This window comes from Rhipicephalus microplus, chromosome X (genome assembly GCF_043290135.1).
Source record: "Rhipicephalus microplus isolate Deutch F79 chromosome X, USDA_Rmic, whole genome shotgun sequence".
Taxonomy (NCBI): Eukaryota; Metazoa; Arthropoda; class Arachnida; order Ixodida; family Ixodidae; genus Rhipicephalus; species Rhipicephalus microplus.
The window spans coordinates 272,270,221-272,558,578 of NC_134710.1; the positions used below are offsets into that span (position 1 = coordinate 272,270,221).

A 288,358-nucleotide genomic window follows, 5' to 3' on the forward strand; every position below is an offset into this window, starting at 1 on the left:
ACATTTCTAAAGCTATTAACAATATTTGACCATGCAAAATATTTATGTTTGTACTTCAGTGCAAGAAGCCAGCCATGCCAAATTATGGCAACATATTGGTAGCTTCACCACTTAAAAGGCTGGTGCTGCAGTTGGTGTGATGTTTCATGCACTGTAACAACCAAGGTGCGCATGTGCAAAGATGAGATTTGCATGTGTAATATGACGAGTTTCGAACTAGTCTAACCACAAGTTTTAATAATAATAACGAGCATGAAAAAAAATAGACAAAAAGGGGGGAAGAGCTACACAGGAGAAGTGCTGTCCTGTGTAGCTCTTCAGTGCAAGAAGCCAGCCATGCCAAATTATGGCAGCATATTGGTAGCTTCACCACTTAAAAGGCTGGTGCTGCAGTTGGTGTGATGTATAGTTCTGGGTACTGCATGGCTGCATTATCTGTTCAGTGTTAAGGGGGAACGGGTCTTTAGGCATGTATTATTTAAGCTGAGATGATAAAAACTTCAGTGATTATGGATTTTCATGTACTGATATCAAAATGAACATGGTTATATATAATTAATTTTAAATTGAATTATTATTGAACACATTGTTCAATCACATATTTATTAATGTGGCTGGACAGGTCTTGCCAAATTAAATTATTAATATATTTTAGTCATGCAACAGAGCGCAAGAAAATGTAATATACGATTCTAGCTTGCCTTAAACATAAGTTATGAAGCTTTTGAATTCTCATTTGAATGAGTCAGAAAAACACTTCTTATTTCACCTTTTCGATAGATTTTTAGCTTCCTAAACTAAAATTTAGCACCCTATTGTACTAACTAAACACAGGTTTTCAGTGAGATAAAAATTATCAAAATTGAAGAGATTATAAGTTTGCACGTACAAAAAGGTAAAATAACAAAGAAAAAACCACCATTGGTTGCTGATTTATTAGAAACAGTTATGACAAAAAAAATAATAATCTAGGATTTGGGTCCGAAAAGCAGGCTTCCTTTCAAGGGCTATTCATACCGACAACTAGCTCCACTCTCGTGACCATTTGTGACTAGCGACTAAGGAATGACCCAAGGTGACCGATGTCAACACCGGTTAGTGTGATGCACCCATCTCCACATTAACTTCACTTCTGCTCACAACGCCATTGCATCGTAAACTAACCTGATGTCCTTTACTTGTGCATCTGAAAGATTTAGAGCATTGCTACTCAAAAAGCAGAGCAGTGATCAGCTAAGCTAAAGTGTCCGAGCTTGTGTAACCACTGCTTGTCCCCATTGTGAATTAATCTTTAGGAGGGTGGAATAAGAGCGTAAGTTTTAGCAACTCCAGGGTAGGCTAAGCAATGCTAAATTAGAAGCTAACCTATGTTATATAACAGTACATAAAAAAGAATTGATTGAAAAAGAAATCCTGAATCATTGTCATCATTTATCACAAGAACTATGGGGAAAGTTTCTATGACAGCTCCAAAAGTTTGAGCATATGATCATTGGCTTTTGTCTTGTTGATTGCTCATATGCTGCAGCCTAAAACCCATGGCACAGTACCATTATGTGCATTTCGTACAGGTATACCACGTTTGTAGTGAAAAAAACAAGACAAATATACTGTTAATCGAAAACTACACAAGGGAACACATCTCAGTTGGCATACCCTATATGTCAATCGCTTAAAAACTTGTAAATACCTTGTATTTTTCCTGTGTCGAGCATTCACTGACAAAATATCTGTGGTACATTTAGTATAACGTCAATACATAGAATCTTATGCACACAGGCGGTTCAAATGTAGCTTCCTATTGAAGGCTGTTGCTGTGATATACGCCTCCAGGTTTACCGTGAAGGCCCTGAAATAATAAGCAGCAATCCAATCCATCACATAGTTCCAGGTAAATAATTAAAAGTAAAGAATTCAATGCTGCAATGGCATTTACATTATGAGGAGTATTGCTGGCCAACTTGTTCCCAATTGAGAGAGCAGAAGTATATAATAATAATATTATTGGAAGGGATTTAACTCAACGCGACAAATGCTCGAAACACTCTCACAATCACATACGCTTCCCACTCGAGAAACACACACCACACACAGTGCCTCCTACCTGCTGTCTGTTGTGGGTGACTGACCATCTTGTACACGTACAGGATGTACCACTGTAACAACCAAGGTGCGCATGTGCAAAGATGAGATTTGCATGTGTAATATGATGAGTTTCCAACTAGCCTAACCACAAGTTTTAATAATAATAACGAGCATGCAAAAAAATAGACAAAAAGGGGGAAGAGCTACACAGGAGAAGTGCTGTCCTGTGTAGCTCTCTCCCGTGTAGCTCCCCCCCCTTTTTTTTTTGTTCTGTCCCTTTTCGCACTGTTTTTTATTATTATGCATCCCTAACAGTTAGCCCAGCAAGCTTACCACCCTATTGAAGTATATTACTTTGCAGTGCTATTACCACTAATGCCATAGCTGCACTGCTAGGAATAAGAGAACCCAGATTACACCTTTGTAACCTGCTTTGAAGAGAGTTCAAAATATTTTTAGTGTAGTGTGCCAAAAGCTATGATTTCATTAATAAAGGCATAGTTATTGAAGTGAAAGCCTCCTATGACTCAAAAGGTACCAAGTGTCAAGTAGTGCATCAGTGCATGAGGGGCAGAAAGCTTTGTGCAACAGTGGGACATATATGTCCCACTTTTCCATTTCCTGGAAAAATTTTCCCCTACATTACCCATTGTAATTAGCGCAAAACTTAGTCACTCACATCTTACTTAAGTCTTTGTAATTTCAAGGAGAATTCTTTTACTATGCTTTCAAAGGGTTGTTGTAGTGTTATAATGGCATTGAATTTCGGTCAATTTTTTTTATGATAGCTTCTGAATTTTTCACTTCTTCAGGTTGATAGAACTTACCAATAAAAATGCCAGAGAAGTTTCTTTTTTTCTGGTTTTTCAGAGAGGTGACTAGCTTCCAGTCAGCACATGTTTTTACAAATTCGCACACTAATTTGACCAATAAATGCATGGGACAATACCCTGCCAAATTGCCCTGCTCATCCCTCAGCACAATTGTAGATGTTGGTGCATGGAAATATTTTTCTTGATAACGTATACCTCTAAAAAAGTTTGCACATATTCAGGAACAACAGCTGTACTCAGTTATATTGGCAGCAAAAGCAAGGACAAAAAAATTGGCAAAAAAATGGTTGGTGCATGCAGTGAAGGCAAAAGCTTTACAAGAACGAACCAAAGCACTATAAAGGCTCACAAGAGGCACAACTGCGTGTGGTGTTGTTCTGCTGAAATGAGGTCCTCAGATTTTTCCCCTTCACAACTTGAGAAGTGACAGTCAGTAATGCCACTCGCTGCAGCCGTTTCATCTCATGTACCTGTTGATGCTAAAATGTGAGGTGGTGCCTTCGAAAGGCAGTGGGACAGTGTTTTCCCACTTTTTGAAAACACTCACATGATTATTTTTCAGCGAACTGCTGGCTTTGTTCTGATTAAATTTGATACCACAGCCACTTTTTATACCATTGGTTCAATTGATTAGAAAATAAAGGGTTAATTAGGGCAAGGGAGTGGGGTATTTAATGTAATTAGGGTGTGCCAAATTGCTATAAATAATAATTAGTGCACTTTTTTTTTGTCCCTTTGAGCTTTGACTAAGTGGCGTATGGTACCGTATATAAGGGCTCCAAGGGCGGGCATGTAGGTACATGCTTCTTTCACATGATTACACCAGCAGAATACTAGTCAGTGGTTGTGTTAACTAGTATAAATAAGACTATCCACCAATTTGTTAGAGCTTGCATTGCCTGTTCTAACACTATGTCATGCTGATGTATTCTTCTAAAGTTTTAAGTTTTACGTATGTCGGATGTATTGAAATTCTGGTACAATATTTTGTGAACTATTCTGAGAAACTCAGACATTGCCTATGAGTCTTCCAACCATATTAGCCGTTTTCTCAAGACTTCTTTGATGGCACATAGGTCATTTTACATAGTATATGTAAGAAAATCTTGCGGGTGCTTTGCTGATTCTTTGTATGTAGGAGATAGCCTCAAGCTTTTGCTTCCATTTTATGAGATTTTGTTTAATAGGACTCTCAGAATCGAACCTCAGATATTCACTCTTCGTGAATCAGTTTCTTATACTCTCTGTTCCGAATTCCCCTGGATGAACATCTAGTGAGGATGTTGAGGAAAAATCAACCTGTCCATTTATTTCCTCTTCCTTGGGTATACTCGGGACGACAAAGTTTAGATGTTCAAAAAAAGGCTGTACTTCGTCTTGGTGACGGATGATGCTAAAGAAATTGCCTGTGTAACAGACGAAACTTTTAGAGCTGACTTGTACGATGCTGTTGCAGAACTTTCAAACATAATTGAAAAGGGAAACTGAATGAAAATTAAAAAAAAACTGATAAAAGCATTGAGATTCTTTTCAGATGCCACTGTTCCGAAAAACATAGCTTATTTCACATATTTTGAAATAGTTTTGAAAATATGAAATAGTTTTGAAATTTTGAAATTATTGGGTAAATGTCAGCGCACAGCGCCTGCACGTGAGTGCAAGCCATAACATCACATTCTACCAAGTGCACGCGGGGTGCAGGTGCTCGTGTCCTCCTCTTCCTTTTTTTACCTTTCATTTCATCTCACTCTCCCCCTTCCAGAAAAGCGCTAGCACTTTACCCCAGCAGAGACTATTGTATGCTGCCCCGCAGGGGCGCCTGCGCAAGTAGGCGTTTGGTGTGTAGCGACACCACGGACCCGAGCTAACGGGGGAGTTTCGGCTCCCTCCCACGCCTAGCCGTGCGTGGCTTTGCCGCGCCCGGGGAAAAGGGGATCCTGGGGGTTGAGCTGACGCTGGGTGATTGGACCTTTAAGGCCCCCCAGCAGAGGCAACACGCCTCTTTGGCCCCGGCTTCACGTAGACGGCACCCCTGGGCTGACCCACCCAGGGGAAATCGGCAGTCGCCTTTTCCTATCTCTCTCTCCCTACATCTTCGTCTTTCTTACTTTTTTAGCTTTCCTGTCTACTTCTCTCTTCTGTTTACTTCCAATTTTCCTGGCGGCAAGGGTTAACCCTGTGCAAATAGCCTACCTTGGTCTAGGCGCATTGGGTTATGGCAGTGTTGTACGGCTGACGTCTGCAAGCTTTCAGCACCTGCAAACTTGCAGCGTCCCCTTGTTGGGCTCCGTGGTGGGTGGCCGCCAACGCTGCTGAACAACATACAATTAGCATGCAGAAAGCATTTCCTTCACTTAGTGATCGTGCCTCCTCAAAGCGGGTACGCACCGAAGACATCAATTTTTTCAACCGGCCAAGACAATTGTTTCCTCGTTTCCACGTTATACACTGTGAAAAAACTAACAAGCAAGCCAGAACTGTATCCCCCTTCATAGTGGCTAGATGCTTAACCGAAACTCTCGGTGCTGGGTACAAGGTTACCAAAATGGCCAGCGGAGATCTACTTCTTGAGATACGTGACAAAGACCAATTTGATAAACTGAACACCCTCACAACGTTTGGAGACACACCCATCAGTATTACGCCACACAGGTCCATGAACTCATCTCGCGGGGTCGTATCGGACGCAGATTTGCTTGACCTGACCGAAGCTGAACTTCTGGAAGGATGGAAGAGCCAGAACGTGACAAACGTACAGCGGATTAAGATAAGAAGAGATCAAAAAGAAATACCAACCAAACACTTAGTACTGACCTTTGCTTCGAGCGATTTGCCGGAAACCATTCAGACTGGGTATACAAAGACATCCGTGAGGCCATATATTCCCAACCCCCGCCGTTGCTTCCAATGTCAGAGATATGGCCACGGCTCGCAAAGCTGTCGTGGCCGGAAAACTTGTGCTCTATGTGGAGTCGTGGGCCATGCCTCCGACAACTGCGAAGCACCTGCACACTGCGTGAACTATGGTGGTAATCATGCCGCGTACTCGCGTTCCTGTTCTTTTTGGAAAAAAGAAAAAGAGATCATCACTCTAAAGATAAAAGAAAACATTACATTTAAAGAAGCAAGAAAAAGAGTCTCGCCATTTTATGGCCCCACATATGCTGATGCGGCGCGCCAGGGGGCAGTGTCGCACCAGCCCTCGCCACTCCTTCGGCCCGCGCATACCGAGCCGGAGGTTGTGGCACCTGCCCCCAAGGCGGTTGTAGCCCAGGCTACACCGCCTACTCCCAAACAGAGACCGGAGACTCCAGAGTCCTCGGGTCTCAAGGCCTCACCTCACCAGGCGAGGCCCGAAATTCGAACTAGCAGCCCGCACGTGCGGGCATCCAGTGCCTCCGAGGAGGCAATGGATACGTCGATACCCTTGGTGCCGAAAGAGCGGCGTGGCTCCTTGGAGCGCGCCAAGAAAACAAAAAAGCCGATAACAGGGCCTGGTGACGGCCCTGTTAAGTGAACTCAAACTCCCTGTCTAAACAGCCACTCGCTTTTCGTACACACAGCACTATTTTACATTCACCATGAACACTCAAATTATACAATGGAACGTCAGGGGCCTTCTCAGAAACCTTGACGACATCCAAGAGCTCTTACACGAACACTCACCAAAAGTGCTGTGTGTACAAGAAACACACCTTAATTCAAAATACACAAACTTTCTTCGTAAATACGTTATTTTCCGAAAGGACCGTGTTGATGCTATGACATCATCCGGAGGTGTTGCCATCATAGTGAATCAAGGAATTGCATGCACACACTTACAACTCCAAACATCCCTTGAGGCAGTGGCTGTTCGAGCGGTTCTTTTTGATAAACTAATCACAATCTGCACTATTTACATCCCTCCTAGCTATCAGCTGCAAAAACGTGATTTACACTCTTTAATTGATGAACTTCCAGAGCCTTATGTTCTCCTTGGAGACTTCAATGCGCATAGCAGGCTATGGGGAGACTCTCGTTGCGACGCGCGAGGTCGACTGATTGAACAATTCCTTCTCTCGTCGAACGCATGTCTCCTAAATAGAAAAGAACCAACCTATTATAATCTCGCACATAACACCTACTCCTCCATAGACCTAAGCATAGTGTCTCCATCTCTTGTGCCTCTACTCCAGTGGAAAGTCGTCAGTAATCTGTACGGAAGTGACCACTTTCCCGTAGTTTTGAGCACAACTACAGCAACTGAGTGCACACCCCGTGTTCCCAAATGGCTCATAAACAGAGCCGACTGGGAACGGTTCCATACCATCGCTCGTATAGATTGGAGTGACATATGTACTTTAAGCATTGATGTTGCTGTCGACTACTTCACAGCATTTTTGATTGATGCTGCAACAAAATGCATCCCACAAACAAATGGACACCCTGGAAAACGGCGTGTGCCATGGTGGAACTCTGAATGCCGAAACGCGCGCAAACAGCAAAACAGAGCTTGGAGGCTGCTTCGGAACTCACCGACAGCCGAAAACCTTGACACCTTCAAGAAAATAAAGTCTCAAGGCAGGAGAACGCGTCGGCAGGCCAGAAGAGAAAGCTGGCAGAAGTTTTTGTCAGGGATCAATTCATACACACAGGAAGCTAAAGTCTGGAACATGGTCGGTAGGATAGCAGGAAAACAAGTACACACACTTCCACTCGTAAACACTCAGGGTGACACCTTGGAAGATCAGGCAAACTTCCTCGGTGCACACTTCGAACAGGTGTCCAGCTCATCCCACTATACTGACACTTTCCAAAAATACAGAACAAGAATAGAAAAGCAGAAACTCGAACACAAATGCACTAGATACGAGGCATATAATCAAGCGTTCAGTCTAGCTGAGCTGCGAATGTCTCTAAACTCCTGCAGTACTTCTGCCCCAGGTTCTGACCGTGTCGTTTATGAAATGTTAAAAAACCTACCGATCGAAACACGAAAAACCTTACTTTGTTTGTACAATGCTATCTGGTTTTCTGGCACTATCCCTAACTCCTGGAAAGAGGCTATTATAATTCCCATTTTGAAAGAGGGCAAGGACCCTTCTTTACCTTCGAGTTATAGGCCTATTGCACTCACAAGCTGCTTGTGCAAAATCTTCGAAAAAATGATAAACTGCAGACTTGTACATTTCCTTGAAACAAACAATTTGCTCGACCCATTTCAGTGCGGGTTTCGAGAAAGTAGATCCACCACAGACCACCTTGTTCGTATCGAGGCACAGATCAGGGACGCCTTCGTCCATAAACAATATTTTCTCTCTGTATTCCTCGATATCGAAAAGGCTTATGATACTACATGGCGTTTCAGAATTCTGAGAGACCTGTCCCACCTTGGCGTGCGCGGAAGAATGTTCCACATAATCGAAAGTTACCTGTCAAACCGGACATTCCGTGTCCGAGTGGGCACGGCTCTTTCCCAAACATTCGTCCAGGAAACAGGCGTGCCACAAGGTGGTGTACTTAGCTGCACACTTTTTCTCATCAAGATGAATTCCTTGCACTTGTCCATCCCCTGCAATATGTTTTATTGTACATATGTCGACGACGTCCAGCTTGGCTTTAGATCTTGCAACCTGGTAATGTGTGAGCGACAGGTTCAGTTAGGTTTAAACAAGGTCTCCAAATGGGCAGAGGAAAACGGATTCCGACTGAACCCACTAAAGAGCACGTGTGTCTTGTTCTCCCGAATAAGAGGCATGCACTCAGAAGCTGACATTGCATTGAACGGTCAACGTCTGTCTGTCAATGTGGAGCATAAATTCTTAGGATTAATCTTGGACAACAAGTTGACCTTCGTACCGCACATCAAGTATCTAAAAACAAAATGTTTAAAAGCTATGAATGTTTTAAAAGTGTTGTCACGTACTACGTGGGGTAGTGACAGGCAATGTCTCATGAATCTGTATCGAAGCCTCATTCGCACCCGCTTAGATTATGGGGCCATTGTTTATCAGTCTGCAACACAAAGTGCTTTGAAGATGCTGGACCCCGTGCACCATTTGGGCATCCGCCTTTCTACGGGTGCTTTTCGCACCAGCCCCGTAGAAAGCCTTTATGTTGAGTCGAATGAGTGGTCGCTTCATCTGCAGAGAACTTACATGTCCTTTGTTTATTTCCTTAAGGTGAAAGCAGATAAGAAGCACCCCTCATACTCCACTATTATTGATTTGTCGAGCTCCATTCTGTTTCAAAACAGGCCTTCGATGAGGCAGCCCTTCTCACTTCGCCTGAAAAGTCTAGCTGAGGAAACTGGAGTCTCACTTGAACATAGTTTAATGGCTCCTGTAGCATATCTGCCACCGTGGCAGTGGCAGACTATAGACTGTGATGTGTCCTTTCTTGAAGTTACAAAACATGCGCCTATTGCCCATATCCGAACATACTTCCTGGAACTTCAACACAAATACACACGTCCTGAGTTCTTTACAGATGCCTCCAAGTCTAACTCCTCTGTGTCCTACGCTGCTGTCGGCCCATCCTTTTCGGATGCTGGCCCTCTACATCCAGGCACAAGTATCTTCACAGCGGAAGCCTACGCGATACTTGTGGCGGCTAAACACATCAAGCAATTACAAATACAAAAAGCAGTAATTTATACAGACTCCCTCAGTGTAGTAACGGCTCTGCACACTCTTAAAAAACACAAAAACCCAGTCCTTGTCTCACTTTACTCCATTTTATGCACACTATACACACTCAAACAACATGTTGTAGTGTGCTGGGTGCCAGGGCACCGTGAGATTCAAGGCAACGTGAGGGCGGATCAGCTCGCTGCATCCGTCCACAAAAGCACTGCCCCTACACCCATATCAATCCCGGCCATTGATCTTAAGCCGTCTCTCAAACGAAACCTCAGAGTATACTGGCAGAGCAAGTGGGATACACACACACAAAACAAACTACACGTTATTAAGCCACACCTTGGTCATTGGCTGCCTGTATCGAAATCGCGTCATACAGAGGTAATACTAACGAGACTCAGGATAGGACACACATACACGACACACACACACCTTTTGTCCGGTGGCGATCCACCATTGTGTGACAGATGTGGTGAAGTATTGACAGTCCTTCACATTTTAATTGAGTGCAAACAATTGGACACTGTAAGAAAACAACACTTTCCATTACCCTACCGACAACATATACCTTTGCACCCTGCAATGTTCGTCGGTAGGGAACCGCTTTTTAGTCACAAATCATTGTTAGCGTTTTTTAAAGAAATTCATAGTTTTCACATCATATACCCGGGCATCCCGTAGCATGACCTCTCCAGAGAGGTTTTTGCTGCGGTGGTTACACAAGAAAGCACTTGCCTCACGGCCCTTGGACGCAAAGGTATGAACGAGTGAGGCACTTGTGCTAATGCCATACATATCCACCATCGTCTTTTATTATCACCAACTTTTGTCATCTATTGACACCGCACACACCTTTCACGACATGGTCATGATTTTATTACTTGTATGTTTTTACCCGCCTTACCGCGAGGAATTTTATGGCCCTTATACAGCCGCTTATCACAATCATTGTCCATGTTTTTAGTAAGATGAACTGGCGCTCTTTGGCCGTGAAATGGCCCTTGCGCCATAAAACATCAAACATCATCAATATTGTATGCTGCCTATTGGTTTTGTGAACTGTACTGAAAGCTGAGCGGGTTGAAAGATGCGTGCGACTGCTGGCATTATTGGGATGCCTGTTTCCAGCGAGTGTAACATCAGCTCATCAGCTCTCTAGTTTATGGTGTGGCTGCTAGAGGTGACAGTTTGTGAAAAACTCATTAAATTTATTATTTTCCTCTAGTTTCTGCATGAAATGTAGGTTGTGTCTATCGATTTCAACACCCATGCATTCTTTCAACTTAGCTGAAAATTTTTACAACAAAAGTTTTGCTCGGTATGCCTTTAACAGCGAAGCTGTATTTAATCGAGGCTTCCCCATCCCAAGGCATAGTGCTGATGATGCGGCATCGCAGTGTGGCAAGAATGAGGTTTGAGAAATGGAAGGGCTATTCTGTGCTGAGAGTGAAGCTTGATGGATGAACCAATAAGTGGCACATCAGGAGGGGGAAAGAGTTGATAACCTAGAAGCACAAACACTTTATACTATTCGACACCTTCAACATACACATTGTGAATTTTAAGACCTAGCTTTGTCGTCAACTGTCACTCTCCGCTGTCATGGTTTATCGAAAATCGTTGCTATAGTGAAAACATATGTATGTGAATAAAAAAGAAGGTTTACAATAGACAAACAATAATCATAATTGTGATAGAACAATATAAAACACCTATGAGCATAAACCCATTATACTATTTGGTGAATTCAATGTAGATATTATGGCACTTTATGTTAGTTTATGTCACTCAATTTAAATTATATGGGGCAACATATGGTTACTCACCCATACCATACCCAGAGCTTTGCCCACTCATCATGATTCACTTCGTGAAGTTGCATGAATTTTTTCTTTCACACAAGCAGGTGGTAAGGCCACATAATCTCGAATGCACCCAGGTCTTTGTAAGCACAAGCTTGACTAGGCCAACACCGCTTTAGTAAATGGCCACGTCAAAGATGGACATGTATCATAAACTTAAATTGACTCCTATTCTCAGAAATGAAGGAAACTGGATTCTTGACATATGCAAACAAGTTTACCACAGTGAAAGAGCAAAAGAACCACACTCTGTAATCAATTAGGGCAAGTTCTTTTCATTCAAGGAATAGACATCTGTCAAAGACAAAAGTGCTTCAGTTGCCCACTTGCTTTTGATATATCTCAAGGTAACCTTGAACATTTAAAGATTACCTTAAATTATGAGTCAACTCGCCCAGCTGTAATTTTTACTGCTATTGATACACCTTGACCAATATGAGACAAAAAGCCTCGGGTATTTTAAGATACCACGCACTTCACAAACTTTTTTCTCTGCTATCATGTACCTCTCTCTTCTAGTGCATTTATGCAGCACCTCTTAACGGTGGAAGGCTAGTTTTCTAGAAAAATGAATACAGGTGCTTTGATGAGCACTTGCATCCTGTGCCTTCAAAAATATGCTGGTACGTTGCATTCACAAGTGCACTGTTTCTGGCTTCACTAAACACTTTCATTGACTCGTGCAATTCAAGAATCATTTAAAAATGCACACAAAATTAAGCTCACAGGACAGTGAAGGCTTGAAGTGAATATCGATAAATTACTGGGCAATGTTGCAGGAGTGAAAACGTTATCATGGGCAACTTGTTTTTGTCAGGAATAAGGCTGCTTCCCTTAGCAACTTTTATCACTGAGAGAGGAAAAGAGTAGGTCAGCTCGTAGAACAGGGTGGAGGAAGTTGAAGTGTTAAAAAGGTTGGAAGGTAGGGGAGAAAAAACAAAGATAGTGATTGTGCTGAGTTACAGAGAGGAGGCAGTTCATAGTAATAGTGATGTTGGTTCTTTCAAGAAGGATTGATGGCAAAAATTACAAAGAATCCACTTCTGTAACATGTAAATAGAGTCAGCCTAGTTTTTGCTCAAGATCGAAACTAATAAATAAGATTGTAGCATTACAAAAATGAGGAAAATATAAGATTACAAGTAAGGATAAAAGAAACTACTGACTTGCTCAATTAAAAGTGCAAGCTGTAAACAAAAGTGAAGAGTGTGGATACACATATAGAAAGGCGAGGGGAGCATAACAGTATGACGATTTATCTGAATGTACTATAATAAGACCTTATAACATATGATGATAAATAATTATAGACCATGCTTCATTAGAAAAATAGCATAATGACAAAATGATGTGGAACAGAAAATAATTGACCACATAAGTTCTGAGATAATGGGAGTTTAGCACTTTGTTTATCTTACCAGGTGTTTGACAAAAAAAAATCGAATCAAATGGAAAACCAAGCAAAGAACCCCAAAATAATACTAAGCTTAGCATACAATTAACAGTAACAGAATTCATGTTTTGTTATCTTATAGGGTGTTTCACCAGTTCAATTTCATCTTCATAACACTGTACTGCAGCTCACCTCTACCCTTGCTTTTCCGATGATTGATTGATATGTGGGGTTTAACGTCCCAAAACCACCATATGATTATGAGAGACGCCGTAGTGGAGGGCTCCGGAAATTTCGACCACCTGGGGTTCTTTTACGTGCACCCAAATCTGAGCACACGGGCCTACAACATTTCCGCCTCCATCAGAAATGCAGCCGCCGCAGCCGGGATTTGATCCCGCGGCCTGCGGGTCAGCAGCCAGGTACCTTAGCCACTAGACCACCGCGGCGGGGTACCCTTGCTTTTCCACACGCATGAACATTTCTATACGCGGTTGCTCAAGTTAGCTCTTTCACCCAAAACTGCACTTTAACTTGTTAGTCTTTTAAGTCATTTCTTTGTCTCTTATATCTTCTTCACTTTCTTAACCAGTAATTTATTCTTGTTCATCTATTTTTGTAGTTCTTTTCAAGGCCTCTACACTGGTCACTTTTCATTGGAATAAAAAATACAACATGATTAATGATAGAACAGAAGCAATGCATTGAGGAACTTTTTGAGCAATACCTAGAGTCTTGCCTTTGGGCAACACTGGGAAGAACTCAGAATGAAGCAAGCACTCCAAGTGACCAATGGCACAACGATAGCACAGACAGTCAAACCTGCATATAACGAAATTGATAAATTCCCGGAAAAATTCGTTATGAAGAGGATTTCGTTATATGCAGGTTCAGTACGAAAATTCAGAAAATAAACGCACAGAGTATACAAAAGGAGGCCTGAAGGCAGAGCTAACCCAAAACACTTATTTTACAGTAAAAACTGCGTTGTTTTTGCGATAGCAATTATACGGGCACACTCGACGGGTTTTTGATGTCGCCGCCATGTTCCGTAACAAGTCCAAATTGATAACACGCTCCCGCGCATCGTAATTTTCACGAGCGGGTAAAAGCGCGCGAGCGCTGCTGAAGCAGAGATCAAACGTGTCAGTCCATCCCTATCGACTGGAAAGTGCACAACATTTCCCGCATATTAGAACTGCCGTCGAATGCTCAAACAGAAAGTAAACCACCTGGTTTAAACGAGCACGAAACAACGCGGGGGGGGAGGGGGGGAGCGCTCGAGTAGCAATAATGAAGTTGAACTTTAAGGGCGGTTGCGATCGCTGGCGCGCTTGCTATCTCGGCGAGTATCAGTGCGGTTTCAACGCGAAGAGCTGTGTGAAAAGAGCGAAGTGATCTTTGGGCTCCCGGCAAACGCACTGATCGCTCCGGTCAAAGTCCAAAGCACGCGGTTCTCCCCACCGAAGGATAAGCGCGCGCGCACAGGCATCTAACCCCTTCCCCCTCCCATTCGCGAGACAAAGAACGCGTGGAAGATAAGCGCGCGTCGGCGCATCTTGACGAGCTGGGCGCCGAGCGCGGGCGGCTTTTTTTTCTTTCTTTCTTGAGTTTTCATATATGTTGGTACCTATACATATAAGGTGAATGAAGGCGAAAAAAAAAAAAAAACAGCCGAGTCTGTCCATATACATAATTGCTATCGCATTAAAAAAAAAGCAAAGCTGAACGTTGTCGGGGGACACACCATGCGCGCGCAGTGAAACTGTGCACGCGCGCACGGCGTCGGAAACGAAATGCGAAGGACACAGAGACAGACACGGACATCGTGTAAAACTATTACGTAAAGCGCCCTTCATATGCAGCACGGCCCCTCATACACTAATTAAAAGCGTGGTACTGCCAACGCGCAAAGGTAAGTTTTTTTTTTTTTGGGGGGGGGGGGGGGGGACACCAGCGCATGCGACCGCGGCGGTGAGAACGAGGGGCAACTGCTCGTGGAAAGCAGGCCCGCCTGACGCGGACACGGGCCACTACCCACCGCCGCCGAAGCGGTTTCATCCTCTCTACCCACCGCTTCGGCCGCGGTGGGTAGTGGCCCGTGTCCGCTGCACCGCCGCCTAAGCGGCGGTGCAGCCGCGGAAGATACATGCTCGTAGCAAAATGCAGAGCATAATTTCTACATCGTCCGTGGGGAAAATTCGTTATATCAAGGTTGTCTTTCGCAGTTACTTTGTTACATAGAGGTCGCAAATACATGTGCTTCTATGGAGCGACGGCGGGGAATAAAAAAACTTCGTTATATCGAGGAATTCGTTGTATGGAGGTTCGTTATAAGCAGGTTTAACGATAGTTCTTATCACATATCAAGCAGAGGTGGACATACAGTTCCTCTAGATTACTTGTGACATCACTGCAGCCAAACATCTTAAATTTATCTTTTTACCCTGACCACACTTTCAAATAAAGCATGCCACACACCAGTTTTTATGTTTCATCCTCTGTACCCATTCTAAACTAACAATCGACATTTGCTGCCCGTCATTCAGTGTTGTCAAAAGACATTTGGCCGGAAAATTCGTCACCAAATTTTGAAGTCACAAAAAAAATTGTTTTTTTTTACTTGTCTGTAAGGCCACCTTTCTCCACAAAAAGTTAAAAATGCAGTGATTACATACTCTACTTGTAGATTATAATATTTAAACTATTTGTTTACTTCAGGCATAAGTTATAATAAGTTATATTATATATAATAAGTTATATATATAAATGTGTCACTTTTACACAATAGTTGATTTCAGAGCGCCCAATGTTAAGGCTAAAGAGCATTATCCCCATCAAACATGAAAAGCTACCAACAAGCTCGGCTGCATTTGTGCCCCGCCGCGGTGGTCTAGTGGCTAAGGTACTCGGCTGCTGACCCGCAGGGCGCGGGTTCGAATCCCGGCTGCGGCGGCTGCATTTCCGATGGAGGCGGAAATGTTGTAGGCCCGTGTACTCAGATTTGGGTGCACGTTAAAGAACCCCAGGTGGTCGAAATTTCCGGAGCCTTCCACTACGGCGTCTCTCATAATCATCAGTGGTTTTGGGACGTTAAACCCCACATATCAATCAATCGGCTGCATTTGTGGCAACAACAAGAGTGATGCGAAAAATCATCACCACATGATAGCGCCACTGTGGCGTTGCACCACGTACTATTAACATACCGTCACCTCAGGTCTAAGGTGGGCTGATCACTGGAGCTGTATAAAACCTCGTTAGGTGCAGAAGGATTTTGCGGGGGGGGGGGGGGGGGAGGGGGGAGAAGATCACTACACTTCATTGCCTGCAGACAAAAAAAAAACTTTGGCCTTTGAGATGTAATTTTTCTATTACAAGAAAGACAATTGGCAAGCAATGTGTTGACCTGCACATTTTTAGCGATTCATAATCAGTGTGACATCTAATATAAACATGCAATTATTTAAAAGTCTGTAATGTATTATTACGTGAAAAGTATTTAATCTAAGAATCAAAGTACACGAAAAATTTATTATCGGTTGTATTTATTTCTAGTAAATAAAAATTACACTTTTGATGGAGCTGTTGAGACAAAGCATGTCAAAGGACTCCCCAAATATGGTAGTGCCTTTAGCAAAAGGATCGTTGGCAGCACTGTGAAGTTAAATAAAGACACACTGACCATGCGGGAGGTTCAACTTGACCAAAACTCAATCTCTTTTGTTTTCTTTTGGGCTGCAGTCAAGAAAATTGCCCAAAACAATTTGCATTCGCAAATTCTGGCATCACGCCTGAATGAGTTATTTCTTAAAAACCTGGATTTGTAGAATTCCCATCTTTCATTTTGGTGGAAACAAGTCGCCCTATGACATTATACTTCTTGGGGTGATGTAAAATTATATTTGGGGCATGTGTTCAGCCTCAACTTGGACTTTATCAGTGAATATTCCTGAGTTGACAATGACATGGGGCACATGTAATTTGTGCCTAAGTTTTTAATAATAATATCAATACTATACTTGTAAAGTAATATTTTTCTTCATTGAGTTCTAGAAACAGAGAGATCAAGTGGAGCTTGCATTACACTAAGCAACTGGTATACACTATTTCTGTAACTGCCAGAGGAGTTTAATGCATGCAATGTAGTATACAAGCTAGGCCATAAAAGATGTCACAGTGGAAAGTTCTATATCAATTTCAGTCACGTGGATTTTATTTCACACTGAAATATGAGTATGTGATTTACCTTGCTAACATAGCTTCATACTCGTAAAATCCGAGAGCAAGACAAGCACAGCGGGAGCAGGCCTATGAAAGAATGACAGCACTGTCATCGGACACTCACACCCATGCATAACCATTCCAGATGTTAGAATAAAAACTCATTTATTTGTCTCGTGAACTTCAGCACGTTTATTTTACAGATTGTCAAGAATTTCCTTCAGTTGTTGTTGAATGTGATGCAGCCGTGGCTGCATAGGACCCAAGTTGTCCATCTGCATTAACTTCGCGATTGCATCTTCCACATTTCCAACAAGCTTTTCTGTTTCATCCTACAAACAGAAAAAGGCATCCTGTACTGTATGGATGTATTGTATGCACATGTGAGGATTATTAAAAGGGCCCTGCAACATTTTTCCCGGTAATTAAGAATTGGTTTCATTAAAGTTTCTTGCTTTATTAATTGATTGCCAAAAAAATTTTAAGAATCCCTTAAGTATGAGTGGAGTTGCATTAATTTGTTCCACATTTCAAGTGCTTTCTCTCTCCTTTCCTACCAGCGACCATGCTGAAAGCTATGCAGGGGGGCAATAACAAGGACTCAAGAAGATGCATCTATTTGTCAGAATGCGTCATCATTACTTGAAGCACTCTCTCTCTTTTGTTTTGTTATCCCAATCGATCAAGTGGGCACTTCTCGTGGTTGATTGACCGATTGATGTGTGGGGTTTAACATCCCAAAACCACCATATTATTATGAGAGACGCTGTAGCAGAGGGCTCTGAAAATTTCGACCATCTGGTGTTCTTTAACGTGCATCCAAATCTGAGCACACGGGCCTACAACATTTCCGCCTCTATCGGAATGCAGACGCCGCAGCCAAGATTCGATCCTGCGATCTGCGGGTCAGCAGCCAAGTACCTTAGCCACTAGACCACCGTGGCGGGGCCACTTCTCGTGGTGGCCATAGTAAATATGCAGTCCACAATGCTTACAATCAGCCAATAGCTGTAGAATTTGGGTATATGGTGCGGTTATTTAGGCTTACAGAATCACTTGTAAAGAGAAGAGGGAGCGGTTTCTAGCTGACTTTTAAAAAATCTATTGTAATGTCCAGGCATCATGGTGCGCTGCAATGTTTTGTCACTTGTTCTCAGGAGCCTCGACAACTGATCGGCAGGATTTTCTGACCATGCTGAAAAAATGTTGCAGGGTTCCTTTAATCTACACTGGCACAGAAATGCCAGCAAGATAGTTTGGCCCACTGCTGAAACAGAGCAAAAATACAATGACAAAGAATACAATGACACCCTATTTTAAGAAGCATATCTGATCCAAATACCATCCTGGGTTTATGTCAGTTATTGACGAATAGCAGCAATCTGCTGTGTGACATGTGACGAAAAATGTTCTGTATGACAGCCCTCTAAATAGAGTGTATGAGCCTTGGTACGATGAAGGGGCACTTGAAAAAGTGGTAACCTTATATTCTGCTTGTGAACTCTCTTTGCCACGCACAACTACCAGATGTGGCACCTGCTTTCTGCTGTATATGTGCTCTTGACTCAGCATAATGATTGGCTTAGGATCCACTTCAGCTGGAAATCGCACTTTAAGGGCTCACATACTCCTAGCACAATTCAAACCACCCACCCTCAAATGGAAAGTTGGCTCCTCATATGCCACTACCATTCTCTGCTGACCAACAGCCGGTCCTATGGTTTCCACCAACAGCCGGTACTATGGAGTAACTCTGTTGCCTAAATGTGCCTAAAACCCAAAAGCATGTCCAGAAAGCAATACAATGACAACAGATGGGCACAGGATTTTCTCATCATCATCATCAGCCTGACTACGTCCACTGCAGGACAAAAGCCTCTCCCATGTTCCGCCAGTCAACTCGGTCCTCTGCTTGCTGCTGCCAATTTATACATGCAAACTTCTTAATCTCATCTGCCCACCTAACCTTCTGTCTCCCCTTAACCCGCTTGCCTTTTCTAGGAATCCAGTTAGTTACCCTTAATGACCAGCGGTTATCCTGTCTACGTGCTACATGCCTGGCCCGTGTCCATTTCCTCTTCTTGATTTCAACTATGATATCCTTGACCCCGGTTTGTTCCCTAATCCACTCTGCTCTCTTTTTGTCTCTTAAGGTTACACCTACCATTTTCCTTTCCATTTCTCACTGCGTCGTTTTCAATTTAAGCTGAACTCTCTTTGTAAGTCTCCAGGTTTCTGCTCCGTAGCTAAGTACCGGCAAGATTCAGCTGTTATATACCTTCCTCTTGAGGGATAGCAGCAATCTACCTGTCATGATTTGAGAGTGCTTGCCAAATGTGCTCCACCCCATTCTTATTCTTCTAGTTACTTCAATCTCGTGGTTCGGCTCTGCGGTTATTACCTGCCCTAAGTAGACATAGTCTTTTACAACTTGAAGTGCACTATTACCTATATCGAAGCGCTGCTCTTTTCCGAGGTTGTTGTACATTACTTTCGTTTTCTGCAGATTAATTTTAAGACCCATATTTCTGCTCTCCTTGTCTAACTCCGTAACCATGAGTTGCAATTCGTCCCCTGAGTTACTCAGCACTGCAATGTCATCGGCGAAGCGCAGGTTATATATACTAAGGTACTCTCCATTAACTCTTATCCCGAACTGTTCCCATTCTAGGCTACTGAAAACCTCCTGTAAGCACGCGGTAAATAGCATTGGGGAGATTGTGTCCCCCTGCCTTACACCCTTCTTGATTGGTATTCTGTTGCTTTCTTTATGAAGCACTATGGTAGCAGTTGATCCCCTGTAGATTTCTTCCAGAATGTTTATATACACTTCATCTACGCCCTGATTCCGCAGTGTCTGCATGACGGCTGATATTTCTACTGAATCAAATGCCTTCTCGTAATCTATGAAAGCTATGTATAGTGGTTGGTTATACTCTGAGCATTTTTCTATTACCTGATTGATAGTATGTGGTCAATTGTTGAGTAGCCTGTTCGAAATCCTGCTTGTTCCTTCGGTTGATTGAATTCTAATGTTGTCCTAATTCTGTTAGCAATTACCTTTGTAAATAGCTTGTATACCACGGAGAGCAAGCTGATCGGCCTGTAATTCTTCAAGTCATTGTCATCTCCTTTCTTGAGTATTAGGATGATGATGGAAACCAGGCAGTAGGAGATTATAGCATCAGCACTAGAAATGCCAGAGGGAAGCTACTAGTAGAATTCGCAGAATGCAATAATTTACGGATTTTGAATACCTTCTGTCGAAAGTGAGGGAACGGTAAGTGGACATGGAGGAACCTTAATGGCGAAAATAAGAACGAAATAGACTATATTGAGTGCACACCCAGGCATGGTGCAGGATGTGGAAGTGCTTGGCAAGGTACGATACAGTGACCATAGAATGGTACGGTCCAAAATTCGCCTAGACTTGAATAAGGAACGACAGAAACTGATACACAAGAAGCCAATAGTAAATGAGCTAGCAGTGAGAGGGAAAGTACAGGAATTCAGAGTCTCGCTTCAGAACAGGTACTCGGCTCTTATCGATGAAAACAGCCTTAGCATTGACGCAATGAATGATAATCTGACGAGTATCATTACAAAGTGTGCAGTGGAAGTTTGAGGTACTGTAGTTAGACAGGACACTGGAAAGCTGTCCCAGGAAACGAAGAATCTCATCAAGAAGCGTCAAAGCATGAAAGCCTCAAATACAACAGACAAAATAGAGTTGGTAGAGCTTCGAAGTTGATTAATAAGCGTAAGGTATTCAATATAAGAAGGTATAACATGGAGAGACTTGAACACGCTCTGAAGAACGGAGAAAGCATCAAAGCAGTGAAGAGAAAACTTGGGAGAGGCAAAAAACCAGATGTATGCACTAAGGGACAAGGAAGGCAAAGTAAATACCAATATAGATAGGATACTAAAATTAGCGGAGGAGTTTTACAGAGATCTGTACAGTAGCCAACAGAATCACGACCTTAATATAAGAACTAGCAGTAACCCAGATGACACCCCACCAGTACTGATAGAAGAAGGCAGAAAAGCCTTGGAGAGCATGCAAAGAGGCAAAGCTGCTGGTGAGGATCAGGTAACATCAGATCTGCTGAAAGATGGAGGACAGATTGTGTTAGAAAAACTAGTGACCCTGTTTACGAGGTGTCTCCTGACAGGAAAAGTACCAGAATCTTAGAAGAATTCTAACAGCGCATTTTCTCATACTTGTAGTTAAATTGAGTTTTGTGATTGAGCAAAATCAGTTAAGCCCTACACATTAATGCAACTAGTGAAACATGAGATGATGATGATGTGTGGTGCTTTATGGCACAAGGGCCAATTGATGGCCAAAGAGTGCCATTTCAGTAGACTAGAGATGTGAACAATGATATGGTGTGTGGTCGTAGAGGGGCCTTAAGATTTCTCGTGCTAACGCAGGTAAAAACATAGACGTATCCAAATCATGACAGTGGCTTGAAATATGTGCAGTGAAAGTGGATGGCGAAAGGTCATTATTATAAAACCATGACGGGATGTAGTCCCCGCAGCCGTGACTTCAGTACAGAGGTCGTGCTATGAATCACCTCGAAATAAAGAGTGAAAACTATATACATCATTCAAAAACGTAAACAGCAATTGAAGTTTAAAAAGCGGATCCCTACCGATGAGCATCCAGGGTGTAGTCGGAGCTGTTGTCGGAGGGGTAATAAGAAGTGCTTTTTTTCTTAATAAGGCATCTAACTCGTTGCATTGAACAAGGATGTGGAGAACTGTAAGTGGTTCTCCACATCTCTCACACATTGGTTGATTGCCGGCAGACAGAAGATATGAATGTGTAGAGTATGTACGTCCTGTTCTTAGCCTTGTAAGTATTAGTTCTGTGTGTTGCGATTTTGATAGAGGTGGCCAATGATCGAGTTGCAGCATAATAACATGTAGTTTATTATCTGTGTGTCTATTCTACGTGTTCTGCCAATAGCCCCTGAGCTTTTGTTTTAGAAGAGGTTTCATGTCAAGCGCAGGGATTAGCAGCATCGTCGGTGGCGGATGCAGCCATCTGGTCTGCCAAAACGTTTCCCTGCATCTCACGGTGTCTCGGCACCCAGCAGACTACAACATGCTGTTTATATGAAGATTGTGCATAACAGTGCATAAAGAGACAAAAAAACTGGGTTTTGGTGTTTGTCAAGAGTTTTCAGGGCTTTCGCCATACTTAGAGTATCCGTGTAAATTACTGCTTTTTGTAGTTTTATATGTGCAATGTGTTTAACAGCCGCAAGTATTGCATATGCTTCTGTGAAAATGCTTGCATCAGGATGCAGGATGCCAGTATCTGAGAAAGATGGGCCGATCTCTACATACAAAACAAAAGTGTTGGACTTCGAGGCATCTGTAAAGAACTCAGCACATGTGTACTTTTGTCGTAGTTCTAGGAAGTATGTGCGGACATGTACATTGGGCGTGCCCTTTGTAATCTCTCAACAAGAAACATCACAATGTATTGTTTGCCACTGCTATGGTGGCAGACATGATGCGGGAGCCGCCAGTTTCCCCAGAAAGGCCTCTCACACGAAGTGAATAGGGTTGTCTCAAAGATAGCCCGTTTTCAAACAGAACAAAAGTAAACATGTCGTCAATTGTGGAATGCGAAGGTGGTCCTTGTCTGCCTTCACTTTGAGAGAATATAGAAAAGACATGTAGCATCTCTGTAGGTGGAGTGGCCATTCGTTCGATTCCAGGTACAGGCTTTCAATAGGGCTGGTGCGAAAGGCACCCGTAGAGAGGCAAATGTTCAGGTGGTGAATAGGGTCAAGCATCTTTAGGGTGTTAAGTTTCCTAGAGTGATAGGTTATTGCTCCATATTCCAGGCAAGTGTGTATGAAGCTCCTATAAAAGTTCATGAGACACTTTTTGTCACTCCCCCACGTAGTGCGTGACAACACTTTTATAACATTCATGGCTCTTATGCACATGTTCTTTAAATACTTTATGTGTGGTACAAAGGTTAGCTTGGTGTCCAGAATCAGGCCTAAGAATTTGTATTTAGCATTACCAGAGAGACTTTGACCATGTTATTGAATGTCAGGGTCAGAATGAGGCTGAAGAACAAGACACACTTTTTTAGGGATTCAATCGGAATTTGTTTCCCTCTGCCCATTTGGAGACTCAAGCCAAGCTGAACCTGCCACTCACAAATTGCCAGGTTACAAGACTTAAATCCAAGCTGGACGTCATCGACATATGTATAGTAAAACATATTTTGTGGGATGGAAAGACGCAAAGAATTCATTTTGGCAATAGAAAGAGTAGAACTAAGTACGCCGCCTTGCGGTACTCCTGTTTTTTGGACAAATGTTTGGGAAAGAACACTGCCCACTCTGACACGGAATGTTCGATTGGACAAGTAGCTTCCGATAATAGTAAACATGCTGCCATGCACACCAAGATGGAACAGGTCTCTTAATATTCTGAATCGCCATGTCATATTGTAGGCTTTTTCGATATCGAGGAATGCAGAAAGAAAGTATTGTTTGTGGACGAAGACGTCTCGGATTCGTGCCTCGATACGTACTAGGTGGTCGGTGGTGGATCTACCCTCTCGAAACCCGCACTGGAATGGGTCGAGCAGATTGTTTGTTTCAAGGTAATGTACAAGTCGGCAATTTATCATTTTTTCAAAAAGTTTACAAAGGCAACTTGTAAGTGTGATGGGCCTGTAACTACTAACAGAAGATGGATCCTTGCTTTGCTTTAAAATCGGAATAATAATGGCTTCTTTCTAAACATAGGGGATTTCACTGGAAAACCAGATAGCATTGTACAGGAAAAGCAGGATTTTTTGCAGTTCAAAAAGCAGTTGTTTTAATATTTTGTATACTATACGATCTGAACCTAGGGCAGATTTATTGCAGCCATATAGCGATGCTTGTAACTCTGCCAAATAGAAAGATTTATTGTATGACTCGTCTTTAGAGGATTCTCGCTGTAGTTACTATTTATCGATTTTTCGTTTGGTGTCGTTGAAAAGCTGCAGTATAATGCGATGAGCTGGACACCTTTTAGAAGTAAGCACTGAGGATGTTCGCCTGGTGTTCAAGGTGTCTCCTTGTGTGTCTATGAGAGGTAGTGAAGATGCGTGTCGCCCTGCTACCTTGCTAACCATGTTCCATACTTTAGTTTCTTGTGTATATGAAGTGATGCCTGATAAAACCTTCTGCCAACTTTTTCTCCTAGCCTGCCGGGGCATTCTGCTGCCTTGGGACTTAATTTTCTTAAAGCTTTCAAGATTCTCTGCTGTCGGCGAGTTCCAAAGCCACCTCCATGCTTTGTTTTGTTGTTGGCGTGCACTGCGACACTGAGTGTTCCACAATGGGACACGTCACTTGCCAGGCAGTCCAGATGTTTGCAGGATGCATCTCATCACAGCGGCTACCAGAAAAGCCAAAAAGTATTGTACAGCTGCATCTATGCTTAAACCAGATAAATCAGTCCAACTTAAACGAGTAATCTTCGAGAACTGTTCCCAATCGGCTTTGTCAGTGATCCATTTGTGGACTTGCGGGCAATATTCATTTGATATGGGTGCGCTTTGCGTTACTTGAAAGTGGTCACTTCCCTAAGGATTATTGATGACATTTAATGTCAGTAAAAGAAGGAGGGATGGAGACAGTACTGAGGGCTATTGACGAGTAAGTATTGTTGGCGAGGCAGTAGTATGTGGGCTCTTTCCGATTTAAAAGACACGCACCAGAAGAAAAAAGGAACCGTTCAATCAGGTGACCTCGAGCATCGCAGCAAGAGTCACCTTATAGATTGCTATGAGCATAGAAACCTCCAAGGAGAATATAGGGTTCTGGAAGTTTATCTTTTAGGGTCTGGAATTCACGTTTTTCAAGATGATGGTGTGGAGCTATGTAGATAGAGCAGATGGTGACGAGTTTGTTCAGAAGAACTACTCGAATAGCCACTGCTTCAAGAGAACTTTCGAGGGGTAGATGAGTACATGCAATCCCTTGATAGACTATAATGGCAACACCACCAGATGACGCGACGGCTTCATCCCTGTCCTTTCGAAAAACAATATGCCGGCATAGAAAATTAGTGTTCTTGGGTTTTAGGTCTGTTTCTTGTACACAGAGCATTTTCAGTGAATGTTTATGTAAAAGTTCTTGAATATTGTCAAAGTTTTTCAAAAGTCCTCTGACGTTCCACTGTAAAATTTGTGTCTCCATTTTTAATGTAGTTAAGTGTTGTGTGTACAAAAATGTTGCCTTAGCTTACACGGCTTTTCGGGGGCATTGTAATGCGGGGTTTCTTTTTCCTATTCCGCTCCAAAGAGCTGCGCTTTTCCTTCGGCACTGAAACGCCGAAGGAGTATGGCTTGTATCCATCAGATGGTGCCTGCTTGGCAGGCACATTCATGGCGATTTCGAACCTGACTGCACTTGCAGTGGCCAGGGGTTCGGCAGACTCTGCAGTCTGCTGGCCCTTCCGAGCAGTAGGCAGAGTAGTACAGGCTGCTCCAGCCCGAGGCGCTTATGGCACAACCGCGGTCACACTGGGTGTGAGTCTCGCGGGTGCGGAAAAATGAGGCACGGTGACTCAGTGCACCACGTCAGTGAAGAAAGGATCAGAATGGTTTTGTGCAAAAAACCATTGAGATGCCTCTTGGAATGACAGATTGAACTTGACCTTAAGTTCTAATAATTGTTTCTTTTTTTTCTATGAAGGGCACGATCGGGAGCAGGCGGCAAGATCTCCTTCACAGTTAGCGCAACAGGCTTCTGAAGTGCAGGCGTCAGATGCATGCTCACAAGATGCGCACTTCGCACACCTAGTGCGCCCTCTGCACATTTGGGATCCATGTCCAAAGTGCTGAGACTTGAAACACTGGCGAGGATTCGGTACACAAGGTCTGACACGAAGCTTACACTAACCGGTTTGAATGGAGTCAGGGAGGTCGCTTGTACCAAAGGTAATTATGATGTGTTTTTTTGGGGTCTGTTTATTATCTCACCTGATTGTTATTCTTTGTACTTTCACTACATTTTGTTCCGGCCAGCCTTCAAGCAATTCACTTTCAGATAGCTCGAGAAAGTCATCATCAGATAAGGCACTGTGTTCATCGACCCATGTGGGCCCACTGATACTGGGATGTTACCAAATTACAAGTTTTGAGAACTTGTCGTACTGAGTCTTGTTGTGAACTTCTAGAAGGAGATCGCCATTCCCCATCTTTGTTACTTTATAGCCAGCGCCAATTTCAATCTGTGAGGGTTTTGGAGACAATGAATGGTGAAATAGATCGAACTGTTTTCTTTTCATTCTGGCTGTGAATTATGTGGTACTTGGGGAAGCTCTGTTTTGGCTGTGCAAAAAAGAAGTTGTCATCGGTGCGCCACCTTTTCAGGCGGCGATCAGGGAGTGCGGAAAAAGGGTTTTCCATAAGAAGCATTTTAAATTTGGTGGCAATAACCCACCACCGAGCCCAACAAGGGGACGCTGCAAGAAAGAACACTTGAAGTCGTTAATTACTAAAGTACTAGTATTCAAATGCTCTGCAACCTACCTATCTGGACATTTTCCAGGAAAAAAGAAATTAATGTCATATGCACAGCATCGGAGAGCTAGTTCATTCGTGTTTTAGCTAAGCTAAAATAGCAACAGCACTATATAAGTATATCTTTGAAAGTATGAAAGATACCTCGCACTTCCTGCGTTTTACAGGAATTTTTTCCAGCATTATGTCACATAGAGGCCCATCCTGCTTGATTTGCGACTTTTCAGCAATGTCAGCCCAAAGAGAAAGTGCTCTTTCATTTTTTCTCACAAAATCAGCCCAGCAAAATGGTTTCCTCAGGTCTTCCTGCAATAAAAAGGCAGATGTGCCAATACCCTTAAGGTATGCACCAGCATAACTGGCACTGGAAAGATGCTGACTCTCTAGACAAGAATGAAGTATTTATCATGTATCTACATGTCTCATCATGCAAACATAAAACTAATCCAGGGATAGTGTTGGCAGTAAGTTCATAAAAACAAAATATTTTTTTATGGTGTTGTAGTACGAAACTTTAATTATGTAGAACAAATGAGTGACCAGTCGTACAGAAGTGTGATTATATTTAATTAGGGCAAACTACATTTACAGAAACAGAATCATCAAGTGTTAATTTGATGCCCTGCCTAGCAATTTAACATTGACTCCTGCTGAAATTAAGTACACAAAGTTGACTATTAAATATAGCCAACCTTAGTTATGCAAAATCATATCTACAAGAAAATGCTCAGCTATATATCATATATTCAATGCAACCTTATACATATTGATAAAACAAAGCACATTATGATAAACATTAGTCACATTACTAATAATTATAAGCAGAAGGTTTTTGTTTACCAGGAGGGAGTGATTGCCAGGTGTGCTTTTAAAAGTATTTCCTACTCCCTCCCCTCTTTTTTTACATGTGTACACACACAAACACACACATGAAAATACCTATTTTACTACATTTGAGCTTTAGATCAAATGAAATTGCATCAAGTATTTATATTCTGGTGTTTTATGTGCCAAAATCACTGTGAGGCCTGCCATAGTGTGGGAATCGGGAATTTTGACACCCCCGCCTTCAAGCCATTATGCCACAGCTTCGAAGCCACTTCTCCCAATGCGGCATCACTGAACTGCACTTGCTGTGACCAAGCAACTCGAAAGCAGCCAGCAGCAGCATGCTCACACACTCTGAGACTGACTGACACCCTTTCCTATTATTTCTTTTAGTAATCACAAACAGTGGCAACAACTATTCCTAGACATATGCGAGCTGACAGAGCAGCTGTTTGCTGATACTGGTATGGATGTAGGTCTTTCCCCGCATAGCAAAACCTTGCTTTTGAAAGAGAAATGGGGTTCTGAAAGGCATGTGATCACATATAGAATTTTTAGGGTGTTGCATTTATGGGTACGCGGGAAGGACATTTCAAGATAAATTATCTCAGGGTTTTGTGCTGCTGCATAGTATTCACAAATATTGCCTAGCTGTTACACAGAATTCTACAATAGAGTACAAAAGCAAGAAACAAAATTTCCCATAAAATATAGCCGAGAATACTTTGTGGGAACTTCCTAGTTTAATATGCAACGGGAAAGCTGCGCTGTATCTGGGAAGCAATCGTATGTATTGATGTTTGACCAAATGTGAATGGTGTTTGTAACATGGAAGTTATCTTATGTTAAGGGCAAATCGCATACAAAGACTCAATAGAAATTCAGCATCCTGTGACTTACTGCGATATGCTCAGAGGGCTCTCACCACTCTAGGTTGATGATGCGCTAGCAAGAATAATGTCAACAATCGAATGCTTTTATCATGGCACTGAATGGTGGCAACACTCTCACTTTAAATATCTGGCTTGGTTCGCCTCATGCCTGATCCGTTGGCATGCCCCTTTGAATGATTTGCCATGTGCTTGTCTGCACAAGTGTGATCGTTCAGAGCAGTGATCTTACCTGCATTCTGTGCCAGCATATTGTGAAACCACTGTGTGAAATTTATGCCTGTGATGTTTTTAGTGCCTTAGTAAGTTTCACATGTTTGCAGACAGCTATAAAGGGAGTTATAAAAACTTTCAGGACAGCTTGCCTATGCAATTTGTGACTCCTGTCTAGACGTCTTCATGACATATTCAATATTTGTGTTGCACAGTTCGAGACTACTTCTCCATAGAGTTGTATCGTTTCGTGGGCGAGACACGCCAGCATGGATGATTGGCTGGGGATGAGCGGTATAGAGTCCCAACAGATTTTGTGTGCTGAAAGAAGGCGAACCCAGTGGAATGCAAGAATAGGTGGACATGAATGAAAATCTGTGCAATGCGAATGCATTTCACATTGTAGACAGCCATTTACATTGAAATCATTTATTGCAATTAGACACCAGACTGTGCTTTCCTTATTTTTTCCAACTGGCTTCACATCAGACTTCTTAAACCGCATCAGTATTTTTTTTGTGAGGGGGGAAGACTTTTGACAACACAATTGGTGCTTGGCAGGTGGATTTATCACAAAAATTTTGGCAGAAGAACGTGCGTGGTGCATTACACCCTAATTGATATTACAGCACCTATATCATTTCATTATTTCCCACACACAGGGCCCCAAATCAAAAGGCACACTTTTAATGTCGCCAAAGCTTGAGCACACACGCTCTTATGGTGCTCCAGTATAATGGAGTCCTGGCTTCATTCTAGGCAGGTGTTTAGAAACATGCCAAAATTGGTCCAAATTCATCATTCCAGAATAAATTACATGATATAGCAGAGAGCTTACAATTTAATAATGGGATTATAACACACAAAGCTACTAATTAAAGCATAAAAGTCACAAGCAGCAATTTTTCTGTTGGTCATCGTTTAAGATATTGAATCTATGCTCTATGACCTACTCCTTGCTTTGTTCTCATGGTTCCTGAATACATTTAGAGAAGTCTCAATCTATACATATTGCAAATGTGTTTTTTCACTGCTTTGTAGCTCTCGTAGCAAGTAGCTTCAATCTCCATTGAAGCTATGTCAACAATATAGATGCACTAGGACTGGCTTTAAGTATGCCACAATTACTACACTGCAGTTTAAAACAACAAATAATTTCACCTATTCCTTCCTTGGCTTCATTAGGTCGTGTCTAACAAAGCAAACGAGTCCCTCAGATCACTCCCCTTCTTTCCTTATTTCCTAGTGAGGGAGGTCTCGTCCTAGAAGACTTGATGCCTCCACATTGCATGCCGGGGTGTATTGATCAGTTTCGTTACCGTGCAATGTAACACCTTCTGGTAAAAAATAGCACTTCACACTCACTGCCTTGGCTATGTGCAGTACTAACTCTCCCAGGATTGCATGCACAGCAGTATCCAGCAAAGTGGACCCCCGTCGACTTTGTAGCCCGCCGACATACCTCACTTGGTAGAGTAAGTAATTCAAGGGTTGTGGGCTCACGCCCCTCACCGATGGTAAAGATGAAAGGTGTTACTGCACTATATTTAAAAGCTACAAAGAATGTCTCATATCCTTTCTTTAGTTTGACTGTCAGTTTCATTAGACTGCATATGCTAGTCGTTCATTCAGACTTTCTTTACGTTACTTCTACATCTTGTTAGTACAGCCGAACCCCGCTACAACGAAACTGACGGGGCGTGAAAAAAGTTTCATTGAAGCGAAAATTTCGTTGTAGTGAAATCTAAAAAATATAGCTGATCTCAAAATTCAAAAAGTGTCCACTGCTTCCTATTCTTTTCCAGCAGCGTCACGACGCGATTCTCACCCATGCATAGTGAGGCCATGGTGAAAGGCACACTGAAACAATGCCTATACCCGCTTTCGTGAAGGAACCAAACAGTTGCATTAACACATTAACATTAGCAGCTGTTTGCCGTCAAAGTGCATCCGACAACGTCGAGAGGCGGGCATGGTATCGTCGAGTGGCGAATTTTGCTTTATTCTATGCCATTCTTATCATACACCACTCGCGGGTAGCCGATTTTGTTAATAATGCGGATGAACAGCCGCTCTGATTAGTTACCACTATGACCAAGCACGAACAAAATGATAAGCATTGGCATAGGAAAAGGCATCGTTCTGAGGTCGCACCCACCAGCTGCGTGAAGGAAATCATAAACAGAGCGACTGAGCTTCAGGTTCGGATTGTATGCAGCTCAAAAGCAAGCCAGTGGCAAAAACAGGACAGTCTCATTGCTATCATTATCGAGCAACGGTGGGGCCCATGCTTGTTGAGCAACCGTGGTTTCTTGTGGTGCCAACACGTGTTTTAGACTTCGTCGATGTATTTTCAGGTTCTGAAAATGCATCAAAATGTTAAAGATTGTGTTTACTGTATAGTAAAAAATATCCGAGCCTGGAATCGCATTATGAAATTTCATTGAAGAGGGATGGCAGAGGAAAAAGTGTTCGTTGTGGCCACAATATTTATGCAATGACACTTATAGTCTGCCGACGTGGAACCGTGAATTTTTTGTTGTAGCGGAACTTTTCTTAAAGCGGTGTTCGTTGTAGCGGGGTTCGCCTATATACATTTAGCTTCCCCTAAGCTCTTTTTTTTTTCCTCGGTGTCTGTTTATTCCTGTAATAGAGAAAAATATATTGAAAAAAAGAATCAAGCCCTCCAAATCCCCTTATTCTCTTTTGCTAACCAAGACAGCTTGGGATGCATAACCTCATCAATTACATGAGTGTATACATGTTTGTTTACTTATCACTGTTCTTGAACACACTATTGCTATTAACATGGCTTTTCGTGTACATAATAGCGCAGAAATATCGATGCTACCATGATGAAAAAGTCTGTCACACTTTAAATCTAAGGCACTTGAAGAAAAAGTAGAACGATTTTAACATACCTTCATCAGAAATGACGTCACTGCTTCCTTCAGAGATGGCCACTCAATTGCTTTGGCAATTACAATGTCATACTGAGTAACTTGTGCAAACTGAGCAAATGAAAGCATTGCCATGTACCTGATAACATAATTTTTGGATGATAAAACAAAGCTGAACAATCTTGACAGTTTTTCACACACCTCTGTTTTCTGAAAAAATGAGTGCAACCCATTAATCAGATCTGCACCATAATTCTCACAAAGTAAGGCAATGAGTACTGGAGGCATAAACTTTTCTGTAGTAAAAGTTTTTTGGTTACTGTAAACCTGCAGTAAACACATTCTTATTGTTTGGTTATGCTAATACTGACTTGCTGGAGATCAAAATTAAGTGCTTTTTTTACATTTGAAAAGAGCACAGTGAATATAGGCATGGCAAGAATGTGTTAGAAAAATAAAACACACACCTGTGGACTAGAAATATTGGGCATTGCTCCAAAGGATGGCAAATGCAAGACAGTCGATGTTTGTAGAAAGTCAACTTCACTTTCATACAGAGATTCAAGAGCACTCAGCACCTGCACCATGCCAACATGACATTTTGTTTTCACCACTTCCTTCCAAAGTCATGTAATTAGAACTACTCTGTGGGTTTGCATTAAGCACTCAAATTATGTGTCAACATACTCTGAATTAAAAGTGCAACCCGACTAGTGACAATCTTCAGAATTTATGCCATGAAATTGTAACCTAATTGATTGTAAATTGTGACAGCACTATGACGACAAGTAGTGTTCCATGGTACAAGTGCCAATGAAGGAATTTTCAGTGAGGTGATGATAACCACAATTTATATGTACAAATATACTAAAATTATGGCAAGTAAATTATGACACCAACAACATAAACGAAACGCTATGAAGGGGGTACTAATATGCGTTAAGCCAGTCGCACTATTACCTTAAATGCAAGGGCCCAGAAACATGTATCGTACGACTAACTACAATCACATTATTCACCTTTAGAGGCAGATTGTCGTACGGATCTTATCCTTAAAAAATTGGCCCCGTATCTGCATGCTTCACTGAAAATATCGTCGAAAAACGATAGCCCTGCGTATGGAGAGAGTGAACAAAGCGTTGTTGCCCGAGAGAATCGGTGAATTCTATACTGGAAGCACTGCATTAGGGAGTCGCGATCCATGCAGCGAAGGCAAACGAGCGCATCGAGCCACGTTAGACACGAGCACCATCTGGCAGTTATCTTCGAAAATGAAGGAAGGCATGCGCGCTCGCGGAGAAAGATGCGTGCCTGTCTCGGAGGCGATAAGGAGGCCTTCTCCAGTATAAAGGCACACATACAAAACATCGACGTGTTGTTATGGTGCCTCATATATGCGCAATAATTGCTTTTTAATTGACAATCGCACAAGTATGAATGCTGAAAGTTAAGCAATATTGGTGGGTGCTGCGGATGGGGTTGGCCATTTGAAGTATCATTTGGTCACTTAGGTGCCATAACAGGGATCGTTACCGCAAACAAACAGAGAAATGAACAGACAGACAGACCGAAACTTTGGCATCGAAGATCCCCAAGAAAGACTATTGTCTTTAAAGAACTTCTAACCCATTGCATAACAAAAAGTGATTACGGAAATAAAAACACTGCTGGGTGAAGGGCAGTGTGTTAAGTGTGAAATATGGAGAAATAAGTTTTTCTTCCTGCTTATGCTTGTTCACATTCAAGCAAGACAGGGATGACAGTAAACCATCCATTACATTACAACAGTTAGGAACGTTCACCACCAGTGAACAAGAAATTGTGTGCTGTACATGTGTCCTAAGTGAAGTCTACAGTTCAGGACATCAATTTGTCAGAATTTGATAGTTACTGATAACTACTTTTCTATTTGTGTCCTAAATAGTACACCAAGATTGTTGCAAGCTTCAATTCATCACAAATGATATCAGTAGACTCGGAGTTTGCTGTGCAGCTAAGGTTTCATTTTAGAACATCGACAGCAATGGAAGAATTACTTGCTTTTGCTTCAATAAATGTAATAAGCTAGTCTGCCAGCACAATGCCTACAATGCAATGTGCTGTGCCTTGACATCCAGTTTACTATGACATGCTGATTAAGTGCACAAAGAGTACACAGAAATGAATAGAAGACAATTACAGGATTTATGCACTCTTTGAGAGACTTTAGAGCTGTTACAACACTTAAGAAGTCAGTGCAGTACAGCCCTTTGTATATTTAATTATTCATTGTGTTCAAAAGCTGAAAATATTCCACAGGTCTCAGCAGTAAACAGACTTGCTTGTGAGTGCAGAGTGCCTACAACTAAAAAGGATGGGCCAACTTTTGCATAAGAAATGCGAGCATGGATACTCAATGTATGTTGAATAGTACTTTAAATGAGGCTCTAGAAATTGGATTTGGATGTGTATATCTATAGCTGTGCTTGTTTACTTCTATGAATGATGTGTCAAAGTCAACAATCTCCTACAACCATAGCATTAATTCCATCACCAGGGCAACGAGAGTGTTTGAAAAATAGGACACCCATTTCTTCCCTGTCATTCCTGAATAATTTTGGCAGAATATAGCTCATGTAATACCACTTACAATCCTGTTACAAGTATGTTGACAGTTCAAGTGTGCTTTGAAGAAGTGCACAAAAGTGGAGTATGATAATGTCAAACAAGCTGACCACTGATTTGATTCGACATTAAGCATTTCTAAAGGACTTGCTCTTGAGACACCTATGACCATGTGAATGTCTAAATGGTGAACAGGGTTCAGCACTTTTTACACATTCAATGTAGAAAACTGACAGCTCACAGCCCCATGGTCTATAAGTTCAATCGTACGAGACTTTGTAAGAAATTATTAGGCACCCCCTATCACTACCCTATGTTGAGCATAACAAAGTTTTTTAAAATGTTCATTGTGTTTGGGTACTCAACTATTATATGTTTAATATCTATGTAATGACTTAAACTTGAGTTTAGTAAGATGTCTAGAAATTTTTATTCTTCAATTACTGACACATCCTGTCCACGTGATCTACCTTTTGGATCAGCAACCAGTTCTCATTACATGTTAAAAAAAGACACGGGTGTTTAATAGGAACTCTTCACAATAATTTTCGTTAACCGCGATACACATTTTGTCAGTCTCCTTGAAACTGTCCCTCGCACATGGTAAAACTAAACAATTCATAGCCCTCTGGACACTATCCATATACTTAGAGTATAGCATGGTTGACAGTATTGACTTTTGGAGTTAATTAAGCTTCACAATAAAGAGTAAAACTTAGCATGCTTCCCCAAATCACACCAGTCTACTATGTGAATGAACCTGACAATGCATATTGCCTATTTCGACTCAAAAAGTACAGTTGTACCAGTAGCCCTCTATAACACTGGGAATGCTTCCCCGAATACTTATTCTGAACAAGTCTCTTAGTTTCCATAACACAGTGTGGTGTCATATGCCTTTTCCTCGTAAAAAAATACTGAGAGGAAGAACTGCTTACGAGTGATGCACAAGAGATGATCGGATATTCACCAATCTTCTCTGAAGCCACACTGTAATGGGTCAAACAGTTTAACAAATTGCAGAAAATGAAGAAGACAGCAGTCAATCTTTTTTTTTTTTCCAAACTGCGTAAAAACATGCAGATACAAACCACTGAGTGTGTTACCTTTGACCCTGTACAGTTGCACTGCACGGTGTCATAATGAATTCAAACCAACTAGCCCACCAACGTGCTTTGGCAGTAAAACTATGAGTGATTTTGGCATTCATCCCAGTCAATCACCCACCGAATCCAACAGGGCAACAGTGCGACATGTAAAGAAATTGTAGATGCCACCTGTATGTGGCTACCAATAACACAATCATGAATACAAAGGTTAGTCATCTCACCAACCTGAAAGATTAGAAGTAAAATAAAGTAAAGGGAAGATGGGAAAGGTGGAAAATGAGAAAAAAGGAAGGCTAAAGGGAGGAATGGATAGAAAAGGCAACTACAGATTTTGTATGGGCGGATCTATCTGGGGGTACCATCTACATGAACTTGCAGTCAGTAATATTCTGCCCCTGCCAAGGACCTTCAGTGGAGATGCGAGACAAAAAAATGCGAGCTTTTTCCAATTTTAATTTTTATTTGCCTTCACAAGTTTAGTTCCTCTATGTTCATGAAAAAAAACCGAAGATAGTAATTAAACTCAAAGTACATCAAAATCGCTTTCAAAGAACAAAGGTGTCTACTGAAAACTAAAGAGAGCTCATTGTCCAGAGTCCTCTGGAAAATGTCACCTGGCTGCTTGCCCTTGTATTTCGCATGAGGATTTCAGTAAAGCCGCATACTCAAAGTAACCATGTGTTAGAAATGCACGTGCCCAACTTTCGCGGACACTGTGGACGTGATATGCTTCTTGAGAAAAAATTAGACATCACAGTGATTGTTAACGACCCTGAGCAACTTGGTTGGAATGTCAAATTGAAAGCAGATAAGCGTAACAAGAACAACGCCCCAAGCAAGCGTACCAGCAAGATTTCATTAAAGATGCTTCAAGGCTACAAGTCAAATTTTTGTGGATCGCAACTTTAGTAGCGTAGTGATACGGAAATTCCTTCGCAACCAACTCCTGAATTAAGACCACATGTGCGTCACCATTTATTAGAGGATCCCAAGTGCTCAAAAGATGCCCATAATCACCAGCGCTACCCTATAAAGCCCTGCGAAGTTGGCAAAATGGTATTTCTAAGCAAGGGCCCTGTAAACGCCAGTTATACGACTACAACTGAGCCGAAACCTGATGAACCTCTCGTCGACACACACGCTTTGCCTGCAGACACTTGCCGTGTCACTGACTTGGGTCCTGAAGGAAAAGGCCGATATTCAGGAGCTGCCTACGCCTCACTACTAAAGAAGTGTTGTCCTTCGTATAATGCATCACATCATGTCAATGACGCATCCAGAGAATCACAAGAAGACCAAGATTGTCCAAAACGACAACATTTTCTGCGCCAACGCGTAGAACCAGCCAGGCTTTGAGACTGCGTGTCATGATATCATTTTTTTTTCTGCCCGTGTGTTTAAAGAACTCCACTGTGCTAAGTTCTTATGACGACCGAAGTTTTTGTGTTTTTATTTCATTACTATGTGGCTTTTGCATCTTCAAGCCAGTCAAGATGGCTGGGAGATATGACTTTTATTCAATGGTTGAAGTTACAAACTGGTCACTTTATCATTGTTGTGATAAATTTAGAACATCTGTGCTGGATATTTTTTGTATTTTCTTGTTCATCTTGTTCCTATCGACTCAGTAAGCAAGCAGTTAAAGGAAGATGGCCGAACAATTGCAAGCACAAATTATCTAATTAACTTCACTGGAAGCAACTTAACAAGGACGTTAGGCGTTGCAGGATGGCCAAATGTTAGAAATGCACGTGCCCCTTTTCATAGTTAGTGATAGAAGACGTCGACGTGACTGAGTGATGCTCGTGCCGTTTCGCCTGTGTGGTGTTTGTAGCCTCCGTGGCTTGTGTTTTCATGATAGTTAAGTAAATCTTTCCCTTTTTTCAATGTCTCAGGTGCTTCAAAGACGCCGCAAGCTAACACATGATTGCCCAGCTTTTATGATGAAAGAAATCATCTTAAAAAACACATTTTTTTTAATGCACGGATGAGCTTTCACATATACCTTAAAAATTCATTTTTCTCAAAACCCATTTCTGGGCAACTGCTTCAGTTTGCACATCATTTCGGTAGTTCTGATAGCTCAACTGGCGTGAAATTTTGCCCACATATTCCTAAGCATGTGAAGGGTGCAAGTATCTCCGTTAAAACTTGATATCGCGTGTATACTTACAAATCTAAAGTAAGCAGTCATTATGAGCTGAGGGTTCTAAAAATACTCATATTACAATTTTTCCTGTTCTTTACATTGTCTTATAAGCACCTTCTTGGTACTTATTTGCACACTACAGTTAATGTAGAGCAATATGAGCGATTATTGGCTCAGAACAATAAAAGTTTAGTGGCACAGAAAGTTTGTCCAAAAAGAACTATACCTTACACAATGTCATGACAGCAAACAAAAACTGTGCAACTTACTGTAAAATTAATGCCATAGTTGAAATCAGCCTATAACATACAGCAAAAATTTAATTCTCCTAGGCTACATATTGTCTTGAAGAGTGAGGGTAGCCCGAAGACAGAAGACCGGGAGGCTCGTAGAAATAGAAGGGAATCCGTTTATTTGGCGAACTTGCGCCCACTAAAGGAAAGTATACACATCGGCTTAGCGGGTGGCGAACAGCGTGTTCGACAGCCATCGGGGAACAGAATGCCCCACTGGATAGCAAGGCGCATTCACCATCTGAGATACAGCCGTCGCAGAATCTGGGGCTATCTCGTAATCAACGAATGGTCGACGTGCGGGCCACGATCTTCACAGATGAATCGAGGTGCATCCTGGACCACGATAAGGCCGCATGCCAGCGGTATTGGCATGCGTAACACTATCCGCAATACGCTTCGCGGCATCGCTCCACTCCTCAACGTAAGCATCGACCCGATGCTTTGTTTAAAATAAAACAAAAACAAAATGACAGCCTGTGCGAAGGTAAATGGCAAATAAGCGCGAATCATGCGCACATAAACAAAACAAGAGATGCAAACAGGGAGAGTCCTTTAGCGCGCATGATAGGGATTTAAACGGGCGACGTGTACCACTTCTTGTCGTGCGCGGCGTCATTGGGATGAGCTAGCCCCATCAGGGACCACTTCATAGTCCACTTCACCCACTTGACGGATGACTTTGTATGGGCCGAAACAACGGCGCATGAGTTTTTCGCTTAATCCGCGGCAGCGAATGGCCGTCCAAACCCAGACTCTGTCACCTGGCCTGTATGTTAAATCGCGTCTCCGCAGGTTGTAGCGTCTTGCGTCGTTTCGCTGTTGGTCATTTATGCGCAGACGCGCAAGCTGCTGGGCTTATTCTGCGTGCTGAAGGTAGGCGGCCACGTCTAGGTTGTTTTCATCGGTGACATTAGGCAGCATTGCATCCAGGATAGTAACGGCATCCCTCCCGTGGGCGAGATTAAATGGTGTCATTTTAGTGGTCTCCTGCACTGCGGTGTTGTAGGCGAAAACCATGTAAGACAGAATTAAGTCCAACGTCTTGTGTTCTGTGTCCACGTACATAGCGAGCATATCGGCAATGGTCTTGTTCAAGTGTTTCGTGACACCGTTTGTCTGCGGATGGTATGCAGTTGTTCTTCGGTGATCTGTATGACTGTAATGTAAGATTGCCTGAGTAAGATCAGCCGTAAATGCTGTTCCCCTGTCTGTTACTAGTATCTCAGGTGCGCCATGCCGGAGGAGAATGGATTCGATAAAAAATTTGGCAACTTCTACGGCTGTGCCGTTCGGAAGGGCCTTAGCTTCAGCGTATCAAGTGATGTAATCAGTGGCCACTATGATCCACTTATTACCGGATGCTGACGTGGGGAAAGGTCCAAGCAGGTCCATACCAATCTGTTGGAATGGTCTTGATGGGGGTTCAATTGGCTTGAGCGATCCAGCTAGTTTTGTTGGACGTCTCTTCCGGCACTGACATTCACGGCAACTCTTGACGTACAGCGCAACATCTGAGGAGAGGTGGGACCAGTAGTATCGCTCTTGAATTCTGTGGAGTGTGCGTGTAAAGCCGAGGTGGTCGGCAGTGGGTTCGTCATGTAACGCTTGTAAAATTTCTTCTCTGAGGCTGCTTGGGACAACAAGAAGGTAAGCTGCCTTATTCGGTGCGAAGTTCTTTTTAATGACCACCCCGTTTTGCACACAGAAGGAGGATAACCCACGCTTGAACAGTGCAGGCGGTATGGAGGCCTTTCCTTCGATGTAGTTGATCAACTGTTGTAGGATCGGGTCTGAGCGCTGCTGTAATGCAAAGGTGCTGCTGCTGATAGGCCCAAGAAAGGCATCGTCGTCTTCATGGCTTGGTGGTAAGCCGACAGGTGCTCTTGAGAGGCAGTCTGCGTCGGAGTGCTTACGACCAGACGTGTAGACCACCTTCACGTCAAACTCCTGAAGCCAAAGGCTCCATCTAGCGAGGCGGCCAGAAGGGTCTTTCAAACTGGCCAACCAGCACAACGCATGATGGTCCGTTACAACCTTGAAGGGCCTGCCATACAAGTATGGGCAGAATTTTGAGGTGGCCCATACTATCGCAAGACACTCCTTCTCAGACGTGGAATAGTTCACTTCCGCTTTCGACAGTGAGCGGCTTGCATACGCGATGACACGCTCGCAGCCCTTGTGCTTCTGAACGAGAATGGCACCTAAGCCGATGCTGCTGGCATCTGTATGTATCTCAGTTTCGGCATTTTCATCAAAGTGACCCAGCACCGGCGGCAACTGTAAATGTTGTTGAAGTTCTTTGAATGCCTCACGTTACGCAGCTTTCCATTTGAAAGGGGCGTCCGACTTGGTGAGCTGTGTCAAAGGGTCAGCAATGTGTGAGTTCTTGATGAGCCGCCGGTAATAGGCGCACAGTCCTAAGAATCGGCCCACTGCTCTCTTATCTTGCGGCTGAGGAAACTGTGCGATAGCGGCTGTCTTCTCGGGATCTGGTCTTACGCCATCTTTGCTTATAATATGGCCAAGGAACTGTAGTTCTTCATAGGCAAAATGGCATTTTTCTTGCTTCAGTGTCAGCCCTGATGACTTAATTGCGTCCAGTACCGTCCGGAGCCTTTTCAGGTGGTCGCTAAAGTTGGAGGCGAAGACGACCACATCGTCCAGGTATACGAGACATATTTGCCACTTGAGGCCTGCCAGTACAGTGTCCATTAGACGCTGGAAGGTTGCTGGGGCGGAACAAAGTCAAAATGGCATCACTTTGAACTCATACAATCCATCCGGCGTGATGAAGGCGGTCTTTTCTCGGTCTCTTTCATCAAGCTGAATTTGCCAATACCCTGTCTTCAGATCAATGGACGAGAAGTACCTTGCATCACTAAGACGATCTAGGGTATCGTCGATCCTTGGTAAAGGGTACATGTCCTTTTTGGTTACACAATTCAATCGTCGGTAATCGACGCGAAACCGAAGACTTACGTTTTTCTTTTTGACAAGGACGACCGGTGCTGCCCATGGGCTTTTCGATGGCTGAATTACATCGTCGGGTAACATTTCCTCAACTTGCTCTCGGATGGCCTGGCGTTCACGTGCCGACACACGATAAGGGCTTTGATGGAGAGGACGGATGTCTTCTTGTGTTATGATTCGATGCTTTGCGAGAGAAGTTGGTCGGGCCTGTGAAGAAGTGGCGAAACAGTCGTCATAACGTTGAAGAAGGTTCTGGAGCAGTTGCTGCTTGCAGTGAGGCAAGGAAGGGTTAATGTCGAATGACAGCTGCGAGTTGTGCGTCTGTGGGGTGATGGTCGCTGGATTCGAAAGGGCGAGGGTGTCGCTGACTTCCGCAACTTCATCGAAAAAGGCAATGGTCTTGTCTTTGGCTAGGTGACGGTGTTCTTGGCTGAAATTTGTTAGCAGCACTGGGCCCTGTCTATTCCGGAAGTCCGCAATGCCTCTTGCGATTGCGATCACGGCCAAGCAAAAGCTGTATGTTACCTTCGACGACGCCATGGGCATTTTCGGCAGTACCAGTGGTTACGGTGATTAGGGTGGTTGATCAGGATGGGACGCTCACGTCATTCTCGAGCACACGGAGGGCTGCGCGATTATGTGGTGCCGAGTATGAATTTATGGCTTCATCCGAGGAAAGTTTGATGGATCTGGACGCCAGGTCGATAACCGCGTGATGTTGAGTCAAGAAGTCCATGCCGAGAATGATGTCATGGGAGCACTGTGGGAGCACCAAGAAAGTCGCAAGGTATGTGTGACCATGGAATGTCACCCTTGCAGTACATCGCCCCGATGGGGTGAGGAGGTGGCCTCCCGCTGTGCGGATCTGCGGGCCGTCCCAAGCCGTCTTAACCTTCTTCAGTTGTGCTGTCAATGGCCCGCTGATGACCGAGTAGTCAGCCCCTGTGTTAATCAAGGCAGTTATCGGGTGGCCGTCGATAGATACTTCAAAATTGGTGACACGTGGGCTGGAGTTGCGCGTTAGTTTTGGGTTCGGGTCACGGCTTTGTCTTGTTGCTTCGTTTTGCTTCGTCTCGCGGCTTGGGTTGTTGTGCGTTGTCGTCGTCGTAGATGATATGCTGTCGTCATATATGGTCGTCGGTGGAGGGTTTTCAGCTTTTCCTCTTGAAGCAACCTCACCTCCAAAGGTTGCTGGTTTTAGTTTCCCCTACCGGGGCTTGGGGACCTTCTTCGTTCGTTGTTGCTGCCGTTCGGTGACGCGAAGCGTGGGGATGGCGGTGATGGAAAACGGCTGGACAAGTACTCTGTATGGCGCAAGTAGTCTTCGATTGCCGGAGGTCGTTGTCCAGGTCGTGGCCGTGGTGCCCGAGATGAGAAGCCATGCAGTCCCATCCACCTGTAGGGGCAGTGTCGAAGAATGTGGCCGGCCTCACCGCAGTGAAAGCATAGGGAACGGTCGTCGGGAGTTCTCCAGGTGTCGCATTTTCTTGGGCTCGGGCGTCTCTCGTATGTAGGTTGGGCGGGGAAGGACGGATGGCTACTTGGGGCTGCAGCGTACCGTCGCGGACTGGGCTCGTTTCGTCGGGGTGGCCTAGTGTTCACTGCAGCGGCGTAAGTCATTGCTTCGGCCTCTGTTCCAGTCGTCCCTGATGAAGACTGGACTTCATCACGCACTATGTCAAAGAGAGATGCTGCTTGGGGGAGCTGGGGGGTAGAAGGTAGCAATCAACGTAGTTCTTCTTTAACCACTTCTCGAATAGCTTCCCGCAGATCATTGGTGGTTAGCCCACCTCGGATCGGTTCCGAGTAGAGCGAGCTGAGCTGAAACGGGCGGTTGTATTGCCGAGTCCGGGGATCCAGGGTCATTTCTATGGTGTGCGCTTCTTCAGTAAATTCGGCGACTGTTTTAGGAGGGTTTCTTATGAGGCCGGCGAAAAGCGACTCCTTCACCCCTCGCAATAGGTATCCGACCTTTTTGTCTTCGGTAATGTCTTGGTCCGCTCGCGGAAAAAGACGTTTTATTTCTTCAATGTACACGTTTAGGGTCTCATTGGAATGTTGGGTCCTCGATTCTAGCAGCAGCTGGGCCCTTTCTTTTCGCATGATGCTGGTGAAGGTCCTGAGCACCTCATTCTTCAGAAATTCCCAGGTGGTCAGTGTGGTCACATGGTTTTCATACCACGTTTTGGCGGGGCCATCCAGGGAAAAATAAACGTATTGCAGCATCATTTCTTCATCCCACCTGCTTATGGTAGCCACGCGCTCGAATTGGTCGAGCCATTCTTCTGGGTCTTAAGCGACATAACCATGGAAAGTTGGAGGCACCCGCGGCTGCTGCAGAATGACAGGAGTGGGTGATTGCGGGGTGCTCATGGTGGCTGTGGAAGCGTCCTTTCGTGGTCGCGTGGGGTCCGCTAGCAGTCCCAGCTCAGGTAGCAGGTTTCGGAGGCGGCGGCTGCTTCGAGTATCCATGTCTTCAGCGTCCTCGTTCTCTCCAGTGGCTGTTTTAAGGTCGTTCACGTCTTGTGGATACCTAGCACCTCCACCAGATGTCACGTAAGAGAGAGGGTAGCCCGAAGACAGGAGACTGTGAGGCTCGTAGAAATAGAAGGGAATCCATTTATTTGGCGAACTTGCGCCCACTAAAGGAAAGTATACACATCGGCTTAGCTGGTGGCGAACAGCGTGTTCAACGGCCGTCGGGAAACAGAATGCCCCACTGGATTGCAAGGCGCGTTCACCACCGGATATACAGTCGTCGTAGAATCTGGGGCTATCTCGTAATCAACGAATAGTCGACGTGCGGGCCACGATCTTCGCAGATGAATCGCCGTGTATCCTGGACCACGATAAGGCCGCGTGCTGGCGGTATCGGCATGCTTAACACTATCCGCATTACGCTTCGCGGCAATATTATTGCAACGTTTTTTTTTTAATCGCATCTCCCCTTGATAATCCACACACTAGGCATAAGATCAATCCCCAGGATTTCATATTTCTTAGATTTGGCTGAGCTGCGTACAAATAAACACAGGGGAAACCGCCCGTGTACTTGGGTGTCACAACACTCAAGCCATTCAAGATGCCATTCAAGATGCAACTGGAAATCTCAAAAATTGACTGTATAAGTTGGCAGCAGCAAGCACAGGACCGGGTTAACTGGCGGAACATGGGAAAGGCCTTTGTCCTGCAGTGGACGTGGTTAGGCTGATGATGATGATGATGAATTTTCTGCTACTGTGCAACTATTCAGCTGATAACATAAGACCAAGTTGAACTTTTGTTCTACAAGAGTCCACGTTTTCAGGCGTGTCATTGGCTGCAACACTTGAAAATAGGGAGGCACAACCTAATTCATACATAGAGCTGCACGGTGCATCTCTTGAACATATTTTTAAGTAGCCAAGCAACAGATATAATCATTATTTTGGTATTTCTAATCTTACAAAGCTCTTGTGAGAATGTTAGAATAGAGGAAATAAAATCCTTACATCACAAAGTGTGCTGGCACTCAGAAGAGCCACTCGCGACATGACCATTGAGATAATCTGTTCACTCAGCCTGCTGCAAACCAATGACCTGTGAACTGGAATAGCCCTCAGAGCCTGTGAAAGAATAGCAACAGGCGTGTGGAGATCCTTTGCTTTGTTGCTACTTCTCATATGACAAAGAAGGCGCTCCTGAAAAGCAGTTACAGAGAAAGAGAGCAAACAATGTGGTCAAGCGTGTTTGTTCTGCTGTAATAGAGCAGCAATGTGACCACTGGTCAGCCACAGTATAGTACCGAGTATACAAGTGCATGTCATACCAGTGTTCTTAATTCCACCGATGTTATATTTTTGCAGGCAAGCTTGTTCAAGAGCTGACGCACATTTGCACTAAGTGTTGGCATAACTTCTGGTGATGGTAGAGCACTCAAGATAAGCAAATCATCAGAGTGTAATCGTACGAGTTGTTGCTGAAAACAAGCAAAAAATAAAAATAAAATGAGATGGGCATACTTTTCTTAGAACAAGCTCATATGTACAGTACTATTCAAATATTATTGGAAGCAAATAAACACAGTTGTGCACGCCTACGAAGTATCGGTTCTTGAATATTGACTTTCCTTATCGAATTCGACACAAAACAATCTAAAAAACAATGTAAATAATAAAACAAATATATAAATATTTTTCTTTTTATTAAGCAATGTACAAAAAATGTGTGCATCCATTTTGGAAAAAAGGTTTATTTATATTACTTGAACTACATGCATACTGAACAGGCCCAGTGCAACCAAATTTTACGTCGGTTGAATTAATTATAAATAAGTAATACACGTCAGTGCTACAATGTTGCCAAAGCTACAGGTTTTGAAATTGGTATTCTTCTTACGAGCAAGTTTCACATAGCCCAGAAGCAGACAATGTGTGCCCCCTAAAGGGGCCCTGCAACACTTTTTGAGCATGATAAGAAAATGTTAGCTACGAGTAGCCTAGGCTTTCTAGAGCATGCAGGCCAAACAATATATAGTTCCTACATGTGGCCTCAAATTTACACAATTCACAAAATCAGCAAAAAATCCCTCCCTCTTCTCTCTACAAATGATACCATACACCCAAAATTACTGCACCATATACCCAATTTCACTGCTGTTGGCTGATTTGCCCATTGTAAGCTGCATGGTTACAGTGACCGCCACATAATGGCACCATGTGCCCGAGCACGCACTTACAATCACACTGCAAAAACTACACACTCTCTACTTAAAAAAGAAAGAGAGGGAAAAGAATAGCCCAAGGCCATGATGCGCGCTGACAAAGGGATGCATTTTCTTGCCCCCTTGTCATCCCCCTCCCTGCATAGCTTTCTGCACGCTACCTGGTACAAGAGGAGAGAGAAAGCACTTGAAGCATGTGACAATACCTGTAACTCTGCTCGTGCTTGAACAAATATAAAAATTTTGCGGCATGTGGTTTGTCATGTGCCTTGTGCTAACAGTGAAACCATTTCATTATAATTAAAAAAGGTGTTGCAAGGTCTCTTTAAGTGTGGCAGCTTGGGCTAGTTGGTATGGAATGACGATAGTTATAGCGCGAGAACAAAACGACGACACAGAGGCAAGAAGAACACAAAACAACGACACAGAGACAAGAAGGACACGTGTCTTTCATGTCCTTCTAGTCTCTGTGTCGTCGTTTTGTTCTCGCACTATAACTATCGTCGTCCCTTTAAGATACAGCATACAATATCACTACCAATAGATCGCACAAGAAAATTTTCAGTGTCGCGGACAGCCATAACCACTGCCTCACCTCAAGGGCAATACCCAGCAGCCACTAAATTCTGTGTTGCACACCCACTCCAATGACCAATAACGCTGGCATTTTTGTGATTTTTCTTTTTTTAGTTTCAGTATTAGAAGTGTATATTTTTAATATCTTTTTCTGAACGAAAAATTTTGCATGCAAGCTGCTCTGTCTGTGCTATCTGAACGAAAGCTCTACATAGTCCTAGACTTCACTGCACTTAGTCTTCGATTCCACCAAATGTGGATATTATCATGAAAAAGCAACTCGAAGAGTATTGCAACTGTCACACCACAACGATGACAGTAATGAAATGTAGGAATCATATGTCGATAGAACAATGGAGAATACTAAATAACTGAACACCGTTTGAAATGGATGCACACTATCAGTGACTCTATAAATGCTTGATAAAGTGCTTCACCTGACTTGAGGAAGTAAGTTTAGAAGCTGCCTTTAGATTCGGCATTCTTATTGAATAATTAGCAGTTCTTAGGCACAGGTCAGCTACTTTATGGATGCACTCAGCAAGTGGAGCCTGTCCGCAGTAGCCTTAGCGCTCCTTCAATAAAATCACCGAAAACAGTCACCCCTAGCAACAGGCTTTCATTCTGTGACTTCTATTGTAATGTTATCCCTTATATCCAAGCTGAAAATAATATCTTAAAATTGCGAATAGTGAATTTCGTAATCAAATATAAATTGAAAACTAGGCAAAACTTGCATGCAAAATTTCTAACATTTGCACAACTACACTAATAAAGAAACTCTAAATTAAGTTGATAAGAATGCTGAACTAAGCAAGTTGGTATCACTTCAAATGGACATATCTGCTGTAAATAACGAGACAAAGATAAACAAAGAGAACACAAAGCGTTCGTGTTATGTTCTCTCAGTGTTTTTCTCTGTTCTTATGGTTATATTCTTTATATGAAGGGAACACTTCTTGACAGGCATCAGAATGCCACACTTTATTATTCTTACATCGTAAATGTGCAGCAGCTGTAGGCTTTCACAATACTTGTTTGATTTAACAACTTGTTGTGTGCCTAAGAGTGTGGTGCTTTGCTTATGGATTGTGTTGCAGTGGGTGTACTCAGCCCTCTGGAAACAAGTATAATTTGATGGTGATTGCTATGTTTTTCTTACATTTCGTGTATACCAGTATCAATTTTGTTGTAACTTTGTTGTACCTTTATTTTACCTTTGAACTTGCTGTACCTTTCCTGCTTGGACCTTAAATGGTTCGCAGTATATGATAAATAAATAAATAAATAAATAAATAGAAGAAGTTATGCTTCAGGCACACAACAGAACTCAATAATATAACAAAGAATAAATTATTTGTCATAAAAATGGCATAAACATTCCTAAGATTGGTGAATAAATCTTTAAAAATGTCAAAAGATAAACCCTAGCAGTATTTCTCCTAAAAACTGCCCTTCTTAAATTTGTAAGAGTTGTGGAGTCTAGCTGCATGTCTCCTAACCAATTGGTATGTTTTTCCAGTCTTCCTCAAATAACGTATGTCTAGGATTGACAAAGGTATTTATTCCCTGTGAAATATTGCATTGTTGTGCATCAATTCATCTTGGTATAGTTTAGAATTATTTTTAACAGTCTTCAACAATTACCTTGTGTTCATCAGCCAAGAAGGAAAAGAGACGAGTCAGAAGCTGTTTTACACGAGCATGGCCTTTCGAGTGCACATTGTTGGTAAGCTTGAAAAGTCTGACAAGGAGCTGGACATGTTCGTAACATAGCTGTGGAGAGCCATACCTGAAAAGTTTCAACAAGAGCAAACAGAAAATGTCATCAGATAGATGCAATCTTTTGGACAAAAAGAATTAAAGTACATTTTAAGGAAGAGATTTACTTTACCTAGCAACAAAACACCACACGTCCGATGCCAGAAAAGCTCTCCAGTGGCTTTCACAAAGCACATTTTTCAAGAGTGCATGTTCCTGGAAAGAACCACAAAAACAGGTTCTTCAAACATTTAGCAATGACTTAGTTTTGCTTGCATGTTGCCGCTGGCGCTTTGACCGTAATGAATACCATGGAAAATATTATTATAAAAAGATTTAGCATTTTTTGTACAACAGAATATAGCAGACTAATATGAGAAAAACAAATGCAGAGGGAGTGAACAAGAGACAATGAGACAATCACTGCATACCAGAACTGGAAAGAGGCTTTCAGGAAGTGTCGCAACAAACCGGCACGCATGGATGCAAATAGTTTCGTAGAGCCCCACCTTTCTGAAAGGCAAAAATGGCTACAAGTTGCACAAGGTTGCCATCATATGGTTAACATAAATTAAGTGATCATTATACGTATTGCTTTCGCTGCCCAATGTCCGTACCTCGGCGCTTTGCCATCGCCAGTTGAGTAATCCAGTGACAGGGGGCATTGAAGCTCCAAAACGCCTGAATAAAGCATACAATGAATGATATTACGTAGAGGTAAACAGAAGTTAGCGGTACTTGTACAAGCTCTTAATATCCCGGAGCATGGTAGCAGCAAGAGCTTATATTCAGAAATGGTTTTATTTTGTCATCCAATCAATTACAAAAATTGTTTCTATGACAAAATAAAACCTATAAAACCGATGACAAAATAAATAGACTGGTGCAGAATACTATAAACGGACAAATATGATTGTTAAAAAATATGCCAGGATATTTATTTGCATTGCTTTTAGCAGTCACAGACAACACAAAATGAACAGTTCTTAGTTGTATAACAGGCTCCAATAATGCCAAATTTTGTTATCATGATGAAGCGTTTCAGGCCAACAACATGAAAACCCTGGACTGTACTACTGAGGAGCAGTTGCAAGTGAAGTTCCTCTCTCCCATGCTCCATTTTACCACTGTGAACACACTGCACTTTCTTTTCTTCAGTTCTAGAGCCCTTTTGGAGGTGTAAACCTGTCACATGCATTAAGTGTCATCCAATTTGTTCTGTTAGATCTAGCACCTGTACCAGTGGTGTGATAGTTGTTTGGATCTTATTCGCATATAAGTCAGCCTCATCATGCAAAGTCAAAGTTACACGTACGAGATCCTTCAAATTGCTGGTTTTTGAAAGCTACCATAGGCAAAACATCCCCATTCTTGCGTGCTTTATAACAAAGAACATTCTTCATAACAAATAATCTTCAAGAAAACATTTGTTAATGGCACTATAGCAGCATCTGGAGTTGCGTGAAAGACGCCGCACACATCGGTGAACGCAGCACTAAACAGCGGCCCTGAGCTGGCACCAACACAACTAAAGACAAAAAAAAAAGAATAAGGGCGATTGTGCACAGATTCCGCATTTGTTCTTGCCAAGACAGTGCAAGCCCCACTATGTGACTCTACTCCGCCAACAGGAACGCGCAGACATTATTGCTTGCTCTTGCTCGTGGAGGCCTCTCGTGGAAAGATAAAAGAATGTAGCTGCCTTTAATTTTGTTCAGGTAGCTTAATGGCAGCAGTATGAGCTTAAGAAGCAGAGTTCAGCACATATTCATTCTTTGACAGACTGATGTTGCAAAAGAAGTATAATGTGTCTTAATACACAGGATACATTGCTTCATCTGTCAGGAATACAGATAATGATACAAGTTTTTTGAGACGTGTCACAATACAGATATCAGGTAACCAAAGAATGTCTAAGATAGTTGTGGTGTGTTTCGGTTTCTGTTCATGGTTGCCAGTTTTGGTTTCATGTAAAGTATTTTCGCCCTCAGGGGGCGCTACTCCGTGTATATATGCGCAGCATTGTACATAATAAAGAAGTTTCTGCTTGGCTACCGGCTGCTGTGTACTTCGTGTCGGCCGGAGCTTCAGCGCTGCGCTCTGTGTTCTCCGTGTGGCGCTAGCACCGCACGATACAGCATTTTTGGCGATGAGGTTGAGAACGTTGTCTGTTACTAAGTGTGCTGGAAACCTTCACGGCAGAAGACTGAAGTCAAGAAGGTGATGACTGCATCGTACCTAATGTCTCGAACGAAAGAAACCTCAGGCCATTGGTAGTAATAGTCAAACAAAGTGACTGCAAAGCGACAATCTGAGGGAACATTTGAAAGAGGACCAATAATGTCCATGCCTAACTTCTCCCACGGTTTCTCAGGAAAAAAACTGGTTGTAGGGGTGCAAAGACAGGTTTCACCTACCAATTCGCTTGAGGATAGTAGTTGGAAGAACAGAAGTGTTGAATACTTCGTTCGGAACAGAAGTTTCAAACTGATGAGACTTAAACTGGGGGATGCTTAAGCGAGTCGTCGGACTCCTCAACGCTCTCAGCTATGCCTGAGCAGCACGTAAGCAAGCCAGTAGGCTCATCCTCACATACCGAACTTGCTGCTCCCCAAGAAGCACTTCAGAGCGAAATGGGCTTCGGCATTTTAAGCGTTCGCGTAAGAAACCGTTCAGGTTTAAGGGCTTCGTGTCCCAAAGTCTTTCTTACTCGTATGTTGGAATCTGTACCAAACGTGTGCATTGTTGTGTGTATGCTGTACTTTTATTTATTGTATAAGGGCATAAGGGATACACTGGCATGCTGTGATCTTGCGTTGTATGTTGTTTGTATAAGTGCTTTCAGCCATGGTGCCCTGTGTACATAGCTACGTTATTTTCTCCTTCTCATGCCACTTCTCTTTTCTTCACTTGGTTACTTTATGACAAAAGGGGGGGGATGTTAGGTTGTAAATACAGAAGTTCTATGTGTCATAACATTATTTTAAAACTGTATAAAGTTATAAATGTTACTCATGTTCCGTTAATAACTGTATAAGAATCTTAGAGCCACATGTTCTTTTATTTCTATGAGGGGATTATGCGGTGTTTCGGTTTTGTCTTCATGGTTGCCAGATTCGGTTTCATGTAAAGTATTTTTGCCCTCAGGGGGCGCTACCCTGTGTATATATGCGCGGCATTGTATATAATAAAGGAGTTCCTGCTTGTCTACCACCTGCTGCGTACCTGGTGTTGACTGGCGCTTCAGGGCCATGCCCTGTGTTTTTTGTGCGGCGCGTCCGCCGCACGATACTACAATAGTATCTAACATGCTTGTATCTTCGATACTGCCAAGCACTGCTTCCCTCAAGTTATATATAAGAGGTTATGTCTTTTCATCCTCTGCAGTACTTCACACAGTTTGCACTCATTAACAGCTGTTCTTCAAGATTTCCTTTGGCCATTATCCCTAGTTTCTTTCTATAATACAAGTGGTAACACTGAAACTCCCTTGGTCCACACACAAGAGGAAAGAGTGGTGTTGTAACCTCTACGAACAGTCATTATTTTATTAAAACAGCACGCATAAAACGAACACAAAAAGGTGAGGAAGGATTCAAAGTGCTGTATGTCTTTCATCTCTTTTTTTATTCTTAGACTTATGTGCACTGTTTTCTTCAAGACATGAACATACACAAACACACCCAGCTTGCCATTTTCATACACTTGACACCATGCATGCAGGATTGTGGTTCCAGTATTGCAATAGCCCGTATGCAAGTCTTCTATGGCTTAAAGAAGGCTCTCTTAGTTGGGCCAATGAAAACGTGTAATCCCTATCATCATCAAGTTACAGCAGTGCTGGTTCAATAAGTTTTCCAACCCGCCCCCCATCTCATGGAGTTATAAGGTTATGAAACAAACGCTGTGTGCCCCGGTTTGCCTGTAGAATGGGAAAAGTATTTGTGAGCTGTCGTACAACCGTGGGTGATCTTTTGTAGTTCCCACCACCAGATTCAAGTGCTCAGACTTGTGTCATATATTCTCGCAAGTAAATCAACTGAGTTACAGAGAGAACTAACAGACAATGATGCCAAGGAAAGTATAGGGATATTACTAAAAGCAATTGTAACATTGATGTAAAAAAAAAGAAAAGTGGACAAAAAGATAACTAGATAAAAAATACACTAAGTGAAACTTTGGGACCAATCTTGCACACTAAATGTGAATAGATTAGTGTCCTTGGGAAAGAAATAACTCACATTTATCCATGCTGTCAAAAACAAGGTCAATAATATTTCTTCGACCTGGTGGCTGCAACCATAAGTCTTGAACATTAAAAGAGAAAAGGAAAAGCCTCAATCAGTATAGCAAGACATCATTAAATTGTCCAGCACATGAGAAACAAAAACTGAAAAAGATGGATATTGGAAACATACCACTAATATTTGCAGTGTGGTCTAGGATTGTCAGAAGCATAAGTAGATAGCCACAGTAGTAGTTTTCACAGACATCTGTGAAAGAGGATTAAATTGCACTGAAATAAATGAAAGACGGTAGCCAAAAGTTTTGAGGAAGAAGTGCAAGTTCGGAACTGCTATTAGATAGCTGAACTTTTCTTTCACAATATGGACCTTTAGTCTTATATTTTTAAGTAAGAAAACAAGCTTTGGCATTTTAGAAGATGCTTTAGATTGGGCCCAACTCCCTTATTAAAATAATTCTATTATCCAAAGATACCTTAATGAACAAAACTGCAGGACAGGTTCACATGATATTTGTTCCATCTGTGAGAGTAAATTTATGTGATTGAAGCAAGAAGAAATTTGATTTAGGGCATGAAATGTTGTGGGAAAATTTCAGAAGATAGCAAGTTAGTAAAATATAGAAGCAAAACTTTAGCAACTCAAGAACTCTGCCCTGAAATGTAGATGTGGCAGCACATAAAGTACTTATAAGAAATTTTCAAAATATATGTAAAAGATTTTTACCATAGTCCTACTCACAAATAAGATGACTCCTACAGAACATATCTCATAATGTTATACAATACAGCAATCTCAACTGCTTTAGGCACCCTATTAGTTGCAGTTTATAGAACTGTGATGTGATTGATATTGTCTATTAGTGTTGAGTTTCAGTGTTGTATACTAGTAGAGAAGTTTTTGTTGTAATTTTCAATAACTTGTAACAAAAGTTAAAATCAAATAATACCTTCTTTCTAAAGCCACAAGATTTTAACTGTTCCTTTCAGACATATAGAAATGAATTGGTTGCAGCGGATGTCAAGACAAGCAATTTCTCCATTCCCATGTATCTATTTAGACACTATTCGTCTAGCTGAAAGTTCCTCTCAATAGGTCAGTGCAGCAGCCAAATGCTGGTAACAGCCATCATGGTGCAGTAATGCTGGCACATTAGACTACTTTGTCGTTCTGCACTGCCACACTAACAGCAAGTTTTATGTCAGTGATCCCTCAAACCTCTTCCTACTTGTGCAATGCTCTCTTCCTTTTTATAAGTTCTGTATGGGTTTGAAAATAATATCTCTGTGAAGGTGAATGGCCCCTCTATTTCCACAAAAAGACGAGTTTACATATTGAAGGTATAAACAAGGGGGAAAAAAAAGGAGGGGAAATGGGGGATGTGCTTTGAGCTCAGCGAGACACAATATTATTCTGCTTTCTGGAGTAGTACAAGCCGACCTTACCGAAGTCATGGACTATGGCACAGAAGTCACTGTTGCCTGCAAGTTGTGCCACAAGATGTTCTGCAGCTATCCAGACATGCAGCATCAAGTTGCTCCTTTGGACTTCTGTCAGTGCACAGGCATAGACCTCAAGAGCAGGCATCCTACACACAAGGCAGGAAGTGTGCAACTCACTATCACAATAGGCATGCATCAATAGCACGTCCACAAATGATCATTAATTGCAGAACTTTACATCTGCCTCATTATGACCAAACATGCATTTTATCACTTATTCTATGAGTTTCTGCATAATTTTATTCAAATATTGGGATATTCCTAGGAAATAATTTGCTGGGGATAATTCTTTAGAGTTGGGGGCCTTCATACGTCAAAAGGCTGTGAAATGTTGTATAGTCTGCCTATCAAGATGGATCATTAGCTGCCAATAAACAACATACAATCATTACCATGGATAGCCCACAAAACAACTTTTGAGGCAAGACATGAATGTAAAGATTATTATATTAAGGGTCTAAATATAACAGGCAAGAGTAGAATCCAAAATGATTGAGGCAATCCATATGGTGACGGAGGTTACCTTGAGAGGACAACAATCATCTTCACTATGTCTTTCAAGCTGCTGTTGTAAAAGCCTTCATACTTGGAAAGGAGGGAATCCAACAAACGCAAATGAAAGGCAACTGCTTTCATTTCAACCAGGAAAGTACTCTCCTGAAAGTAAATTTGATGCACGCATATGATGCACTAACATTGCAAAAGAAATAGAATACTGAAATTCAACAAAATGAACGAGGAGTTCAAGTAGTATATAAAAATAGCCTTTATAAAATTAAAATAAAGTTTTCATGCAGTCACAGCATCAGCGGTAACAAGTGCCTGGGGATAGGTGAGTTGTGGTAATTGGTACAACAATTCAACAAAAACTGTTCAGCCCTTTCAGTGCCAAATCTAGAGATAACTCGGACGATGAGAGATGCACAAGCCCTGCTTATCCCGAGTACACTCATAGCGCCTTTTAAAATCACTCCCTGCCAGTCACGAGACTTCTTGAAAATCAAAATAATGCAGGCAAGTCTATGGACAGAACACATAAACAAATCAAACTTGTGAAATTTTTGAACACAAATGGAGCCCATGCTTCCACATAAGTGTCAGGTCGCATCTATGCCAGCATCCCAGCAGCGCAGCCATGGCGAGTCAGTGTGCAACATGCACGTTCTATTTGAAAGACAAAAAAATGAGCATCTCTTGACGAATTATCGCTGCAAATAAAATGAATATTTAGTGGCTCAGCTACTCTGAATGAATAGTTAATTATATTATTTCTTTAATTAGTTTATTGGTTGTGATTTTCTTGTCACTAAATTTGCTTGTAGTGAGTCCTACTTCTATTGCAATAGCAATTATATGGAGTGTAGTATCGTGAGGCGGACGCGCTGCACGAAGAACACAAAGCACGGCACCGAGACGCCGGCCCACAAGAAGTATGCAGCAGCTGGCAGCCAAGCAGAAACTCTTTTTATATGCACAAGCATCACTATATATAGACATGTCCAACGCCTCCTAGGGGCCAGCCAACCGGTTCCAAAACCGGAACCGAAACCACGACCCCACATCATCCCTTTCATGGAATGAAGATGACGTGGGGTCCTCCACGCAACCAATGCACAATAATACAATGCACAAAATACACAGAAGAGTAAGAAAACTTACAATACAACAGCATGAAGAATTACACAGCAAACACACGAAAACACAAAAGTAATGCCTACTCGAGAAGAAACAACACCATTACATCTTCTGCCCACCCCCCTTCAAAAAAAAAAAAAAAGCATGTGGGTAACTGTAACAAAAGCTCACACTGCACGTAGCACAACGAAGGATACGTATGTACGGCACACTATAAAACCAAGCAAGCCACACGAAAACAAGGCACAGTGCGAAACATACCGCCCATCATCCCCTCCCCCGAGAAAGAATGTCCGCATAGTCGCTGTCCTGTTGTATCTACGGCGCCGACGCCTGTACCGGTGCCATTTCCACAGGAGGTGGCTGGACTGTCGCCGCCCACAGCAGACCGATGGAGCGAGACAATAGGCCCATGAACTCTGCGTCCAGGGTACCTTCGGCATAGACAGGGCCGGAACAGGCAGGTAACAACGCTCCGATAGGGGATGGCTCGGCGCCACCTATGTAGAACCCGCGCCGAGAGCAGGAACGGGCACGGTAAGTGTAGACAAGACCAGCGCAGGAACCTCGACAGCACGTAGAAAAGGATCTGACTCTGGAATCATGGCGGGAACGCTTGGTGAATGTACCTACAGTAGACGTCAAACAGAAACATTATCCTAAAGATTATCCCCAGTCTGAAGAAGTACAGCCGGATCAGGAGCAGCAGTATGCAGAACGGGAGCAGGCACAAGCGAAGGATAGACAACTGATGCAGGAATAGTATGGTCAGCAACGGCAGACCCGACTGGAACAGCCATCCTCACAACAGCACCGCCAGTCGAAGCGTGTGCAGTCAGGGTATGTCCAACTGCAGGACACAAAGCCGGAGCAGGTGCCTCAGGAGCACGGCCAGCTTGGACGCTAACTTGCAGGACAGTAACTGTTTTGGTCACTGTCGATGTGCCTTGACGACCGGTCAACTCCGTAGTAGTGCGGCAGACCCGCACACTGTGTCCACGACGTACGCACCGCGAACATGTTCGGCTCCTGGCAGGGCAAGCGGCGGAGTCAGCCCAATGCCCTATCGAGCCGTAGCAATAACAGGCACCCGTGCGAGCCGGCAGCGAAGCTGGAGAGGATGTGTCCGCAGCAGCAGAAGGCAAGGCGGTGCACGCAGGAGAAGTCCCGCCGGCGCCATCTTGCGGTGAAGCTTGGGGAGGACGGCCACCATTTGGCCTGGCAACTTGAATAATTCGGAGAGCTGAGCCGCCATCTTGAATTGGAAGCGACAACACGGCGCTGGCTTGCACTTCTCCTCTCTCGCTACGTCGAGCGCCATCTGTAGGGAGAAGTCCTTTCCCATCTTGAAAAAAATTCTTTGGAGGTACGGCGACGCGATGCCAGAGACGAGCTGGTCGAAAGCGAGGATATCGCCCACCGTGCCGAATTCACAAAGCTTTTGTACTCGGCGTACTTCCTGAATAAATTTGACCACCGACTGGTTGGGTCCCTGATGCAGGGCTTTGAAGTGGGTGCGCAGACACGCCGCGTCTGGTTGCGGGTCAAATAGTTCATTAAGCAGTGCAAGAGCTGCGTCATACACACTCAGCACCGTCTCCTTAGTTGGCCGGTCGGATCCCGGCTGCTGCTCATCTTCGGCGGCACGCAGGTAGGTATTATCTCCCTCGCTGCCCAAGGCGTTCAGGAGCAGCGCCTTTTGTGCTCCGGCATGGCTTTCCTGGCAGCGGCGTCGATGTAGACCTGTAACACAGGACGCCACTGCCTCCATGGAATAGGCGGTACACCGGGTGTCACGGACGGCCATCTTTGGCGATACCGCGTCACGGCAATTAACGGGCGCCGTACTCCCCGACTGACCGTGAGAAACGGCGGCGCATGAAAGGCAGCCGAGAAGTGCAGAATGGGGTGCTCTTCTTAGAACGTCGCCGCCGACAGTTAATCCTTTTGTAACTGTAGCAACGTCTGCAAGGTCGTAGAAGGCCGCGGTATACCCCGAACGAGGATTAGACTACGAGACGCCCGGCTGAGAGGCAAACGTTTGACCGTTCCCACGGGGAAAAGCGTGGGAAACGCTCTAGTGGCCAAGCCGTATGACAACAACCCGACAGGTTGTCACTCTCGCCAGTTGACGGCCCTCTCCCAATTAAAAAGGGGGTGGGGTCCAAAATATTTTTGGGGTGGAGTTTCCCATCAATTAAACGCGCATGATTGGACCCAGGTAGAGGTCTCTTGTCCCCAAAGAAGAGAGCGAGGAGACACGAGGGGGATTTAAGCGCAGGATTTTGCCCTGCTAGGCAGACTAGTCGCTGACCAAGATGGTGTAGAAACAGATCAACAAGCATCTCTTCTAGAAGTTTTTAGTGTGGCTCTGTATCGGCTGGCCACCTAAACTTAGCCGTTCGTCTAGTTGTGACGCGATATTAACGTCTGCAACGTAGACATCGGGACTTCGCCTCGAGTTAGCTCAACCTGCTCGAAGTCACCTGCAAGCACTAGCCTCCCGGAGCCACCAGCGTTGCAACACCGCCGACATCGCAGTCGTGCCAGAATTTTCTTCAACTTCTCGCATCCGATCGTCGGGGACACAACGCTGCCGGTCATCACACGTAGGCCTTCACCTGTTTATATCTTCGAACTTTCTCCTCCATCGTTCTATTCTTGTTAGTTTGTGTAGTTTGTAATAGTTCTCTCTCGTAAGCTGATTTCTTGTTTCTGTTATATACTTCTTTAGTTGTATCAAGTGTCGATGTATTTTGTTAGTTGTATTGAACTGTTGTATTAGATCCCGTGTGCTGCGATATCACCAGAGTAAAGTTTGTTTTGTTTTCTCACGTCTCTGATCTCTTCACTGTCTCTGCTTGCGTACGGAACGAACCAACCTGCTGTAATTCCCGTCGCCGACTTCGCGCTGGCGACGCTAGAGTGGCAGCTTGTAACAAAACTGGCGTCCGCGAGACAGGACGTTCCGTACAAGAGTAAGACAGTGAGGGGTGAACGAGAACCGTGCGAATAGCGTGCTATAGAGCCGCACAGTTGAAGCGGTTGCATCCTGCATATGATGGCGCTATTTTTATAGTGGCATTATAGTGACAGCTGCAGCATGGAGTGTATGGATTTTGATAAGTGGATCGCGCACGGTAAACAGTTAGGCCTCGAGGGCGCCGAACTGAGACAATGTGTTAAGGAGCAGCAGGAACAGGCGCAGGCGTTAGGCAGAGAAGAGCGGGCACGGGCCCGGGAGAAAAGGGAAAAAGAAAGGGAGAGAGAACGCGAAGAAAGGGCGAAAGAACGAGAAGCGGCAAGGAAAGAAAGGGAGAGAGAGCGCCAAGAAAGGGCGAAAGAACGAGAAGCGGCAAGGGAAGAAAGGGAGAGAGAGCGCCAAGAAAGGGCGAAAGAATGAGAAGCGGCAAGGGAAGCCGGAGAACGGGAAGTGCAGTTACTGCAATTAAAGATTCGCCTCAATGAGAGTAGCAGTGTGAGCCGATCCAGCAGTGAGCACGGCGATGCCGGCGAAAAACTGTCATTTGAGCGAGACACATGGTGTCAAGGGCTATTCACGGTTCTGCCTTGCGAGGCAAATGAAGCTGTTGCGCGACTCAGTCAGCAGAACGCGAACAACGAGGTAGTTAAGGGAGAGATGTTCCGGACATTCGGAACTTCTGTCTGGACAAAAGAAGAGCAGCTCAGACAATCTGAAGGAAAGCGCGAAACAGAAAGACAACAGTCTGAAAGGGATGGGCGTCGGAAAGTGCTGGACGTTAAAGTGTGGCAGGAAGCGCTAGAACCAGAGATCGCGCCAGAAAAGGGCCCGCGTAGTCTAGAAGGCATCAAGGTAGAGTATGTTGAGAACGAGGCCTTGGCCGGTCTGGAGGTAGAGACGATGTCGAAAGACGCTCCTTGCGTGGATAAGGAGAGTGCCAGCAGCCCTAATGGGCTCAGTAAGATGCTAGAAACCTCCTTCGTGCCTCTAGAGGACGTCTCGAGATCGTCACATGCAGATAGGGTTAGCACAGTGGCTAAACACAGCGAGAACGCGACCCTTCAGGAGTGCAGCGATGCCATCGGAGAGGGCCCAGTTAATGGTTTCATCAGCATTAACAAAGATAATTTGGCCCGGCAGTCCGTCGTGACACCGAGTTCAAAATGTTTGAGCGTGGGGCAAAATGTAGCACAAGCTCCAACGAGCTTCCCAACTTTTGAGGTCCCGAAGCGACATGAAGATGACATCGAGGGAAAGGAGGTACGCAAACATCACCGAAAACGAAAGAAGCGAAAGCGTACCACACTGTGTAAGCCTAGGGCCGATCCCACTCCATCTCGAGAAAGACGAAAGGCTAGGCCATTCATCCGTTTCAAGAAACGTCAATGGTGGCGTTCATGGAGGCACAAGCGGCGAGCCAGGTGTAGAGGGGGAAAAGGAGGTGCGTCACTCGAACGAAAGGCACGGTTCATTTCGACGACTTCGGGAAAGCGGCCTTGCCCGAAGGTTCAAAGTCGAAAAGGCACAACGGCTAAGTACTGCGTGGGGGCGACCACAAAGACACAATTATCCAGGCTTCCCCCCTGTTTCTGGCGTCCCTTGCACATTCCTGAGGGGAGCCGGCCGAAATGCAGAATGAGGCGTGACAGCAGGACACAGCCTGGCGTTCGTGCTTTTTGTAACCTCTGGCGTGCTCGAAAGCCGCCGGGAACGCGACCCCATCGTGTGCGATTCAAGCGAATCTAATTGAGAAAAGGGGGGCGGTCAGTTTGAAGAATTGTTGCACGTGCGTGCTAAGCATGGTTACATAGTGTTGCTTTGCAGATGCAGACTTCAGTCATAATTTTTGCAAGTTACGTGATGCGGTGTAAATTATTCAGAAGGAAAACCGCCGAGCCAAAGGCTGAAAGTTAGCATCGAATTAGTTTAATCATGAGTGCGAAAATTTGCATAAGGTAAAAACCGAGAAAATGTGTCATTTTTTTCTAGTTTTTTCAAATGTTTAGTGTGCATCGTATGCCTCCACTGCCATGGGGATGTGGCATGAATGAGCATTTGAGGAAGATGTTAGCATAAACCGAATGATTTCGTAAATTGATTAAGATTGGCGGGACCCGGTACAGTTGTCGTTGCGCGCATTGAGAATTGAGGTCTATGAGCATGTTATTTTTTTTTTCCTTCCGTCGGTTGTTTTCTGTTTATATGTGCGTATTTCATTGTATAAGAAGTGTGTTTTGAGTTATTTTCTTTTTGCTTGGTGCATTGGTTGTTTTTACTTGTTGTAATGCACATTGAAGGATTGCACTACAGTAGAGGAGCACAACGGTTCCGTTTTGTTTCGTAGTGTACATTCGTGCAGTGTATGCTGTATTGACGGCTGCCGTACACGGCTATTTCCTCTTCTTGTTTGTATGGCGCATTGATATTGTTGCGTGTAACTGAAGCTGGTACTTTAACAATTTGTTTGTTTGTTTCTTTTGTTGTTACTTTGATGCACTCTGCCTAGTTATGTTGTGTATGAGAGGGACAGCCCTCATGTCTCCCTTGTTGGTGGTGTTTTGTTCCTTGTTGTCGAAAAATTCCCCTCCGTGTGAACAAATGTTATGAATAACATTCTGAAAATGGGGGGCAATGTCACGGACGGCCATCTTTGGCGACACCGCGTCACGGCAATTAACGGGCGCCGTACTCCCCGACTGGCCGTGAGAAACGGCGGCGCATGAAAGGCAGCCGAGAAGTGCAGAATGGGGTGCTCTTCTTAGAACGTCGCCGCCGACGGTTAATCCTTTTGTAACTGCAGCGGCGTCTGCAAGGTCGTAGAAGGCCGCGGTATACCCCGAACGAGGATTAGACTACGAGACGCCCGGCTGAGAGGCAAACGTTTGACCGTTCCCATGGGGAAAAGCGTGAGAAACGCTCTAGTGGCCAAGCCGTATGACAACAACCCGACAGGTTGTCACTCTCGCTAGTTGACAGCCCTCTCCCAATTAAAAAGGGGGTGGGGTCCAAAATATTTTTGGGGCGGAGTTTCCCATCAATTAAACGCGCATGATTGGACCCAGGTAGAGGTCTCTTGTCCCCAAAGAAGAGAGCGAGGAGACACGAGGGGGATTTAAGCGCAGGATTTTGCCCTGCTAGGCAGACTAGTCGCTGACCAAGATGGTGTAGAAACAGATCAACAAGCATCTCTTCTAGAAGTTTTTAGTGTGGCTCTGTATCGGCTGGCCACCTAAACTTAGCCGTTCGTCTAGTTGTGACGCGATATTAACGTCTGCAACGTAGACATCGGGACTTCGCCTCGAGTTAGCTCAACCTGCTCGAAGTCACCTGCAAGCACTAGCCTCCCGGAGCCACCAGCGTTGCAACACCGCCGACATCGCAGTCGTGCCAGAATTCTCTTCAACTTCTCGCATCTGATCGTCGGGGACACAACGCTGCCGGTCATCACACGTAGGCCTTCACCTGTTTATATCTTCGAACCTTCTCCTCCATCGTTCTATTCTTGTTAGTTTGTGTAGTTTGTAATAGTTCTCTCTCGTAAGCTGATTTCTTGTTTCTGTTATATACTTCTTTAGTTGTATCAAGTGTCGATGTATTTTGTTAGTTGTATTGAAGTGTTGTATTAGATCCCGTGTGCTGCGATATCACCAGAGTAAAGTTTGTTTTGTTTTCTCACGTCTCTGATCTCTTCACTGTCTCTGCTTGCGTACGGAACGAACCAACCTGCTGTCATTCCCGTCGCCGACTTCACGCTGGCGACGCTAGAGTGGCAGCTTGTAACACCGGGACACTGAAAAAACGGAGGCGAAGGGATAGTCGCATTCATGATCGCGGAAGAGAGCGTTGAGAAGGCAATTCAAAAGAGACATGCACGTCGTTAGGCCTCGTGACCGGACTTGCACGGAAAGTGTAGAAAAGTAGAAATGGATGCAGGAAATACAGTACCGGTGGGACAGCTTGCATGGGTGCTGAGTCGACAGCACGAGGAAGAAGGCTGAATCCTCATCTTATCGCCTGATGCTCATGGATTGCAGATCCTCATCGCCAAAATGTAGTATCGTGCGGCATGTACGCCGCACGGAGAACACAGGGCACCACACTGAGACGCCAGCCAACAAGAAGTATGCAGCAGCTAGTAGCCAAGCAGGAACTCTTTTTATATACATAAACATCACTATATATACACATGTACAACGCCCCCGAGAGGTCAGCCGACCGGTTCCAAAACCGGAACCGAAACCACGACATCGCATGGACACTCTCGACTGTATTTTGCCGCCGGTGTCGGCATCTCCGTCAGTCACTGTATATGTATACGTTATATATGAAAATGCAAGAAAAGAAAAACAAAACAAGAAAAAAAGTCCAGCGCTTGGAACAGAACTTGAGTTCTCTGAAACCTGAGTGCAAGGCGTTAAACACTGAGCCACCGAGGAGCACATCCTCCACTGTTCAAATATGGCAAGCTACTTATATCTACCACTTCCTGCTGCTGACGGGCATTTCGGAGGGGGGGAATTATCGTGTTTGCAGCATTACCAAAAACGGTGCAATGAGCGCGCGTCACCACATCGCGCGGCAATGCGCGCTGTGATCTCCCATGCGTACATTGCCCCGCTTAGAGGAGAGGAGTGATGCTCCCTCGCGCGCCCTTTTGTGACTTTTGTATCTCGCGATGGGGGGGAAGGGAGGATCGTGCATTTTGGCTGGCCTCGGACTTTACCTAGAACAATTCTGTTGTAGTTACCAGGCACACAAAGGTCACTGCAATCATTGAAGTCTCCGTTTGCAAAAGTGCGTGCTTTTCAGACACAGCTAAGTAACAACTGAGATTCTTATTTGCGTGCATCTGTACTTGTGAGTACGTTTCGTGCGTTATTTGTGCGTGAGAAACACGGGGCACGTTTTGATCTGCTTCCCATTCTGCTTGCGACCTTCCCATTTGTTGCTATCGCGTTCATCGCTTCGCCCTTGCGGCAAAGCTGTGACTTCTGTATTTGATGAGATAATCCCCATTAAAATGTTTACACTTGCTGAAGAACAACCTACTGCATTGCTCCCACATGCTTACTGCCTAACATGCAAAAGATGAAAAAAAAAAAAAACTGGCAGTGATCGTGGTGCAGTGGAAAGGTTAATTAACTGTTACTACATATACTTATGAACTTCTTTGTAGTTTAGAAATGGGAGCAAGCTGTTCCCACATGCCCTTTCAAGCAATCTCGGATGCTGAATAGGCATGCAGTCGAAAGTATACCAAGCAATGTTGTTGGGCTAGTTGGTCCATGGTATCGTAAAGGTTTAAACTGCGTGACGAAGACAAGACGAAAGCAGAAACATACACATTTGTGTGTGCGCATGGATTCTTTTTTTTTTGTAACGTCTTCGTCGTGCCGTTTAAACCTTTACAAACTATATCAGTAGGCTGCAGGCAGATAGCATGTACGACACTCACGGACTCAAACACGAGACAAAATTTTTTGGTACAACTGTTATCCGCAATTACTCAGGATAACTACGTCACATTGGGATAAATATGGTCTCTAAAGATAACATTGGCTTTCATCTACATGTTCAAGTGAAAGTTATGCAAATATGACCCAAACTCAGGACGGTGGGAATTAAAGTATGTGCGTTACTTAGCCCTAAATTGTCTTGCTTCAGTTCTGATACTGCTGTACTACAGTTGCAAGGGCAGTTATATTTTTTATAGATCCAGAAGTTGGTAAGGCCATGTGGATAAAGCTAGCTTCAATTTCTCAATTATAGTGAGGCCTAGAGATTGAATGTGTATTTTAACATAAAGAAATTACATTACTTACTGAGAAGTAACCATGTCTAACTGATCCTTCATCACCCACCCTCTGTAACTATGACATTAAAAAAAACATTAATTATTTTAAAGAGAGATTTCGTAAATATTGCTTCAAACCTTTGTTAAAGCCTGATATAACAGTGATGTTTCTTTCTGAGCTAAAGAACATAGGCAGTGCAAAGTTCGGCACTTTAGGAAGCTTCATTCTACACAAGAGTGTATTTGATTGTTACTATGACATCCATCTTTGAATGATTTAGTGCAATTTTTTTGTAAGTTGAAAGTAAAAAGAACTTTTACTGTAAAGTGAAAACGTAAAAAAATGTTGGATGCACTCTGGATTGGTGTCTCTGGCAGGCTGATGGTGAATAATTTCCAACATATAGCACACTCATAGTCGAAGGCACAGATGTAGCCAGAAGAAGGAGATACAACCCTCCAAAGTATGAAAGTTTGAGTGTATACGTGGCGTTTCAAGAAAACGTGTCTGAAAATCCACGAAATTGAGGAAAATGAGATACTTCCACACTGCCTTATGAGGTGGCAGGCATCCCAAGACGAGTAGAGGTATCAATAACAGCAGTAATTAAAAAAATAAGTTAAATAATTTTTCAATTAGCGGAGACAGGCTGTCAGGTCAAATGTGAAAATTGCAGCCCTTCTTGTGATTGCTGCTTTCAGATTGTGCAAAAGCAGCCACTGGCTATTATTAACAAATAATGAAATCTGACCAATATCGCTAGTGAAACTGAAACAAACTTTGAAGAGTGCAACTGCCACACTCTTTCGAAATGTACAGAATGACTGAGCGTCATTCTACCAACCATTGATTGACTTTTCTTCATGGTCATATGGGTTTCGTTTGTGATTAGAGCATTTATGGCAGAAGTACGTTAACAAATGCAGAAGTAATACCACTGCAAACAGTCTTGAACAGTGAGGTCATTCTGGTCGTCTGCTAGTTGCACATATTAAAGCTACAGTTTCAATTTTGCTAATGAATTTGCTTCAAGTTCCTTTCTAATAAGTAGCAGAAACAAAATTTTGAAAACATAAAGTTGACAAGGCCTCTTTGCATAAAAGACAGCAATTCTCCCATTTTCCCTGACCGCCTGTCTCTGCTAAGAAAAACTTTAATTCATTTACTTAAGTAAGTAACTTCAGAAGATGTCTCCCACCACATGAAAAGCTATTATAAAGGCCACAATCAAATATTCCAATTTGCTTATTTTTATTATTTTCAGACACATTATTTGAAACACACTGTCTATACGAATATGTGCACATACAGACACTTGCACCACAACACCCGCCTGAAATAATATCCTGAAAACACCACTGACAAAATCAGTGCATTAGTTCTTGTTGTATCTTGTCCTTGTGTGCACTATATGTGTATAACACATCACGCATCATTTGTAGGTTACATGAATAAAAGACACATTGAAGACAAAGAAGAGGGTTTTAAAATACCTTTGCAGGTTCCATTTTCTCCAGCTTTAGCAACCAGTTAGTCACATATGAGCAGAGATCTGTCACAGCAGCATCAATTTTAAATCTGCGTTTCAAACAATCCCTGTACTGAAGGAGGTTCCTAGGATAGAATAAAAGTGATAACGTATTATGAAACAATCTTTAAAACAATGTGCTAAGTTCACTCACCATATGCCTTTTTATGTTCAAGGGATAAATTTATCGTCTGTCTGAAGCACTTTTGAAAGAAGTATTCAACAAAATACAATTCAGGAAAGAAACAAGCAAGTGAAATAAAACCAACGATAGACTCCAGTTTAGAAGGCATGATGAGGCTACATGTACACAAGTGGTCTTATTACAAACATGTGTACTGGCGAGTTAGGACAAAGGAGGAGAGGAGGTTTGAGCTCGACACTGGTCACACGATAGCCCTTGCTCCGTTTCTGAAGAAAAAAGGTCGTGGGAAGTCATGCCAGCCTTTGAGTTTCTTATTTTTCGTTACCTCAGTGGCATAACAGATCCTCCAAGCCTCCGTACTGTACCATGTGCATTCAGGAATGAATGTAGGCACATTCAGTCACGAATAATCACCTTTCAAACATTGAATTCTTTATGAAGGACCAAGAAAGTGCACAGTGTTCAAGGGCCACGTATGAAAGCTTGGATGTGTCACTACTGACATTTATCCTTGCCGGTCATTTTTTTCGTCTATATGTTATCACTTCGAAATACACAATTTTCATTGTGCAATGCAGTATGTATAGTATGCTCTTAATCCAGTGAACTTTGAGTGACCTATAAATATGCAGAATAAAAATGGGCACTTGTTTATGTGCAGTGGTGTAACTTTGATTTGCACTTTTTTTATTCCATTTGGGCCGCTTAATATACCAAGTTTAATAATGCCCTCTAACTACTATAAATGTCTGTTTGTTTTAGTTGTATGTCATTTGCTTGGTATGTTGCATAAAGAATGCCAAAAGCACATATTTATTTGAATCTAAGAAGCAGTACTGAAATGAATACCTGAAGCTGGACGTTTATTACAGCACCAGTGCCTATACTGCACAGCTAGATTCCTGCAACAGGATGGAATGCTGTCTTGGTGAAACAAGAAGCAGGACATAGCTAAGTTGCTACAAATCCCACCACATGAAACTGGTCTGTAGTATTCATGACTGCGGCTTGATTCAGTGACATTGAGGCATGTTGATTCAATCAGCTGTCCATCTGATCCTGAGAAAACAGCATTACACAAATCGAAGGCATGCACAAATGGCCTACGTCATGATCATTGTTACTGATCAAGATATTTGCGTCTGACCATTTCTTAAAATATATGCTAACAAGCTTACTATGGTAACCTACATACTTGAGTCTCAACATTCATGCAATGTATATTTATTTTTTATTTTGTGCCAAGCAAAATGAACTTGAAGGTGCCCTGAACTACCTTTTTTAAAACCACTCTGAATCGGCCACAAGAATGCTTTAAAATGTGTCAAGTACCACCCAGACATATAGTATTTCCAAGATAACTTTTTAAAAATAGGAGACCGACTAAAAGCAGAGATACTATAAGCATAACGTTCTCTTTTTCCATAACCCATGAATGCCTTCCATTCTAAAGAAAAGTGTGGTGCCACAAACCTTTCATACCTAGTGGGTGGTACACCAAAGGGAGAGTAGAAAACGGTCAGTTTTTTGTAAAGTGGCAATCCTAATCAAAATTCAGAATGTAAACTTTATACTACCACATTCTTTTCAGTTAATTGCTTTAATATTAAGGCGTTTGACTCAGTTGAGACATCAGCAGTAATGCAGGCACTACAGAATTAGGGCATTGACGAACCCTACATAAACATATTGAAACAAAGCTTTAGTGGATCCACAGCCACCATAGTTCTACATAAAGAAAGCGACAGAATCCCAATAAAGAAGGGTGTAAGGTAGGGAGACACGATCTCTCCAATGTTATTCACCCCATGTTTACATGGGGTGAATAACCATGAGAGTGAAAAAACTAGAAAAATAAGGGAAGGGTGGATCACATTTGGCAAGTATTCTCAGATCATAAATTTAATAGTAATCTGCCCCTAACCTTCAAAAGGAAGGTATATAAGAGCTGCATCTGGCCAGTACTTGCCTACGGAGCAGAAACCTGGAGGCTTACAAAGAGGGTTTAGCTCAAATTGAGGATGAAGCAGCTAGCGATGGAAAAGAAAATGATTGGTGTAACCTTAACAGACAAGAAGAGAGCAGAGTGAGTCAGGGAACAAACCGGGCTTAAGGATATCATAGTTGAAATTAAGAAGAAGAAATGGACATGGGGCGGGCGCGTAGCACATAAGCAGGATGAGCGCTGGTCATTAAGGGTAACTGACTGGATTAGACAGAAAGTTAGGTGGGCCGATGAGATTAAAAACCTCGCAGGTATAACGTGGCAGCAGAAAGCACAAGACCAAGTTGAATGGTGGATGACGAGAGAGGCCTTTGCTCTGCAGTGAGCGTAGTCAGGCTGAAGATGATTAACTACAGATAGCAGCACACTCATCGAAACATCCCTCCATGCCTAATGTCAACTATCAGCCAATGGCAGCTTTCTGTGGGAACCTGCTTGACTTTATCAGTGAACAGCTGTTGACACCAACTCACAAATGGGAGTAAACCTGTTTGAAATGCAGGTGTTTACTAAGAGGCAAACTTTATAATGTGCTTGAGAACTCCACGCATCATGGAAAACTCCAAAATTTGGCTGCAATGTTCATATTTCCATCTTATACCCATGAAATATCTTTTCTCAACAAGAAAGGTGGCAAGCTAACACAATAGTACATCTTCCTATCAAGCCCTTTGTATCGTACTTAGCAGGAAACAAAAATATTTTGTTGAGATCAGCGATTTTGCCCTTTTACAAATAGTCGACTGCCCTCGTCTTGCATACAATGGCCTAAAAATTTTAAAAAGAATAATGCAAATTCGCATACTTTCGCATTAAGCTTCATCTCAAATACGGTAGTGAGTAAAACAACGCAATCATGATAATAAACTAGCACGAGGAAATCATTTTCACAAGAAACAAGCAGTTCAAATAACGAAACACATGGCACTACTACCTACTTCACTAAGATTTTCCGAGCTGAGATAAGCATCTTGAGATCCAAGTCTTGCAGGAGTATGGCAAGTGTTCTCAACTTCTCACAAACATTTGCAAGGCCAACAAGCTGCTTCTCATGTGATGCTACAACATCAACTTTATCCAGGAACTGAAGCAAAATCTGTAGGAAGAGCACACATAAAGTACAATAAAGCAACAATTACATTGTGCATGGCAAACATAGAAAGCCAGGCCTCCTTTTTCATACTACTCCTAACTCCATTATCTTCCAACTTATAATAACTCATTTGTTCTCAGAGTTTTGCTCAGAAACACCACCACACGAAATGCAACAAAAATAACAATAGCACTAATGGCGAGGATCAAATATCTCATTCATGTATGAAGGACATGCCTGCCAGTTAGAAAGAATGCATGACTATTTAAAAAATTTATTCAACCATGCAAGCAGGACAATGGCAGCCATAATACTGGAATGTTTAAAACTAATATGCACGCATCTCATAGATCATTACTAAGAAACTAGTACTGACACAAGAAAGTGAGAAGTCAAGAGTGCAAACATAAAAAGTGAATTGATTCTTTAAATCTATGACCTGCGGGCTTCTATATTAATAAAAAATATCCCATAAACTTCACTGCCCACCATGAACAAGAATAGCATGCATTATGCATTTAAAAAATCTGTAAACAGGAGTTGTGTTGAGCCAACCTTTCAACAAGTGGACTTGTCTTACTCAATGCTAGAACAGAACTGATTTCTTTAGCGCTAGCCTGTCTAAGCTTCATGGTGTGCTGTGAAAAATTGTGTGAGTGAGAAGGGAACAGGTGTTCCGCAAATAAAAAAGCGAAAAAAAAAAGGAAGTGGTGGAGACATGAGGATGTAGACATTTCCCTGACATGATGAGCTGGCAGACGACTGGCAGTTGAATGTAAAATTAAGATCTCAGATAACATTTCATACGAAGTTAAGCACACATGAATGAGACAAGTTAAATTATTTAGACTGGTGAAGTATTGAAAAATATTACTTCTCTCATCTTGGAGAAAATTGTTATAAGCACTGCAGTATAATATAAAAAGAAAACTGCCTTTTCTTAAATTTTCCCACCAAATCTTGGTGCTGGTGCATGGGCGTCTCAAATTTCAGGGTACCTTCTTGTGGTCGGGCCTTTCAGGATGGGAAATATTCTCAAAACTTGCTAGGTTGTTTTTAATTCTTTCAGAGTGTAATGCAATCCTGCACGTGCAGATAGTCTTCTCTGTCTTACAATCCTTTCTGACATGCTCAATAATGGTCCGCTATGATACTGCAAAAGTGCAATTGAAGTAATGCAGCTTGTTATTTTTTCAATGTCCCTCTAAATCTTGTACACCAGTTGGGATCTCCACACAAATATATTACAACACATGCTGATGATCAGAATGCAGTTCATTGTACTGTCTGTACTGTCTCTTAATTTGGACGATACATAATATATGATACTTAAGCACACAGCATTGTAAAATAGCACAAGAAAACACGTGGACATGACAATAAGACAATAGGGACAATATTTTCAAATGTTAATTTTTTCAAAGTGAACACATATACATAGAAATAACTGGTCAGTGACTCGTCAAGCACAACAAAAAAATATGTAAGCATAATCAGCAATTTCACTGCCTCATTTCACAGCCATGATGCCAGCAAACCTAGTTCTCTGTCCGACAGGGATAAAGAAGCATGGCTTATGCATTTATCACCTAAACTTGCAATGAAAAAACCTTCAGCTAGCTCTCTAGCTGTTTGATCACCGTTTTGAAATAGTATGGTGGCTTCAAAGAATGGAGTACATTCACATTCTGTGCAGTGGAGGGGCAGGTGGCTACAAGGCTTGCCTTTTAGGGAAGAATGGTGTTCACAGGGTCGAACATTTACACTTCGTCCCGGCTGTCCGACATGTGTGCGACCACATGAAATCTTGCTGTGTCCACGGGTTTTTTTTTGTGCTATTTTACAATGCATTATGAACTAGCTTGGCTTTTTGTACTACTGCAGCAAATAGGTCTTAATCGACTGCATATTACTGGATGCCGATCTCCACAGGTATCTATCATGTACAGTGATGTCCCATGATTAATATAGTTACCATTTTTAATTTCCATATTATTACAGGCATATGGGGGAGGTAAACAAAGAACCAAATTATCTGAAGCTCTCATACTACAAATATGTTGTGTTGAGCATTTCTCCATCAAGAAAGCGCATGCTAACTTTATTTTTTAGAGCTTACCATCTGCAGCTGCACAGTTTGGTTAGAAAGATTTCCAAGAGTATCTTGCACTTTACTGGGAAGTTCTCCATACAGAGTTTTGTGCTGCAAACATTTCATAAAAGACATGTTTTGAAACATATTTACTCGGTTGCACAAGGAAACACAAAGAATCACTGCTTTGAAATTTTCAATTATACACTTCTAAGCAACATCATTATCACGTAATTAACATACCTAATACGTAGACGAATCTTGTAAGTGAAATGAAATATAAACAGAAATATATTATTTTTCATAGGCCAACCCCAGATGCTTTCTAGAAATGCAGATAAAAAGCTGAAATTTCCTAATTAAAACAAATACTTATTTGGTGTTAATACACTGCATAAAAATAAAATAATATTACAATCAGAAGTACGATGACTATGAAGCAATGCCAAAGCAAGGAATTGCATTCAAAGGAGGCGCCTTACGGAATGCCCTGGATGAATATTCAGCTATAATTTATCCGAAGTGCACTCATTACCATATATTTACTTGACTAATGTGCCTAATTTTAATGCTATTGTACCATTTTCATTGCGTCCAGGAAAAAAATTTGCTTTTCTTGTACTCAATTGTAAAACAAGGGTCAACTTTAGGTAGCAAAAAACCTCGAAAAAAAAAAACTCGGGTTAAATCTGAGTAAATATGGTAGGCAAAAATAAATACAAGATTCGTATGCAAGCACGTTCATGTTAGCCCAAATGCAACGCTATGATTTAGTTTAATGCTGGGCGATTTCACGTGAGATCAAACAAAGCATGGCAGGCCGACCTCTAATTTATTTCAAAATTTTATATGTTGTTGCCTGATGAGTGGAAAGAATAAATCCGCAATCGGTTCTACCGAAAAAAAAAATTTTCGAAGCACAGTAAATAAACAATGACAAAGACGTGGAGTGCCATGCTTACCTGCTGTGCTGTATATTTTTCGATTTTGGTGTTGATTTATACAAAATATATTGAAGCCACAGATCCTAAACTTGTTTAGCTAAATATATGCATCTTTCAGCTTGCGTTGTTATATTTTACTTGTCTGGGTAATGTACATACTTTTATGAATGTTCTCAACAATCACCCAAATATAGTTTTTTTTTTGCCTAGTTTGCAGGTCATTATTTAAAAAAGCGCATATAACAGAGCAGCAAAATTTCGCATTACATTCTCAGTATGCCTATTTATGAAACTGCCAAAGCTTATACTACTAGCTTTTTAATAAAGAGATACAATCACGCTAACTTCAAGAAAACAGCATACAGTAAATAGTTCTGACGACGATTGAAAAAAAAAAACATTTTTGATAATTGTTAAACTTTCCCCACTTACTCTTTTGCACATCAGCTTTCACAATCAATAAAAACATGTTGCATCATTTGGCTTCACTTGCAGCTACAGCCCGTCAAAAAAATTCCCTTGCGCGCAAGGATAGGCAGTTGTAAATCGGACTTCATGCCCACTAAGTGTATGAAATGCATGCCCGTACTTGAGTTTCCTAAAAGGCAAACAGCACTGAAATATCTGTCAGTGGCCCTGAGGATGCCAATTTCGAAATGATTTGAGTCACCGAAGCAGCAATAAGTGAATAATGTTGTACCTGATGCCATGACATATATATCATTTATTTATATATATGTCTGCACCTAAGTTTAGTTTCACTATCCTGAGTGTGCGTGTACATTCAGCTGCTCAGGCACGAAATTATATGCATATAAAAATAAATGTCATGGTACTCTTAACAATACTTGTGAAATCACCCTTAATTTATAACTATCATTTAAAATCATGTTCTGTTCATGATATAAGCAGCTATCTGTCAGACTTATAACACTTTATTCTTAAAAGGCTCATACATAATTTGGTCATCAGCTTTATAGGAATTAATGTTATATGAAGACATGTGTCACGCAAAATTACCCAGTAATGGAAAGATATTTAGTTACTTTCAACCGGTTATACCAAAACTGCAATACACAAGCGTAGTTTGGGGCCTTCGCACTATTACTAACATCAACAGTTTTTAAGAAAAAATGCTGTTACATTTTTATCAAAGAAGTGACCAAAATCCTATTTCTCGAACAAATTAAGAGAAATTAATGACATTTCACTGCTTCAGCTTAGAAAAAAATAAACAAATTTTTTATGCTACTTTACACTAACCACTTATTCCTCAACACATCTTCATTTTTCGCCCTTTCGTTGATTTGACCCACTCGTCATTGTAGGTAACTTGCCTTTAACACCACATTTAACGTAAACAAACACGTCCAAGAGTAATCTTTTTTTTCCTGTACTTTTCTTTTATACTGTAACATAATTGAATTTTCCAAACTGAATCCAGGATACCAAAATTCATAATAATCTTCTACTCTTCAGTAGTCTATTATATTATTCGTCACTGTTGCACTAGTTGCTATGACAACTTGCGGTCCCCTTTGTTTTAATCCTGTGTTCACAATGATAAATTTAAATGTAAATAAATATAAATAAACATGATCAAGAGAGCAACCTATAACAAACTTTCCTTAGAATAAACTTTGTTGCAAAATACACTCACTGTTTTCCAGTGAGCATAGGAAGAATGAATCAAATCAAGCCCCAATGAAAGAAGTACAAGGTTTCCATCATTTTTTGCACCATCTCCAAAAGAAATGCGCTCAAATAGAGCTTTTGTTGACTCCACCAAAGTAACTGCCACCTAGAAATGTAAAAAAAAAGGAATAACAGGCTAGAGGCATCCTGAGTTTTTCACAGCACAAACATTCGGAACATATGTTCAGAATGCAGTAACACACAAATAGATCTACAATAAGCACTTACAACTAGTCACAAAATTAAATTTATATGATCACTGTCAACATATTGATACATGCTGGCGGATGATGAGGACGAGAACGATGCGGCACTGGCTTGCGAGGTACCTGCTTCATTAAAATGAAAATTGGACAAATGACAATGATAATTAATGTCTCACATTGTGTCTCTTTGGAGAACTGCTTCATTCAAATGGAAATTGAACAGCTGAAAATGATAATTATTGTCTCAATTTGTGTCTTCTTGGTTATATAAGTTATCTACAAAAGGTGATTTTCATCATCTTGCCAGCGCTGAATTTTATAAAAACCATAAAGCTTAACTTTGGACACCCGGTATAATTTGCATATAAAAAACGGTCCAAATTTCAGCAAGCTGGTAGCAGGGTTGGTACAACTCAGTAGTGCAAATTGAAACATAATAGAAATGTCGTGTAACAATGCCACTACTTCGTGCAGATGTAATACTGGTGCCTCAAAATCAATTTGCATCAAGTACTTGCACTCACTCACATAGCGTGTGAATCGCCACATCTCACGAAGCAAGCAAACAAGCATAAAATCAAGCTGTGCTTTCAAAACAGTGCATCATAGCAATCATATTCGAAAGATTCTTGATTATATAAACAATTTATGAAAAATGGAGCACACACTTGAAAGGGTCAACGATGTGCCGTAATAGGCTTGAAACCTGATCATCATAATGGCACAACTTTCTCCTTTCTCTTAGTAAAAGCTATAACACACCGCAATTGCTATGTGTAAATATAAGAGCTCATTTTCTTTGTAAGACACAATATTGTGATGCCAACTAACAAACAGTGATGCCAAGAGAAGTATATGACATGCTATTAGAAGTAACTGTAATGTAAATATGAAGAAAGAAAAGTGAACTAAAAGATAACTTACCACCAGCAGGAAACAAACTGCAACCTTTTAATAACGTGTCAGATGCTCTACCACAAGGCTACGGTGGTGGTCTCAGTTTTCATTATATTGTAATTGTCCCGTGGAAGTCAACTTAGTTTACTGTGCAGACTATGCATGTAAGTACATTACTGCCAAATCGTACTTCAGCTCCATACACGTCTAACAGCTTTTGGCACAAGAGATACATTTTTGGCAACTTTTTATCGTGAACAATGAACTATTTAACTTCCTAATTGTTTATTATCAGTGAAATATCTTTAAAGTTACAATATAGAAGATACACATGAATAAATAATATCAGGGAATGAGATCACAAAACAACTTCGATATGTTTAAAGCATGGATGCATACCTCTATCAAATCAAGATGCTCTTTGTCATCGCAAGTGTTGGACGACTGGCATCTTTCAACAAGTCCTTTGCACGTGGAATCAAACTTCCTAAGAACCTAAAAATAATAAAGTATCAGGACAGCACAACTCTTTCCACATTTACAGTTCCAAAACTGAGATAAAAACAGAATATGTGATCTTACAGTCAACAAAACCTCATTTGCAATTTTGCAGTCTATAACAAGCTCCGTTGGCTCCACGAAGCATATGTCTTTCAGGAGGCCTGTTAAATTGAAAACACCACTAGTGTCACCTGAATATCAGCCGACTCCACATAAAACCATGTAGCATATCCGTAATAAAAATGCACTTTACAAAATACAGTTGCACACGATTGCATGGTTTCTCACCTATGTATGAATGCTTCAAGGATTCGTTTTGCACACTTTCCTGAAAACAGCTAAGGATGCAAGAATTTTTATCAGTCTTTCAGTGCAAGAAACAACACAAGAAAACATGGAATACAACGAAGAAGGATGCTAATTTCCGGCTGTTTCCTAAGTTGAATGTACAAATACACACTTTATGTTTTGATATGTCAAAAAACTGACATGGAATAACAACATGCCCAAAGTTACATCATATGAAAAAAAATCTTGCCCTGACATAATGCATATAGGCGCCAGCGCTGGCATACCCAAAGAGGAGAGTGGTTCAACACTCCCCCTCAAAATTTTTGAATTTTGCGCAAGTTATACACACGAACATACATTAAGTATGATTGAACCCCCTCCCTCCTGCTTCCCTCTTTCCTTCACCCGAAAAATACTTTTGACTAGCTACTTGGCTTCAGGTAAAAAAGGCCTGTTCTGAATGTTTGCGGGTAAGTCAAATTAAATTGCTGCGTTACACGGCGTATTGTGAGGGAAGCCGCATTAGAGGGCAGCGGATCGCGTTTCACTATTACGCTTATTTTGTTGTCTTCTTACATAAGTCTTTAATTGTGCAGGAAAAGGAGGTCACACGAGTTGTTCAGCTCTCCGCTTCAGTGAGTATGTACCTGCCAAGACTTCGTTCATGAAAAGCAGCGGAATGCCATAGTCACCGAGTCTTGTGGAGAGCCGGATTCGTGAAAACAAATAAAAACAAACACACATTACAGCACCTGATGTTCGCGCTCGATACTATCAGTATGTGCGATTACAAAGCAGAAGAAAATTGAGCACAGGAAGGATACGATCAATGCCGACACAGTTTGCGCCAACCAAATATGGTTTCTTTCGGACATTTTCCACCTCTTCGGAACGTCACAATCAAAAGTAAAGAAACTCTTCCAGTTGGTCAAGGCACCATTACTGCCTTTTCAGGCGTAAATTTCAGTCTCAGTAGCAAATTTTAGCACTCTGTTCCAAAACAGTGAAGCTCTAACGCTCAAAACAAGAATCCCGCCACAACGTTGGACATGGTTGCCGAATGCAATGGCTAAAGCCACTAAACCTGACAAAACAATTTCGTGGTTTTTGATATTTGCTGCCTTGTATTGATACCATAGGTACGATAATTATGCTGATTGTTCTGGAAACATTTTACAGTCAATTTCAACTATTATGGCTTTTTTGAGGTCTAGAGCCTGGAAGGCCATGCATGTCTTGAAGTTAAGCAGCCCTTTGGAAAAAGCACGTCAAAAAAATTAATTTATTCGTGTCTTTTTACGACAAATTTATTCACGAGCAAATCCCTACACATTGTCTAAATCTTTAAACCTCCTCAGTATTTATTTTTTTATTTTGATGTTGGTAGGAAGTTGTTTCAGTTTCGATTCCATGAACGGGAACTGTGGGGAATGTCGGTAGCTCATTTCTTGGTTGATCTGGTTAGCTCAACAGTGGACTTCATGTTGCTTTCTAACTTTCATCTATAAAAAGTAAATAAAGTCGCTTTTGTGGTGCTGAAAAAACATGTTGGGCAGATTAGTGAGGGCTTGATTACGAGTTGTTTCGTTACCATGGAAACAAAACCACAACAACACATACGAACTGGACCGGTGAATTCCTCCCGCAGCCGACCACGCGCAGGCTCTTTGAGACCACGCAGTTTTCGACATGCAGATAAAGTACTTGAAGACGCTTATGCCTCCTCAGGTAACGTACAAGTTTATATCAAAATGTACCTATTGAAATAATTGCGCAACTCGTCAGTAAACTAATTCATGCAAAAATTCTCGCATCTCGCCTTTTCAGCACAATTGCAGCAATGATGCAGCTGAATACGAAATAATATGTTCTCGCTATATCTATTTGAAAAGTGACACTCTATACGCCTACTTATGTGGAAAAAAAAAAATGCTCCGGGCAGATTAGTTCCACGCCTAAGTGAAACTTGAACGTATGTACAATTTTCAGGAGAACAAAAAAAAAAAGACTTTTAAAATCGAGTTTATGTGTTCCTGCCCACATGCCTAAAACGCCTATCGCAGAGAAAATAATATTAAGCGAGACAAAAACCAATAACACCAAAATATCTTACTACAGCAAGCCCAGTTTAAAAATAAAATTAAGGGTGAGTGAATAGTGAACTTAAAAAACTGAACATAGTGATGATGAAAACGATTGATTTGATTGATTGATTTGTGGGGTTTAACGTCCCAAAACCACCATATGATTATGAGAGACGCCGTAGTGGAGGGCTCCGGAAATTTCGACCACCTGGGGTTCTTTAACGTGCGCCCAAATCTGAGCACACGGGCCTACAACATTTCCGCCTCCATCGGAAATGCAGCCGCCGCAGCCGGGAATCGAACCCGCGACCTGCGGGTCAGCAGCCGAGTACCTTAGCCACTAGACCACCATGGCGGGGTGATGATGAAAATGAATCAAATAGGAATACAAATTGAATAGTATTCGATAAGTTTTTGAAGAGTCAGGAAATCACTTTGAAAACATTGGTACAATGCAATATTTAGTTTGAATCAAAGATAGTAACAATTAAACATTAACAAAGGAACATTACGGTTGGCTTGAACTGACAAAAATGCCACAGCTATTTAAACTGATTGAAGCTCGTATAAGCAGTGACAGTTTACGAACGAAATACTTTGCGACTGTAGGTTGACGGTTACTTCAGAACTCAAGGCTGTAAAATTCGTCACCGACTTCAAAATGAAGCTGTGTTATAGAAAATGAACTATAGTTGGTGAATCGACATAGCGAATATCACAGACTCAGAAATCTTTTGCTTCGGAGACACTAGGGTTTAAACAGTAGCGCCTTCGTCTGTGATTCAGCATCGACAGTACCATTAGAGCTTGGGCTGCGTGTATGTATATTTTATTCCCGTAGGGTTCTTCCGTCAATGCTGATTATTCAAAAAGTATTTATAACATTCAGTATTTCGAATATCTGCTATTCGATTCGAGAACAGAATCGAATAAAATACTATTCAATTGGTTATTCAAGAATTTCGAATATTCGCCCCCCTCCCCAAGAACAAAAAAACATTAATCCCACATATACCTAAATAAACGTGAATTCCTCTCCAGCTCTTTGTTTGACGTATTTGCTGTTGCACGATTGCACAAATCTGACCAGTGTAAGCATACATGAATATAAGAATTGACTCTCTTAGTATATACAGTTAATTGTATACATAGAACTACAGTGCACCATATGCATTTGGGCCAACTGAGGTATGCTGCATGCTAAATCTGCCTAGCACTGGTCCAACGATATTGTTATAATGTGTGTTCTAGGGTGAAAAATTTCTGCTGGTTTCCTGCTAAGAGCTGCTGGTTTGTACAGGTTTTAGATGGAACCAGCAGGTAACCGGCCGATTTTGCTGGTTGTACAGCTGGTTCTAGTATATAGGCCACCTCCTGGTTTTTTGTTGGTTCCAGCAGGGTATAGTTATGGTTTTCTGTCTGATCTCAGATTGCATCTTGTTGAATGCACTGTTTCCAGCAGGATGCATCTCCTTAGTAGCTGCTGCAACCACCTTGTATTCTGCTGGTTTACAGTTTACTTGAATTGGTATCAGGAGTGCATATGAAAACTGAATGCGCGTTTCCAGCTGAAAATCGGCTTTCAAGCTCAGTTTTTAGCTGGAAATGGTTCTCCAGATTCGGAATTTTTCCCTTGCAGCGGGGGTAAGAACCATTCCGCTCCGGAAACAGCTGGCATTTTCCTGCTGGGTTCGCGTACGCGTGTGCGTGAACATGTCTCGTCTACGTGCAGGACGGGGCAGCCAAGGTGGTGGCCATGGCGTGGTCGCCCAACAACATCAAATTGGCCGTCTGCACGGCGGACAGGGTCGTGCTGCTTTTCGACGAGATGGGGGAGCGCCGCGACAAGTTCTCCACCAAGCCCATCGACTCCAAGGTACACGCCAAAGTTATACACACTCACATAATGCGGTACATGTTCTCAATGTATGGTGAGAGCCGATATTGCCACAGGCGATAAGGGTTAGTCAACTGACCTCTCCGCTGCGGGACAAGACAGTTGCAAGCGGATGTTATGCTTGAAGCTAGGCGGCATATAAATCTGCAGGGAACGACGCTCGCCTCATGGTGGTGGGAATATCAGTCTTCTTTTTTTCTCTGCCTTATGCAGGGATGAATTTTAATCACAAATAACATGAATACATATCGACATACGCGGCTCTCTCGACAGTACCTTAAAATATCCACATATGCCGTAACCAAAATTTTTGTAATGGAGCCTTATCGGGACCCCTTTAATATTCTCATGATACGCGTCTTCAATACAGGCATAATAATAATAATAATAATAATAATAATAATAATAATAATAATAATAATAATAATAATAATAATAATAATAATAATAATAGACATATATAAAAGAGGAAATTGGCCTGCCTTGCTTGGAGCCCCGCCATGGTGGTCTAGGGGCTAAGGTACTCGGCTGCTGACCCACAGGTCGCGGGATCGAATCCCGGCGGCGGCGGCAGCTGCGTTTTAGATGAAGGCGAAAATTCTGAGAGCTGTGTGCTCAGATTTCGGTGCACGTTAAAGAACCCCAAGTGGTCAAAATTTTCGGAGCCCTCCACTACGGCGTCTCTCATAAACATATGGTAGTTTTGGTACGTTAAAGACCACATATCAGTCGTTGCTTGTAGCGCAAAGCTACGATGAATACTTCTTTTAACGACACAGTAACAATATTCAAAAGTATTTTTCTATTCATTTCTATGTCATGTTCTTCTGTTTCTAAAATGTTTTTCTTTTTAAGATCCACTCTAACTTTGTCAGTTTTCTATATTTTCAATTTTCCAACGTTCCATGTCATAACATTTCATTTATCAAACATTTTTTGCAAGGCTTCACTGCACAGATAAAGTTTTCTTGGGTAGTCGCCGAACGATACTCAGTCTTCATATTGAAATCTCAGCTCCCGATTATAATTCGTTTACACTCGCGACTGCTATGCAGTTTACATGAATATCCGAATTTACCGGTTGTTTAATTCTCTAAATTGGTGGTGTTTCCCAGCTTTGCTCACTGCCGTCATCGCTTATTATTGTGCTCTGCCCGCAGTACGGGAAGAAAAGCTACGTGGTCAAGGCCATTTGCTTCTCTCCAGATTCAGCCAAGTTGGCTGTTGCGCAAACTGACAACATCATCTACGTCTACAAAATAGGAGAAGAGTGGTGAGGAGCATATTTCAAATACTTTTGAGGCGTCCTATTTTTCTCTCTTTTTTTTCGCCGCTTTTTAAAATTACCTTGGATGTCCAGTCCTAGGCGAGGTACATGGCCCGGATTCTTATTCAACGTGCTTGAGCAGCTTTTAAATAGCGCTCACGTTTGATGAAAATGAGAGTCACGGCACATATGCTACCTAAAGGAACTTTCAAGGTTGTGTGAGGTGAAAAAAATATTACACAAGACTAGTAAACTGCACGAGCGCACGAGCTGCGCGTCTATTGCGTTCCCGTCGTCTTTATGCTCTTCGCGCGCGCAGCAGCGCAGAAGGGTGAGACGCGCTGCTCCACGCCAGTCCTGGGGCAACGCGAGTCGCGTATACGGTTTTAGCCAAGGGCGGGCCCAATATGGCTGTTTCCGCTCGATGGGCTGTGGGTTCTCGCAATGATACTACACTTCGAAAACTCCAATGCAGGGTCCCTAACTACGTCGCCACAAGAGCTCACAGCTTTATTGCGCGTCAGTATCGGTTCAACGCTACGCTTTCTCCTTCACATTCTTATAGAATGTTCTGAATATCCCCCATAATTTTTCAACATCGCGTTGCCGTATATTTTTACTGACTAAACTTAGTTATGACAGACGGTTTAGTCTTGGAGTTGTCTAGGTGATACGTAAGCGTATAGTTTTATTGTGAGTTGCCTCTTTACTCTGTATAACCTTGGAATAAGTTAACACTGGTGCCTCACCTGGAACGAAGAAATCTGCTTGGCCGTTCGTTTTTTTCTCCACGGGCACATGTTTTCGGGTGGTATCGGCATGGCGTTCCTCAAATTGCGAGGGGTTCCAGCTATGTACTTGTACGAGGACATATGGAGAGATGAGACACCGCTGGACTTGCATGTGCCGTCTCCCCTTCTGTACTCGTCCAAGTAGTTGCTGGAACCGCTCGCTATGTGCCACCAACGAGCTCAGGCAAGTGCAATGCCAATTCTTTCAAGCGCTTTTCAGCGTCTCGGACGGCTCTGTGGCACGCGCATCCCGCGGCCACCGAATTTGAATTATTTTTATGAGTACATCTCCTGGGAAATAGTACAGTCGGCAGGACAAACAACCAGCAACGAAAATATTACCAATTTCACTCTGCTTCAAAATCGGTTCGTATAGCATGGATAGTGTCATACCTTTTTCACACCATTGATCCTTTTATAAAACCCAGAATTACTGAAGTGAGCGCCATGAATGCTTGTAGCATGTTCCGGCAATACAAACTTGGACAGGAATATAATATTACTTAATAGCTAGAAACACTATAGTCGCCATCAAAGCTAAGAAGACAAATTATATTACGAGCAAACCTGAAGGCTGCCCCGTAGAAACTGTCATAATATTTTCGATGCTAAATGCAACTTTTGCAGCCGCCATTCGTAAGCACCATTACAGGCAGTTTATTTTTTTGACCAAAGAAATTCATGCAGAGATTTAAGAAATGCACTACTGGAAAGACGACTCGAGTGCCATGGGCTCGTAGTTTGCACTTCACAAAGCTGTTCTTCTTCGTTAGCCTTATTCTCCCCCACCACTATCAAAACTTAATATTAGCGGGCTACTTGCATCATAATTAACAAAATGAAATAGGGTAATTAGTACAATACAGGAAATGAGGCCACAGGAGACGCGCTTGTCCCGTAGTGTGCTTTCTCTTGTTGTCCTGGTTTTAATCACGCTGTTATGTCGTTTATTTCAATGGCAGGTAATAATTTTGTTTGCCTCTGTTACCTTTATTCAGATTTCTTTAGAGATTGTGAATCTTTCATTGAGTCGAGCCATTATTATGTTCTTCGTGGGCTCACTTACGCAAGGCCGGACGCTAGCTTTTTATGATGTGCCCTTTGCGAAAGTGCTTGCGTAGATCCCGTCGAACGTCATCTATTTCAGGGGCGAGAAAAAGGTGATTTGCAACAAGTTCATCCAGCAGAGTGCCGTCACGTGCATGACTTGGCCCCACCACGGCCCCATCGTATTCGGACTCGCCGAGGGAAAGGTGAGCACAAGAGGCTTGTCACTGTTGAGCCCGCACAGCGTAATTAACGTAATCTCGAGCGATAAGAAACAGGTGGAAATCGTGTCCGTTTCGATAACTCCGTGCTTAGCACCAACGTGAGCTTACAGAACATAAAGCTTACACGCCAACAGCCTTGACCTCTTGAAGTGCCGCAATATTCAAACGCTTGGTGTGATCAGACATGCCAATTACGTCAACTGGATTTTAAAAAGGAGAGAGAGAGAGAGAGAGAGAAAGGTGAAAGAAATGTGAATTTACAGTGCTCATGGATTCAAACGCGACAACACATTTTTAGTATTACGACTGGTATGTGCCATTTTTCTGTATAACTACGTCAGGTCGCGACGAATCTGGTCTCTAAAAAATAATGTTGGCTCTGATCTGCGCATTCGAGTCGAAATGACGCCGAAATGAGCTGAAGACAGTGAAAACGAAAGTATCTGCCTTACTCAACCCTAAATTGTCCTGCTTTAATACGTGAGTATATACTGCACACCGGAGATGGGAAACAAAAAATAATCACCTCATGATATATATTCAAAGCTATGCATTTATTCCCATTATTCTGTAACTTTTTTGAGTAGCGTTTTGAATAGCTGTAACATTTTTTAAAAACTGAATAGCCGCGCAATCAGCACTTTTTGGCGTCTCGAGTACTATTTTGTGTTGTTGGTTTTTTTTTACACGAAAGAACAAATTTATGGTAACGTAGCACCGGCCCCGCATCTGTCATTTGCGCTACGCACCTAAAAGGCTGCTGTGGCATTTAAGTTTCAAGCTTCAGGCATGCATTTAATGTTTACTCATACAGGTCCTATAACAGATTGACAAGACCTGACCGCAATTCAACGTGGTAAAAAAACTTCCATTTGAACGATGCCGTGGTTTTACGTACAAAAACCCGAGAAATGCAGAATCGGCAGTCTACAGAAAAATATTGGCCACATTGGGTTATTTACCTTGCATCTAAGTCTTGGCGTGTTGATCGCATTTCGCCGCAATCAGAATGCGGTCAACGTGGCTACAAATCAAACCCGCGCCCTACAGGTTAGCAGCGCAACGCCTTAGCCACTAATCTACAGTGATATCTATAACTTCATAATTTAATTGTTATTGTGGCATTTAAAACGCAAACTAGTGCGGCCATTTAGAATGGGGACTTAATGAACTAGCACCTTCGAAAACTACTCACTCTTTCAGTAAGAAACGCCGATGTCGAATGCCATGCTTCGTACGTCATTTTAAACCAGATGACACAAAAGCGGCTTCCTCATTTTATGACGTCACAGAGAGCGGGCGAAAGTGGCTGCCGCTGTCGGTAGAAGTTTAAAAACTATTTTGTGTTCATTTTGTGTCCATGTGTTATTAACCACATTGGGTCCTCTACTCTCAATTGCTATGATAAAGTTAGCCGGATGACCGTGTCACATCCCTGTAAGCTTCATGCATCCTTAGTCAAGCGCGCATTCGTAACAAGCAGGCGTTCAAGGGAACATTAAGGAATATATATATATATATATATATATATATATATATATATATATATATATATATATATATATATATATATATATATATATATATATATATATATATATATATATATATATATATATATATATATATATATATATATATATATTGCCACTAGTACAAGTTCTGAAAGTATTATTTCCACAGATGCTGGCAGGCTTGTATGTGCCACTGTTCAGAAGAGGACGAAGATGCGCGTGCAGAGAAAAACGATAAAGTCGTATTGTCGTTGTTCGAATCAGTTTGACGTACTTGTGTGCCATTATCTACAGGTTACAGTTACGGTGTAACGTGACACTGGTGGAGGTGCTGGGTAATAGTCTATGCACTGTTACCACGAGGAAGATCTCGGCCCCAACATCGACGCCTTGGTAGAAACAGCCAACCTTCGACACAGTCGGCGGCAACTAGGCCTACCACCCCAATTCGGCCCTTTTCCGGAACGCTCCAGAACCATGGCAAGTGCGACAACTGCAAGCCAGACTGAACAGACCGCGACTTCGCCAGCTCCATGGCCATCAGCCCCTCGAACCACAAAGCCCTTCCATGGGGAGCCCTACGAAGACGTTGAAGACTGGCTGGACCAATACGATCGAGTCGCCGTCGCCAACGAGTGGGACGAGCACTGGAAACTGCGGTATGTCTATTTCTACCTGGAGGATTCAGCGCGTATTTGGTTCGAGAACCACGAGGCCGCCCTGACAACCTGGTCGGTGTTTTGCACTGAGCTGCGGAACACGTATGGTAGCGCCGACCGGAAAGAACAAGCCGAACGTCTCCTCAATTCTCGCAATCAAAGACCAAACGAAAGCGTCGCCATGTTCGTTGATGAGATGTCTCGTCTGTTCCGTCGAGCGGGTTCTGCAATGACGGAAGACAAAAAGGTATGCATTATGATGCGGGGTGTCAACGAGCAGCTGTTTGCAGGACTTGTACGAAACCCACCAGCTACCGTGGCGGAATTCCTCCGTGAAGCGACGACAATAGAGTGAATGCTAAGACAGCGGTCTTCGCAGTATGAGCGGTCCGACAACCTTGCATGTCTGTCAGCACCCTTGGTAACACCCGATGTCACGAGCGTGAGAGACCTTGCTGAGCTAGTCCGTAGCATTGTACGCGACGAGCTGCAAAAGCTTCACGTAGTGCATTCACAGCCTCAAGTGGCTGCTCTGACAGACGTCGTCCGTGATGAGGTGCGGCAGCTGGTACGACCATTAACGCCACCTCCAACCGAAGCTCCTTTGCTAACGTACGCGGAAGCTATACGCACTCCTGCACCGGCAGCCAGCTATTTCCCCCGACTGATTAGCCTGCAGACGCCACAGCACTTCTCGGGACTGCCACGCTATGAAAACCAACGACCGATCAGCCTGCCGACGCCGCAGCACTTATCGGGCCTGCCGCACTACGAAAACCAACGGCCGACTTGCATGCAGATCGCAGTACTTCTCGGGCCTGCCACACTATGTGAGAATCCGTGACCTAATTTGCGGAAATCTAGCGTGTGGCGCGCTTCCGACAATCAGCCACTATGCTACCACTGTGGTGAGCCAGGTCACTTGTACCGGAAGCGCTTGCACAGACAGATGGGCCTACCTGGATTTCGGCCAGACGCTCGTCGGCCCAGGGACGGCGAACGACCCCGCACCATCGCAGAATACTTGGCAAGTCTACCGTCTCCGAATCTTCAGCGACACCAATCACGCTCTCCGTCTCCTCGACGCTCTACGTCCGCGAATCGACACTCTTCTTTCGCCGATGTTGTTGCGGGACGATCCTCTAGGTCCCCAAGTCCACGCTGGGGAAACTAGAATCAGCGGCCTTCGGGGGTGGGACCGCTGTTAAGCTATCGTCAAAACAGCCTCCTTCGACCCATCCGCCGACCTTTGACGATTCCTTTTAGCCGACACCTCACATCGCTGACGAAACTGTTTCTGCTGACATTGCCGTTCTTGTCGACAACCATCCAGTGACTGCTCTAGTCGACACCGGCGCCTACTACTCAGTTATCAGCGCTGAACTTGTGGCTGAACTCCTTGGGGGCATGGACCAAACCTTCGGACAGCAGGTGGTCATCTCTTGACACCAATCGGGAGATGCACCGCAAGGCTGCAAATCTATGAGTCGACGTTCATTGCTTCTTTCGTTGTGCTTCCCGTATGCTCCCGGAAAGTTATCCTTGGTATGGATTTCCTTCGTGAGCACGGCGCTGTTATAAATCTTCGAGACTGCCTCGTAACGTTTGCTGACGACTATGGCCCGAAGCCTAGAGATACCGATCCGCAGAAGACTGCGCTTCGCATCGTCGAGGACACCGTCACACTTCCGCCACGCACCAGTATGTTCGTTACTGTACAGGGCGACATAGACCATGACAATAGTGGTATCGCTGAAGCCAACCTTTCGGTGCTCTTGTCTCAGCGAATCTGCGTTGCTCGTGGCATGATTCAATTTAAACGTGAGATGACTGAGTTGTTGGACACCAATTTTAGTGGAACATACCAACATTTGGCCAAGCGAACAACTATCGCTCATTTCGAATCCATTGACGATGAAGCGTGTACGACGATAGCCCCGATTTCTGCAGCCGTTGAAAGTGACACTGCGGTAGCCGATGCAGTCGATGTCCCTCCGAAGCTGTCATGTGTGCAGAAAGAGCAAATCCTCTGTATCCTCCGCATGTTTAGCGACTGTTTCACGTCTACATCCAAGATAAAACAAACGCCAACCGTAAAGCACCGCATTGTCACTGACCATGCTGAGCGACCCATACGTCAGCACGCCTACCGAGTATCACAAAAGGAACAAGAGGCTATACGTTCTCAAGTGAAGCAGATGCTTGAAGATGGCGTAATCCAACCCTCGAACAGTCCATGGTCGTCCCCCATCGTACTAGTGAAAAAGAAGGACGGCACTCTCCGATTTTGCGTCGATTACCGCAAACTCAACAAAGTCACAAAGAAAGGCGTTTATCCGCTTCCGCGCATCGACGACTCACTAGACCGCCTCCGACGCGCCCGATACTTCTCCTCTATGGATTTAGGCAGTAGCTACTGGCAGATCAAAGTTGATGAACGCGTCCAAGAGAAAACAGCATTCATAACGCCTGATGGTCTGTACGAATTCAAGGTGCTGCCCTTCGGTCTGTGTTCTGCCCCTGCGACATTCCAGAGGATGATGGATACAGTGCTCTCCGGTCTCAAGTAGAAAGCATGCCTTGTTTACTTAGACGACGTCGTTGTCTTTTCCCAAACGTTTGAGCAGCACTTGCAGCGACTTAGATCTGTGTTTGCTGATTTTCGCACGGCAGGCCTATCACTGAAACCAGAAAAATGTCATTTTGGTTACAACGAATTAAAGTTCTTTGGCCACCTTGTTAGCCCTGATGGTATTCGGTCGGACCCAGACAAAACATTGGCTGTCGCAGATTTCCCACCACCTGCCAACAAACGTGATGTGCGTCAATTTTTAGGCCTCTGCGCATACTACAGACGCTTTGTGCGAAATTTCGCAAACATTGCCGAACCCCTCACTCGTTTGACAAAAGACGACGTTCCCATCGTGTGGGGCCCTGAGCAAACACGCGCTTTCTCCGAGCTCCAGCAACGTCTCCAGTCTGAGTCCTTACTCGGACACTACGACGAATATGCCGACACTGAACTACACACAGACGCCAGTAACATCGGCCTTGGTGCAGTCCTCGTCCAGTGGCAAGGCAGCGTCGAACACCCTATTGCTTATGCGAGCCGGATTTTATCATCTGCGGAAGCGAATTACACAACCACTGAAAAGGAGTGCTTAGCTGTTGTCTGGGCAATAACTAAATTCAGACCGTACCGGTATGGTCGCCCGTTCAGAGTTGTTACCGATCATCATGCGCTCTGCTGGTTGGCGAACCTTAAAGACACTTCCGGACGTCTGGCCAGGTGGAGGTTACGCCTTCAGGAGTTCGATTTGACAGTCGTGTACAAGTCTGGCCGGAAGCATACTGACGCGGACTGCCTTTCCCGAGCTCTTCTTAAGACAGCGTCAGGTGATCACGATCTCTACGGCCGTTTTCTCTGCGCCGTTAGTGTATCCGTCTTGGCTGAACAGCAGAAGAACGATTCCTAGCTTCGACAATTCATCGAATATCTCGAAGACCGTACGCCGCATCCACCACCAGCATTCGCCCGCTCGTGATCATCGTTCTGCGTTCGCAGAAATATCCTCTATAAAAGAAACTTCGACCCTTACGCGACTGAGTACTTGCTCGTCGTCCCGCCAGCCGATGTCTTGTCCGCCTGTCACGATGAGCCTTCCTCAGGCCACTTAGGATTCACACGTACCTTGGCCCGGATTCACCAACACTACTACTGGCCTAAGCTCAATCGATACGTGAAGCATTACGTGAAGACGTGTCACGAGTGCCAGCGCCGTAAAGCACCACATCAGCGCCCAGCCAGCTTTTGAAGCCCGTCGCTCCTCCGACACAACCGTTCCAACAAATTGGCGTGGATCTACTCAGACCTTTTCCCAAGTCTCGTGACGGCAACCGCTGGATTGTAGTCGCTACTGATTACATGACGCGCAACTGCGAAATGAAGGCATTACAACGTGGCACCGCCATTGAGACTGCCCACTTTTTTATGAAAAATATCGTCCTCCGACATGGAGCAACAGCAGTTGTCATCACTGATCGTGGCACAGCTTTTACCGCCCGGATGATAGAAGACGTCATGCAGCTTAGCGGCACAGTACATCGAAAAACTACTGCATACCACCCATAAAACAACGACCTTACAGAGCGACTAAACAAGACGATCGCCGACATGCTATCCATGTACGTTGACCAAGACCACAAAAACTGGAACCCTTACGTCACGTTCGCTTACAACACCGCTGTGCAAGAAACAACTGGATTCACACCATTCCGGTTGCTTCACGGCAGGGAGGTCACTACAATGCTGGATGCCATGCTTCTAACAGACAGACACCAGACTAGTGTCAAGACGAACGAATTTATCGGACTGGCAGACGCAGCTCGTAAGCTTGCAGTCGAACGAATTCATAAGCAACAATGCATCGACTCGCTGCGGTACAACGCTCGTCGTCGCGATGTCTCTTACCAACCCGGAGAACGCGTATGGTTGTGGACATTCATTCGACAACGGGGCCGGTCGGAAAAGTTGTTACGCTGCTATTTTGGTTCCTATAGAGTTCTCCGTCGTCTCAGCGAAGTGAACTACGAGGTTCTTGACGAGGACATGGCTCGTCAATCCCGCCGTTCACAACAGCCCCACGTCGTCCATGTTTCGAGGATGAAACCATTTTACCAACGCTGACTATTCGTCGAACTCCCTTGAGTGGACTTACAGTGATTGTGAACACCCCCTTGTGTACTGCTTATCGTATGTGTTTTCTTTTCATCTGGTAATTATGTTGTGACATCGGTACGATATCCTTTGGGAAGGGGGGTAATGCCACTAGTACAAGTTCTTAAAGTATTATTTTCACAGATTCTGGCAGGCTTGTATGTGCCGCGGTTCAGAAGAGGACAAAGATGTGTGTGCAGAGAAAAACAATAGTCATATTGCCGTTGTTCGAATCAGTTTGACGTCCTTGTGTGCCGTTATCTACAGGTTACAGTTACGGTGTAACGTGACAATATATATATATATATATATATATATATATATATATATATATATATATATATATATATATATATATATATATATATATATATATATATATATATATATATATATATATATATATATATATATATATATACGCAGAAACCTTAGGCATTGCTGCCACACACTCATTCTCAAGGGACATCACTATATTTAATTCAGCACAGTTCAACTCATCCCTTGCGATTTCGTTTCGACACTGAGACGCGTAGAAGAAAAAAAGTACACCATTTCGTTTCCAGGTACGGAGCGCCAACGTCAAGACGAACAAGTCGTCTACCTTATATGGCACCGACTCCTATGTCGTCTCTGTGGTCAGCAGGTGAGAAAGCGTGTGGCTTGCAATAATACTGACCCGCCTATTTGGCTAACGACATTATGCGTTTAAATCTCAACTTAAGTTACTGAACATTGCCCCAGCGAAAAATGGGTTAAAGGCGGCATGATCGAGAACATCTGAAAGATAACAAAGTGCCAGGTTACATATATGATACTTAATATTGTTTAAATTATGTGAGTTTTAAGGACCACTTAGCCATTCAGCGTTAGTCCCACGTTTCTTACGATAGCGGTAGTCAAAAGCCTAATGACTCGCTATCACTAGCGACTTGAAGAGCTTGCGTGACCTTGTGTGATTGGCGAACAAAAATGATTCGCAGCAACCGATGTTCACACCAGCTAGCGCGACTTCACCAAAATGGCCGAAATATGCAAAAAAGAGACCATATACCCAAATGAGCTCAATCAAAGTGGTCATTCACGACTATATGTCACCAACTCGGTCGTGCGACCCCCGTAAGTCACCGATGCGAATGGGCCATAAACATGGCTTCTTGTGCCGTAGCATATTCACGGGGCAAAGTACGCTATGCAGGAGGCGCCCCCTTCTCCTTTTCTGTTTGAAAATCAATATCGCGGAAGAAATTTTACAAACGTAACGTACTACTTGCTATAAACCAATCGATTAAACCGAGTTGCCTGGTGCTATGTGCAGTTAGCATATTCAGGCACCAAACAACTGAGTTTAATAAAGTGCGTTTATCAGTAGGTTTACTCATTGCGTGCTGTAATTTTTTAGATCATTTTTGTAGTCGCTGTTATTTTGGAGATAGCTTATCACCATATGTGGACTCTCGACCTCCTTGTGGAAAAAGAACGTACTACGGCCAGGCTCGAGGGACAGTTTCACGAAGCATAATAAGCACTACTCGTATTCAGTCGCAAACTGCACTATTGTTACGTGGAATAAATATATTTTATAAAATATAAATTATATTTTAACGGCGTTCGAGTGCGTTGCACGTTTATTCTGCTCACGTTGGCACGCATACAGTACGATCGACTGTTTCACGGGAAACACTTTCACCATCTCTCACTTTATGTAGATTGTGAAAGTTTTCTGCTCGGCACTTAAAATATGCAGAACCATCATATGCGGAAATAATGTTTCATAAGTCACAATCATTCGAAAGCACAATTACAAAAAAGAAATGTTTACAGAATTCTGAGAAATATACGAAGTTCAAAAATTTGTCACTAGATGTGACTTAACACTTTTTATGTGAAAGGTACTTCAGAGTGAGGCAAAAGAGGCTGCGTAGCGCAGCTGGCTTGCGCGCATACGTGCAATTCTACAATAATGATATTCAGAAACTTTGGATATAAGGTGAGTTGGTGATAGTTCATGTTTACCTGTGAAGCAGCGTATGGAGACAAGCACAAAACAAACGAAAGGGACACCTTTTTGTTCTTTTTGTGCTTGTCTCCGTGCACTGCTTCATAAGTAAACAAGAATAATTTTGCATAAAGAGGCTATGGTAAGTACAGTGTTTAAGTGTGCTGTAGTTAAGGAAATAAATGGCTCTTCGAGTAAGTAGTCCAAACAAACTCAAGTATGACACTGCAGATAAGCTTAATTAGTGAGCCATTAATTTCTTACAGAGAACTGCCAGATTGAGGTAAAGGAAACGAGAAAAAAGGAAACGCTAGTGTGCCAGAACGAATTAGTGAAATTAGTCTGAATGCGGGCAAACTCAGCAGCATAAATGCAGCGTTAAACTTACCTTTCTCCATAGCATCTCGGGCAAAGGCATCCTCTCCGGACATGCTGACGGGAGCGTGGTACGATACTTCCTCACCGATGACGACAGCGGTGAAGTTCAGGTATTGTAGCATTCACGTTTAACCCCAGCTTATTTTTGTTTTATTCATAATTTATGCGAAATAATTCTGGCCTTTACGGGATTGAGATTCATCGATTCACACGTCGCGGACGGCTCCGGACGTCCCCGAACGCCAGCGCTGCATTCGTTTTTCTCGGGGACCAACCGGAAGCTCCGCCGACTGGTCTGGGATCGCTCGGACGCATGTTCGTTTTTCGTGTGCCTGGCGGCCTGCGGGCAGCCCAAGACTGACCGAACGATTTCTTTCGGGTAGCTGGCAGCCGACGGCACAAAGTGCATGCCAGTGCGGCTATCTTAAGTTAGACACGGAAAATTTTCAGTTGTTGTTCTCTCTTTGCTTTTTTGTCCGCTTCTCGCATGTTTATGAATTTCGCATTGTTTGCGCACCCAGTTCTTGTCATCAGTGTTCTGAGCCACGTCGAGCATGTGCGTATTCCCGAAGGTCAGGTGAACATGTACGCAATATACTCACTAGGAGAAACAGCGGTGGAATGACCACGCGGGTCTACGATGCATGCGCTCTCGAATCAATTGACGATTTGAGCGACTTACTTGTAAGTCGCATCACCACAGAATCAGGTATAATTCACCACCTAACTGTTTAGGTTGGAATCGAGTCGGCTTTGTGGCCTGTGTCACAGCCATGAAGGGAGTGGGCGGCATAGCAGACGCCACAGCGGACGCAGACAGCATCAAGCGCGCAGATGGCCCGAGGCCACTCGGACTGGCTCCGGACTTTTGGATCACGTGCATGTGACGTAGCAACCTATGAGCCCGTCCACAGGCTGCCAGCGAGTGATCCGGGACTTGGTAAATCGACAGCGGTGTCATCCTCAGCGTGTGTGTGCATGTGCCCGTGTGCGTGTGTGCGTGTGTGTATGTTTCTAATACTAAAGCAAACTGAAACGTTGTTAATTATTAGAGCCCGGATTATAGGCAAACGCCTATTTTGTTTCTTGCGTTCCTATATCGAATCACTTTGATATACGAGCATAAATTAAAAGTGAAGAAGGGCTTTTATAGCGTTTGTATAGTGCCCATAAATGACTAATTTCAGAATCGGTGCCATTATGAGCCCTATTTAACCTCAAATTTTGCTTTCCAGTACAGTTGGAGACCGGTATTGATGTTACCGGGCAAAATTGAGTTTTCAGAACTTTCTGTGCTGCGACCTGTACTCTATGATTACATATGAAGCAGTGCACGACGACAGGCACAAAAGAAGCGATAGGGAAACCGCTGCACTCTCAACTAGTTTATTTCGTGGAAAAACATGGTTGTTATACAACAAGATGGTGTACCACCTGATACAATGACGTTCATGCTACAGACTATACTCCATCTCAGAAGTTCTTTTAAGCATTCAATGCTACAAGTCCCCGCAGCCAATAGGAAGGCCGATTAGCCTCTACACATGTATTCATCCGCGTCGCGTCGTCTGCGTGGCATCGCCCCGGTGTCTGCTCGCACGCGTAGTGAACATTAGGTACGTGGGTGCAGCCACTGGACGATGAAGAACGAATGCAAAACTATAGAGTGTAATCAGGAGAAAGTAAAGTGTTGGTGAAAAAATTCTACGTCCACATGATTTTGGTCATTTACTTCTTAAGGGACGCTTCACAAGGACACATGAATGGGGTGCATGACTCTACACGCAGTGGGCCACTCCCGTGTTGGGACAGTCTGGCCAAGCCAGACCGCCGCATCGTGGGCCTTCTGGACAGCCCACAGTTGATCCACAACATCAGGGCTCTTTATAGGGAAAAACCACTTCTCTTCATTGGATTGGTTGGTGCCCCGCAGCGAGGGGCAACGCCAGAGCATGTGGTGTAGGCTATAGCGAATTCATTGCAGTGCCTGCAACAGCTATTATTATAAATCTAGGGATAAATTTTATGCTAAAGCCGGGCTGGAATACGAACCCGTCTGCAGTAGCCTGAGAGTCAAAGCCTGCGCTTGATTTGACTTATTGTTAGGAAGAGGAAAGTCTATCCTGCTGATATAAAAGTTCTGGGTAGTTTCGTTGTAAGTGGTGGGTCGAGCTATGTTCTCCACAACTGCGGGCCGGCGGGGGAGTTCTCCGTTGTTGCGGAAAGCGAGACCTCGCGCCTCGGAGTGGGCCAGCTCGTTTGTGTTTGTATGGGGCCTCCACTGGTGGATCTCATGTGAGCGGGGAACCACGTGAAAGTGTGGGTGGTGATATTTTAGCCCTCCAGCATGTGATAGGCCTCTTTACACACGGCGCCAACGCTAAAGGCACTCATCTGAATATATGTTCATGCTTGTCTTCCAAAAGCACCCAGGCAATTGCCTCTTGCTCGGATGCACACGACGATGAGCATCGTACTGAAACAGCGTTAATGGTCGAACCACTGTGGTTGATTGACACTGTTGCAAAGCAATTGCTGTTGCCGTATTGGGCCGCGTCAACGCAGCAGCTTCCGCTATGAAGTTCGGACGCCTGACGTAGCAGCATCACCGCCCTGGCCTTCCTTCTTTCCTCATTGCGCTGGGGATGCATATTGCTCGGGACGGGGGATATGATGAGATTGTCTTTTTGCTGTTTTGGAAGGCCCAGATAGATGTCTTCAACTTTGGTGGGCGGGACGCCCATCTCTATGAGGAGTCGTCTGCCCGCCCTGTTGCCAGAAAGTCTGACAATCTGTGCCCTTTCTTGCGCTTCTGCGATCTCTTCAAGGGTATTGTGAATTTCCAATTGCAGGAGTCGGTCAGTGCGTGTGCAAGTTGGCAGTTCGAACGCGCTCTTGATTCCCCTACTTATCATGGCGTTTAGCTTGTCTTGCTCGGCCCTCTTCCAGATGTGCATAGCAGCTACATACGCGAAATGGCATAGATAGAAGGCGTGTACGAGTCGTATCAGCTTGTCTTCGCTCAGGCCTCGCCTTCTGATAGCTAACCGCTTGATTAGACCAATGATGCTATCCGTCTGCTTTGACAACTTGTGAATGGTTAAAGAGTTTGTGCCCGCAGCTTCGAGGGTCATTCCCAAGATGCGAATAGATGAGACTTTGGTAATCGGATCTCCACTCTTATCAATGTAGATTTCAGTGGTAGGTTTCCAATTATGCGGCTTGGGTCCTTTTCTAGTTGGATTGTACAGAAGGAAATCTGATTTGTTTGGAGAACACCAGAGTCCCGTTTTGTAGTGCTCTGTATTATTGAGAGCTTCCTGGAGAGTGGCTTCAACTTGTCCGTCACTGCCTCCCACGCACCACACAGTGATGTCGTCCGCTTAGACTGTGTGACCAATGACCTGGATATTGGCTAGGTCTCTCGAGGGGTCAACCATTGCAACGTTGACGAGGAGCGGCGAGATAACTGATCCCTGTGGGGTGCCCCTTTCACCCAGACCCATTTTTCTTCGTTTTCAAGTCTCCAACCTTTAGGACAGCGTGTCGTCTGCTCAAGAAAGGTCTGATAAAAGCATGAAAGGACGAGCCTGGGTCGAGTTTTGAGATGGTGTCGAGAATGAACTCGTGACGGATGTTATCAAAAGCCCCCAGATCCAAACCGAGGATGGCTCTCATGTCCCGGGTACATATGCCTAGTATTTGGATCTTGATAAGCTTCATGGCACCCTGGGTGGAGAGGCCTGGAATGAAACCTATCATGTTGTGAGAGAAGAAGTCGTTGGTGTCAATGTGCTTGGTAATTCTGGTAAAAATGGCGTGCTCAGCCACCTTCCCTACACAAGGCGTGAGGGAGATGTGGCACAGGCAGGCTTGGTGGTTTACCAGATTTCGGGATGAGCGCTACTTTCGCCTCCTTCCATTGCTTCGGCCCTATTCCCTCCTTCCAAATACGATTTATCTTATCTGTGGGAAAGTCGATTGACCCGTCTTCTATGTTTTTGAGTGCCTTGTTGGTGGTGTGATCAGGGCCTGGTGCCGATCTACCAGTTACGTCGTGTTGGACGCGTCGTATTTCGCTGACCATGAAAGGCTCATCTAGCGCAGAGTTCGGCATCCCTTTGTATACTGAATAAGCGGCGCCATCGACCACAGTTGTGAGTGGCAGGTACTTCTGAGCTAGACTCTCCAGTACTTCCTCTTCCGAAGATGATTTCTTGGCTTCATGCAAAGCTTTAGCGAGGACACCTCTTTGGTTTGACATGGTGCCGGAATCGTCAAGCGAATGTTTGAGAAGGTTCCAATTGCCTCCCGTGCACATCTTCCCATCGACTGAATTTTATAAGTTGATGCGTGCCCAATAAAAGCATTGTACCGCAAAAAAAGTTAATGGTTTCATTACGAGCCGCGAAAGCATGATACGAGGATATGAACTTGAAACGTTTGCCCCTTGTCCGGTGTATACTTTGCAGCCCCGATTCCTTCCCTGCCCTCTTGGGTATCGGAGCAAATCGGAGCTGGAAGATCACACGACGCAGATGCATCAACACGTCATGTGCACTCAAGGTTACATTCACATGATATGCCTGATCCAGGTCATGCTCGCAAGCGGCGGTGGGTCGCTTCGGCGTTCTCCGTAGTGTACTGCCCGTTTCTGTAAGGTGACCCCTCCATGTGCGCACAAAAAAAAAATTGAAGAGGCTGGCATAGAACATGTATCCTTACCAAAATACGCAGCGTCGCACCACTGGAACTGCTTTAAGGTACAATACACCATAAACACGCAAAGCAATACAGGGCTGGCACCAGCACAATTCGAGAACGCCAAGAAAACCAACGCAAACTAAATGGAGGCAGCTTAGTTTCGCTTTTAGCTTAATGTGAATTAAAAAATTAATAACGAGCACAAATTTAATCTGTATGTTTTAATATTTCTATAAACCCTCATAATTCTATTGAAGCAAAAGATTGCACAAATTACCCACGTTGCCTCGTATAATTCTCGCAGCGTCACGTACTAATTTTATGTTCGCGGGGCCATTCTTTGTAGTATACATCACCTCCACCATCTTGGAGCACTCGCCCGTGAGGTGAAGGGCAAGTGGCGTTCAGCCTCACATTTCACGTTGCTCCGGGGCGCGTAGCGTTGCAAATCTTGACAGACGAGATTGTGAGCGCCTATTGCATGCATTTCTGTTGCCGGCTCAAAATTCTCGAACTCGAAGAGGGGCTCTTAAGAATGTTAACAACCAGAGAAAAATATTGACCCTTTGTAATTAGACACGGTTAATACAAGACTAAAAGGCCCTTGTGGCCTATTGACGGTCTGACTATTTGCCCCTGTGCTCCACTTCTCAGCCACGCCGAAAAGAAAGAGACCGAGGAGAGTGTTTATTCGACGGTGGACACTCAACTCACCACGCTGGGCAACAAAAAGAGAGACCGTGTTCTGCGCGCCCTGTGGGGGGAGGGGGGAATTGCATTGCTTTGCAAAACCATTGGAGCCTTTGTACCATCACTGACTCGTCATAAACTGAACCATTTATTTTTCCTTTCCTGTCGTAGACACAGGTGCCGCACACATTATTTCAAACATTTTTGAGTTGTAAATATTTGTTATGTTTACAATCACAATTTTGTGGGCTTAAAACTGCGTTGTGCCTGCCTATTTTTGGTGCCTAAAACCCAACTTTTCAGTGCCTATAAATCTGGCCTCTATAAACGATAAACTCTTTGCGAGAACTTTCTAAAGGTTTCGAACGTCGTATAGTGTCAGATGTAGCGTTTTATTTATTTATTTATTTATTTATTTATTTTTCTGGTGGACAGTCGCAGACCAGCCACTTACACAAGACAGCCACGCGCGTTAAGATAATTTGTTCGTTAGTTGGCAAGTCTGCATTTAATGGGCCAGTCAACAGGCTCCAACTTTACACTCCCCGAACAAGCTCGCGCATATTTCCCTACGCCTGAATAACCTCCCTGCACGCACAGTGACATCAACTCGGCAATCGGCGACGTGACGCAGCACCCAGCCCGTCGATTGGTCTAAACCAGGTCTCAACAAACAGTAATGAAGTCAACGTCGTCGATCGCCGAGTTGACGTCACTGCGCGTGGAAGGAGGTTATTCAGGCGTAAAAAAGATGCGCGAGCTTCTTTGGGGTGGGTAAAAAAAAGTCGGAGCTTGTTGACTGGCCTTTCAAGCCAACGGCCAGGCCTGTCTCTGCAATTAAAATGCTTTTAGCTAATGCATACCAACATTTACTTGAAATTTTTATTTCGAATCAGCGTTTTAGATCGCAGCCGGCACTACTTACAGAGAAATATTGTACTGGTCTGTTCTGCATTGTTTGAGCGTAATGAGGCAGTATGCACAGTGTAAGGTTTTTATTCCCCCCCCCCAAAAAAAAATGTCATCCGAAATTAGAGACTGAATCACTATTCGACTGCTGAAAATAGCTTAGACCACTGTCTTGTACCACAAGTTTGAAAATCAAACTTACGGTCGAAAATGCAGCGAGTACTGCTATAGATTCAGGCCGAAGTACATAAACAGCGGGAAAAGTTCACCTTTTGCTTACGAAGTTTCTGCTGACCTCGCAGAGAAAAAGAGAGGAGACAATGGTAAGAAAGAGAAGAAAGAGAAGCGGAGGGGTGATTTTTGCACTCTCAGCTTCCACGCTCTTCTGGTGTTCAAGCGCATGCAATTATACTTGCATAAATAATAAATAGAGACATGTTCCTATACGATTCATACCTTGACCTCACTATAATGACTGCATGAAAACGTGGCAAGCATAAAAAATACTAGGAATATAATGGTTTGTCTTCATTTGGCGGATAGACTGACACGGATAGTACTGTTATGCTTTGTACACAGTTATACAAAGCTATTTTACGATAAGCGTTGCACACGCCAGCGCCACAATAGCGGCGTTAGAAGAGTGCACGAGCGAAGAACTGGGACGGAAATGTTTTTGTATATTTAGCAATAACACGCAATAATGTCGAAGAACGGAAGAAAGGCTACGCTATCTCAGGCACAGGTGCTCTGTTGTTTTGTTTATCGCTTTGCATGTCCACGCCTTAGTCCTTCGGACCCACATGACTTGCTATAGAGACAAGCGTAGTTTGTGCTGCTGCTTAAGAGTGACTTTTTATGAAGTCGCTGGGAAATCGAGATGTGGAATCAAAAGCTCTGCAGGCCAGAGTCCCTCAGTATTATCATACATGAGATGCTGTCAGGGGTTTCATCGTTGAAAACAAAAATATAAAGAAACAGAGCAAAAGAACATTCTATTTTCAGTGCTAAAAATAAGGATATATAACTCTATTTATATGTGATTAATAGATTTCGACTTCTCGAAACAGTAAATTCGTTTCATTTTTGTACACTTGGTCCTCTGCTTATTCAGTGTTACTACTTGGCTTTGCAAGCTAATTATCCTCTTGCCGCGTCCGACGTTACTCTGGTTCTACACAATGTAGCGTACATATGTGCTGTGGCCCGTGCGATTTTATCGTGAACCGAGATCAATTCATGGTCATTTTATTCAGCACAACAATTATCAACGAATGAATTATTGTAATGAGTAATCGAAAAGAAATGAAGTGCACACTGCTTCGCCCTCCGGCGGGGTCACAGGGCAAAGTGCTGACGCACCCATGCCCACCGTATGCGCTGTGCTGGACGGAGCAGTCCATCATGGCGGCTGGCTGCGACAAACGTATTGTGTTCTACGCTCCCCGGGAGGGTCGTGTGCAGCAGCAGTTCGACTACAGCCGGCAACCAGACGAGCACGAGTTCGCCGCGGCAGCATGCAGCCCCGGGGGACACGCCCTGGCTGTCGGCAGCTATGACAGGTGGGATCTATTTCGCATGCACAATAGGTGAACAGGTTGCTCCACCTTAACGTCCCTCTATACGCTTATACAGGGACGTTAGGTCGACATAGTGCACAAGGTATTCTGCGTCTCCGACACCTCTTGCGCCCAGGCTGGGGGTCAGTCCTTGCAAGCGTTGCCATCCACCGCCTTTTCCCGGAGAATTATCCTCCCAGCAACGAATTTTAATTGCTTGATAGCTAAGTATAGCCCGCTCTCCATCAAACCAGAAGCCCTTCAAAAAATTAAAAACGAGACACAAAATTTAAAGCTGCTTTTTTTTTTGTTTGAAAACGCACTGTAGGGCACGAAATTTCTGAATTGTTACTGGTTACTTTAAGTTATGACATTCCGCAAATGCTTATTTAGCTCGGCTTTATAATGTAAAATGACTTACGCTCCTTCTGAAGACAAGTGACAAAATATTATATTTGACTATTTAGTAATAACATGCGACAATAAGATAATGTTATAAAGCTCCTACTCAGCTCCTCGCGGCTTCGCAGAGTCCGTGTGTTCACGTGGAGCAGCAACAAACGAGCCTGGGACGAGGCGAAGCCGAAGGAGCTGCAGAACGCTTACACCATATCCAGCCTCGCTTGGAAGCGAGACGGATCAAGGCTCGCCGTGGTAAGAACAGTGCACTCTTTGCGTCAGTTTAGTGGGCGTGCCTGATTGCCGCGTAGGTGCTATCGGGCGTGATTTCTCGTTTGTATCTCTAGAGCCCCCCTCTCTTACTTTTTGTATACACGTTGTTTGAAGAAATGTGTTCTATATTCTTAAAAAATAAGGAAAATGCGTTATTTTATTGTTGTCTTCACAGTTGTTTCTTTTGTAGCATCAGACCTCTTAAGAAGGTTGAAGATATCATTTGGACAGTAATTAGGAAAGTTAAATGATTTGAATTTTAATTATTGGAGTTAGGCTGTTAAGTCAATTGACATAATTGAAGTCCTTCATGTGAAAAACCTATGGGAGCTTTGAGATTTTTGAAAAGTGGCCTCTAGTAATAACTGCGATTAATAAATTTTTCGCAATTCTGCGGTGAAACCGAAACGCGAAAAAGTGCAACGGAAATGACGAAGCGTTGTTATATTAACCATTAACCGAATTCGTTGCGTGGGTGTGTGGGCGGTGCTCGCAATCACAGCGCACATAATTATATATATATATATATATATATATATATATATATATATATATATATATATATATATATATATATATATATATATATATATATATATATGTGTGTGTGTGTGTGTGTGTGTGTGTGTGTGTTAATGAATTGGAAATGTAAAGCACTGTACCCCAGCAACCACGTTTTTGAACAGTGACGTCCCTGTAGTCATCTGCTTGTTGCTGTCATCGGTCCTTTGGTTTCGGTTTCGCCGCAGAATCTGGATTATTTGATTCATTCGTACTTATTACTAAAGGCTGCTTTTCTTAAATCTCAAAGCGGCAATTGGTTTTGTGTATCAAGGACTTCGATTCTCCCATTTGGTTTAACTGTAGAAATTCGTTAGTTAAGAAGGTAATTACTTAACTTCACTAATTACTGTTCCGAGTGATATCTTCAAACTTCTTAATATACCTGCCACTACAGAGAAAGCAACTGTGAAGATAGGGAGCAAGTAACGTCTTTTGCTGGATTTTACAATATTTACACATTTCTTGAAACATCCTGTATGTAAATATGAATGAAAACAAAAGCACCATGAAGGCTGGTGAAGCCGGCCACGGCGGAAAGGGAAAGCGTTTTTTGTTGTTGTTGCTTATATTATTAAGACTGAAAGCTTTATCAGAGAGAAAGCTGTAAGACTGTATACAGTGTTCTCCAAATACTTCCATGCACATAAATGCAGGAATCAATGCATATAATTTTGGCAATATATTCTTATGAAATGCACACCGCTCTTGGAAGCATGTTTATTCGTAGCACTGCTAGTGCGTGGATGATAGTTCGGTCTTGGTATTTATTAAATCTTGTATTCTGTTTTATAGTTGCTCGAGCTTACGCGTGTATGCGAGTTTCTCTGTGAAGTGATCAGAAGTGTTCGTTTTTTACCCAGCAATTTTCTGGGGTTAGCATGACATATGCTCCGCGGGGTGCCGCAGAGCTTGCAGTTTTTGGCTGGCCTAGTCAGGTGACGAAAAATAAATATATTACTGCACGCATAGGTTCGCTTATCTACGGCGGTTATTTTGTTCCTCGCGTGCCCGTATGTTACGCATGAACATTGAAATAAATTAATCGTCGTGTTGATGCACTTATCATGGGAAAAAATTGTCGCAAATTGGACACAAACGTCCTTTCGCTCCTTGTAGAATTCGTCAGCATTGTGCGTAATGATCGATACTGACGCCATGTCTCTTTCACACTGAGCGAAGCCAAGTAATGATACCCGCAACTCGCAGGGAACGCTCTGCGGCGCCATTCTGAATTATGATTGCAGCCTACGCAAGACACTCTACAACAACAAATTTGAAATCACCTTTGTGGGGCCGAGTCAGGTTAGTAGACGCTTCTCACGCTTAACGGGCTTTATTAACAGCGCTTCAATCTAAAGCAAAATATTTCATGCATATGCAAGAAATAGTGTGTTCTTGGGTAAAATATTTGATGCTACAACGCCACACGTAGTAAGTGCATCGTCTACTCACCAAGTGTTACATTGATTATTCTTGTCTCTACAATAGTCAGTTTAAGGCTTATTGAAATGGCTGTGAATGAAAACTCAGTGCCGAAAGAAAGGACCCACATTGCATATCAATGTGCTCAGCAGCAATGTCGTTTGCATTTGCATTCATAATAAGTGCACTCTATTATTTCACACTTTGCTGGAACGACTTCTAATGTTGTCTCGGGCACTTAGACGTTCACACAACCAACGTTGTACACAAAAGAGCAGTTTGTTTTATTACGTTCGATTTTAAACTTCACTTTAAACTGTACAGTATACACATTGCGATTGCGTCGCGCAGGCCCTGATTGTGAACCTGGCGACGAAAACGAAGAGCACGCTCAAGTCGCAGTACGGTCACGAGATTCAGGATATAAAAATCCTGGGCAGAGATCGCTACCTGGTGGCGTACACGGCGGCCACGCTGTTGCTCGGCGATTTGCTCCAGGACAAGTTCTGTGAGGTGCGGGTAGACCTATCTTGTTCGCGCGTTTTTTTTTTTCATTTATCATATGTGTTTTGTAGTGATTCGCTTTAATTTTTGTATTCTTACTGCAGGTCTTTTGGGAAGGAACCTCGAGGAACGAGAAGTTTTACTTTGAAACCGAAAATGTACGAGAAAACCTATTTGCATTTACGCGAAGCGCACACACACGATGCTAGAAATGCAGGTTGTAAAATGGTACAGGAGTAATTTGCCTGGTCTTATATATGCCTGAAAGTATTTAAAAAGATATATTAATTAGCAGTCAGAACTAATTGCTTGAACTATAGGACTTAACAGTTATGGAGTACTTTCTCTTTCTACTCCCCCCCCCCCACCCCCTTGTCACAGGTATGCATGATTTTCAATGCTGGTGAACTGTCCCTGGTAGAGTATGGTCACAACGAGATCCTTGGTTCGGTGCGCACAGAATTCATGAATCCTCATTTGCTAAGGTGCGTTGCCCGAATAAAAAACAACACTGCGCTTCTTAAGTTCATTGTCACTTTTTAAATAATCGACAACTAAGCATATATTACGGTTGATTACATTGCCTAACAAGTTTCTGCATGTTTTCTTTTTCTTATTAAGTGTGCGTCTGAACGAACGAAGACGACCAGGACAACAAGAGCCTGCGGACAACAAGAAGCTAGCCTATTTAATTGACTTGAAAACGATATTTGTTGGTAAGAAAGTGCTTCCTCTAAGTTCATGCTTGCATATCTATGGCCATAGAACGTTCAAGTGCTCACATTTACTCACGCTCGCCCGCGACAGGAAAACGAATTTCTGACATACTGAAGCTACACTGTAACAATAATTTGTGCTGAAAGTAGATGTTAGAATTGCGTAACCACATTACCATATTAACCAAGTTAGATGAGTCTTGCATAACCACAGCTACAAAACGCACGTGACGATTACATGACGCGATTCGCAGCGTACACTGCCACTACACTTTCGTTTCGTGTGGGGTCGTTCACTGTATAAAGAAGTTGCTGCGTATAGGCGGCGCACGTCCATTGGTTTTAGCGTGCAGAGATTTGCATGCAACATTGGTAAGAAATACGAATGAAAAAAAATGGCAGCATATCGACGGAGTGAATGATTGAGAGTGGGGCGAAGCATCCGTCCGTCCATTCATTCTTGCTTCCGTCCGTTCATGCGTTCGTCTGTGTGACCGTCCGTGCATCCATTCGCCCGTCCGTACGTGCGTCTGTTCGTGCGTCCGTCCCTGCGTTCGTCCATGCATCTGCCCCTGCGTCCATCCATGCGTCCATCCGCCGGTGCAGCCATTCGTGAGTCCGTCAATGCATCTGTCTGTGTGTCCGTTCGTCCATCTATTCAACACTCCAAGTACCACCATCTCACATCTTTTCATCATATATTCCGCATATGCACCACCATCCAGCGGACATTCCAAGGACTAAACGAGAGGTGGCACACGCACACTTTCTTACGGCTTGCGCTTTTTGTCTACTGCCCACCTTTAACCACCTCGAGTTCGTGGTATATACTAGTTTACTGTATTCGTGGCACAGCGGCCCAACGCTCGCTAAACCTTTCTAAAACCAAGGAGGTTATGTCCAGCGAGTATAACGTAGCAACCTTTTCTTCTCAGATAGTGCTCAATGTACATGCCAATGGGTGCTAAGGGGGAATGAGAGACAGGAGAATTCGGCTTTTAGTTAACGCGCACACTGCGAATTTTTTATTGTTCAACAACGCACAGAAGAAATCACTCACCGGCACCACCTTGGAGCTCAAAATGTAAGACTGGTTACACACTACGACTACTACTACGACTACGAGGGACGAACGGGTGCCGCTATAAGGAGCTTCGCCCCTAAAAAGTCGGATACGCAGACAGATATAAGGTTTGTAGCTGAGCGGGTTCACCCCAAGCAGTTGAACCGAGGCAGCACTTCACGGGAATGTGAAGTGAGGGCCAAACTGGAACTGTCGCCTCACTGCTGATGTGCACGCTCAGAATGTGCGAAAGCATATAATCAAGTAGACGTATTAAGAGTGTACAGGGGAAGTCAGTTTTATTGCCTCTAAATGTATTATCCTTGAAATGGTCACCAGAGAAGCTACGGGCCTCTTGAATGAAAAATTCATATCAGCGGTCTCTATTGGATTCGATTTATCAATCAATACGTGGAAGTTGGTCGATAATCGACGCAAAATCTCCAGGATCCGTCTTTCTTTTTAACGAGAATTACTGGAGCTGCGCATGGATATATATATATATATATATATATATATATATATATATATATATATATATATATATATATATATATATATATATATATATATATATATATATAATGAGGTTAGACATCTTCAAAATTGTAGTTTCTGAGTTTAATTTTTTGTTGTTTTACAGCTTCATTGAACAGGCGGTCTTTTGCAGAGAGGGGAGCTAATGGTATATTTATCCACTGCAATGTAAACATGTGGACTTAGTTGGAGCATGCCAGAATGCCTTTCAGCACTGATAATTGCACTTAACGGTGGATAATTACTTACATCCCATATGATTCACAACTGTGAATGTGTCTGGAGCATATATTGTTCATTTTCCGAAGCATATTTATCGTACTTCATGTCTAGAGATTCTGACTAATCAACACAGGCGCTCATACAGGTGTCCGTTGTACAAACTTCCAGGCGTTTTTTGCTCGTCCAGCTTCTACCTTCGTATCTGTTTAAAGATAAAATATTTTATATAAATGTATATGAAGTTGGTGACAAGCTAAGTGCGTAAATTAGTGCGTGCCTGCTAAGTGACGTACGCAACGAAATAGGTGAATCGCCTTTAGGTGATATCAGACCATTGCTTGTAAGATCGAGCTCTTCGCTTGACTGAAGCTACTTGTAATGGTTTACAGCGCTTGGTATAGTTGCTTCTCCAAGCTCGTATATTAACGACGTGCGCGTGTCCCTAATGCTCAGGAAGTTGTCGCGAGGGCTCTTTTGCGTTTCGTACCACTTCATTTATCCATAAAAATGGATTCCGAACTTCAGACTTTCAATAAAATTAGAGGATCCTTGTACACCCGAGTCCGTTGTTTGTTCGACTTGATGAAAAGTGCTCCAAAATATGTGCATTTCTTCTATTTACAAAGGGTCTGCAATCTTGTATAAACCTATTTCTTTTGCACACTTCTGCACTACAGTGCTGATAGAGTACAGACAGTTACCTGCATGAGTGAACTGCATTTCATCAAAGTTTTTTGGAAGTTCACAACACCTTCCAAAAAGATCAAAGTTTTTGGAAGGTGTTGTGAACTAGTAAAAGCCGTGTTCTCCAAGTTTTATTTCACTTTCTGAACTTTCGTGTAACTATTTTTCTCACCAACTGGTAAGTTTAATAATATACTTCTAGGTATGTGGTCGAATATTCTATTTCCGCCGACAAATACTCTACTCTTCATTCTTTTATTAGTAATTTTTTTTCCTCCTAGCTGTCCATAAACCTGTCTTCGTATATCGTCGGAATGCACCCTTTTTTCGTTGGCATTGTCTTCAATGAAAAATTCTACGACCTCCAGCTAGGAATTTCAATTTACTTTAATGTCCGTAAGTTTCATACCTGATGAAAATCTGTCGGCAACAGTTCTTCCATTTTCTTCATAAACTTTGAACAAATATTTTCCAATTGTTGAGCAGGAAACTCCTCTTCACTCTTACACTGGTCATTCAATGTAGGTATAGTAGGGCTAGCTTCGATTAATTGCTGCACACCAGTTTCAAAGCCCCGTTCAGTGCGTCAGTGGTCCAGTCGTCAGTCATGTTTATCATGACTCAGCATTAGGCAAAACAGACCAAACTCCACTTACTGTGGCACCCACCTATATATATGCTTCAACGGGCATCCCCCACTTGCCAAGTAGTTGGGACATCGCGACGGCTAATTGACCCCTTATCTAAGTAAACCCTTCAGTTCTAAAGCTCTAAGCTGGAACGCCACCTCGAAGAGCCACCTCCTACTTTTACTGTGACGACTGGACGAATAGAAGCGCACTACCCTATCGCAGCTAGAAGCCCGATCCATTTATTCCACTTTTTATTCCTTGTCTTAAGCTGAGCATTACCCGTCAGTGTAGTGTGATGCAGTAGTTAAATGATGCTCTACTGCTGATTAGAAGGTCGCGGGATCGAGTCCCAGGCGCGGTGGCCGCATCTCGATGGAGGGGAAAAACTACACGGCCATGTACTTCATTTAGGCACACGGTAAAGAGCCCCAAGAGGTTCAAATTAATCCTGAGTCTTAAGCTACAGCGCATCTGACAATCATTTTGTAGTTTTGGGACAAAAGCTGATTTTGAAAATAAACGTATCTCATCTTTACGCAATTCAACATGTAATTTATTAAAACATAGTCCAGGGATTCTAAACAGCACAGCACGAATTGCGTTGATTGCTCATTCTTTCTGCCTATATTTGCGGTAGCCTGCTTACGGGATGTCATCACTCAACTCGTTGTACGCAACGGGTGTGTATGTGCAGTGGACCTGGTGACGGGCATGACGCTGGCTCAGGTACCGCACGACTCCAAGATCGACTGGCTCGAGTTGAACGAGACCGGACAGAAGCTCCTCTTTCGGGACAGACGGCAACGAGTGGGTGCGATTTGTCCCCTGTTTTGTAGCCAAAGTGATAGCTAATCGCGCATTACTCAAAACAGTATGATCGTGGAAGCCTAACAGACTGCGACATTATTGTAAAAAATCGAATTCACCATCCAAGTACTCTAAGTGAATTAATTGTTGGGCCAGTTCGTCGGGTATAACTGGCTGAGACATGTTAACGCAAAAGAAAAAAATGACAACACAAGAAAAAAGACGAAGATTTGTATGTTTGTTTGTAGCCCAGAATCCATGGTACATACCCACTCTGTGGAATAGGCCAAGAAAACATATAGTATCGTATGGATGATAACTGCACTATTGCTTACAAAAAAAACAAACAAAAAAGATGTAGAAGGAAGGCAGTATATTAAAAAAAACAAAGAGAGTGCGAACAAAAACAACAAGAAATGAGACACTAATTTAGTAACTATACCTTGATTTTGGGCGCCGACCAGACAGTTGAGTTTGCCGAACCCGACTAATTTGGGATGTATGTCTCATAATTATCCACATTTCGAAAATTACTTCCTGACCCCAATTTTTTAGTATTTGTCAAAGTGGGCCTTATGTTGAAATACGTTTATAGTCTTGAATGAAATTACATACCACATTGAAAACATCCCTGTGGCTATTCACCAAAACGGAGGCACCAAAATTTAGAACATTTTCGGTGGTTAAGTTTAAACCTAGCTTCGCAAATGGAGTAGCTAGAAGTCTTTTCCTAATTACTGCGTAGCTACGACATGATACAAAATGATGTTCAATGGTTTCTGATTCTTCGCAGAACGAACAAAGAGGGGAGAGTGTGAGACCAGCTCTGTGTAAATAAAAATTTAATGGGGGAACACGGTCCCGGAATCTGGAGATAATAACTTCAAGTTTTTTTGACGGACTCCACTGAGATTTCTATGGAAAGTTGATGTGCTGATAATCTGTCCATTTTGTGTTCTTTTCCAAACTATCTGTAAGCATAGGCAATTTTCTATATCTAACCCCTGCTATGTATTCCAACTCTGGAAGTACCGAAACTAATGGTCCATCAAGTGATGCTCGCGCCAAGGCCTCTGCCAGTTCATATAATTGTAATCCGCAGTGGCCTGGGACCCACTCTAATTTCAGGAGTTTTGAATGTGGTAGTGCTAATGTGCGGAACGCTGCTAGGGCACTAGATTGTTCTGAGATTGTCAGAGCTGCACACACCGATAGTGAATCAGTTAAGATGATTGCACTGGTTTCGGTTGTAGGAAGCTTTCGAAGTGCTAAAATAATAGCTACTAGCTCGGCTTCAAAAATAGGAGTGAAATCTAGAAGCCTCACTGAGAAAGACCAGTCGAGAAAATCGTAGGCAAATCCTACACCTGCCTTTTCATTGTTCACTGAGCAGCATCTGTAGCTATTACATTATTTGTTTCTGCATGAACCAGGTAGTATTTTAGTGTATTGGTCAAAAATCAGAGAGATTGCAACTTGGCTTGTGGGGGGAAGATTTGATCATACTCTATCCTAATGTTGAGGGTTGAGGAATTTGTTTCAATTACCGTGTTAATGTCTACATTTGTGCAATCTAGTTTCTTTTTAACAAAAGATTATCTGAGGTGTATGAAATCTGGCCAATCTACAAGAAAGAAGGAGTCAGGGTCGCTTGTAAAGGCGTATTTTGATCTTCGCACCGGTAAACTGTAGAGCGTTAAGAAGGTTTGAACCGTTAAAATGCGGAATCAAAAGAGGAGTGTTGGCAATCACGCTTCGTGATGCAATACATTATTCGCCACGAACCTGGGAAGTCCCAGGCATATTCGCAAGGCTTCTCGCTCTAACATTACTATAGAGGTTTAATTAAATAACCAGCTGCCTCCGAGAGCAATACACACCCGAATTCCAATATTGGTCGCATGTACATTTTATACATTATTAACATCAAGTCTCTGCGCAGCCCGTATTTTCTTTTGCTTAGCCTACATAATAAACTCAACGCCCGTTGAGTCTTTGCTGTTATATATTGTATGTGTTGGCTGCAATTAAGTTTTCCATTAATAATTATTCCTAAGTACTTGACTGAATCTAATTGTGAAATAGGTGTCTGATTATATAATATAGAAATTGAAATTGAATCTGCTATTGTAAACACCAAAAGCGCACTTTTACTGATGTTTAACTATAATGAAATTGATTGCAACCAAATTTCTTGAGTATTAATATATCTTCGCAGTTTTTGGTCAGATTTTGCCTCACTCAGAAATCTCAGATTTTGCCTCACTTGTCGAGTGCGCAGACACAGCATTTTGCGAAACCGTACTTATATCTATCTGCACTTTATAGACTTGTGCCATTTGGTTCTTTATGATAAGCGAGAGAGACTCACACAGGGTGGTAGCAAGGCGTAGCATAGCCTTATCCACAGCCTTTTAGATCGTGTCCGCCATTGACAGGGAAAGTTATGCTTCTATTGTTATGTTATGGCGGGCTGCTGCACCAGCATACCCTTGAATTCTGGCCAGAATTGCAGCAATGACATCCTTTCGGGAGCATCGTCTTCTGTCTACGATTGCAAGAATGTGGATTTCACGTGCCTCGGCTGAGCGATTTGGGTTATCATGACAATGTGCTTCATGGCAAAGACAGCACTTTTGTTCATTACTCTCACAGTCATTTGAGTTGTGCGCCTAACCACAAACTTTGCATCTAGGTACTGACCTGCATCCTTTCAATGGGTGCCCATAACGCCAACACCTATTACACTCTAGGGACGAAGTGATGGCGGCTCCACTCTGCATATTAAAGGCCACACCTTGATTTCGGTTGGGCGATTCGACCCGGCCAATGTCCCAATCACGGACTCAGTTGGGAGCTTGTTCTTATCCACAACTCGACTACATCTATAAACCGCTACCTCTCCTACTTCTGAAAACATATATAGTATCTCAGTTGGAGTCAAGTTGACATCGACGCCCCGAATGAGGCCTTTGGCGCAAGCTTGGTGAGGTGGAATCAATGTGCTCACCGGGTTGGCAGCGAACACCGAGCATTTCAGCAGGTCTTGAACACCGAGCTGGTCAGACGAGAAGCCGAGAATGCCTCCTTCGCCGAACTGTCGGGCCTCTGTGATGTTTTGATAGTGGGATGTAACGGCTACCAGATCATTTTCGGATTCTTCATCCGTATGATACCTTCGTTGCTTGGGACTAATGCCACAGGCACGGATGAGATGCGATTGCGTAGAAACAAGTCGACTGGTAATTCCTGTGGAAAAAGAGAAGCAGACCAGAAGAAAGCCCCTGGTCCAGGAGATGAAAACGGTAGCTGTCTGGCCTTATTATCCAAAAATACTCTTGCTAATCAACTAAGACCCTATCAGAACGCCTATCAAGAATAAATTCAATCACAACTACTAAATCCTTGGCCAAACCCTCAGAGCAGGCAAACGGCAGGCGTCCACAACCTACTTGCTTCTTCTTCTTCTTCTTCTTCTTCTTCTTCTTCTTCTTCTTCTTCTTCTTCTTCTTCTTCTTCTTCTTCTTCTTCTTCTTCTTCTTCTTCTTCTTCTTCTTCTCCTTCTTCTTCTTCTTCTTCTTCTTCTTCTTCTTCTTCTTCTTCTTCTTCTTCTTCTTCTTCTTCTTCTTCTTCTTCTTCTTCTTTTTTTCTTCTTCTTAGAGTCTCATGGTGTATGAATCTTATTTCAAATTCTTTTGTCAGACATAGTATTTCAAACAATTTTCAGGACCCGGAAATATTGTTGAGTGTTCCCGAACGACTTTATTGATAAAATTATTTAAGGCCTACTGCCACAGCGAAAGGCTACATAACTAGTGTTACATGCAAAACTGATAGTTAATATGACATGCTCGAAAATATGGAGCTCGAAAAGTTATCACCAACTCTGAATCATAAAGGATTATCACTAGAGAATAGACCTTCACTCTTTCTAATTTTTTGCGGTTTCTATAGATGTCCTTACAGGTGTACTATAAATGTTTTTGAAAAGTGGGAGGAACTGTGGCAGAAGAAGGAAAACTATGTAATCAGTGTCATATCTCATGCGCTATAGCCATGGTCCTTCTGATGTAAATGAATTTTCAACATGTCAAACTTACTGTATCCTCAGTACAATATTGTTTCTTCTACCTCAGGAGCTAACTGCTCCTCTGACACTTTTGTTGCCATTTGAATGGACTGGGCATAGAAAATAAAATTACATGAGACGCCGCAGCTGGTGCAACAGCAGTACAACATATGACCCAGAAGCGAGTACCCGGCAGCATCAAGTGAATGTTTATTGATATGTGAGGTTTAACGTCCCAAAATTACCAGATTATTATTAGAGACGTCGTAGTGGAGGGCTCTGGAAATTTATACCACCTGGGGTTCTTTAACCTGCACCCAAATCTGAGCACTAGGGCCTACAGCATTTTGCCTGCATCTAAAATGCAGCCGCTGCAGCTGGGATTCGATCCCGTGACCTGCGGGTCAGCAGCAAAGTACCTTAACCACTAGATCACTGTGGCGGAGGATCAAATGAATGTTGTACAGAGGATTTGAATAGCCATAGTCTACCAATAGGCATTATAATTCGTCTGCAAATGAATGTATTGTGGTGGTGATAATAGCAGCTGCGATACCATTGCGTTTTCCTTTTTTCCGATTGACCTGCAGAATATTGTACATTACATGCAGTTAGTTTTTTCTGTTTCTATTCCAGCTCAGCCTGTTCGACATCGCGTCACAAGACAAAGTAACACTTCTGAATAACTGCACGTTTGTACAGGTGAGCGTCGCTGCTTCACTGTTGCTGTACTTTGCTTATTCGCCTAAGAAAGATAAAATGAGTGTTGATATTTTCAGACTCTGTAGCTCAAGGCTCCTGAAAGCATGCTGTTGCAGGCAGCCTTTGTACGCAGGTCCTAATATAAGCGTGCTGAAATAAAGCCACAAGAAGAACGGTTTTGAAGGTTCAGTTCAGAGAGCACGCTGGACGCTTGATGGAGGGCTGAATATACTGTTTTTTCAAAGCTGTTAAGTGCTCATTGTATCCGGAGAGTAGTGCACATAGCAGGCGAGCTCACTGCCCAAACGCGCATTGGCCACACATGCGCCCCGCAGTGGGTTCCGGACAGCGACGTGGTGGTGGCTCAAGGCCGTAATGTCGTCTATGTCTGGTACAACGTGGATGCCCCTGAGAGAACCACCACCATTCCTATCAAGGTACGTCATGCACGCGACTGCCCTCGAGTCCGTCTATAATCATCTCCGAATTGGCATTTCAACAGCGCGTGGGCCTCTTGACTCCGAACTTACGTCCTGTTGCACAGAAAATCACTACAATAATTTTAGATTACTCGAATGCTTACCTTTAAACGAGTTCGCATGAAAAGCAAGTGGAAGTGTGGAAGTATAGACCTGTTTCTACGTTTATTGCTGAAGTATCTCGTGCCAATAATAACGCTATAAGTTTGATAAACTAAAGAGTATCGTATCTCAGAAGAAGCTGCCAGGAGTGGAAGGTGTCGGTACATGTCGCATTCCCCCAAGAAACATGCGGCGTGTATATGCGCCAATATAAAGGCGGCATTGGCAAAAGACTCAGTATTTGCTTTTCTGAGTTTAAAGGAAATACCTAGATTACACTATTTGGAGGAAAAACATGCAGTTGCCGTGAAGCCACTAAAGAGAATTGAGACAAATGGTTTTATTTTATGTATGTGCTTTGCCTTCTTTTTTGCAACTGTTTAGGGTGAAGTAGTAGATATTGAACGTGAGGATGGAAAGACTGAAGTCATTGTCAACGAAGGTCTCACAACAGTCGGCTACCCGCTGAAAGAAGGTCTCATCGAATTTGGCACAGCAATCACTGATGGCGACTTCGGTCGGTGAGGCTTCCCCTTTGAGTCTCATGTCGCCATTATTTCGGCAGTCAAATTTCTGTTTGCGCATTAAGTTTCCCTTTAATCTTCATAGTAAGTACCTCACAGAAGACAGCAGCGGAAATTTCATCAGAGAATCGCAATCTTTATCCTTGTGCTTAGACTCACCGCTTAATTTCTGACCAAAGTATGCAACACACGCACTTGAACGTCTTCATAAATATTTCAATTCTTCACTTTGTTAAAAAAGTCAGCTAAACTCAAATTTTATTGTTACCAACAATCTAAGAACGTAGTAACGTGGTCAGGACCATCACCATGAACTCGTAAAGCTAAATTCTCGCTCCATAATTCTCGTTCCCTCTAACCGCCAAATTAAGTTTTCCTTCATTCATTAATATCTCTACTTTTTTTAAAAGTGTCTTTCTTGACCAGACGCTCATGCCCCAATACCACCCTCTGCTTGCTTCTTTGTACACTTGAACTTAATGTGCGCGGTAACGTTTACAACTGCCTTCAACACGACATTGAGTCTGCCGTTGAAAGGTCCCATGCATGGTTAGAATATTCTGCTCCTGCCTCCAAAGCGAATACACCCCAACACCTTCTGTGTTCTCTCCCAGTTAAGCTCTCTCCTTCAAAACAAAAGGCACTCAGGACGATAGGCTGCAAGCTGGCTAACTTGAAAATATAAGTGATGAACGATGAACAGCGCGTTTTACACGTCGTTACAGTATCTGGTGAAATGTCTCAGTATTTAGTCAGGCAAGCCTAATGAAATAAAATACATCCGTCAATGAGCAAGGCGTAACTGACGTGTGCCGAGCCGGCAAACAGTTCTCATCCACGTGTGCAGAGCAGTGGCTTACCTGGAAAGCCTTGAGCTCACAGAGGAGACCGAAACCATGTGGCGCACACTAGGACAGATGGCGCTCGAGGAGCGCCTCGTGGCCGTGGCCGAGCGCTCGTATGCCGCTCTGGGCGACCTTGCCAAAGCGCGCTTCCTGGCGCACGTCATGCGCCTCCAGGAAGAGGCCGCAAAAGCCACGGTGCGTGTACCACATGACTGCTGTATACGAGGTGACACTCGTAACTCCCTCTGCAGGGTCAGGACGGCCACGACCACTACGAAGTGAGGGCGAGGATCGCCATGCTGGATAAGCAGTTCAAGCTCGCCGAAAACATCTACCTTGAGCAGGTAGGAGGTTGGGCAGTTCCAAAGTCTTAGCTGAAGCCATGACCAATACTGCTTGGCTGAGGCCGATAGAGCACCACGAGTTAAAGAAGGGTGCATGCTTTGTTGGCGTGCTCCGTATAGTGTATGGAGTTGATCAATATGTGGAAGTTGGGCAGTTCCAAACTCTTAGCTGAAGCCATGACCAATGCTGCTTGGCTGAGGCCGATAGAGCACCACGAGTGAATGAATGGTGCACGATTTGTTGGCGCGCTCCGTATAATGTATTGAGTTGATCAATGTGAACATGCGATATAGAGCAACAAGTTTGCTTACGTATTGAGTTGGACCTGGGAATCATACGTCTGGCAGTGAGAAGCAGAACGAGGGCAAATCACAGCAACACCGAGGCTCAGTTTTCGCACAGCAGTCGACTGACATAAAAAGCATTCAGCTCTCAGGGCTTGTAAAGCAGTGTTATGGGCTTTATGTCGTTAGTTTTTTGTAGATATCACTCAAACAATGTGGAACTGTATAAAGTTCGTATTGCAAGTGTATCCCATGCATCTTGTAGAGGCTATCGTGAGAACGCTGACTTGGGTATTATGCTATGTCGGCATCCGTCATCGTTTTCTCTTTTTGTCATGTACAGAATAAAGTTGAAGAGGCAATGGAGATGTACAAAAATATGCACAAGTGGGACGAGATGATCCAGCTGGCCGAAGCAAGAGTAAGGATAGTCTTGGCTACCCTGTCTAGCGACGAACACTCACACAAAGTTTTCCTCCTTTTTTTAATCAACCGCACATGTTACGCAGAATTATCTCAACGTCGACAAACTCCGAGATGACTATTTTGAGTGGCTTTTGAATAACGGCATGGAAGGAAAAGCAGCCGAGGTAAGTGGGCTTCTTTCCTCTTTCTCATATTATCAAAACATGTATTGTTTCGAACTCAATATGCAGAACTAAGTGGTACCACGAGTTGCCAACAACGAGAGCGTCATTTCATGAGTAAATTTTTTGTCATAAACTGCAATCATTTTTTGTTGTTAGCGCAATTTTACTCTCTATTTTTATTCCTACATCGGCTAGGAATGTTGTGACCAACACTCAGCCAGACAGAAATATAAAACACGCTTGAAGCGTGGGGTGCTTCGCGATAATTTTATGACGAAAAGTGGTTTGTGACAACAAAAAAATCGTGATACTCAGTACCTTCATGATGAATTGTTTTGCAAGGGCAGTCCGCATAATGTCGTTGTACAAGTAGTGTAGGGGGCATTCTTGTACTGAAAACGCAGCAAACATGAATAATGCTCTGTACGATAATCATCATAAACCTATGGCATGCTGATTCTTAGTGAAAACACTGTTTACTTTGCACATTTCAATAATGGATCATGATTTCTTCGTATCTTCAACATACCCATCCCTTGGGGTCGACATTTGTGGAATGACGTTCAATGGAGACAAGTTGCTTGTCTTCGTGATCAGCAGCGTGACGCCGTAGCCACTAAGCCACCGTGGTTGGTGACTTTAAATATAGAAAAAAAGGCAGTGTGCACAGCTCTAATAAAACAAAAAAGCAGGCATTGTATTACAAGTAAAAAAAAATGCGCTGCATAATTCTCTGTGAAAAATGATAGATCCCATATCACGCTAAAAAGCAATTCTGTTTGCCCGGACATACTGAAGGTGTGCAAGTAGCTATGTACTTCACGTAAAAAATAATAAAATGTTAAAACAATAAACATTTTTATCTTGACCCGACGTGGTACTTGCAGTTGAAGGAGAAAGAGGGCAACGTGGAAGAGGCAGTGTCGCTGTACCTGAAGTCCGGTCTCCCGGCCAAGGCTGCTCTGGTTCTGCGCTCTGTGCCGGGAATCGGGCAGCAGCGGCACCTGGCCGAACGCGTCATCGCGGCGCTTACCCAGTCCGAGCTGTACGAGTACGCTGGCAGCCTCCACGAGCAGCTCGGCGAGCACGCTAAGGCTCTACAGTGCTACCGTGCGGGACACCACTACGCAAAAGGTGCGCTCGGCGTTCTGTGCGAAAACAGCACACGCGTTATACGGTCGTTCACCGGATCCGCGCCAGGGTCTCGCACCAAAGCTAAACAAATAAACGAATGCACTTTTTTGGGACGCTACCGTATTCCCGAGTTCGAACGAAACGGAGAGAGAAGTATGCCGAACAAATTAAGATCGTAGTCTAGGCGTAATGATACCTGTGTTAGCAAGAAATCAGTCATTATATATTGAAATCAAATAAAGACAATGCTGTTTTTATAACAGTGAATAGCCAGCATTCGCCAACGTTTCTCAATAGTAAAACAGCACTAGCCGGCATTAGCCATCATTTACCTAACACTACTGCAAAGACTGGCAAACAAGACAACTACAGAATAACAGGCGCAGACGCCCCCAGCGCTGTCTCTCATAATTGTTGAGAGTAAGCATTATATATGTGCAATTTGTTCCGTTATCCCGTTGTTCTTTGCGCTGTTCTTTGAAGTATGTACAACCAATAAAGTTCAACCATCCGTGCTTTCAGAAAACCTAACACTAGCCAGCTTTATCTAATGTTGCTTCCAGCAACAGCTATTTATTACGGACACCCTGAACTAATTATGGTAAGTTCGCTACTAACTTCTCAGCCACACAACTCTGGAACTTATTACCATGCCATACTAAGACTCTCTCTAATTTCCACACATTCACGTTTAACCTTCAATCTTATTTTCACTCAGCATAATAATTTCATCATCACCACTTTTTAGCCGTTTTTTATAATCAAATCATGCTAGTGTTTTGCTTCTTTTGTTACAATGATTAGTTTGTGTTCATATTTGCTAGCGTTTTTCCTTATGGGAAGTTCACAGTCTGTCGACTACGGGACCTTGCTCTGTATCTGTATAATCCCCACTTTTAACTACCATTTTTGTGCACATAAATGATTTACTTATGGATTGACTGATGAATGAATGAATTATTTATTTATTTGGTTACTTGGTTGATTGATAGACAGATTGACTGATTGATTGAAGTAGGACACCACTGGTCGCCACTCGATCACCAGTCACAGCAACAACAAGAAGCCACGTCTAATCGCCACTGCCCCCCCCCCCCTGCTATATGCCTCACGTGAGGTGGCGTGCGCATTCTCCCAGCGCCATCCATTAGAGGATCAACATAGCACTCAGCGCCCACTACATATTTCCTCCCGGAATAGTTATATGTTCAACCTGCGCGGTGGTTTCATGGCACGACTAGAACGCGTACGCTTAGGTTCACCACGCTGAGGCGCACTTGCTTGCAGAGGCAGACTCTGCACTTCAGGTGAGGCAGGTATCTTCACAGACGGCGCAGGTGATGCGCACGAAGTACTGAGAGATGATGCTTCCGGCACTGAGGTCGAGGCTGATGCTCTTGGCGGACTTGATGGCATGGTTCCATGCGTCGGGGATGAAGCCGTTGCTGCGTGTCCTTAGACATTTTAGTCACCTACAAACGGCACCAGATGGCAATGGTTCCTCTGGACAACGCCACTTGAAGTCTAGACCACGTACGACCTTGGTCGCTGAGCTGGGCTGAGGACACGACCGCTGCAACCTAAATCCTTTATCCACACGTCCTCCCCCTTACTGAGAGGAATCAGAGGAGTAGCACTGTGACGGCGATTGTAGTCTGTCGCCTGTTGCAACTTCAGTGCAGTATTCTGTGCTTGAAATTCCTCGTGATTTGGTAAGGCCTGAAGAAGTCGTTCAGGCAGAACAGGAAGACGAGTTTGTAGTCTCCTTCCCATGAGTAACTGAGCAGGAGAGACGCCCTGAACTGCAGGTGCATCTCGGTATGCAAATATAGCGAGGTACAAAGGTACAAAGTATAGCGAGGTACGGATCCGGGCTTTTCTTCAGCAAATCTTTCACGGTATGCACCATGCGCTCTGCCTCTTCATTACTCTGAGGGTATCGAGGGCTGCTGGTCTCGTGGCATAATCGATACGCCGTTGCAATTCGGCAAACTCCTTGGACGAGAATTAAGGTTCATTGTCCGTCCGTACAACATCTGGTATTCAAAAACGAGCAAAGCAACTCTTGACCGCAGCAACGACCACTTTTGCTGACGAAGTTCCGAGTGTGACTACTTTTGGAAATCTGGAATATTAGTCAACGATGAGGACGTAGTCGTGTCCTACCAACTAGAACAAGTCGATTCCCAAGCGTTGCCATGGTCGTTGTGGTGTTAGCGTTGGTGTCAGTGGCTCAGAACGCAAGGCTCGGGTCTCAGGACACATAGAACATTGAGCCGCAAGGTCCTCGATGGGCTGGTTGCAATGGGGCTACCAAACGCACTCGCGGGAGCTCTATTGACTGCGGCGGACATCTCGATGTCTTTCGTGCAACAGTGCGAGAATGTCCTAGCGTTGAGCTGACGGGATTACAATGCGGCGATCCATTAAGAGTAAGCCATCCTACACACTCAGTCTTTCGCGCTCCTTCCGGTATGGTGCTAAATGGGTCGGAGCTCTCTTATTAGACGGCCAGCCTTTCTCACAATAAATCATAGTAGAAAAATACTCGCTATCTTGAGTTTGAAAATAACGGATCTCGTCCAGCTGATTCGCCAGTTGTGGAAGTAGATTCTTGAGGATTTCCCCTATATAGACTTCCAAGCTGCTGACTGCTTTGGAAGCTGGCAAGTCGCAGGGTGCTCTTGATAGTGTGTCGGCTGTGGCTAGCAGTTTTCCAGAAACATACCTGACGGAGAACTGATAGCGCATCAGTTTGATCCGCATACATTGAATTCGAGGTGGCAAGACGTCTAGATTGTTGCTTGACAGGAGAGCTACAAGCAAAAGATGATCGGATTCGACCTCAAAGCTTAGTCCACGTCGGTATTAGTCGAACCTGGTGACAGCTCATGTGACAGCCAGAGACTCCTTTTCCGTTTGACTGTAGCGTATTTCTGTAGTAGTGAGAGATCTGGAAGCAGAGTCAACTGCATGTCGAATTCCTGACGGTTGATCTTGGAGTAGAACGGCGCCAAGGCCATGAAAGCTTGTGTCAGCCGATACTATAGTTAGGTAATGGGGATTGTACATAGCCATACATGTGTCGGAGCTTAGCAAAGACTTTATCTTCTTGAACGCTTGCTCTTGGTTGTAACTCCAGCTCCACGCGTTGTTCTTGCTGAGGAGTGCACGAATAGGTGCGTAGATCTCAGACAGGTTTGAAATGAATCGAGCCATATGGTTTACCATTCCAAATAATCATTGATTGATTGATATGTGGGGCTTAACGTCCCAAAACCACCATATGATTATGAGAGAGGCCGTAGTGGAGGGCTCCGGAAATTTCGACCACCTGGGGTTCTTTAACGTGCACCCAAATCTGAGCACACAGGCCTACAACATTTCCGCCTCCATCAGAAATGCAGCCGCCGCAGCCGGGATTCGAACCCGCGACGTGCGGGTCAGCAGCCGAGTACCTTAGCCACTAGACCACCGCGGCGGGGCATTCCAAATAATCAGCGAACACCACTAACATCGATTGGTGGTGGGAGATCCATGATCATCTTAACTTTGTCCGGGTCTGGACTAATTTCTTTCTGGCTGATGACAACTCCTAAGAACTTGACAGAAGAGACTCTGAACTGACACTTCTTATAATAAGAGTTAAACACTCTTGATTAAAACGCGCCAAGACGTCAGGTAGACGCTGGTCATGCTCATGACAGTTCATACCAAAGACGAGTATGTCGTCTATCATGTAGACGACTCCTGTGATGCTTTCGAGCAGTCTCGACATGAAGCATCGGAAATACTCGGGTGCTGTCGCAATGCCAAAGGGAAGATGCTTGTAGCAATAGCAGCCAAGAGGTGTGATGAATTTCATCAGTTTTTCGCTCTCACTGGTTAGTTTGATTTCGTAGAAGCTGGATCTTGCATCGAGCTTGGGAGAAATTTGTGCCCCACCAAGCTGGCCTAAGATGGCTTCCACTGTTGACAGAATGTAGCGTTCCCGCCGGACAATCTCGTTAAGCTTCGTCAAGTCGACATAAAGCCTGTACCCGCCCGACGGCTTAGCCACGACGACGAGGCCTGAACAAGATGTGGTAGGTGTGTCAACCTTGCGAATGAGTCCTTGGGTTTCCATTTCATCTAATTCCTTCTTCACCTGCTCGAGCAGAGGAAGAGGTATTCATCCGAGAACACATAATGAAAAGGGACGATCATCTTGAGCGACGAAATTGTGGTATTCTGCTTGCACTTCCCAAGCCCACGAAAAACTTTTGATTGGGGTGACGGAATACTATCCCCAGAGTCCAAAAACCGAACGATGCCCAAGTCTTCGATTGCCGGTAATCACACAAGGTGTGTCGTCTGGTTCTTGATAACATACAGCTTTGCACAGACACGTTGTTACGCCACTGCAAGGTAGCAGCGAAAGATCCCACAACGTGCAACCTTTGATTTCCAGGACCAAATACCTCGGCGTCTACTTTATCCAAAACAGTACGTAATGCCGGAAAAGAGTCCTGAGTCTATCTTTGGCTCCAGAGTCTATGTTTAAGTGTGCGAGGTGGCCATTAACGTGAATGTCGGTATATCGTGCCCGACGCGTACTGAGCGCGTGAAGTTCAACTGAGCTTAACAGCTTTTTCCGATGCTTGGCCTGGCAAACAGCAATTAAGTGACCTTGCTCCTTTCAGAAATTGCATGTGGCCTTGCGAGCTCGGCATTCTTTTTGAGAGTGGTGATCATGGCTGCAGTTATTGCTAGTAGACATAGTTGACTGCACCTACTTGCTGCGACGCGATGACGCATTCTTCGTGCGTTGCGCCACGTCCACGTTTAAGCTGTCGAAGGCCATGCTCTCACTGGGAGTTTCGCAGAATAGACGCTCTTTTTCGGCTTCTTCGGGAACACGCGCTTGGCACAACGCTTCCTCGGCTGTAAATTTCGCACATCGGCACAACTGATCCAATAGCTTCTCATTCCACAATGCAACGACAAACTTGTCTCGCACAAGGTGATCTTCGATCTAGGCGTTGTTGTACCCACAACGCTTGACAAGATTCCTAAGCGCGGTAAAAAATTCATCAACTGACTCCCCATGTTGTTGTACTCGGTGATGAAATCGGCGGTTCTCATAAATCTCGTTGATAGGGTGGACAAGATGCGAAGTGAGCTTTGCCTTGACTTCCACAAATCGGCCCATTTCCAGAGCAGACAGTCCTAGCGACGACAAGACGCTACGTGCTTGGGAACCCATGCAACATAATAGAGTTCGCACCTGCCCCTCGTCGGTGGCTGTGTTGATTCCGGCCGCGAAGGAGTAATCTTCGTACCTCGTTATCCATGTTGTCCATTCTCCTGGGCCGGTGAAGTTGAAAGGCGATGGAGGGTGAAGTCCCGACGTACCGACGTGAATGAGGGTGAGTTGGGAAGGCCCGGCGTCTGTGCCGGTTGTCTCGTTCATGAGCTGGGAAGGCCCACGCCTGTACCGGTTGTCTCGTCCATAACTCCGCGTTGGACACCCACTTCTGACACCATATTCAGAGACGCCGAGTAAGACACGAGCACGGCTCATAGCAACAACAAGAAGCCCCGTTTATTCGCTACTGCCACCCTGCTATATACCCCACGTGAGGTGGCGTGCGCATACTCCCAGCGCCATCTATTAGAGGATCAACATATTACTCAGCGTCCACTACATAGTGTGGGGACACAAACATTAAGACACACTCTATCATATAAAAAAAGCTTGCATGCGAAGGTCGGCCATCCTTTTCCGAAGCTTTTAAAGGGCTTTTCGCCAAGTTATTGTAAACGAACAAGTGGGATGTGCTTATCCCGCGGTGGTTATAATGTCTGTTAATCATCAGACACCATTACCACCTGAATAATAATAATATGTGGAGTTAACGTCCCAAAACCACCATATAATTATGAGAAACGCCGTAGTGAAAGGCTCCGGAAATTTCGACCACCTGGAGTTTTTTAACCATTACCACCTGAAACCCCCGTTTCAAACTGTATTACAATGTTTCAAACTGTGCTCTCGCCAAACGCCTGCTTGGCGAGAGCACAGTCAGAACTGAAAAAAGTCACCTTAAAGCAGTAAGAGTATACCAATTGATGAGAAGATACAATTACTGCACAAGGTGAATAAGTGGTCAATCCAATCAAGGTGATTTAATCGTATTAAAAGGTGAATAAACGTGAATAATGTGAATTAAGTTAACTACGGGATGATCAAGCGTGAATTAATAGTGAATCAAATGTTGAAGTAAACTGAAGAGAGAGATAATAAAATGAGGGTAGGGCAGAGAGTTTAACCAGAAATTGGAGGATTCTGTTTGCTATCCTGCTCTAAGGGAAGGGAGAATGGGGAAGAAAGATGGGAAAGAAGGCGAAGAGCGAAATAGACGTGCGAAAAAAAAAGTGAGCTGGGGTGCTACAGATTGTTCAATATGCCGCTACCACGCAAAATGTTCAATAAGGCCTTCACTGATTTTCTCTTCGTAGGCAGATCATGTCACATTTCAAGCGCTGACTGTTCTGACAAGGGTCTGTCGTCAAAGCGAGCTAACACAGCAGCTAGCTGCTGCCTTTGCACGCTGTAACGAGGGCAGTGACAGAGAACATGCTCTATCGTTTCATCGCTGCCACAATGATCGCAAGCAGCACCGTGAATGAAAGGAAAAACGAGCATGAATCAACATATTTACGACCAATTCTCTGCGTGTAGAACCAGTGGTGAAGTCCGGAGGAACGAAAAATAACAATATGTAGTAACAATCTGGTCGATTGAGAACATCACAGCAGCTTGATTAGTGTCACGTGAGACTATAGGGTTTTTGTCTGTACCTTCGTAAACGTTAGCGAAAGATATGGTAAATCTTTTTTTGTGTATGTGGTGTATAGTATCGCAGATATTTCTGCGAACAAATAGTAGAGTGCCTGTGGCTGTGTTTTCATGTTCCTGTACATGCTACTACCAGGTTTATTTCTTCTCTTTGTACATAATATTGGTGTTCCTCTCTTTTACCTTTGTTTACAGCCGTGGAACTGTCTCGGCAACGGAACCCCATCGACGTGGTTGCTCTTGAAGAAGAGTGGGGCGAGTACTTGGTTTCGCAGAGGCAGCTGGACGCCGCCATCAACCATTTTATCGAGGCAGGGTGGGTGATGGGCGTGGTGCCACCGAGATGTCGTCCCTTCACCTGAAAAAATTGAGACGAGCTCTCGAAAGAATGGTGGGGAAAATAGACTCGTTAATTTTAAAGCGTATCTTCATTCATGTGTATTTCAGAGGGAAGCATCGCCGACCATAGGCACGCGCAAAGTTCCCATTCAGGGGGGGGGGGGGGGGGGGGTTGTCGCAGGTTTGTCTCTATTATGCCAAGATATGTGACTGACTTTGCACCCCCTTCTTTACTATGTCAATGCATGGGGCTGACTTTGCGCCTCCCCCCCCCCCCCCTTCAGCCCGTTCGTGCGCCATGTCACTTACCATCTAACTAAAGAAAGCTATCATTTCTCTTCTCCTGTTTTCGCACTTCGTACGTTTCGCTGTAGTTATAATACTGATCAACCTATCAGAAACTGGAATATTAAGAGAGCAAAACGCTGTAACGCTTATAACTGGTGTCCTTACTACACATTTACACATTGTAGCCACCGATAGAAAAGAAGCTCTTTAAACTTATATGCGAAATAGGAACGTCCAGTATTTTTGAAAATCGAATAGTGCTGCACTATAATTTAGGTTTTATTGGCCATGGAGTTCATTCGGTGCCGACCGTAACAGGATACACAGCATTCCCGCCTAGTGCCCAGCGCGGTGCCACGTGCCCAAAGGCGACCGTTTGATGCAGGAAGACGGTGAAAGCTCTGGACGCAGCCATCAACGCACGGCAGTGGAAAAAAGCTGTGCAGATCATCGAGGTGATCGACGACACACCTGAAATAAACCAGTATCAGAGCAAGCTGGCTCAACACTTCCACGCGACCGGAGACTTCGAGGTTTGGCCTGCCTTCTTCATTGATTCATTACTTATGATGAAATCTTTTTTTTTTTTTTTTGAAGAAGGACGGCGAGAAATGCTCACCTCCTGTTTGAGCTAACGAAGCTGTACTACGGACATAGCAAACTAGCACTGTACATATCTCTTTCTTACATTATTTTGTTTTATGAACCCGTGCATCTAATTTTGAAGTTGCCTATTCTTGCAACTATGCCAATTCTACATATTCTAGCAGCCGGGTCTCAGTGCAGTTGTTGCATGTACAGCGAGGACATGCGAATTGCAGTGGTACGCAAATTGATGATCATATTAGGAGAAAGAGCGAAAACGCGGAGGTTACCAATCTAGTAACAAAATGTGTGCAGAACGTTATTTCTTTACACAAACGAACGAAGTGAATTAGCCTTCTTAGTTGCAGATAGGCTAAAGCCGTACTTAGAGAACTAAACTACACACCATAACAGTCTGTAGATACATGTCATTCGAAAACAACTAAAAAAAGCAAGCTCAAGCACGGGTCTAGCTGTTAACCATTTGCATGCACAGGTTTCAATTGTGTCATCAGCCAGTAAGTTTTTCTGCTTTAGTGACCTCTTCTGAGCCGTCTCATAATCACGTTCCAGATGGCGGAACACTTCTACGTGGAAGCTGGGAAGATAAAAGAGGCAATCGAAATGTACAATAGTGCCGGAAAGTGGGATAAAGCACTGAAGGTAAAGCTTTTCGATCATTTTATGTGCGGTAATTGAGTAGTTGACAAACGAGTCGTTCTACAAGAATGCAGCCATAAAGTTTCAGAGACGACCTTTGTATACAAACAGCTCAGCTTGAATGCTTAATCTAGTTGTTAGTGTTATGATTCTACATAGGGGGCGAAATATACCGTGCTTAGACATAGACAATGAACCACGATGAAAAAGAAACGCGAAATGAAAATGCAGAAAACTGCTGGAGAAAGCAAATATCATACGAAATAAATGAGCGTTAGCAGGCAGCAAGCCAGAATAGATAGACAAAACGTGGCTGGTCCTCCTATGAAGGAATCGATATAACATGAAAGTGAAACGCGTCCTTACAGAAGTAGTTCAGAAACAGCAACACATTGCGAAGTCACATTAACAACGGCAAGTAGCTCGAAACTTGCAGCGCACACCTCAAGCAGAAAAACAAAAACGCACGGAATTAGCATACACAGGACAGCGTGCACTGTCACTGCACAACACTTAAAGCACGCTGTTCCAACAGAAAGAAAAACGCACAAAACGATCGCACAAATATACACAGGACAAGCACGAACAACTGTTATAATTCTCCCTGCGTCGTGTGTCAGCAGCGCGCTCCTTTCGTAAACGTGGCCACGCAGCGTGTGGAATAACCTTTGTCCTCTCCCAAATTACGAGCCTGATAAACGTGCGCACAGGAGAAACCGTGCTCCCTGGAGGTGGTGCTTCGTGGAAGCGATGACCTTTAGAGCGCGCTCAACGCCAGCCCATCGCGCCATTTCGCCACTGATAACGAAAACGCGCTAACGTTTCGAAGTTTTGAGGAGCGCCAAATGGTGTATATAAATGTTGTGCCGTCAGCATTCCAGACGACGTACGCTCCGTATCGTGATGGTATAAGCGCGCCGCGCACTCAGTATGGAGAGGTTCCTGGTTCGACTCCGCGTTATAGTTGCAAATTCTCGCGTTTAGTATTTTCTTTGTAATTTCTTAGTATATATTCTTCAACGTAACTTCCGTGACGTAAGTACATCAGCGAAGGTATGGTGTACCCCGACATAAAACAGTTTTCTTTTAAAAATATTTACACCTATTTTTGAGAAAGTGGGAAAACCCAAGGAAAGATATTCGCTAACGTGATGAGGCGTGCGTGTAATGTTTCAGTCATACGCGAAAGATGAACAGTCTCGCCAATTTCCGTCAGCGCAGCTTGCCAAACTCCACCTGAGACCAGAAGATGTGACGTGCATGTACACGGAACAGGCGTCGGAGCTCGAGCAACAAGGAAAATTGAGAGAGGCTGAAAAGTGAGTATACCACCTACTTATGAGGGACGAAGGAGGTGCTACGAGGAGGGTTCCGAGCACGCTTGCACCAGGACTCGAGTGTTGGCGGACCATGGGTTGGTGCTTAAACATGCCGACTGACAGGTAAAAAAAGTGAGAAAGGTGAGAGTAACTGATAGGCTTATATTTTTAGGAGTAACTGCCACACGACGAAAACAAACTGAACCACGAAAAATTCTGGGGAAGTGAACTCTGTTTCACTGTAAATCGTAAACGAATTGCAGAAAAGAAAAAAAAAGCAAACGCTCCGCATGGTCTTTATAGTATTTTTAAAATGTACGAACAAATCAGCGTGAATGTCAGACAAGAAAATAATACATCAACAATAGATTACACACGCACAAATATGCAAGGAGAAGTCTTCCGTCTGTTGTTTCACGACTCTCAAGTTTTTGCGCTGTGTAAGTTGCATCTAGGGTATTAACGCAAATATCAAGCGCTTAATCCACAAAGCTTTTTTTGCTACTTGACATTCCTAAGCCGCCTTCGCTAATGTGTAAACACCAGTATAAGCTAGGATTATCTTTAAAGAACAATTATAGCGCACGATGTGAATGGGGGCCCTGGATGAGGGCGGCGAGCCACTGAGAAACATTCTGAACCATGACCCAGTAAAGCAGAGACACCAAGAGGCAAAGTCCCCGTCTTTTGTACAGTTAGTTCAAGTGCTCATCATTTTCTTTAAAAATTTTTCTTCCTTCATGTGCCTTCTTCGTGTACAAAAATTTTTTAATCCTTGCTCTGCTGTTATTTTTTCAGGCTTTATTTGTTCATCGAGCAACCTGATTTGGCCATTGCGATGTATAAGAACTATCGTCAGTATGACAACATGATGCGTGTGGTCAAAGAATTTCACCCAGACCTCCTTTCAGATACCCACTTACACCTCGCTAAGGTATGCTCCCAAGCTTTCGCTTAAAAGCTTTCATGAATGCGGTGTATTGTTAGACTTTTCTCGTTTTGTTACAAAATAAGATGCGCGGGGCCATAACAGCAAGTCACGCTGCCATTAATTGAAAAGCGCGCTTAATTAGACATGAAAAAGCAGTTTTATGGTCACCCTTGCAACCGAATTCGCAGGAGACATCAACAAAACCTACTCACTGTCATTGTATCTCAAACGTAACTCAGACTAAGAAAACAAACGGTTAAAGTTCAGCGTTTTAAACGACTATCAGGACATTTGAAAAGGATTTTTACCATAATCGCAGTGCCTGTATTACTAAGTTTATGATTCACATCAGATACTGACTCAGCTAAGCCATCCGTGACTGCAACTAAAATCCCTCCAAGTCAGCTTTGATTTTTGTAGTAAAATTAGCAGACGATGTGCACGTATGGCAGTGCGAACCTCGCACGTTTGCATTCAGCCGTTTCAAACAACACTCCCATTGCTCTGATCAGTAAGCTTAAAATTTCTTGTACCTCGCGGTCACCAAGCACCCACCAAAACATTTAGTTTTTCAATAATCAGATGAAAGTTGTTTTGTGAGATGATTGTCTTCTTAAGTGCAAACATCTTGTGCACTTGATGCAGGAGCTAGAAAATGAGGGCAACTACCTGCAAGCCGAAGCGCACTACCTGTCGGCGAGTGACTGGAAGGCGGCCGTTAACATGTACCGCGGGAACGACATGTGGGAAGAAGCCTATGCCGTGAGTACAGTCAAGTCTTACATGTGATCTTGTAAATACACTGCGCGACACCGCCACTATAAGATGCAGAAATTATGAGGATACGATAGGTAAGAGCTCAGTTTTTTCATCTTATTAAAAAAATTACATGAATCACAATGGTTAGGTGTCAAGAAAGAGTCGCGCTATTTTTTTCATGTCCTTTTCTTTTTGTAGGCTTAAGGTGATTGTGTCACGCAGTTTATTTGCAAATTTAGTATGCACCAGCGAGTAAAAGAGCACTTACATGTAAAACCATAGTGCATTTTTTTCTGTGTTATCCTAACTGTACATATAGGCCCGCGAGCACTGTATTGCAGCTCAAGCTAAAGTGAGCGTTCATCGTTCAAATTTCACAATTCATTCGAACGGACTGAGCCGGGTGTGCTCCGCCACGCTTCGATGGACAAAGCAAAGTTGTTTTCGATTCAATTAAATTTGTTCAAACGTTTCGGTCGTTGTGCGTGCGTGCGTGCGTGCGTGCGTGTGTGTGTGTGTGTGTGTGTGTGTGTGTGTGTGTGTGTGTGTGTGTGTGTGTGTGTGTGTGTGTGTGTGTGTGTGTGTGTGTGTGTGTGTGAAAGAAGATGGAGCGATCTTTAGCTGACTTTGAGAATTAATTTTAAATGCTATGCCGCGTGCCATGCTATAATGTTTGACTTGGTGTCTTTGGGTGCTTCGTCTACCAATCGGCAGCGTTTTCTGGCTTTGCTGGAAAAGTGTGGCAGGGGCCCTTTTGTGTTCTATTCGAAAACGTCATTTTAAGGTGAAAGCCTCACAGCCTCATGAACGCGAAAATCGACCGTCGGCTGCGTCAATATGAGAGATGCGAATAAGCACCACCACGTGGTGGCGCCACCACATGACGTCATCAGGACGTCACAAATAACCATGGTATATGGCGTCTTCGTGACGTCACTGTGAACTCACCCTGATGTGAAGTCATCATATGACGTCATTGCACGACGTCGTAGATTTCTTGTTCAAAAGTGGCAGGATCCCGGATGCAGTGTGACTCTGGTTTAACTTTGGCGTGGAACCAGGCGAGGTGCAGAAAGCTTGCAATGCACCTGGTCCTGGAGGCAGTGAAAAGCAATGTCAGGAACAGAAAGTTTTGGAAAAAGGACGGGGAAGGTCAATACATTGAGTTGAAAGATACAATGGCTTTCGCCTTCAAATCCCCTCAAGAGAATGCATAAAGGACGAGTTTTTGATGCATGATCAGCGCCGATGTCCATCAAAAACTTCATTCGAACAAACTGCGCAGGTGGCCAAGAAGCATGGTGGTCCCGTTGCCTGCAAGCAAGTGGCTTATCTCTGGTCCAAAAGTCTCGGTGGTGATTCAGCTATACGGCTGCTCACAAAGCTGGGCCTGCTTGATAGCACAATAGACTATGCCGCCGAAAACTGGTAAGGAAACCCGCTCTGTTGCATCGGTGGGCTCGCAAAAACGCGACAGAACAGCAAATTAGAACATCGGTTCATACACATTCCGCCATTCATGGTTTAGCGTCATGGCTACGGGGGTCTCTGCTACGCCAGATTGCTACTGGTTTAGTCATCGTGGATTCGACTCCCAGACTCCGTGACCGCTTTCCAATCGGACGCTGAAAAAAAAAGTCACAGCTTTACCGCAAAGGCGAAGCAACGAACGCGATAGCAACAAATTGGAAGGTCATGCGCAGAATGGCAAGCAGATCGAAACGTGTCCCGCGTTTCTCACCCACAAATGACGCACGAAACCTAATCACAGGTACAGATGAACGCAAATAAGTGTTTCAGTTGTTGCTTCGCTATGTCCTTACGCAAACAGAGACTGTGCTACGATCGCAGCGACCTTTGTGCCTGAAACAAAATCTTTCCTATGAAATCTCAAGGCCATCCAAGACGTACAATTCTCCCCACCGCGAGATAAGAGCGCGCGAGTGAGCGTGAACCTACTTCCTCTCGACGAGGCAAAGTATGCTGGGAGATGAGAGCGCACGCCGCCGCACCGTGTCGATGTGGCGACGCGCGCTCAATGCGCTATCTTGCTGGTAATTTTAGAAACACGATAGTTCCCCCCGAGATGTCTGCGAACAGCGGTAAGTCGTAGACACAAAAATCTTGTCATTTGACCGTTGGTGGACGTTCCTCTCCGTGGCTCAATGGTTAACGCCTCGCAATCCCGTTTCAGAGGCATCAAGTTCGATTTCGCAGGCCGAGTCTTTTTCTGGATTATGTTTCTTTCTTGCGTTTTCATATATATAGATACACATACATGTACGGTGAATAATGGTGACGCCAGCGGCAAAATCCAATCAAAAGTGTCCATACAACTGCTGTCAGAATAAAAACCTAGTACCAAGGGCATAGTGGGGCTCAAACCCGGGTCCGCTGCGTGCGAGCCCAGTATTCTACCACTGAGCCTCGCCGGTGCTCCGGGCTTGTTCGCAAAGTTGCCTTAGGTAGGCTTGATTTCGGGAAAGGAATCGCCTTATTATGACTAATAAAGCGCTTTAGTACAGCAAAAGAACAACCAGGCGTTGCACAATGCGAATAGCATAACGATTAGGTCGTCGAATGCTCCAACCCATTACAAAAGCTTATTTTTGTTGACTAATGACTGTGGCGCATACCCACTTTAGGCATAATGCCTCATTGTCGTCAGCCACTGCATGAACAATCGGCACAGAAATACTTGCAAGTGTTGAGCGGACACCACGCTTTTCAGAAAATGGTGAAAAATAGCATAGCGAATGGCGGCCTACTACCCAGAAATCATCATTAATGCGTAGTGGGTACTAAGCAAGTGTGCTTGCAGCAGTTACCAATTGAGTGTTCAGAAAAAGCTGTGAAAGGCCGCTCTTGTAGCTTCCGCTGTGACTGTGCTGCGCCTTCCGCGCAGGCCTGGCGTTTGTTTTTAACTGACATTTAATTTTCTAAATACGACCTAAACAACTAGCTCTACCTCATTAGGTTGCTTAGCAATGTGTTCCATACACATCGAGTAGAAGCGCTTCTATCCGGCCTGTTCGCATTCCTAGCCCCTACATTTCGCTTCTGAGCTGTCTTTGTTCTTCGAATCTCTTTCACAGTCATAATTATGAACATTCCAGTACCGGCTCTCGACACCTTTCGTCACTGTTCAAAGCCGGCCTCACGTATTACATGTATGTACTTGTCAGCCAGAATATGGGGACACTCCTTGGCAAACACCACCATGGGCACTGTGACTGACCGGGATTCGCTTAACTACAGTAAGCTCGCTAGTGGCTTAAAATTCAGCTTAAAATAGAATACACCACTGTATTTTCACATTAGGATCACATTTTAGGATTAAGGTAGCATATACAGTAACTCTACTACTGCGCTGCTTTCAGCGCCACGAGCGGCTGGCCATGCCCAATATGTCTTCAGCATAAATAAATTAAACAGAACAATGCAGCATTCTTCTCCTGGGATTTGAACCTATACCCTCATTCCTCGAAAGCTGCTGTCTTCACCACTAGGTCTCCCACCCATGCTTTCACTAAGGAAGTACATCTAGATCCACGTGAATGCTTCGTAAAAGGCAGCGTCTCCTGTGCCACGTGGCGCAGTAGCCAGCCCCACACAGAAGTGGCTCCTGCGCCGCACGGAAATGACGTCACTTTACAAAATATTACTTAAAGCGTTTAAAATACATGAATAATTATTGTATATTACGTTAAACCTGCAAAAATGTCACTAAGCAGGTGTTTGACGAGTCAATTAGCTTATATTTGTTAATTAAACACGTACAGCCATTTTAAATACAGGAAGCGCCATGGGCACTGTGGCTGCGAAAGGTAAACAGTGGCAAAAATGGTATAACTGCGATGTGCGGTGGTGGTAACCAAGGAGGTTTAAAGAAAAATTGCTGGAGGTTAAGCTCCCGCAATGCTTTGCCAGCAAAAGTGAAGCCTGCTTTTTTCACTGCCAAGATGTCGGAAACATGCTCTTTTTTGTTGGTGCTCACTTAGAGACAAAGAGGCTTTGATATGTTAGTAAAAATTTTGCCTCGAATTAGAAGCTTACTAAGGAAAACTAGTAACACTAAGACGTACTAGAAGCACTATGTGACAAAAAACGTCCACATCAAACGTCGCGAAAAAGTGTTCACATCAAACTCGTTGGGCGTGCGAGGGAAACACTCCGTTCTTAATCGCTGAACGGTGATACTTTATTATGTCCCTAGTAAGATGGCCGCCGTAGCCGCCATCTTGCCATCGGCATGGCTTCATTCCTGGGCAATGATTTCCGCCCCAGGAATTTTTTTTAAAACCTCCTTGGTGGTAACAACCTTATTGAAAACTCCGGCGAATTCGTGGCCTGGGCCTAGGCCGCCCCCGCGGAGGACCGGAGACCCTGTGTCGTCGCTGTCTCAAGGGATTTCTCGATGCCCAGTTAATCCTGGAGGTTGGAGCTAGCGTGGCCGTCCAACGCGCTGCAGCTTCATCTGAGTGTGTGCGCCATAAAGTTTCTCAGCATGAAGTGCGGATTATGGTTGTTGGGCGTACTGCATTTTATAGATTGCAATGCCAAGCGTGTTGTTGTCGAAGGTGAAAGTGTACTGCTGCCGAGATTTGCTTGTCGCGAAGGGTAAGGTCGACGATGAAACAAATTCTTTTGCACAGTTCACGTGGGAATGTGCGGACGCACATGCATGAAACCGCAGAGCATCCGCAAAGTGTTCTTACGAAACGTGTTCTCCGAAGGCCAAAGCTACTGCATTGCAGGCTGTTTTGCTATGTGCGAACACGTACGGCCGTTCTCATCCGTCGCTACGTGAATGCTCACATGCTGTCACAGGCCGTGCGTGTTATTCAGCAAGGCAGAGAAGCTGTTTTGCAGGTAGATGGACTAACGCAGTCTGCACTTGCCCTTGGGCATCGTTTATAAAGTGCTGATCCACAGAGAATAACGGTGATACATCAGTATCTTGAAGCGGCCTGCCGGTTACCTCGTCAGGTGATGACGTACGCTGAGCGCCATAAAAAAGTTTCCTGTTGCATATTCAGCATGGCTACAATGCAGTGCTCCTTACTGTCATCGAAACTTTGATAAAACGTGGAAATCAACATTCCTGACGTGCGTGCCGGAGAAACCAGTGCAGCCAGCTGCATTTGAATTTTTCGCGTCCTCCTGTGTCTCGCCGATTAAGAGCATTAATTTGCAAAACACTATATCATACAAATTTAGCGAATTCTGTGAAGTTCATAAAACAAAAAAAAAATATCAAAGGGTTGGTAGACAAGACCACCAGCAGCAAGTCAGGCTCATGGGACGCCGATGACGACGCGCAAATGTAAAACAATACTTGCGCGAAAAAAAAAGACTGCAGTCGGACTCAAACTACCGACCTCACCCGCCCCTTATGTGCTGCGCCAACCAACTATGCCACAATTTTTTCATGGTATTCAATAAAGTATATGCACAATCAAGACAAAATCAAGCAAACCAAAGTACAATCAAATGGTGACAATAAGCGCTCAAGCGTTACTCATAAACACTCAATGGCTAACACAGCGTGAGTTCTTCACATCGTGTTATGCAAACAAGAAAGGGGTGAGGTTGAACAGCTCTCCAAGATCGAGTACCAATTCAGTCTAAAGTCTAGCTAGTCGTAAATGTCTTTGAGGTGAATGGCCATTTGAATGAAGCGTGTGCTAGGTGGTGGGCCCTGCATTGCGGTCCCGCATTCGTGTCTTCCACAAGCTGTGCATACCCATGAGGAAAAACTTATCACATGGCACTTCATCAATTACTGCTGGTAGAAGATAACGTATTGTGTGAGAATTAATGACGAAAATTTTTTTAAGTGCTCGCTGAAGGACATCTTAAACAGTATGGCATCTTTGCAGCTAATACATCAATGTTCAATCGTTCCTCGAACACCATATAGGAGGCAGTTAACCAACGAGTAAAAATACGATTTCTTTTTAACCATGTGTTTACCGCCAATATTTCAGAGCAGAGTTTATAGAAGAACGTTTTTGAATTTGATGGAATGTACATTTCGCGCACTCGCTTCAACACATCGGGGCCTGGAAGATTGGAGTACAGTGAGTGGTACAACGGAGATAGGAAGAGCATACTTCGTTGATCTTGATACAGTGCCTTGCACGATATTGTGTGCAGGTATTCTACATAAAAGCGAGCTTTAAAGGGGCCCGGCAACACTTTTGGAGCATAGGCAGAAAGCACCGCCGATCGGCAGTAGAAGCTCTCAACAACACGCGGGCCAAACAATATAGCACGGCACGTGGCCTGGAATTCACAATAAATTGTCTAAGCCAGCTAAAAATGTCTTTCTCTTCTCTCAACAAATCACGCAATAAACCCCAAAATTATTCGTAGTAAGCCCATCTATCAGCCATTGGTTGATTTGAACATGGCGCGCTGGGTCGTCACAGAGATTGCCGCGATTTGTCCACGCGTGCGCACACGATCACACTGAAAAGGTGGCGCATTTGAAGAAAAAAAGAAAAAGTGCTCATGGTCACGAACTGTGCGTGACGTGTTCTCCTTGCCCCCTGCCATCCCTCCCTGCTTAGCTTCCGGCGCTTTCGTCGGGACGAGAGAATGCAATCGCAGCTGCTGGGGACTGAGGGAGTTCGGACAATAAGATACGAATAAATAAAGCCCTGCCTTTTTGTTGCAGCAGATTTACTAAACAATATTGCTGTTTACGACAACGTCCTCAAACACTATTTTGAACACCACTGACAATTTCTTCTGTCCTCAGGGTCACCCATAGTACTGTTATTCGATTTCAAGTACCTACGTAACACAACAGTGTGGAGTCCAATTGAGTAGGTCTATGTTTATCAGCTGTACAGTTGTTGAGACGGAGAAGAAAAAGCTGCATAAAAAGAGCTCGACTGTGCGTACACCGTCACTCCTCATTGCACTAAGCGTGTGTAACATTTATAATATATGGTTTTAGTATATCTTTACGAAATGTGATTTAAAGCTTGTTTTGGTCTCGGTGGTGTTATTCCAGTGCCTTCGAATTTGCGTTCGAGTTAGCGCAAGCAACAGCGAAGCACAAGATTCCAGACATTCATCTCAAGTACGCGATGTTCCTTGAGGACGAGGGCAAGTTCCACGAAGCGGAGCAAGAATTTATCAAGGCCAACAAGCCCAAAGAAGCAGTGCTCATGTAAGTCGCCCACGTCTACGTCATGGGAACCACAGTTCACCTTACGTGACCACGTCGAGGATATGATCGGCACAATGCTCACTTTTCGCCCCAAAGGTACGTGCACAACAAGGACTGGGACAGCGCCAGGCGAGTGGCTGAAGCTCATGACCCGGAATCTGTGGTGGATGTGTCCATCGGTCAGGCGAGAATCGCCTTTCAAGCTGGCCACTATCAGCAGGCAGAGTCACTGGCCCTTCGAGCCGAAAGGCCGGACCTCGTCATTAAGCTGTACAAGGTTGCCAGCCTCTACTTTTTCTCGTATATCTCGGAGATAAAAGTGAAGAAATTGAGCGTAAGGGGTCCTTGAACTCAGATAAAGAGATCACCTTCGCACATGCATATATGCGATATAACTGGCTTAACACGTGCGCGCGATGCTGCGGCATCGCTTGAAACAGCGGTGTAAGATAGATACTCTTCAAGTTAGGACATTCCCGAAGCGCTATTGATTACGTAAAGTTCCAGTGGCGGGCGCCCGTTGGCCCTCTGGTATTGAGTGGGGGGAGGGAGGGGTGAAATTTGATGACGTAAAAGGCTTTATCTTTGGTAGACACAGCAACCGAAGAAATACTAATTGGTGCTTAGTGGCTGACTGGCACGTATTTATAAGTTAGCGCGTATATATGGCTCACTTGACCAATTACTGAAGGCACGGCTTCAAGCCTTCCTCTCTCCGCCAGTGCCCGATTTCAGCTGCGAGGCTCAATTATTTCGAACTTCCCGTGGAGCGGTGGTTACTTTAGCAAAGTTATAGGAATTTTTCAGCCTTTAGGTTCGCCATTCGGTTTATAGTGTATAGCTGTGGGAAAACCAATGGGTGCGCACCATCGTAAGCAAGCCGTGACGTGTTCCTCTAGCTAAACGGTTGACGTCACACGCAAACCACGATTAGAACGATTAATTGATATTACCTAATTGGCCATTATACAAAGTGTTTAGTTTGAAGTAGTATTTTGTGTACGCTACTGCACGATATGAAAAGGAACAGTCGCATTTTCGAGTTTTAATGGCACGTAAATGGTTGAAAATAATTTACAATCAAGCAACTCGCTCTTTGGCTAGTCTCGCCACCTCATGGTATGATCAACGTAAACTTCTAGTCACTGTGGCCTGGTGAATGAAACTTTGAGTATTTGATTTGAAAAAAAAAAATGAATGTGAAGTTTTACTTACCAAACAACCAATCTAAAAATGAGACATCCTGTAGCGAAAAACTCCGGAATAATTGTGACACTTTGTTTTCTTTTACGTGTAGTACACCAAAGTGACTTGCGACTGTATCTGGTTCCCCATGTCTCATATTATGGTAGAAATAACTTTTTGGTGCTATAGACTCGAAAACTAATACAGATGAACTCCAAAAGTTGATTTTTCTCAAAAATGTATATCCTTAAAGGGACACTAAAGATGAACAATGACTTAGTTCAGAATAACCATGTGTGCTTCGGGGACTTTAGTGTCTTATCTTTCACTCAGTCTGACAAGTCAATTATTAGCGCAGAAAATTGAGGTTGAAATTTCTTTTTAAATTTCGCGGCAAAACATCGACACGTGACATACGAAACTTCAAAACGTATTTGCGGTATTTTTGTGGCATTGGCTCAATGAAATTTTCTGAAACGTCGTATGCTAAGTCTACGACACCCACAGCTTACAATAGTTTCCCTTTTTATCGATTGAAAGCTACGTAGAAACCAGTAGACGTCTTCAAAATTTCTTAGCTCGTGGTTTTTGGTGCGGGGATATCAAGGTGGCGTCACCACCCGCATTCGCTTTTGGCGCGTTTTCTCGCTTAATAAGCCTCATGTCACGGTAATAGTGGTGTTTTCGGAATTTTCGAAGTGTACTTTACTATTTCGCGAAAAATAGTTTTGCTCTGTAAATAACCTTCGCTTCTTGCTGGCAGCTTTTATACAATGACTTTTTTTTATTACGAGGCACATTGCTCTAAGCAAATATATTTTAAATGTATATCACACTTAGCAGCACCGCATCGCTAGATTAGAGTGCGAATCATAAAAGGTAGTAGAAAATCAGCGTGCTGAGAAGCAGCAAAAAGCTGTTAAAATGCCGAAATCTCTGCGTAGGACGCGGGCATGTGGAACGACGCTCTTCGCATCTGCAGAGACTACATACCATCGAAGATGATGGAGCTTCAAGAGGAATACGATAACCACATGGACACAAAGGGATCACGGTAAGTTCTTTTCAGAGCATTTATTCTTACATTAGAGAGTAAAGAGTGGAATCGATGTGAGAGGCAGCACTTATGCGAGCTGCAGATGTGCGCGGAGATAACGTTGGTGAGGCTAAGTTCGTGCACCCGATTCTAGAAGGTGTTCTGTATCTGCCTGACAAAGAAGTTTTTTATTCGGTTCGGCGAATGTTTCTTCGTGTAATAAAGCTAACGAAAACTTTCTCCACCAAATAGGTGGTTGCGTAAAGAATCCGAGAAAAACTCGCAGAATTTACGCCGACTAGCGCGAATCGCAATATCAAAGAGGCCACGAAGTCTTTGACGTCTGTTGGGGAATCTAGAAAGTGTCTCTATGCAGTACCTATCTGGACGCAACTAAACGTTATTCGCGTCAAAATGGCAAGTACGAATTCACTTTCTGCGATTGTCTTGCAGAGACGCTGACGCCCTGCTTGAGCAGGCTCAGGAGTGGGAACGAAATGCTCAGTACGAACGAGCAGTGGACTGCTATATGCGCATGACACCTCAAAACGTAACAAACGTCGACATGCTCGAAAAATGCTGGGTGAAGGTAAGAAACAACTTGGGTTAGTCACATGTGCGTAACGAGGAGCTGTAAAAGCACGGCACACTCCAGTGCCGAAGTGAGTTACCGTTGCGGAGCCATGGGCAGCTAACGCAAACTATCTATTTCGCAACGAACATCCAATGCACACAGGCGGCCGACCTTGCCCTGAAGTTCCTAGATGAGCAGAAGGCGGACAAGATACTGAAGAACGCCGCCCGTATGCTGCTGGATATCAAAAAGCACAGCTCGGTAAGTATTCTGTTATAAGCTAGTGCAGGCCATCTTGCATTCATTTTGGGTATGCATCGTTTTGCGGCCGTCGCTGTGCAGGCAGCCCAGTTGTTCCTCAGCATGGAGCTGGTCAAGGAGGCCGTAGAGGCCCTGATCGCGGGTGGTGAGTGGAGCAAGGCTAAGAAGGTGGCCCAAGAATTCGACCCAGGGTGAGCGTTTAGTTTCATTCTTGTCAGTACCAAGCGTACAGTGTATAAATAAAGCATGTTCTGGGGAAAGTGTTGATGGTTCCTGCTGTACCTATGAGGTTGCATTGAGGACCAGAGCGTTAGGGTAGGTCTCTTTGTTGGTGAATTGACACTGAAGTGTTTATTTAGTTAGTTATGTAGTTAACGACAGCGCTATCTCTCGTTTCAAGACGTCCACCCTGTCTGTCGTCGGGCAGTCAACTGCCTGCACTTTACCTGTAAAGCGTGCAAAGCAGCTTAAATACTTGGGTCGTGACGAAGATTTTTAAAAATGAATTCGCTTTAACAAGTTTTTGAGTTTAATTGCAGTATATTTGATAGCTGTTTTAAGCTACTGATAGCTCAGAAGACTACCTTTATCTAGTACATATAGTTTATTTTTCAGCCGCACTGTATAAATGAGCAGTCGGGTATCACTCACACCTTACACCATCTAACAACGACGCTTCGGTAGACTCGCAGGCTTCAAAAGCCTCGAAGTAGTACATTTCAAGTTTGTTTTGCTTAAAGGTCGACCCGATGTTATTCCAAGCGTACAGATGTCGAGGAAGAGTGATGTGCTCAAGAACAGGCATAAATATTTCCTCATAAAAGAAAAGAGCAAATATCTAATAATAAAAAAACGGCAAGAGCAATTCCACCAAGAAATGTGGAGGATGTGTGCGATAACAGCTCCAATAAAATATACAAGAGTATTTAAATGAACATCATTCTACATATTATGAAGGGAAGTTAAAGAATAAGATAAAAACAGTTAAGGATTGAGCATTACTAAAATATAACACTCGTTACCTCACGTGTGCAGTAGCAGAATAGGCCTAATAAGCTGTCGTGCTACATAGCACGCGCTATAGTTGCTCACAGTAAGACAAAAAAGCTGTAAAAATAAATAAAAAGTTTTCAACCAACCTGTGTGTCAGTCAATATTTGCGTAAAGAAGCTGACGCGAGGTCGCAGGAAGTTCTTGGCGATTTATGATAGAAAACGACGGCACTGACATCGCAGATCGCTGTGTTTGCGGCTCGGGTCACTGAGCTCCAGTCGATGGCGTACTTGAGACACGATTGACCACACTCGCTACGGGTGAAATGTCAACAGCTTGGACAGTCAAGATTTCTTCGTCACCCCTGTGATGTCATTCGTCGATCTCTCATTCACACACCACCTCCCAATGCATTACACTTCGTTAGGAAACAAGTCCGATGACCCTAGTGTCAGTGACATACTGAGTGATCAAACAACGAAAACAAATAAGAATAGGAATGAAATAGAATATGAATAAGCATTACGTGTGCGTTTTTGGGGACGCTGTGAGACTCACTTAAGAAATAATGTCTGTCGGGTGCTCCCTCCTATACGCAATATCTTTCGTTCGAAGATAGAGCGGTCGAGAATTCTAGTCAATCTTGAAAGGTACATTTATTTGTACGAGCCATTAGTTTCGAAATTCTACGTTCTTATGTAAAGGCGTTTATAACCAAACATTACGAATGCATTTTGTATAACAAGCAGTGTAAGGTTGGCGCAAAGTGAGGATTTTGAAGGCGATGACCATCGCACTGACATAGATAGCCGACAAGTCGATGTGATAGGTCGAACTTAACGTTGAGACATTGTGTGTGGTGGTTTCGTTTAATGAGGTCTACGGACAATTTCACAGTTGGTGTTATTCAAGATATTCAGCGAACGTGATCTTGCAGCTTATGTTCGTCATGTAATGTCAAAATTTCTAATTTTAAGTGTGGAACACTGTAGTGGTCCGAGCAGCCGTGTGCTGATGTAGGCTGTCATTCTATGCTGTCACCGTCGACTCATCTATTTGGCTTCACGCAGGCAAGCGGAAAAGAAAAGTGAGACTGAGGAGTAGTGATGCGATGGTGAGGATTAGAGAACGCAGAAAGGAAGGGGGAGGAGGTGGAGAGTACGCTGTCATCGCATGCTGCCATTTTATGTCGCCGCTGGCGTCATCCAAGCAAAGCAATACACAGCATAGTCATGCATAGCAGGGGTGCTATAAAGGGATGATATGTGGGGTTAAACGTCCCAAAACCACCATATGATTATGAGAGACGCCATAGTGGACGGCTCCGGAAACTTCGACCACCTGGGGTTCTTTAACGTGCACCCAAATATGAGCACACGGGCCAACAACATTTCCGCCTCCATGGGAAATGCAGCCGCCGCAGCCGGGATTCAATCCCGCCACCTGCGGGTCAGCAGCCGAGTACCTTAGCCACTAGACCACTGCAGCGGGGCGCGATAAAGGGAAGTGATGCGAGGTTGAATGCTCGGAGAGCATAGCATTGCCGTACAGCATAGCAGGGGGTCGTAAAGGGAAATGATAATGAAAAGGCGAGATGTAAGGAGGGGCATGGTAAAACATAGCATAGCCGCGTATAGTATTGGGAGGGGTCTAAAACATAGGAAGAGTGTGAAAACGAGAAGTGAGGGTGAGGGGGAAACAAAGAGGCGCAGGTGGAGCACAGAGTAACCGTGTATATCACAGTATAGCAATGGTATGGCATGCGGAGCGAATGGACCCTACCACATGTCATCGAGCTTCTATAGACCGTGATTCCTCGTCGTCGCCGGCACGTCGTGCGGTGTCACCGTTTGCCTCTCTGCTCGTTTTGTTAAATCGATCGATGCTGTAAAACAGAAGAACCTGCTGTCATCCGCAAAGCTGGCGGTTATCTACACAGTCTAACTTGGGGGAAGTAAGCATTGCGTTACCGATGCGTACAGCATCCCAAGTAGAACTCTAAGCCTGATTCGAAAAATGAGGCCAACTTTAGGCAAAAGGCAGAGTAGACGCTTCCTGCGCCCGACGAGTGCACACATCAACGTGCGAAAATTATGAGCCGCTACTTACATCGATATCGTATTGCTCACGTTTAACCCGCTCCTCCGTATTAGCCCGTAAACCCAACTACAAACGGCAAAAAAAAAAAAAAAACGCCTTGCTTACACCATGATAAGGTGGTGCCGTGAAGCAAACTTGCGCACCATTATCTACATCGAGTTTTTAAATAATTTTTTTAAAAGCTACATGTCTAATAATGCGATATGTCAAACCTATTCCATCTTTTTCTAAGTTGGATGCATGCGGGTTCTGCTGTAATTACATTCGACTCGTTTGCAACTATAAAAAAAAATTAGGCATTGGTGTTCTGTTTGCGTGCACCCAAGTATATATGCTTGTAGAATGGCAAAGCAAAAAAAAATGTTTCTGAACATTGTTGCATTTATTTGGAGTATGTATTTCGAATGTTTGAAGCAATTGATTCCTCTTAAAACACAATATGAAATATTTTCTACGATTCTCACCAACAAGCCTTTGGCAAGGCTTCAAAGATAACTGCAAATTATGTCGCTTGGAGTCACTTATATATTAAATGATGTTACACACTCTGAACGCATTGGCATATAATTATTGCCAGATGCACAATCTTACATTAAATAATATTGAAACGAGCACTAACTCTTTGTATGTACTTGCGTAAAGGTCCCACGGTGCCATAATTTGATGTGTTGAATACCAGGTTGCTACATTGAATACCAGGTCACTACAGCATTCCAGGAAACACTGCAGCGCACGCGGCGGCAAATAGGGCCCTCAATAATGAAGAGAGCGTTATTCTGCCAACTTCACGCATTGAAATCTGTCTACTCCTCAGACAGATAACCTGTCACGTCCACAAAGACAAATGGTTCGACGAAAATTCTAAAAGTTCGCACTTGTATTTGATAGATACTTACATAAATCTAAGCAGTTCACCAGAGTTAAGATAAAACAGGAGATTTAAAACATTGGTCCGCCGCCTACGGCTTGGTAAACAATGCATTTACGTGACGCTTCCTACACAGGATAAAACGTGCGCCTAGTACAGAGTGTTCTAGCGGCCACCTTAACGAAGATGTACACCACCTGCTTCTCGAGTGCCCGAAATTTGAGGCACAAAAAAGTATTATGAGCAATGGCACTTTCCCTTAGGTGAGTTGAAAGTCAGTGCTCTTCTGCATTTTGTGGGTCTCCTGTCTTCGTCGAAATCGCGCTAAACCTATCCAAGTATTGTGAGCAAGTTTGCAACTTTTAGATAGGAGGCCTTTAACAGTGACGAAAATACTAGGTCCATGGCCAACTGCAGGTCTTCAGAGAAGTGTGCTTGTTGTCATCAAGAAGTTTCTTAAAGCATCAAATATTTTATGAAATTATTTATCTACCATATTCGATGTCGCCTTCATTGTAAAGGAAATGTGTAATATTGAGGTAGTGTGTTTCATATGTGTAATCATTTATCTCAGTGTGAACTTATCTTGTTTGTGAATCTTGTGTACAAATGAACCTATTAAGCGTAACTGAACTGTCATGTGATGTGAACTGACCTTGTGTGTGGAACTTGTGTACAAATGAACCTATTAGCCGTATATGAACTGACCTAGTGACATTTGGCTTTTGTATACTTTCACATCGTATGTTGTACTGCCTTGCATTTTGTGCCCTTATTGCTTGTCTTACGGCATGTCTTGTATGCTAAAAGAAAAGGACTAACCGGTGCCACCATAATGGCACCAACATCTCCTATTTCAGCATTTAAAAAAAAAACACCTACGTCAACTACGCAATGCATCAAAAAAAGCTTACGTATCCCATGACGCTATTTCCTCACGCAAAGTAGATTGCTTCTGTATAGCAACAACGGTAGCAAAAAGCCAGTAAACTTGGTGATGGTCTGTTACACGTAGTTACCACTGCTTTTACTTTTCGCCTGTAGTTACAAGCTTTTTACAAACTTCTTTTAAGTTCACATCGCTGGTGCGAGATCGACTGCACTTAACCAAGCCTACGCCGAACGTGTGTAGGAACAGAAATCATTCATACGAAGCAATTACTGGAGAACACACGTAGGCTCTCCAGTTCACTGCTTCGAGTCCCACCATGTTTCTTGAAGTGATACGTTAAGTTGAATTAGATATCCCTGCCATTGTTATTAGGTCAGCTCAACCAAAGCGACAATATATTGCAATAGGAGGTGTTCTTTATCGTTCTGGTAATGCACAGGATAATGTGCGTATTGCCAATGACATTACAATGCACATAACCAACCCATAAAGTTGCTCATGCTTTTGTATGCCATTCTTGATACAATGTGTTCTACTCAATGCCTTGCACTGACCGGGACTGCCTGCTTTATGTATTATTTTGCGCAGGCTGGAGGAACATGTGGACCAAGAGTACAAACGCTATCTGCGCAGTCACGGCCAGACAGATCAGTTGGCTAATGTCGACATCATTGCCGCTCTGGACCTGTACGCCGAGAAAAAGCAATGGAAGAAGTGCCTAGAAATGGCCGAGCAGCAGGGACAGCAGGTATGACCTCTGTGTGCCACACCAAGGAAATTGTGCTGAAGGTTTTTCAATACAGCTGATGAGGACCTAACTTCCATTCGTTATTACAGGCACATGTTGCAGCATAACATTTACACGAGTGTTATTCAGGGATTACACAGTATTACACAATATTTTACAATGTTATGTAGTCACTACATCGAATGAAAACGCTATGATAGCAACTACAAAGTCACCATTATAAGACGGACCTTCTCATGAAACATGTGGGATAATGTTCAAGAGAGTGACCAGCTCGCTCGCATTATCGTGATTTCCTGCAGGTGCTGCACAAGTACGTGGCACTGTGTGCCAGCCAGCGAATCCGCGACGGGTCGCCGCTGGACGCTTTGCGCCTGTACGCCGACTACGGAGCACCGGCTCTGGCTCAGAACTTCAACATCTACCGACATATCACTGCTAGCGTGTTCGCACTGCCAAGCCTGTACGGGGCGCACGCGTACCGAACCTGGTCAGAACTCAGGGACGTCCTGTACGATCTCGTAAGCTGGCCATCTTCGACACACTGTGTTCAGCATTGATTTCCACACAGTGCAGTTACTTCTTTCGTGTCCAAGCTTGTGATTGCACCCGCAAGATCGTTCGCAAAATGTGGCCCCTTAGCGGCCTTTTGATGTGGTTTCTTGTGCACGACACTAACAAAATAAATGCCCTAATGTTATGATCGCCGTACGAGCTGCAAAGCTTTAATTGAGGTACTGTTGCGAAAATCTTTATCGCGAACTTGCATTAGGGAAATGGCAAAAGTCCCATAAAACGAAATAGCTTAATGCCAGTCTCATAGAAGTATAGCCGAGATTCTGCGGTTTTGCTGTAACTTAAAGAAGGGAGGGGGGAGGATATTCAACTCGCCTCAGTGAATATATTAAATATCCGCTGTATGTATGAACTTTAAAAGGAGTGTAGAAACTCGCAGTCCCATATAAAATTTTGGCACGCCTGCGTCCATGAACTGCGTAATGAATTTTTCTGCTGTTTGTTGGGAATTTCCATCGTATACTATCAGCAAAACCTTCGAGCAACAAATCATCTCGCCCACAACATCAGATTTTCAGGCGCTTTTATCCCACCTCCCCATTTTCCACACACACACCCAGACATTTTTAAGCTCTTAAACTTTGCACAAAATTTAGTAAGAAATACTGGAGTTAAGGGAGCAGCCCAAAGTATGCAGATGGGAGAATTCAAACACCCCAGTGCGCGTTGCAGAGTGAATGAATGCGAATTCTTTGTTATGCTGGTTGATAAAATGACGAACATAACAGTCCCGCATAGTTCATGTTCGAAGGTGCTTTTTCGAGCATATAATCTGCGCTTTAAAAAAAGCTAGAATATTTTACGAGTTTTCCATCCAACCTTTAAGGTTCTCGTGGCTTTTCTGACGTCCAGTTTTTCACTTGCCCATTTTTTTAACCGAAACTGTATGGCGTTGCACTTGCGCAGGTGAAAAACCTGGAATCCAGCCACCAAGACGTCAGTGACTTTGAAAAGTTACTACTTATCAGTAGCTACTACGCCACACGATCAGCATGCCAGGGACAGGAAACCCTGGCTGAGCACGCCATGAAGATCTCCGTGTCCCTACTGCGCTACATAGAGCACATTCCTCCGGATAAGGCATTCTACGAAGCAGGACTTGCTTGCAAGGCATGTCGATTCATCGGCAGTTGTGACTTTCGAGCGAGTTTGTTTTAACGGCACTGTGAATTTTACCCCATAATAATTAAGACGCGGTGAACTGTTAATTTGTCTCCCCTGCTGTCATATGTCGTATTAAAAACGCTAAAAATGCATAGTGGGTTGACATCGGCATATGTGCCTATACCAGATGATGATAAAATCGAAACAGCTGTGCCCGTAAGACTAAGCCATACCAACACTTCCCGTTTCAGATAATAGTTGCGTGCGATGGCATTCACAGAAAAAGTTGGAACAAGAATGAACCACTAGTACGGAGGAACATGCTGCCTTAATTTTTTCTTTACCTTACAAACTTGACCACTAAAAAAGTGGCTTAAACAATGTTCTGTATAGCTCCTCGCGTGAACCACGTTCTATAATTAGTGTTTTAATGCTAATAGTTGTTAATAATGTAAACCATGTTTTCTATTCACGCGATTTCTTGCTAATATACCAAGACAGATTTGGCTGTTTAGTGTAGCGCCTATGTACTACCATATCGTCATTACTCTAGCTGCCAATTTAAACGACTTGCCATTTGTGGCACTGCGAATCACAGACACCTGGGCATTTTTTCTATTCTCAAGCGGACCATGCATCCTAAATTACTCATGTACCCTGTACCCAACAACTGTCTGTTTTAGAAGAACAAAATATTGGGCGATTTGGGACTGATCTAGTGATTGACTAGCCCTTCTCGTGTATCTTGTTTCTTTTGCGCTCCCAAGTGCCTTCGTTGAACTGCCTGGCATGCATGCGTTGACCTTCGTTTTTTTTCACAATAATAGCACATTTATTACCAGTCCCAGAACGTGCATAGATATGATCAAATATTTCAGAACTTATATAATCGAGGACGCAGTACCGCGAAAGCTTGGAAGATCGGAAAGTGGCATGCGGATGCCAGCTTTTCCTTGAACTATAACATTTGAGAGACAAACTTTGGAATCACCATTCGTTATTCTGCGTGATGATTTCGACAAGATCATCACTATGCAATAGACGTCAGACTCTGGAGTTTTGCGGACACGCAGCGCCACCTGTCGACGTAGCTTTGAGTAGTACAAAGCCCGACTCTCTTGCACACCTTGCTGCTCAACCAGGTACAACTACTGCGTACAAAACAACTGAGCTAAATATTAGGCACATTTGCGCATTGAACATTTGGAAAAAGAGCTACTAATTTCACTCCGCTTGTCGGATGCGTCACCGAACCGCCTATAAGTGCTTGCCGGTTCATTCGCCAGAACGACGGCGAAAACAGGAGCAGACGCAACAGCTCCACGCTCTAAAAGAGCCCAGTCGACGCTACTGTTGCGTTGTGGATTGCCAGGGACGTAAATGACTTCAATTTTGCTGATTTCGGCGGCATTCGCGACGCAGAAAGGCGAAAGCGCTTGATACGGGCCGTCACGAACGTGTTGTGTAAGCGAATTACTCGCGTTCTCCACAGCCTGTTGCATGAGAAAGTGTCATAATGTAGGTCTCCTATTATACTTCTGATTATACTTGACGGAGAACCATGGTAACTTTGATTATGAAGCTTAACAGAGCCTCTGACCATAGTGCGGGCCGTGGCACAGTAGACAGGTGACACGCGCGATAAACATCACAGACGCCGCGACTACCGATGATCTGAAGTAGTCGCCACGCACAGCATTACGCACGTGGAGCTTTGAAGGCTCTAAGTTCTGGCTTTAACTAGGAAATGAGAACACGTACGTCACGCAGGTAAATCTCAAATTGAACGCGACCACAATCAGGTTTTTTTTTCTTACCGTTGGTCTCCGCGATTGCCGGAGCAATCTCGGAGATGCCTTTCGCCAGTGCATTTCGTTGTTCACTGAGAAAGCGGACACTCATGTATCCCCATTAGCAGTATATACAAACAGAAGGCAACCATCAACAGAATTTTTTAGCTATAGTTCAACGCACAGGAAGCGAGAGATTGACAGAGAATGCAACTGCGAAGACGAAAGTCGTCAGGGTAATTGGTGCCGGATAAAGCGAGCTTCACATACCACTAACCGTAAGGTAGATTGCTCGTGCATGTACTTCATCGCTTTGGCTTCACGCGTATGCCAAAGTTTAACACATTTAGGAGTTAAATAACGCACGTCGGAGCGATTGCCTCGAACTCGATGTCATGCTCGCTTGCACTCAAATTTCAGCTCATCGAAATATCTGAAACATCTTTTGCGGTGTGCCCCCAGTTCGCTTTGATGAGCTTCCTACTTTTCTGAAGAGAGGTCGGATTGACGTAAGAAGCTTACCGGGTTCTTGATTTTGAAAAAAAAAAACCGTGCCTCAAGACCAACGAAACAGGAGGCTTATGCACGTTCGCTACCCATTTAGGGCCGGTGCGGCGATGAGGGTGCTGGTGGCGGCGTTTTTCGCCGCGCCACCTGGGCAGAGTCTGGCGTCTATAGGGGATCATTCATCATTTATCAGAAACTCATAATGGCTTTAAAAAAAGCAGTTCTCAGTAAAAGAAATTTATCCCAGTCTGAATAACTGACTCGGGACCAACGCCTTCCCGACGTCTTTGCTCCATCGCCAGGACTCAGCACTAGGCTGAAGGAAGGAAGTGTGGGGATTTCATTCTTACTCAAAGAAATGCTGAATAATGCAAATCAGTTCTGTAGAAACTTTTCCCCCATGCATGAAATGTCCAATAAAAGACGAGTTGGTCATCTCTTTTAGACTATCATGAGCTACTGAAAGTAGGAGCTACCACAGCCAGGCGGGTGTCACTAGTCACGTTAATAGGGAGGCAATCGCCGGGTTGATTCCAAGGATGGACGTATCGGCCCCTCAAAACGCACCACAAAACCACGTACAATTTAAAATTGGACCTTTTGGTGCGCTATAGAACGCCGGCTGTGGTTAAAAGAACGAAGTAGAGACGAGAGTTTATAACAAAACAAAAATATAATATCAGATAAGCCAGATCAAACAACACACAAACAAGCCCACTCTGCAGTTATCAAGTACAATACAACACCAATTCCACGATATTCGAATACACCTAAAGCAGCAACGGGCACAAACAACAACACGCACTACAATGCAATCTCATGCATTAACTAACCAAGCACGCTTATGTACTAGAATGTCTGCAAACGTATTCAGCCCAAAGTAATTAAAAGAAATCTTGAATGCTTCTTTCCAAGGAAGCATTCGCTAAAAAACCAGCGCCGGTCGTCTTCCCGCTGCGTCCGAGGTTTCTTTTCCAGGAAACCCTCGCGTCGACAACTGACCGCACTTCAATAACAAGGCTTCTTCGCCGGTAACACACCAGCCACTCACGTGCTGCGACTGCAGAACACGTCTTTGCTCACGGTCGGTAAACACACACTGAACTCCTACTTGTAAGACAAGCCTTCGAACGCTGGTGGAAAACTCTCTTCATCTCCTGATGCGACTCCCTCCACTGCTTGCTTATGTGCACCAGCTGGTGTATTCCTGAAATTTCTAGGCGTTTCGTCGGCTCACCACACAGTCAATGCTGTGGAAAGGGTGGAAACTCTCTCGTAACGTTACCAACTCTGCAGCACGACGTTCCTTCGAGATGTTCTCAAGTTCGCTCACCAATAGATGCGAGGAGGTTGTTCGTGTGGCTACGGCGCCTTCGAAGGGGAGAAAAGGCGCGCGTTCGGCGTCTTTTGATGTTTGTTTCTTCGTTGCGCCGGCTTCTGTCGCACCCGGCGGGGGGGGGGGGGAGTGATCTTGAGTGAAAAGAAGAGAATAGTGAGCCCCGAAACTGTCTCTCAGGGTGGGGACACCTGAACAGTATAGTTCAGGAGGTGTGGGGGTAACGGAGGATTTAAAAGGATATGATTAAAAGGTATAGAGATAGGGAGAGAGAGGAAGAAGAGAGTGAGGCGCAGGGACATTGAACGACGGAAGTAAAGAGGAGATAGGAAAGATGGAAACGGTCGCAGGAATCCGAGGACGGGGCACCACTCGACGAGAGCTCTTGTCGGCGTTAGGAGATGGCGTAGGGCGAGCCCACTCGGCCAGAGCTACGCTGTCGTCGTAGACCGGCGTCAGGAGATGGCGTAGGGCCAGCCCAGACGGCCAGAGCTACGCTGTCGTCGGAGATCGCGAGGGCACAATTGGTCGGCACGAAATCTAGCGAGCAAATCCTGTCGTACCCGAACGGCACCCGGTATTGTCGCCGCCGCTATAATTCGGAGGCTCGCGCTTTCTGAAGCACTCATTTGTGACAGCCGAGCGCAAATGAAGCTTTTAACGCGAAAGTGTTTTTTTATGTCGGGATCAATTAAGACTTCAGTCATAATTTTCGCCTTAGAAATGACTTGGAAAATGCGTACACGATCAGATGGTCAAAACAAGTTTTGTCAACTGGAGTAACACCCACGACCCCTCAGTGTACAAGAACTGATGCAGGGCACACTGTCCACAGCACCATGGTTACACGCTTTGAAGGCTTTACTAAGGGGCCTTTACATATCTCACACTTTCTTCTCCCAGCGCTCTTGGTCGACGGGGAGCTACCGCCCTCTGTTAGCGATAAAATTAAGCAATGCATCATTACCGTAGCCTCCTGGATGAAATCCTGTGACACGTCGTTGCTATGAGTTCGTCTCATGCGGCGCGTATCCATTAGGAGAAGTTAATTTCGTCAACGCCTAGTCACAACTCGAAAGTGTGGCCATAGACCAAGCGTTGGCCTTGCTCAGGCATCCATGTATGCCAAAAGATAGCTATGCGACGCACACCTGGCTCGCCTGGCTGTAACACCGCGTTCTCCGCTTACGCTTTCCATGAGCAAAATCGCAGCCGGGCTACAGGGCAGACGAGACGCGCATTGCGTTTCGCTCTAGTGTGACAGTAGTGTTCAATAATTATATGACAAGTCACGGGATGGCGATCTTAGCCCAAGTTCTGCGTTCGATTAGCGACGCTCCTCTGGCTTTCACACCCCCTTTTCTGATTACGCTCTTATCGTGAACTACTACAGCCATAGAGTAATGCAGTAACCATATTACTATGTTCTTGTACGCTACAGCTACTAGAAAGGTTTGTTTGATTGTTCATCATGACCGTTAGAAGTCGGGATAAAGGTGTACTACCATTAAGCATCAACATACATGGGCACACCTACGTTAAACGGTGCTGTAGCTGCCAAACACCAATATAGAATGTGCATGCTTTCTTATATCAATATGAAGCAAATATACAGTAAACTACTTTATTAAGCGCACGTTTTATTTTCGTAATACAGCGCTTCCCATGATGGAGGGACCATGTTTTTTTTTCCTTTTACTCTTTCAGACGAGGAATAAAGAGGCAATGGCTTTCGTTTTCTGGAACCACTACCTGGACATTTGTGAGGTACGTTGACCAAGGTCGAGCAATATAAGGATGCACGCATGCACTACAAAGCGTGAGTATAAAGGTACTGCTGTAGTCGATCGTTCATGTTTGTTTTCTGACACTATGACATGCCACGTGCGTCATACCAACTAAGAAGCATTGCAGAGCACTTAATACAACCTACAGTCATAAAGCGTGCGCAGGGTTCTTCAATGGGGGGTGCCAAGTTTTATCGCAGCTCCCCCTCCCCCCAACCTGTTGGTCTAGTCACAAGAAAACAAGCATTGCAATGGCTGCCAACGGGAAAAAGAAACGATGGCGAGTTTCCCACTGTTCCGGTGGTAAAGGTGCGAATTCAGCAGTTTATGAATGCAACGTCACAGATTGATCCTCGGCCTTCATTATTACCATGATCAAAAACCGGCGTGGCCATATCCCTGGATAGGTGGCGCAACCAGAGAGTAGCACACCGCCCCCCCCCCCCCCCCCCGACTTATTTTTGCTATGGCATATAGAGCACGAAATCTACATCTGCCTGCCCGGTTCTCACTCAAAATCATCAAGGTGCCCCCCCCCCCCCTACAAAAAAATTCTGCCGACGTCCCTGCCCTGTATATCCCTGTAAAGGTATGGGGCAGACAAGACATTATGCCCCCTTTATGGCCATGGTATTGAAAGACAACAGTTAATCTCTCAACAAGTTTCAGACCTATGGAGTTTGAACGCCGAATGAGCTCGGAAAGTGAATTTCACGTGCGCTTCTTTTGAAAACATACACAAAAATATCTAAGCATTTTCTAGCGACCGATAGACATAGTATATTTTTCGAATTTTTCATCACGAGTGTTTCTTTCTGCTACAGCGACCAGAAGGGGTTGTTTCATCCCTGAACGAAGATCTTTTTACTGTGGCTCAACAAATTTAAATTGGAGGCTACCCTCCTTAGTGCTCAAGTACAAAGAGCCTGGTCCAAATAAAGTTCATTTCACTTATTCATTTGCAGCAGTTAATAACAGTCCTTAAATGAATGATTCAAAGAAATGTAACTATAAAAGATCCACATCAATAGAAGAAAAAAAAAAGCTGTTACCGTTTCTTTACTTTACATTCTCAGGCAATCGAGGAAGGGTCACTGGACACGTTGGACCATTCAGACTTCCAGAACACCGACATCCCATTCGAAATTCCTCTTCCAGAGAAGATGTTCCTCGATGTAAGTGTTGTGCTTGTCAACGAATCACAGAATATTTTTACTTCAGTCTGGTAGGTGGCTCTAGAGAGTATACATGTCTAGTTTTACCAGCGGATTTAAGGTCTCAGTGCAGCTGTTTCATGTTATTACAAAACTATCATCATCCTGAACGACCTCTACTAAATATGGCATCTCGCGTCGCCTATCACCCAGCTGGCACAGTTGCACCTAGCGCATGGAATGCAATAACTTCGCCGATGCGCACTCTCTTCATCTTTTTCATCTCGTGATTGACTATACTCAGCTTAATATTTCAAGTACAACGCTGCGGAGGCTGTCAAGGCTTCTTACAGCAAATGCATTCGCACCAAGAAATAGTCTGATGACTTTACCATCCCTAAGATGGTTTCTCTTTCTCTTTAGCCTGTGCTTTGTGCCTCACATGTAAACAAACCCCGTGATATCTTTACCAATAAGTCGTTCTGAACCGTTTGGCGTTTCTTTGTTTTCGTTTTTTGGTGTTATATCAGCTGTGCGTCGCGACGCATCATGCGCCACCCTATGCTCAGCTTGCGCAGGCGTTTACAATGACGGAAGACAAGCACGAGACGCGCGCAATCACACATTTTGCTGACCGAACTTCCACAGCGTTGCACTTTATGCATTAAACGGAGCGTGTAAAGGCAGTTGGCTCTTGGCGACGTATAATCGAGAAATTAAGATAGTTAGAGCACATTTTTTTTGTATCGCTTAGTAAAATAGTGGTTAATAAGGCTTGTGGCCAGCACAACCATTCAGATTGATACGATGTATATGTATTGTAAACGTTTCTACAATTTGTGAGCCATCAACAAAAAAAAACGGAGCACAGAACAGATAAATGGAAGACAGAGGAAGAGAAACAAACAGATACATGAAGATAAGAAAGATAGAGATAGAGAAGAAGACAAAGTTAGCAAAACTAACGGAGAGAAAGAGACAGAAAGAAATGGAGACAAAAAAGAGAGAAAGAAAGAAATACAAGGAAAGCCGTCCAGCTCTTCTTTCTTTCAGACTTTGCACCCCTAATGGGGAGGTTCAGTTTTCTTACAAGCCTCATGAAAATAATTGTTACTTAGCCGGAAGCAAAAGCGAATGAGTGACAGTTCATTGTTTGACACTAAGTTTCGCCATTTCTTTCTTTTTTGCTTGATCTGTCTACGATACATATTATTTGCAATGTACATTATGTTTGACCGTTCATCATTAACAGGCACATTAGCAATAGTGTGGACGAACACCGTTGCATTTAGTAGTGACATAGCGCAGAATTTACTCCACATAACAAATCATATTTGGCAAGGAGCGATATCATGCCATTCAGTTCATGGCGAATGCCCCGGCTTCTTTGGTACTGATGCACAGACTCAAGGAAGAGGTTACCGTTCTAGATTTCGTTGTGTAAAGCTTACATAATTAAATTTACCGAAAGCCAACGTGATCCTTTCAGCTTCCCGCTGTTTCAGCGCTGCACGAATAACGAGTAAAAATGAGCTGCCCAATGTTTCGGGCTTCAGTGAAGTGCAGTGATCTTGCGTCCCATATCCCACCCTCACAATAAGCTCCGTTTGCTGCTTGCACTGGTAGCCGGAGTGCAAACAAATTTTTCGAAAGCATACTAAACTTCTAATATTTACACCATTTGTTATTCAAGAAGTATAGTACCTCAGATATAGGAAAAGGAAGTAGTCTGTGTATAGATAGTCACAAACACGTGACTTCACCTTCTCCCCTTGTGTTGCCAAAGGAAAGGAGAACGGGGGGAGGGGGGGGGTTGGTTGAGGACAAGGCGCTACGCGGTGGAAAACAGTTCTGGCACAACGTCAGATAATTAGGCTCAATTTGGGGTTTGCATCTGGCATGGCTGGCCCAACAAAAATCTGTGTAGCCTGCGCCTGGCCCCCGCAATGAGAGCACGTCGACCCACCCGAGCCCGGCCCGTGGCTTGCGGGCTACCCGAATGCCATTCACCTATCTCTAGTAAACCAGCTAGCGTAATTCTACACCCTCAATTCTTTCTGCTAAGGATTGATATTGTAACTGAAAACTGTGAAAAAAATATATGCCACGCCACTGCTACCATGGCTACCCCTATATACATAGTAGCACCGATAGGTGCAGACCTTAATATTTTGGAACTGAGTGGCAATTAGCCCACAGCAGATGGAATAAAAGATGAAGGGAGCCCTGCGTGAAGTCATATGGTCGTGTGCGGGATATGGTATATAGGGTACTAAAAGATATAAAAGATTCAAAGAAAATGGCAATGGCTTCGGTGATCATCGTGCCCGGAGCGCGCATTTATTGAGACACTCCGCAGGAGGCACAACACGAGGAGGTCAAGGAATGGGTTCTGGCCATCAGCATGAATCAGAGCGTAGAGCAGGCGCTGCCCATGGATGAACAAGGGTTCTACGAGGCATCACTCGAGGGCCCCAAGGGCACTTTTCGCGCCTCGGCATGTCTTATAACCGGTACGTGCTCAATATTTTCCTACATATACAATAGCATACAAATGGACACATCTTTAAATAACCTCATCATATACAAAATGAACACGACATAACGCACACATTTGATTGATAAACTTGTTAATAGAAAAATATTTGCCAAACTGAGGCCGAATATTTAGCCTGTTACATGGTTATGTGGCAAAGGCAGAGAAATATACGTCCGTTAGGGCGACTGCGAGGCAACTGTGAAGAGTCGAGGTGGATGGCATCCCGCCGCTGCCACCAGTTGTAAGGGGTGTGAGGTCGATGTCAGGTTCGGCGAGTTTCTTTACGGTAGATGGCTCCCCACCGTCGTCCGCATAGTCATGCTCGCCAGTGAGCAGACACGTTCTTAGAGATAGAACGAAGGTTTATCTACAGGATGAGAAAGATGGAACGGTACAGAGATTCAGTTTTATGTACAAAATGTCCTCAGTTTTTATAACCCGTCGATTGCTTGCACGACAGTCTGAAGAAGGCAGTTACCTCAGTTGCCACAAATCATGTGAAGTTAAGTCTCAGTGATCCATGCATCAGAAACGGTCTAGATAGATATATGACTGCTCGGCTGTTGAGGAACATATATATATATATATATATATATATATATATATATATATATATATATATATATATATATATATATATATATATATATATATATATATATATATATATATATATATATATATATATATATATATACACACATATGTATATATATATATATAGGTGCAAACTTCCAATGAGTAACACGAGCGCAACTCACAATGAGACACCCGGCCCACGCCTCAAAGACTTCGCAGTGCGAAGGGGTAGAGTATGGTGGAGAAGGAAAGTCGAGCTCCTCTAGGAAGAAGATGGCCGCTGACACGAACGTCAGCAGGGGTCTATGGCTGCGTTCTTCTACAGTGTTTCCAGAAGTTTCTCGAACTCAGCCGGCCAGGTGCTTGATCCCTTATAACTGCGACTGCGACGCCTTCCCATGCTTCCGAACTGTTGTCCTTTGTCACGACCTCGCGTAGGTGACAATGGCTGTGTGGAAAGGTTGACTTCATAATAACTGCAACAGTGACGCCGTCTCACGCTTTTCGACCCCACTCAACGAAGGGTTGTTGGCAAAGCTTCCATCCAGTTCCTCGTGCCTGGCCAACTTGCAGAACAGCATCGTGCTTTTCGCTTCCGACCGAGAGCCGATATCGGGGAGAAAGCTTTCTATCAGACCGGAACACGCGCAATGGCGTCTGTTAAGATGAACTGCCGGGCCAAACGTAACAGAGTGCGAAGAGTGACAAAGAGAGAGAGAGAGAGAGAGACAGAGGGCAGGCGCACACAGATTACAGAAAACGGTTTAATGCGACATTATATAGTTTTCCTGCACAGCTGTGGTGCGACACCAAATCCCGTGCTGCAAGCGTAGATGTGGTGCGTGTGACCAGGAAGCATGGCTCCAGAATGTGAGAGCATCGAGGAGAAATAGTCACGCACATTGATGCCACAAGAAAATAAGTCTATTTGGCGAAAGCTAAGAAAAGCAGAGACAAAGCGCATGCTCACTTTTTCAATTGCTGTGTCGTTCTCGGTCGATTGCATCGTTATTTCCCATACTCTACACGTTCTAATGCCCAGATATAGCCACTGGTTCAACATGCTGAGATTTGGCTATCGAGGTGTTTACATTTCATCTTCCTTTACTTCACTTCCTAATATTGCATTCATGTTAAATTACTTCACATGTGATGCACCTTTGCTTCCCTTTTATTAAACCAAATTTACGTTCCATTCACGTTATGAACTAATTATCGCCTCTAATCACTCGCATCACCCTTATTGCATTAATCCCCCTTGAAGCTTTCCGAGCTCTAGCCCCTGAAATGCGAAATTTTTGTGGGGGTATCTATACATACGGCCCCCTCGACCAAAATTTCAAAGTTTTGCATGTTGACATGTTTATGAACGACAAAAGTACACGCGCGCAAGACACACACACACACACACACACACACACACACACACACACACACACCATCTTTAGTGCGCTTTTACTATTCACAATTCACAAACGACCAACGTGCCCAGATGTCCGCCTCAGGCCAGGTATTAGGGCCACTTTTGTTTTTAATTTACATAAACGACTTAGTTTCAGTTATCAAGGAACCAATAAAGATAGGTTTATTTGCAGACGATTGCGTATTATACCACGATATTCAATTCACAGATGATAAACTCGCGCTTTACGTAGCCTTCAGTAAAATCCTTACATGGTGTGATGAAAGGGGTACGGAGCTTAATACTCTGTATTTGTGTCAGAAAGAGACTTCATCCCCTTAACTTTTTATATTTTATTGTTACTAAGTCGTTCACTGAGGTCTGCGAATATAAGTACGTATGTGTCAGTCTAACAAATAACTCAAGTTGGACCATCCATATTGCCAACACACGTTGTGCTGCTCTTCCCAAGCTTTGCTTTATACGGCACAAGCTTAAAAATTCACCACCACATGTTAAACGCCTTGCTTATGAACATCTGATTCGGCCTAAGCTTGAATACGCTTCTATAATAAGGAACCCGTACACAAACGTCAACATTGAGACGGTTGAGAAATCCAGCGAAAGGCTGTGCCATTTATTTTTTGTTTATATGGTCCCCAGTTTTCTGTTACGTCAGTTATAGAATCCCAACAGGTTTTTTTATTCATTGTGGTCCGGATGAACACCTAAAGTTATTTATTCCTTGCGTAATCAGAAACTCAGGTTCAACCCAACACCACACTTATCTCCGCTTACATCACAAGTTGTACTAGTCACACACATGCGCTTTCTTTACCTCTTTATTTTATGAGAACAAATCTGTTTAAATAGTCATTCTTTCCGCGAACGATTGCCGATTGGAATGATCTGTCTCATGCCCAACTATTGTCCTTAGCACAGTCGATTTCCTCCTCATAGGTTACTTGGTAAACAGTGCCTTTTCCCAGTGTTCAAAGAATGACTTCTATTTCAGTCACTTGAAACTTTTTTGGACTGTTACTATATTCACACACAATTATTTGTATTGACTTTTCGACATCTGTATTACTTTCATTTCTTTTAACTTGTGTTAGTAATATAGCTTGTTATTTTCCTTGTTTTGCAATGTATTGACATTTTTTTTTACTTTACCCTCTTGCATGGACCCTGTGGCCGGCAGTATTTCTGTAAATAAAATTAAATAAAACACGCACACATACAAAACAATGCCCGAGCATATCCATAAGGTGGTTGAATTTACCCAACGCGGTGGTAGCTCACTCGAATGACGTGGAATCAAATCCCGAGTGCGGCGGCAAGCATTTCGATGGAAGCAGAACGAAAAGGTCCCAGTACGTCAAAGAATCACAGTTATCGTTGTTAAACTCGCAGACCTATCTATAATTTTATAGCGTGCTACCTTATGATGTTCTAATATAGACCTTGCTGTGCACCATCTTCACAATCTATGGACTCGGTGCTAAAGCACGTATGCGTTCACTAGGACAGTGTCTCCGGTACTTACGAGGAATGGTCCATGCGGTGCACTACTGGCCTTTTGCGTAAATTATGGGGGGGAGGTCGTCAGGAGGGCCCTGACTCCTTTGTGTTCTGGCTGGGAGACACCCTTGCACGTGTCCCCCTTTGAGATTTAGCCTTAGAACATCATACATTTAATTACTGGACAGTTAGGTATAGCACATTCAACTTTTAGAGGCTGACAATATTTTAGTATAGGTACCTGTGTTCAATATCTCTCAGCTGCGCGAGACTACAAAATTTGGCCCAAGCTACTCAACCAATCCAAAAAAAAGAATGAATAGAACAATGAAATTGCTCAAGCTGGTATACCATGATCGTTTTTTTAAAATTCAAATTAAAGCCCAGTTTGATTCTTGTGCGAATAAAAATACAAACCATATGTCTAAAAATAAAATGACAGTCATGGTTTGCACCCTTACAACAATGAGCCTCCTTGTAGGAGAAAGCTCAATGGCATGAGGAAAAGTGTCAAAATCACCCAAGGGCAACTGCATCAAACATAACAAGTTACAATGATTTTAAAAATTATATTGTTACGGAGCTCGCAAACACACGGAAGAGAGGAATGAGCGTATTTCCTATATTTACATGCCAAAGTGACGCTTCAGAGCTGCCAGTCTCTCGCGCGGCGAGTCCACTTCTTTTTCATCGAACTGTTGTCCACGACGGTAGAGCCATGCCCACTGCCTCGTAATATCACCCCCGGCGAACAAAGCGCCGTCACGGCGCCCCTAAGTCAATCAGGACTGGCAGTATAGTAGGGCTTTAGGCGCGACACATGAACAACATCAGTAGATGGTGTAGCAGAGGATGAGTGCGGTTGAACGGGAGTGATGAGGTAGTCGACGTCGGTGACCTTGCGGAGAACTTTGTAGGGTCCTGTGTATCGTGGGAGGAGCTTCTCGCACAAACCTTCACGTCGATACGGCGTCCAGAGTAGGACAAGAGAGTCATCAGGGTAGTCAACGTCGCGGTGCGAGTCATCGTAGCGGACTTTTTGTGCGGCCTGAGAAGCACTGAGCCGAGTGTGCGCGATTTGGCGAGCGACGCGGGCTCGAGAAGCAGCGTCCTGCGCATACACCGTTGGTTGGATAGTAGCAGAAGGAAGGAGTGTGTCGAATGGCAACGCAGGGTTGCAGCCGTACAAAAGAAAGAATGGAGAGTAGCCGGCGGTGTCATGTCTTGACGAATTATATGCAAATGTAACGTAGGGGAGCATTGCGTCCCAGTCACGGTGGTCAGCAGAGACGTACATAGACAACATGTCTGTAAGAGTTCGGTTGAGACGCTCCGTGAGACCGTTAGTCTGGGGATGGTAGGCAGTAGTAAGGTGATGTTCGGTAGAGCAGCTCCGGAGGATTTCGTCGATAACTTTTGCGAGGAAGCAGCGGCCCCGATCCGTCAAAAGCTGGCGCGGAGCTCCATGCCGCAGAATGACGTCATTTAGGAGAAAGTCTGCGACGTCTGTAGCGCAGCTAGTTGGCAATGCACGAGTTATCGCGTATCTGGTCGCATAGTCGGTTGCGACAGCGATCCACTTGTTGCCTGACACGGACGTCGGGAAAGGTCCGAGCAAGTCGAGGCCGATGCGGAAGAATGGTTCCGGGGGAATGTCGATAGGTTGGAGCAGGCCAGCCGGACGGAGAGCAGGACGTTTCCGACGCTGGCAGCGCTCGCAAGCAGCGACATAACGGCGCACAAATTTATACATGCCAGGCCAAAAGAACCGTTGCCGCACGCGGTGATAGGTGCGTGAAAAACCCAGGTGTCCCGCCGTCGGTGCGTCATGCAGATGTTGAAGAATAGTGGCACGCATGTGTTGGGGAATAACTAACAAATATTCCGGGCCATCAGACTTCATGTTGCGACGATACAGAATGTCGTTGCGAAGGACATATTGACGGAGAGAAGGGTCGGAATGTCCTGAAGATACTCGCTGAATGACCTTCTTGAGGGTTGCGTCCCGGCGCTGCTCTGTGCCGATGTCGTGCAAATCAGATATGGCGAGCACACAAGAATCGCCTTCATGGACAGCGAGGCTAGCAGGGTCCACCGGATAACGCGAGAGACAATCAGCATCTTGGTGCAACCTGCCCGACTTATAAATTACGTCGAAGTTATACTCCTGGAGACGTAGAGCCCAGCGACCTAGGCGACCAGTTGGGTCCTTGAGCGACGACAGCCAACACAGAGCGTGGTGGTCCGTAATAACTGAAAACTCGCGGCCATACAAGTAGGGGCGAAATTTCGCTACAGCCCAGACCAACGCAAGACACTCGCGCTCTGTTATCGAATAGTTTCGCTCAGATGTGGAGAGAAGGCGGCTGGCATACGCAATAACACGCGTTTGGCCTCCCTGGTGTTGAGCGAGGACGGCGCCGATTCCGTGAGCACTGGCGTCTGTGCGTACTTCAGTCGTCGCAGACGGGTCAAAGTGAGCCAGTATTGGTGGTGAAATGAGCAGGTCGATCAGCGTGGAAAACGCAGCTGCTTGGTCTTGGCCCCACGAGAAGGGCACGTTCTTTTTGAGAAGATCAGTTAGTGGTCGTGCAATTGTAGCGAAATCGCGTATAAAGCGGCGGAAGTACGAGCATAAGCCCACAAAACTCCGAACATCTTTGGTTGAAGAAGGCAGAGGGAAATTCTTGACAGCGCTAATCTTGTCAGGGTCAGGTCGGACGCCAGCAGCACTTACAAGATGACCAAGGATCGTAATTTGTTGTCGGCCGAAATTGCACTTTTTCGAGTTCAGCTGGAGTCCTGCTCGACGAAAAACGGCTAAAATGGTCGACAAACGAGTTAAGTGAGTTTCAAATGTTGGGGAAAAAACAATCACATCGTCGAGGTAGCAAAGACAGATGGACCATTTATAACCACGAAGAAGAGAGTCCATCATGCGTTCGAACGTTGCCGGGGCGTTGCACAGCCCAAAAGGCATAACCTTGAACTGATAAAGGCCGTCCGGTGTGATGAAGGCAGTCTTTTCTCGGTCTAAGTCGTCGACAGAAATTTGCCAGTAGCCCGAACGCAGATCAATAGATGAGAAGTATCGCGCGCCATGAAGGCAATCAAGGGCGTCGTCGATTCGTGGCAGCGGATATACGTCTTTGCGGGTTATCTTGTTCAAGGCACGGTAGTCAACGCAAAATCTCCAGCTGCCATCCTTCTTTTTCACTAAAACAACAGGTGACGCCCATGGACTTGAAGAGGCCTCTATGACTCCTTTGGAGAGCATTTTCTCGACTTCTCGTTGTATGACCTGGCGTTCGGACTGGGAAACACGATACGGTCGCCGTCTAACAGGATTAGCATCGCCGGTATGTATTTGATGACGCACGAAGGACGTTTGCCCTAAAGGGCGGTCATCGAAGTCGAAAATATCTCGGTAGGTAGTCAGAACGTGGTGAAGTTGCGCCAACTGACAGGGCAGAAGATCAGGGGCGATCATCATCGTGATTTCGTCGCTAGGTGCGTTTGCTCGGCTGGCTGCAGTAGGGGACGAACAGTCTTCAGGGTCCAATGCCACGATGCTACATGCATCAAGTGGGGAAACGTGGGCTAACGAAATGCCTTGCGGGAGAACTTGGGTCGAACTACTGAAGTTAAGGAGCGGAAGCTGAACGTAGTTGTCCACAATAGTCACGATTGTATGCGGCACAGCAACACTTCGAGCCAAGAGCACATCCACCAATGGAGACACTATGTAGTCACCGTCAGGAAGAGCTGGTGATATCGTTAAGGCAACACACGTGGTGGCTTGCGGTGACAGCCGAACATAATCAACAGCGCACAAGCGGTGTGACGGTGAGGACGGCACAGGTCCAAGTCGAGGCAGTTCAAGTTGAAGAACGCCGGTTGCACAGTCGATGAGAGCAGCATGGGTGGACAAGAAATCTAAACCAAGAATTAGGTCATTTGGGCACTGCTCAATAACTGCAAAGAGAACAGATGTGGGGTGATCGGCGATAGTGATGCGTGCTGTGCACATTCCTGTGATGGCAAGACTTCTTCCGTCGGCGACACGAATAACGCCAGGGGCAGCCGGTGTGAGCACTTTCTTCAGGCGGCGACGAAGTCGGGCACTCATCACAGAAATATGCGCCCCAGTGTCAACAAGTGCAGAAACAGTCAGGCCGTCAACGTCGACGTCGATCAAATTTCGTCGTGTCGGCAGTACAAGGAGAGGATTTGAGGTCGGTACCGAGGATGCAGCTTCACCTCCAAGAGCTGCACCGCTTAGTTTCCCTGGTGAGAATTGAGCGGGGAGGTCGGGCGTCGTCGTAGAGGAGAAGGGGACGACGGGCGACGTCCTGGCGGCGAACGAGACTGGTGACGTCGAGGCGACGGTGAGCGGCTGTGCTGCGTATCAGGGGCATCGCAGGCGTAGGAATCGACGGGCAGAGGCCGGCGGTAGTTGTCGGCGATCGGCTCAGGAGGTTGGAAACGACGGTAGCTATCGGTGCGGCGAGCAGTGTTATACTGGTTTCGGGACGAAGACCAATGGTTGTGGCAATACCGTGCGACGTGACCTATGCGGCGGCAGTTAAAGCAGATCGGCCGATCATCCACAGTTCTCCATTCGGCCGGATTGCGAGAGCGTGGATAAGACCTTTCTTGGGGGGGTGACCTGGGGCGAGGCGGCGACCTTGAACGGAAGCCAATTGGTCGAGACTGAGCAACGGCGCAGACATCGAAGCCCAAATTGCTCAGTTCTTCCCGCACAATCGACTGTACCAAGGAAACCTGAGGTACTTGCAAATCGACGTGGCCGTTGGCGGGAAGAGTAGGTGTAATTGCTTCGATTTCCCGCCGGACAATTCGCGTAATTTCAGACGCTGGTGAAGACTGCCGATGGGAGGACAGTCCATCTTCGCAGGAGGACGTCGCTGCGGTGTTCGGCAGTCGAGTAAATGATCTTGAAATCCGCCTGCTTTTGGCCAGTTCAAAACGCCGGCATTCCTCAATAATTTCGTCGACGGTCGCACAGTTCCGGCACATTAGCAGGTTGAACGCGTCGTCCGCTATGCCCTTGAGGACGTGGCCAACCTTGTCAGACTCCGACATGTCGTTGTCAACTTTACGACATAGAGCCAGCACGTCCTGTATATATGAGATATACGGCTCTGTGGACGTCTGAGCACGTATAGACAACTCCTTCTTTGCAGCCGCCTTTCGACCGATGGGCTTCCCAAATAAGTCGCGAAGCTTTTCCTTGAAGGTGTCCCAACTGCCGATCTCCTCCTCATGGTTCTCGTACCAGACTTTGGCCGTGCCTTTCAGGTAAAACAGCACATTGGCCAGCATAAGAGTCGGATCATACCGGTTGAGAGCACTGGTGCGTTCGTAGTCGGCTATCCAGTCGTCGACATCAACTTGGTCCGTACCGCAGAACGTTCCAGGATGCTTCGGATGCGTCAGCACGTACGTGGGTGGGGGTGGGGCCAGTGGAGGCGTTGCCGTGGATGGTGCGGGCGTCGCCGAAGCCGATGGAGAGGTGGCCGTGGGATCAGTCCCGTGTTCCATCACGGAAACTCCGATTTGACGACCACTGCGGAGCTCCGTTGTATGGCGCTTCGTTACCCAGCACTCCCACCAATTTGTTACGGAGCTCGCAAACACACGGAAGAGAGGAATGAGCGTATTTCCTATATTTACATGCCAAAGTGACGCTTCAGAGCTGCCAGTCTCTCGCGCGGCGAGTCCACTTCTTTTTCATCGAACTGTTGTCCACGACGGTAGAGCCATGCCCACTGCCTCGTAATAATATAGTAGTAAAAGAATATTGCTAAAAAATCTGTTCATCATACAAGTTTAATAGCATCTTTGCTACTTTCCCTTGTGGAGATTGTATTAACCACATAACAAGACTGATAGTTCTGATAGAAAGGCAATGATAACTAGCGCAGGTGAAATCATTTTCTGTTTAGTGCTTTTTTTAAACCATTCATCACTCTTCATAACAGAGTACATGCTGCACTAGCCAGAACATCAGCTGTTAACTATTTCAGGGTATCCTGTGCTTGAAAACAAGGTCCAGTTTCAAAAACCAGGAATAGTCTGCAACAAGGACGACTGGAACAAATTCCTGTTGGCTACAAAAGTGAGTAACAATCCTTGAGGGCCAAAATGGACACACCCAGCCTGTCCACTCTTCCTCCTGCGTGTGTTATCATTTTCGCATTGGTATTTTAATTATTTTAAAAATCTTTCAACCTTGATTCTACAAAGTGACATTAGCAATGTCCATACAATGCACGATGCAGTTATTTTGCTGTCCTTGTATTCTACAAGAATAGCACCTTGTTAACTTAAAATGTGGGCGTGTATCGTGGACAAGAACAACTAAGACACTGTCCATATCTTAGTCATACTTTTTCATCCTACGCGCTTGTATTTCAAGCAATTATGAATCACCAACTCGCCAATTCAGACATTTTGACTTTCTTGGCACTGTGCTTCCATACAGGCTGTTCGTCTTGACCCACCCCCGTTTAATGATAAAGTTAAACAAGTGACAATGAAGTGATGGACACAGAAATGAAAAACTCCACATAGGCTTAGTATATAGCTGTTTCAAGACACTACCAAGATACTCCATGTGAAGGAGCACTGACTCAAGTACTGCACCTGAGCACTAACGGCTTCCGCCACATATGGCAATCTTAACTTAAATGGGAGCCAACAGACAGTGATAGTGAGGCAATAAGCAATTGACAGTGACAGGGAATGCTGAAAATCTTGTGGGTACGTTACAGTGGGTACATTACATAAACACTGACAGGCCACACAGTCTTTTGATGCCCAGCATGGAGGAAAATAAATATAAATAGGAGGGAGCACGGCAATAAAAATTCAGGTTTTGCATGATGGCCTGCTTTGACTAGATTCGCTCCTCGGCCTGTGGAAATGTGTGCATTGAGCAGTAAATATCCTGGAAACAGAATGCAAAGCGCGTTCGCTTTGAGGACTCCAGAGGAAGATACGTTTCACCATGCCACTCAATTTCTTAATGCTACATTTAAGCCTTCTGTTCTCAGGCTCGATATATGCATGCCCTTTGATCACTTCAACCTGCAAAGTTAGCTGTGCGCTTACAACTGCCAAGGGGCTATATCAATGAAGGAACTGACAAAAAATGACGAGCGAAGCAGTGTTGTGCAAGGCGGTATTAGAATGCACTACTTGCTATATATTGTACCCCATGTTCTTCCAATAATTTGTTCATTTGAAGCAAAGATATTTCTATGATTTTTTTTGCCATTTTCATGACCTACCACTAATGCAAAGGCACCAGACACACATGCTCTCAGGGCATGTCTGTTTGCTCAAGCAAGTTTAGGGGCTCGTTTGACTTTAAAGGGACTCTACACCACCCAATGGTTGACATTTAGTGTGGTTTTGCAGTTGTGCATGATTCTTCAACAAACGTGTAGCCGCGAGAATTTTTTGAAACAGTGCCATAACAGTGAATTACACACATTTGAGAATATGAAAGCAGCCCTCACTTGCTTTTTTTTTTCTTTCCTTATGCTCAGTTCATCGACTCGTCTTTATTCTCAGTCATGCAAGGAGGAAGAGCGCACATACCTGGAAGCAGTTAAAGGGGTTACTTTTGTGCATGACATGACAAGACACAAGCGTTGACACAATGGCCAACAGTATGCCCATGGCTCATAATACTGCCGTTTCTGGCACAGTTCATTGTGATGACATTCTCAACTCAATGCCCAACACTTTAGGTGCTATAAAAATGTCGGCAGTTTACAATACTTTTCATTGTAATGACATTCTGAACTGAATCCCCGAACCTAAATGTTAAAAAAATGTGGGCAGTTTACAATAAGTCGTGCAAAGCTTGGCACAGCAAAGCACTGGCCGATTATCACTCGTACTCCCCATCAATCGACACATCTAGTTTTGGAGATGTGTGGCTTCCTCCTTGGGAGTACATCCTTTCTCAGAATGCCCCATGACTTTCATAGCACGATCAGGTGCAGGCGGGCTATGCGCTGTAAGCATGATGTACGTAAAGTATCTTTCGTTGTATGTGGCTTGGCAGGCATGCTCGGCTTCGCTGGGTGGTGTGGAATCTTGTTGCTAGACAACTTGATGCTTGCTTTTTTCCTTTCTCTGTACACAATCTCAGGGTCATTACAGGCCCTGCAATAGCCGTGTGGAGTGAGATTTGACTAAGGTTTGTTGCACATAACTCTTGATGATGATGATAGTTTTTGGGCGCAGCCACAAATTTTATTACAGGTAACACGGTAGTTGCGAGTACGGTGTTCCCACAAATTATGGGGCATAAATCTGTATATCATATTTTTGGAGAATGAAGGTACTTTTTACCTACGACACATACCCATTCGTTTGTGGACGCTGTCCCACATTGTATACTAAGCTACAACTATTCCCCTATAAAAAATTACGAGAGGTGCTTTAGAGGCGCTGAAGTGTCACACACACAAGCACAGGTACATTGTATTCAAAGTCTATGGCACGGTCGCACGCCGCATAGACACGTGTGCACTGGGACTGTGGCAAACCTCTTCCCTATCATGTTACATGATCCCTTGCTAGAAGTCAAATTCCCAGCATGCTCTTGGTTACCCTCCTCTTTTTGTTTGACTGGGCTTCAACGTTGTCAAATGACACTCACTCTTATCAGTTATTTAAACTATGGCCAATACAATATGTTTTATGTCGATCTTTCTTTCCATCTACCATTTGCAGCTTTCACGCAGTGCAGAATGTCAAGATGTCTTGAAGTTCATCACGCAATGGGCTGGAGGTGCACCAAATCTCAGCTATTCTTTCCAGTAGACGGATCGCTTAGGTTTCGCCAATGCTACACGAGGTATACAACAGAATAAATCTTTGATAATTTTGTTGTATATTTCTATTGTAAGCAAGTGAGGTTCTGATCATTCTTTTACAGGGCAAGCCAGTTGGAGTCATTCGGAGAAAGATGACATTACAATGTGTATAAATAAAATTCAACCCAAACCAACAAGCTCCCTCTCTTACTATACGAACCTTCTCAACATTACATGAGCATGTAATATTTAACGAAGTTGAGTCGATTGTTGTCCGCTTTTTGAGTCTGAACAAAAACAAGGTCATGCATTGTTTGCCATTATAGGCTGAAAATGCTAAAAGTGACACCGTTCTCATTGTTTCATTTATGCCCATGTTTTTTTTTCCTGCAATTGCATACTGCCTTTCACCAGGAGCATCGCAGAACACCAATACAGAAACAGTTCATTTGGAATTTTTAGAACAATGAAAAATACTTTCGGCAAGTCTTGACCATTTTTGTCATATTTTTGGAACCTTAAGAAGCAAGCCAATGGGGAGGACTGATATTGTGTAGTTAAGTGTGCTTAGTGGCTCTACGCTAGCGTTATCATCAAATGCTGGCATGTGTATGTATTGCCTAACAAAATCACATTTCTGTGACACAATCACAAAAGCAGTCTGTGTATATCCAACTCTTGGGCAAAATGAGACTAGATAATGTACATCACTAACCTTTTCTGTGCCTTGCTACAATCTGCAATTCTTACCATTACCAGCAAAATTATGATTAAATGCACCTGCTGCCCATGTTTTGCTGCCTGCAATTGCATACTACCATTTACCAGAAGCATGGCAGAGCATGAATGCAAAAGCAGTTCATTTGACCTTTTTAGAAAAACGAAAAATACTGATGTCGAGCCTTGACCACTTTTTACTCATATTCTTGGCTGAATCCAGCTTGCCCATGGCAACAAATGTGTCCCTTTGTTAGCATTGAAAAAGAACTACGCAATTATATGTGAGGCACACTGCCCCAAAATATAAACACTTCCTATGCAAAGACAAAAAAATATGTAGTCCACCATGAGTCCTTTCAGTATGGGCACAGAGGTTTCAACATACAGAAAAAAAAGAAACCTTCACCATTAGTAATCAATCTAATTGACTAGTTTAATTATTATTGTTTTAAAATACGTTCTACTAACGCATTTTCCACCAGTCTTCATCACTTCTGTTTTACAAGTTTACTTTAGGTCCATTGCAAAGCCCATTTAAATGAAGAGTACGGGTGACCTCCTACTACCTAGAACTGCAAATGAACAATGCTGAAAATTAGCTCTTAAAGCTACTTCATCTTTCTGATAGTCTCACAAATGATGCCATAAAGCAGTTTAATGCTACTAACATTCGACCCAATGTTCGATTAAGAGAAAGATTTTTCAACTAGTTAAACAAGAAACCAGGGCTTGAAACACTTTCAGTACTTCTTCGTTTCGCACCGAAACGAAGAAGTACTGAAATGCAAATTTTAAACACGGTGCTCATTCAGGCTGTCAAGCCACCAAAAAGAATGTCCACACCTAGCAAGCCTGCCCAAGAAACAAACTAGTCTAAATTTGGAACAAGAACCTGACGCAGTCTGTTATAAGTGTCATTTAAATAATTAGCACGCCCTATGTAAGGCTGGTATACCCTTCTAACTTGTCTATTTAATGCGAACAGGCTGTGCGAAAAGTGCTCCGGTTTCTTAAGCGGCCATGTAACGGTAAGCAGTGAGCCTTGATCACAAGGCAGCCACACTACTGTCGCGCACTTTTGGAGGTCCATTCGTGATTGCCGTTCATGCTGTACATATAGAATGACACTGGTCTAGAGCAGCGGAGCACGGGCCTGACGACACTGTTGTTGACCGAGGCCTCTACCTCACGTTAGCTACAAACTTCCGTTGACGCTCACATTACAGCACAAGGGCCTAACTTGTGGTACGACTATGTTTGGTAGCATTACGGTTTCTCTCTTTACATATTTCAAAAAAAAAGAACACCAGCTAGAGCAGCCGGCTGGGCACTCTAGAGATATCAGATTCCATCTGTACGTGCATGGATGTGCAATAGATGTTTTGGGGCTCTCTAAACACCCAGGTCGCAGATATCGAACACCGCACGAGCAGCAAGTTTTTGCGACTGCGCGGACCTTGTAAATGGCACCCCTGCCTCTAGCACTTCTCACAGGTGAGGTGAAGCCTTACTATTTGGTATAACAATACAATTTGTGTGTGTTACATTCATTGCTATGTGTGTAAGTTAAACTAAGAAATTGTATGTTTTAGATCCGATATCGCGTAACTCAAAAGAACACTGGCTAAGGGGACAATGATCACTCTACTAGTTGCCGAAGCTTTCGTAGTGTCAGTTATCTTAACACGAAGGAGCAGAAAGTTAACGAGTCGTCTCATTATGCCTCGAGATAGTGCGTGCCAGCTACTGCAACCTTCAAGCGATGCAGCAGCCTCACCCCCCCCCCCCATTTCTCCCTTTGAAACTAAACAATGAATGCGATGTCGCAATGTTCTTGTTTTTTATCGTAAGCCATTGACACTGGAAAGTGAGAGGTGGACGTGTAACAAGGTGTAGCCGATTCACAGGCCTTCCGTCACCAGAGCCGCAGGCGATGGCATAAATATAGCTGCGTGTATTGAAACCGAGTCGCTGCTGCTCCTACCAGGAGGCATGCTTTCAATAATGAGATGACATTTAAAAAAAAAAACCATGCGAAAATTTCCAGTTTGTACTCTGGCAACCTTGAGTTCGAAAGAGTAGGGTCTTTAGGGGCTTTAATCTGTACAGCGATTATAAACGCGGATGTTCTGGTGGAAGGAACTACGAAACAGCCCCTCTGTATGATATTCCATGGATAAAGTACCTTAGAGGAAAAGTGTCAGCGTTTTGCCACCATTTACGTCTTCCCCTGCAGGCGCAAAGCACGAAAAATTAGATCGCAATGTCCAGACAGACGTGACAGACATTCTGGTGGCCCGCATGCTGTTATTAGGGAAAATTGTTTTATACATGCAGTGCAACTCTTCCAACAAACTATCAACAGCATTCCTGAAGCCACCAATACATTGCTGCCACAGTTTCACGCTACTGATTGGACTAGACGCCACGAGCCCCCTCGGAGAGCGCATTTCGCCACTAGCCGGACTTACACAACAGAGGTGCGTCGGCACCAAACGTAGCATCGAGAATTTCAGGACAAACGCGCGACTACTCTTTATTTAGCGTAATAAAATAGGTACGTGATAGTGACTTTGGAGGCCCCGAGAACAAGATGAACATGTATTGACACGCCGGCGTGGCTATTGCCAGTGATAGGCGCTCTTAACTCAGGCTTTGGCATAGTTTGGATCAATGTTGGTTGGTATTATCAGAATGGCGCAGTAAATCTCATTTGGCGCAGAAGTGGTATCACTGCGTAAAGGGTTCCTATCCGTCTTAGTTGCATGAAATAAGACGTCGGTGCTGACAATACAAGCTACTTAAAACGTCATTAACAGGTATTGGAGGCATTGCAAATGCTGTGCATGAAGACATATCATCTCGATTGACTTATACACGGACAAGCTGCGTATATACTCATCTATTGACCACTGTTCCTTAAGAATCAAGACAATGCTAGCTTTAGATGAACAGTAATGCCACATCCCTATTTGTGCTTTACTAAACATGGGCAATGACAAAGATGACTACTAATCCACTTGAAAGTCTCAGTGCAATAAAGAGAAGTAGTAGTTTTTGCTAGTCTGAATCTTAGAGGACAGCTGCGAGTATGAGACGGTACTTCCCACAATATGGCTCCTGTGCTTAGGAAATTACAACAATATTTTGCCTTAGTAAATTTAGAGTGGCACAGTCATTTGTCCTTCACTTCAACCTTTCATGGCATACGAAATCTCTTCCAGGCAAAAACAGAAAGATGCTTTTCCTAGAGTTTAGCCTTCTGATCCAACATTCTACAGCACTTTCAAGATGCCCTTAAACAAACAATGCCCTTTATGGCAAAGCCCACTAGTATAATAAATATATGCTTCGAGAGTCTAGTAGTAAATTTAATATGGTCAGACATTAAACGTGCTTCGACCAAAAGGTAAAAGCAAAAAGCTCCTATTACATTCAAGGCGGTCAGACAACACTACAATCAGATATGTTAAGAGGTAGTACCGCTGCTATCAGGTACTACCATCTGAGATGCTGTAATTTTCACTTACACACACATATTGCTGTTACAGAACTTGTATATAAGATTATCAAAAACACAACGCACTAAGATGATATGATGGCGAATCCGGGCATTCCATGTTTATTATAAATCGCCCTTGAAGTATGCTACTACAAATAAACAGAGAAAAAAAGCAGCATCAGGAGCTGGTCTGTCTTTTTTTATTGATTTCTCGTGGTTGATGTGTTGTTGTGTGTCAAGAGCAGATTGAGATCTTCAAAGAATGAACAATTGCCACCCAGACATAATAAGTTGGTTGAAACGTGCCCTTGTGTTCAATGCTCTATGGGGTGCATAGCAGCTTGTATACATTACAGGAAAGCTTGCAGAGAAATAATTTACACTATAGCATGGATGGGACAGAGTACATGGGTTTGGGAGCAGACAAAAGTGCCCTTTGTAGCAAGCTATCGGAGCAGCCAGTAAGGTCTCTTTAAGCACAGTGCTAATAAGAGTGCATAAGCAGAGAAGAAACGAGAGACACTATATAGAAACAAGAAACAAACGCTCGTTTGTGTGATTCTGTCTCTATTTTCTTGTCTGCTTACTTGTTCTTATCACCACTACGTTCAAGTACAATCTCGCCTAAATTTCAGTGCTTCTAAACCTCTTTGAGCAATTTCAGGGCAGTCAGAGAGAGTGTTCAGAGCAGATGTAGCTCGGTTTCATTGCACTCGTGAAGCAACATATGTCCAATTTCGCCATTTCGAACACTAAGCTTAATTATGTAACACCATTTTTACAGCAAGACAAAAATAATAAACACTCTCGACAAGTTTCGCACTTTGGCTGCACCCTCATTTCCTGTTTAAAGCAAAAGTTGAGAACATCCATTGGCCCATTGTATGTTGTACACACAGGTAAACGCGAGCGAGCGAAGCGGCGAATACAGCTGAAGCTAGAGATCAAATGAATGGACCCCCATCCATTGCTGGAAGGGCGCATGTGATAATATCACTCTCGGGAGGCCTGCCATCTCAAGGCAGAGAAGAGACACCATACCCGTTGTGAACGAGCATAAAGAAAGGCTAGGAGGGAGGGTGTCGCTTTAATAGCAACTACAACCTTGATTCAAAGGGCGCAGTTCCAATGGCTGGCGAGAGTGCTAGCTCGACATGATAATTGAGTGGCTTGTGTACCCTTCTAAGTACAGCGCTGTTATTGCAAATGAATGTGCGAAAACTGTTGCTCTCCCTGAAACGGCCGTATCTTCTTTTACACCTGTCCTGAAATTGGATCCAAAAGAGTTAGTGGCCTTTCTTTTAGAGCATTCATGGCTTTGTTGTTGCTGTGAAATGGACTTTCTGTAGCTATATGCAGCCGGCCACTATTTTCAAACCTAAACGCCCGAGCATCATCTGCTGTGTCGATAAACGCCACTTAAAGAAGTAATGTGGCGAAATGAACGAGAATACGCGCGCATGAACTCATTAAGCAGTTTTGTGCACCTGTGTTAAATTGTGAGGCTGTGCTGCGTACCAGACAGCACCACCTTTCTGTTCAGTCCTGCTACATTCACCTTTTTTCATTTTCTGAGCGTGACCTTGAAGTTATAAAAGTAAAATTTTTCACCCCAAAGACGAAGCAATGAATGCAACAGCAACAAATTTAATCGTTATTCGAAGTAAGGCAAGCAAATGATTCATTTGAATCCGATATTGCGTAAATACAAAACACTGGTGAAGAGAATATGGATGCGCCAGGAAGAGATGCTCCTTTAGCATAGTCTCTTTGCATTGAGATAGGAGCACATAGGAGGGTTTCCGAGCCGTGGCGCTGATGCCTGTCAAGATAGCATGCATGCCAGCAATCACACCCTAAGTGGCAAAGTTCCCAGCTGCTACTGGAGTGATCACCACTTTTGTGGAAGTGAAACTTTCGACGCTTCAATTCGATGAAACAGAAAACAATGCTCCAGCCACGTTGTTGGGCCCAGAGCTTGATAGCTGTAACTTGGGGTTAACTTCAAGTGCTGCGGCACAGTGCAGCGCTGATAAACTAGTTGGCGTAACAGGGTGGTTCGGAACAGGATGGCGCACGGAAACAAATTTGGCGCACAATGGTGCAGGTGGTGCAGCTGTTTCCTCCATGCAATCAGCAAACTCTTCACAAATAAGCATGACCACAATAGTCCCATAAATCAATTCACTGCAGTAAAGAAAACAATGCCAAAACTCACTTAGCCTTCGGGTTCAGGAGACGAGTGAATGTTTTCAAGCTGTAGTACTCTCGGTCTACGATGTCACCCTGGTAAAAAGAAACAATACCTAAACTAACATAACAAAGCAGCATTAGGATCCCAATGGTTGCTGCTGCTGACGCGCTCATATAGAACCAGCCAGTCATCGACGTCTATGCCACTTGTGCCGTTGAATGGGCCTGGGTCACGAGGTTGCACCACAATGATCAGTTGCGGGGCTGACGGATCTTGTTGACATTGAGTAGCCTGGTCAGTCATCGTGGTAGCTGCAATGCGCCGTCCGCTGCGAAGATCCAGCTCGTGGGGCTGTATAGCGAGTTGTACCCCGCACCTTCCACCAATGATGTTACGGGGAATAAAGTATACACTGGCTAGCAAATGCGTACAACGCTGCTGTAGTCCGAGCACGTTCACGTTCAGCACTTCGTCGTCGTCATCCTCAGGCATCTACTTAGGCCGTGACAGTATTATAGACCTTAATATTTCATCTAATTAAACAATTACTTATATATACAGTTATTAAATTTGTTATATTACCTGTCCCTAGCATATACGAGTAGTAATGCGAAAAACAAAAAAATCACCTAACAATCGGCAAATTCTTCTCATTGGATAAGTGCCATAAGAGAAGAAGAAGAAGAAGAAGAAGAAGAAGGATGTCGCGGCGAGGCTCACCTCTGTCTCAAATCGCATCTGATGGCCTGCATCGCTCCCTGCTCAGATATACTCCTTTTTCGATTTTCGGCTTTCCTTTCTATATTTTTTTTTAGCCCAAAATTACGTTTTCTTTGAAAAACCATTAGCCTTTTAGTTAAGATCCTGCCGCCCGGTTCTTGGCCGATCCCCCTTTGTGGGTGTGCGCCAGAGTGTCAAGGATCATCATCATCATCATCATCACAGCCGTTTAACTGGGATCGCATCGACTGCCCGAAGTTCGTGGATTTCGAAAAGGTGGACTAACCACAAGCCAGTCAATCACTCGAATCGTATTTCGAGACGCACAAGGACAGCCCACCATTGAAACTTAGAAGAAAGTTGGCCTCGCTCACATCTTCCGCGGACACAGGAAGGATGTCGCGGCGAGGCTCACAGCCGTTTAACTGGGATCGCATCGACTGCCCCCCGAAGTTCGTGGATTTTGAAAAGGTGGACTCTCCACGAGCCAGTCAATCACTCGAATCGTATTTCGACTCACACAAGGACAGCCCACCATTGAAACTTAGAAGAAAGTTGGCCTCGCTCACATCTGCCACGGACACAGCGAAGTCCGGGTCTTTCGCCAACGTGGACCACGCTTCACAAGGAGTCAAAGGGCGGGACATCGATCCTCACAAGTCCGCTTGCACTCCCAACGTTTCTGGTTCTGACCATGCAAAGGCAGCACAAAGCTATGCGTCGCCTTCCTTGGTGTACAAACCCAACTACACTCATCACTCGTTCAAACAGGGCGTTCCCATGAGATCGAGTGTGACAAAAGACCAGACGTCCGCACAACCATCTTCATCTGCTTGCCACTCGACTACTGCAGCGCGTCTGTACCATTCAAACAGACCGCCAGGCACGGCGACGTCTTCACTGGTGAGCAAGTTTTCAAACCTCTCCGTGCACGCAGGCGACAACGCCAAACGAGTCAGTCAAACGAGCAAAGTGTCGCAGGCCGAGAACGTGAAAAAAGCAGAGAACGTGAAAGAACGCTGTCTGCCTTACGCGGAACCTCGAAAGCCGGGCCAGCCGCTTCGCGATCGAAACACGAAGCCCGAGCCGTGCAGCGACACAGCGATGAAAAAAAAGCAGGTCTTTCTATTTCCACGACGACCGCCGCTCAGCCCATCACTGCCAAGAAAGCCATTCGAGCGAGCAAGGTGTCCCATGTGGAGAACGTGAAAAGACGAAGCCTGCCTCACGCAGAACCTCGAAAGCCGGGCAAGCCGCTTCGCGCACAAAACACGAAGGCCGCGCCGTGCGCCCACCCAGCGGTGAGAGAGGAAGCAGTTCTTTTTATTTCAACGAAAACGCCCGCTCAGCCCATCACTGCCAAGCAAGCCATTCGAGCGAGAGAGATTTGCCCAGCTGAGAACTTAAAAAGACCAATCCTGCCTCACGCAGAACCCCAAAAGCCGGGCCAACCACTTCGCACACAAAACACGAAGGCCGCACAGTGTATTAACCCAGCGGTGAGAGAGGAAGCAGGTCTTTTTATTTCAACGAAAACGCCCGCTCAGCCCATCACTGCCAAGCAAGCCATTCGAGCGAGAGAGGTTTGCCCAGCTGAGAACTTAAAAAGACCAATCCTGCCTCACGAAGAACCTCAAAAGCCGGGCCAACCGCTTCGCACCCAAAACACGAAGGCCGCACCGTGTAGTGACCCAGCGGTGAGAGAGGAAGCAGGTCTTTTTATTTCAACGAAAACGGCCACTCAGCCCATCACTGCCAAGCAAGCCAATCGAGCAGGATAGATAGATCTGAAAAGAGGAAAAAAAAGGAAATGAATAAAATAATGTATTTGATTGAGCTCGGACCCCATGCTCGTTTTTAAAAGCCTCTTTGAAAGCATGATGTAATGCTTATACAAATAAAACACAGCTCAAATTATAAATACGAATTGACCACCATGGCCTGATGTATGTCACTCCTTGCGATTTTTTTGGATTTATGCCACTGAGTACCATACCAAGATAATACTGTATACACCTTGCTTTTGGTTTCCCTTATGCTCACTGGATGGTCCCATGGTTCAACTTTATTCTGAGTTGGCCAACAACATTTTAGAGCAGGTTTGGAACAGAAGGGAACAGCATTTCTCTTTTGGAGCACTTTGGAGCAATTGGAGCAGCACTTCTATAATTATGCGTGGAACCCTAAATGCAGGGCCGAAGCTGTGACCTCAGCTTTTGTACTCCCGTTCCATAACCCAGAAATAATAAGTTTGTCCTCTCCACTAGAAAGCTCTATTGTACTGTCTCTCCACCATTCTACAAGCGTGTTTCCAGCCCACATCTTTTATTCACTCACTCACTGCGCACAATGAATACTTTCAATGATGTACCTCAGGTATGTTATTTTAGGACGAGTAGAGAACGGCGATTTTCCGCTTTCGTTTGCAATGTGGCAAACTTTGCATTGTGGCAACCCTTAAAACTTATGGCATTAGACTTCGAGAGAGCAGTTTGTCAATATTAACCAACTCAATGTTTCTCTTTAGTGTCTCTTTAAAAATGGCCGCCATAGCTTCAAGTGTGCTATTTGAGAAGTCACGCCAATTAGCGCAGCTCAGAAAAAACTACGCCGACGTCAGGAATATGGACGCCGATAGATGTTTTGAAAAGGTCAGCATGAGCCGTGGCTGCACGTGCTACTGGCTAGCGCCGTTAGGGTGGCTAGGACTCTGTAACCATCATATGCTTTCGTTCAGGCATAGTTGAGAACTTCATGTAAGGCGCTATATTGTTTTTGTCACCGCCCAAAGGAGGGCGCTATAACAGCGTCGCCTTAAAGAGGCACAAAACTCAAACAACAATTTACGTCAGAGTAAAAGCTCAACATAAGACAACAACTAAAACGACAATATCATCAGCAACAGTGCTCTGCTTACCGAGAAATTAAGGTAAGTAAATGCACAACAACACATGCGCCGCAGTAGGACATTCTCAAAATAACCCCGATGACATCAAACGGACAGCCCACAAATAATTATTAGTAATCGATCTGGTTGCACTAAGTAAAAACCTTTCATGCATCAAGAGACGCAATAGAAGGCTGCTTGTTCGTATGTGTTTCATTCATGAAAAAAAGAACCATTGGGCGTCACTGTAGGGAAAGGCACGAGTAAATAAAAAAAATCAATTTTTGCGTAGTTACACTGAAGAGGTGTATCATTTAGTGGGGTGCAGTTGAACTAAAAAGTTCTGCAATCTTGGAATAAAAGACGGGAAATTGATCAATGGCCGTTGTTGCGTGCTGATGTGGCTCGCGATGCGTTCGGCCTGATGCTACTAGCGCAGTTAGGCCGGGCAACGTTGTGTTCGAAACAGTGACGTCAGTCGGTCTGGTGAGTTCCCTTCTTGATGCGGGTAATTTGAAGTGCGCTAATTTGATGCGGTCCACTACAACGAGATTTTATTTCAAAATAGACATTTACTTCGCACAAAAGTAACACTACGAGGTTTCCGTACCACTATTTCAAAAATCAACATCGACTGAGTAGTTGCCTTTACTGTCCCTTCAAGTTGTGTGTAAAGTCACTACACTAGTCATGGGGCGCTACGGCACATGACGCCATGCCAGAATTGGTGACTTCATGATGACATCAAAATAATTCGAGATCAGAGGCGTCAAGGTGACATCATATCACGTGGTGATCTTGTGCCTCGCTCAGTACCGCGACGCGGTGGTCACCGATGCTAAACTTTCGTTTTGGATGCGGCATCTAAGGCTTTCGCCTTATACCTAACTCGTACCTGAAAACAAAAGAAGAAATGAAAGCTCCCGTAGGCCTAAATGACTCGCATGCGCTTCTAAATGCGAATGCGCTTACTAGTTGGGTTAGTTCAGGTATCCGGCGTTGTTCGCGGTGGTGCCCGTGCGCCAGCAGCTGTTATCTCTCAGCTCTCACCCCCTATCCTATAGCAACAGCAGCGGGCGTCCGCTTATTCTCGCCTCTAGCAACCGGAGCATGTGGCGCGAGAGTGTAGGAGAGTGTAAATGCAGCTAGCTTCAGGGCTTCGCAACTCCTTCTTACGCCATTTGCTCGCTTTCCTCACTGCGCCCCGCTCTCTCTTCTGTTCGCGCTTCACTCGCGATCGTTCACTGGCTGGGTGCCTTTCAATACCATCTGTTAATGATTGCTCGAGAGGCTGCTGTGATACGCTAAGCCGAGAACGCTGGCGCCCCACTTACCCATCCACTCGCTCCTGACTCTCGACCGTTCGCTGGCTGGGCACCTCTCAAGGCGACGGCAGAAGTCAGTGAAGGCTAATGTATGACAACAACAGTATACCCCCTCTCGGCGCGAGAAATGCGTTGGCATTTCGTCACAACTCCTTTCGGGGAGGTGGGAGAATTGTTTAGTTGTCTCTAACATGGCTCATACCCACTCAAGGGGATTGGCCATGAGTTCATTATATTGTAACGGGGTCTATTTGCAGAGCAGAACGCAGAAGGCGAAGCAGTGAGAGGTGGACGTGTAACAAGGTGTAGCCGATTCACAGGCCTTCCGAAACCAGAGCCGCAGGCGATGGCATAAATATAGCATCGTGTATTAAAACGGAGTCACTGCTGCTCCTACCAGGAGGCATGCTTTCAATAATGAGATGACATTTATAAAAAAAGCATGCGAAAATTTCCAGTTCGTACTCTGGCAACCATGAGTTCGAGAGAGTAGGGTCTTTAGGTGCTTTTATCTGTTCAGCGATTATAAGCGCGGATGTGCAGGTGGAAGGAACTACGAAACAGCCACTCTGTATGATATTCTATGGATAAAGTACCTCAGAGGAAAAGTGTCAGCGTTTTGCCACCATTTACGTGTTCCTCTGCAGGCGCAAAGCACGAAAAATTAGATCGCAATGTCCAGACAGACGTGACAGACATTCTGGTGGCCCGCGTGCTGTTATTAGGGAAAATTGTTTTATACATGCAGTGCAACTCTTCCAACAAACTATCAACAGCATTCCTGAAACCACCAATACATTGCCGCCTCAGTTTCACGCTACTGATTGGACTAGACGCCACGAGCCCCCTCGGAGGCCCACGGGATGGCTTGAAGCTCTCCCATAGTAGAGTACCTTGTACTCTAAATCGTTACCCACTCTTTCAAACCCCCATATATGCCCGCGGGAGGACTTCACGCTCTCCCATTGTAGAGTACCACGTGCTCAAATCGTCATCCACTATTTGTAAGTTAGCGGAGGTCCCGCAACCGTCAAAGAACGGACCAAGTATCCCTGGGTGCTAGTGATCATAAGACGGCAAATGAGCGCTAAGCGCGTTTTCATGGAGGAACCTGAGTAAAGAGCGGGCACTCCAGTAGGGTCTTGCGGCCGAGTTACTGTAATACATGCTCCTGGTGAAAAAAAGTCGGCCCATCGATACGCCCGGATATTTGTATCTGTTATCTTTAGCGTGACCTCTGTATTATAATCTCACTGCCTTCATTATCACTAAAAATCATGACTGCTGATTTTTTTCTTATTGAATCTCAAATGTAACCTATCTTCCTCATTACCACAGTTGTCTAACAATCCCTGCAAATCTACCTTGTTGTCGGCCATTAGCCCTATATCACCTGTGTACATCAATTGGTAGTGCCTGTTCAATAAGTTTTTCTGGTTTAACGAAAGAGAGGTTGAAGCCAAGCGCACTCCCCTCTAGTTTGGCCTGCAGTGCGTGTGGAGAGGAGGGGGAAATTGCCGAACAATCGATAATGTTCTGTTAAGGGCTTCACCCTATAGTTCAGGATGATGGCGCAGAGTTTTTCAAGGCACTGGGCTTTAGGGACAGGGAGGGCAAAATATACTTTTATGGTAGAAAGAACTAGAAGGAGGTTATTTATTGGCTGCTACAATCAAGGCATGAAGGAGAATTGAATCCTTCACTGCAGATGCCACTCCTTAACTTCGCTATTTAAAGGAAACAAATTGGCCCCGTATCTGCATGTTAAACTCCAAATGTCGTTGAAATACGATAGTCTTGCGTCTGGAGAGAGTGAACGAAACGTTTATTTGATGTTCTGCTCAAGGAAATCGGTAAATAGTATTCTGAAGGCACCTCGAGCGTGCAGCGCAGGCGGACGAGTGCATCAAGTCACGTCACACGTGAGACATGAGCGCTATCTGGCAGTTATCTTGAAAAACGAAGCGCGCGCCCTGCTCGCCCGTCTCAGAGGTCGTAATGTGTAGGACGAAAGGAGACGGGTAGGTGCCACACCCGTGTCTTCTTAGCAAAGCGTTGGAAACACTCGCCTTTTCGTGCAAGCGTTGCATGGTCAGCGCAACGTGAAAAGCGCTACGGTCTTTATAATTACCTGTGTATGCATTTTCTAGTAAGACACACACACACACACAGAGAATATTAACGTCTTGTTATGGTGCCTCAGAAATGCGCAATAATTGCATTTTAATTGACAACCGCACAAGTATGAACGCTGAATCTCGAGCCATATTGGTGGGCGCTGCGGATGGGGTCGGCCATTTGCGTATCGTTTGGCAATTTTGGCATACATAAATATACTTACATAAATAGCAGACACTCTCATAGGGCCCTGCGGCCAAGCTACTGCGCTGCTTTCAGCGCCACGAGTGATTGGTCAGACCCGGTATTGTCTTCAGCATAAATAAAATAACTAATTTTTTTTCCAGACGCTGGTATTTGAACCCGTACCCTCATGCTCCGAAAGTGAGTGTCTTTGAGGGTGTTGCGAACGACGGACCGATCCCGCCGAAGCCACCACTGTTGCGAAAGACGGCGACGCCAACACGGTGCCGAAGGCGCCACTGCTTCCGACTCCGCCGGGAAGGTCACCAGCCGTTTGGTAGCGTATGTTTCTCAGCTCGCGACTGCTTCTGCGCAGAGCTGATCAGACGAGCGGACGAGACGACGGTGAGTCAAACAAGGTTTATGTACAGCATATATACAGAGGCGTTACAATTTCGGCACTGGGGCCGACAGAGACTCGAAGAGCCGAGCTCTTCTCTCTAACACATAGTTCAGCCTTTCGCCTAAGACCGCTGATCGCGACACGCCGCAGGGCTTCTTTTATTTGCACCGGGTCCAACCAAAACGTCCAATCAGAAGCGCCGCGGGTCGTCAGAGCCGACTCCTCCAATGGGGTTCGCCGCGCGATGCGTCAGACCACCAGACATGAGGACGCCGGCTCGCTGTCACGTGCGCAACTGACTCAATGCACGTGGGCGAGAGGGGCGCCGCGCGTGTTCACGCCGTCGAGGTGATCGCGCCAGGCCGACTGCGGGCTGGCCTTGACCCAGATTGCCTTTTTCAGAGGCACGGTCGTTTGACGAGGACTCGCTGGCATAACAGCACCCCCGCCGCCAGACAATGCACCGGAAAGACGAGCTGCTTCCACGGGGCTCGGATGTCAGGTGCGCTCGTTCGCCAGGTCCCTCCAGGTTCGCCTCCAGGGCCATGGGGAGAATACAGCTCCAAACTGTTCCGGGAACACATCCCATTTTTGACGACGGATCCCAGCTCCACTGGCTTGTCGCCACAACTTGCTGACCAGCTTCACTCGTCTCTTCTGACCATCTTCGGTTTCAGCACTCGTCGATGGTTCTGCAACTTGCCAAGAACGGATCGACAACAGACAACACACGACACAAGCAAGTGCCTTCGGTCACCCGACAGAACACCAGACAGAGTATAGTACAACATATACCTATCTACGTGTCTATCGGAATTTTGTTCCCTCTACTTCAAGAGGCACATGTGGGACACAAGACTCTTAAAATGACAACTCAATTTTTTTTCCCACGTACAACAACGTAACGAATTAGAATACCACATAAAGTTGGCCCCTTGAGATCACTCTGAACGAGAGCGCTCAGCCCAGGTCGTGATGAGGTCAAAATTTTGCCCCGAATCGCCAGCCAGAAACCGAAAGGTTGAGAAATTACTAGCTGGAACGCACTGCTCAATGCACCTGCATTAGCGTTTACCTTTCATTTTTTTTTAATAGCGAACGTCAAAGTTGCGCTGTGGAGCAACATGCTCCACTTCAGTAACCGGCCACTTTTAGGCGACGATACCTATGCGGCACCAAGAGCGGCTCACACTTTCGACGTTGCACAGGGGAACAACGATACGGCTTGCTACTGATTGACTCCTCACCGCTTAGCTCGATATCGTGTTCGATCACCCTCATGTTTCCGGGGCGGTCCGAAAACACGTCTTCAAACTCGGAACCAATCTTTCTCAGGTCCTCTTTCTCAGGTCCTCCTTCACTTAAGCTAGGCTCTAGGTTTATCTGCTCCCAAATTACTTTCGATCCCCCTTCGATCACCTCACTAGAACTCAAATTTTCTGCTCCCTCTTCCTCTGAAACCTTCAACAGCTGATTTACGACCGCTTGATGTTGAACATTGGGTTTCATCAAGTTGTAAATTTTGTTCTGCCGCCTTCCTACTTGCACCTCATAAGTTGTATCGCAAGGCTTCGATAATACTGTGGCGGGCCCTTCCCAATCAACCTCAAGCTTGTTCCTTTTGGGTGGCTGCAGCCGCATTACCTGATTATCAACTTCAAAAGCGCGCTTCTTCCCTGATTTCTCGTAGTGCTCCTTCGACAGCACTTTTGCCGCGTTTTTCTGGCTTTCCACGAGCGCTTCAATTTGGCTTTCCACTAGCGCTTCAATCGAGAGATCCTCACTCTGCCCTCGAATGAGCGTCTCTCGATCAACTCTCGGCAGCTCGCTCCAACTTTCCGCAACAGGCGAGAGCGTTGCAACCCTCTCGCTCTGACTCAATGGCGCCACGTCGTCTTCCCTTTCCACGGAAACTGCGCCGGTCGGATCGGCGACGGGCCGCTCGCGCGACTGCTCACATGACTCACGCGGAAAGTTTCCTCTCTGAGGTTCCGTCGACCCGCCGACAAGGTCACTTGAGAGTTCACCGCTTTGAACAAGGTCAAGCTCTTGCGAGAGCTTCCGCGCTTGCGATCGCGTGGGAGCCATGCACGCTAAGTTGGGGAAGAACGATTTGCCCTGCTCTTTGAGAAGCTGCTCCGAGTTGTTGGAGAAAAGATAAGAAAAACGACCATTCAGCGCGGCAGACACAGCCGCTTCGGTGCAAAGCTTACCGAACGGGCCTTCAATGACAACGGTGGCGATTGGTAAGCGAACACTCTGCTCCTCGGCGACTTGCCTGATCCACGCGCATTCTCCTGTGAAGTCATCCGGAGACACCAATGAAGGATGGACAACGTCCATGGTTGCCGCTGAGTCTCTAAGTGCTCGGCACGTTTTCTCATTCACCCTAATTTCTTGGAGATACGGCTCCAACAACCGCATGTTTTTTTCTGATTCTCGGATCGTTGCGAAGGCAAACTTTTCCTGACAGTTTCTCGCGATGTGCCCTTCCTTTTTACAGTTGTAGCAGATTAGCGGCTTCCGTTTGTTTTCCGATTCAAATGCCTGTGTGGTAGAAACCTCACTCGATTTCTCCGCTTCTGTTTGCCCTTCCCCTACACTGTCCTTCGTAAGAGACGGGTCCTTCTTGAAATTACGGTGCGGAGCGGGTCTCCGTTGATCAGGTTTCTTTGAAAAGCCCTCTTTTCTCTCATCCTTTTCAACGCGCACTGCCCTGCTATGCAACTTTCGGCGAGTATAATACTCCTCAGCTAACTCAGCTGCCTTGTTTAACTGTACTTCCCCAAGTCTGTCCTGCAGCCAAAGTCTGACATTATCCTCGATGCAGCGGTAGAATTGCTCCAATGCAACGCATTCCACCACTTTATCGCGATCATCATAAACACCTTCGCCCTTGAGCCATTCAATTAAATCGGCTTTAAGACGAAACGCGAAGTCAACGTGTGACTCATTCCCCTTTTCAGCATACCGGAACCTTTGCCTGAAAGCCTCGGGTGACAACTTATAACGTCTCAAGAGCACTTCCTTAACCTCGTCATAGCTCTCAAACGCTTCCCTAGACAAGCAAGTTAATGCGTCGGACACTTCGCCGGGAAGAAGAGCTAACAGGTTCTGCGCCCAAAGAGACCGCTCCAAAGCGTTTCGCTCACAGACGTGTTCAAACTTGACGAGATACTTCGCCATGTCCTCGCCTACTACGAACGGTGGCAGTTGGTCCCGAATTCTAAAACCGCTGACCTGAATCGTCGGAGAAGCTACGCTAGGCGCCTGCGAACACTGTAGGATTGCCAATTCTAGTCGTTTCATCTCAAGGCGCTCCTGTCTCTCGGCCTCCTCGCGACGTTCGCGCCTTTCAGCTTCTTCACGTTCGCGAGCTTCGCGCCTTTCAGCCTCTTCGCGAGCTTCGCGCCTTTCAGCTTGTTCACGTTCGCGAGCTTCGCGCCTTTCAGCTTCTTCGCGAGCTTCGCGCCTTTCAGCTTCTTCACGTTCGCGAGCTTCGCGCCTTTCAGCTTCTTCGCGAGCTTCGCGCCTTTCAGCTTCTTCACGAGCTTCTCGCCTTTCAGCCTCCTCACGTTCGCGAGCTTCTACTTCTCGCCTTTCAGCCTCCTCACGGCGTGCTTTAATATCCACCCAGGCCTCATCGACTTCCTCAGCCGACACTCCCTCATCCTTCATGATATCAAGGATCGCTTGCTTTCGTTTCGCACGGCCCAAAGTAATGCCGAGTTCCTCACAAATTTCGATGAGTTCCTTCACTTTAAGGTTCTCCATCGTTCACACTAGCCTCTTGCTGTTTGCCCCTGTTAAGAATCTACTTGCCGTACCCACTATAAGCCTACTAGCAAGACGCGCAAGCAATTTTTCACCCTCCCGTGTTTACCACCTCCGCATTAACTTTGGTTTCAAAGCACTTCGACTTGGCTTGAAACGATCAAAGCTCACTTCAATGCTTCACACAGCCCTTTCTCTAAACTACTACAACCTGAGCTAGAGTAGTCTGGTGAACTGAGGGGAAAACATCAGGCACTCACCGCATCGATGTCGCTGACGCCGGCCGATCCCGCAGCTGCCAACCACTGTTGCGATAGGAGCCTCCGAAATCCCACCGCTGCCACCACTGTTGCGAACGACGGACCGATCCCGCCGAAGCCACCACTGTTGCGAAAGACGGCGACGCCAACACGGTGCCGAAGGCGCCACTGCTTCCGACTCCGCCGGGAAGGTCACCAGCCGTTTGGTAGCGTATGTTTCTCAGCTCGCGACTGCTTCTGCGCAGAGCTGATCAGACGAGCGGACGAGACGACGGTGAGTCAAACAAGGTTTATGTACAGCATATATACAGAGGCGTTACAATTTCGGCACTGGGGCCGACAGAGACTCGAAGAGCCGAGCTCTTCTCTCTAACACATAGTTCAGCCTTTCGCCTAAGACCGCTGATCGCGACACGCCGCAGGGCTTCTTTTATTTGCACCGGGTCCAACCAAAACGTCCAATCAGAAGCGCCGCGGGTCGTCAGAGCCGACTCCTCCAATGGGGTTCGCCGCGCGATGCGTCAGACCACCAGACATGAGGACGCCGGCTCGCTGTCACGTGCGCAACTGACTCAATGCACGTGGGCGAGAGGGGCGCCGCGCGTGTTCACGCCGTCGAGGTGATCGCGCCAGGCCGACTGCGGGCTGGCCTTGACCCAGATTGCCTTTTTCAGAGGCACGGTCGTTTGACGAGGACTCGCTGGCATAACAGCACCCCCGCCGCCAGACAATGCACCGGAAAGACGAGCTGCTTCCACGGGGCTCGGATGTCAGGTGCGCTCGTTCGCCAGGTCCCTCCAGGTTCGCCTCCAGGGCCATGGGGAGAATACAGCTCCAAACTGTTCCGGGAACACATCCCATTTTTGACGACGGATCCCAGCTCCACTGGCTTGTCGCCACAACTTGCTGACCAGCTTCACTCGTCTCTTCTGACCATCTTCGGTTTCAGCACTCGTCGATGGTTCTGCAACTTGCCAAGAACGGATCGACAACAGACAACACACGACACAAGCAAGTGCCTTCGGTCACCCGACAGAACACCAGACAGAGTATAGTACAACATATACCTATCTACGTGTCTATCGGAATTTTGTTCCCTCTACTTCAAGAGGCACATGTGGGACACAAGACTCTTAAAATGACAACTCAATTTTTTTTTCCCACGTACAACAACGTAACGAATTAGAATACCACATAAAGTTGGCCCCTTGAGATCACTCTGAACGAGAGCGCTCAGCCCAGGTCGTGATGAGGTCAAAATTTTGCCCCGAATCGCCAGCCAGAAACCGAAAGGTTGAGAAATTACTAGCTGGAACGCACTGCTCAATGCACCTGCATTAGCGTTTACCTTTCATTTTTTTTTAATAGCGAACGTCAAAGTTGCGCTGTGGAGCAACATGCTCCACTTCAGTAACCGGCCACTTTTAGGCGACGATACCTATGCGGCACCAAGAGCGGCTCACACTTTCGACGTTGCACAGGGGAACAACGATACGGCTTGCTACTGATTGACTCCTCACCGCTTAGCTCGATATCGTGTTCGATCACCCTCATGTTTCCGGGGCGGTCCGAAAACACGTCTTCAAACTCGGAACCAATCTTTCTCAGGTCCTCTTTCTCAGGTCCTCCTTCACTTAAGCTAGGCTCTAGGTTTATCTGCTCCCAAATTACTTTCGATCCCCCTTCGATCACCTCACTAGAACTCAAATTTTCTGCTCCCTCTTCCTCTGAAACCTTCAACAGCTGATTTACGACCGCTTGATGTTGAACATTGGGTTTCATCAAGTTGTAAATTTTGTTCTGCCGCCTTCCTACTTGCACCTCATAAGTTGTATCGCAAGGCTTCGATAATACTGTGGCGGGCCCTTCCCAATCAACCTCAAGCTTGTTCCTTTTGGGTGGCTGCAGCCGCATTACCTGATTATCAACTTCAAAAGCGCGCTTCTTCCCTGATTTCTCGTAGTGCTCCTTCGACAGCACTTTTGCCGCGTTTTTCTGGCTTTCCACGAGCGCTTCAATTTGGCTTTCCACTAGCGCTTCAATCGAGAGATCCTCACTCTGCCCTCGAATGAGCGTCTCTCGATCAACTCTCGGCAGCTCGCTCCAACTTTCCGCAACAGGCGAGAGCGTTGCAACCCTCTCGCTCTGACTCAATGGCGCCACGTCGTCTTCCCTTTCCACGGAAACTGCGCCGGTCGGATCGGCGACGGGCCGCTCGCGCGACTGCTCACATGACTCACGCGGAAAGTTTCCTCTCTGAGGTTCCGTCGACCCGCCGACAAGGTCACTTGAGAGTTCACCGCTTTGAACAAGGTCAAGCTCTTGCGAGAGCTTCCGCGCTTGCGATCGCGTGGGAGCCATGCACGCTAAGTTGGGGAAGAACGATTTGCCCTGCTCTTTGAGAAGCTGCTCCGAGTTGTTGGAGAAAAGATAAGAAAAACGACCATTCAGCGCGGCAGACACAGCCGCTTCGGTGCAAAGCTTACCGAACGGGCCTTCAATGACAACGGTGGCGATTGGTAAGCGAACACTCTGCTCCTCGGCGACTTGCCTGATCCACGCGCATTCTCCTGTGAAGTCATCCGGAGACACCAATGAAGGATGGACAACGTCCATGGTTGCCGCTGAGTCTCTAAGTGCTCGGCACGTTTTCTCATTCACCCTAATTTCTTGGAGATACGGCTCCAACAACCGCATGTTTTTTTCTGATTCTCGGATCGTTGCGAAGGCAAACTTTTCCTGACAGTTTCTCGCGATGTGCCCTTCCTTTTTACAGTTGTAGCAGATTAGCGGCTTCCGTTTGTTTTCCGATTCAAATGCCTGTGTGGTAGAAACCTCACTCGATTTCTCCGCTTCTGTTTGCCCTTCCCCTACACTGTCCTTCGTAAGAGACGGGTCCTTCTTGAAATTACGGTGCGGAGCGGGTCTCCGTTGATCAGGTTTCTTTGAAAAGCCCTCTTTTCTCTCATCCTTTTCAACGCGCACTGCCCTGCTATGCAACTTTCGGCGAGTATAATACTCCTCAGCTAACTCAGCTGCCTTGTTTAACTGTACTTCCCCAAGTCTGTCCTGCAGCCAAAGTCTGACATTATCCTCGATGCAGCGGTAGAATTGCTCCAATGCAACGCATTCCACCACTTTATCGCGATCATCATAAACACCTTCGCCCTTGAGCCATTCAATTAAATCGGCTTTAAGACGAAACGCGAAGTCAACGTGTGACTCATTCCCCTTTTCAGCATACCGGAACCTTTGCCTGAAAGCCTCGGGTGACAACTTATAACGTCTCAAGAGCACTTCCTTAACCTCGTCATAGCTCTCAAACGCTTCCCTAGACAAGCAAGTTAATGCGTCGGACACTTCGCCGGGAAGAAGAGCTAACAGGTTCTGCGCCCAAAGAGACCGCTCCAAAGCGTTTCGCTCACAGACGTGTTCAAACTTGACGAGATACTTCGCCATGTCCTCGCCTACTACGAACGGTGGCAGTTGGTCCCGAATTCTAAAACCGCTGACCTGAATCGTCGGAGAAGCTACGCTAGGCGCCTGCGAACACTGTAGGATTGCCAATTCTAGTCGTTTCATCTCAAGGCGCTCCTGTCTCTCGGCCTCCTCGCGACGTTCGCGCCTTTCAGCTTCTTCACGTTCGCGAGCTTCGCGCCTTTCAGCCTCTTCGCGAGCTTCGCGCCTTTCAGCTTGTTCACGTTCGCGAGCTTCGCGCCTTTCAGCTTCTTCGCGAGCTTCGCGCCTTTCAGCTTCTTCACGTTCGCGAGCTTCGCGCCTTTCAGCTTCTTCGCGAGCTTCGCGCCTTTCAGCTTCTTCACGAGCTTCTCGCCTTTCAGCCTCCTCACGTTCGCGAGCTTCTACTTCTCGCCTTTCAGCCTCCTCACGGCGTGCTTTAATATCCACCCAGGCCTCATCGACTTCCTCAGCCGACACTCCCTCATCCTTCATGATATCAAGGATCGCTTGCTTTCGTTTCGCACGGCCCAAAGTAATGCCGAGTTCCTCACAAATTTCGATGAGTTCCTTCACTTTAAGGTTCTCCATCGTTCACACTAGCCTCTTGCTGTTTGCCCCTGTTAAGAATCTACTTGCCGTACCCACTATAAGCCTACTAGCAAGACGCGCAAGCAATTTTTCACCCTCCCGTGTTTACCACCTCCGCATTAACTTTGGTTTCAAAGCACTTCGACTTGGCTTGAAACGATCAAAGCTCACTTCAATGCTTCACACAGCCCTTTCTCTAAACTACTACAACCTGAGCTAGAGTAGTCTGGTGAACTGAGGGGAAAACATCAGGCACTCACCGCATCGATGTCGCTGACGCCGGCCGATCCCGCAGCTGCCAACCACTGTTGCGATAGGAGCCTCCGAAATCCCACCGCTGCCACCACTGTTGCGAACGACGGACCGATCCCGCCGAAGCCACCACTGTTGCGAAAGACGGCGACGCCAACACGGTGCCGAAGGCGCCACTGCTTCCGACTCCGCCGGGAAGGTCACCAGCCGTTTGGTAGCGTATGTTTCTCAGCTCGCGACTGCTTCTGCGCAGAGCTGATCAGACGAGCGGACGAGACGACGGTGAGTCAAACAAGGTTTATGTACAGCATATATACAGAGGCGTTACAATTTCGGCACTGGGGCCGACAGAGACTCGAAGAGCCGAGCTCTTCTCTCTAACACATAGTTCAGCCTTTCGCCTAAGACCGCTGATCGCGACACGCCGCAGGGCTTCTTTTATTTGCACCGGGTCCAACCAAAACGTCCAATCAGAAGCGCCGCGGGTCGTCAGAGCCGACTCCTCCAATGGGGTTCGCCGCGCGATGCGTCAGACCACCAGACATGAGGACGCCGGCTCGCTGTCACGTGCGCAACTGACTCAATGCACGTGGGCGAGAGGGGCGCCGCGCGTGTTCACGCCGTCGAGGTGATCGCGCCAGGCCGACTGCGGGCTGGCCTTGACCCAGATTGCCTTTTTCAGAGGCACGGTCGTTTGACGAGGACTCGCTGGCATAACAAGGGCGCTGCTTTCAGCGCCACGAGTTGTTGGTCCAACCCAATAATGTCTTCAGCATAAAAAATAACAAAATGTTTTTCTTTCCTGCGCTGGGATTTCAACCCCTGCCCTCACAGAGAAACGTACTCTACAAAGAGTGGCCACTGGAGCCTTTTCACGGCCCAGCAAAAAAGGGTCTTATCAACTGCTAGATGGCGTACCCGTCCTCACTTTTACTCTTTCGTTAAGACTCTAATAACCTTCTCAAGAGGACAATGAGTACCCAAAGTTGGCATCAATTTTTTGCAAAGAAGAAATTTTATTATTTGTGCCATTTTCCATATCTGCTCTGCATCATGGTCCGCTTAGGACATTTATTGCCTTACAACAGAAAACACTGAAGTATGACTAGAAAGTGCTGTCTTTCTGCATTTGTTTTGCACAAAGAGGCACATTGTTGTAGTTTCAATGTACTGTACATGTATTCCCTTTGTGGACGCGTGGGTGCGTAGCCTAGTGGTAAAGACACTCTCTTTCGGAGCATGACGGTATGGGTTCAAATCCCAGCGTCTGGGCGAAAAAAAAATAGTTCTTTTGTTTATGCTAAAGAAAATGCCAGGCCTGACCAACACCACCTAGACTATTCACAAGGCCCGTTCATACCCCTCTCTCCAGACGGCATACGTCACGCTAGTTGTCCGACTGTCCAGTGGCCGAGGACGCGTCGCTCAGGTGGTGGTGTTGGTCACCCCGCGCACTTTTTTACCTCGAACGGCGGACAAGCCACGACAGGTTTGCCTTTCATCGCTACCTGCTTCGCTGGTTAGACTTCGTTAGGCTTGGTGCTGCATCGCACTGCTCTGAGTATTCGTACGTTCCCACGTGTCCTATTTTATTGGTGTTGTATTTGTGAGTATGTGATTACACATCGATCAGTGCGACATGGAACGTTGTTGTGTTCCCGGGTGCCGCGGCAATTATGACAGTGGTCCCAAAGTGCATGTTTTCGCATTCCCCAAGGATGAAGCTCGGAAGAAGTCTTATAAAAGCCATTCCGCGAAAGGATTTCACACCAAGCATACACTCCAAGGTGAGAAACTGCTGAAGTTTGTTGTCTTACCGGCTCTATTGCATTACTGGTGTTCTGGCTCTGTTACTGTTGAATGGAGCGAGTATCATGAGTGGTGATGGTAGTTTTGTCGCGCTTCAGGTAGGGCAGTGCGGTAAAATAGAACAGAAATACTCAGGCTCGTGTCAAAGTTCCCATTAGCCCGTTTCGTATGAAAGTAATGAAGTCACTGTTATGCTTGGCGCAGGTCTGTGAACTCCACTTCCTCGAGGCTGACTTCATCACAAAGCTGTCACATTTCGACGCAGCGTCGGGACGGACATTGACAGTCGACAGCGAGGGGGTGCGCCTAGTGTCAGATGCTATACCATCGGTGTTTCCGAACTGTCCGTCTTACCTGAGCACGAATCGCAATTGTCGAGAATCTCCTGTCTCGAAACGAGCTCGAATGGAAGACGAGGCCTTGAGCAAAGCGATTAAGGACTCTATATGCGCAAAAAAAAGCGAAGAGGGGAGAAATGCTGAGTCCTCTTTCGAACACTTAAGAGGCAAGCTTTCTGCTGTATGCAGTAATGATTTCTGGACCATCAAGGCCAACGATCGTTGTGTGATGTTTCTCCGCATCGAGGATAATCCTTCACCGCACGTGGGGTTTTCCGTCACTGTGCTTGCTGATCTCTCACTTGCAGTCTCAGCAGGTATGATCAAGCTGGTTTCATTACCTTTCGGAGGCGCAGTTCCAGACGCAGTGCGCGACATCTGGACGTTGTCCTCACTGCTCCAGCAGCTGTAAAACCACATGACTGAGACGCCTGAAGTTGCAAGTCCGTCGAAAACAGTGTCAGTGTTGCAGCATATCGGCTCCTTATTGAATGAACTGTCCCAAGACAGTGACACGACCGAAGAACACAGTGCTTTGTTTCGTTTGCTAAATGAGCAAATAGCTCTCGCACTCGCTGCCCCCATTCGTCGCTACAGTGCTGAAACATTAGTGTTTTCTAACATCCTGCACTCCATATCTCCGCACGCCTATAACTTTGCCAGATCAGCGTCGACGTTGACTTTACCCCATCCTTCAACCCTGCGCCGCGTTTGTTCCAAGTATGGAGGTGATCCACTGAAGGAGCAAAACGAAGCGAACTTCCTCTCCTACATTCGAGAATGAGTGAAGTGCATGCAGCCGCATGAAAAGACGGTGACGCTAATGGTTGATGAAATTCATATCAAGCCATACTTCGATTATAAAGGGGGCAGCATAGTTGGATCTGCAGCCAATTCTCAAGAGGCAGCCACAACCGCTCATGTTTTCATGCTTCAGTCGCTCTTGTCATCAAACAAAGATGTGCTTCACATTCTTCCTGTTGCTAAAATGACCGCCGAAATTCTACATGAGTTCTGCAAGAAAGTAATTTTAGAAGTGGGATCTATGGGCCTCAGGGTCATTGCTTTAATTACCGACAACAATTCCCTCAACCGGAAAATGATGTCGTTTTTCTCAGAGAAACAGGAAATAGGCATTGTATATCCTCATCCAGCCGACAACAATCAGCCTCTGTTTTATGTCGTAGACCCTGTGCACATACTGAAATGCATCAGGAACAACTGGATGAATAAAAAAAACGAAGGAACATGCTTTTACTTTCCTGAAGTGAGCCTGTCAGGAATATTGCCCAACGGGCCGCCCAGAATGAAAGCAGCATCATTTGAAGCCGTACGGCAGCTGTATGCACTGGAGCAGACATCGCTTCTCAAGCTTGGCTACAAGCTAAATTCCAAGGCAATCAATCCAACACCTATGGAGAGACAAAATGTAAAGTTGGTGTTAAATGTCATTAATCCGTTTGTATCAAACGCGCTTGAGACGCGTGGCGATTCCCTTGAAACCACATGTGCCAGTTCAACAGCTCTCTTCATAAATATCATATCGACGTGGTGGAAAATTGTCAACGTGAAGACCCCTTCGAAAGGTCACCGACTGAACGACACCCTTCAAAATCCAGTGAATTCTACGGTGGATCAACAGCTGGTTTTCCTTAGTGGCATGGTAGACTGGCTGGATGCTTGGAGCAGCGTCAACATGAGCCGTGGCTGCTTGACAAGGGAAACACATTCTGCGTTGAGACTCACTTGCTACTCCCTTGTTGAGCTGTCGCGGTACTGTTTAGAAGAACCGAAGTTCAATTATGTCTTGCTGGGAAAATTTCAAACTGACACTCTTGAAGATCGCTTCGGTCACTACCGTCAGCTTGCTGGTGCACAATATCACGTTTCCGTGAGGCAACTTCTGAAGTCTGAAAAAAAATTCGTCTGCAAAAGCTACTGATGCTTCCGCAGACAGACATCAGCAGCGAAAGTGACACAGAAGTATCGCAACATAACTTCTCTGTTCACATCTCAAATGATGAAATTTCCAACCCAAAGCATGACATGGAGGTCGTTGCTTATATCGCTGGATATTGTGCTCATTCAGCTCTGAAGAAGCTGTCATGCGCATTTTGCAGCAGCGTACTCGTCCTGGAGAGCAGGAACATAGATGTGGAAGGTAACACAATGATTGACAACTTGTCAAGAGGAAGCTTAATGTTTCCGCAGCCATGTACTGTGCACATGGTGCTGGTGACAACGCTTGTTGTCGAAAAGCTCACCAAGGGAGAAAATGCAAAGGCGTTCCTCGCGTCGAACAACCAACGTGGCATTGTAAGCTCCATTACCACATCACTGCTAGGAGATGTTGAGCTAGAGACTTGTGAAAATGGCCATACCTCTGAGACTATCGTGCGGCATGTAGTGCGTGTTGCAACAAATGTCGCTCTGAACAACTTTTGTAGACTTCGAAATGACACCATCCAAAGCACCGCACAAAAAAGGCAGCTGACAGAAAAATCAAAACCTTGAACAAGAAATGAGGTAGGATGGTTCTAGCCTTTTGTCCTAATAAAACCACTTCAACAAATGCATTTCTGACTATTACAGTTTGATCACTAAAGTGTAAAGGCAGGCGTAAACAAATGCAGACCGCGCAGGAACAAAAAAGAACAAAAAAACACCAGCTTTCAATAAGTGCCCACAGCATATATAACGAGAACGAGTGGCGACGACGGCCGGGGTGCAGGTGGGCAACTAGCGTGACGTCACGCTCTCCCTGGAGGGGCCTTGTCAATAGTCTAGGTGGTGTTGGCCTGACCAACTGCTCGTGGCGCTGAAAGTAGCGCAGTAGCTGGGCCACGCAGGGTTCTACGGGAGTGTCCGCTCTTTATGTACCTATATTTCTCTATGGTGCCCTCATGCTCTGAAAGCGAGTGTCTTTACCACTACGCTACACACCCATGCGTCCACAAAGAATATACATGTACAGTACACCTAAACGACACGAGTGTGCCTCTTTGTGCAAAATAAATGCAGAAAAACAACACTTTCTTGTCATACCTTACTGTTTTCTGTTGTGAGGCAGTAAACGTCCTCACCGGCACGTGATGTAAAGCAGATATGGAAAATTGCACAAAAAATAAAATTCTTTCTTGCAAAAAATTGATGCTAAGCTTGGGTATTTATTATCTTCTTGAGGAGGCTATTACATGTCTTAACAAAAGAGTAAAAGCAAGGGTGGGTACGCCATCTAGCGCTTGGTAAGACCTTTTATGGTGGGCCGTGAAATGGCTCCAGTGGCCATTCTTTATATAGTACGTTTCTCTATGACTTTGGTGCCATTTAAGGTACCGTTAATGGCGGACAAACAGACAGACAGACCAAAATTTTCGTGTCGAAGGTCTCCAAGAAAGACTATCGTCTTTAAAATACGGCGCGATGTTCCAGCGCGGGCGGCGTGCCACAGACTTATTCACACCCGCTGAGCAACATTGCACGGTTGCAGTGAGGCAGCAAAAATGCTTGAGACCTATTGCATGTGCTTAGATTTAGGTCGAAATGTTTGGAACCCTTCACTACAGCATCTCTAACATTAATAGAATGGTTTTGGGACGTTACACTTTTAATTATATAAGGTGAAAATGATTTGAAAAAAGTAACTCATTCGTAATAACACCGCAGTGCGGTTCTTACTCCAGACGTGTGATGCACAATGTTTCTGCAATCACAATGTTGCGATTGCCTGGTTCATTTGGCCCCGCTAGGTGGCGCAATCTATTCAGTCACTCGGGGGCTCACGCGTTTGCAGCTTCGATGTTCTGGTCATTCTAGCTTTAAGAACCTGGCTGAAATGATGTAATCGCTATTGACGCTCGCACTTCGGCTTATTTTGACAAGATGTCTGGAGTCTCAAGAATGCGGTCGTTGCGAGTTTTTATGAACGAAGGTGGATTTGCGAAATAGCTTCGCAAACGTAAAGGTTTACGCTCTGTAAATACTCGTGCATGCGCAGATTTTATCCGGTGACATGGTAACGCATATCGTATGCGTACAAGCTAAAAGCCCCTAATGGCTGTCATGATGAAACTGAAGTTGGTGCGGGCAGAGAAGGCTTAGATGCCACCTCATTGTACACGTAAAGTTGGCTTCGCCATGTCAATTTGAACACATGACGTCACTTTGCACCACGTGACAGCGCTCGCCGAATAGCGGCGTAAGCGGCAGAAGGAAAGCGTATGCGCAAGTATGACTCCTACTGCTCTGCTTTCAGCGCCACGAGCGGCTGGTCAGACCCAATATGTCTTCAGCATTAATAAATAAATCAAAACTACTTTCTGATGCTGGGATTTGAACTTATACCCTCATTCCCCGAAAAATATATAGTGTAATGCATCAAACCGCAGTGCGTCTACGAAGTGTTCTTACGAAGCCTGTGTTCTCCGAAGGCCAAAGCTACTACATGGCAGGCTGTTTCGCTAACTGCGAACACGTCCGGCAATTCTCATCTGTTGCTACGCAAATGCTCCCATGCTGTCGAAAGCCGCGCGTGTTATTCAGCAATGCAGACAAGCTGCTTTGTAGGTAGATAGGCTAAAGCAGTCGGTACTTGCCTTGGGTATCAGTGCTGATCGCCTAGAGCATTACGGTGGCACTTCAGTATCTTGAAGCGGCCTTACGGTCAACTCGTCAGGTGATGACCGTACGCTGAGCGTCATAAAAAGTTCACTGCGGCATATTCGGCATGGCTACGTTGCAATGCACCTTACTGTCACCGAAACTGTGATAAACCATAGAAATCAATATTCCTGACGCGTGTGCCGGAGATATGGATGCACCCAGCTGCATTTGAATTTTTTTGTGTTCCCCTGCGTCTCGCCGATTAAGAGCATTTTTCAACAAAACACTTTATCATAACAAATATAGCTAATTCTGCGAAGGTCAAAAAATATAATATATCAGAAGGTCTGTAGATCTCCAGCAGCAAGTCATGCTGATGGGAGGCCGATGAGGAGGCGAAAATGTAAAACGAATACTTGCGCAAAAAAAAAAAAAACACTGCAGTTGGGCTCGAACCAACGACCTCACCCGTCGCCTATGTGCCGCGCTAGCCAACTACGCCAAACCTTTTTTTCTCATGATGTTTATTAAAGTATTTGCGTAATAAAGACGAAATCAAGCAAACATTTTTATGTGGGGTTTAACGTCCCAAAACCACCATATGATTATGAGAGATGCCGAAAAAAAAATCAAGCAAACAAAAGTACAATCAGATGACGAATATGAGCGCTCAAGCGTTACTCATAAGCACTCAAATGCTAACACAGCGTGAGTTCTGCACATCGAGAGTTCTTCACATCGTGTTATGCAAACAAAACAGAAGTGAAGTCAAACAGCTCTCCAAGATGGAGTATCAATTCGGTTTAAAGTCTTGCTCGTTGTAAATGTCTTTGAGGTGAATAGCCATTTGAATGAAGTGTGTGCTTGAAGAGGTGGTCGGCTCTGCATTGCGGTCCTGCATTCGTGTCTTCCACAAGCTGTGTATACCCATGAAGAAAAACATATCATATGGCACTTCAACAAGCCCTGCTTGTAGAACATAACGTATTGTATGAGAAGTAATGACGAAAGGTTTTTTCAGTGCTCGCTGAAGGACATCCCAGAACAGTATGTCATCTTTGCAGCTAATAAAGCAATGTTCAATCATTTCTAACACATCACGTAGACGGCAGTTAACAGACGGAATAAAATACGCTTTTTTTAACCATATGTTTACCGCCGAAGTTTCAAAATGGAGTTTATAGAAGAATGTTTTTTTTTAATTCGGTGGAATGTACATTTTGCACACTCGATTAAACACGTCTTGGCTTGGAAGATCGGAGTACAGTGAGCGGTACAACGAAGGTGGTAATAGCATACTTAGTAGATCCTTGTACAGTGCCTTGCATGATATTGTGTACAGATGTTCTACAAAAAAGCGAGCTTTAAGGAACTGAACTGCGACATAAACTTCCTGCATGAATCCCCACAAACATGGGTGTTCAAAGAGTTTGATGAAACAATTAGGTCTGGTAAGCAATCAACAAGTGTAACCTGCAAGAAGGAATGGCTCACTGGATGGGAATTGTCTCGAAAAAAAATCGTGACACTATTTGCCATATATAAAGTTGTTTTAATCCTAATCCACCCTCACTAACTGGCTTGAAATGTCACGATGCAAGAGCTCAAAAGTCGAAGACGATATTAAAGTAGCGAAAATCCGAAAAAGCGTTGTATATAAAATCTTGTGTTATGAATAAGTTATAATACATAGTAAAGCTTTGTTGCTAAGGGAGTATTGCAAACTTCAGCTCTCTCAAAGATTGAAAGTCCATAGAGAACAAATGTCTGGGCCTGCCGTTCAAGCTTAGTAACACACTCCTTCCAGTAATGCGCACTGAGTCTATATGCATGCAATGGTACATTGAGGTATGTTAAAGGAGTTCTTGTCCAATTAATCTCTGCGAAGTGGTTCGGCGCGCTACCTCACAAGCCAAACCACAGTCCTAAAATTTTAGAGGCATTTAAATGAGCTCCTGATATTACGCCAAACTTTTCATTAGTAGATACCACATTTTCGACACTTGGCTTATCTGTGCAAAAGAAAGCGACATCGTCTGCATAAGCTAATTAATACTTTAACTTCACTGCCCGACGTACTTACGCCATGAATGCGACTCTACTGTATTATGATTAAGCACACTGGTTGTAGATAAAGTGCAAACAGAAGAGGTGACTTCGGGCGTCCCTGTTTTACAGAAGAGTGATCAGAAATAGTCTTGGAGATTTTACCATTAGCAATCAGACGAGTTTAACATTCATTGTAGCATAGTTTAACGACTTTAAAATAATTTTACCAGCATTGGCATGTTTGAGGAGAGAAAAAAAGGAAGGAATGACAAACACGATCAAAGGCTGTTGGAAAGTCTACCTGTAGCATTGCAAGATATTTTTGAAAACGACAGTATAGAAGCACTGTACGAGCGACATGTATATTGTTTTGTATGAATCGATCCCTGATTATACATGTCTGATGAGATGCAATGCGGATCGACATCACCAATTGCAACCTATTTAATAATATTTTTGCTAGAAGTTTGTAGTACACGTTTGACAGCAATGTAGGTCTGTGGCCCTCAACAAAGCGAAGGTTTTTCCTTTTCGTTTGTTTTCGGTATCAATACAGCATGACTTTTGCAAAAAGATTGTGGGAAAGTATTCATGTCATAACTTATTTGAAGAATATTCAGCAATATAGGAGCAAGCGTTTTTTTTTTTTGAAAGCTTTGTAAAATTCACATGAAATGCCATCAGGGCCAGGTGTTTTCAATGAAGACAAGTTCTCGATTGCCTGCTCGATTTCCTGTGGGGTAATGGGTTCATTAATGACTGCACAATCATTGTCCTTCAAGGGGTTCACAAGAGAAACAAAACTAGCCTTGAGGTGACCGTCAGGATCATCAAAAATAGAGCTAAATAAACAGTTATAGTACTTTTAGAACGCCAAAGTAATGTCTTTGTATCTTTCATGAGCACACCATTCGAGTACAAGCCTGCAAAAACTTTAGTAGAAGTCGCATAGCGTTACTCCTCAAGTAAAACTTGACGCATCGGTTGCTCAGAGTTTAAGAAACGCTGGTTTCGAGATCTAATACGTGCCCCTTGGTAGCGAGCATTATCATATCTTTGAAGTTGACATTTAATATTCTCAATGTCCTTGATGTACATTCCCGGCATTTAGCATTCCATCTTATAAAGATTGCAAAGACTTTTAAGAGGTATCTTTTCAACATTCTTTTCATAGAAAGACTTAAAAGCCCCGGTTTCTAAAGCTATATATAGCACAAACTTCGTGTTTAAAAAGCTCCCAAGTAGCGAGGATATGCAAACCAATCGAAAAAAATTGTCTCATTGCCATCTAGACACGATTTATAAATTCCTGATCACAGAAGAGCTTCGCGTTCATTTTCCAAAGGGCCTTCTGGCGAAGGAATTGTTTGTGGCGATTTTCACCAATTCGCGCAATAACAATACAATGATCTGAGAATGATACAGTTTCGGGGTTGCAGGAAATTTTACGAGAAAGGAGTGATGAGGACACGTAAATCCGGTTAAGGCGGGCATGAGAACTGCCCTTTACTCTTGTATATGCCCTTACCCGATTCGCGGACCTGAGGTCAATTAGTGCTGCATTATCTACAATATCAGATAAAAGCTCGCCAATTCTGTCTCTTTTCACAAGAACTATTACGATAATTAGCATCACATACGCAGTTGAAAAGTCCCGTAAGCACCATGTATCTGTCCGCGTCAATTTAATTGCGCACTTTTTCAAATAACTCAAGTCGTTCCGGAACCCCATTTAACACATATGGATTGAAAATTCGTCATGGCGCTCTTTGCAACAAAAAATCACAGCATATATACCTGCTCTCTTCATCAAGTGCAGAATGCTGAACTCTTTCTCAGAAATAACCCGCAGATAAACCTTTTGCATGGGAAACACGCACGTTATACTGAGACAGAAAAGGCCGCAGGGCCTTCTCAGTATCTTCCTCGCTCTGAATTTTTGTCTCTTGGATGGCGACAAAGTCGAGACGCTTCCGATGAAAAGTCTACGGAGCTGTGCCTGTTTCTGTGAAGACCTAAGACCACGTACGTTAAAAGTAGCAAAGATAAGTCGCTCAGACTGTGCCATGGTGACTACCTTGTATTGCGCTTATCGTCCCACTTGATCAGTGCCAAGAGTTGATGATGAGGCTTTCCGTGAATCCCCACAAGGCCTCCTAGATCGGGATATCCGACACTTCCCTTTGGGCATCAACTTTCGGCGACAGCATGACTTCCTATAGTCACTGACACTGGGTCACTCCCTTTTCTTGAATCCGAGCTGTACGATGTGCGATGCTTCGGTGTTGTTGCATTCATTGAGACCTGCATATCATCTTCTGACACCCCACCATGATGAAAAAGCTGCTTCGGAGCTGCAACGCAAGCAGGTGACGAACCTTCTGCGGGATCCGGCCCAGAGTATCTGTCTTGTACTTGCGGCTGTTCAGCGTCTTTATGGGTCAGCACCACGGCACTCTTCATAGCGACTTCTACTTGGGCTAGAGGTTGGGCGGAGCCATTTTGGGTACGCTGCTTGCATGATTATTCACTTGGCTCTTTGCACACAGAAGTTTCAAATGTGTTACAGTGACTTTCTTTCCTCTTCTGGGTTCTTCGCGGTAGAGCCCACAGTATCTGAAATTGACAGAGTTTTTCCCGTTGCGTCTAGAACCTAGGTGGCATCCATAATATGCTCTTAAAGGCTATCATCTGGCCGTTGTGTGCGCTGTCGGAGTTTGTTGGCGTATGTCATAACACAATCCTCGGCCGAAAGACCGAAGCGTCGACAGTCGTCACAGCAAGGGGTCCTGGAGCTTCGACGGATGTGTCCAACCTTACTGTACCGAAGGCAAAGTGGTGGGCGGCCAGATATTAGGACAAGGCTTTGCACTCGGCATACAGCAAGAAATGGTCGAAATTTTCAAGGCCCTCCACTACGGCGTCTGTCATAATCATATGATGATTTTGGAACGTCAAACCCCACATATCAATCAATCAAGTAAGAGTAACCAGATTTATTAAATTATATGAGTTGCGAAGCTCTATTCCGAAATTCGGACATGCAGATGGCCCAATTTTTCGGAAGTTAGCCGACGTTCGCACCACCTGGAAGTGGCAACACAAAACACAAATAACGCGTTTAATCGTCGGCGTGCGGATCAACAGGTGGTGCGACAATCTGTCTCTTTCCGGCAGGGGGAGGGGGGTCAATGACTTGTCTAGAGTGCCTCGATGCGCGCGCCCCCGCTTAGAGTGGTGTCAGCTTTTGCAAGGGCAGATGCCGCCGCCTCGGCTTCGGCGCCAGCGCGACCGCCATTTTGGCGCCTCCGGCCGGTAGTTCGTGCTTGGCGTGTGAGGTGTTGTTGGGCAGTGTTCATTCCCTTACAGTTTTATGCACCCATCTCCGCATCACCATGCCCGGCTGCTGCGTGCCGCAGTGCTCGAATCACTCGAGAAACGGATGGAAGTTGTACCGGCTTCCAAGAGACCCAAAAAGAAGGCTTCTTTGGACCGTTAAAATGAAACGAGACAAGTGGCAACCGACTGATACGTCGCACGTATGCAGCGTAAGTAAACATTTTTTTTTAGTGCGTCGTATTCTGACTGGTCAGCATTATTTAGGGCGCCGTTGTTTTTTATTTAGGTGCGCAATGTAAACGCAGGACAGCCAAACGTCGTGCAGGGTACTGTGCGGCGTGCTCGTGTTAAAAGATCACGCTTTAAGAAAATGCGTCAAGTACGGGGGCTTCGGAAGCCCCCGTGTCGATAACATTTCATGCTGGTTCAAGGGCCTCGAGTGTGCTACTACATTCATAGGAATTGCGACTAGTTTCAGTGCCCTTGCACGGGAAAGTGTTGCCTTGGCAGCAGCGTTGTGAAATCCTTCCCACCCCCTACCCGAGGCTGTTAATTTCGTGCACTGCGCTTCGCAGCTATTTTGCTCGCGAGACCGGCTGCCGCTGTCGTGACCGTCCGCCTCGCAGCCCGAAGACAGACTTCGTGAAATTGCCGTACTCGCTCGCCAACTCGCCCCGACAGCGTACGCGTCGACCGGGTGCTGGCAGAGTTGAGCTGAACGAAAAGTAGGCAAGAGATGGGGACGCAGGAGGTGTAGTTAAACAGATGAGAATTTAGAAAGTGGAGGAGGGAGAAAATTATATGCAAGGGCAGAAAACGGGGAGTGAGTTCAGGCCGCGTGCCGGCGAGCGAGTACGGAAATCTGACGGCGCCTGACTGCTGCCGAACTTCAAGAGTACGGCACGTAGAGTTCACGTAATTCACATAAGAGGAAATTGGACGTGAAATGCGCGCATATGGCCTCGCAGGGAATTAACATAGGCTCGGGTGCGTGGTAGGGGGATTTCACAACGCTTACGAGGCCTGCCCATGTTTATTCGTGCACGCGTTGGCACTGATCGGTCGAAATTTGAACGCCTCTTGTGAAATCAAGCCGTTTGAACATAAACATGCTGTTCCTGCGAAAAACTCGTAATATTACGAGGCCGGACTTCTGCCCGTCTTGTGTGTATCGTCGTATGTATACTTGGGAATCAGGAACACTTCAGTGACGAACAAAACAAGCGCTGTTACGGAGTGTTGTCATTTTTACCTGACAAATAAATTCGATTGCATTGGGAACTTGGAGGCTTGGGTACAAAGCTTTCGATAGAACGAAATCTGTAACGCTCGCTATAAAATCAGACCTGGTCCTTTGTCGGCACAATAGACTAATATTTTATTCACATGAATTCAGGAATCCTTACAGATCTTCAGTGCGAAAATTGAAAGGGTTATTATAACAGCAGGCTGGGTCTATGATCGCGCTCACTGAAGTGGCTTACGTGAAAGCGCGCGTGAGCTCAATTAGTTTCCTTCTTTTTGTGCTTCAAAGTTGCTGCTAGTTCCTGCTGCGAATCATACTGAATGCATACATGAAATCTTGTTTATTGACAGTGACAGACATTCGTTTTTCTTCTGCCAGTGTTTTAATTTTTAATTCTGGTTTTATTTGCAGGCTCACTTTGAAGAGAACAACTATGAGCAACATCGTGCGGATGGCTGGAAGAAGTTGAAACCAAATGCCGTCCCAACTTTGTTCACATTCAAACGTAAGATTGAACTTTTTTCTTGCATTACATAAAGCAGCACCAGTTGCAAGTACTCTATGTACCTGGGATTTCTACGAAGCTAACACCAAATAGGTCCTCATATGCTGCGTCCACATTAGTGCATAAATTCTGGAAATGCAGTCACGGACAAAGCTAGGAAATGCGAACACAAAAATGTGAACCAGACCACGCAAAATCGAAAAATACTGCTAATATTAGACGGTCAAATAATGGCACGCTATTAGTGCGTTTGGAAAGCTACATTTCCCAACTTTGTTTTTGTGATTACGTTGCATCACTTTGACTTGCATGTAAAAAAAAATTGCGATACTTGAGTGTTGTGGTTTATATTTCTTGTTTGCATTTTTTGGTCATGACTGTATATACGTCTGGATTTCAGTGTTTACAGGCATGACCCACTGCACAACAGTTTTCCGCTACTTAGCACACGGTCGTGTACTGCTAGGATGTCAGGTGCAGTGGCTATGTTATTTACAAAGGGGGAAAACGGAAACCATTATGTATACGAGATCCACGATGCACGAGCCCCCACTACAGTGCGCCTCATTACCTGTGTTGCGTTGGCGTGTTAAGCTTGAAAAAAAACTGCACTCTTTCCTGTCTCTCTTGTTTTTTTTCTTCAAGTTTGTGCAGCAATTCAATTTTTCAAGTATGAACCAACTAGTCTTCAAAAAAGTATTGCGTGTTAAGCCCTACAATCAAATAATCAATAAACTGCATAGGGAGCGAATGTCAGTTGAGCCCTCCACAACGGCGCACACGTGTAGCTCTGGCATATGAAGCTCCAATTTGAATTAGAGCCATTTATTGTGGGGAGAAATTTTGAGCACAATTTAATTATGGTATTTTAAGACCTTCCCCTATCCCTTGTGGAAAGGGCGGGGGAAGGACAAGTGTCTTCCTCACGTCAATAACTAAGCCGGTATCTGCTGCATGTGTTACATTTGTAAAATTAACAAGCTAGACATGAACTGGCATTGCTTGAATATGTTCATGAATACATACATTTCTGCTTGCAGCACTGCCTAAGGAACGAAAGCCACCAAAAGAAAGAACTGTGCCTGCACCCTCCAGCAACGAGACCAACAAATCTCCTCCTGGTCTGCGTCAATATCCAGCTGCAGTTAAAACTGCAGCTGGATATTGCTGAAGCTGGACGTGCGTTGTTCCATTTAACAATTAGGCAACAACAGCACTAAGAGGTGTCCAAGTTGCACCAAAAAAAAAAAAGCTCGCCAACGAGTACTTCTTTCCTACCATACGCGAGCACCGCAAGCGGTAATGCGCTTCGCATGCTGCCCCACTACGGCAGGAGCCGTAATGGCGGCCGTCGTAGCAGACGACGCGGCTGTCCTCACCCTCAGCGGAGCGCGCGGGCATCAAGGCACCCTAGACTTGTCCAAATTCATTATACATGGAGCCTATGGGTATTTTTGAACCTCATATGATTTATAGCTCTGCACTGCACAACTAAAGCCCATGAATAAAAAAAGTCACAGCTTTGACGCAAAGGCAAAGAAATGAATGCGATAGCAACAAACTGGAAACTCACGCGCAGAATGGAAAACACCTCGAAACGTGCCCCGCGTTTCTCACGCACAAATGGCGCCCGAAACGTACTCACAGGTACAGATGCACATGAATAAGGGCCGTTACACGCGCTAGCCGCACAGCCGCTTCGCCTGTGGCGGGACCCCTGCCGCCCGCAAACGGAGAGTGAAATGGCGGCCCGGCGCCAAAATGGAACACAAGCGCTAGCCGCATGAGCTTTGCGGGAGTGGTTCTGATGCGCACTCAGGTTGGACGACGCGATGACTGTTGAGGCTGGCAACCATTCGGCGGAGCTTCAGTTTTTGAGGTCGGCAACCATCACAAACAGTAGACGACACTGACAAGTTCTTGAATGTGTTGGTTCAAGCCACCACGTTTATCACGAAATTGAGGCTGTTGTATTTTCACGTGTTTTTGTGTTCAAGGCTAATTATGCGCTCCCTTTTTGTTGTTGTCGTCGGTACCACACACAAGTCGTACCGCTCGAGTTGCGTTTGGCGTGACGGCGATCATTTGCAGCTAGCAGGAATCCGGGCGCCAACACGCACAAACGTTTTGTATTACAATGAAGAAAAGGCCTACAGTGGCAGCGGCATTGCACGCTGCGATACTGTGATGCTATCTACAAATAGCCGAAGAAATTGACTGGTCCGTAATGTTTATGATTGAGCGCTGGTGTATATCGTTGTGTGCGGCTTGCTGACGCACTCTTTACTTTGCTCTATACAAGTTCGCCTTTGCTCTAAAACATCTCACAATGAGCTCGGCAAGTATTGAAGTAATTGAAGTTTCAGCCTAGAAGAAAATGTTTAGTATGTGTGATATATTCATTAAATCTGGCATTAAATGTATGTGCATATCAAATAGTCATGTGTAGTATAAGAGGCGCTATAGTTTGTTTTTAAAAGCATTTAAATATGAAGCGTAATGTGTGTTTACATTACATGCAAGACACCTTGTTGCTGTCGAAAACTCACCTACATTTTTTGTTGGTGTACGTAAAAAATGACACCACAAACATTGCTGTTATTTCAACTCATCTGAAGGTTTCACAATTTATTTGCTACAACCCATTCAGTTCTACATTCTTGTTGCTCACCTCATCATCTTTTCCCATTGGCAACATGGTTCATTACATACCGCGACACAGCCTCAATGTTACATGGACTAACATGATGTCATAACCAGGTTTTTATTTCAGAATATTAGGTTTCTACACCCACTTGAATGTTCTGTGGATGATGTTTGGTGCTTCCACTCCCTTTTCCCATGCTTGAATAATTTTTAGCAGGAAATCTTCTGTTTGGCTATGTCAATGAAAGACATAGCCAAACAGAAAAACATAGCCAAAAGACATTTCATTCAACATGCCGATGAAAGGCATGTTTGAATGAAATGCATTTTTTGGATGCTAATGAAACCATGAATCTTGTTAACAGACACATATTTGTGCTTACTCTAAGTTGAACCTTTTTTCTCATCACTCAATAGCTCAGTCTCTTCTGGGGAGCCTGAATTCCTCCATTTCGCATTCTGCTAGCTGCCGCGGAGTGCCAAATGCAGTAACACATGGGCAGCATCTAAGGCATTCCCTCTATGATCAGTTGAGCTGTGCCCAACGTCTCCTTCGGAGACACATTTGCAGCTAGCAATCATTTTGGGGCATAATAGTATCACTAAATGCAAATCGTCACTTCTGCAATTCATAAATTTTAAGGTTCTTGCAGAGAAACCTTGCTGAAAATGAAAATGTGCTGAAATGTGCAAGGCTTCAGAAGAGACAAAATCTGTTCACTCCTCAGTGGGTGGAGAGAACACTTTTGTTCGCTTTAACTCTGGCTACATAAACAAGAACAGCTACAACATAGGGTAATACGATGTGCAAGATCATTCTAGTGGCACGAGGTGTGGCCTTGTCTTTAACTAGCTGTCCTCGGGACAACTCGTGATACAATTTGTGATGTCTTCTTTTTTGGCTGCCAAGTTAACCAGTACAGACTATTTTACAAAATCTGCCATATTATCCTGAATTCTGACTGGTCTGAAAGTGCTTGAACTTCAGCATTTTATTTTTTGTACGCATGTCCTTCTATTCTGAATGTGCATGTAATGTGTGCCTTCACATTATGCATACACATGGTCATGGCACCGATTGACAACACTGAAGTGAGCACCAGAATGTGTGTGGGCTGCCACAGGGGCGTAGGCAAATTTCTTTATATTTTTTGTGGGCGGGGAATCGAAGGAGGGGCACCACTATGATTTTATGTGGGGCCCGGTCTGTGTATGTGATCGAGCGTCATTTTGCACTCTGTATACTACGGGGGAAAATATTTGAAAAAGGCAGGGGGGTATGAGCCCGGTGTGCCGACCCCTGGCTTTGCCACTGGGCTGTATCAACGTTGTATGCCCTGCCCTACTAAGCATAAGATGTGTATGCATAGCCTCTTTCCACTGACTACAGGGTGAACATTATGTGAGATGTGGAAGCCTAAATGTTTCAGTCTAAACATTATGAGTTTCACCTGCCTCAGAAATATTCCAGCCACAAAACCAATATATCGAGAAATGAATTTTGTGTAATAATGAAAAATGCACAACAAAGCACATGTCTGTTGGTTTAGGGAAACATCACCATAGCATTACCACCCATATCACTTGCACCTCACGTTCTATTTAGCAAATGAGAGCTGATATCACTACGCACTGACAACAGTGAGAAAACGATATTTGAAGCCTAACCAGCATTTTACAGGCATTTTATAAAGCAAAAGCATCAAGCGTGCCCACTCTGCATAGAGAAACAATATCATTATCATAGCCAGTACATATCCTCGCTTTTGTTGCATTACAAGCTGGCAGCAAATGTAGAGCAAGTGAAGGCCTAAAATGTGACATGCACATACACAAACACTAAAGTCGATATTTAATAGAAAAAAAATTGTTTCGAATCTGCATGTTACACGGCAAATGTAGTCGAAAGACGATAGTCTTGCACCTGGAGAGGGTGAAGAAAACGTTTATTTGATGTTCTGCGCAAGAAAATCGGTGAAGGGTATTCTGGAGGCGCTGCGTTAGAGTGCCTCGAGCGTGTAGAGGAGGCGAATGAGCGCATCAAGGCACGTTAGACACAAGCGCCATCTGGCAGTTATCTTCGAAAACGAAGACATGCAGCCCACGGAGAAAGATGCGCGCCAGTCTCGGAGGTGATGAGGTGAAGAACGCAAAACGACGGGCAAGTGCCACCACCGTGACGTCGTTGCAAAGCGTTGGAAACATCTTTTTGAGCATCGCGTTGCACTGTCAGCGCAGCGTGATAAACGCTACATTCCTTAGAGTTATTTGTGTGTGCCTCTTCTAGTATAAAGGCAGACATACAAAACTTCGAAGTGTTGTTATGATGCCTCAGATCTGTGCAATGATTGATTTTTAATTTTACAATCGCACAACTATGAATGCTAAACCTTGAGCAATATTGGTGGGCGCTGCGAATGGGAATGACCATTTGGTGCCATTTGACGTATCGTTATGACGGACAAACAGACAATAGTACAGACAGACACACAGACCAAAATGTTTCTGTCGAAGGTCCCCAAGAAAGACTATCGTCTTTAAGATCAACATTCAGTTAGGCCAACCGTATTTATGAATACACAATAGTGCATGCACTGTATTATTATGCAAGGCATGCTTTTTTTATTCAAACACTTAAAGGAATAACCAAAATTTAAGCAAATTATTTTTCAAAAACTATAATGCCCTTTATTTCACCATGGATTGATAATTAGTTACAGAAATGAAGGCATAAATTCCATTTTTTTAACAAAAGAACCTCACTGTTGGAACATCGGTTACACTACAAGAACATCTTTTCATTTGGCTCTGTTGGCTCAACAAAAGTTCTCAAATCTCGTCATTCAAATCTTTGACCCTGTCAGAACATAATGTAGTCAGTCCACCATTACCAATAAGGAATTATACAGGACGTTGAGACAGCCATCAAAACAAATTACAATGTATCGGCAAGCTTCTGTAGAGAATACAAGGCAGCACTGACACTATTCTGGTTTGCATCTTTACATCAATGGGCCTCCTTGTTGAAGAAAGCTCCACACCATGAGGTAAATTGTCAGAATCACCCAAGGGCCATTGCATCAAGCATACAAAGTTACAATATCTTTAAAAAAATTTATATAGTAGTAGAAGAATATTGCTAAATAATGTGTTCATCATACAAGTTCAGTAGCATGCTCGCTACTTTCACTTGTGGAGATTGTATTAACCCACATAAAAAGACTGATAGTTCAGATAGAAAGGCAATGATAACTAACACAGGAGAAATCATTTTCTCTTTAGTGCCCCTTTAAACCCTTCATCACTCTTCATAACAGAGCACATGCTGCACTAGCAAAACACAAAACATTTGCGCTTCAAAACAAGCTCAAGTTTCAAAAACCTAGAATAGCCTACAATAAGAACGACTGGAACAAATTGTTGTTGGCCATAAAAGTGACTATCTTTGAGGGTCGAAATAGACACACCAAGCCTGTCCACAGTCTGTCGTCTTGTGTGTTATCAATTTTGCACTGGTTTTTTAAGTATCCCCTTTTTTTATCTTCCTAACCTTAACTCTACAAAGTGACATTGGCAATGTTCATAAGATGCGCGATGCAGCTCTATTGCTGTCCTTGCATTCCACTAGAATAGCACCTTGTTAACTTGAAATGTGGGCGTGTACCGTGGACAAGGACAACTAATACACTTTTCATATCTTAGTCATCCTTGTCCATGCTACCTACACGCTTGTATTAGAAGCAATCATGAATCACCAACTCGCCCAATTGGCTATTTTGTCTTTCTTAACACTACAAAGCAGCATCAGTAGCATAGAGTGCCTGATCCAAATTCACTCTGTGCTACCTATACAGACTGTTCATCTTGACCCACCCCAATTAATGATAAAGCTAAACAAATGGTAATGAAGTGATGGACACAGAAATGATAAACTCCACATAGGCTTAGTACATAGCTGTTTTAATACACTCCCAAGATGCTCCGTGCAAAGGAGCACTGGCTCAAGTACTGCACCTGAACACTAACAGCTTCCACCATATACCACAATCTTAAATTAAATGGGAGTTAAAAGACAGTGATGGGCAAGACAATAAGCAAATGACAATGACAAGAAAGGCTGAAAATCTTGTGGGTACATTTAAGTGAATACATTACATAAACACCGACTGGCCACTCGGTCTTTTGATGCCCAGCATGGAAGAAAATAAATATATATAGAAAAGAGCACGGCAATATGAATTCAGCCTTTGCATGGTGGCCTGCTTTGACACCATTCGCTCCCCGGACTGTGAAAATGTGTGCATTGAACAATAAATATCCTGGAAACAGAATGCAGAGTGCATTTACTTTGAGGGCTCCTGAGGTAGATACTTTACCCCATTTCACTCAATTTCTCAATGCTACGTTTAATGCCTTCCGTTCTCAATCTCAATATATGCATGCCATTTCATTACTTCAATGTGCAAAATTAGCTGTGTCCTTACAACTACCAAAAAGCCACATCAATGCAGCAACCGACAAAACATCACTTCAACATGCAAAATTAGGTTGCGCTTACAACTGCCAAGAGGCCATATGAATGGAGCACTAGCACAAAAGATGACGAGCCAAGCAGAGTTGTGCAAGGCGGTATTAGAATGTCCTACTTGCTATACCATGTGCCTTGATGTTCTTCCCATTGTGGCATACTTTTGTAGCGCCCCGCTACATCATAATCGACATTCATCATCATCACCATTGTCATAGCCACCCCATAATCTCTTCATTTGAAGCAAAGAAATTTCCATGAATTCTTTGCCATTTGCAAGACCTGCCACTATGCAAAGGCACCAGACAGACATGCTCTAAGGGCATGTCTGTTTGCTGAAACAAGTTGTGGGGCTCGTTTGACAATAAAAGGCCTCTACACCACCCAGTGGTTGACATTTATTTGTGGTTTTACAGTTGTGCATGATTCTTCAACAAACATGTAGCCATGAGAATTTTTGGAAACAGTGATGTAACAGTAGTGTTACACACATTTGAGAATCCGAAAGCGGCCCTCACTTGCTTTGCTATTTCTTTCACTATGTTCTGTTCATTGGCTCGTCTTTCATCTCAGTCATGCAAGGAGGAAGAGCGCACATACTTGCAAGCAGATAAAGTGGTTCCTTTTGTGGATGACGCGACCAGGCACAACCGTTGACCCCATGACGAACACTATGCCCATGTCTCATACAGCTGCTGTTTTTGGCACTGTTCATTGTGACGGCATTCTGAACTCAATGCCCAACACTTTAAATTCTATAAAATTATGGGCAGTTTGTAACGATGTTCATTGTAATAGCATATTGAACTGAATTCCCGACAACTTAAATGTTTAAAAAAAATGTGGGCATTTTACAATAAGTCATGCAAAGCTTGGCACAGCGAAGCACTGGCCAATTATCACTCGTACACCATCGATCGACACATCTAGCTTTCAAGATGTGCGGCTTCCTCCTTGGGAGCACATCCTTTCTTAGAATGCCCCATGACTTTCAGAACACGATCAGGTACAGGCGGGATGCGCTGCAAGGAGGATGTATGCAATGTCTCTTTCGGTGAGTGTGGCTTGGTCACTAGGCATGCACGGCTGGGCTAGGTGGTGTGGATTGTTGTTTCTAGACAATTTGATGCTTCCTTTTCCCCCTTTCTCGGTACATATTCTCAAGGTTAGTACAGACCCTGCCATAGCCGTGTGTAGTGAGATTTGACCAAGTTTTGTTGCCTATATCAGTTGCTAATGATGATAGTTTTGGGGTGCAGCCACAAATTTCATTACAGGTCACACGGTAGTGGCGAGTATGGTATTCGCACAAGTTATGTAGCACAAATCTGTACATGATATTTTTGGAAAATGAAGGAACTTTTTATCTACAACATATACCCAATCGTTTCTGGACGCTGTCCCACATTGTATACCGATCTACAACAATTTCGCTATAAATATTAGCAGTGGTGGTTTAGAGGCCCTGAAATGTCACACACACAAGCACAGCTACATTGTATGCAAAGTCTATAGCACCGTCACACACAGCATAGACACGTGTGCACTGAAACTGTGGCACACCTCTTCCCTATCATGTTGCACAATCACTTGCTAGAAGTAAAATTCCCAGCATCCTCTTGGTTACCCTCCTCTTTTTGTTTGACTGGGCTTCAAGGTTGTCACATGACACTCACTCTTATCAGTTATTTAAAATATTGCCAATTCAATGTGTTATTTATATTATTTTATTTCCATCTACCATTTGCAGCTGTCACGCAGTGCAGAATGTCAAGATGTCTTTAAGTTCATCACGCAGTGGGCTGGAGGTGCAGTAAACCTCAGCTATTCTTTCCAGCAGACGGATCACTTAGATTCTGCCAATGCTACACTAGCTACAACAGAATAAGCCTTTGAGAATATCGTTGCATGTGCCTATTTTAAGCAAGTGATGTTCTGATCATTCCTTTGCATGGCAAGGCAGTCGGAGTCTTTTTTTGAAGAGAGATGGGAATATAATGCATATAAATAAAATGCAACCCAAAGCAAGCAGCTGCCTCTTTACTATAAAAACATTCTCAGCATTACATGAGCATGTGACAAACGAAATTGAGCCGATTGTAGTCCGCTTCTTCAGTCTGACTGAAAACAAGGTCATGCATTGTCATTGTAGGCTAAAAATGCTAAAAGTGACACCGTTCTCATTGTTTCATTTATGCCCAAGTTTTGCTTCCTGCAATTGCATACTGCCTTTTACCAGAAGCATGACAGAGCACCGATACAAAAGGAGTTCATTTGGCATTAAAAAAAAAAAAGAAATATTGTCGGCGAGCCTCGGCCACCTTTTTGACATATTCTTGGCTTAATCCAGCTTGCCCATGGCAACAAGTGTGTTCATATTTTATCATTAACAATGGACTACACAATTCTAAGTGAGGCAGACTGCCCCAACTTCTAAACACTTCCCAAAGACAAGAAAATATGGGGCCAATGTCGCGAAAATACAAAAAATACATTACAGAATCTCTTACGTCACACGCAGAGATTACGGCCCGAAATTTAAAAATTAAATTTTAGCCTTTATTTTCTCATGACCATGAAACTTACGGCATTAGACTTCTGAGAGTGCAGTTTATCAATATAAAACAACTAAAGGTTTCCCTTTAGTGCCCCTTTAAAATACGGCTGTCACAGCTTCAACTGTGCATTTTTGGGAGGTCACGCCAATTAATGCAGCCCAGAAAAGACTTCGGTGGTGCCCAGGAATGTGGACGCCGATAGAGGTCTTGAGAAGGTCAGCATGAGCCGTGGCTGCACGTGCCATTGCCAAGCGCCGTTAGGGTGGCTAGGATAACTCTGGTGCAGTCATTTGCTTTTGTTCTGGTATAGTTGAGAAGTTGAGGTCACGCGCTATACTGTTTCGTTCACCGCCCAAAGGAGGGCGCTATAACAGCTTCGTGTTTAAAGGGACACTAAAGTCAAATAACAATTTACAGCTGAATGGAAGCTCAATTGATGACGTTAAAAAGGACAATATTATCAACAACAGTGCACTACTTACCGAGAAATTAAGGTTAATGCACGAGAACACATGCGCCGCAGTAGGACATTCTTAAAATGACCCCGATGACTTCAAATGGACCACCTTCAATGGTTCATTAGTAATCGATCTAGCTGCACTAAATAAACAACCTTTCATGCATCAAGAGACGCAATAAAAGGCCGCTTGTTCGTATCTGTTTCATTCATGAAAAAAAGAAGGGCCGGACGTTACTATGGGAATGGCACGAGTGATTCAAAAACTCAATTTTCCCATAGTTACACTGGGCAGGTGGTGCCATATAGCGGAGCGCCGTTGAACCAAAAACATCAGAAATCTCCGATATTGATAAATGGCCTCTGTTGCTGCTGTGGCTCCTGCTGCTTTCGGCCTGCTGCTACTAGCGTAGTAAAGCCGGGGAACGATGTGTACGGCAAAAGTGACGTGAATCGGTCCGGTCAGTTTGCTTCTTGAGGCGGGTAACTTCAAGTGCATTAACCCAATGCGGACCACAAAAACGGGATTTTATTTCAAAATAGACCTTTCCTTGGCACAAAAGTAACACTACGAGGTTTTTTTTAAACAATCAACGTCAACCCAATTGTTTCGTTTAGTGTCCCTTTAAGTACTTTGTAAAGTTATTTGACTTGTCGTGTGACGTTATGTCACAAGACGCCATGCCATAATTTGTGACGTCATGTTCACATCACAATACTTCGAGACCTGTGACGTCAAGTTGACATCATATGTGATAATCTTGTGCCTCACTCAACACCACGGCGCGGTCGTCACCGACGCTGAACATTCAAGTTGGATGCAGCATCTAAGGCTTTTTCGCCTTACACCTAACACGTACCTGACAACAAAAGGATTATTTCTCGCGTAGGCCTAAATGATTCGTAGGCACTGTGAAATGTGAACGCATTTTTCGGTCGGGTTGTGTGAGGCATCCGGCGTTGCCCGCGGTTGTGTCCACGTGCCGGCAGGTGTTATTCCTCCGCTCTCACTCGCTCTCTCATAGAAACAGCAGTGGGCGCGCGTTTATCCTCGCCGCTATTAACCGGAGGATGTGGTGTGAGAGTGTAGAAGAGGGTAAGCGCCGCTAGGTGCAGGGCTTTGCCACTCCTTTTCTCGCCGTTCGCTCTCTTTCCTCCCTGCGCCCCGCTCTGCCGTCCGCTCGCGCTTCACTCGCGATTGTTCCCTGGCTGGGCGCTTTTCAAGAACATCGGTTAATATGTGCTCGAGAGGCCACTGTGAAACGCCAACGCCGAGAACGCTGGCACCCCACTCTCCCGTCCGCTCGCTTCTCACTCTCGACCGTTCACTGGCTGGGTGCCTCTCAAGGCGACGGCAGAAGTAGGTGAAGACGAACGTATGACGGCCACAGTATACCCTCTTTCCACGTAAGAAATGCATTCGCATTTCGTCACCACTCCTTTCGGGGAGGAAGGAGAACTTTTTTGTTGCCTCTAACGTGGCTCATACCCATTCAAGGGCGATTAGCCGGGAGTTCATTATATGGCTTTATTAGACTTTTCGATGACTAAACTTTCACAACCAACAGAATCAATGTACGCAAAAGAAGAGCTCTTCGTCCTTTTCCGCGCCCTTAGCATATCTTTATCCTCCTCTACAACAATAATAAAAAACTGTTTATTGCTTATTTCAATTATTGATATCCCATATTGATTAGTATCAGCACGATCATTGGCCAATTTCGCTTAGTGGGTATAAAATGCTCACTAGTATAACATTCAGCAACCGCCAGGGGTATAGCCAGAAGTACTTTTTCGGAGGGGGGGCACCATCTTAATTTCCAGGTCACCCCTTAAGATGGCCAAATTTTGCTCTCTGTGCCACGGCGAAAAAATTTCGGGCGAGGAGGGGGGAGGACGAGCCTAGCTTGGCGCACCACTCGTGGCTTTGTTCCCGGCGGACGCTCATGCGCCATAAAAACCAAATTAACCTAACCGAACCATTTATTCAAATTATATTTCACTATTACACTTCAGAGAGAGAGAGAGATAAGATGCAAGGAAAAGCAGGGAGGTTAACCAGACGCACATCCGGTTTGCTACCCTTCACTGGGGAAGGGATAAAGGGGAGAAAAGAGGTTGCAGAAAGATGAGAAGGTACACACAATCACAAGCACACTCGGGGAGCACACACAGTCTACAGGCGGTCGCTCAGGTTTGTTGACTTAAGGTAAAGTAGCAGTGCTTTAGTTGCTTTCTGCGCAACTGAGGCAGATGCCCAAGGTCCTAGTATCTTCTGCACACAAAATGGTCCGGGGTCAAGTCGATTCAAAACCATCCGGAGCTGGCATCGCTGTGTGTCGTAGCAAGCGCAGCTGCACAGGATGTGTTCGATGGTCTCTTCAGCTCCGCAGTAGTCGCATGTAGGAGTGTCTGCCATACCAATGCGAAAGGAGTACACCTTTGTAAATGCAACACCCAACCAAAGGCGGCATAACAGTGTCGCATCGGAGCGGGAAAGTTGTGATGGTAGCTTTAGCTTGAGCGAAGGATCCAGTTCATAAAATTTACACCTTTGGAAGCTGGTAGACGACCAGAACGTGCGTGTGAGATCTCGAGCCAGCATGTTGTGTACTTGCTATACTCCTAATTAAGCCATCGGTCACAGGGATGTCTCTTCCACCATCGGAAAAGAAATTGAATCACAGTGGTTGTGATTCAAAATTCGTAAATTGCATCATTACTATTATTATTATTGTAAAATTTATATTCAATATTTTTATATTTCTCAAAACCAATAAAGTTCATAACTGCCTATTTTAAAGATAATTTATTGTTCCTAGACATGCAACGAGTCCGACTGTGTGTTTATGACTTGTATATGTATGTGTATATATATATATATATATATATATATATATATATATATATATATATATATTATTTCACCATCGCCACCAGATGGCCAATTCAACACAGAGGATATGAGCCACAAGACAAGGTGCACAAGAATGAGCTAGCTTTAACCGCCGTTTGATGAGCCTAATCTGGTAAAGCTCTTTTTTGTTGTTGTTGTGAAGAGGAGGAAACAATCAGTCATTACTTTCTATCCCATCACCGGTATAAGTCACTGAGAAGAAGATTCCTAGTATCACCTCTTCGAAACTTGGGTTTGGAAATATCCAAGTCAGCTGTTCTAGTTCTATGATTTGCCACCTCTAATCTGGGCTACAGTTACAGGGATGTTTACTACGCAATAGAGGAATTTATCAGTCAGACTAAAAGAATATCGAGCTAAATTCTTCATCCATTTAAATATTAATATCCAGTAATTAAAGTTGTATTACCTATGCCTAGCATATACGAGTAGTAATGCGAATAAACACAAAAAAAGTTTACCTAACACTCGGCCAATCCCCTGCATGGAATAACTCATGAAAAGAGGAAAAGAAGAAGGATGTCTGCTGTGGAACTGGGATGGCATCGCCTGCCCGAAGTTCATGGATTTCAAAAAGGTGTACTCACCGCAAGACACTCAGTCGCTCGAATCGTATTTCAACACGCACAAGGACAGCCCATCATTGAGAGTCAGAATAAAGTTGGCCGCACTCACCATTTCCCCAGACACAGCGAAGTCCGAGGCTTTCACCACCATGGACCACGCTTCGCAAGGCGACAAAGGGCGGGACATCCAACCTCAGAAGTCTGCTTGCATAAGAACAAGAACAAGAAGCTCACAGCCATAGAACTGGGATGGCATCGACTGCCCGAAGTTCATGGATTACAAAAAGGTGGACTCTCTGCAAAACAGTCAATCACTCGAATCGTATTTCGACACGCACAAGGACCACCCACCATTCACAGGCAGAAGGAAGCAGGCCGCGCTTACATTTTCCACAGGCACAGCGAAGTCCGAGCCTTTCGCCAACGTGGACCACGCTTCGCGAGGCATCAAAAAGCGGGACATCCAACCTCAGAAGTCCGCTTGCTCAAGAACAAGAAGCTTACAGCCATGGAACTGGGATGGCATCGACTGCCCGAAGTTCGTAGATTTCGAAAAGGTGGACTTTCCGCAAAAGAGTCAATCACTCGAATCGTATTTCGACACGTAAAGGAAAGCCAATCATTGAGAGTCAGAAGAAAGTTGGCCGCGCTCACATTTTCCCCGAACACAGCGAAGTCCGAGCCTTTCGCCAACGTGGACCACGCTTTGCAAGGCGTCAAAGGACGGGACATCGAAACTCAGAAGTCCGCTTGCACTCCTAACGTCTCTCGTTCTGACCCTGCAAAGGCATGACCAAGCAATGCGTCGCCGTCCTTGGTGCACAAACCCAACTACACCCATCACTCACTCAAACAGGGCCATCGAATGAAAGTAAAAAGACCAGACGCCCTCGCTACCATCTTCATCTGCTTGCCGCTCGACTACTGCAGCTCGTTTGTAGTGTAATAATCGACTATCGGGCACGACGATGTCTTCACTGGTGAGCAAATTTTTCAACCTGCGCGTGCGCGCAGGCGACAACGCCAAACAAGTCAGTCAAGCAAGCAAAGTGTCGCAGGCCGAGAATGTGAAACAAGCAGAGAACGCGGAAGAACGCCGTCTGCTTCACATGGAACCTCAAAAGCCGGGCCAGCCGTATAGCGCACAAAACACGAAGAGCGCACTGTGCAGCGACCCAGGAATGACAAAGCAAGCAGGCCTTTCTATTTCAACAAAGACTACCACTCAACACATCACTGCCAAGCAAACCATTCGAGCGAGCAAGGTGCCCCAGGTTGAGAATGTGACAAGACAAATCCTGCCTCACGCAGATCCTCGAAAGCCGGGCCAGCCGCTTCACGCATGAAACACGAAGCCCTGCGAAGCGCAGCGACCAAGCGATGACAATGCAAGCAGGTCTTTCTATTTCAACGAAGATTGCTGCTCAGCCCATTACTGCCAAGCAAGCCATTCGAGAGAGAAGGTGTTCCAGGTTGAGAACGTGAAAAGACGAATCCTGTCTCACGGGGATCCTCGAAAGCCAGACCAGTCGCTTCGCGTAAGAAACACGAAGGCCGGGCAGTGCAGCAACCAAGCAATTATAAAGCAAGCAGGTCTTTCTATTATAACGAAGACTGCCACTCAGCCCATCACTGCCATCTAAGTCATCCAAGTGAGCAAACTAGAGCTGAAAAAGGTGAAAAAAATAGACTGAATAGAACGGTGTAATTGCTTGAGCTCAGACCCCAAGCTCGTTTTTAAAAAGTTTTTGAAAGCACCATTCAATTACTAATAAATAAAAGTACGACCTATATTAAAAATGCAAATTTATCACCACGGCGTGATATGTGTCACCCATTGCGATTTTTCTAGATTTACGCCTCTGAGTAGCATACCAAGATAATACTGTATACACCTTGCTTTTGGTTTCACTTATGCTCACTGGATGGTCTCATGGTTCCACTTCATTCTAATTAGTTTGCCAACGCCATCTTGGAGCAGGTTTGGAACAGCGTGGAGCAGCATTTCCGTTTTAGAGCAGTTTGGAGCAAATGGAGCACCACTTTTCTCACTGCATCATGGGTGAGCCCCCAAAAATGCAGGGCCAAAGCTGTAATGCCAGCATTTTTACTCCCGTGCAATAACCCAGAAATAAGGGGATCCTCCTATCGCTAAAAAGCTCTATACATCATACTTTCTCTCCACCACACTACAAGCGTGTCTTTTATTCAGCCACTCATTGCACAGTCCTGAACATTTTTAATGGTGTACCTCAGTGCTTCATTCTTGTATGCTATGACCACTAGAGTGCGAAGATTACCCACTTTTGTCTGCAATGTGGCAAGCCATTTCTTATGATTTCATGATGCTTCCTTTGATACTGCAACATATTTTTATTGATGTGCAAGTTTTATTCTCATTATCAGGGTTCCATGAGTTCATAGAGGCCAACTGCCTTGTTCTCCAATCTGACTACCGAGTATTACCTTTGCCTTCAGCATATAAGAACGCATTTATTCAGCAAGTGTAAGTGCAAGCTGCTTGAGTACACGAACATAGTGAAACAGTTTGAAACTCATATGAAGCCCGAGCCACTTCAAACAACATGTGTTTAAGCTCATGCCTTTTGGTTATACATGCCCTGCAAAAATACAGAGGTTACAAAGAAGGTTAAATATGGTGAGAGCGCAGAGGTTATATAACAGGACCCCGTGTGACCTCGCGTAGTTACTCGGTGAGCAAATGCAAGGACACACTATGAAGCAGGCTGATATTTATCCCCTAGCTGTACTGTGATCGAGTTGAATTTTGATTCGTGTATAGAGAAAGCTTAGACATGATTGCAAACGCAAATGAACACCATTGTTGAGATCCTTGAGCTCGCATACTTTCAGAAAAGCCCCCTGCAGAAACAGTCAGTGCACATCAATTAACATTGAACATTCAAGGTTTTGAGCATGATGATAAATCAGTCTTGGTCAAAGCCTTTATTATACTGCAAATTTAACAAAGCCTAAATGTTACATTTTAAACATTACGAGTTTCACCTGCCTAAGATATACTCCAGCCACAAAAGCAATATATCAAGAAATTCATTTTGTGTAATAATGAAAAATACACAACAAAGCACATGTGTGTTGATTTAGAGAAACATCGCCATAGCATTACCACTCATTTCACCAGAACCTCACGTTCAATAATAGCAAGTGAGCACTTTTATCACTAAATACTGACAACCATGAGAAAATTATATTTGAAGCCTAACCAGCATTTTGCAGGTTGTTATAAGGGAAAAGAATGAAGGGGGCCCATTCTGCCTAGCAAAACAATACAATTATCATAGCCAATACATATACTCACTTTAGTTGCATTGCAAACCTGGCAACAAATGTACAGCAAGGCCCCAAATGTGACATGCATATACATACAAACACTAAAGTTCATAATAACTAGAAAAAAGATCACATTCAGTTAGGCCAACTGTATTTATGAATACACAATAGTGCATGCAATATATTCTTATGCAAGGCATGCTTTTTAATTCGTTCGAACACTCAAAGAGATGACCTAAATTTAAGCAGATAAATTATTTTTCAAAAACTATAATGCCCTTTATTTCACCATGGATTGATAATTAGTTACAGAAATGAAGGCATAAATTCCATTTTTTTAACAAAAGAACCTCACTGTTGGAACATCGGTTACACTACAAGAACATCTTTTCATTTGGCTCTGTTGGCTCAACAAAAGTTCTCAAATCTCGTCATTCAAATCTTTGACCCTGTCAGAACATAATGTAGTCAGTCCACCATTACCAATAAGGAATTATACAGGACATTGAGACAGCCATCAAACCCAATTACAATGTATTGGCAAGCTTCTGCAGAGAATACAAGGCAGCACTGACACTATTCTGGTTTGCACCTTTACATCAATGGGCCTCCTTGTTGAAGAAAACTCCACAGCATGAGGTGAAGTGTCAGAATAACCCAGGGCCATTGGATCAATCATAAAAAAATACAGTAAATTTCAAAAAATTATATAATACTAGAAAAATATTGCTAACTAATGTGTTCATCATACAAGTTCAGTAGCATCTTTGCTACTTTCTCTTGTGGAGATTGTATTAAACCCACATAAGAAGACATAGTTCAGATAGAAGGGCAATGATAACTAATACAGGTGAAATCATTTTCTCTTAAGTGCCACTTTAAACCATACATCACTCTTCATAATATAGTACATGCTGCACTACCCAGAACATCAGCTTTTGCGCTTCAAATCCAACTCAGGTTTCAAAAACCTGAAATAGTCTGCAATAAGGGCGAATGGAACAAATTTCTGTTGGCTAAAAAGTGAGTATCTTTGAGGGCCGAAATGGACACACACAGCCTGTACTTTGTCTTTCCTTTGTGTGTTATCATTTTTGCGCTGGTATTTTAAGTATCCCCCTCCCCCCCTTTTTGTTCATCTTCCTAACCTTAATTCTACAAAGAGACATTGACAATGTCCATAAAATTTGCGATGCAATTCTTTTGCTGTGCCTGTATTCCACAAGAATAGCACCTTGTTAACTTAAAATGTGGGCCTGTATCGTGGACAAGGGCAACTAAAGACACTTTCTATATCTTGGTCATCCTTGTCCACGCTACACGCTTGCACTTCAAGCAATCATGAATCACCACCTCGCCCAATCAGAGATTTTGACTTTCTTGACACTGTGCTGCCATAAAGGCTGTTTGTCTTGACTCCCCCCCCCCCCCCCCAATCACTGATAAAACTAAACAAGTGGCATTGAGGTGATGGATACAGAAATGATAAACTCCACATAAGCTTAGTATACAACTGTTTCAAGACACTATAAAAAAGGTGCTCCATGTGAAGGAGCACTGGCTCAAGTACTGCACCCGAGCACTAACGGCTTTTGCCACATACGACTATCTTAACTTACATGGGGACCAACAGAGAGTGATGGGCGAGACAATAAGCAAATGACAGTGACAAGAAAGGCTGAAAATCTTGTGGGTACATTACAGTGGATATATTACATAAACACCGACTGGCCACACAGTCTCTTGATGCCCAGCATGGAGGAAAATAAATATAAATAGAAGGGAGCACAGAAATATGAATTAAGCCTTTGCATGATGGCCTGCTTTGACTCCATTCGCTCCCTGGCCTGAGAAAATGTGCGCATCGAACATGTAATATCCTGGAAACAGAATACAGTGTGCGTTTACTTTGAAGGCTCCCGAAATAGATACTTCTCCACGTGCCACTCAGTTTCCTAATGCTACATTTAATGCCTTCTGTTCTCAGTCTCAATATATGCATGCCGTTTCATCACTCGAACGTGCAAAATTAGCTGTGCACTTACAACAGCGAAGACGCCATATGAATGAAGCAACGGACAAAAGATCAATCATTTCAACATGCAAAATTAGGTTGCGCTTACAACTGCCAAGAGGCCATATGAATGGAGCACTAGCAAAAAAGATGACGAGCCAAGCAGAGTTGTGCAAAGCGATATTAGAATGCACTACTTGCTATACCATGTGCCTTGATGTTCTTCCCATAATCTCTTCATTTGAAGCAAAGAAATTTCTATGACTTCTTCACTGTTTGCATCACCTGCCACTAATGCAAAGGCCCCAGACAGATATGCTCTAAGGGCATGTCTGTTTGCTCAAACAAGTTGTGGGGCTCGTTTGACAATAAAGGGCCTCTAAACCACCCAGTGGTTGACATTTATTTGTGGTTTTCCAGTTGTGCATGATTCTTCATCAAACATGTACCTATGAGAATTTTTGGAAACAGTGATGTAACAGTGGTGTTACACACATTTGAGAATCTGAAAGCGGCCCTCACTTGCTTTGCTATTTCTTTCACTATGCCTTGTTCATCGACTGGTCTTTCGTCTCAGTCATGCAAGGAGGAAGAGCGCACATACCTGCAAGCAGATAAAGCGGTTCCTTTTGTGGATGACATGACCAGACAAAAGCGTTGACTCCTTGGCCAGCACTATGCCCATGGCTCATAATTCTGTTGTTTCTGGCACTGTTCATTGTGATAGCATTCTGAACTTAATGCCCAACACTTTAAATGCTATGAAAATGGTGGCAGTTTACAATACTGTTCAATTTAATGGCATTCGGAACTGAATGCCCGACAAGGTAAATGTTAAAAAAATGGGGTTAGTTTACAATAAGTCGTACAAACCTTGGCACAGCGAAGCACTGGCCGATCGATTATCACTCGTACTCCCCATCGATCGACCCATCTAGCTTTCGAGATGTGTGGCTTTCTCCTTGGGAGTCTGCCCTTTTTTAGAACGCCCTATGACTTTCAGAACACGATCAGGTGGAGCCGGGCTATGCACTGTAAGGAGGATATACGCAATTTCTCTTTCAGTGGGTGTGGTTTGGCTATTAGGCATTCATGGCTTGGATAGGTGGTGTGGAATCTTCTTGCTAGACAATTTGATGCTTGCTTTTTCTCTTTCTCTGTACACATTCTCAGGGTCATTACAGGCCCTGCAATAGCCGTGTGTAGTGAGATTTTACCAAGTTTTGTTGCACATAACTGTTGATAATGATAGTTTTAGGGTGCAGCCACAAGTTTAGTACAGGCCACACTATTGTGGCGAGTATGGTATTCCCACAAATTATGTGGCATAAATCTGTACATAATATTTTGGGAGAAAGAAGGAACTTCGTAACTGCGACACATGCCCATTCGTTTCTGGACACTGTCCCACATAGTATACCGAGCTACAACAATTTCACTATAAAAAAATTACCAGAGGTGGTTTAGAGACCCTGAAGTGTCACACACACAAGCACAGGTACATTATATGCAAAGTCTATGCCACGGTCACACACAGCATAAAGAAGTGTGCACTGGGACCGTGGCACACCTCTTCCCTTTCATGTTACACGACCACTTGTTAGAAGTAAAATTCCCAGCATCCTTTTGGTCACCCTCCTCTTTTTCGTTTGACTGAGGTTCAATGTTGTCACACGACATTTACACTAATGAGTTACTTAAACTATGGCCAATTCTGTATGTTTTATGTCGATCTTTATTTCCATGAACCATTTGCAGCTGTCACACAGTGCAGAATGTCAAGCTGTCTTGAAGTTCACGGAATTAGCTGGAGGTGCACCAAACCTCAACTATTCTTTCCAGTAGACGGATCACTTAAGTTCTGCCAATACTACACTAGCTACAACAAAATAAACCCTTGAAAATTTTGTTGCATGTTTCTATTGTAAGCAAGTGAGGTTCTGATAATTGCTTTGCATGGCAAGCCAGTCGCGGCCTTTTGAAGAAACATGGCATTACAATGCGTAAAATAAAATGCAACCTAAACTAACCAGCTGCCTCTCTTACTATAGAAACCTTCTCAGCATTACATGAGCATGTGACAAATAACGAAATTGAGCCGATTGTAGTCTGCTTTTTGAGTCTGACCGAAAACAAGGTCCTATGTTGTCATTATAGGCTAAAACACTGTTTTCATTGTTTCATTTTTGCCCATGTTTTGCTTTCTGTAATTGCATACTGCCTTTTACCAGAAACATCAAAGAGCACCAATACAGAAGCAGTCCATTTGGCATCTTTAGAACAATGAAAAATACTGTCGACAAGCCTTGGCCATTTTTTCGTCATAATCTTAGCACCTTATGAAGCAAGCCAATGGGGAGGATTGATGTTGTGTAGTTAAGCTTGCTTAGTGGCTCTACGCTTGCCATATCATCAACTGGTCACATGTGTATGTATTGCCAAACAAAATCACATTTCTCTCATACAATCACAAAAGCAGCCTGTGTATATCCAACTTTTGAGCAAAAGGAGACTAGATAATGTACATCACCAACCCTTTCTGTGCGTTGCTACAATCTCCAATTCTTACCATGAACAACAAAATTATGATTAAATGCACCTGCTACCCATGTTTTGGTTCCTGCAATTGCATACTCCCATTTACCAGAAGTATGGCAGAGCATGAATACAAAAGCAGTTCATTTGACCTTTTTAGAAAAACGAAAAATACTGATGTCGAGCCTTGACCACTTTTTACTCATATTCTTGGTTGAATCAAGCTTGCCCATGGCAACAAATGTGTTCATTTGTTATGATTAACAATGGAATACACAAATCTAAGTGAGGCAGACTACTCCAATTTCTAAACACATCCCAACGACAAGAAAAAAATATGGTGTCCAGCATGTGTCCTTGGACTATGGGCACAGAGTTTTCAACATACAGAAAAAAAAGAAACCTTCACCATTAGGAATCAACCTATTTGACCAATTTGATTATTACAGTTTAGAATACTTTCCACTAACTTATTTACCACCAGTTACCATCACTTTTGTTTTAAAGTTTATTTTAGGTGCATTGCAAAGCCAATTTAAATGGAGAGTACAGGTGACCTCCTAGCACCTAGAACTGCAAATATGCTGGAAATTAGCTCTTAAAGCTACTGCATCTTTTTGATGTTCCCACAAATGATGCCATAAAGCAGTTTTATGCTACTGACATTCGACCCAATGTTAGAGTAACACAAAAATTTTTCAACTACTGAAACGAGAAACCAGGGCTTGAAACACCTGTTTATTGTGCCGTTTCGCACCTAAACCAGGAAGTACCAAAATGCCACTTTTAAACATGGTGCTCATTCAGGCTGTCAAGCCCCCAAAAAGAATGTCTACACCTAGCAAGCCTGCCCAAGAAACAAACAAGTCTAAAATTTGAACAAGAACCTGACACAATCTGTTCTAAGTGCCATTTAAGTAATGAGCAATGTTGGCAGTCCCTGCAACCAAACCAGGTTTAAATATACATTCACATAAATATACTGGGCATGACGAGAACCAGAATAACATTTTTGTCTCCTCATAATCATGACACTTTTTTTTTAAAGCACGAGGTATACTGCGCACAATCTCAAATAAAATTAGCTATGTCATAGCCTGCTTCCAATAATGTAGATATTGTAGAGCACACCTACACAATTTTATAACAAAATTGATGCATATTTACTTACATTCCACTTATGTAGCCACATCCCCCCCAAAAAAGTTTTCCAGAATACAAATGCATTAACTCGGACTCCTTAGAAAAAAGAGGTAATTCATTAATCTGTGTCCTTGTATACAACTACATTAGCACACATGCTGACTACTAAAAAACAAAGTGAAATGAGCGGGCACTGCAGAGAAGCTGACCACTTCACGCAAAAATGTGTATTGTTCAAATGCAGCAACACAGCCTTCAAACACTCACAAAAAAATGGCCAAATAAATTTTCATTCCATTCTGACATACCTAATAGTGCAAAGTTAACTTGGCTCACACTATGCTACTTCAGTTAGGACAATCCCCAGACAACATCAAAACATGTTACGATTTACAAATGCCCTTTAAAAAAACATATTTTTGTGTAAACAATTACGGGATATAAAAAAATTATTAAAGCTCTTTTGGCGAGGTATATTTAGGGCAGGTGACGGGGCCAATAGTACACTTTTTCGAACTGGTGCTGAACTGCCCTCCCATTTATTACACTGATTCACAGACTGCCTATGGATAAGCACAGTATCTTGAACAGTACATCAATGACCAAACAGAAAGGTGCAGCAAAACCACAAGCCATGCTACAAAAAGTACGGTGTTGTGTTTCGTGGTGGTACCACACGCTCACAATCTGGCACTGCATGATACAGTTTTGTAAACCGACCGTACCGTGAATCAAAGGTCATAATAGCAGCAACGTTACCACATCGGTAACAGTAGTTTGGAGCTGACCAGATTGTCACCAGCTTCCCGTCAAACATGTACTTAATGCCTGCAACCAAAAAGTAAGTGCTGATGAACTAGACACAGATGAAATAAAAAAGTTCAACAAGAACTTCACAGGGTGCTCACCTTCATGTACTAGCTGATGTGCCCTGCATATCAGCTTCAAGTTGTTCAGGTGCATGAACTGAAATAACATACATTGGAGGAGACAAATTTAAAATTGTGCTGCCAATAAGGAGCGCATGTACACCTTAATCAAAAGAAATGTGACAATGCTGTAGTAGATTCCATACAGTGGGTTACATCAATTGGCCTTCTTTAGTGGTAGAAAGCTTGAAAGCATGACAAGGGTCAGGATAACTCAAGGACTATTGCATTAAGCCTCACAATTTACAATAATCCAACAGAATCTGTCTAGCACTAGATGAATAGTTATCCCAAAAGAACACTCTCTAGCATACTCCCAGATAGAAAACCAAAAACATTAAAAGGACACTAAAGGGCAAAAAGATTTTTCACGTATCAGTGAAGTGCAATTTCGCAAACACGAAAACACCTCTCTTACCACGATACCACATATTGTAAGCGAGAAAATGCGAATGGTGACGCAACCTTGGGATTACCATACCAAACACTGTGACATAGCAGATTTTAAAGGCATCTGCGGGGTGTTATGTAGCTTTCAATCGGATAAAATGAAATACATAGTCATCTAATGGTGCCTTAGACCTAGCATACAAAGTTTCGTGAAACTTCCATCTAGCCAATGTCACGAAAACACCAAAAATATATTCTGAAATTTCTGACATCCTACACCAAGTTTTTGGTGTGAAATTTACAAACGAAAGTTCAACCTTGATTTTCTCCGCTAACAATGAACCTATAATAGTAGAACAAATGGCATTAGAGTTTTCGGAGTGCATTTAGTCACTCTAAACCAAGTCACTGTTCCCGTTAGTGTCCTTTTAAAGTTGTAATGCAGCTCATCAGTGCCTACACAAGTGCCTACTTGTTAGTCAGTTGGCTACCTACAGTGCAGCCACATGTAAGCCAAGCAGTCAGACAATCTGACTGTTTCAAGGACCATCATGTGATAGGTTACTGTGGCTAAGCTTCTGTTTAGTCAGTTGCGTGGGTGTTCATCTTTTCATTTTTTCATGCTGTTTTTAGTTTCTAGTAAGATGACCCAACCCACTGCAATGCAGTGAGATGTATATACTGCAGTGCAGGTAGCACAGGAGAAATGCTCTGGGACTGCCTCACAAACATACATACTCTCGTCACTTTAATTAGCTTTCACTCACCTAGCCTTTGATCATATTTTAAATATCATGTGCACACCATCAGCAACTTTTTTCTTTTTGTTGGCTTTGTCCATATGGACAGGTCGGTCAATTGTTAGAGGGAACAGGTCGGTCAACTGTTAGAGGGAACACGCGAGCGCATGGCTCTGTGGGGGCTGCCTACTGCACTATCAATTGACAGTCGAAGAAAACGTGTTAGCTTTCGGCATCATCTATTGCCAAACAAGATAACGAGTCATAGCCGGTAGGCAAACGCTGCTAGATTTCGCTCCCTCTCCGCTCGCACAAAGGGCGATGTCTGCTGTGCACCGTCTTCTGCCAACAAATCGAACGTGGTGCGCGAGCGGTGAGGGAATGTAATTTAGCAGCGCTTTTCAACCTGCCATGAATTGTCTCCACTGACAAAAGATGATGCCGAAAGCGAACGTGTTTGCCTTAGCTGTCGGCAGATGGTGCTGTAGGCAGCCGCCGCAGAGCGCAAGTCATGCACTCGCATGTTCCCTGTAACAGCGGACCGACCTATACCTACCGTGACTGCATGCATTTAAACTTTTATCGCTAACATGTTTCTAGAGGTTACTGCTTGATTCACGACCATGTATCCAAAATTCAGCAACACTGCAAGAATTTACTATCAATTGTTGTAGTGGATGGCAGATCGGTTTCCTTTTTTTTTTAAATAAAGAAACTGGAAGGCCAAAACCAAAAGGGTAGTTTTCAGAGAAAAGAAAATGCAGCCAAAAGTTTGCTTCGGTCACCCATTTTGAAGCATGCACTGCAAAAATCACCAGCTGAACACGTATATGGCATGGTGAAAAATAACCGATCCCCCAGATTACACTATTAGTCAGTACATGCTATAGTCAATGTAAAAAGATAGCCATCAGTTGCACACCATGTGCAGTTTCTTAAACAGGACTCCTCGAAATTACAGCGCAATAAGAAGCACAACAAGGTTAACTGCTATGTACATACAAGAACACAGTAAGGTTAACTGCTATGTACATACAGGAACTCTTACCTCATGGGTCACCTTGGCACCAAAAAGCCAGCCAGCTCCTCGAGGACTTACTGACCAAGTCTCTACATCTTCAGGGTCAGACCACACAAGATGTATGCGCAGATAAGAACTGTAACGGCTTTTGCTCTCTCCCAAAAACACTTCATACGTGACCTGAGGTTTACCACACACCTTCTATAACACTGACAGGTAAAGACATAGCACAAATCTAACGGCTTTTGCTCTCCCCCAAAAACACTTCATATATGACCTGAAGTTTACCACGCATCTTCTATAACACTGACAGGTAAAGGCATAGCACAAATCTAACACAAATGAACAGCATGGTTTTTTGAGCACATGTATACCTATGTTTCTTGAAAAATGGTCACGTGAGTATGATAAGTATTTGAAAGCTTAGGTAGTTATCACACTGGCTATATAAACGTACAGTGGCTGCTCCACATGAATGTATACCTCCTTTGAACATCAAACCACCTTCTGAGTCACAGGAAACAAAATCATTTTAGTTTGAATTCAGTAACATTACAGTGCCATTAAACATGTCAATTATGCATGCGATATTCAATAGGCACCTGAAAGTCATAATATCTGGCTTTAATGCACAAACATTCAGCCATAAAATAGCACGACAGTGCCATCACACCAGTTTCACAACTATCCATGTAAATAATCTGGATTCTTTATATTTAGTTCTTAAATGTCATTACAAAAATTTACCGATATCACTTCGTGTTATATGAGTGCAACATGTTTACGAAACATATTTCTCTACAGATTAGAGCTGCACTACCTCGGCCTAAAGTGAATGGTAGGGAGCAACCTCTTGCCTTTATCCTTAAAGGGGCCCTGAAACACTTTTTCAAGTAACCATGGAATGAATTCGGTGGAAGAGTTCAGTGGAAGTGTAATTGCGAAGCTATGTCACATGCTGCAATTGCATTCTCTCTTTCCTCATCCCGATGAAAGCGCTGGAAGTTAACCAGGGAGGAATGTCAGGCGCAAAAAAAATTACGTCAGGCGCACCTCGTGACCTTGAGCACTTTTTTTTTTCTTCGAATGCGCGACTTGATCACTTTTATCGCGCGCACATGCGTGGACAAGTCGTGGCCTCCCGCAGCGATCTCTGTAACGACCGAGCGCGCACTGTTCAAATCAGCCAATAGCTCATAGATGGGCTAACCTCCCTGTCCTTCCTCTTTCAATCTTCCTTCTAAGAGTGGTTTTTGAGCATCTTGAGTCATTTGTCCACAGAAGAGAAAGCAATTTTTAGCTGGTTTTGATAATTTATTGTGAATTCCAGGCCGCGTGCTACGCTATAATATTTGGCTCGCGTGTTGCTGGGAGCCTCTACTACCAATGGGCAGCGTGTTTTAACCATACTCAAAAAGTGTTGCAGTGTTCCACATGCTATGATGTTTTCGACCATCAGCTATCTCTATTTTTCACCATGCAGCATCTCTGACACCTACTTAAAGTGCACTCGCTTGCCCTTTTCATTCACCACGAGCACAAGCCTGTCACCTATTCAATAAGCTGTTCAGAATAACTTGACATGTCAAGTGAAATGTGCAGCTAGTTAAGAGCTTAGACTGTTCAAGAGACATGCACACCATCAGCAGTGTTGAAAATGTTACAGCTGATGCACTCAGTCACGTAGATGCCACAGTATGCATTCACTTCAGAAATGCTACTAATATCATTTCCATTCAAACAACTGGCAACTGCTCAATCAGGCACACCAAGCAAACGATAGTGACCTCTGACACCTATGTGAAGTGCTAACATCCCCTCAACTTAAATCAGTCACACCTCAGGATGTCTCAAGTGCCTTAAACACTTCCAAAGGCACACCCATGAACCATTTATTTGCACGTGAAAATATAGGGTGATAAAAAGTTTAATTGTTTTGTTAAAATTCACCTTTTGAGGTACGTGAAGACCACCTTTATAGATAATTTATATATCCAGTGATATGCAAAGTGAGACAATAATTATCGTAGTTATTCACCCAAAATTAAAACACCCCTGACAGCGGATGCTTTGTTTGCAACTTTTTTACCGTGATTTGTAGCTTTGCATCTGGTAATGCAGAAATTAAATCGTAAATACTCTAATGCCTCGTATATTTATTGCTAGCATCACTAATTTAGAACCATTTTCCCATCAATTTGAAACGCCCACTTGAATACTCTTAAAAAACTAGTGCTCCACCCCAGGACAGCACGTGAAACTACAAGCGCTCAAGCTTCGGTGACGCTGAACGTGCCATTTTTAAATAGGAGGACCTTCGGGCATAGACGAACGAAACGATGTGGCTGCTTAGAGCATCTCCCCTTCAGAAAAAAGAAAGGCATTCCTGGTGTATACAGCCAAAACCACCTTGGGAGCAGCCCGACAACAGAGCCCTCGCTGGGTGACAGTCAGAGTATTAAGTGTGCCCCGCTAATGTTCTTCGATGCCGACACTGCTTGCTTGACGTCTGTAAAGTCCCGAGGGGGCCCCTTGTCTACGTCAAACCTCGAAAAAATGGTGCCTGCACCTGAATGCTCAAATGAGCACGTACCGTTTCTTTAAAACCAAAGTAATATATCTTATAGGCAATGCTTGTCACTAATAATCAGTCAGGAGTGCCCCGCATGCAAGACTCTCAAACAATACAAGCATCTCAAGTTTCCAAAATTTGTCAGGGGTCCTTCAAGGGGTACTGAAGAGAAACTTTTCCCATATAGTTTTTTTTGCATTAAATGATAAGTCAAGCCATCGAGAGCATAGGAAATGTACCGGCAAGCGTGTGTGCACCCTGAAAAATTAATTGCAGCATGCTTTTAAAAGCTGGTTTCGGTTCCTACTGTGCCTTGACGTCATGACATCGTACGAGCAGTGCCATTAGACGGCACGCGCAAGTTTTCGTGATGTATTCTCATTCGCGCATCGCTTCTTAGGTCGTCTGCTGCGTGCTGCACGTGTGGCAACTGTAGCGGCAGGGAGGCACAACGTTGGGATGGCATGACTTCTTAAGGCGCAGGTTCTTCGTTGTCACAAACCAGCGCTCAAGAAAGCGCGCCGCAGAATTCTGGACTCGGCGACAATATCAGGCACCAGATTGTCGCGCCGTCAACGTAAAAGAATAAAACAAGCATCAGAGGACGCCTCGGGCACGCCGTCTCGCCCCCTCGAAGGCACATCACTACGCTGACCAACATCCTCGCACTGATCCCTGAACGAACCCCAGAAGTTTCGAGAATAAAAGCGTGAGTCACTTCCTGGGTGCGTGACGCGTCACGGATTGTTCTCGAAAAGGCTCCCCCTTTCCCCAGCCTTGGCTGTGCAGCGCACCAACGAAACGATTAGAAACATTTAGAACCCAGGGTGAGACATATTTAAGCTAGGAGTGGTTGGTGGTGAGCAGGAGATGAAGAGTTTGCGCCGGTGTGCATAAGGCAGGAGGTGAAGGAAGTTTTTTCGCCGTCAGGCGAAGGCTTGTGTCGTCAGCGACAAAGCAGCAGATCTGCGCCAGTCTGCGTAGGGCAGAAGATGAGAATTGTTCTGCTGTCAAGGGAAGGCTTATGTCTTCAGTGACAAAGCAGTTGAGTTGAAGTGGTTATGCACCTGTGGTTGAAGGCTTGTATTACAAGCAGCAGAAGAGTGTATGTTTACTGCCAGTGGGTAAATACTTGTTCTGCAGTCGCCGCGCGCAAAGGCCGACGTGTTAATGGCGAAGAAATTCGGTGATTGGAGTGCGGACATTTGTCGACGCAAGGTTACCTGGAAGAGAAACTTTGGGGACAGCGTAACGACAGCAGCGCTGAACTTTCAGTGAATGATTCCTGGAAGAAAATCATTCAAGCTTTATTCCAAGAACTTTGGACTGAATTGAACTTTTTAGGTCTTTAAGTGTCTTGGTTTGTTAATGCATGATATTCCACAGTAGTGCGTGTTGTTGTGTCTGTTGCTTTTGAGTGTATCTGGTTAATTTTGTAGCCCGTTGTTTGATTGGTGAGATATTGTATTGAACTATCGCCGAGTGTGCATATTTGTGTATTATTTGATCGGCAGTATTTGAGAATATATATATTTTTTTATCAACTCTCGGCTTTGACTCGTTCTTAGGACCACAGGCAGCGTTCGCTGGCGCGCCAAATGGGTCCAAATCTAAATTATTCGTGCTTTTGTGGTGCAGTTAGGGCGGCTGATACGTCGACCCTTAGAATTCGCCGGCGATTGCCTTCCTAATGAACGAGACCAGTGACATTCATCGACAATCCGAAGTCAGCAACTGCATGTTGTGCGTGTACACGTCCGAAGTGAAGTGAAGCGAACAGAGTAAACTCCGCTTGGTTGGCGTCCAGTCTATACCTCGACCACAACGCACGCTTGTCTCAACACCACATCGGACCAGAATCGGTATAACTTGCAAATATTAGGGGCTTTTAGCCGTATCCTTCCTTACAAAAAACGTGTTACCGGATACAACTTTGCGTTTACCGTTACCGGAACGCATGTTTGCAACAGGTTAGCTACCCAGGCGTAAAGGTTTATGAACGTATGTAAATGTTTACCGTCATATTTTTGCAAACCATAATTGGAGTGCTGACTGCATTTAAACTATATTTAACTAAGAGAGAATTCAATCGTGGCTGCAGCAAGATCATAAGATGTTTTTTCTATCAAGTACGGCATACTTGTATGTGCAAAAAGGAGAATAAAAAAATACCAGGTAACTAGAAGGTTGGTGTCGACATCTTGCGACACTTCGTGCAACCATAGTCATGAACATGTTGGCTTATGTTTTTTATTAAAAAAGTAACTCATTATTATTAACTCCGCTGTGTGGTTTTTCCACTAGACATTCAATGCAACATGCTTACGCGAAAACAATTTAGTGATAGCATGGTTCATTTCAATCTCGTTAGATGGTGCCCCCTATCCAATTTGTCCGGGGCTCGCCCATTTGCGGTTTTGATGTTCTAGACCAGCATGGCCATTTCTAGCTTTGGTATTATTGGTAATGTGGCTGAAACAAAGTCAATTGCTGCTGGCGCTCACACTACGGCTTATTTTAACTCGACGGATGGAGTTTCCGCAATGCTGATATCGCGAGTACCTACGAACGAAGGTGGACTTGCGAGATCGGATTGATTGATTGATTGATATGTGGGGTTTAACGTCCCAAAACCACTATATGATTATGAGAGACGCCGTAGTGGAGGGCTCCGGAAATTTAGACCACCTGGGGTTCTTTAACGTGCACCCAAATCTGAGCACACGGGCCTACAACATTTCCGCCTCCATCGGAAATGCAGCCGCCGCAGCCGGGATTCGAACCCGCACCCTGCGGGTCAGCAGCCGAGTACCTTAGCCACTAGACCACCGCGGCGGGGCTTGCGAGATCGGGCCTCAAACATAAACCCTATCCGGCAGGTAGATTACGTTACGTAAAGGTTTAAGTTCCACAAAGACCCGTGCACGTGCAAATTCTATCCGGTAACATGGGAACGTAAAAAAGTATACGTGCAAACTTAAAGCCCCTATAGTCCCTCATTTCACTGGCGCAAGACCATCCACAGGGCAAAACATTGGTGCCATGACAACCAATTCGAAATCAAACCGTTCATTTGTCCTCTGAAAAGCGTAATCTTGCATTCGTGTGTACGTACACCATTCCAGACTCCCCTAGCTTGCTTCACAGGTTCGCTGAATGACAGTGACTGCACAACCGAACGGCACGAGCAGACGACCGAGAGGGCGACGCGCAAGCTGCCACTTGTTGCGTTTTGGTGCTGGACGTCATCACAACTTGCCACAGACTGCTGTGTGAAGTCACCAGGATTAATACTGTAGCCTGATGTCAAGTTAGTGTCAATCTCTGCAGGTGCGCAGCGAGATACACGACTTTAATATCAAAATAAAATATTCATCAGGATTTGCTGAGCATCATACTTCCTCAGAGTCGTCTCTATATATAGGAGAACTGTATGACAGAGTAAACTCGCCCCCCAAAAAAGGTGTCAGTACCCCTTTCAATATTAACTATTTAGTGACTGCGGTAAAAGGAAATGTTTGTGCTGAAAAATTGAAGGCAGCCACAATTCTACGTAGTTCTAGTTGAAAGAATTCCAGCATTCCACTGCAAAGATTTGATATCCTGAAGCAAAGTTTAACTGCTGTTCGCACGATTATAAATGCAGGGTACTAAGGATCGATGCAACGGTCCTCCTTGATACGATGAGCAGTCATTCCTTGCTATCGCCAGCCGGTAGTAAAAGGGTAACTGTTATCATCTTTGTCTATGCCTTCAAGGCATTGGGAGATTTAACGTTCACCCAACTGCCCGGGCACATCAAAGAGAAGCTTTATGCCAGTGACTCACTTTCATGCATAATCATCCCAACCACAATTATACTTTGCAGCCAGATATCTTGAAGCCCGGACATTCTAGAATTCAACCAAGTGCAACTGTGTAAAAATATGAGTGTGTCTTCAATCTTAGTTCAATGGTCAGGTGACAGCAATAATTACTGTCTCAATTGGTGCTCCTCTAAATACGTAGCTTATCTTCAAAGGTGGCCTTCATGTACCTGCCAGTGTTGAATTTTAGGAAAACTACACAGCTTATTTTTGATCACCTGATATATTTAACCCTGATGACTCTTCTCCCTCAGAATTTTGGTTTTCCCACAATTATCTAAACATAATTTTTCCACATTGCGCAAGTTGCAGCATAGGCACCTTGACAGTCCACCCAAGTTAAATAGCCCCCTTTTCCTCCAAAAAAGACTCCCTTGCACCACAACGAATGTCTTGTACAAGTACATGTTAACAAGGCTTGTGTAAATAGTAAATTTTATGTTTGATGCAAATTTGAAGTGAACAGTGATTTTGGTTAAATAATTCTGAATGGAACTCGAACAGTATTTATCACATATTCCACTCAAACCTCATTATAACAAACTTGCATGTACATAAATTAGGTTCGTTGTATCCATAAATTCGTTATAAAGGTTTATTGCTAACTCTATATCTATGCAAAACTATTTTTATTTACTTCATTATACCCACTATTTCGTTATATCTGGGTTCGTTCTATCAAAGTTTGTGTGTATAAATAAAAATGGGCATATTTGTCATGACCTAACTAACTTACACAATATTTCTCAAAATTAAAACAAGGCCTGCACAAATGCCAGTTTTTCTATTTAAAAAAACTGGAAATAACTTCGAATAGTAGCAGGATCTGGCTTTCATTACAATGCAAGTGATAACCTGTAAAATGTGTTATGTTTTAAAATATACAATACTTAAAGCATATAAGCTGCTATAACAAATTATTAAGCTTAAAAATAATGATGAATCGATGTGAGGGTAAAATGTACACTTAATGTTGAAGTGGAGTTTCACAGCAACACATATTTCCCCTGAGTAGGTTTTCATGGCTTAGCATCTTTAATTGTAACATCGCTTTTATGGGGGTTACATGCGTACTAGTATACATTTGAATATTTTCTTTAACGGCTTAGCTCCTCTCCAGTGCAGTGAAGTTACCTCTATAAGCGTAATAATATTCAATTATTCGTTCAATTTGAGTACTTCAAATTTTCCAATTATTTAAATTTGAATCAAAGCAAATTCATATAATGTAAAATTCATTAGAATAATTGAAGCATTCGAATGTTCGCACAAGCCTAATATTAACCCTTTGAGTGTTTTTGCCGTAAATGTACAATCGATTTTCTGCACTATAGCGTCTTTGCTGTACGGTTACGTTTTCAAACCTCCGCTTAAAATTTCGTGCCAAAATGACGATTCATGTTCACTTTCACTGGGAGGTGCTGCCAGCTCCTGTGACTTACAAGAAGCGTAGGAAATAATTGTGCTCCCTTGAGGATATAAACAGAACCGATTTATCATGTCAGAGTATCACACAGTCTGCGGCAATGCCAAGAGCAACATTTATTCGTGGTTTCGGTTTCGCCTTGTGATTGAAACAAAGGTGCGTGAATATTAATTTTTTATCTTTATCGGCTCTCCCTTGCGGGGACGGTGGAACTTGACTTCCATCTTTATTGACACTGCTCTTAGCTTGTTTATCACTGACACTCATGAGTCATTCTCGTTATTCTTGATTACCAAGTTTGTTCTGCCCAAGGCTGCCACAGGCAGAGAATATGACATGGGTTTGCCAGAGCAACTCCAAACTCCAAGAAGAGAACGAAGACTAGTCTTATGTGTGTCGACAGTGATAAGGCGCTGTGCATTGACCTGTGTTTTAATGAATACCACGCTGTGAAATACCAGTAAACGTTTTGCCATTCTCAGAAATGCTGACACCAAAAAACTGTTCCCAATTTTTTTTTTTCCAATTTAACATATTTGGAACATTTTAAATTTTACATGGGAAAGTTTTCTCCGGAAATATTCGACAATATAAGAATTAACAGTGTTGGCCTACTATTTTTATATAAATGTTATCCCCATCTTCTGATGTGCCGATTGTTTGTCCCATTGTACCAAAGTAACACCAATTCCCAACATATCGACAGCTACAATAAACACTGCTTTTGTTTCAATTTGATAATGCGATTTATCCCCACACATATCGATTGTATTTTATTAGGGTGGCCAATCTGAATATTAAAAGTTCTACTTAAAATATCATGCTAGCGATGCAAAAAATTAGCACCATATCCACCCCCACCCCCATTCTAAGATGGCCCCGCTGAAAGACTCCACCATCACTCCAAGGCAGCACCCACAGCCCACAGCTATCACAACAAGTTCAGCACCTTCAAATTATGCGACTTGAAGAGCTCAATCTGCCTTCACGGAGGATCTTTTCTGTGCAATTGCTGGACTTTTTTACAGCACGTTACTTCATTTGCCTGCAAGATTGTTCGAAGAAAGCAAAGCTGCACCGCCACCTCTCTTACAGCAAGTGAAGTTGGTGGCCACAATGCAGACCTGAGATGAACAAGATGCACACAATGCATGCTCAGTAATAAATGCCATTTATTTATGTGCAAGAAAAGGGGACCAGAGTGGATGCACGAAGTAAGCTGGATGTGGTAAGGATTCTACAGAGGGTGTGAAAATGCATGTGTAGACTTCCAGCATACGTAAAGCAAAAGCCGATAAAGTAACTAAGGGAGGTCACGCACAAAGTGGTGTTGGCACTGCAAGTCAATTATGTGTCCTTGCACTCGGTTAGTGATCCTAAAGATGGTCCACCATAGCATACCTGAGAAATGCCTCGCAAAGTTGTTTACAGCAGCAAAGGTGGTGGTGTTGTTGCCATACTGCTAAGTCTCAAGTTCTAATGCAGTGTACTGATACAAGACGCCCCAATAACTACAGAGTGATCCCCGATTCCCGGAACTATAAATTTTCACTTGCAGGACCCCATTTATGATTAAACCCGGGTTACTTTCCTTGAGAACACACTGGTAATTTTAACGAAGATTAAAAAAAAAAACACTTATGTACAACTATCAAAATTAATTTCATAAAACATGTGCCATATTGGCAATAAATACAGTTAAAAAGTTTACTACCATGTTACTTCAGCATAAAAGTAAACCTTTTTTCCTGAAACCATTCTGTCTTGTAAAGTACTCGAAAGTAATGTTCATGAAACTTTTGACAACACTTACATGTCACTAGTATTACCGTAATTACTCGAATCTAACGCGCACCTTTTTTCCGGTTAAGCGAGTTCATAAATCGCATGCGCGTTAGAATCGAGTACGAACAAAAAAATTACGGTCAATCTATTGCCATCGCAAATCCAAAATGGCCGCCCCCTACGTGCGTCGACATGGTGCGTCGGCTATTTCTGCCTATGTGTTTACCATGTGCGGCACTTCGTACGTGTGCTGAGGAGTTCGTCATCTAGTAGTGCATTAGCATCGACGACTTGGAAGGGCCGACTCCAAAAACTCGAGTGCACCACGATGCCGCTTTTAAAAGAAAAGTCATCGCGTGTGCAGAAACGGACGGAAATCGGGCCGCATCGTGGTCCTTCTCGAAACGTGCGTGCGGGACCGGCGGAAACAAAAGCAGAAGATTGTCGACAGCAAAGCTTCACGCAAAGGCTTCAGTGAACCACAGCAGGGTCGGTTTCTGCAAATTGAAGAGCTGCTCCGCGAGTATGTGCTTGAGGAGCGAGTGGCACAGCGGCCCATGACGACAGAACTGCTCCAAGTGCGGGCTATGCAATTAGTCTTAGAAAAAAGTCTAATGCGGAGCCTGTTTAAAGCGAGCAGGTGCTGGCTAATTAACTATATGAAGAGGAAAGGCTCTTCCCTCCGAAGGGGAACATGCATATGCGAAAACTTTTGCGGAGAAGTACGATGAAAAGCTTTACAGTTTTCAGAGGTTCGTCCTAAACTTGCGGCGCAACAACGGCTACCTGCTTGGGCAAATCTGGAATGCCGATCAGACGCCTCTTTACTTCGACATGCCTGGCACCACAACTGTCGAGAAGAAGGGGGCGAAGCAAGTTCGCGTGCTGACATCGGTCCACGGTAAAACTACAGTGACGGCAATGCTCTGTTACACGTCAGATGGGCACAAGCTTCGCCCGTACCTCATATTTAAATGGAAGACAATCCCGAAAGGAATCGTTTTTTCGAGTGGTGTGATCGTGCGGGCCAGCAAAAAAAAACGGGTGCGCGTTGCAATCGATGTCTTACGTTTTTTTTTTTTTTTTCGCGGTGGAAATCGGGTGCGCGTTACAATCGAGGGCGCGGTAGAATAGAGTAAATACGGTATGTACATCTTCATAGCCCTGGATTGTAAAGTTCCATGTCCTACATTTTAATTCATGTAAACTTTTACATACCTGCCAAGCAAGGACAAAGAAAAACATTGCAAAAAACAAAAGCGGGTGAGAGGGGGGTCTCAATCGCAAGCGCCAACATCAGGGTTGCAGTCTTATAGTGGCTAGAAGTAGCCGAACACATGAGGGTAGAGTTTTTCACTAAGGTGAGAGTCTCAAAGGTTCAACACAACTAGCAGAATCTATTTCGGTCATAAAACTCGCGTGTCTTCCTGGGACACACGAGAACGGATGAGACGGCGCAGCTGGCTGCAGCAAAAGTGCGGGTCCTTCTTGTCTCTTTTTGTCATTCTGTTCTCGTGCTATAACTATCGTCATGTCATACCAACTAGCCCATACTGCCACACGCGGGTCAAAGCTTTCCCCACTACTAGATCATTTTGAGAGGAACGCCGAAACGCGTCTTCTTGCCCCTTCTTATTGCAATAGCAATTATATGAATAGTACAGGCAGTTTTTTTTTTGCCGTCGCCACCGCCGCCATCCTTCACCGTATATGTATACATATCTATATATATATGAACACTCAAAGAAAGAAAGCCGCTCGCGCTTCGCACCAAGCTCGTCGCGATGCACCGACGCCTGCTTATCTCTCACGTGTACTTTGCCCTCATGGATGAAGGGAGGGGGGGGGGGGGGGGGTGCGTGATCGCGCATGCTTGTCCTTTGGTGGGGGCATTATGTGCCTTTGACTTTCACTGAAACAAAAGCATTAGTTTCGGGCCCACAAAGGTGTCAATTTGGTCTCTGCACAGGCCCCTTTGTGAAAACAACGCGCTTTCATACACAGAGAGGTATAACAACTAGAACATTTGTCAATTTGTACTTATCGGTACCTGTAATTACGTATCATGCATCGTTTTTATTTAAACAGCGCGTTGCGTGTCGAGCGGTAAACGTTGTTCCTTCGCTCTGATCCTGCGAGTATCGTTTTCGTGCATCATTTGTGTGATAGCAGCGCGCTGCTGTTTGGATCTGCTTGCCGTTCTCAGTGTTACATTCCAAGTTGTTGCTGTCGCATTTATTGCATCGCCCTTGAGGCGAAACTACACTTTTTAAATTTTTTATGTATTTACTGTTTTTAACCTACCGCTACGTGCCCTCGGAGTTCGTAGACTGCTCTCGCGTCGCCACTACCGCAGTTTTGTGTGCGGCGGTTGCGGCAAACGGTAGTTCATTTTACTATCTCCGTGCGCTTGGCTGCGCACGCGGCTTCAAAACTAAGTCGTTTTATGCCATCTACGATAGCATCTGCTGCAGTTTTGTCCGCACAGTTTGCGGAAAGCAGTGTTGCTTTGACTGGTTGAGCACACACTTTCGGGGTTCTGTCAGTTACATCGTCGCCATACATGATCGTGTCAAGAACGACCGCAGTTTCGTCCACAGGGGTTGTGGCAACGACAATCACACGCACTGTAGAAGACAGTGCGTGCGCGGTCGCACACGTACTTCCGAAGCTTCGAGTACGCTGCTGTCTGCCTTCTTTCGATAGTTTCCATACCAAAGTTCGTATCACCTGCCGTGACTATGAAATGTGTTCGGAACATTAGAATTGAGGCCCAATGAACATAGTAAAATTTGGCTGGAATTTCGAGAATTCATATCTGCCGTGGTTCCGAATCACTGAGATTATACTGTACGTATTGATGAACCCCTCTTAAACTCATTTATAATAAATTGGGGTAGGTTCGAAAAGCCTAGAGCGAATTGAGCTGCTTTTTTGTCAATGCGGCTAGATCACGCACAGAAACTTTTATTTCCGAGAGATTTTGATGACAACTAAACAACCGGAAAAAATGGTCCAAATTCGGAGTCTCCCGGCCAATCCGAAAGACTTGGCAGGTATGCTTTTATGTAAACCCAATTATCAAATACTAATAAAATGACTTTCTGAAACTAGGTGATGACAACAGTCAATTCTTTCATGATGGTTCAGTAAAAGATTTCTAACAAGAGCAAAACAGTGCCACAACAAAAGCAAAAAAGGATATCACAGAAGGCGCCTTTGTGGGGGATTTCCTGGTTCCTCTCAATTGTTCGTATTTGGTCTAGCGTCTTGATCAGAGGTGATAAGCCACCATGGACACAAATGACTTCTTCATCAATTATCTGAAACAATTTAAAATTAAAAAAAATATATAGCATAACTTGTCTGTAGCACTGCTCCCTAGCTTTAAAGGTCACAATACCTAGTATTACAAAAGAAAAAAAATTGTACACTTACGGCAGCCACGGTCAGAAGGTCAAATACTTTGCAGCAGTATTTCCAGGCATTTGCATTCCCATACTTAGTTTGGCATTCATCTACAACATAAAAATAGAAGTTTTCTTGTAAGGTTTAGCACTGTTTGAGAGTCCCTCACTAGCCAGAATAGAATATTAGGCAATATATGTAGATATCAGCTTAGCAACTGGCCTGCCATGCTACCCCTGGTGAGAGGTCGAGGCACAAAGGAGAGAGACAGAAAACATGCATGCAGTGTTACACATGATACCACAAATGTTAGTTATTTTCAGAGTCTCATTGAAGCCTGTACACAACAGGAATGCTACAAACACTTTGTTGGAGGGTTTAAATCTTTTCACCACAGCCAAATTTAGCCCACCCTGTTAATGGCCACACTTCTGCACCAGGAGTTACAGACATACACACGCAAAAAAAGAGATATAACAATGAGGCAGTGGTAGTATAAAAAATATGAGTGGGAGCAGCGTACAGCTTGGCAAGGCACCAGCAAAAAAAGATATCTCCTTTCTGATGCACACAGGATCAAATTGTCATGTGAATTTCCACATTTGCTGCGGCTTGCCAATGCTAAGCAACAACATTCATTTCCCCACCAACATTGTCAAACGTTAGCACAAGAAATATGGTCCCAACTAACTGAACACCTTCTTTTAATTTAACAGTAACAAGATTTTACTGAATTTATGTCAAGCAGGTCACAATCAGGTGGCTAACAGCGTTGCTCTCATACTAAAGTAAGCTGGCAATTAAAAACCATTCTGAAGTATTATGCTAACATTCACTAAGGCCTTAGCACACACACGAGCAGTTTGGCATAATCAGAGCATGAGTGGACATTAGATACTTATATGCCAAAAGTGCCTTTTCTACATAACAAGCAGAGCGAAAAATTAAAACGTACCATAAAATCCATAGACTTGGGTGATCTGCCGACTCTCATGGTTTCCACGCAGAAGTGTGATCCTGTTAGGCCACCTAGTATTCAATTGCAACAAGAAATACCTTAGCAAAAGGAAGAATACATAGCCTACTATGATGTTTATTGAGGCAAATAAGCACAGGTTAACAACTATTGATCTCGCAATAACGTACCTATCAACATAGGGACTTTTAAAATGGGGAGATAGATAGGCAGGGAGTGGGGGTGAAGAATAATTTTTAAGCCACACTTTTGCAGTAAGAATGGTCAAAAATGCTTTGTATCAAATTTTGTAGCAGCAAAAATGATTTGTAGCAGCTGCCCTCAGTTCTGTAACAGGTTGCAAAAACAAAAAATAGAGGCCAGATAGCTTTTTAATGCTTTTTTACTTAGAGCTATATGAATACCAAAATTTTAAGTACAGAACGAATCCAAATATTGAAATGTGAGTGCAAATTGAATTGAACATTTTTCAAATATTTTTTAATACTTCGAATCGAAATTGTAAGAGGAGGGCGGAGTAGTTGGAGGGTATTCCTAAGCATATTATAATAAGATGGCAACATGAAAGTGTTTCGGCTAGGTTGATGAAGTGCTGGTAGGGTGGTTTTATCATTGTCTTATTAAGAATGAAAATATGCAGAGGCCGAATTGCATTTATATGCATGACTTGGTTCAACCAGAGTGTTGCCGACACTTTACACATGAAAGGCAACGATGCTATTCTCTCAGCCTTTCCTTCTCTTTAAACTTCTGCTGAAGCCTAACTGATGAGGCGGACAAGGGTGTGCTCCCTTCGAGTCCAGAGTTACAAATCTGAATCACAGACGTCATAATATAAAAAGATCCGAAAATTTGGGCGCTTAAAACCCACGGCGTTCAATTATCCTGATATCTTGCTCAAATTTCAGGCTACAGCAGCATTATTTGAGTCTCCATTTCTACCACATTTGTCATCTCCATATTGGAACGAGCATTTTCTTGAGCCAATACATTAGCAACCGTAGCCGAGCCTGAAAGGCAGCTTTACTGCAATGTGCGCAATGGGGTAAAGCATATTAATATCTGAAGGGGGGCCACCGCCAATCGGACGCTGGCTTATATTGTCTTTGGGAAGTTCAAATAGTTGGAGTAGTAAAATAGCAAATGCCACTAAAGAAGTAATTGAAATATCAAATATTCCCACCCCTGCTTTTAGTATACAATAAAATGAAGTATTAAAGCAGCTCTGACACAAAATTCTGAAGGTGACAGAGTGAGTGAAATAGATTTATCTAGAGGCATACACAACACCTATGAAATATCAAGGAAAAATATGGCCCACAACATACTTAAAATATATTGTAAAGGGCCACTCACCAGGCCCCATACCGAATTTTAGTTAGACAGTGGAAGTTGTTGGGTGTCCCATGAGTAACATTTTGCCACAAAAATTTTTCGAATCGGTTCATCACGAGCGGAGAAAACAGGTTTTATGAAGCGTCGCGAAACGAGGATGAGAGGAGGCGAGCTTGAAACCCTTGCCGCTCCTCCGCGTAGCCTTCGCAAGTTCAATCTCTTCCCCGCCCTCTCCAGCATCCGACCATGAGATGATGTGCGCATGACGTGCCCAAACAAGTCCAACCCCCGAGCACGCGAGCAGCGTTGCTTTGTTGACCAGCGCTATTTTGTGGTCTTCTGCCTGTTTCTGCAGGATGGTTTGTAAAAGCTGAATAAATAATTGTATCGGGCCAGTTGGTAAGGATCCATCTTGCTAGGAAGAGCAGCCACTAAAACACAGAACACACAACACAAGCGCTTAACCTCGTCTTAACATCTCTTTCACATATTCAGGAAGAACGACGTCATCCGTGGTGTGAATAATGTTGCCTTCAGCAGGTTTCTTCGGTTGGCACTTGGACCTGAGCTGCGACAGTGTTGTTGACCAAAGGCGTTCAGTTGCGCAGTTCACAAGGCCCAAATGTTCGCAACTGCGAAACTGAACGCCTTTGGTCAACAACACTGTCGCAGCTCAGGTCCAAGCGCCAACCGAAGAAACCTGCTGAAGGCAACATTATTCACACCACGGATGACGTCGTCCTTCCTGAATATGTGAAAGAAACGTTAAGACGAGGTTAAGCGCTTGTGTTGTGTGTTCTGTGTTTAGTGACTGCGCTTCCTAGCAAGTTGTAAAAGCTGGCTTAGACGTGGTAGAGTAGATGAGCACAATGAGTGCGCCAACGCGTAGGAGCGTTCCACGGCGGTCGTCTGCTCAATGCGCTGATCACTGGGACACGAACGCGTGCGAAACGCCGACATATTAGCCCTGCATCTCGTTGCAATTCGTGAGAGAAAAATGAAAAAAAGATGCTCACATTCCCTTATTGCATCTCATTATTTATCTAGAGTTTTATTGATCTTTTCAAGCAATGAATTACATAAACTACGCATGCCGTGTTAAATATTTTTGCCATGCCATGTGGTATACTGCTGACAACGTCAGAGCAGAGCCGTCTACGTAGATGACCAACGTCACTGCATTGCAGTTTACGTAGGGCCATTCATACATCCGTGTCATGCCCTCATTCTCTAGGTGTGCACAGGCAGAGGGAAGGGGGAGCAGCGTTCATCTTGAATTTTGAGCCATTTCCGCGGTGTGCAGGGTTGCAAATTTTGGCAGACGTGATCATGAACGCCTCGTGTACGCATTGCGCTTGTCAGCTCAAAATTGTCAAACCTGGTGCGTGGCCCTTTAAAGTGCATGCCACACGACAGAACCAGGTACGGAGCCCCTTCGATTGCCACACAGACATCAATGCGGTGGGTGTAAAAAAACCTATGCAACGAGTTTGAGTAGGCTGGTGTCTGGCACGCGCCCTGCGCTTCCGTTGCTTGTGATTTCTTTCTCCGTGCCTGCAGCTTTGCGTGTGCTGGCTGTCAGCGCAGCACCCACTCATGCGTGCTATGGCGTGCCCCACGGTGTCACAGTTTGCGTGGTCAAGTGACCAGCTGTGTTTACCTTGCTGCCAAAACTGCTCCTGCCTGGCTCAGTGCACTTTGAAACGAAAACTGCGACTGGGAACTCTAAAAATGTCTCTAAATTACCAGCGCACACTCGCACAAATGAGGTTTCCAGCCGAATAAGTGGGTCATAAGCTATCTATTGCAATAAAAATAAAGAAATAAAAACTAGGTGCAACATTTTTGAGTTAGTGCTCCTTTAAATTCGGTGTGTACATAAGTTCACTGAAGGCACAACTAATGCAAGCTTTAATCAAAAGATCACAAATGTATAAAGAATTATAGGAACAAATACACTGAAACACTAACCCACGGAAACATGATTGCGAGGCTGTGGGGCATGGCAATAACTGGGAATGGGCCGCAACTGCACTTAGCTCAAACGACAGTGCCACTAGCGGTACCAAAACTACACAGTGACAAAGACTGGCACAACTAAAACCGCAAGTGGGCCCATTTACATTAAAGTTGCATTTACATTAATGCCATAAGCAAGTTGCATTTACATTAAAGGTCATAAAAAATTATTCTGAGGCCCTTCTGAGGAATTACAAATATTTAGATTCATTGCAAATTTCATGGAGCCAATCATCTTAGAAGCACTCCCTTTTCCAGTTGATGACGCAAAAATAATGGCGTCATGCTGTTGATCATTCCGAAAAACTTGTTCAGTGATTATTTCGGTAGCAAATAAATAGAATACTGGTTGAATATAATTGCACTTCATGAAATAACAATATAAGTACACCTGTGATTATCGGCACATATGGTAGACAAACACTGTGGTGTACAACACTACAGACACGCATAGTCACAAATGCATTCCCCTAAGATGACTTGAAGAATTAAAAAATGGTTCTTTTTTTTTCACGACTGATTAGACTGATAGACACAGTATGACATCATTCAGCTAGTCTCAGAAAGCCAACCTCCTCCGGCACTCATCTCTGTGCTGAAACTACAAAATTTTGCAAACTCCATTTTTCTTTTGCAGCAATGTTTAGTGTAACTAGGGTGTTCTGTTTATACTTAAAAAAAAAACATACCATGACCTCTAAAAAGGAAAGCATAAAAAAAAATTTCACAGGGTACCTTATGCATACGGCTAAATTAACTCTAGGGCAAGATCCATTTTGTTTTTAATGGGATAGTAATTATATAGACATTCTCTCGTTGCCAGAATAAATTTTAAAACATTTGAGGGGCGGGGTGCACCTTGATCTGAAGGGAAGGGGGCAGGCAAAAGGTCATTCCGCACTACATATGCCATGGCGAAAAACATTTCGGTGTAGGAGAGGCGTGGCACGTTCCCTATGTGCCCCCCCTGGTGGCCATCATGTTTTGCGAAATGTCCCAATCGACAACATTCCCCGGCGCATCGTGCTTTACACGCGGGTGAAAGTGCGTGAGCGGAGGCGACAAATGTGGCTAAAAAAGAGATAAGGGCCGACCTATCGCCTTTACACTGAGTGCGGATGCGATAACATCACCCCGTGTGCCAGGCCTCCCATAAATCATTACTCAAGCAATGAGGAACATGCCGTCCGTATCCAAGGGACAGGAAGGATCGAGCTAGGAATGCGAGGGCGGGGGGGAGGGCGTTGTTATGAACTCTGACTTTAGGGGGTGATCTGGCGCACAAGCTATTTACGGCTGGTATACCCTTCTATCTTGTACTTTCAAAACGAACAGGCTGTGCGAAAAGAGCTTCCCTTTCTAGAGCTGCCATATAAGGGTATGCAGTGAGCCTTGATCACAAGGCGGCCACACCAGTGTCGCGCCATTTCGGAGGTCCATTACTGATTGCCATTCATACTGTACAGATAGAATCACACTGGTCTAGAGCAGCGGAGCATGGGCCTGTCGACACTGTTGTTGGCCGCGGCTTCTATCTCATGTTAGCTACAAGCTTCCATTGATGCTTACATTACAGCACAAGGGCTTAACATGCAGTAGCAGTACGACAATGTTTGGTAGCATTAAGGCATCTCTCTTTACATATTTCTGAAGAAAACGCCAGCTGGAGCAGCCCGCTGGGCGCTCCAGAGAAGTCGGATTCCATCTGTTGGTGTATCGGCGTGCAAGAGATGTTTCAAGGCCCTCTAGTCACCCAAGTCACAGATATCGAGCACCGCGTGCAGCAAGTTTTTGCGAGTGTGCGGACATTGGAAATGGCAACCCCCCGCAAGCATTTCTCACGGATGAGGTCAACCCTTATTATTTGGTATAACAATACAATTTGTTGGTGTTGCATTCATTGCTAAGAGCGTAAGTTAAACTAAGAAATTGCATGTTTTAGATCTGATATCGCGTAGCTGAAAAGAACGCTGGATAAAGGGACAATGATCACTCTACTAGTTGCCGAAGCTTTCGTATTGTCAGTTATCTTAACACGAAGAAGCAGAAAGTTAACGAGTTGACTCATTATGCCTCGAGATAGCGCGTGCCAGCTACTGCACCCTTCAAGCGACGCAACAGCTCTCCCTCCCCCCTCCTCTCTTCAAAACGAAGCAATGAATGCGATGCCGCCATGTTCTTTTTATTATTATTATTATTATTTTTACCATCAATTATTCACTCTGGAAAGCGAGAGGCGGACGAGTAACAAGGTGTAGTCGATTCACAGGCCTTCCAACACCAGAGCCGCCAGCGATATAGCTGCGTGTATTGAAATATATATATATAGCTGCGTCTATTAAAACCGAATTGCGGCTGCTTCGACCAGGAGGCATGCTTTTATTAATGAGATGACATTTAAAAGAAAGCACACGAGAATTTCCAATTTGAACTCTAGCAACCTCGAGTTCGAAACAGTAGGGCCTTTAGGGGCTTTTACCTCTACAGCGATTATAATTGCGGATGTGCTCGTGGAAGAAATTAAGAAACCGCTCCTTTTTATGATATTCCATGGATAAAGTATGTTAGAGGAAAAGTGTCAGCACGTTACCACCATTTACGTGTTCTTCTGCGGACGCAAAGCTCGGAAAATTAGATCGCAATGTCCAGACAGACGTGACAAACATTCTGGCGGCATGCGTGCAGTTTTTAGTGAAAATTGCTTTATTATACATGCCGTGCAACTCTTCCAACAAACTATCAGCAGCGTTCCTGAAATCACCGATAAATTGCCGCCACAGTTTCACACTAGACGTCACAAGCCCCTGCGGAGAGCGCATTCCGCTGTTAACCGGACTTGCACCAGAGTTGCGTAGGCACCAAACCTAGCATTGGGCATTTTAGAACAAGCGTGACCACTGTTTATTTAGCGTAATAAAATAGGTACGTGATAGTGATGTTGGAGGCCCCGAGAACAAGATGCACATGTATTGACGCGCTGGCGTGACTATTGCCAGTGATAGACGCTGTCAAATCTGACTTCGGCGCAGCTTGGATCAATTTTCGTTGGTATTATCTGAATGGCGGAGTAAATCTGATTTGGCCCACTTTGGTGCAGGAGTAAGATCACTGCGTAAAAGGTTCCTATTCATCTTAGTTGCATGAACTAAGAGGTCAGTGCTGACAATACAAGCTATTTAAAACATCATTAACAGGCATTGGAGCTATTGCACATGCTGTGCATGAAGCCATATCTTCTTGATTGATGTAGACACTGACAAGCTACTTATAGTATACTCATCTATTGACCACTGTTCCATGAGAATCAAGACAATGCCTGCTTTATAGGGACAGTAATGCCACATCCCTATTTGTGCCTTACTACACATGGCACAATGACAAAAATGACTACTAATTCACTTCAAAGTCCCAGTACAATAAAGAGAAGAAGTAGTAATGCCACATCCCTATTTGTGCCTTACTACACATGGCACAATGACAAAAATGACTACTTATTCACTTCAAAGTCCCAGTACAATAAAGAGAAGAAGTAGTTTTTGCTAGCCTGAATCTGAGAGGACCACTGCGAGTATGAGACGGTACTTCCCACAATATGGCCCCTGTGCTAAGGAAACTACAACAATACCTTGCCTTGGTAACTTTAGAGTGGCAAGACAGCCATTTGTCTTTCACTCCAACCTTTCATGGCATATGAAATCTGTTCCAGGCAAAAGCAGAAAGATCCTTTTCCCAGAGTTCAACCTTCTGATCTAACATTCCAGAGCACTTTTACTAGAGTAACTTTCTGATCTAACCTTCTACAGCACTTTCAAGATGCACTTCAGCAAACAATGCCCTTTATGGCAAAGCTCACCAGCATAAATATTTGCTTCGAGAATCTAGTACTAAATTTAATGTGGTGAGACATTAAACGTGGTCAGACCACAAGGTAAAAGCTAAGAGGCCCTATGACCTTCATGGCGGTCAGACAACACTACAATCAGAGATGTTATGAGGTAGTACCTGCTGCTATCAGGTACTACCATCTGAGATGCTGTAATTTTCCCTTACACACACACAATGCTGTTACAGAACTTGTATATAAGATTCTCAGAAACATAACGCAATAAGATGTTATAATGGCAAATCAGGCCATTTGATGTTCACTATGAATCGATCTTGAAGTATGCTACTAGAAAGAAACAGAGAAAAAAAAGCAGCATCAGGAGCTGGCCTGTCTTCTTTTATTGCTTTCCTTTGGTTGGTGTGTTGGCTTGTGGCAAGAGCAGATTAAGATCTTCAAAGAATGAACAATTACCACCCAGAGATGTTAAGTGGGTTAAAACGTGCACGAGTGTTCCTACGCTCTATGGAGCGCATACCAGCTTGTATACGTCACAGTAAAGCTTGCAGAGAAATAATTTACACCATAAAAGGGGTGGAACAGGGTAGAGCCCTGCTGGGGCTGATTGCATCAGCCCGGGCCCTGCCCAGCCCGAAAATCCATGTGTCATTCCGCCCGAGCCCGGCCCGGAGTCCCCAGCCTGAGCCCGAAAGATTTGGACCTGCTGGCCCGGCCCAGGCCGTTTCAGCCAAATATGCTTCCAACACAAACGAAGCACTGTCCAATCTTCAGTTATTGCGCACATACCTGCAGCACACAAGATAACTTCTGAAGATTGTTTTGACAATTTCTTTCAGGGCAACAACTTTCACTCTTCCTGTTTATATTTCCAGTTAATTACAGCAATAACACTTTTGAGAAATAATTTTAGAGCAATGTCAACTAAAATTGGAGTCAAAGCTGGCTCTCTTATCTACGCAGTGCTAACCACGCTACGTTGGTTTTGCATTTAAAAGAACGACTGTAAAATATAATACCCTCATAAAGTGGAAAAAAATGCCAGACATTTATACTCCGACTCAATATAACGTGCATATGAGCTGTGGCTGTTTAGTTAATGTAGCAAGTCTCCTGCGAATTTCGTTTATTGTGTAGTGGGGAATTCGCAAGGCACTGACTAGTGGGACCATCTCTGAGTGCGAAGTGCGAGCGTGTGCACGAGCTGTAGACGCTGGACTGCTCGAGCATTGGCGTCGGTACCAGCTGTCTGCCTACCACCTGGCGTCGCTATTAAACTCCCTTGCAAAGTGGTAGAAGTGTGCTGGGTACGCAAACCTGGAACTTCGAAGCCGAAAGCTGCCCACTGCATCAGCAATGCCTGATCAGACGACCGAGCAAGGCACCACCCTGCAAAGCACGGCTCAACAATCTCAACTGGTCATCGTACCTACCACGCTGCGCCAACGGGATCCCCCCTTCTTCAGCGGCACCGAAGACCAAGATGTGGAAGACTGGTTGCAGCTGTTTGAAAAGGTGAGCGCCGCCAACAAGTGAAACGACCCCTCAAAATTGGAGTATGTCCCATCCATTTTATCTCAAAGACGTCGCCAGCCTGTGGTTCACAAACCACCGTACTGAATTTACCACTTGGGCTGCTTTCAAGACTACCGTTGCAGCTGTGTTCGATCGCCCCGCAGTGCGCAAGCTGTGTGCTGAACAGCGCCTACGCAGACGAGCACAAAGGCAGGGCGAAAACTTCACTAGCTATATTGAAGATGTAATTGATTTATGCCGGCGCTTTAACCCCGAGGTGACCGAAGAAGACAAGATCAGGCATATATTGAAAGGAATAGACGATGATGCCTTTCAAATGTTGCTGGCAAAGGGCCCAAGTACCGTATCCGAACTTGTGACCTTGTGCCAGAGCTTGGAAAAGATTCGCAAACAACATGCATCAGTTCGGAGGTCGACGATAGCAGACGACTCTCTCACTGCCGTGGCCGTCGGTGATAACAGCACCCTGCTGGAGCAGATAAAAAAATTTGTACACGAAGAGGTCATATGACAGCTTTCTTGTCTTTCGTATCTGCCGACCACCAAAGCACCAACGAACCACCTAACGCCGACAATCAGACAGGATATTCAGGAGCAGGTCTCCGAGGCGTTGCCATCACCTACGTCTGCCTCTCCCCCAACACCTGTTGCCGCGCCACTGACTTATGCGGCCGTCGCGGCAATGCCTCCGCCTCGTCTGCCATTGTATACGCCACAATCTGTGCGACCTTCCACCGCGCCGTTTCCAGCTACACAGCAGCATGCCGGAAATCCTTGGTGCACTGCTGACAACCGACCGATACGTTACTTTTGCGGAATTCCAGGTCACGTTGCACGTCTATGTCGTCGGCGCTTCGCAGTTAACGCACCAAGATACCCTGACTACTTGTTCCGGCCTCCATACCACGCACCTCACGTGCCACCTGAAGTTCACGAACGCGATGTGCAAGCTGCTTCCGGCACCCGAACCTCCGCTTCTCGACATTCTACTTCCCGCTCGCCTTCCCCTTCAACAAGTCGTCGTTCTGTATCGCCTATGAGTCGACGACCCACCTCCATTGAGACGGAAAACAAACTGCCGCAGCTCCGGAGGCACGAGCTGCGACATCGTCTAATCGTTTAAGTCCTCGCCTGTCTCCCGCCAATCTTATCGATGCAATCGTTGAAGGTGTACAAACACTTGCACTCATCGATACCGGTGCCGCGATATCTGTGATTAGTCAAAGACTCTGCCGCTCTCTTCGTAAAGTGACGATGCTTTCTCCCGTGGTTTCTCTTAGCACTGCGAGCGCCCAACAAATTGAGCCCATCGTGGCATGTACAGCAAAAGTGGTTATTCGAGACATGTTGTACATCATTGAATTTCCTGTGTTGGCTTCATGTTTCCACGATGTCATCCTAGGATGGGATTTCTTATCACGTCATCACGCCGTCATGGACTGCACTCGGGCCGAAGTGGGGCTGTTAGCGTTTCGTGATGTGCCTTCTGTTGATGCGGCCGTATCTAGTGTGGCTAACCCTGCCGTCGCGACGGACATAGACCTTCCTCTTTTCAGCACCCAGTTTGTGCCTGCCTGCTGTGCTTCACTTTCTGACGCTACCGTCTTATTCACGCCATCCGACATCTTTGGTAGCCGCCACCACACATTGCTGCCATTCGCTGTTCTTGCACTTTGTCAAGACACTACCCGAATATTTATTACCAATCCCAACTCGTGCCCCCTCAGTTCGCGCCACAACGAGACGCTCGGCCACATTTAGCTTATCGATGAAGGTACTATCGTGCCTGCCGATTTCTTTGACACCAAGCCGAATATGGAGCTGAACGTGTTGGTTCCTCACTTTGCCTCGAACAGCGTGTCGTCCGATGCATTTCACCGTTCTATTGACAGCCATCTCGCCCCAGTTCAACGAGAGCAGCTTGTTACCCTGTTGCACGAATTCAGGCCTTCGTTTGACTTTCCCCAAGCGGTGCTAGGAAGAACGAACACCGTTGTGCACGCAATTGACACAGGGAAGAGTACTCCTTTGCGTCAGCGCCCCTATCGTGTGTCCCCGGCAGAGCGTCGCGTAATTGAAGAACAAGTAGACGACGGGCTACAGTGTGGAGTCATCAAGCCTTCTTGTAGTCCTTGGTCTTCACCAGCTGTACTCGTCAAAAAAAAAGGATGGTTCGATCTGGTTCTGGGTAGACTACAGGTGCCTAAACAACATTACGAGGAAAGATGTTTACCCTCTTCCCCACATAGGCGACGCTCTAGATTGTCTCCAAAGTGCAGAATTCTTTTCCTCACTTGACCTTCGCTCAGGTTATTGGCAGGTCCCAATGGCCGAGTCTGATCGTCCAAAAACGGCATTCGTCACACCGAATGGTCTCTATAAATTTACCGTAATGCCATTCGGACTCTGCAATGCGCCCGCCACATTCGAGCGAATGATGGACAGCATTTTACGCGGTCTCAAGTGGAACGTATGCTTGTGCTATCTTGATGACATTGCGGTCTTTTTACCCGATTCCACTTCGCATTTCACTCGTCTGCGTAAGATTCTACAGTGCCTAACAAACGCCAGGCTTCCGCTCAACCTGAAGAAATGTCACTTCGGGGCTAAACAACTCACCATACTTGGTCATGTCATCTCGAAAGCCGGCATCCTTCCCGACCCTGACAAGCTTCGTGCTCTTGCTGAATTTCCTAAGCCGACTACAGTTGAAAAACTACGGAGCTTTGTGGGCCTGTGCTCCTATTTTCGTTGGTTTGTCCGGAACTTTGCTTCCATCATCGCTCCGCTCACCAAACTCCTTGCTGGCCCTGCAGATCTTTCGAATTGGACAGCAGCCTGTGACGAATCCTTCGCAACACTGCGCCAACTCCTTACCTCACCACCCGTACTGCACCATTACTACCCTACTGCGCCGACCGAAGTATACACAGATGCAAGTGGCGTCGGCCTTGGTGCAGTGCTCACGCAACGCAAACTAGGTTTTACGGAGTATGTGGTCGTCTATGCCAGCTGCGCCCTCACTAAGGCAGAAGCCAACTATTCTGTTACGAAAAAAGAGTGCCTGGCGATTGTGTGGGCGTTAAACAAGTTTCGCCCCTATTTGTACGGCCAAACTTTTGATGTGGTAACTGACCACCACGCACTCTGTTGGTTGGCTTCACTGAAAGATCCTTCTGGTCGCCTTGTACGTTGGGCACTACGCCTCCAGGAATTCCACATACGTGTCGTCTACCGATCGGGGCGAAAGCACTCTGACGCAGATTTGCTTTCACGATCACCCGTGAAATCTGATGATACGGAAATCGGCCCTTGACCTTCCCCTCTCTGCCGTCAGCGTCACAGACATGCCATCCAAGCAGCGGAAGGACCCTTCGATTGTCTCACTCTTGAATATGCTTTCTGACGCGTCGTCAACTTCCGGTTACCCGCGTGCTCTTCGCCGGTAAGCAACGCATTTCGCCATACGGGATGACTTGTTATATTGTCGCAATTATCAAGTGGCGGGTCGTAAATGGCTGCTAGTCATACCCAGCCATATCCGGTCTGATATCTGCAAATATTTTCATGCTGAACTACAACACGCACACGCCGGTGCGCTAAAGACGTATGAGCGGATCCGCCAACGTTATTACTGGCGGGGTATGTACACGTTCGTACGCAAACACATTCGCTCATGTTCCCAGTGTCAGCAGCGCAAGACATTTCCTCATTCACCCGGTAAACTGCAGCCTTTACCATGTCCTGCACGCCCATTTGACCGTGTTGGGATTGACCTATACGGCCCGCTACCGTGCTTTGTTGGTGTTAATCGATGGGTGGTTGTGGCTGCCGACCATCTGACAAGGTACGCCGAAACGGCAGCGCTACCTTCGGCTGGTGCTCGTGACATTGCAACCTTCATCTTGCATCGGTTTGTTCTTCGTCATGGTGCACCACGGGAGCTCCTGAGTGACAGGGGCCGCGTATATTTGTCCGAAGTTCTGCAGCAGCTCTTACATTCATGCCGTATGGTACACCGCACATCAACAGCCTACCACCCTCAGACGAACGGCCTAACGGAACGTTTCAATAGAACCCTGGGAGACATGCTCGCTATGTATATTGATTCCGACCACTTCAATTGGGACGTTGTTTTTCCTTTCGTGACGTACGCCTATAACACGGCGATTCAATCAACAACAGGCTTTTCTTCATTTTTTCTTTTACATGGTCATGAGCCATGCAGCACACTCGACACAATTCTGCCATACAATCCTGATGCCTCCGAGTTCAGCCCAGTTTCTGAAATGGCCGAACATGTTGAAGAGTGTGGTCAGCTTGCACGGCCTTTCACAGCCGATAATCAAGCCCTCCAAAAAGATCGCCACGACCGTGATCTTGTTCAGGACACTTTCACCGTCGGTTCTCTCGTGTGCCTCCGACTGCCTTTCCACTCTCCTAGACTGACTCCCAAGTTTGCATCGAAGTACACTGGCCCTTACCGCGTCATACAGCACCCTTCTTCTGTCACCTATGTGACTGAACCGCTCAAGCCGTCCACGGACAAGCGCCACCTTGGTCGTGAGACAGTCCACGTCAGTCGCCTCAAACCCTGCTACGACCCTCCTGTTCTCTCTTCACCTTGAGCCGCCAGGATGGCTTGTCTTCGTCGCCGGGGTATTGTAGTGGGGAATTCGCAAGGCACTGACTAGTGGGACCATCTCTGAGTGCGAAGCGCGAGCGTGTGCACGAGCTGTAGATGCTGGACTGCTCGAGCATTGGTGTCCGTACCAGCTGTCTGCCTGCCACCTGGCGTCGCTATTAAACCCCCTTGCAATTGCACAATGGAATAAAAAAAAATTCCCACCCGTATCTTCCCAGGGGGAGACTCAAGTGAATGCATCGCAGAATGGAAGAGGGGGGGGGGGGGAGGTATCACATGAATGTTGCATAATTCGGTATGGTTTGGGAATGCCTAATTGTTCGTCATCATCATAATCATCCCCATTGGCTTGACTACTGCCACTACTGGGCAAAGGCCTATCTCATGAGCTGCCAATCAACCCGGTCTTGTGCTTCTGCCACGTTATAACTGCGAACTTTTGACTACCTTCCTGTCTCCCCTCGAGCGCTTGCCTTCTCTGGAAATCTAGACAGTAACCCTTAATGACCAGCGGCTATCCTGCCTACGTGCAACGTGCCCAGCCCACGTCGATTTCTCGTTCTTATTTCGTCTTTATTATTTTTATTTATTGAATGAAAAAGAAGCGTTGCCTTCAACGCCAAGCAAAAGCTAAGTAAAGACGCCTTTGAATTCCAAACGCACGATCCAGAGGACGAGCAGTCGGGGTTTTTTTGTTTTTTTTTTACTAGCAGACCCTGTCGCCACCGTCGCCGAAGCGTGACAGAGGCGAAGCATACTCTAAACACATGCTTCGCATATCAACACATGCTCCACATATTAACACAAACACATGCTCCACACATAAACCGTGCTTTAGATGTTTCTGGCAGGAAAACACCAGGCTGGGTAGAGTTACATAAAGCCGTCGTGTCGACTGCTCGGTAAGCAACTGTCCCCAATATACACTGTGTTTTTCCTCTCAAAACAAGACGGTTTCAATCTTCTAAAGTGTTATCTCTTAAAGCAAGACCAGATTAAGAGCTTTCCAAGTAACTGTCTGCTAGGGCATCGAAGTTAACCAGCCTGCGGTATCTTTGGCACTCCCCTCCCCACAGTACACAGTGTGTCGAGTGTCCGGAATGTGATCTCTCGCCGGGTCCGGAAGCTGAAGAGTTGGTGGCCGATGGCCGAAGGCCTCGGTACGATCAGGAGAGTGAAGGATGGCTGTCTGTGGCCCACAGTAGTGGTTGCAGACATGCAGCTCGCAGCAGCGACAATAAAGAATGAGGTGCATAACAAAAAGGAAAAGTGGCAAATATGGTGGGGAATAAAAAGAAGAGCTAAAGAAAAAATATCGGCAGATTGCACCTACATAAGAATCGGTGTTACCGTATTTACTCGCATAATCCTCGCACTCGCATAATTCTCGCACCCCCCACATCGCCCAAGAAAAATACGAAAACATTTTTTCCTCGAGTAATTATCACACCCCCGAAAACTGCCGCAATAATGTCTGCTCGTTCCAGCCACTGATGGTGATAGCGCGCACCATTTGGCGCCATCTCTTAAGCATCAAGCGTACTATTGCACGGAGATTCAATCCAATCCAAGCCAAGCCGAAGTGGCCAGTGCGCATTGCGGCGTGTTTTGTATGTTGTTTCGGTTATCTTGGCACATTATGGGGCGATACTGAAGCCACACGGTTGCTTCAAGTTGCAAGTGATAGATCATACGCTAAACAACGACAACAGGGCCGCCGGTGGGCCTTTCGTAGGCCTTTATGAGTTTTGTGTTTGCTACTGGTGACGGCAGCTGAAAGCCACCAAGACGCGTTGGGCCTGCCGTGTGCCTAAAACTGGGATTGCTGGTAAACTTTATTTCTTCAGAAGGAAACTGCGGACGATTCTGTTAAATAGCCATCAGCCCCATACTGACGTTCTACGCTTACCTTTTGAGAGCTCCTGTTGAGCGCCGACCGCTACGCCCACAAGCTTCACGTGTGGTATTCTAATTCCCGACTATTTGCTTCCACTTTTTGTGTCTCAAATAAATCTTGCCTTGTGTTGAACCTCTGCTTTTATTGTTGAGGTAAGTTCTAATTAGTACTTTGTAAAGCTTGCTGTAAGTTGCTGGTGTGAGAATCCCGATTTGCGACCACTTCGTTTTTTTTTTTTTTTTTTGCTCTCTGCGTTTTCGTGGAAAGTTTTCCCCGCGTAATTCTCGCACCCCCCAACTTTGCATCGGGTTTCCGGCAAAAAAATTGCGAGGATTATGCGAGTAAATACGGTATGCGAAGCCTGCGAAGGGAAGGTGTCTGTGTTGCAATTTCTTTACTGATACGTTACGAAACAATATTAAAGAAGTGTTCAAAAGTTGTATGCACAAATTTATGTTGAACAGTGGCATATGGTTTATATAAACAGCTGTTTACAGCAGCGTAAAGATACCAACAGCAACATGGGTATCGGCAAGACCAGAAGTAGTAAGCTGTTATGTCACACTTGCGCTCGTGAGGACGGTAGCCCAGAACACTGCTGCATAAATCAACATCAGCGGACGGCGCCCAAGTACAATTGACATTAAGCTGACGTGACAACTGCATCATAGGAATACATATGTAATGTTTATAACATTGAACATAGCCAGCCCTGCAAACACACTCGACATCTTACGAACATTAGGGTCTACTTGAAAAATAGTTGCGAGACCAGGCGTGGCTTTGTGGTAGAATACTTTATTGCCAAGCAGACTACAGGAATTCGATTACTTCTGGGACCCTGATATTTATTTTTTTGCATTCGTCGGGTCAAAGCTGCCGGTGTCAGCTTTTTCTAAGTGCTCTCGCGTTAAGATTACGAAAGCCTATTCTGTCAGCACCTATGTCAAGCACCTATGGCTTATACTCGCATAGGAGTTCATATTGAAGTGTTTGCACAAACACACAGGGACAAAGATGAGAAACACAAACGGGTGCAAAAACTTCAAAATGAGTATATTCCAACAAGGCCGAGGCAGAATTTTGCAGCATACCTGTGGCACATACCCACCTGTGGTATATGGGTATGTGCCACACTTGTCTGGCGGAAAGGGTTTGACAACGTGCACGACAAAATTGTCTCATTTTGTATGTCATGAATAGCTAGTCATAATTGTAACACCATTTTACACTCCCGTAGTAATTTCGGTTTACCTTAAGTTATTATGCGAGCACCTATGTGCAAGAGAGAGAGACAGACAGATGGATGGATGGACGGACGGACGGACAGATAGACAGACAGACAGTGCCCGCAGCAGCACAAAAAGATATGATTCGCAAGTGATTTGCAAATTAAAGCCACATGTCCCCCAGACACGCTTCGACGTGCAAAAAGACAGGTATTTTTGGAATTTTTAACAAACATATGATATGCAGTGCACGCGGCCCCCTCAGGTCCCGATAATGTAGCAACTATGCAGCTTACTACTGTATTTACTCGATTCTACCGCGCCCTTGATTGTAACGCGCACCCGATTTCCACCGCGAAAAAAAAAAACGTAAGACATCGATTGCAACGCGCACCCATTTTTCTCGCTGGCCCGCACGATCACACCACTCGAAAAAACGACTCCTTTCGGGAGCGTCTTCCATTTAAATATGAGGTACAGGCGAAGCTTGTGCCCATCTGATGTGTAACAGAGCATTGCCGTCACTGTAGTTTTACGGTGGACCGATGTCAGCACGCGAACTTGCTTCGCCCCCTTCTTCTCGACGGTTGTGGTGCCAGGCATGTCGAAGTAAAGAGGCGTCTGACCAGCATTCCCGATTTGCCCAAGCAGGTAGCCGTTGTTGCGCCGCAAGTTTAGGACGAACCTCTGAAAACTGTGAAGCTTTTCATCGTACTCCACTGCAAAACTTTTCGCATATGCATGTTCCCCTTCGGAGGGAAAAGCCTTTCCTCTTCATAAAGTTAGTTAGCCAGCACCTGCTCGCTTTAAACTGGCTCCGCATTAGACCTTTTTCTAAAACTAATTGCATAGCTCGCACTTGGAGCAGTTCTGTCGTCACGGGCCGCTGTGCCGCTCGCTGCTCAAGCACATACTCGCCGAGCAGTTCTTTATTTGCAGAACCGACCTTGCTGTAGTCCACTGAAGCCTTTGCGTGAAGCTTTGCTGTCGACAATCTTCTGCTTTTGTTTCCGCCGGTCCCGCACGCACGTTTCGGGAACTCCGAACAACCGCGATACGGCCCGATTTCTGTCCGTTTCTGCACACGCGATGACTTTTCTTTTAAAAGCGGCATCGTGGTGCACTTGAGTTTTTGGAGTCGGCCCTTCCACGCCGTCGATGCTAATGCACTACTAGATTACGAACTCCTCAGCACACGTACGAAGTGCCGCACATGGGAAACACATAGGCAGAAATGGCCGACGCGCCATGCCGACGCACGTAGGGGGCGGCCATTTTGGATTTGCCGATGGCAATAGATTGACCGTAATTTTTTTTGTTCGTACTCGATTCTAACGCGCAGGCGACTTATGAACTCGCTTAACCGGAAAAAAGGTGCGCGTTAGATTCGAGTAATTATGGTAAACTATGCAAAGGAAGCAAGTTGGACCTCTGCAGACACCAAGCAGAGATTAGCTAAGCACGTATGCATACATTGATATTTTACAAGAGATGGGGATTCTGCCATTACTTTCAGTGCGTTTTGTTTTTCCTTTGATATCAAAAAATGGTAGAAGCTAGGGGAAGAAAATTCAAAGCATTAAAAAATCCTCAGCCTTTAGAAATTTATGCAATAACATTTGTCGATACAGCCGTGACACTACCACGTTCCGTTACAAAGGGTACTGCAGCGAATCATCATCATAATCATCACTTTTTTTAGAGCTTTTACTCGCTTTCGTCACGGGAGAGTTTTTACGTTCTTTAGCGCTATGCGCTTGCACTTCGGCCAATTAGTGCACATATGAGTAACTGGCAAAATATGGCAAAGACGAAGAAGGCCGTGAAAATAACCCAAAAACATGCTCTATACAGTGGGAATGCAAGTTAAGTATTATTTTCTAATTACCAGATGCTACATATAAGAAGCTGTCTCGCTAGCACAACAAATCGGCAGCATTGGCTTCAATAGGCATGTCTGGGATAAGAGTCACTCGAGATCATGCACTTCAAGTGCCCGAAAAATAGCTCCTGATATATTAATGACTCACTATAGTCGTGTTTGCCAGTCTACGCCGTCACGCAGCTAGAAACAGGAGCGGTTGGCGTACTCGGAATGTTTCCTTAGATACGTGTACATAATATATACACTACTCTAGGCAATATATCCTTGCCCTAGCAGCAATGCCACCAGGCAAGCCTATCCGTAGACTGTACTCAAGAACGTATTTCACTCAATGGTGTAAAGTCATATGAAGAGTTTCTTAAAACTATGTGTATGATGCCAATGGAGCTAAATGCTAGGCGTATCATACTGTGCAATTGCCGTGTAGGTTAATAGACAAAGTATTCTAAATATTGATACAAAACAGCCGCTAAACACGGCTGCAAGAAAGAGGAGGACGAAGTGGGTTTTTCCGTTGGATGCTGGTCTGACGTTATCTTGCTTGTCGGGTTCTCTGCGCTGTAAATAGCTCATTAAACAAGTTACTCGTAACATTATTGGTGGAGGTGGACGACCCCCGTACCTCGATAGAGACGCGCAGCGGTCGCACCATCGGCTACCTTTCGACTGCTTCGACTGCTGGTACTTCCTCTACGCCGCCCTCATCAGTCCAAGCCACCACCTACGTCACACTACCGCACCTCCGGGATCCCGGCACTTTCTCTGGTGATGATACGATCGATCTCGACACTTGGCTGAAGCGGTACGAGCCCGTCAGTGCTACTCACCGATGGGATCCTACGCTCATGCTCGCCAACGTGCTTTTCTACCTGGACGGCACTCCCCGAACATGGTTTGAAAGCCACGAAGCAGACATAACGAGCTGGGATCTCTTCAAAGAAAAGATACGTGACCTGTTTGGCGATTCATCTGGTCATCAGCTCGCTGCGAAGAAGACTCTTGCCACACGGGCTCAGTCTTCTACCGAATCGTACGTCTCTTACATTCTTGACGTCTTGGCCCTTTGTTCCAAGGCTGACCAGTCCATGTCGGAAGACGAAAAAGTTAACCACGTCTTGAAAGGCATTGCTGACGATGCTTTCAACCTGCTGGTTTTTAACGTCTCCAGCATCGACACAATCCTTAAAGAATGCCGACGTCTCGAACAAGCTAAAGCTCGCCGCGTAGCCCAAAGCATCGTGCGCCTTCCGAACACAGCGGCCACTTCTTCGTGTGACGACGCCTTCCACCAGGCCCCTCGATGTGACAACCTTACACGCATCATCCGTCGAGAGGTCGAGGCAGCACAACCGGTAGCCACGACATTACCGACGCCTGCGCCTTCCCCGACCACGATCTCTTTAATACAAGCAGTCGTTCGTCAAGAGCTATCGAATGTCGGCCTACATCCTGTTCCTACCGTATACTCTGCTGAGCCTTCTTATCGTACCCCTTCTGCACCTCGCATACAACGCAATCCGTCCGAATGGCGTACTCTTGATGACAGGCCAATATGTTTTAACTGTCGACGCGTTGGCCATATCGCTCGTCACTGCCGCAGCCGCTGGGCTCCACCGTCCCATTATACAGCTCAGTATCACACCACTTCTGCTCGCCAGGCGTCCGCACCGCTTTCTCCATCAACGCCGACCACGTTTTCCGCTCCTACAGCACCTCTGAGCAGACCTCGCTACGACCGGTCACCGTCCCCTGCTCGTCGTCAGTCCCGGTCGCCCCCACAACGCCGCGCTGCCTCCCCGACCTATTCGCAGCATCTCCGACCGGAAGACTAGGCCGTGCAGCTTCTGGAGGTGGAGCTGCGTTGACGACCTTCGTAAGAAATCCTCGATTAACATTAACAACGAACCGGAACCTTTTGGACGTTACTGTCGACAATGTTCGTGTCAGGGCATTGATAGATACTGGCGCGCATGTGTCCATTATGAGTGCTAACCTTCACCGCCGACTTAAAAAAGTTGTCACGCCCGCCCTCAACAGAGCTGTACGAGTCGCCGATGGAGGAACTGCTGCAATTCTTGGCATGTGCTCTGCGAGAGTGTCTATTGGGAAGAGAAGCACTGTCATTCTTTTCGCCGTTATCGAACATTGCCCTCATGAACTCATACTCGGTATGGATTTTCTAGCCACGCACTCTGCCCTCATAGACTGTTCAGCTGGTTCTCTCCATCTCGATTTACCCCTCTTTTCCGACCCGACCAGCCCTCCGCAAACCAGCCTCTGCTGCATTGATTTCACGCGCCTCTCTCCTAACTCTGTCACACATGTCGACTTATCCTCCACGCCGCCAGTACCTGATGGTGATTACATGGTGGCCCCGATTCCTGCAGTGATGCTTACGCATGGGGTTGTTGTGCCGCATATGATTCTGACGATTAAGAGAAACCGCACCTTCCTTCCACTGGTCAACTTTTCGCTCACCACCCAAGTTCTGCCACAGGGTATCTCCCTGGCAAAAATTACTGCTCTCCAAGATGACCATGTCGAGCCCTTCAGAGTTGACGATTGCTGCAGCTCAGTCAGTGGTTCCACTCCATCACGTTCTTGGGGCGCCGACATCGAGCGAATGGTGTCATCGGACCTTACGTCTGAGCAAGCTGCAGCGCTTTGCCACGTTCTTGAGGGCTATCGTAGCATTTTCGACTTTGCCAGCAACTCTTTGGGCAAAACGACCATTGTCACCCATCGCATAAATACTGGCCATGCAACCCCCATTTGCCGACGCCCCTACCGTGTGTCGGCGTCGGAGCGTGCAATATTACAACATGAAGTCGACAAAATGCTTGCTAAAAACATTATCGAGCCTTCATGCAGCCCCTGGGCTTCTCCAGTCGTCCTTGTTAAAAAGAAAGATGGAACGTGGCACTTTTGTGCCGATTACCGTCAACTTAACAAAATTACCAAAAAAAAAGTTTATCCTTTACCTCGCCTCGACGATGCCCTCGACTGCCTGTACGGTGCCACTTATTTTTCAACTATTGACCTTCGATCAGGGTACTGGCAGACAGCCGTCGACGAGATGGACCGCGAGAAGACCGCATTCATCACTCCTGATGGTCTTTATCAGTTTAAGGTGATGCCCTTTGGACTCTGCAATGCACCAGCCACATTTGAAAGAATGATGAACTCATTGCTCCAAGGGCTGAAATGGTCCACCTGCTTGTGTTACCTTGACGATGTTATCGTCTTTTCGCCCACATTCGACTCGCATCTTGATCGTTTTTCAGCTATTCTGGACGTTTTTCGTCGAGCCGGACTCCAGCTTAACGCCTCCAAGTGCCGCTTCGCTCGTCGTCAAATTTCCGTGCTCGGTCACCTTGTCGATGCTCAAGGCGTGCGTCCAGACCCAGAGAAAATTCGCGCAGTAACGAACTTTCCCGTTCCGAAGACCACAAAAGATGTCCGCAGTTTTGTGGGGTTGTGCTCATATTTCAGACGCTTTGTTAAGGACTTTGCGATCATTGCACGCCCACTCACAGACCTCTTGAAGAAAGACGCCTCGTTTACATGGGGCCATGACCAAGCGTCATCGTTTTCACAACTTACGACATTGCTTACAACGCCACCAATCTTGGCTCACTTTGATCCATTAGCTCCAACCGAGGTTCACACGGACGCCAGTGGACATGGCATAGGAGCTGTGTTATTGCAGCAACAACGCGGACACGACCGTGTTATAGCCTACGCAAGTCGACTGCTATCTCCAGCCGAGCGCAACTATTCCATCACGGAGCGCGAGTGCCTCGCCCTTGTATGGGCAGTCGCCAAGTTTCGCCCATACCTGTACGGGCACTCATTCCGTGTTGTCACGGATCATCACGCGCTCTGCTGGCTAGCCTCCCTGAAGGACCCCACGGGACGTCTCGCTCGTTGGGCTCTACGCCTTCAAGAGTACACGTTCTCTGTAATGTACAAAACAGGGCGATTACATCAGGATGCGGATTGTTTATCCCGCTACCCTGTTGACGAAGCAACCGATACTGACGCTATCACGGACGTTTTTTCCGTGTCGCAGCTGTTAAACATTGGCGAAGAGCAACGTCAGGATGCTTCTTTACGAGCCATCATTGACAAACTGGAGTCAACGCCTCGCGACCCGTCCCTACGAATGTTTTTGGTGAAAGACGGGATCCTATATCGCCGCAACCTTGATTCCTTCGGATCAGACTTACTTCCTGTCATCCCAGCGCACCTGCGTTCCACTGTCCTGCATCAACTTCATGACGCCCCCATGACGGGCCATTTGGGCGTTTCTCGCACATACGATCGGGTACGACGTCGGTTTTTTTGGCCTGGACTTGCCCGCTCGGTTCGACGCTATGTCGCCACTTGTGAGCCCTGTCAGCGTCGCAAAACGCCGTCTGCCCTCCCAGCCGGCTACCTTCAGCCGATCGACGTTCCCAACGAGCCTTTCTTTCGAGTTGGTCTCGACCTGTTGGGCCCTTCCCCACTCTCTACAGCCGGAAATAAATGGATTGCTGTTGCCACGGACTACGCAACGCGGTACGCAATCACACGAGCACTCCCGACCAGCTGCGCTACCGACGTTGCGGACTTTCTGCTGTACGACATAATATTAGTGCACGGTGCTCCCCGTCAACTTCTCACCGACCGTGGCCGCACGTTCTTATCAGCTGTCGTTCATGAAATCCTGAGGTCTTGCCATACCAAGCACAAATTTACTACTTCGTACCATCCCCAATCAAATGGCCTCACGGAGCGCCTTAACAGGACCCTAACCGATATGCTTGCCAAATACGTTGCGCCAGACCACCATGATTGGGACATTCATTTGCCGTATGTGACGTTCGCCTACAACTCATCTCGTCACAACACTGCCGGATATTCGCCCTTCTATCTACTATATGGCCGGGACCCAACTCTACCTTTAGACACGTTACTACCTGCGGCCACTGAATATGCTGGTGAAGCCATTGCCCGCGCCGACCACGCGCGCCAAGTCGCCCGTAACCGTCTACAGGCTTCACAGGCGCGCCAACAACAGCTCTACAATTCTCACCATAGGGACGTGCACTTTTCTCCGGGTTCTCTCGTGCTCCTCTGGTCACCTACTAGGCGTGTGGGACTGTCGGAAAAACTGTTGTCGCCCTACACTGGACCATTCCGTATCGTTCGCCAAGTGACAGACGTGACGTACAAGATTGTTCCAACCGATCCAACAAAGTCATCGTCAGCTCCGAGCGACACCGTTCACGTGGCTCGGCTAAAGCCCTATTACCCCCCTTCGACATCATCTGCGTAAATTTAGCACCGAGACGGTGCTTCTACCGCCGGGGGTTATGATACAAAACAGCCGCTAAACACGGCTGCAAGAAAGAGGAGGACGAAGTGGGTTTTTCCGTTGGATGCTGGTCTGACGCCATCTTGCTCGTCGGGTTCTCTGCGCTGTAAATAGCTCATTAAACAAGTTACTCGTAACAATATTAACCCGAAGCCCTCATATGAAGGGTTTCAAATAGTGTCAGGTCACTACGTTAAACCCTACAAACCAAAGTAAAACAGCGTACCCACGTCGTTATACCGATACGTATGAGGCCCAAGCCCGATTTGGGCATGGCGCAGGCCCAGGCCCGGCTTAGGCCCAATTCAACAAGCCCTTACCCGGCTTGTGCAGTGCTCTAGAACAGGGCACATTGGTTTGGGAGCAGTCCTGAGAGCAGCCAGTAAGGTCTCTTTGAGCATAGTGCTAATAAAAGTGCCTAAGCAGACAAGAAATGAGAAACACGATAAACAAGAAAGAAGCGCTTGTTTGTGTAATTCTGTCTTTCGTTTCTTGTCTACTTACTTGCTCTTATTACCACTATGTTCAAGTACAAACTCACCCGAGTTTCAGTGCTTCTAAACCTCTGAGCAATTTTGGGGCAGTCGGAGAGAGTGTTCAGAGCAGATGTAGCCCCGTTTCATAGCACTTGTGATGCAACATATGTCCAATGTTGCATTTTTCAAACACTAAGCTTAATTGTGCAACATCATTATTACAGCACAACAGCAATTATATGAACACTTTCAACGAGCTTTTGCCATTGCCGGCACCCTCATATCCTGTATAAAGCACAAGTTGACAACATCCATCGACCCATCGTATGTTCTACACGCAGGCAAAAGCGCTTGCAAATACAGCTGAAGCTTGAGATCAAATGAACCGGCCCATCTCCGTTGCTCGAAGGGCGCATGTGATAATATCACTCCTCGGGAGGCCTGCCATCTCAATCCAGAGAGGAGACACCCTGCCTGTCTTGAACGAGCATGAAAAATAGCAAGGGGGGTGTCGCTTGAGCAGCAACTACAACTTTGCTTCGAAGGGTGCAGTCGCGATGGCTGGCGACAGTGCTAGCTCGGCATCATCATTAGGTGGCTTGTATAGACTTTTAACTACTGCGCTGTCATCGTAAATGAATGTGCGAAATCTGTTGCTCTCCCTGAAGCGGCCGTATTTTCTTTTACACCTGTGTTTTGAAGAGTTACCTGATATTGGACCTAAAAGAGTTAGTGGCCTTTTTTTTTTATGGCTTCGTTGCTTTATTCATGGTTTTGTTGTTGCTTTATGGCTTTGTTATTGCGGTGAAATGAACTTTCTTTAGCTATGTGCATCTGGCCACTATTTTCGAACCTAAACGCGTGAGCGTCGTCCGCTGTGTCGATAAGCGCCGTATAAAGGAGTAATGTGGCCAAATGAACGAGAATACGCCTGCGTGTGCTCGATAAGCAGTTCTGTACACCTGTCTTTAATTGTTAGGCTGTGCTGGGTACCAGACAGCACCACCCTTCTTTTCAGCCCCGCTACATTCACCCTTTTTCATTTTCTGAGCTAGATTTTCATGTTATAAAATTAAAATTTTTCACCGCAAAGATGAAGCAATGAATGCAACAGCAACAAATTGAATCATTGTTCAAAGTAAGGCTGGCAAATAACTCATTTAGATCCGATATCGTGTAAATACAAAACACTGATGTAAGAGAATATGGCCGCGCCAGGAAGAGATGCTCTGTTAGCGTAGTCTCTTTACATTGAGAGACCAGCACATAGAAGGGTTTCCGAGCCATGGCGCTGATGCCTGTCAAGATAGCATGCATGCCAGCAATCCCACCAATAGGGGCAAAGTTCACAACTGCTGTTCGAACGATCACCACTTTTGTCGAACTGAAACTATCAACGCTTTGTTTTGATGAAACGAAAAACAATGTTTGAGCCACATTTTTGGGCCCAGGACTTGATAGCTGTCACATCTGAGGCTAACTTCACATGCTGCAGCACTGTGCAGCGCTGATAATCTAGTTTGGCGCAACAGGGTGGTTCGGCGCAGGATGGCTTACGTAAACAAATTTGGCGCACAATGGTGCAGCTGTTTCCCCCGTGCAATCAGCAAACTCTTCACATATCAGAATGACCCCAATAGTCCCATAAATCAATTCACTGCAGTAAAGAAAACAATGCCAAAACTCACTTGGCCTTCAGGGTCAGGAGACGAGTGAATGTTTCCAAGCTGTAGTACCCTCGGTCTACGAAGTCACCCTAGTAAAAAGAAACAACACTTAAACCAACATAACAAACATTAGCAGCACGTATGTGCTATAAAGACACATACCTGCCAGCTAATGCCCAAACAAATGAAAAAATATCTAAGGAATGAAAAAAAAAAAAAAACTCTTACCATGAATATGTAGCTCGTATCGGGAATTGGTCCCCCAGTTCGGAACAATTCTTCAAGGTCATAAAACTGAAAATACACAAGTAAATATATGTAGGCATGCAGTATACAAGACCACAATTAAAAATATATAAAAGGAATAAGATCATTTTGCATTGTTCTACCAGCGCAATTCAACAATGTTTTTTTAAATAAAATTTAGTAGTTTGAGATGACTAAATCATGATACGCCCAAGTGGGAGACTCCGAATTAATACTGACCATCTAGGTTTCTTTAAAGTGTACTTAGACCTAATAACAAGCATTTTACAATAATCTTACATTAAAATGAAGCTGTGTTGTCCACACATCGAACCCACACCCTTGTGCTCAGCAGCACAGCACCTCAACCGCTAAGCTACCATGACAGATCAACACTCCTTCAGTTGATGCATGGTTATGAGCACCATGCTCAAAATTTCGAGTGGCGCCCAAGTTGCCAGTAAAAGATGTTGCACACGCTTCAATACAGTGTTGAGGCAAACACCATGACATCTACTTGAACGAACTGTTCGAGTGTTCTAAGACATTTTTTGGATTTTGGCCAGCTCACTTTAGTACAAGTTTCCAAAACACGTTTTCAGCATATTCTTAAAAAGTTACACAATGCTGAGCCACAAACTACGCTTGATAATTATGGCAATGCAAATAATAAAGTCGATTTAATAGGTGTTAGAAAATGCACCACTGATCAGTGACCACAACGATGTTTGCCAGAAATAGCTCAGGGCACAAAGAACCATTAGCAAAGTGTGCAGGAAGCACTTCTGCGTTCTCTGGAAATTCCAGCTACGTCGGCAACCATCACAGTGGCAAACATCAGCAAGATGTGCCAATCAGCTTTACTACATAGAATGCAGCAGGAGTCGAGTTTACCTGTATAGTGCCCCCAGTTCACCTCCACCCAAACCATATTTTATAAGTGAAGTGCATGGCTCTTTTGTATGACAGAGTTGGAAGCTGTGGTAAAGCACAATGTGAACTACTGCAGAAGCTGTACAAGTGCATTAAAGCAACTGATCCCTTTCAAGGTCATTTTTTTTACAAAATGCATCCCCAAAATGTGAATTTTTTCATTGCCGAATAAATTCTTCAGATGAATCAATACTTAAAAAAATTTTCTCAATTTTTTTAGATGGTTGTAAAGTGACAAAAAAGATTGTATTGTTACATACACATAATCTATTCACAATAGCAAGACGAATTCTTTTAAAAATGCTATAAAACAGTTAAAAAGTAATACATTTAAATAAACGTCAGTATAGTTCCCAGACATAGAAAAATAAGGTGCGAAGTGGCGTTAAGTGGAAACACAGAGAGAGAAAAGCCACTTTTGATCCACTGAGCATCATCTCGTCGTGCATGCTTTGGAGACGTGATTCCCTCATCAAGATTAGAGTCTTAACTCTTGGGTAACTCCTGGTATGACGGGCTGACGTTTACCGAATCAGATTCTGATTCAGCAGTCAAACGGCACTTCGGAGGAATCACTGCTACAATCACTTGCGGCGCAGAAATCGGTGCACACTTCCACAGTGCAAGGAAACTGCGCGGGTGAGTGCACTGAAAAAAACGTGTAGTTGGGAGTGCGTCCAGAGAGTGAAAACAAGTCTGAAACTTATAATAATCATTTGTCTTATCGCCAGTGAAGCAGAGTGCCTGCAAAGAAACAGCTGTAATCACATACTGAGAAGCAATAAACGAGAGTAACAAATTGGTCACCTTCAAAAAGATTCTAAACCAATCAAACAGTCATTAGATTTGCGAGCAACAAATGAGAACGGGCTGCAAACCAAAAAAAAACTAGCCAGTACACAACTGCAGTAAAATATAGAAAATATTAAAAAAAACGGAGAGACATCGGTGTAAGAAAAAAAGTCCACGTATTCACTCAGTGTGGCAAGCACATGCCAAGCAAGAGAAATGATCAAAACAGGTGCATTTTAAACATACATGCAATGATATACTATCTGCGTCAAATGAAATCAAACACTGGCAAGCCTTCTTGATGGTATAGTGTGCCCTGTCCATTTATCAGCATGGATAGGCACGCATATATGCGCAGAAGCGCTGAACAGAACACGTGCGCCTGTCAATTATGATAACTAGACGGTGCACACTACATAATGGTGAAGGCTTGCCGCTGTTTGCATTTCATGTGATGCTGATAGCACCTGTCTGTCTTTCACCGTCTTGTGGCTGTTAGCGGATAACCTACATGCATGTTTTTGACCCTCAAAAGAAACCCTACATAGACAAATATATAATTTGTAAATATCAGACACTTTTGCCACATCCAATATTCCATATTCCCTTTCAAGCAATAATAAATGCTATATAATATTGATACAATATCTGTGCTTGGTATATCAAGCAGAATTAGTATTTCTAAAATACTAAATACACAGTATTTACCTGGTGAAATACTAAATACACAGTATTTATTATTTCACCAGGTATTTCTGAAAATACACTACGTATCAGATAAATGAGGTTAGCAGTGCAACGTAGCAGTGCAGTGCCATATTAACTGAGCAAACATGGTAGGTGAAGTAACTGTGTGAACTAATTAACTCTTTTGGGTTTAAATACTGCCACCAAACATTCCATTGTGGCATAAAATGCTGATCCTCAAAATTAGTTGTGGGTGTGAACCACTGTTTGAATTTCTGTACTAAAGAAATATTCCAAGAAGACCAAAAAAACTCCACATAGCTCATTGTTATACAACTGTACATACTAAGAACTGCTTATTCTAGACTATAAATTTGACTTGGGTTATGGGATAATCTGTGTTGGTTTTATTTACGTAAACATTAATAGAAAAATGTATTAAGAAAATACAAATCTTGCACAAGATATTCATTTAATCTCATGCATGGTATGTTATTTTAGATCTCTCTAAAATATACTAAAAAATGAATATCAGAAGAACATTTGAACTATATGTAAACTTCATGCAGCAATAGCCAAGCGCCCCAAATACAACGTTTATAGATACTTTTTCAGTTTCTGAACTCCTCCTTTCGAGGCGGGCACGATTTGCACCTTGAGGCGCTGCAGTCTAACTCGGCGCCACCTAACTGGCTCCTGTCCGCTGGCTTCACTACTGCTGCAGTTTCGTGCGTTCCGTGATGGTGTTCGATGGCCCTTTTTTTTTTCTGTGTATGTCTCGTCACTTTCTGTACACATCACAAGCTTTCACGGTCTTCTGGATACAATTCAATGCCTACAGTCACGAACACACTCGGACATCTACGACGTAGAAAACTCTCCGGTCGTTGACATCGCGGGCACGATCTAAGCAATGACCACGTGTGGATGCACTGAGCACGCGTGTACGTCTCCCGAGGTTAATTCTACTGTTGCTGCTATCCCCTGCTCCATAGCACAGACCTTCCGGGCATCATAGCGATGTGTTTTGTGCCCGGACGCACCAGCAATTACAGGAAAAGCCCCGAGAAAGACTACATCTCTCTGCCATCTAAACCACTGTTACTGTAGAAAGGGGAAAGATCCATTCCAGGCATGAACAAAAGTTTGGTAAAGACGCACAAGGTGAACAATGTTCACTTTCAAGAAAGCGACACCTTGAAGACATATAAGCACATCATAAACAGAGAAGTCAGTCGAAATTTACGATAGTGCATGGGCATTGATGAGTGCTACAGTTCTTTGTTTATTTACGAACCTACCAGTGTACTTGTCATGAAGCCGCAAACGAAAAGGTACCTGTACCACAACCAACTCTTGCTGCCACGCGATATGTCAGAAGAATCCCAGCAACAGGTACCCGCTACTTCAGAGGACTCCAGTTTTCCTGAACGATTGGGAAAAAATGTGCTTCGCTTCCCCGAGTTTGCGGAAAAACCTCTGGTAATAGTCTTCTATCATGCAAAACTCAAAGAATACATCTACTGCATCCTCAAGAGCACTGCCATTTACGAGAATTTGACCTACATGGTTTTGGCGAATAAAAAATTCCTAAAAAAGTTACTTTTCAATGTACCAGCGCAGTTACTCAATGATGTAAAGGCAGTCGTGTATGTTGTGCCCTTTGCAGCCTTGGCTCGGCTGTCCACCTGTACGCACAGCGAAAGGAGAAAGTGCGTCACTAAGCAGTATTCATCACAAAGACTGTATGGGCAGGACTGGTGCTGACAGAGGTATGTGTGTCTTGTGTAATTTTAACAAAAATGAAAAAAAAAAACAGCAAAAACAACCAAGAACAAGGTGCAGATTGCAACCAGCGAATTAAGGAAACGCTTGATCTGTGCCAACGCCGACGAGAACAAAGCTTGAGATACGCTGGCTGAGTGAAAAATTGAAGACTGCATTCCCAGTGACTCTGAATGATCTAGTTCACGATTTACCTGAAATGCAGAAAGTGCCCATTCACAGTACATTCATCATGCAACAAGAAGTATAGTCACCGAATGCGTACACAGCAGATGAGCTCATGCTTTGTTTGCTGCTCAGAAGCGGGATTTTATTGGAACTTGCCTGAAATTCTAATGCTCGTGACAAGTGTGCATTAGCTAAATTTTCCTTTTCATAGGTTAAGTGCAATATACTCATGAACTAATGTGTGATCGTGGCAATGTTCTAGTGTCAATGCCACTGATATCTTCCTATTTTCACAAAATTTGCATTTTTCCATTGAATGATCCTAAGTATTATGCACTGCCATACACCCAGAAATCTGAATACTTCAGACGAAGAAAGTGCACTGGTTTATATCAGCTGAACAGAGAAATAGCATCATTTCAGTGGGATCTTAAATGTGGCTAATACCTTTTAGCAAAAGCTCAGTTTCAAGTTCTAAACGACAACAGCTTCTAAACAACTAAGCTGGAACCAGATGAGACAAAGTTTTTACCGAGGCTTCCTTGAGACTTAGTGAATACAATTAAGCTCCAAATTTCGCTCCCTCTACCTGAAAGAACAAGAAGTTACAGGGCGACAAAACGGCTCCCTAATCAAGAAATGCTCACCAAGCAGCACGTTTACACGGGCTATTATTTTTACCGAGCACTCAGAAAGACGCCGCACACGCATATAGACCCGACGTTATACTCCTCGTGCCTAAAACAAGAAGTTGCGGTGCAGGGCTTGTAAAATAAAATCATTATGTGAATGCTGCACACCGGCTACCCCGCGCCTAGCTGTAGCAGACGACTCTCATTTGCTTGGCACAAAGTTCGACTGCAGCGCCGTGGTGGCAGGAATTGCAGCTGGCCGCCTGCTCCCCGTAGGCGAAGCGGAGAGTTCCAAAACTGAAAAGATATCTATAAACATTGCCCAATATGCATTAAGGGCACCGGGTAGGCCCTATACATCCCACGCTTTTTTGGTCGCTTTGAGGTGCCGTTTTTCGCAGTTACTAAATAGAATATTCGCATAATCCACACATCATTTCCTTCGAAATTTTCCCTCTTTCAAATGAAGCAAATTTATGAAAGCCTGCATAATATTATATTTTTGTGAATTTTTTACCACTAGGACCTAAATTTTAAGTTAATTGGTATAGAAGCAAATTTGTAACCCAAAAACTGTACTGTGTATAATTTTAATTCTGCTTCAGTAACTGTGTGCATTTATGCAAAACAAAAGAAAAAATAATCAACTAATTATAATGGAATAAATAGAAAATAATGGTATTTAGGTAATAACAAACGTGACATAATCAAGGTTAAAGATAAAAAACAGCTTAAAAGCGAATACAGTTTCTCACAAGCATGATTCAACTATTTTATTTGGTAGCTACAAACTTGGTGATCATCGCCTAACTCAATTTTTCCCTTTGAAGCCTCTCATAACGCTTGCCTTGCTTTTTTTGTGAGCTGTCGTGCAGTTCTATCCACATTGTATTGTAGAGTGTGATCAATTTCTCCAGCAAATTGACAGTAGTTTAGCCAGGCTTCAGTCTGCACTATTTCAAACTTTTGGTTTGTGTGATACTACCATCATTAAATGCAAGAACAATATTCAATGTCACAATCCTTAATGCTCTGAACCTAAACAAAGAGCAGAAATATTCTGCGACGCCCATGAACTCAACACAGGCACCGGGGTAGTTTGCACAGCTGTTTGGTCTAATTGCATCACAAATAATAGTCATGTCCCTTACAGCATGCCCGTTGTCACTGTGCACATGGTGCATCTCGAAGAATGCTGAAAAGGCTGAGAAGTTCAATATGACGAGCTTGCTGATTTCGCGTTCAGCGCCTCTGTACATCACTGACATTTATTCACATTTACGACAGAAGTGTACACGTTGCCGCAAAATTTATACTTGCCAAAGACTTTCTTTAGCAACTTATCATCTAAACTTATAGACAAGCACGAAAAACACAAGGTGTCATCAAGCTATGAGCTGAAAGTGTTCAAACTGATGCACTCCACAGACAACATGTGAATATCAAGACACACAGTGTCTTCAGGCTGCCTTAGAAGTTACCTGATAATTTCCTATGCATAGCCGACTGTAAACAAGCATTTTATCTCTTGTACTGTATTTCTTTATCTTAATAGATTGTAAGCACACAGCCCATACGAGAAGCTTGCCCTAGGTTGTGTTTTTACTCGCAACTTGCTTTAGAAAAAAAACTATTCTTGAGCTGCAAAAAAGATGGTTAAAAAAAGCACGAATGTGGAAAATATGCACAAAACAACAAAGAAAAAGTAATATTTTCTCTAATTTTGTCCTACTCTGTGCCCTTAATGCAATGGGACATATGTAGCTGGAACATGCATAGTTTATTTGGGTGGGCTTAGTATCTACAGCGTTGTACGCACGTCAAATAATGCACTCAGACTAAAGAATTTGTTGTATGCAACACGGGTGCACACTTCATTAACTGTATCACTAATGCAAAAGGTATATAAAAAGGTTGAGTGCTGATCTACAATATTAGTTCATCATCAGGCATTGCATATTACCAGAGCAAATAAATCTATATGTACAGTGGAGTACATATAAATCTATATGTAATCAGATTAGTATTTTGACATGTGCCAATCCCATCCAAAATACCAATCTGATTACAAGTCTTGACATTTTTTAGTGTGGACCCATTGCATAATACACAAGCATTTTCGCATGACACCCCACTGGAATATGGCTACTGTGGCCATATTTGCCACAACCACAGAGCTACCAAGGTGGGCGCACACTCATGATTTGCTGCTTTATTATGTTACTAAGATGTTTGTGGTCTTTCTTTTTGAAAAGGGTGATCCACAGGTATGATCTGGATCTGACCTATAGACTAAAAACAAAAACTAGAACAACAAATAAACATGACATAAAGTAGAAAACCTAGGCAATAAGGTGGAGTTCTTCGCATTCATATGCCTTTAGCCTGCTTAATGAGCAGTTTCAGTATAACATAAGTATAATATTTTATAAATTACTTAATTCCCAGCTCTCCTTTGAATATATTGAATGTAGCTCCTTCAAGAATACTAACCCCCCCCCAGATTTACTTATAATCATAACTACTTCCTACTACTCATTCACCTTTGAAATAGTTTGCCAGTTAAACTTAAATCTTTACCCTCATTTTCACTTTTCAAAAAACATCAATAAAATCTTTCCTTTAAAGTCCTGATTGCTCAACTTAGTGCTTTGTCCACTTGTCCTCATTTAGTTTGTGTTAATTTCTGTTTCCCATGTAAAATTTTGATTCTTTCAGTTTCATTTTTTTTTGTGCTTCTACTTTTATTCTGTATTACTTCTGTGTGTCGTATTTGATTTTGCATTGCATTGCTTTTTGTATTATATTTTGGATTGTGCCTTCCGCTTTATGATATTATTTCGTTTTTTATTTCAACTGTTCTAGCACGTTGCTACTTGTTTTGCCTTGTACGAGATTATTATTACCACCTGCTAATCTTCTGCCAATTGTTTTCAATTCAATTTTGTAGAAGTGTTTATTTAACTGAGGGTCTCATTTTCAGTATTCATACTCTGGGGCCTTCATCTGTATACAAGTGTTATGTACTTCATGCTTATGTAACTAATAAAAGCTAAAACAGGCCAACCCCCCACCTGCAGGCATTATAAAGTTAGTTTAATACTTATAAGGGCTACTGCTATATAATCATGAGTAATAAACTTTTAGCCATACCTGTCCATGAATGTCCCCACACACAGTGACTGGTGAGGAGACGGGTTGAATGTTGCATTCTTCCAACAGCAGCTCGCAAACAATGCTACACAGTTTCTGAAAGAACAAGCAGTGAATCATGTTTTTTGTTTTTAGTAATGAGTTAAATCTCACGCAAATGTCAACTGGTGAATAAACAAATATAAATACACTCGAAAAATGCTTGAAATTTTTAAGAACTTTAGGAAGACAGCAGCATTAAAGGCAAAAGTTACCTGAGTAAATCATAGCCTTCTATTTTTCATGACATGTCCTCATTTTACAATTTTACACATCGCTCATTCACACAGTGTAGCGCTATCAAGTCCTGGGTGCAGAGCATTCCCACACTACATGGAGACACATTGGAGGACAAGTCATTCAGAGGTCTCTAGCAGTCCTGCCCATTGATGACCCCTGTCGAATCAAGAGCCCAGTCACCATCAGTGATTTCTTCCGAACTGAGTGCCTGAAGCGAGTGAGCGCCTTCTCAGATGATGTCAAGGACTTATTTTATTCTTTACCTCTAGACCTTGTGTGCGATGAAGTTAGCCAGTGCATTGAGTGTTGTGGCTGCACCAAATTTTAGAATTCATGTGGAATTTATGTTCACAGGTTTTTGGAACTACTACGCTTTTATCTACATTCGACCTTTGTACTTCACAAGGACACCTTCTACACTCAGCGAAAAGGAGTGTGCATTGACACGTGTTTAGCTCCGGTTTTTAGTGACCTTTTACTCGCGCTGTATGACAAGTCTCATCATGGCTAACCTTCATCAGACAAGCACGGTTAAAGTGTTCGCTACGTTGACGACTTTTTAGTGTTTTACCGCATTGACCAATCTCGCCCTCAGCGAACCACCGGTGAGATATGATGATGATGAGTAGCTTTTAGTGGCGCAAGGGCCAATTGATGGCCAAAGAACGCCATTTCAATTGACTACAGATATGAACAATGATATGGTACGTGGCTGTAAAGGGGCCTTAAAATTCCTCGCTCTAACGCGGGTTAAAACATGAAAGTAATAAAATCATGACAGTGGCGTGACATATGTGTGGTGATAGCTGATGGCAAAATGTCATGATAATCAAACCATGATGAAGACGTAGTCACCGCAGCCACGAGGTCGTGCTACGGATGACCGCGAAATATCGGGTGAAAGCTTTGCACATCTTTTAAAAACGTAAAAAGTGTTTGCAGTTTAAAAAGCGGATCCCTACCGATGAGCATCCCAGGGTGTAGAGGGAGCTGCTGTCGGTAGGGCAGTAAAAAGTGCTTTTTTCTTAGAGCATCTAGCTCATTGCACTGGACGAGAATGTGGAGAACCGTAAGGGGCTCTCCACATCTCTCACAATATGGTGGATCACCAGTAAACAGAAAAAATGAATGTGTAGAATGTGTGTGTCCTGTTCTAAGCCTTGTTAGTATTACTTCTGTGTGTCGTGATTTTGATAGTGGCGGCCAATAACCTAGTTGTGGCTTAATAGCACGGAGTTTATTATCTGTGTGTTTATCTCACATGCTCTGCCAATACCCCCTGAGCTTTCGTTTTATAAAAGGTTTTAAGTCAAGTGCAGGGACTGGTGTTGATGCATTGGCAGTAGTGACATTGGCGCAAGCAGCCAGATTGTCGGCCAAAACGTTCCCTTGTATTTCACGGTGCCCTGGAACCCAGCAGACAACGACATGCTGTTTTGATGTGTAGAGTGTGCACAGAAGTGAGTAGAGTGACACCAGCACGGGGTTCTTGTGTTTTTTGGGAGTTTTCAGGGCTTTGACCACGCTTAGGGAATCTGTGTATATTACCGCCTTTTGTAATTTTATCTGTTTAATGTGTTTTACGACCGCCAGTATTGCGTAAGCTTCTCCTGTGAAGATGCTTGCATTAGGATGAAGAACGCCGGCCTCGGAAAAGGATTGGCCTACCGCTGCATAGGACACAGAAGTGTTTGACTTTGACGCATCAGTAAAGAACTCAGGGCATGTGTATTTATGTTGTAGTTCTAAAAAGTATGTATGTATGTGTACAAGTGGTGCGTGCTTTGTGACATCAACAAAAGAAACATCACAGTCTATAAGCTGCCACTGCCACGGTGGCAGATATGTTGCAGGAGCCATCAAACTGGGTTCAAGAAGAGGCACACCTGTTTCTTCGGCCAGGCTCCTTACACGCAGCGCGTAGGGCTGCCTAAACGAAGGACGGTTCTCGAACAAGCCAGAACAAGACAAATCATTAATTGTGAAATGGGAAGGATGTTTCTTGTCTGCCTTCACCTTCAAAAAGTACAAAAAGGACAAGGAACATCTTTGTAGGTGGAGTGACCATTCATTCGAATCCACGTACAGGGTCTCCACAGGGCTGGTGCGGAAAGCACCCGTAGAGAGGCGAATGCCTAGATGGTGGACAGGGTCGAGAATTTTCAAGGCTGATGGTGTTGCCGACTGATAGATTATAGCACCATAATCTAGGCGTGTGCATACGAGGCTTTTATATAAGTTAATTAAACATTTCCTGTCACTACCCCATGTAGTGTGTGACAACACTTTCAAAATGTTCATTGTTTTTAAGCACCTGTCCCTTAAATACTTGATGTGTGGGATGAAGGTTAGCTTAGTCTCTAATATGAGACCAAGAAACTTGTGCTCGGTCTTCACTGACAGAGGTTGACCATGCAGGTCAATGTTGGGATCAGGATGGAGGCCCCTCTTTCGGCTGAACAAGACACAAGTGCTCTTTTGCGCGTTGAGTATAAAACCATTCTCGTTTGCCCATTGAGATACCTTGTTCAACCCTAGTTGAACTTGACGTTGGCACATTGAGATGTTGCACGATTTGTAACCAATCTGCACATCATCGACATATATGCAGTAAAAAATATTTCGTGGGAGAGACAGGTGCAAGGAATTCATTTTAACTATGAAAAGTGTGCAGCTCAATACACCTCCTCGTGGCACTCCTGTTTCTTGGACAAATACTCGAGATAAGACAGTGCCAACTTGGACCCGGAATGTACGGTTGGACAGGTAGCTTTCGATAACTGTCAGCATTCTACCCCGCACACCTAAATGTGACAGGTCTCGCAATATGCCGAAGCGCCATGCAGTGTCATATGCCTTTTCCATATCGAGGAACACAGAAAGAAAAAATTGCTTATGAACAAAAGCGTCACGAATTTGTGCTTCGATACGGACAAGGTGGTCAGTGGTGGACCGAGCCTCTCGAAACTCACACTGGTATGGGTTAAGTAGGCCACTAATTTCAAGGAAGTGCATCAGGCACCTGTTAATCATTTTTTCAAAGACTTTGCAAATACAGCTGGTTAATGCTATTGGCCTGTAGCTGGAAACTGAGGCCGGGTCCTTGCCTTGTTTTAGGATTGGGATAATGATACCTTCCTTCCAGGCTGAGGGTAGCTGGCCAGAAGACCATATCGCATTATACAGAGAGAGGAGAGCTTTCTGGGTTTCAGTGGGCAGGTGTTTTAACATTTCATATGCCACACGGTCCGGGCCTGGGGCAGATTTATTGCAGCAGGCAAGTGAGGCCTGCAGTTCAGCCAAACAAAAAGGTTCGTTGTATGCCTCATGTGTTCTGGGCTTGCGCTCTAATCTCTGTTTTTCTATTGCGGTTTTGTATCGTCGGAACACTTCACTATAGTGTGTTGAGCTGGAGACCTGTTCAAAGTGCGCTCCGAGTGTTTGCCTGGTCTTCCAAACTCTCCCCTTGTGTGTTCACTAGAGGAAGCGAATGTGCTCCTCGTCCTGCCACTTTACCAACCATGCTCCAGACTCATCTGTGTATGAGTTAATGCCCAACACAAATTTGTGCCAACTTTCTCTTCTCGTCTGTCGGCGCGTCCTCCTTGCTTGCGACTTGACGTTCTTAAAGTTTACAAGATTCTCGGCGAGTCTCTAAGCAACCTCCATGCCTTATTTTGTTTTTTTCGAGCATCACGGCACTCATTATTCCACCATGGTACTCGTCGTTTGCTTGACGGTACACATGTTTGGGGAATACATTTTGTTGCTGCATCAACCAGGAAAGCTGTAAAGTAGCATACAGCATCCTCTATGCTCAATGCCGCCATGTCAGTCCAAGATAATAAAGTCATTTTTTGAAACTTTTCCCAATCAGCTTTGTCGGTGAGCCATTTGGGAACTTGTGCAAGACATGTATTTGTTATTGATGTGCTGATAACGATAGGAAAATGGTCACTACCATATGGATCATTAATGACTTCCCACTTAAGTAGAGGCAGGAGTGATGGGGATATTATGCTGAGGTCTATTGCTGAGTAAGTATTGTTAGCGATGTTGTAATATGTTGGCTCTTTCCGATTCAGCAGGCACGCACCGGAAGAAAAAAGGAGCTGTTCAATCAGGCGACCCCGAGCATCGCAGCGAGAGTCACCCCATAGATTGCTATGTGCATTGAAATCTCCAAGGAGGATATAAGGTTCTGGAAGTTCGTCTATGAGGGACTCGAATTCATGCTCTTCAAGACGGTGTTGTGGAGGTATGTAGAGAGAGCAGATGGTGACGAGCTTATTGAATAGAACTGCTCGAACAGCCACCGCCTCAAGGGATGTTTGTAGTGTTAGGTGTGTGCATGCAATCCCTTGATTGACTATAATGGCAACACCACCGGATAGCACAATGGCATCATTCCGGTCTTTCCGAAAAATAACGTAGTGACGTAAAAAGTTGGTGTGTTTCGGTTTCAGGTGTGTCTCTTGTACGCACAGCACCTTAGGTGTATGTTTGTGTAAAAGTTCCTGGATATCGTCGAGGTTTCTCAACAGTCCTCCGACGTTCCACTGTAGTATTTGTGTCATTTTAATTTAGTGTGGTGCTGTGCATACAGAGGTGTTGCGTTAGTTTACAGGGCCTTTTGAGGGCCCTGTGATTTGAGGTTTTTCTTTTTTGGCGCGCTCCAAGGAGTTGCGCCTATCCTTCGGCGTCTGAGGCGCCGGAGGAGTGGGACTTGTATCCATCACCTCTTGTGAGGTGGTGGATGGTGCCTGCTGGGCAGGCACATTCACTGAACTTTCGGACCTGACTGCGCCTGCAGTGGTCCGAGGTTCAGCAGACACTAGGGTCTGCCGGCCCTGTTTGTCAGGTGGCGGAGCAGTACAGGCTGCTCCAGCCGGGGGCGCTGGCGGCACGACCGCGGCCACACACTGTGTGACATTCGCGGGTGCTGAGGCATGTGGCGCGGCGCCCCGGCACGTCACATCTGCAAAGGAGGGATAAAATGGGTTGTGTATTGCGAAGCGTTGGCGCGCTTCTTGGAATGTGAGATTGAATCTAACCTTAAGTTCTACTATTTGTTTCTCTTTTTTCCATGCGGGGCATGATCGTGAGTAGGCAGCGTGGTCTCCTTCACAGTTGGAACAATGAGTTGTTTCTGAGGTGCAGTTGTCTGATATGTGTTGAATGGATGCGCACTTTGCGCAAGTGGCACGCCCTCTGCAACTCTGCGATCCATGACCGAAACGTTGGCACTTGAAACATCGACAAGGGTTGGGAATGTATGGTCTTACACGAAGCTTACAATAGCCAGTTTCGATTGATTCTGGTAGGTCACTTGTTCCGAAGGTAATTATTACGTGTTTTGTAGGGGTCAGTTTGTTGTTGCGTCTTATTGTTATTCGTTGGACTTTGACCACGTTCTGGTCCTGCCAACCTTCGAGCAGCTCACTTTCAGAAAGCTCAGTAAGATCATCATCAGAAATTACGCCACGGACAGTGTTCATGGACCTGTGTGGGCCCACCGAAACAGGGGTTTCCCCAAAGGCTACAAGCTTAGACAGCTTTTCATACTGAGCTTTGTCACGAACCTCCAGAAGAAGATCGCCACTTCCCATCTTTGTTACTTTGTAACCTGGGCCTATTGCTTCTGTGAGAGCTTTGGAAACAAGGAAAGGTGAAATAGCTCGGACTGTCTTCTTTTCGTTTTGACTGTGGATTACATGGTACTTTGGGAATGTCGGCTTTGGTGTGTTAGGCAGGAAAGTATCTTCGGTGCGCCACCTTTTTAGGGAGCGATCAGGAAGGGGGGGAAAAGATTTTGCCATAAAATACAATAAAGTTCGGCGGCGATGGTGGCCACCCACCACCGAGCCCAACAAGGGGACGCTACAAGGTTGACTAGTGAACACTTGGAGACGCCAGCCACGCATCGCCGCTATAACCGAATATAACTACCCAAGGTTGAGTAACTAACTACACAGGGTTAACCCTCGCCGCCAGGAAATTCTGAAGTAAACGGAAAAGAGGAGATGACAGGACAGATAAAAAGTGAGAGATGAAGACGAAGATGTAGGAAGAGAGAGATAGGAAAAGGCGACTGCCGATTTCCCCTGGGTGGATCAGCCCAGGGGTGCCGTCTACGTGAAGCCGGGGCCAAAGGGATGTGTTACCTCTGCCGGGGGGCCTTAAAGGTCCAATCACCCAGCATTGGCTCAACCCCCAGGATCCCCTTTTCCCCGGACACGGCAAAGCCACGCACGGCTAGGCGTGGGAGAGAGTCAAAACTCCCTCGTTAGCTCGGGTCCGTGGTGTCGCTACACACCAAACGCCTACTCACGCAGGCGCCCCTGCGAAGGCCGGTGAGATATTTGACGTATTTCGGCTTGAAATGAAGCAACTAGATTTAACATCGGAGCTTATTTCTGATGACAAGCTACGATTTCTAGACTTAGAAATGCCTTTGTTGGTGGACCATGTCTCTTGCCGGTAAAAGCCACACTTAAAGAAAAGCCTTCTTCCTTTTACGTCTGCCCACTCTAAGCTAGTCAAGCGAAGCACCGCTTCCTTTTGCCTAAAGGCAGCTCTTACTCGCACTTGTAACCACCAGATTGAAGGCAGTTTTTCCCACCAAGCTCTGCACCTTCAACAAGCAGGTTTTCCTAATCACCTGCTAACTTGCATCGCAGAGACTCTCCTTACGTCACTAAGAGTGCCTGATAAGGTACAAAGCAACAGCCAACTCAACAAGCCTCATTCTAGCACGGCTATTATTCCCAACGTACACATGGTTTCCCATAGTCTAAAGAAGGTCGCTGGCAAAATAGGTGTAAGAATCGCGTTCTGCGCACACAACAAGCTCGCTGAGCTATGTCGCAGGGCCAACAGCGATAGCCCTAAGAATGAAGTATGCACTAAGAAACACGCTATGTTGAATGTGTCTTAGCGATTGTATACAAGATATTGTTTACTTGTGGGCTCTGTTACATTGGCCAAACAGGCCGATGCATAAATTATCGCTTGAAGGAGCACGCGTACTCTCTAAAAGGCTCCGTTCCTAGCCACTTGGCAGACCACTGTAAAAAATGTGGTCGTCAGCCAATTCTTGACACGTGTGTGATCATGGGGCGATACAAAAATCAGCTCGAGTGCGAAATTAGGGAAGCCTTCCACATTCAAGAACTTGGTGTTTCTTGCGTTGGCGTACCCTCAATTTTTCTTCAAGGCTGTGAAATTAGTTTACTGGCGTTTACTGATATGACTGGCTCTGGATAAGGTAGGCCGTTTGGCCCATGTATGTGCGATTTTGCTTATGTTGCGTGGTGATGCACAGATTCTGTTTTGCTATATATTGCAGTTGGTTTGCAATAAACTTTGGTTGTTAGTTCAGTGCTCTGTTGTCTCTTTTATCCCCTCTTGTTTTTTGTGCTGTTAAGCACTTTCTTCGTCTACCATACCAGCCAACATCTGCCCTGTAGAAATTTTGACAATGCAACAAACCTCAGTATAAACAAACAGATCTTGAAGTGTACTGAACCTGTGAATAAGAATATTTGTCATTCGGTGTACACTGTGAATTTATAAAATACAATGCACAAGTGATTTCAACAGATAACTAAATTATGCCGCTACTGAAGAATGCTTACAGCTCTAGGTAACATCCTAACAGAATAAATGCAACAAAAATACTATACCAAACTAATAGCTACAGCTACGGGTGGATGTAAATTTACTACCTCAATAAATCCTTGTGCAAAAGTGTGTGTGTGTGTGTGTGTATATATATATATATATATATATATATATATATATATATATATATATTCTTAGTACACCTTTAGCAGTGAGCCGAAGACACTTTTATTGGGGAAAATGCACAGGTAAAGCCGACCAGCTGTCAAGCGGAGCGAGCAGCAACAACACTCTTCCTTCTCTTCTTTCACTGGTGCTCCTGCCTGTGCCATATATCAATGCTACAAAACACTCCCCCCTCAGAAAAGGAGCCATCCTGGCGACCTATGAACCGGGTAGGATGTGTGGGTCGCAGTGCGGCTTCAATCAATCGACATGAACAGTCTCGCGACCGCGACGGCGTCGGTTTGTTGATGGTTGAAACGGCTCAACAATACAGTTAACCGGTGAGGACTGACGTAGGACTCGGTAGGGGCCTTCATACTTCGGCAGTAGCTTGGTGGAAAGACCAGGAGCAGATGAGGGAATGCGAAGCCATATCAACTTGCCAGGCCATACCAACTGGTGGGGCAGGTTTTCATCGTGATGGTCCTTTTGGTACGCTTGATCTTGTGCGGTTAAGGAACGTGCGAGTTGCCTGCAATCTTCGGCATAGGTGGCGACTTCGGATAGAGTTGTGGATTCTGAAGCATCCGAACGGTACAAGAGAATCGTGTCCATGAGTGAGGAAGGTTCGCGCCCGTAGAGGAGAAAGAACAGAGAGAATCCTGTCGTAGACTGAGTGGCGCTATTGTAAGCGTAAGTAACAAAGGGGAGTATGCGGTCCCAGTTGGTGTGGTCAGCGGACACGTACGTAGACAGCATGTTGCCCAGTGTGCGGTTAAACCGTTCGGTCATTCCATTCGTTTGCGGATGGTACGCACTGGTTGTCTGATGCACAACGTTGCATTCACGAAGAAGGGCTTGTACAGCTTCGAAAAGAAACGTACGTTCGTGGTCGCTCAGTAGCTCACGAGGCACGCCATGACGAAGAACAAGATTGTGAAGGATAAACAAGCCAACTTCATGTGATGTGGCCTTTGGCAGCACAGCAGTTTCAGCATAGCGTGTCAAGTGATCGATAGCGACAACCACTCTGTGGTTCCCGTCAGGAGTGTGCATGAAGGGGACCGTACAAGTCAATTCCGATGCGGTCAAAAGGTTAAGATAGGCACGGCAATGGCTGCAGTTGTCCATTGGCTACATTCGGTGGGCTTTTTCGGCGTTAAGATTTGGAACACGATCGTACGTACTGTCAGACAAATCGGTACATTCTGCGCCAATAGTATAGCAGCCGGAGGCGTGCATACGTTTTTATCACACTGGCATGGCCGCATTGAGGATCCGCGTGAAAGGAGTCGCAAATAGCAGCACCCAGGTGGCGAGGAATCACAAGCAACCACTTGCAGCCATCGAAAAGGTAGTTGCGACAGTACAGGAGTCCATTGTGGATGGCGAAACGTAGAGCTGTACGTCGTAGTAAACAATCCGCGGTACCTTGGGGTGGCTGAAACAGCACCTCTATCATAAAGACTATCCAAGCGTCTTGGCACTGCTCGGAGTGCATTGTCAGTGAACGAAGGTGCCGCAGGTCATCTACAGGCCGCCCGACCTGTAGATGACACGGATATCATAGTCTTGGAGACACACTGTCCAACAAGCCAGACAGGTCTTTTAGTGACGATAACCAGCAGAGGGCGTGGTGATCAGTCACGTCAAATGGACGGCCATAGACGTAAGGTCAAAATTTTGTGATTGCCCAAACGATAGCCAGACATTCCTTTTCTGTGACCGAATAATTCTCTTCAGCCCGAGTAAGAGTGCAACTGGCATAAGAAACCACATAGTCGTCGAAGTCAGACTTGCGTTGAGCAAGAATAGCACAAAGGCCGACTTCACTAGCGTCGGTGTGGATTTCGATAGAGGCATCTGGGTAAAAGTGACGGAGAATCAGTGGAGATGTCAGCAAATGATGTAGTTTCGCAAATGCGTCATCGCAAGCGGAAGGCCACGCCGAAATTCCTTCACTGTCAGAAAGTAGCCGTGTTAAAGGGGCTATTACGGATGCAAAATTACGGCCGAATCGACAAAAGTATGAAAATAAGCCGATAAAGCTCCAGAGTTCCTTTAGGTCGATGGCTTAGGAAACTGGGCGACGGCACGGAGTTTCGCAGTGTCAGGTAAAACACCATCCTTGCTGACAACATGCCCTAAGATGGTGAGCTTCTGGGCGGTAAAATGGCACTTTTTCAAATTTAGTTGGAGCCCAGCATGTGTGAGGCATTCCAGGACACTTGCGAGGCGCAGAAAATGGGTATCAAAGTCTTTTGAAAAAACGACGTCGTCCAGATAGCAAAGAGACGTATGCCATTTGAGGCCTCGAATTATGTTGTCCATCAGACGCTCGAAGGTGACAGGAGCGTTGCAAAGACCAAACAGCATCACGCTAAACTCGTACAAGCCGTCCGGAGTTACAAACTCAGTCTTGGCGCGGTCAGGTTCATCCATGGGTACTTGCCAGTATCCTGATCCAGCGAGGAAAAGAACCAGCGAGGAAAAAATCCAGCGAGGAAAAGAACTCTGCTCCTTGCAAACAGTCGAGAGCGTCATCAATTCAGGGGAGCCGATAAACAGCTTTGCACGTGATCTTGCTAAGACGCCAGTAATCAACACAGAATCGGATGCCCCCGCCTTTCTTTTTGACTAGTACCACTAGGGAGACCCACGGACTGTTGGACGGCTGTATGACGCCACGAATGAGCATATCAGACACTTGATCGTCAATAACTTGGCGTTAAGAGTGAGAGACCCGGTATGGTTGCTGACGCA

The 288,358-nt window shown here is 44.5% G+C and overlaps 4 protein-coding genes across 7 annotated transcripts in view; 2 read left to right on the plus strand and 2 right to left on the minus strand.

The window, feature by feature from the left end:
• Positions 1-17,165: 17,165 nt before the first annotated feature.
• Positions 17,166-76,159, minus strand: LOC119162213 (FIGNL1-interacting regulator of recombination and mitosis). Of its 2 annotated transcripts, XM_075879147.1 has the most exons (22): positions 75,955-76,159; positions 75,128-75,167; positions 74,921-75,000; positions 74,738-74,833; positions 73,201-73,341; positions 70,624-70,707; positions 68,350-68,507; positions 65,227-65,347; positions 53,844-53,977; positions 53,264-53,406; positions 51,993-52,067; positions 51,816-51,881; positions 48,192-48,255; positions 48,006-48,087; positions 47,708-47,790; positions 47,461-47,605; positions 44,344-44,493; positions 44,027-44,215; positions 31,875-31,985; positions 31,429-31,617; positions 26,721-26,882; positions 17,166-17,349 (listed from the first exon to the last, which is right to left on the minus strand). In XM_075879147.1, exons 1-22 carry the CDS (start codon positions 76,003-76,005, stop codon positions 17,215-17,217), a joined length of 2,499 nt encoding a protein of 832 aa, XP_075735262.1. In that variant the 5' UTR covers positions 76,006-76,159; the 3' UTR covers positions 17,166-17,214. The 2 variants fall into 2 exon arrangements, with proteins under 2 accessions (XP_075735262.1, XP_075735263.1); XM_075879148.1 differs by lacking the exons at positions 17,166-17,349; positions 26,721-26,882; positions 31,429-31,617 and adding an exon at positions 34,950-35,001.
• A 400-nt stretch (positions 76,160-76,559) lies between these two features.
• Positions 76,560-167,378, plus strand: Oseg2 (intraflagellar transport protein Oseg2). Its single transcript, XM_037414793.2, has 44 exons — positions 76,560-76,858; positions 78,947-79,090; positions 80,272-80,384; positions 82,317-82,422; positions 89,897-89,976; positions 91,730-91,817; positions 99,355-99,572; positions 100,100-100,223; positions 102,012-102,107; positions 102,579-102,740; positions 102,836-102,889; positions 103,113-103,216; positions 103,353-103,447; positions 107,280-107,392; positions 112,098-112,163; positions 112,499-112,600; positions 113,129-113,265; positions 114,116-114,308; positions 114,365-114,457; positions 115,086-115,163; positions 115,252-115,332; positions 116,220-116,466; positions 123,503-123,623; positions 124,320-124,467; positions 125,093-125,182; positions 126,401-126,498; positions 127,297-127,432; positions 128,075-128,191; positions 129,474-129,616; positions 135,213-135,371; positions 135,468-135,648; positions 137,501-137,610; positions 138,046-138,181; positions 138,329-138,427; positions 138,509-138,618; positions 143,869-144,028; positions 144,331-144,549; positions 145,511-145,714; positions 151,049-151,108; positions 152,205-152,303; positions 154,642-154,795; positions 164,374-164,465; positions 167,099-167,222; positions 167,304-167,378. Exons 1-43 carry the CDS (start codon positions 76,820-76,822, stop codon positions 167,186-167,188), a joined length of 5,259 nt encoding a protein of 1,752 aa, XP_037270690.2. The 5' UTR covers positions 76,560-76,819; the 3' UTR covers positions 167,189-167,222; positions 167,304-167,378.
• A 34,293-nt stretch (positions 167,379-201,671) lies between these two features.
• Positions 201,672-205,599, plus strand: LOC142776125 (peroxynitrite isomerase THAP4-like). Its single transcript, XM_075879153.1, has 3 exons — positions 201,672-201,912; positions 203,361-203,454; positions 204,495-205,599. The coding sequence occupies exons 1-3, from the start codon at positions 201,760-201,762 to the stop codon at positions 204,623-204,625; spliced, it is 378 nt and encodes a 125-aa protein (XP_075735268.1). The 5' UTR covers positions 201,672-201,759; the 3' UTR covers positions 204,626-205,599.
• A 3,163-nt stretch (positions 205,600-208,762) lies between these two features.
• The window catches only part of PpV (Protein phosphatase V), an 84,430-nt gene continuing 4,834 nt past the window's right edge, over positions 208,763-288,358 (minus strand). Inside the window, exons 2-11 of one of the 3 annotated variants that reach the window (XM_075879152.1) lie at positions 277,529-277,624; positions 269,361-269,426; positions 269,154-269,221; positions 243,223-243,296; positions 242,298-242,377; positions 242,063-242,182; positions 229,238-229,327; positions 227,039-227,096; positions 226,856-226,958; positions 208,763-216,055 (exon numbers count right to left, since the gene is read on the minus strand). In XM_075879152.1, the coding sequence (XP_075735267.1) occupies positions 216,025-216,055; positions 226,856-226,958; positions 227,039-227,096; positions 229,238-229,327; positions 242,063-242,182; positions 242,298-242,377; positions 243,223-243,296; positions 269,154-269,221; positions 269,361-269,426; positions 277,529-277,624 (786 nt within the window). In that variant the 3' untranslated portion in view covers positions 208,763-216,024. Of the gene's footprint in view, positions 216,056-220,055; positions 226,959-227,038; positions 227,097-229,237; positions 229,328-242,062; positions 242,183-242,297; positions 242,378-243,222; positions 243,297-269,153; positions 269,222-269,360; positions 269,427-277,528; positions 277,625-288,358 lie in introns of those variants that run through there. The other 2 variants (XM_075879150.1, XM_075879151.1) reach the window with 2 other exon arrangements.

Excerpts from the sequence above, each read along its gene's own strand:
- LOC119162213 (XM_075879147.1), bottom strand. The coding sequence starts at position 76,005 with ATGTCCGAAAGAAACCATATTTGGTTGGCGCAAACTGTGTCGGCATTG. Across the intron at positions 44,494-47,460 it reads TCTTGGCTGATGAACACAAG|CAACAACTCGTACGATTACA; the intron begins GTAATTGTTGAA and ends GCTTGTTTTCAG. Across the intron at positions 26,883-31,428 it reads TGACGTCATTTCTGATGAAG|GAAGACCTGAGGAAACCATT; the intron begins GTATGTTAAAAT and ends TTTTTATTGCAG.
- Oseg2 (XM_037414793.2), top strand. The coding sequence starts at position 76,820 with ATGCAGATAAAGTACTTGAAGACGCTTATGCCTCCTCAG. Across the intron at positions 102,108-102,578 it reads CCTTTGTGGGGCCGAGTCAG|GCCCTGATTGTGAACCTGGC; the intron begins GTTAGTAGACGC and ends TGCGTCGCGCAG. Across the intron at positions 135,372-135,467 it reads CCCAAAGAAGCAGTGCTCAT|GTACGTGCACAACAAGGACT; the intron begins GTAAGTCGCCCA and ends TTCGCCCCAAAG.
- LOC142776125 (XM_075879153.1), top strand. The coding sequence starts at position 201,760 with ATGCCCGGCTGCTGCGTGCCGCAGTGCTCGAATCACTCGAGAAACGGA. Across the intron at positions 201,913-203,360 it reads ATACGTCGCACGTATGCAGC|GCTCACTTTGAAGAGAACAA; the intron begins GTAAGTAAACAT and ends TTTTATTTGCAG. Across the intron at positions 203,455-204,494 it reads AACTTTGTTCACATTCAAAC|CACTGCCTAAGGAACGAAAG; the intron begins GTAAGATTGAAC and ends TTCTGCTTGCAG.